This window comes from Porcisia hertigi, chromosome 3 (genome assembly GCF_017918235.1).
Source record: "Porcisia hertigi strain C119 chromosome 3, whole genome shotgun sequence".
In the NCBI taxonomy this organism is placed as follows: domain Eukaryota; phylum Euglenozoa; class Kinetoplastea; order Trypanosomatida; family Trypanosomatidae; genus Porcisia; species Porcisia hertigi.
In genome coordinates this window covers 959-273,238 of record NC_090562.1, presented here as the reverse complement: position 1 = coordinate 273,238, position 272,280 = coordinate 959, and the positions used below count along the sequence as shown (strand labels likewise).

The 272,280-nt window shown below is 57.4% G+C and overlaps 66 protein-coding genes across 66 annotated transcripts in view; 5 read left to right on the top strand and 61 right to left on the bottom strand.

Annotated features, from left to right (window-relative positions):
- The window catches only part of JKF63_07758 (uncharacterized protein), a gene marked incomplete at both ends in the record, with an annotated part of 3,201 nt that extends 530 nt beyond the window's left edge, over positions 1-2,671 (top strand). Inside the window, one exon of the mRNA XM_067903689.1 lies at positions 1-2,671. This exon is cut by the window's left edge and continues 530 nt beyond it. Coding sequence (XP_067759889.1) covers positions 1-2,671 — 2,671 coding nt within the window.
- Positions 2,672-3,159: 488 nt separating this feature from the next.
- JKF63_07757 (uncharacterized protein) lies at positions 3,160-3,909 on the top strand (the record flags this gene model as incomplete). The annotated part of the gene is made up of 1 exon (XM_067903688.1): positions 3,160-3,909. The coding sequence occupies one exon, from the start codon at positions 3,160-3,162 to the stop codon at positions 3,907-3,909; it is 750 nt and encodes a 249-aa protein (XP_067759888.1).
- Positions 3,910-4,941: 1,032 nt separating this feature from the next.
- On the top strand, positions 4,942-12,885 carry JKF63_07756 (uncharacterized protein; the record flags this gene model as incomplete). The annotated part of the gene is made up of 1 exon (XM_067903687.1): positions 4,942-12,885. The coding sequence occupies one exon, from the start codon at positions 4,942-4,944 to the stop codon at positions 12,883-12,885; it is 7,944 nt and encodes a 2,647-aa protein (XP_067759887.1).
- Positions 12,886-13,861: 976 nt separating this feature from the next.
- JKF63_07755 (uncharacterized protein) lies at positions 13,862-20,506 on the top strand (the record flags this gene model as incomplete). The annotated part of the gene is made up of 1 exon (XM_067903686.1): positions 13,862-20,506. The coding sequence occupies one exon, from the start codon at positions 13,862-13,864 to the stop codon at positions 20,504-20,506; it is 6,645 nt and encodes a 2,214-aa protein (XP_067759886.1).
- Positions 20,507-23,348: 2,842 nt separating this feature from the next.
- Positions 23,349-24,209, bottom strand: JKF63_07754 (uncharacterized protein; the record flags this gene model as incomplete). Its single annotated transcript, XM_067903685.1, has 1 exon — positions 23,349-24,209. The coding sequence occupies one exon, from the start codon at positions 24,207-24,209 to the stop codon at positions 23,349-23,351; it is 861 nt and encodes a 286-aa protein (XP_067759885.1).
- Positions 24,210-38,531: 14,322 nt separating this feature from the next.
- JKF63_07753 (uncharacterized protein) lies at positions 38,532-40,232 on the bottom strand (the record flags this gene model as incomplete). The annotated part of the gene is made up of 1 exon (XM_067903684.1): positions 38,532-40,232. One exon carries the CDS (start codon positions 40,230-40,232, stop codon positions 38,532-38,534), a length of 1,701 nt encoding a protein of 566 aa, XP_067759884.1.
- A 1,210-nt stretch (positions 40,233-41,442) lies between these two features.
- On the bottom strand, positions 41,443-43,665 carry JKF63_07752 (uncharacterized protein; the record flags this gene model as incomplete). Its single annotated transcript, XM_067903683.1, has 1 exon — positions 41,443-43,665. The coding sequence occupies one exon, from the start codon at positions 43,663-43,665 to the stop codon at positions 41,443-41,445; it is 2,223 nt and encodes a 740-aa protein (XP_067759883.1).
- A 970-nt stretch (positions 43,666-44,635) lies between these two features.
- Positions 44,636-46,852, bottom strand: JKF63_07751 (uncharacterized protein; the record flags this gene model as incomplete). The annotated part of the gene is made up of 1 exon (XM_067903682.1): positions 44,636-46,852. The coding sequence occupies one exon, from the start codon at positions 46,850-46,852 to the stop codon at positions 44,636-44,638; it is 2,217 nt and encodes a 738-aa protein (XP_067759882.1).
- A 1,615-nt stretch (positions 46,853-48,467) lies between these two features.
- Positions 48,468-50,315, bottom strand: JKF63_07750 (uncharacterized protein; the record flags this gene model as incomplete). The annotated part of the gene is made up of 1 exon (XM_067903681.1): positions 48,468-50,315. The coding sequence occupies one exon, from the start codon at positions 50,313-50,315 to the stop codon at positions 48,468-48,470; it is 1,848 nt and encodes a 615-aa protein (XP_067759881.1).
- Positions 50,316-51,491: 1,176 nt separating this feature from the next.
- Positions 51,492-52,466, bottom strand: JKF63_07749 (uncharacterized protein; the record flags this gene model as incomplete). The annotated part of the gene is made up of 1 exon (XM_067903680.1): positions 51,492-52,466. The coding sequence occupies one exon, from the start codon at positions 52,464-52,466 to the stop codon at positions 51,492-51,494; it is 975 nt and encodes a 324-aa protein (XP_067759880.1).
- An 819-nt stretch (positions 52,467-53,285) lies between these two features.
- On the bottom strand, positions 53,286-56,435 carry JKF63_07748 (uncharacterized protein; the record flags this gene model as incomplete). Its single annotated transcript, XM_067903679.1, has 1 exon — positions 53,286-56,435. The coding sequence occupies one exon, from the start codon at positions 56,433-56,435 to the stop codon at positions 53,286-53,288; it is 3,150 nt and encodes a 1,049-aa protein (XP_067759879.1).
- A 1,169-nt stretch (positions 56,436-57,604) lies between these two features.
- JKF63_07747 (uncharacterized protein) lies at positions 57,605-58,828 on the bottom strand (the record flags this gene model as incomplete). Its single annotated transcript, XM_067903678.1, has 1 exon — positions 57,605-58,828. One exon carries the CDS (start codon positions 58,826-58,828, stop codon positions 57,605-57,607), a length of 1,224 nt encoding a protein of 407 aa, XP_067759878.1.
- Positions 58,829-59,389: 561 nt separating this feature from the next.
- Positions 59,390-62,302, bottom strand: JKF63_07746 (uncharacterized protein; the record flags this gene model as incomplete). The annotated part of the gene is made up of 1 exon (XM_067903677.1): positions 59,390-62,302. One exon carries the CDS (start codon positions 62,300-62,302, stop codon positions 59,390-59,392), a length of 2,913 nt encoding a protein of 970 aa, XP_067759877.1.
- A 43-nt stretch (positions 62,303-62,345) lies between these two features.
- JKF63_07745 (uncharacterized protein) lies at positions 62,346-63,731 on the bottom strand (the record flags this gene model as incomplete). Its single annotated transcript, XM_067903676.1, has 2 exons — positions 62,346-63,535; positions 63,566-63,731. 2 exons carry the CDS (start codon positions 63,729-63,731, stop codon positions 62,346-62,348), a joined length of 1,356 nt encoding a protein of 451 aa, XP_067759876.1.
- Positions 63,732-64,560: 829 nt separating this feature from the next.
- On the bottom strand, positions 64,561-65,118 carry JKF63_07744 (uncharacterized protein; the record flags this gene model as incomplete). Its single annotated transcript, XM_067903675.1, has 1 exon — positions 64,561-65,118. One exon carries the CDS (start codon positions 65,116-65,118, stop codon positions 64,561-64,563), a length of 558 nt encoding a protein of 185 aa, XP_067759875.1.
- Positions 65,119-65,924: 806 nt separating this feature from the next.
- JKF63_07743 (uncharacterized protein) lies at positions 65,925-66,923 on the bottom strand (the record flags this gene model as incomplete). Its single annotated transcript, XM_067903674.1, has 1 exon — positions 65,925-66,923. The coding sequence occupies one exon, from the start codon at positions 66,921-66,923 to the stop codon at positions 65,925-65,927; it is 999 nt and encodes a 332-aa protein (XP_067759874.1).
- A 1,569-nt stretch (positions 66,924-68,492) lies between these two features.
- JKF63_07742 (uncharacterized protein) lies at positions 68,493-70,550 on the bottom strand (the record flags this gene model as incomplete). The annotated part of the gene is made up of 1 exon (XM_067903673.1): positions 68,493-70,550. The coding sequence occupies one exon, from the start codon at positions 70,548-70,550 to the stop codon at positions 68,493-68,495; it is 2,058 nt and encodes a 685-aa protein (XP_067759873.1).
- A 1,737-nt stretch (positions 70,551-72,287) lies between these two features.
- JKF63_07741 (uncharacterized protein) lies at positions 72,288-75,932 on the bottom strand (the record flags this gene model as incomplete). Its single annotated transcript, XM_067903672.1, has 1 exon — positions 72,288-75,932. The coding sequence occupies one exon, from the start codon at positions 75,930-75,932 to the stop codon at positions 72,288-72,290; it is 3,645 nt and encodes a 1,214-aa protein (XP_067759872.1).
- Positions 75,933-77,573: 1,641 nt separating this feature from the next.
- On the bottom strand, positions 77,574-78,764 carry JKF63_07740 (uncharacterized protein; the record flags this gene model as incomplete). The annotated part of the gene is made up of 1 exon (XM_067903671.1): positions 77,574-78,764. One exon carries the CDS (start codon positions 78,762-78,764, stop codon positions 77,574-77,576), a length of 1,191 nt encoding a protein of 396 aa, XP_067759871.1.
- A 1,494-nt stretch (positions 78,765-80,258) lies between these two features.
- JKF63_07739 (uncharacterized protein) lies at positions 80,259-86,747 on the bottom strand (the record flags this gene model as incomplete). Its single annotated transcript, XM_067903670.1, has 3 exons — positions 80,259-84,004; positions 84,038-86,479; positions 86,525-86,747. The coding sequence occupies 3 exons, from the start codon at positions 86,745-86,747 to the stop codon at positions 80,259-80,261; spliced, it is 6,411 nt and encodes a 2,136-aa protein (XP_067759870.1).
- A 793-nt stretch (positions 86,748-87,540) lies between these two features.
- JKF63_07738 (uncharacterized protein) lies at positions 87,541-90,066 on the bottom strand (the record flags this gene model as incomplete). Its single annotated transcript, XM_067903669.1, has 1 exon — positions 87,541-90,066. The coding sequence occupies one exon, from the start codon at positions 90,064-90,066 to the stop codon at positions 87,541-87,543; it is 2,526 nt and encodes an 841-aa protein (XP_067759869.1).
- A 1,061-nt stretch (positions 90,067-91,127) lies between these two features.
- JKF63_07737 (uncharacterized protein) lies at positions 91,128-98,330 on the bottom strand (the record flags this gene model as incomplete). Its single annotated transcript, XM_067903668.1, has 1 exon — positions 91,128-98,330. One exon carries the CDS (start codon positions 98,328-98,330, stop codon positions 91,128-91,130), a length of 7,203 nt encoding a protein of 2,400 aa, XP_067759868.1.
- A 5,679-nt stretch (positions 98,331-104,009) lies between these two features.
- On the bottom strand, positions 104,010-106,913 carry JKF63_07736 (uncharacterized protein; the record flags this gene model as incomplete). The annotated part of the gene is made up of 1 exon (XM_067903667.1): positions 104,010-106,913. One exon carries the CDS (start codon positions 106,911-106,913, stop codon positions 104,010-104,012), a length of 2,904 nt encoding a protein of 967 aa, XP_067759867.1.
- Positions 106,914-107,639: 726 nt separating this feature from the next.
- On the bottom strand, positions 107,640-110,642 carry JKF63_07735 (uncharacterized protein; the record flags this gene model as incomplete). Its single annotated transcript, XM_067903666.1, has 1 exon — positions 107,640-110,642. One exon carries the CDS (start codon positions 110,640-110,642, stop codon positions 107,640-107,642), a length of 3,003 nt encoding a protein of 1,000 aa, XP_067759866.1.
- An 824-nt stretch (positions 110,643-111,466) lies between these two features.
- JKF63_07734 (uncharacterized protein) lies at positions 111,467-114,070 on the bottom strand (the record flags this gene model as incomplete). The annotated part of the gene is made up of 1 exon (XM_067903665.1): positions 111,467-114,070. One exon carries the CDS (start codon positions 114,068-114,070, stop codon positions 111,467-111,469), a length of 2,604 nt encoding a protein of 867 aa, XP_067759865.1.
- A 3,802-nt stretch (positions 114,071-117,872) lies between these two features.
- On the bottom strand, positions 117,873-120,389 carry JKF63_07733 (uncharacterized protein; the record flags this gene model as incomplete). Its single annotated transcript, XM_067903664.1, has 2 exons — positions 117,873-119,543; positions 119,583-120,389. 2 exons carry the CDS (start codon positions 120,387-120,389, stop codon positions 117,873-117,875), a joined length of 2,478 nt encoding a protein of 825 aa, XP_067759864.1.
- A 6,048-nt stretch (positions 120,390-126,437) lies between these two features.
- On the bottom strand, positions 126,438-131,528 carry JKF63_07732 (uncharacterized protein; the record flags this gene model as incomplete). Its single annotated transcript, XM_067903663.1, has 1 exon — positions 126,438-131,528. One exon carries the CDS (start codon positions 131,526-131,528, stop codon positions 126,438-126,440), a length of 5,091 nt encoding a protein of 1,696 aa, XP_067759863.1.
- A 1,110-nt stretch (positions 131,529-132,638) lies between these two features.
- Positions 132,639-132,974, bottom strand: JKF63_07731 (uncharacterized protein; the record flags this gene model as incomplete). The annotated part of the gene is made up of 1 exon (XM_067903662.1): positions 132,639-132,974. One exon carries the CDS (start codon positions 132,972-132,974, stop codon positions 132,639-132,641), a length of 336 nt encoding a protein of 111 aa, XP_067759862.1.
- Positions 132,975-133,496: 522 nt separating this feature from the next.
- JKF63_07730 (uncharacterized protein) lies at positions 133,497-133,832 on the bottom strand (the record flags this gene model as incomplete). The annotated part of the gene is made up of 1 exon (XM_067903661.1): positions 133,497-133,832. The coding sequence occupies one exon, from the start codon at positions 133,830-133,832 to the stop codon at positions 133,497-133,499; it is 336 nt and encodes a 111-aa protein (XP_067759861.1).
- A 723-nt stretch (positions 133,833-134,555) lies between these two features.
- On the bottom strand, positions 134,556-137,576 carry JKF63_07729 (uncharacterized protein; the record flags this gene model as incomplete). Its single annotated transcript, XM_067903660.1, has 1 exon — positions 134,556-137,576. One exon carries the CDS (start codon positions 137,574-137,576, stop codon positions 134,556-134,558), a length of 3,021 nt encoding a protein of 1,006 aa, XP_067759860.1.
- Positions 137,577-142,102: 4,526 nt separating this feature from the next.
- On the bottom strand, positions 142,103-144,064 carry JKF63_07728 (uncharacterized protein; the record flags this gene model as incomplete). The annotated part of the gene is made up of 1 exon (XM_067903659.1): positions 142,103-144,064. The coding sequence occupies one exon, from the start codon at positions 144,062-144,064 to the stop codon at positions 142,103-142,105; it is 1,962 nt and encodes a 653-aa protein (XP_067759859.1).
- A 1,028-nt stretch (positions 144,065-145,092) lies between these two features.
- JKF63_07727 (uncharacterized protein) lies at positions 145,093-145,593 on the bottom strand (the record flags this gene model as incomplete). Its single annotated transcript, XM_067903658.1, has 1 exon — positions 145,093-145,593. One exon carries the CDS (start codon positions 145,591-145,593, stop codon positions 145,093-145,095), a length of 501 nt encoding a protein of 166 aa, XP_067759858.1.
- Positions 145,594-147,865: 2,272 nt separating this feature from the next.
- Positions 147,866-148,840, bottom strand: JKF63_07726 (uncharacterized protein; the record flags this gene model as incomplete). The annotated part of the gene is made up of 1 exon (XM_067903657.1): positions 147,866-148,840. One exon carries the CDS (start codon positions 148,838-148,840, stop codon positions 147,866-147,868), a length of 975 nt encoding a protein of 324 aa, XP_067759857.1.
- Positions 148,841-151,822: 2,982 nt separating this feature from the next.
- Positions 151,823-152,731, bottom strand: JKF63_07725 (uncharacterized protein; the record flags this gene model as incomplete). Its single annotated transcript, XM_067903656.1, has 1 exon — positions 151,823-152,731. One exon carries the CDS (start codon positions 152,729-152,731, stop codon positions 151,823-151,825), a length of 909 nt encoding a protein of 302 aa, XP_067759856.1.
- Positions 152,732-153,930: 1,199 nt separating this feature from the next.
- Positions 153,931-154,788, bottom strand: JKF63_07724 (uncharacterized protein; the record flags this gene model as incomplete). The annotated part of the gene is made up of 1 exon (XM_067903655.1): positions 153,931-154,788. One exon carries the CDS (start codon positions 154,786-154,788, stop codon positions 153,931-153,933), a length of 858 nt encoding a protein of 285 aa, XP_067759855.1.
- Positions 154,789-158,633: 3,845 nt separating this feature from the next.
- JKF63_07723 (uncharacterized protein) lies at positions 158,634-158,804 on the bottom strand (the record flags this gene model as incomplete). The annotated part of the gene is made up of 1 exon (XM_067903654.1): positions 158,634-158,804. The coding sequence occupies one exon, from the start codon at positions 158,802-158,804 to the stop codon at positions 158,634-158,636; it is 171 nt and encodes a 56-aa protein (XP_067759854.1).
- Positions 158,805-158,902: 98 nt separating this feature from the next.
- Positions 158,903-159,193, bottom strand: JKF63_07722 (uncharacterized protein; the record flags this gene model as incomplete). Its single annotated transcript, XM_067903653.1, has 1 exon — positions 158,903-159,193. The coding sequence occupies one exon, from the start codon at positions 159,191-159,193 to the stop codon at positions 158,903-158,905; it is 291 nt and encodes a 96-aa protein (XP_067759853.1).
- Positions 159,194-167,698: 8,505 nt separating this feature from the next.
- On the bottom strand, positions 167,699-171,808 carry JKF63_07721 (uncharacterized protein; the record flags this gene model as incomplete). Its single annotated transcript, XM_067903652.1, has 4 exons — positions 167,699-169,271; positions 169,305-170,721; positions 170,776-171,148; positions 171,260-171,808. 4 exons carry the CDS (start codon positions 171,806-171,808, stop codon positions 167,699-167,701), a joined length of 3,912 nt encoding a protein of 1,303 aa, XP_067759852.1.
- Positions 171,809-173,103: 1,295 nt separating this feature from the next.
- On the bottom strand, positions 173,104-174,114 carry JKF63_07720 (uncharacterized protein; the record flags this gene model as incomplete). The annotated part of the gene is made up of 1 exon (XM_067903651.1): positions 173,104-174,114. One exon carries the CDS (start codon positions 174,112-174,114, stop codon positions 173,104-173,106), a length of 1,011 nt encoding a protein of 336 aa, XP_067759851.1.
- Positions 174,115-174,947: 833 nt separating this feature from the next.
- Positions 174,948-177,014, bottom strand: JKF63_07719 (uncharacterized protein; the record flags this gene model as incomplete). The annotated part of the gene is made up of 1 exon (XM_067903650.1): positions 174,948-177,014. One exon carries the CDS (start codon positions 177,012-177,014, stop codon positions 174,948-174,950), a length of 2,067 nt encoding a protein of 688 aa, XP_067759850.1.
- An 805-nt stretch (positions 177,015-177,819) lies between these two features.
- JKF63_07718 (uncharacterized protein) lies at positions 177,820-180,894 on the bottom strand (the record flags this gene model as incomplete). The annotated part of the gene is made up of 1 exon (XM_067903649.1): positions 177,820-180,894. One exon carries the CDS (start codon positions 180,892-180,894, stop codon positions 177,820-177,822), a length of 3,075 nt encoding a protein of 1,024 aa, XP_067759849.1.
- Positions 180,895-185,352: 4,458 nt separating this feature from the next.
- On the bottom strand, positions 185,353-188,289 carry JKF63_07717 (uncharacterized protein; the record flags this gene model as incomplete). The annotated part of the gene is made up of 1 exon (XM_067903648.1): positions 185,353-188,289. One exon carries the CDS (start codon positions 188,287-188,289, stop codon positions 185,353-185,355), a length of 2,937 nt encoding a protein of 978 aa, XP_067759848.1.
- A 782-nt stretch (positions 188,290-189,071) lies between these two features.
- On the bottom strand, positions 189,072-190,136 carry JKF63_07716 (uncharacterized protein; the record flags this gene model as incomplete). The annotated part of the gene is made up of 1 exon (XM_067903647.1): positions 189,072-190,136. One exon carries the CDS (start codon positions 190,134-190,136, stop codon positions 189,072-189,074), a length of 1,065 nt encoding a protein of 354 aa, XP_067759847.1.
- A 1,122-nt stretch (positions 190,137-191,258) lies between these two features.
- JKF63_07715 (uncharacterized protein) lies at positions 191,259-191,510 on the bottom strand (the record flags this gene model as incomplete). Its single annotated transcript, XM_067903646.1, has 1 exon — positions 191,259-191,510. The coding sequence occupies one exon, from the start codon at positions 191,508-191,510 to the stop codon at positions 191,259-191,261; it is 252 nt and encodes an 83-aa protein (XP_067759846.1).
- A 599-nt stretch (positions 191,511-192,109) lies between these two features.
- On the bottom strand, positions 192,110-192,577 carry JKF63_07714 (uncharacterized protein; the record flags this gene model as incomplete). Its single annotated transcript, XM_067903645.1, has 1 exon — positions 192,110-192,577. One exon carries the CDS (start codon positions 192,575-192,577, stop codon positions 192,110-192,112), a length of 468 nt encoding a protein of 155 aa, XP_067759845.1.
- A 3,167-nt stretch (positions 192,578-195,744) lies between these two features.
- JKF63_07713 (uncharacterized protein) lies at positions 195,745-197,862 on the bottom strand (the record flags this gene model as incomplete). Its single annotated transcript, XM_067903644.1, has 1 exon — positions 195,745-197,862. One exon carries the CDS (start codon positions 197,860-197,862, stop codon positions 195,745-195,747), a length of 2,118 nt encoding a protein of 705 aa, XP_067759844.1.
- Positions 197,863-198,940: 1,078 nt separating this feature from the next.
- On the bottom strand, positions 198,941-199,882 carry JKF63_07712 (uncharacterized protein; the record flags this gene model as incomplete). Its single annotated transcript, XM_067903643.1, has 1 exon — positions 198,941-199,882. The coding sequence occupies one exon, from the start codon at positions 199,880-199,882 to the stop codon at positions 198,941-198,943; it is 942 nt and encodes a 313-aa protein (XP_067759843.1).
- Positions 199,883-201,214: 1,332 nt separating this feature from the next.
- On the bottom strand, positions 201,215-202,357 carry JKF63_07711 (uncharacterized protein; the record flags this gene model as incomplete). The annotated part of the gene is made up of 1 exon (XM_067903642.1): positions 201,215-202,357. One exon carries the CDS (start codon positions 202,355-202,357, stop codon positions 201,215-201,217), a length of 1,143 nt encoding a protein of 380 aa, XP_067759842.1.
- A 2,467-nt stretch (positions 202,358-204,824) lies between these two features.
- On the bottom strand, positions 204,825-206,507 carry JKF63_07710 (uncharacterized protein; the record flags this gene model as incomplete). Its single annotated transcript, XM_067903641.1, has 1 exon — positions 204,825-206,507. The coding sequence occupies one exon, from the start codon at positions 206,505-206,507 to the stop codon at positions 204,825-204,827; it is 1,683 nt and encodes a 560-aa protein (XP_067759841.1).
- Positions 206,508-208,409: 1,902 nt separating this feature from the next.
- Positions 208,410-209,042, bottom strand: JKF63_07709 (uncharacterized protein; the record flags this gene model as incomplete). The annotated part of the gene is made up of 1 exon (XM_067903640.1): positions 208,410-209,042. One exon carries the CDS (start codon positions 209,040-209,042, stop codon positions 208,410-208,412), a length of 633 nt encoding a protein of 210 aa, XP_067759840.1.
- A 1,120-nt stretch (positions 209,043-210,162) lies between these two features.
- JKF63_07708 (uncharacterized protein) lies at positions 210,163-211,761 on the bottom strand (the record flags this gene model as incomplete). Its single annotated transcript, XM_067903639.1, has 1 exon — positions 210,163-211,761. One exon carries the CDS (start codon positions 211,759-211,761, stop codon positions 210,163-210,165), a length of 1,599 nt encoding a protein of 532 aa, XP_067759839.1.
- Positions 211,762-212,528: 767 nt separating this feature from the next.
- JKF63_07707 (uncharacterized protein) lies at positions 212,529-213,017 on the bottom strand (the record flags this gene model as incomplete). Its single annotated transcript, XM_067903638.1, has 1 exon — positions 212,529-213,017. One exon carries the CDS (start codon positions 213,015-213,017, stop codon positions 212,529-212,531), a length of 489 nt encoding a protein of 162 aa, XP_067759838.1.
- An 868-nt stretch (positions 213,018-213,885) lies between these two features.
- Positions 213,886-216,060, bottom strand: JKF63_07706 (uncharacterized protein; the record flags this gene model as incomplete). Its single annotated transcript, XM_067903637.1, has 1 exon — positions 213,886-216,060. The coding sequence occupies one exon, from the start codon at positions 216,058-216,060 to the stop codon at positions 213,886-213,888; it is 2,175 nt and encodes a 724-aa protein (XP_067759837.1).
- A 966-nt stretch (positions 216,061-217,026) lies between these two features.
- JKF63_07705 (uncharacterized protein) lies at positions 217,027-217,962 on the bottom strand (the record flags this gene model as incomplete). The annotated part of the gene is made up of 1 exon (XM_067903636.1): positions 217,027-217,962. The coding sequence occupies one exon, from the start codon at positions 217,960-217,962 to the stop codon at positions 217,027-217,029; it is 936 nt and encodes a 311-aa protein (XP_067759836.1).
- A 1,353-nt stretch (positions 217,963-219,315) lies between these two features.
- Positions 219,316-219,735, bottom strand: JKF63_07704 (uncharacterized protein; the record flags this gene model as incomplete). The annotated part of the gene is made up of 1 exon (XM_067903635.1): positions 219,316-219,735. One exon carries the CDS (start codon positions 219,733-219,735, stop codon positions 219,316-219,318), a length of 420 nt encoding a protein of 139 aa, XP_067759835.1.
- Positions 219,736-220,768: 1,033 nt separating this feature from the next.
- On the bottom strand, positions 220,769-221,323 carry JKF63_07703 (uncharacterized protein; the record flags this gene model as incomplete). The annotated part of the gene is made up of 1 exon (XM_067903634.1): positions 220,769-221,323. One exon carries the CDS (start codon positions 221,321-221,323, stop codon positions 220,769-220,771), a length of 555 nt encoding a protein of 184 aa, XP_067759834.1.
- A 2,302-nt stretch (positions 221,324-223,625) lies between these two features.
- JKF63_07702 (uncharacterized protein) lies at positions 223,626-226,427 on the bottom strand (the record flags this gene model as incomplete). Its single annotated transcript, XM_067903633.1, has 1 exon — positions 223,626-226,427. The coding sequence occupies one exon, from the start codon at positions 226,425-226,427 to the stop codon at positions 223,626-223,628; it is 2,802 nt and encodes a 933-aa protein (XP_067759833.1).
- Positions 226,428-227,453: 1,026 nt separating this feature from the next.
- On the bottom strand, positions 227,454-230,057 carry JKF63_07701 (uncharacterized protein; the record flags this gene model as incomplete). The annotated part of the gene is made up of 1 exon (XM_067903632.1): positions 227,454-230,057. The coding sequence occupies one exon, from the start codon at positions 230,055-230,057 to the stop codon at positions 227,454-227,456; it is 2,604 nt and encodes an 867-aa protein (XP_067759832.1).
- Positions 230,058-231,682: 1,625 nt separating this feature from the next.
- JKF63_07700 (uncharacterized protein) lies at positions 231,683-232,444 on the bottom strand (the record flags this gene model as incomplete). The annotated part of the gene is made up of 1 exon (XM_067903631.1): positions 231,683-232,444. The coding sequence occupies one exon, from the start codon at positions 232,442-232,444 to the stop codon at positions 231,683-231,685; it is 762 nt and encodes a 253-aa protein (XP_067759831.1).
- A 919-nt stretch (positions 232,445-233,363) lies between these two features.
- Positions 233,364-235,067, bottom strand: JKF63_07699 (uncharacterized protein; the record flags this gene model as incomplete). The annotated part of the gene is made up of 1 exon (XM_067903630.1): positions 233,364-235,067. One exon carries the CDS (start codon positions 235,065-235,067, stop codon positions 233,364-233,366), a length of 1,704 nt encoding a protein of 567 aa, XP_067759830.1.
- Positions 235,068-236,292: 1,225 nt separating this feature from the next.
- JKF63_07698 (uncharacterized protein) lies at positions 236,293-238,461 on the bottom strand (the record flags this gene model as incomplete). The annotated part of the gene is made up of 1 exon (XM_067903629.1): positions 236,293-238,461. One exon carries the CDS (start codon positions 238,459-238,461, stop codon positions 236,293-236,295), a length of 2,169 nt encoding a protein of 722 aa, XP_067759829.1.
- A 457-nt stretch (positions 238,462-238,918) lies between these two features.
- JKF63_07697 (uncharacterized protein) lies at positions 238,919-241,420 on the bottom strand (the record flags this gene model as incomplete). Its single annotated transcript, XM_067903628.1, has 1 exon — positions 238,919-241,420. One exon carries the CDS (start codon positions 241,418-241,420, stop codon positions 238,919-238,921), a length of 2,502 nt encoding a protein of 833 aa, XP_067759828.1.
- Positions 241,421-242,378: 958 nt separating this feature from the next.
- JKF63_07696 (uncharacterized protein) lies at positions 242,379-243,554 on the bottom strand (the record flags this gene model as incomplete). Its single annotated transcript, XM_067903627.1, has 1 exon — positions 242,379-243,554. One exon carries the CDS (start codon positions 243,552-243,554, stop codon positions 242,379-242,381), a length of 1,176 nt encoding a protein of 391 aa, XP_067759827.1.
- Positions 243,555-245,990: 2,436 nt separating this feature from the next.
- Positions 245,991-247,136, bottom strand: JKF63_07695 (uncharacterized protein; the record flags this gene model as incomplete). The annotated part of the gene is made up of 1 exon (XM_067903626.1): positions 245,991-247,136. One exon carries the CDS (start codon positions 247,134-247,136, stop codon positions 245,991-245,993), a length of 1,146 nt encoding a protein of 381 aa, XP_067759826.1.
- Positions 247,137-248,087: 951 nt separating this feature from the next.
- JKF63_07694 (uncharacterized protein) lies at positions 248,088-250,554 on the bottom strand (the record flags this gene model as incomplete). Its single annotated transcript, XM_067903625.1, has 2 exons — positions 248,088-249,308; positions 250,273-250,554. The coding sequence occupies 2 exons, from the start codon at positions 250,552-250,554 to the stop codon at positions 248,088-248,090; spliced, it is 1,503 nt and encodes a 500-aa protein (XP_067759825.1).
- Positions 250,555-262,885: 12,331 nt separating this feature from the next.
- JKF63_07693 (uncharacterized protein) lies at positions 262,886-263,956 on the top strand (the record flags this gene model as incomplete). Its single annotated transcript, XM_067903624.1, has 1 exon — positions 262,886-263,956. One exon carries the CDS (start codon positions 262,886-262,888, stop codon positions 263,954-263,956), a length of 1,071 nt encoding a protein of 356 aa, XP_067759824.1.
- Between the last annotated feature and the right edge of the window lie 8,324 nt (positions 263,957-272,280).

Below are 272,280 nucleotides of genomic sequence, written 5' to 3'. Positions count from 1 at the left end.
AGAGGCGCAGCTCTGCACCGAACTCGAGAAACAGTTGGGTAGGCTGGACCACAGCAATATTATGCAGTGCTTGCACGAAGTGGTGCGTCGACTGTCTCCAGACCCCCTCAACACCGCCTCCTCCCCTGAACGCACCACCGATTGTGATGACAGCACCGCAAGTGACGCGAAGAGGCGTAGGTACAGCACCGGCGCAGAGGACGTCGTGTCCTCATCCCCGGCGCACACACACGCAGCGAACCATCGACTCCTCACAGCCGTGCTAAGCGCGCTCCATCGGATGGATGTCTACGTCATGGAGGCGGAGACGGAATGGTCTCCACCGAGCGCATCCCCACACACACAGCAGCAGCAGCAGCAGCAGCAGCACCACCACGACGACGGTAAGTCGTTGCGCGAAACGCCGTTCTCTGCGCGCCTCTGTCGCGTACTCCTGCAGTGGCTCTCACGCGAGGTCTCATGCATGACTGCCACAGTGTCACTCCAGGTTCTTCATCTCCTCGCGCAGCAGCGGCTGATGCACATGGATGCGGTTCTGGAGACGCTCGTGGACACCATAATTGTGCACGTGGAGCGGCGTGGCCCCGCGGCGGCGGCGGCGGCGGCGACGCGCCCACAGACAACCGACCGGGCCTTCACAGTGGAAGACTACAGCCTTCTCCTCGACACACTGGCACGCTACCAGGCGCAGCTCTTGCGTCTCTCGTACCTGCGTCAGTCCACAAACCAAGAACGTGACCCTCTCAACAACTGCGCTTTGAGACGTAGTAATGATTGCAGTCTGAGTACCGAAGGCACGGCGGCAGACGAGGCCGGGATGACCGACTACGCCATCGATCCCTGTTTGGCGTCCGCTACAGCCGAAGTGCGGCGTCGCGCGCTCGACCGCAGCAGGCACCCCGTGGCGAACGGCCGTCTGTTCCATCACCTGGCAGAGTCTTTGGCGCTGACATTAACGAATAGCCAACGAAGGTGCCTCGCAGAGTCGACGACATGCGGCGCTGCAACACACCCCGTCGACACGGCAGACGCGTCAGCGGCGCGGCTGCTCAAAACAAACTCTACCAGCCTCCGCTTCCTCATTCGGGCTCTGAGTAAGCTGCAGTGGTGGCACGATGGTCTCGCTGCCGCGCTCGCGGCACCACTGACGGGGTACGTCCGCGCCCATCCTGAGTCTGCTCTGGTGGTGGTGGGGCTCGTTGGACGGCGCGAGAACCGCAGCGGTGATGCTAGCTTACTGGAGGCGCTGCAAGACAGTCTGATCACGCAGCTGCGGCGTCGTCGTCGTGCGTTGACGCTGCGGGCAGGAAGGGCACCGATACCTCGACAAGGCCGAGCGACACGGGTGGAACACAGCGCCTCCGTGGAGAACGACGCATGCGGCATCCGTAGGGGGGAAGAAGTGCAGCACGGCGGGGGCGGAGCGCAGCCGTACTGGAGCTCGACAGCCATCGGCGCTGTAAAGAAGGCCGAGTCCCCCAGCAAAGCAAATTTTATGGAAGGCGATGATCACAGAGGAGAGGATTGGGAAGAGGGTGGTGAAGCGGACATGCCACTGCTCTCCACCCTGTATTACACGACGCCCGAGCCGACCCACAGCGGATCACGCGCGCTCCTCGCTACCGCTACCGCTACAACATCCGTCATGCCGTCGGTGGTGTTGGCAACACAGTGCGGGGCCGCCCCACCGTCGCCCCAGAAGAAGTTCGCCCCTGACTCAGCGGCGTCGCTCACCCTCATTGACCTACACGCTCTTCCGGGCACCCTGGAGGCGCTGTGTCGCTTCCACGTGCGGACGATTGCGGGGACAATAAAAAGTGACGCACGGGCACGGCTCGTACGCAAAATGTGTGAACTGCTCAGTCTCGTGTTCGACGACACCTTGCGCGGCATCACTTCCCTTGACGCCATCCCGCGCGACCTCACGCCAGCCCTCCTGTCGCGAGTTCTGCTAACCCTGCTGGAGGCAACAGAGCAGCTGAACCAAGTTTGGCGCACCACCAATGAGCCTGATGCGTCGACGCACAGCAGCGAATACGTGAGCACGGATATGCCCCACAGCCCTCATCACCCACTCGTGATTGAGCTTGCGTACGCGTGGATTCTCCAGGTGATGCAGAGTCGCAGTCCGCCCCGGCCGCCGCCGTCCTCCTCCTCCTCCTCTCAGCTTGACGAGAGCACAGCCGCGGAGGCGGCGCAGTTCCATCGAATCGCAGCGTCAGCCTACTGGCGACGCGCCGTGGCCGTGCATGACGCGTTGGTGAGGGCTGACATCCTGCGCTGCACCCGCCCGTGCTCCAGTGACGCCGCTGCAGCGCTCCACAGGAAGTACTACATGCCACACGACGTTCTGCGTGCCGCGCCGAGAGTCAACGAAGCGGTGCAGCGCTGCAAGACGCGTATCGAGGCGGAGCGCAGGCGGGCTGCAGCAGCTGAAAAAGGAGACGTTGAGCAACATGAGCAGCAACATCAAGCGGTGCCATGGCGGTATGCTTCTGCAGCTATTCGGGACGCTGCGCGGCAGCGGCGGCAGCAGCGGCAGCAGCACTCCTCCTCCTCCTCCTCTTCGCCCTCCCCTCATCATCCACATCGTTGTACTACCACTGTGCGACCAGTCCAAACGAGTGATGTCTTTGCAGGCTACTCTAAGTCCCTCTCTCGCTTGCTCTAACGTGCGCATACGCTAAGTATTCTCTGGCACACCTAACGCCGCCCCCTTCCCCCCCCTTCCCTTTCAACGCAGGTATACGGCAGCACAAAAAAAAAAAACTACAGACATCTCAGAAGAGTTGAAGAATTTATTTTTTTGTGGGTGGGGAGGGGGAAGGGGGGGAGCGCTTGTGCGGTTGTCTGTGTGTATCGGTGTATCCCCCCACCCCACCCCACCACCACCACCACCCCCTTCCCTCCCTCTCCAGCACCCCTTTTCCTTCACTCCTCCATACCTTCCCTCTCCCCTCCCCTTTCTCTCGACCCACCTAAAATCCACAGAGAGCACCACCACTACCCCCCCCTTGTACACGATCTCTACACATATATGTATCTAGACACATAGATACATACATACATGTGTGTGTGTGTGCATATTCGATATCGAAACAACAAACAAACAACAACAAAAAAACGGGGCAGGTGAAAAAAAAAAAGTGAGCCGGTCAAATGGAGCGCTGCACGCAGTACTTCGCAGAAAAAGGTGCGCTCTTCCTGCTGGATCGTATTCGAGAGTTTGACGAGAGCAGCGCCACGGTCGAACTCGCCGCCACGCGTCTGAACTGCGATGCAGCCCATATTGCCAAGTCACTGTCTTTTTTGCAAAAGAAGACAATGAACAAGGCGGAGGTAAAAGCGCGCCAGAAGAAGATCGCAGAAGCCCGCAAGCAGGGCCACGACGTCACTGGCGCAGCGGAGAGCGAAGTCACAAATGCCTGGGCTACCGACTCCCCTCTTGGTGACAGCCAAATCGCTGTGATTGTAACGGCGGGTGACGCGAAGGTGAACACGAAGAAATACAAGGAAAAATTTGCGTGTCAGCCTCACATGCTGAAGCGTGAGATGGTCGAGTCTTCCACTGGCTTCCCGCCCGGAGGCGTGTGTCCTTTCGGTCTCAACGACAACGTCAAAGTTTACCTGGACGTGTCACTGAAGCGCTTCCCCTATGTCTACCCAGCGGTGGGGACAGCGAACTCCGGCATCAAGATCACACCAGATGAACTGGAGCAGTACGCGTCAAATTTGATCGAGTGGGTGGACCTGTGCGAGGGGTGGCAGCCCGCAGAAGGTGCTGCCGCTTCCACCGCTGAGAAGGCCGCCATGGACAGCAAGAGCACCACTGGCGTTGTCAAGGACCGTGATACAGCCTCCAAGAAGGCGGAGAACGAGGCTCTCATGTCAGCGGAGACAACGGTGTAACGCACACAAATGCGCATGTCCGTGTGTCTCCGTGTGTGTGCGCGTGCCAAGAAAGTGACGTGCAGGATGGCATGAAGAAGGAGAGGAGGAGGAGGAAAAGAGGGGAAGAGGGTGGATCCGTGACGCACTAGAAAACGTGTGGTGGGTGCCCCTCTTGTCGCTGTGTGTGTCCCCTCCCCCTCCTCCTCCTCCTCCTTCGACGGTGCACCGGGCCCTCTCCCTCTCCCCACACCCTCTTGAAGGGCTAATCACCTGCACGTGGGCGCGTACAGACAGGCACGTGTAGTCACCGCTGACATTGTGCTTGATGACCACACACACACACACACGCACACACAACCTCTATTCACATCATCTCCCTTCAATTTAGCACAGAGACCTGCGCGCCATTACAGCCCTTTGCCCTCCCTCCCACCCCTCTCTCCCCCTCTCCCCTTCCACCCTCCCCTCCCACCCCTCTCTGCACCCCCTCTCCCCCCCCACCACTTCCCTGTTTTCAGTATCGATCCTGTTGTTGGCTTCTGTGTGCGTTTTTTGAATGAACACATCAAAGGAATCGCTACGCGCATAGACGCAAAATATAAAGCGTAGTTGTGATCCCTCGCCCTCTCTTGCCCTCCTCGGAGTTTTATTGCAGTGCTGCGTCAGCATACACACACTCGTCCCCGCTGCCATTTCTAATAGGCGTGGATCTCTGTGCCAGCAGGAGAGGAGGAGAGGAGAAGGGGAGAGAGGAGATGTAACCCCGTTGCTTACTGCAGACTCCTCCTCCTCTCTCTGGCCTGCTGATCACTCATAAAGAGAAGCCATCCTACATGCTGTGTGGACGATAGCGTCATCGTAGTTTTTATTTTTTAGCTCACGTATACTCTCTCTCTCTCTCTCCCTCTCTTTCTTTGCTTGTGAGTGTGAGTGTAGAGGGAAGAGGGGACGCGGTTGTTGGCTCCTCCATTCCTTTTTTTTTCCTCTCTGCAATTCCCACGGTCTGGGGAGCGGCAACAGCAGCAGCAGCAGCAACAGCAGCAGCGACCGATGCCGACGAAGGAGTACATCCAGCTTCTACAGAAGCTGTTTGTATACTTCAAGCGCAACGGCGGTCAGAACGTGCCGCACGGCATCTCCCAAATAGCCCTCATTGACGACGACGACCTCACGAGGTGGTTTGTGCAGCTGGTGTACAAGGATGAGAATAAAGCCGATTTTTATGTGTCGCTCGAGCTTGTGTTCAGCGAGGACGGCGACGACGACGACGATGGCATGGCAGGAGGCGCATGGAACAAGAGCGCTGGTGTCGAAGGGGGGATGAGGGGCTCTGCACACCAGCGGCCCTCACAACACGTGGGTCCGAGCGCGTCGGCACGGGCGCTTGCCGCCGCAAAGCCAAGCGCGGGTGCTGCCCACGCAAGTGTTGCAGCGCCACAATCTTCTGCTTCTACGTCGTCGTCACACGCGCACCCACACGACACGATGACAGCGGGATCGTCACCACCACCACTGACGTTGCGATCCTCCTCGCTGGCCCCTGCCGGTCCAGGAGGTACGGCGCAGGCGGCTACAGCATGCAGTAGGTGCGGCGAGGAGACACCAGGAGTGGTGACCAGCCTTTTAGACGACAAACTCGAATGCCGCCCCCTGGCCCTCGGAGAGGTCAAGCTGCCCCAGTCGACATCCTCAGGAAGCAGGCGGCCGCCCGAGGATGCCGTTACGTCCCCCACTAATCCCACTGCATCCAACGCTGGGAGTCGTCGTACTGCACGCATGCCGCTTGTCTTCGTTGTGGCACCGCGTCTTATTGCGTCCTTTATCCACCACGGTGCTCTCTGCTCACTCGAGCTGATGTCTCAGCAGTGGGAGCTGTCAGCCGAGAACCTATTACTTCTCCTGATCGCGCTTTTCGAGACACTCAACCCCTTTGCAGGTGACGGCCGCGTGTCCGTTGATGATGCGGAGCGGATAGCGAGCCGCCGAGAGGCCGTTGCGGTGGCGGAGGGCAGCGCATCGATCTCTGCAGGCGCGTACTCGGAAGAGGAACATCAACTGGGCATGGACTACATCCGTCGCGCACATCCGCACCTGTTCCGTCGCTATGTGGGTCCCCTCGCAACATCAATAAGCGAGCCGCGCAACACCGTGCCCCACGGCAAACGAAGCACCAATGACGACGACGACAACGACGACGTGGCTGTCGCTGGTGGAAGCGCAGCGGTACGTTCGAGCGCATTGGGTGGTGGCACACCGTCCTCGCCCCTAGCCTCGGGGTCGAGGAACACTCTTGTCGCCCCATCGACACCGTCGCCCGTGGGAGTCAGGACAGGGAAAGGTAATGATGGAGGTAGCGGCTGTAGCGCAAGTGCGCCGCACGTGCTGCGTGACGTGTCTCACCTTAACACTGCCGTTTACGACGCGCTGGTGACCGCCTACGCTGCTCGATGGGAGACCACGCCCGCCCCCGCGCGTCCACCCTCGCCGCCTGCGTCCCCCGTCTTTCCGCCACCACCACGGCAATGCCCAGCAGCAGCGACAGCCACACCGATCGTGATGCTGCTCGACACCCCCGCCCTCCTCGCGGACGCGGGAAGGGCTCGGCAAGCCGCTGCCTCGACCATCGAAACGGCGGATGGCACAGACACCGCCACGGATGTGATGAAGCCAAAGTGGCTTCCCGGCCGAAACCGCGCTGATGCGACATTTGAACGCCGTGACGCTGCCTTGTCGTCGCGCGCAGGCCCTCCAGCGCTTTCACACATCGCCTACGCGCCTACACGTCAGCGCAGAGCGGCAGCGTCAGCGGCGGCGGCGGATGGCGGGGAACCGCCGCTGCTGCAGCGCGTTGCCGAGTTGTGGATCCCGCTGACACTCCCACCGCCGCCGCCGCCGCCATCCTCCATCCGTGCCTCTTCGACGGCGGCCGTCGGAGTCTCGGCTACCAGGGCTTCGGGGGGGTCTGCCATCACACAACTGCAGCACTTGTCAGAGGCGGGCGTCTCATGCGATGGCGCCGCTGGCAATGATGCGGTCGTTCCATTCCCCTTGGAGGTCCACCTCATTGGCGATGCCGACGACAATGTTGAAGAGGCACGAGTGGCCTGCGTCCTGCGTAACGTGCGTGTCTCCCCCACCACTCCTCGAAGGCTCAGCAGCAGGTGCAGCCCTCGCCTGGACGCAAACGACAGCGTCGGCAATAGCCCGAGCACCTCGACCACGTACCAGAGGCCTGCCCAGCAGCAGCTGTCATCGCTGAGCTTTTCTCTGGATTCATCGACGGCACCGTCACCGGCTGGAGACGTCCACACGTGCCGCATACCCCGTGGCCTCACGCTGCGCTGCAGCAACCTGTACATCTACGGCCACCTCCGCGTCTTGGGCAACCTTGTTCTAGACAACTGCATCTTCGTGGGCACCCTCACCACGGAGGAGCTGGCGAGTGTGCAGGTGTCACATAGCTACCTGGCGTTGATGCCGAATGATGGGTTGCTGCTGCTGCGGCGGCGGCGACAGCCGCAGCAGCCACCGCCACCGGATCGATTGTACGCCCTACGCAAGGAGTGCGTACTCATCCTAGACTCCTCACAGGTTGGGATGTCAGATGACACACACCTCTGCCGACTGATGCCGGACGTTGACGTGACGGAGGCGGCGGCCGCATGTGGGCGGCGGTGGAGCCGTTTGGAGGCGAATACTGAAACATGCAGCGGCGATCCCAACACTGCGAGTCGTGACCGCCGCCAGGGCGCTGACACGGGTGGACTCGCTGTTGTCCGCGACGATGAAGAAGATTGTAGCGACGAGGAAAACACAGTCGCGGTACAGCCTGCAGCGCCCATGATGCCAGTCCTGCGTTCGTTAATACTTGTGTCAAACCAAGGTCGGCTAAGACTCGTTCGCTGCACCGTCCACCCTGGCCGCAACACGGAGCGCTCCATCTTTGCAGAGCAAGACGCCATCGTGGACATGGCATACTGCACTGTCACGGCTGCCATCTACAGCGCCGTTAGTGTGCAAGGGTGTCGTGCGTACTTGGAGCACTGCCTCTTTGAAGGCAGCCCCACGACTGCTGACGCAGCAGCAGAGTCTGGCAGCGACGACATGAGCAACGGAGGTGGCCACGGCGCCGCCAGTGGGCATCGTGGAATACAAGAGCAGCGGTCACCACCACCGCCTATTCTTGTCAACGATGAGACACGCAGCACCGGGCTCAACGTCGAGTTGGGTGGGACCCTCACAGCCCGCCACTGCATGGCGCGACATCTCTACTTCGCGTTCTGTGCGATCGCCCACTCGGTGGCACACTTTTACTGCTGCCACGCCGAGGATGTAGTGAACGGCTTCACCGTCGACGCCTCCGCCGCCACGCTGGATGGCTGCTCCGCCCGAACAAACCACGTTGGTGCTTTCATTCTGCACAAGGCAAAGTGCATACTGACAGACGACCGCCACGGCGGCTTCGCGCAGCGGTGCCGCTGCCTCGGCGAGGCGCACGAAACGGCACACCGCGTGGTGTCGGGGGTGGAGCTGCAGTACCGGCAACAAGAGGGCATGAAAGGAGATGCTCTGCCAAGGGCTCCTGCAGAGACGGAGTCCCTGTGGGCGGCTGCGGCAGCTGTGGCGAAGCGCACCGCCCGTGTCGCGCTTCTCGCGCGGCGTCATTACGCCGAACAACTCCGTCGCTCTGCCACACCTGGTGATGCTGCGCCGGCGACAGCCATGGCGAGCGACTCCCCAGAGTATCCCTCGCCGACCGCAAGCGAGATGTCGTCGCCTGAGCAAACGCTGGGCTTCTTCGGTGGTCGGTTTAGTCTCGAGGTGCGTGACGCCGCACTCAAGGCCATTGGGGTGACGTTGATGAACGCGTACGACACCTGCGTCTACGCCTACGAGGGCAGTACGGTGGAGCTGGAAGAGTGCGTGTTGTGGTCGACGGCGGAGGCCGAAGCGGCTGCGAATGGGGCGGTGGCGACAGCCGCAGCCGCCGCTCCCAGCACGGCGGAGTGGTCAACGACGGCTGCCTCGGCAACGATGCGAACGCTGATGGATCGCAGTGCGTTATACGGGGCAGAGGTTGACACGGCCTCATCGCTGCGGTCGGGGTCGCCGCGGCAACGGTCGTGTGGGGTTAATGTTGTCCACGCCCACCTCAAGGCTCGGCGGTGTCTCACGGTGGGCTACAGCTTCGGCTTTGCCGCTATTCAGTCCGCGCACGCTGACCTGCAAGAGTGTTTGGTGCTAAGCGCCATGAACGGTTACACGATTGACCACTCGCAATGCCGTCTGCGACACTGCGGCGCCGACACGTCTCACGTGGGACTCTTCGCCCTCAACAACTCCCGCGTAGAAGCCGAAAGCACGCCCCATGTGGTCGGCGTGAGCTCCTCCCGGCGAGCGGCACCGCCGCGCATCTGTGGCGGCGTTCCGGCAGTCTTTGGCGGCGACGTATACGGCGTAGAAATCCAGTCCAGCGAAATGCAGTGCACGGGTGTCAGGGTGCTGCGTGGCCGTGATAGCGGATTTAACGTGTACAACAGCAGCGTACTTCGGCTGAGCAAGTGCCTCGTGGACATGTCCCCCACAGATGCGGCGAGCTACGTGTTTCACCATAGGCGCAGTAGTGGGGATATTTATCATCACCACCACCACCGCCGCGGGAAGGGGGGTAAGGCGACGGCGGGGAAGCGGGGCGACAGCTCAACGGACCAGGACGGTCCGGTGAGTACCGCTGGTTCGTGGACTCACCACCTCAACCTCGGTGTCGGCCTCGCAGAGGTGGTGCAACACGGCACCGGCGACAGCGACGCTAACCAGATGGACCACAGCGATGATGATGAGCGCTCCGGAGATGAGGTGGACGGCGGGGATATACAGCCCGCTGCGAGCGCCCCGGTCGTCGTCTCATCATCGGCGCCATCAACCACCGCTCTCGGCGCTCGATCAGCGGATACGTCGGGTGTAAAGGTGTGGTCTGGCAGCCAATGTCACACGTATGACACCGAAGTGCGTTGCGTCACGTTCGGCTTCGCCTCTCTCGGCCCGGGGACGCTGCTGGAGGCGCACCACTGCGCGGCCAAGCATGTTGTGAATGGCTTCACCTCTGATGGCGGTGCGCTGCGGCTGACCAAGTGCAGTGCCAACAGCAACCACGTCGGCGTGTACATTCTTTCTCACGCCCACTGTGTCGTGCGCCGCGGCAGCTACGCAGGAAAGCAGTATGGGATCGAGTGCCGAAGCGGTGTACTGTCGCTGCAGGGACACGTGAAAATCTACGGCTTCTCGCGCATCGGCCTGTACCTCTACGATGGCGCGCACTGCGAAGCGGACCCGGACTGCGTGCTGGATATCCACGCCCTGAAGCACGCCGCGCCACAGTCGTCGACCGCCTCGTCGGCTGCGGTGGCCTCCGTGCCAGCACCATCAGTAGCCGGCGGTCCCACCAGCTCCACACGGCCTCCTCCTCTCTGGGAGCGTAAGAAAAGACAGCCGCTACCACCGGTGGCCACGGCGTCCATCGTATCTCGTTTCGGACTGGAAGACGCGGCGAGCATGTCCGAGTTACGACCGGCCTGCATCGCCCTCGCCGAGGCGACGGCGCACCTGCCGCAGGCGCTGCTCGGCGGCGGTGCTCGCTGTGGCATCACCTGCGGCGATGGTGCGACGGGGTTCATTGGCAAGTGTATCGTGTACGACTGCACCCTAGTCGGTGTGAACGTCTTCGCTGGCGCACATTTAACGCTTGCCAACGGCTGCCTTCTCTGCGAACAGCAGTACGCTGTGGTTGTGCGCGACGGAGGTGTGTGTCGCATCACGCGAAACGCCGAAGGGGACAAGAAGGCCGGGATGGACGACGGCAGCAGTGACGTGGACGACTGCGAAGGTGAAGAAGGCGCGGCAGCAGGCAAGGGGAGGGATCTGAGGAGAATTCTGCGAAGGCATGGCCTCAGCACGGCAGCCCTCGGGGCGGCGCTGGGGCACTTGAAGAGTTGTGTCGCGCGTGTGGCCGCAATGTCGTGGCGTGTGGCCCGACAGTGGGCAGTGCAACGTGATTGGAATGGCGGAGCAACACCAGCGGCGGGAACAGGGACTGCTGCACGCATTTCACGAGACGGCAGGAGCGCTGGTAAGACGGGGTTGGCACCCTGTGCGCCCACAGCCACAGCGCCGCCCATCACCAACTCTAGCGACGGCACCTATGGTGCTGGTGGAACGCTTCGGGTGGACAATGAGGATGAGGAGGTTGGCGGCCGCCGCGTCATGTCGCCTCCCAGTGCCCTGCAGCGGCGCCGATTGAAGTGGCTTTGCTGGGAAGCACACCTTCGTACTCAGCTGGCCTTCCAACTGAACCAATGGACGATGTCTGCGGCTACAACCCATGCGGGTGGAACAGCAGCACGCGAGCCTGGCAACGCAGTGGCAGGCGCAGAAAAACAGCGTCAACCCCCCTCACCGTTGCCTTCCAGGAGCGCCGCTTCTGGACACTCCCGCGCCACAGTGCTGCTGCCGGGGGCTGCTGCTGCTGCTTCAGAGGCGACTGCAATCGGCCCTGTCTTTCCGCCTGTGCGCCCAGTGATTTGCGGCAGCTGCGTTGTCTATGGAACGTGCACCATGGAGCGCGTGGTGCTGCAGCCCACGAGTCATCTGCCGGCGCGGCTCTTCTCTGAGTGCGGCTACGCCGACAAGGACAAGGGGGTGATGAGCACAGAGGCAGCTGGGGCTCGCAACGTGGCCTCGGCACGAGCGCCACGCAGTCTGTGGACAAGCCAGGGGGGGCGCACCTCGTCCTCACCGCAACGCCAGGCAGAGAGCAACAACTCAGCTGACAGCACGATCGCTGCCACGACAGGGAATTCTGACGGTGTCCACGCCTCCCAAACCATGGAATCCCTGGCCACTGCCGACACCACAGACGATACGGCAGCGCTCCCCTCGGTGCGTGTCCTGCAGCACCTGGCACATCAGCCGTCTGGCGTACATGTCTGCCAGCAAGGTCTGCTGAGCCTCACGGACTGTGTTGTGGACGTCTCGCTCTCCTCGCAACCGTGTCTCGGTGGTCGGTACGCCGAACAGCTCGTCTCAGCTGTCATGAAGTGTGAAGGGCCGTGCGCAAAGCTGCACTGCGACTATGTACGCGTGGTGCGCGGCGAGCGCAGCGGCGAGGAGGACTGCAGCGTCACTGAGGGAAGGGGTAGCGGTGCCCCCGGCGCCGCGCAACCCGTGACATCCTCTCCCTCCACAAGCCCCGAGGCCTCCCCGGTGCTCTCCGCGGACGCGACACCTCCCCTTTCGGCCCGGTGTGCCGATGTGATCGCGGCCGCTGCAGAAATCGCCACCGTCCCGCTGCTGCTTATCTCACTCGTGAAGGGTGCAGAGTGCAGGCTGCACATGGTCGGCACATCGCTGGATGATTGGCCGTACAGCGCGTACAGGTCAACGTCAACCCACAACGACGGCAACGCCGTCTGTGGCGACCCTGTGATGAGAACCAGAGAAGAAGTCGGTCAAAGCATGCTCGTCTCCACGGGTTGTGGTGGCTCAGCAGTGACGCAGACGACGCCCCCTGCGGCTCACACCGCGACACACAACGCCGGTGTCATGGTGTGTGCCACCGGCGACACCCTTACCCACGCCGCGTACGCGAACATCGCCGCCATCCTCGCATCGCAGCGGTCGCAGGTGCGACTGAGCCACTGCACTGTGACCGGAGGGATGATGCCCTTTGTACTCGGAAGTGGCAGCTATGCTTCCCTGACATTCTGCCGTGTAGTTGGTGGCGCGCGCGCTGGCCCTACCGCAGCCGCGATCCGAGTCGAAGGTGGAAGCAACTTGACTCTGCTCCGCTCGTCGGTGTGGACGCTGTCTCAGGGGCCTGCAGTGGAATGCATACACGATGGGCGTCTGCAGGCGATGGGTAGCGAGGAACTCACGTTGGGTACGGGGGGAGGGGGAGGGGAGGGATCAGTAGGGGCAGGCACGGCAAGTGTAAAGTAGCAGCCGAAGGTGCTGCCAAGAAACCATGAAGAAAAAAAAAGGACATGGCAGTGAACATAAGTCCCCCCCCCCTCCCTCTGTGTGGTGGGTGGGTGTGGGGGGGTGCGTGGCCGTCGTGTGCGCTACAGCGGCCGATGGCAGTGAATGCAGTCCCCCTACGGACACAGATACAGCCCTATTCATGACGCGTCTCTCTCCTCTTCCTCCCCCCTCCCCCCCCCACCGCTTCGTGTGTTTTCGCTTCGATACTCCGAACCTGTCTGTCTGTGCGAGTGTGAGTGTGTGTACACGTGTATTTTTAGAGAATCGATGCGCACACGTATCACCCATCGTCCTCCTCCTCCTCCTCCTCCACGTGGCCACATGTTGGTTTTCGAATCACATTTTCTGTGTCGCATCTACGGAAGCCCCGGGGATGTGGACAGACGAGCCAACAGAAAGAGAGTGGAGCATCCACAGATCATTGCCAGCCGCGTTGTCCTCCACACCTCCAGCTAGGCATACACCCCTCACCCCCGCCATGTCCATAACGTTTCTCAACTCCAAACCATCTCCCTCCTCCTCACCCCCCCCTTGCCCACTTGGCGCGCCTGTCCACACACACACACACACACACACACAGAGAGAAGGTGCACATATATGTAAGTTGTAAAGAACAAAAGAAAAAAAAAGGAAAAAAGCAGCAAACGAACAAACATAACGGCACACCGAAGGGAGAACGACACGCACACACACACACACCCACACGCAAGCGATTACCCCCGATCCCCCCCCCCCTCTCTCTCTCGCAGGAGAAGAGACGCTTCGCCCCACCCACCCACCCCCCACCCCTCTTCCTCCCTCCCCCTCCCCCTCCCCCCCGTTTCCTCCCAAATCTGTATCGGACATCACGAAGTGCTCTTGCGTCACGGACTTCGTGTGGAAACAAAAGTGTTTAAACGAAAAAAAAAGAAAAAAAAAAGCAGAGGGTTGAGAGATGTCGTCGCACTACCGAGAAGTGAATCAACTGTTCGTGGAAGCCAATGGCCAACCCGACTTCGACTCCACCGTTGAGATCACCGCGTCGCTGCCCATCAAGCAGCTGTTTCAGGTTCGATCTCTGCTCTGCCTGAGTGGTGGTGGCGAGGCCGCTGCCACCGCCGCCGCCGCCAACAACAGCACGACACCGTCCACGTTCAAGCCCGTGCACGAGACGACGGCGCTGCTGTGGACGTGCAATGCGGTGCTGCAGTGGGCTGCAGCTTTGAAGGCTGTGCAGGATGGCGGAGACGCTGCAGGCACGGTGGCTACGCCCAAAATCGACTCCCTGCAAAGCCCTGATGAATGCCGAATGGCATGGAAGTTCTTGGCTACCTTTGCTGGTCAACCAGCCGCTATTGCATGCATGGAGAAGGCACTCACAGAGGTGGCTGTCGAGCTCAACTACTCCATGTCCAGACCTCGCCAGTTCGACATGTTCGTGCACTTGAGCGCCATGGAAAAATTCTTCATCGACGGAGACTCGCTGCTTATGGCGGCGCTGTCGTCGCCACACGTTGATTGGGATCTCATGCAGCCGTTGCACGTCCTCTACAACGCCCAAACGCTGTTACGCGGGTTGCAGTCACGTGGTGGCCACTTCCATGTTGTCTTCTTCCGCAACACAACGTGGTTTTGGGAGGCGGCGCCGCAAAAGCTGTTCATCCGCGAAGCTCTGCGTGAGACGCTGACAGCCGTCGCCGCGACGAACCCCGACAGCCACCTTGTCGTGGATACCTTTGACAGCTTCCACTCCGAGGAATTCATGGCCTACGTGAACAAGTTCGAACCAGAATTTCTGCTCATGTCCGATGGTGAGCAGCTTGGCCACGAGACGGAGTTGAAGCACCTCTTTCACAACCACACGGAAGACGAGCTGCTGCGCTTCGAGAACGAAAATGTCGCCGGCGAGGGAGACGCCTCGGCATCTGCAGAAAACGCAACGCCTCTAACAGACGAGGAGAAACTCGAGCTGGCCCAACGTGTCAGGGAGGACCAGCAGATGGAGTTGAAGAGCGCCTACCGCAGCCTCGTCGATGACGAGAGCAACGGCGACAAGGTGTCCTTTTACTTTCACTGCTTCCTCACGTGGGCCACGGCGCGGCGCATTAAGGTGGCCTACTCCTCTCGCATCATCGCCCGCGAGAACGCCGTTGTGGTCTTCGCCGTTACGGTGGAGAGCGGCAACTTTGCGCGGTCGTTAGTGCTGGAACGGAGCTCCACGCAATTGGCAGCGGAGCTCGAGCATGCCGTGCCTCTGCCGACGCTTTCAGATGCCTCTCTCGCACTAACCAAGGACGCGCAGCTCTCCCGCCGTGAGCAGGTGGTATTGGCGGCGGTGCACGCATACCTGCACGCAGGCGACGGTGCCACGCCACGCACCGAACAGCAGATACAGCTATGTCAGACAATGGTTATTACCGCCTACTGCACCTCCCTCCTGAGCGCTGAGCTACGTGCGCAGCGCGGCGTCTCGTCGCCGTTGGTGGCCGCCTTCCTCAACGACATAGCGCCATACCTCCTGCAAGCCTTCACGCACTGCGACTGCTCCACGGGGCGCGGCACAGAGTTTGACGTGTTCGACGGCCACCTGATCACCATCATGGCGCAGCTCCTCCGTACAACCCCGGCGGCCGACCTCCTCGACGAGGATGGCGTGACGGATGTGAACTTCAGTTGGCAAGACGTGGCCGGCGATCAGTCTGCCAACATTACAGGCAACGCGTTGGCCGCGCTGCCCGACGCCCTCCTCGCCGATCCGAAGACGACCATGAAGTACCCACACCTCACCCACGAACTCATCGACCAGCTCGCTCGACTCTTTCAGGTGGAGGGGCACGTGTCGAACCGACCATACCCCTCGACGCTTGGGAACGCCAATCAGCTCAGCGGCTGGATCGTCTCGCAGCCCTTCGACGAGCTGAACGACGTCGTTGACGTGTACGTTGAGCGCGAATCGCAGCGCAATTTGACGGAGCGCGAGCGCCGCAAGCAGCTCGCCATCGAGGCGGCCTTCGTCACGGACGCAGCCCAGCAGGCGGAGTCGATGGGCATCCGTGGATTCACGACCGGCACGCTGGCGGTGGTGTGCTCCGACAGTGACGAGGACGAGTCGCAAGCGGCGGGGGGGGCGACGGCCACGAGCACCGCGGCGGGCGCGAACTCCAGCAAAGCGATCAAAAAAGTAAAGCAGCAGCACAGTGGCCAGAAGAATAAAAAAGTGCGCAGCCGCGAAGACATCATTCGGGAGGAGTCGAACATGCGGGACGCGAACAAGTTGGTCCAGGACTGGGCCCAGCAGGTGTCAGACCTCTGCAAAAAGACGGATCAAGCGAATCGCTTGACGGACGTTGCGGACAGCATCAGTGTGCTGACGGCCGCAATCAACCGCATGACGGGCACGCCGTTCGGTCGATATTTTGACCCTGGCGAGGTTCTCAAGGACGATGGCGCCGTCCCGCTGCCGCTGGCGATGTGGCGCCTGCTCGTGGAGGTGAGCGGCATGCGTGAGGCGGAGCTCGCCTTCACCATCACCGATGACGACGCAGAGGGGAGTGCGGCGGCGAGCAAGAAGAAGCGATCGGCCAAGGACAAGCGCATGACGAACCTCTACGTCTTCGGCCTCATCGCCGACCTCGTGGAGGAGAACATCACCAACGCCAAGAGCGGCAGCCACGGCGCCGACAACTGGGGTAAGCTGGAACGTCTGCGCAAGGTGAAGAAAGACCTCACGGTGTACGACGCGACTTCTTATCTGAACTGGGTGTACCTCACCTACGTCCAGCTGCACTTCAAGTGTAAGCTCATGTCTCGCGTGGTGCGGCTGCAGCTGGTGCAGTGGAAAAATGAGAGGGAGAGGGCTCGGCAGGCACAGGAGGCTCCGAACATCAACGTCGGCGTCCCACTCTTCCTGTACTGCCATCACAAGGTCCTCTCGTGCATCCGCGACAACGGTGTGGCGATCTCGACGGACGACCTGGACTCTGTGCGCTCCGCCCTGGCCCACTTCGACTTCCCGGCCTCGTACTACGAAAAGGTTGATGGCGCGATTTCCAAGTGGCAGAGCAGCCCCGTCTCGGTTCTGCCGCCGAGCCACCGCCCGCGTCAGAAGGTGTGCTTCGATACACCAGAGATGATGCAGCTGATGAGCATGGGCCATCTCCTGGAGCGGCCTGTGATACCAACGAAGGACTACCGCGTTGTCTTCAACCCCGATGGGTGGCAGCGGGACCTGCTCGACATTGTCGATAACCGCGGCAGCGCCGTCGTCTGTGCCCCGACCTCGGCAGGCAAGACCTTCATCTCGTATTACTGCATGTACAGCGCGCTGCGGACATCGAACACGAAGGTGGTTGTCTATGTGGCGCCGAACCGTGCCCTCATCAACCAGGCTGTCGCTGATGTTTGCGCTCGCTACGGATCGAAGAAGTACTCCTTTCCTGGTCGAAACGTGTACGGTGTGCATGGCGGTGCCGACTACCACCGCTACGTGGACAGCTGCCAGGTGCTCGTGACACTGCCAGAGGTGCTGGAGACACTGCTGATGTCACCCAAGTACAAGGAGTGGACGAAGCGGCTCGACTACGTCATTTTGGATGAGATCCACACGATGGAGAGCAGCGGCAATGGCGATGTGTGGGAACGCGTACTGGCGCTGCTCCCTTGCCCCTTCGTCGCCCTCTCCGCTACCCTCGGCGAGACGCAGCAGTTGTGCGGGTGGCTGAACCGCGTGCAGCAGCGCTTGGCGGCGCAGCACCCTGATCAGGGGAAACGCGATTTCACCGTACACGACATCCCCTCCAGCGGAAGCATCCAGCGGTGGAATGACATCAAGAAGTACATGTACCTGCCCCCACCTGGCTACCAGCCGCAGTTGAAGAAGCTGACAGCAAAGTATCCCAACCGGTACATCCATGACCTGCACCCACTGTCGATCCTTACGCTGGAGCAGCTGCAGAACGGCTTCCCACCGGACATCACGCTTGTGCCGAGTGAAGTGGTGCAGCTCTACCAGAAAATGTGCACCCTCTTCACCGAGCGTGTCTTCACGAAGTGGTCCAAGGTGGCTGTGGTGCAGGCGATGAAGGCGCAGCTGAACCTGCTCCTACCAGAGGTCTACTTCCAGCAGGAGAACTACATCACACAGCAGCACGCGCGGCGGTACGAGGCAGACGTCAAGAACGCCTTCGCGTATTGGGTGTACCTCAACAACGGCCGCGATGCCGACGGTCTCGAGACCCTCTCAAGTGAAGAGGTCACTGCCCTCAACACCGACATGCGTGAGCTGTGCGAGGCGATCCTGCAGACCTTCTCACAACGTCTACGCGAGGACGAGGCGCAGCTGGACAAGTACGCCACCGACATGGCGCTTAAGCGGGATGGGCAACTAGCCCTTCCTTCCACCCAGGAGGAGGCTACAGCGAGTAACGCGGCCACGCAGGCGCTGTCGACGGTTGCGCAGCCGCACAAGGCTTTTTTTCCAGAGTCGAAGGAGTTCATTGCCGAAAACATTATCAGCGTGCTGCGTGAGCTGAACAGCCGCGATATGGGGCCCACAATTGTCTTCACCTTCGAGGGTGAAGACTGCGACGACCTCACCAAGGCCATCATCACCCGACTCGAGGACGCCGAGGCAGCGTACCGGCAGACGGAGGAGTTCGCGGTCTACAAAGCGACCATGGAGCGCAAGGCTGCTGCGGCTGAAGCGGCTCGCAAACAACGCGAGTCAACCCTGAAGCAGAAGAAGCTGACGACTGATGAAAGCGGCGATGTGGACCGGGTAGACCGCGATGTGGACAACATGAACGACGACGAGGACTACGTGGTGCCGGATGTGCTGCCGGAGTTCACGTTTATCGGCCAGTACTGCACAGTCGATCCGACTGTGGTGAAGGATGCGGTGGATGAGTGCATCAAGCGTGGTGACACACTCTGTGCCCGCGCCATCCAGCGCGGCGTGGGCATCCACCATGCCGGCGTGAAGGGCAAGCTGCGTCGTATGATGGAGATTCTCTTCCGCGGCCGTCACTGCGGCGTCATCTGCGCCACAGAGACGCTAGCCCTTGGCGTGCACAGCCCATGCCGCTCCGTCGTTCTCGCTGGCGACCACGTCCTGCTCAACACGACGCAGTTCCGTCAGATGATGGGCCGCGCTGGTCGTCGTGGGCTCGACTACCTTGGCCACCTCATCTTCCTGAGCGTCAGCATGAAGAAGATCACACGCCTCATGACGAGCAGCATGACAGTGATCAAGGGCAACGTGCAGGTGGACCCCATCACGCAACTCCGCCTGCTGCAGCTCTACGACTATGCCCGCCACCGCGATCTCAAGGGGGCAGAGGAGTGGAGCCGGCATGCGCTGGGCATGGCGGAGCGCCTCTACGTCAACCCGCTCTTCTTTGCAGGGCGGGCGGCAATGGAAGGGGGCAACATGGAGCCCTTCACCATCGAGTTTGCACAGATGCTGCTCGGATTCCTGCACCGCGAGGGCCTTCACTTCAAGGACCGGCCATCCTCGCTCGGCTCCTTGCTCGTGGACGCCATGTACGTCTTCCGCAACGCGCAGGTCTCTGCCGAGGGATTTGCGTTCATCTCCATGATTACCCGCCAGGTATTCGCCAAGGCTCGCCTGGCGCGCCACTTCCGCTACTTGGCGCCGTCCGACGACGCGGTCGAGCAAGAGGCCAAAGCGGAGCTCCTCGCATACCTCTTCTCTGTGAACAAGATGTGCGGCGTGCCGCTGGAGATTCACCGCTCCGTTCTGAGCGATCCCGCCGTAATGGAGCTATGGTGCGGCCGCCGCGTGGCGAAGCAGCACCGCGTCGTGCTGGCCCCGCTTGACATCTGCTCGCCGGCGACGAAGCCGTTCAGCTACGTCTCAGTGTTCCGCATGATCTCTGCCTTCTACACGTACCTCGCCAGCACGCTGAAGGAGCCGGCTGACACGCGGCTGCCCTACATGTGCCCCAAGACGAAGAAGAAAAATTGCATCTTTGGGGGGAAGTCGGAGATGCCGCTGATGGCGAAGCTGAAGGAGACGATCCAGCCGTACGCCGCCCGCGACCCGTTTGTCGCCATCAGCGGCTGCGGCGACCACTTCGTGCACAGTGAAGACCTCGTCACCACACTGCGCCGCGGCCTCTTCTGTGACCGCCGCATGCTGCCACTGCTGGACCTGACGGACGGCTGCCGCCACGACGGGGCACAAGTGCTGATCAACGCCTGCCTCACCGACTTTGTGCGCTGCAAAGCGCAAATCGACTCGGTTCGCTCCAACTACCGCTTCACTCTCCTGGAAGAGCTGAACGGGCTCAGCCAGTCGGAGAGCTACGCCGTGCTGAACCACACGGAGCGGTTGCTGTCAAACATATCGGGGCTCACGCGGGACGCCAAGTACACGCCGTTGCAGGTGCTAAGCGCCCTCTATCCCGAACGCGAACGCGGCAACAACGTCTCCGAGGAAGACCACAAATTCTACGCTGGCACACTCGGCGTGATGGAGTTTGCCAACCAGTTGCACGAGCTGCGACCGCACATTGACAAGGAACTGGCGATGGTGCAGTGGATGGCCCGCATCGCCGAGATGCGCCGCACGAAGAAGTAAACGCATGCATATAGAGGTGCACGCCCTTTTTTTTCCATCCTGAGAAGAGGGGGAGGAGGAGGAGGAGGAGGAGGGAGGGGAAGACGATCGCCTCATCTGAGCCTCCCCTTCGCCTCAACTAGAAGGCATTCTACGCATGTTTGCACTTGCTCTGAGTTGGCTACGCACGTCCTCCACAGATGTATTTCTGGTGGCTGACGTGGTGGCGCCCCCCCCCTTTTTTTTTGAGGAGGAGGAGAACGTGTTTTTTTTTGTACTGTTTTTTTACGCTTGTAAACGTCGTCGTGGGGTGTTGGGGGGGGAACCCCACGCGGCACGGAGATAGCGCGTCTCCGATTGTTCAGCCGTGACGGGGGTGGATGACGCTAAGAAATCGGAGGGGGGAGTTGGTGGGTGTACGGCGCTGTCTTGGGTCTCTGTTTCGGCTTCCTACCCGCCCCCACCCGCCCCCCGCCTCTATTATTATTATTACAGCGCGCCTTAAATCGGCATAGGCGTGTGTGTGTGTGTGTGTGTGTGCTGCAATGATGTCGTCCTTCTAACTTGACTACTAACCACGAAATAACTTTTCATTTTCCCCCACCCCGCACCAACCACCCAACTGAAGTAGCGTGCGCCTGCAACGGAAAGGAGGAGGGGGGGTAGTCGACTCTCCCGTGTGTGTGGTGAGTCTGTCCGTCACGCCCTTCCAAACGGGGGGGGGAGGGAGGGAATAGGTGAAAAAAGCACGGCGGCAACGCACGCACACACATCGACCCCGCCACGGCCTCCCCCCCCCCCCCCCCCCCCCCCCCCAAAAAAAAAAGCCTGTAAAACGAGCATGCCACCGAAACACCTTCCCCACCTCACCCCTCAACTGCGCCCTCCCTCATCCACCAAACCCCCCCTCCCCCGCCACCGAAGCCCGCGCAGAGGACGGCGGGCGCCCGGGAGAGGGGCGATCCGAAAAGCGCACTCCGTGGGGGTCGAACCCACGACCACACGGTTAAGAGCCGTGCGCTCTACCGACTGAGCTAGGAATGCCACGTCATGTGGGACGAGTGTGTCCTGTATCATTCACCTGGCGAGAGGGGCGGGCGGCGTCCCGGACCCCTTGTTTTGCCGGTGGGCGCACGCCGCCGAGCCACACCTGACGACAATACCCCCCCCCGCCACCGACAGAGAAACGGAAGAAGACAATGCCTGACAATAATATCAGGCGTGGTACTCTGTATAAACGGATGCGCGAAGCGGTGGAGCTTGAGACGCCCCCCCCCCTTATTACCAGCGGGGCCTGGGCCCCCCACCACCCGGCCACCCCCACCCCCTACCCACCCTCCCCGCCGGCCGCACTGGGGAGGGGCATCGCCGCGGCGCAAACACCTGCGCGTAACTTTTCAATCCCTTCATCGAAGAGGAGACGGGACACACAGCCTTATTCCCCGGCCCTCCCCGCTAGCAAAAAAAAACACGTCATCGCTTTCGTGGTCGGGCGCCCCCTGGTCCCACACCCATCAACAACGCCCCCCCCCCCACCCACCAAAACCCAGGAGACGGCGGGCGCCCGGGAGAGGGGCGATCCGAAAAAGCGCACTCCGTGGGGGTCGAACCCACGACCACACGGTTAAGAGCCGTGCGCTCTACCGACTGAGCTAGGAATGCCACGTCAAGCGGGACATGGGTGTCCTGAATCATTCACTTGGCGAAGGGGGCAGGCGGCGTCCCGGCCCCTTTTTGGCCGGTGGGCGCACGCCGCCGAGCCACACCCGACGGCAACACCCCCCAGCCGCCGACAAAGAAACGGAAGACAACGCACGACAGTAATATCAGGGGCGGGGTACTCTGCATAAACGGATGCGCGAAGCGGTGCAGTCTGAAACCACTACCTGCCGCCAAGGTGTGCCGCCTCAGCGGCCGCGGCATCCCCTTGACGCACCACACAACCGACTGTGTTTTTCGACGCCACAGGTGGACGGCGATGTTGCATACCCAACTGCAATGGACACGCCACGCATCCAAGGGTCTATTACCGCGTGCCCCAGAAAGCACTCGCGGCACTCGACACGGAGACGGAGAGCACAGCCGCAGCACCAACACTGGTGCTTTATTTTTTATCCCTTTCATCGAAAACAGAAGACACACACACACGAACGCATGCGCATCAGTTCGCACACCTCTCCTCCATCCAAAGGACGGTGAGCTGCTGTCGGTGCGATATGCTCTACCCCTGATGCAAAGGATGATTTATTATGTTCTCCTTGTAGGTTATCCATTGTACAGCAGTGGCCTCAAAACTACCTCTCACCGCAGCCGTCACACGCCCACATCGCCGTACGCCAGGCAGCCCCAACCAACCAAGCCAGGCCCCGCACACCCGAAAGCAAGCCGCATCCCAGTGGCCAAAACGCGATACGCCTCTTTGGAGTTGATCAGGCTTTTCAGCGGCGCGCAGGAACAGTCGGGGCGAGACGCATTCGCTTCACCCCGCGACACCTTGCGCACCGCACAGATTTGCACAGCTGCGCTCACACGATCGAAATGCCGCTCCGGCGAACCATCACACAGGACCGGAACGCCATCATCAGCTGGGGCGAATTCGCACGCGGAACGTGGCCCCGCAAGCGGCAAGCGAAGAGCCGTTTTGCCCTCCGAAAAAAAAAGATGAGAATTGGACCCTGGAAGCACCGAGCGGCGGCGCCCCACCCCGTCACAGGGGAGTGCGGGATCGGCGCCACGAAAAGGAGAAAGGCGGTGGCAAAAGTAGAAGTCTCCCTACGCTGTGCGAAGAAGCCTATATGGCCACCGCTGGCGGAGAGACTAATGACGGAGGAAGAGGGCACACGGGAAACAAGGCACGTGCTACTCATTCACTGGCGTAGTGCAGCTCGATGGCGGCAGCGAAGCCAGCAAACGAGCTGAAGTCCCTCGCCACACACGAGACGGCAACACCATGCTTCGCTGCGAATCCAGCCGTGTATGGGCCAAAGCAAGCCACGTCAACGTGCGCCAGACACTGAGGGGAGTGGCGCAGCAGCACGGCGATCTCGCCGGCGCTAGTGAAGGCCACCCCGCGAACACTCCCATCCGTCAGCGCCGCCACGGCGGCAGAGAGGGCCTCTTCGCCCACGGGGCGCGTGACGTACGCATCGACTCGCATCACATTCATCCCCATTCCCCTCAGCTGCTTGACAAACTGCGGCACCACATCCGGCTCAGTGAAGCCCTCCACGCAAGGCGCCAGCACGGCAATCGTCCGACCCTCTTTGCAGCCACTCTCCGCCAGCTTTGTGGCAATGCCAACAGGACTCGGCTCATCTGGGCAAATAGCAGGGCGAATTCCCAGCTGCTCGAAAACGTAGTCTGCGTCTTTGCCGATCGCAGCCAGCGCACATTTGTCGAGAACCGTTCGAAGGCCTCTCCCTCGCTTCTCTTCGTCCACGGCGGGTGCATTGCCAGAGGAGTCCGAGACGGGCTCCCCGATAGAGCCGTACCGGTGATCCAAGGCGGCCCTCAGTGAGTCAACGGCGCAGCGGCTGCAGAAGGCAATGTAGTCGATGCCGTCTAGATCGTGCTCCAGGAGCGCACGCATATCTGCCGAGTCTGGTGTCGCTAGTGTCTCAATCACTGGGACGGCAAGAGGGTTGAGGTGGTGTTCCTCGAGCGCCTGCGCAAAGCGCTCCGAGTACACCCTAGGCGCGGTGATCAAGATCGTGTTTGAGGGCATGGAGAGGAAAAATGGGAGTGCGTGTGGGTCAGAACCAAGAGGCCTTGAGCGGGATCCTCTCGTAGACAATTCGCAGGCAGAGGTAAGGGGGACTCCTGTGTCTGGCAGTAGTTCCGCGGCTGTACGACGCCACACACGTAGGTGTCACTCGATAGCGCGCCAAGTGTAAAGAATAGCGGGAAGAAGAGGAGGGGAAGAACAAGAAAAAAAAAGGCAGGGTAAAGAATGTAGAAGAACACAAAAACGTGTATATGGGAGGGCAGGCATGTTCGTGGAGCCTGCTAGTTGACTGCTCTAGGACCGTCAAGGTAGCGGGAAACTACGAGGCACTCGATGGACCCTACGTAAACATCCGCGTGCAGAGCGCACACCTAAGCTCGCGTCACTTCTACCCAAAGGATTCACGACGCAAACCCACACGCGATTCCCCGCAGACGCGCTTAGCTACTCCTGCGGTCATCTGACACCCTCTGCCCAAGTGATTGCCGATATACGGCGGAACAGAGTTTTGTTGTTTTTTGCTTTTTCCCGTGTGGCATGTTGTCTTCTTTTTTTTTTGGAAAGATGATCTTGCCTGACAAGCCGGCAGTGACGAAGTGGCACGTCAGCGTGGTCACCACCCTCGGACTCTTCAGAGAGGAGCACCGACCAGATGGGAGAGCAGAGCCACTCGGCCCTGGGTGCCTGCGTCACCCCATGCAGCCTGTGATAGGGGTCCACAACACCTGCTACACTTGACCACACCAGCGGTGTTCTCTGTGTGGCCTCACGATGTCATTACCCTTGCCTCTTCTCAGTTCTCTTCTTTCGCAATGGAACCGAGGGCTTGGTGACACCACTCACATCACAAGCGGCTCCTAGGCATTCCTAGGGATTCCTAGGGTGCTGACGAGAGTTTCTTGACTAGACTCGGGCTGTCCGGGGACGGCGTACGTGAGCAGTACGTCTACAACCCGGCTTTTGAGACCAAGATGCGCTGTGGTGGAGGTCTGGTCGCCTTCGTGACCAGAACTATAAGCCGCTGTTTGTACGGAGGGAGGAGGAGTCTCTCTCATGCCTCACCCTTCCCCAGGTGTTGGAACACGGCGACAAAAACCGACCAGGAGGCACGAATAGTGCCCATTCGTCGTGCGCTCCACATCACCTCCCACTGTCGTGGACGCACACACACACACACACACACACACACAGACGAAGAACTATTTATTGAAAGTGCATATCCGGGGTGGAGGAAAAACGAAACCGGCGCTAACCCTGCCTGAAATGAAGAAAAGGCGAGGCCCAGTGCCTGGTGGGACAAACAAAAGCGAACAGAAAAGGTGAAGCGAAATCAAATCCGAGGAAGAATCGATTTTATTATCTGGACTTCCCTGAAAGCCTATGGGTTCAGAGACCACCACACAACACACATACACGTGTCTATGCCACCGGCTGCGGTCTACTGCAAAAAACAATAAAAAATAAAACACTGCGCGGCTAGACTGGCACACATTAGCACTTTCGCCACCGCAAGCTGGCACACACACACACACACATGCGCAACGCCACTGCGATGGAACGAGGAGGCATACAAAAGAGTACGACTGGGCCAGCCGAGTTGGTCAATACACCACAGGACATTTCTGGTACTGATTTCTGTATCATTCTGGGGCATCGACTGCGTCACAACACAACGCACATATTCCCAGCACCTCGCTACACACGGGTGTCAGGTGACAGTCGTCTCTGGTGGGCGGTTGTCTATAAGTTCATATATTGGAGTAGCGGATGGTGCTGTCGTCCGCAGCACACAGAGTGACCTCATGGGGACTGAACTGATGCGAAAGAGAAAAAGCAAGCCGTGTCGCCAGCCAAGACGAAACCACACCAGCCACTTGTAGGGGGTATTAGGGGGTACATGTAGGTTGGCCAATGTGAAAGAGAGGACCACCTAACCAAGAGAAGACAACAGCGCAAAGGTCAAGCGCCTCTACAGGAAACGACTCGCAACATCCCCACTAGACAAAAGTACACGCCCTTGGTTGCTAAGGGTCTCGTAGAGAGAGACCGGCACCGGCAACACGCGTAGCAGCACCAGAGAGACCTGCACAGCACAATTGGAGAGCCGTGAAGCAGGTCGGATGTCGTGTGACTCGCAGGGGCATAAGCGTAGCGCCTTGGCACATGTGATTGCAACGTGTGAGTGAGGCAAAGAGCCGTGACCGCCTGTGTGCGAACGGACAAACACGTCAGAGGCATGATTTGCAGGATGATGAACCCATATCCCACGCAGAGAAAACATGTCGTGCCAAAACCGGTTCTATGCCGCGGTTACTCAACAGCACGAAGCCGCGCCTAGAGAACTCGCCCGTAAGGATGGCATGTGCACCTATCCTTGCCAAGATGAGGTACTCCGATATCCATACGCGGAGCTCAAACACCACATGAGGCTCACAGAGTAAAAAAAAAAAGCGCGCTGGAGCAATAGACGACAAGTCACCAGCAAGGCAAAGGCACTAGTTTACGAGCAACAGGGAGATAGAAGAACGGGTGCGGCGTGCTTATGCGAACACCCTCCAGCTGCTTGTCGCCGACTTTTAGATCATCTAGAAACGATCTCGAATGGCCCCTCCGTACGAAACGCAGTCTCGACTCAGCAGGCCCTCGTAGACGATGCCCATCCGCGTGACATTTCCACGTTTTCTCTTTTCCATCCTCTCTAGTGATGGCCCTCTCTGGGAAGAAATTCTCGCAAGAGCCGCGACAGGCGTATAATAAATACCATGGGAACACACACACATATATATACATACATATTACATGTATACATATATATATACACATCTTACACGAGATTGCCCCGCCCCATGTGCAGTGCAGGAGAGCACTTGTGGCATCGGCTGTGTCTGCCTTTCTGCATGCATCCAGAAAAACAAGTCTAACGGTTGAGGTGGCGTGCCTCGAGCGCCTGCGCAAAGCGCTCCGAGTACACCCTAGGCGCGGTGATCAAGATCGTGTTTGAGGGCATGGAGAGGAAAAATGGGAGTGCGTGTGGGTCAGAACCAAGAGGCCTTGAGCGGGATCCTCTCGTAGACAATTCGCAGGCAGAGGTAAGGGGGACTCCTGTGTCTGGCAGTAGTTCCGCGGCTGTACGACGCCACACACGTAGGTGTCACTCGATAGCGCGCCAAGTGTAAAGAATAGCGGGAAGAAGAGGAGGGGAAGAACAAGAAAAAAAAAGGCAGGGTAAAGAATGTAGAAGAACACAAAAACGTGTATATGGGAGGGCAGGCATGTTCGTGGAGCCTGCTAGTTGACTGCTCTAGGACCGTCAAGGTAGCGGGAAACTACGAGGCACTCGATGGACCCTACGTAAACATCCCCGTGCAGAGCGCACACCTAAGCTCGCGTCACTTCTACCCAAAGGATTCACGACGCAAACCCACACGCGATTCCCCGCAGACGCGCTTAGCTACTCCTGCGGTCATCTGACACCCTCTGCCCAAGTGATTGCCGATATACGGCGGAACAGAGTTTTGTTGTTTTTTGCTTTTTCCCGTGTGGCATGTTGTCTTCTTTTTTTTTTGGAAAGATGATCTTGCCTGACAAGCCGGCAGTGACGAAGTGGCACGTCAGCGTGGTCACCACCCTCGGACTCTTCAGAGAGGAGCACCGACCAGATGGGAGAGCAGAGCCACTCGGCCCTGGGTGCCTGCGTCACCCCATGCAGCCTGTGATAGGGGTCCACAACACCTGCTACACTTGACCACACCAGCGGTGTTCTCTGTGTGGCCTCACGATGTCATTACCCTTGCCTCTTCTCAGTTCTCTTCTTTCGCAATGGAACCGAGGGCTTGGCTACACCACTCACATCACAAGCGGCTCCTAGGCATTCCTAGGGATTCCTAGGGTGCTGACGAGAGTTTCTTGACTAGACTCGGGCTGTCCGGGGACGGCGTACGTGAGCAGTACGTCTACAACCCGGCTTTTGAGACCAAGATGCGCTGTGGTGGAGGTCTGGTCGCCTTCGTGACCAGAACTATAAGCCGCTGTTTGTACGGAGGGAGGAGGAGTCTCTCTCATGCCTCACCCTTCCCCAGGTGTTGGAACACGGCGACAAAAACCGACCAGGAGGCACGAATAGTGCCCATTCGTCGTGCGCTCCACATCACCTCCCACTGTCGTGGACGCACACACACACACACACACACACAGACGAAGAACTATTTATTGAAAGTGCATATCCGGGGTGGAGGAAAAACGAGACCGGCGCTAACCCTGCCTGGAATGAAGAAAAGGCGAGGCCCAGTGCCTGGTGGGACAAACAAAAGCGAACAGAAAAGGTGAAGCGAAATCAAATCCGAGGAAGAATCGATTTTATTATCTGGACTTCCCTGAAAGCCTATGGGTTCAGAGACCACCACACAACACACGTACACGTGTCTATGCCACCGGCTGCGGTCTACTGCAAAAAACAATAAAAAATAAAACACTGCGCGGCTAGACTGGCACACATTAGCACTTTCGCCACCGCAAGCTGGCACACACACACACACATGCGCAACGCCACTGCGATGGAACGAGGAGGCATACAAAAGAGTAAGACTGGGCCAGCCGAGTTGGTCAATACACCACAGGACATTTCTGGTACTGATTTCTGTATCATTCTGGGGCATCGACTGCGTCACAACACAACGCACATATTCCCAGCACCTCGCTACACACGGGTGTCAGGTGACAGTCGTCTCTGGTGGGCGGTTGTCTATAAGTTCATATATTGGAGTAGCGGATGGTGCTGTCGTCCGCAGCACACAGAGTGACCTCATGGGGACTGAACTGATGCGAAAGAGAGAAAGCAAGCCGTGTCGCCAGCCAAGACGAAACCACACCAGCCACTTGTAGGGGGTATTAGGGGGGTACATGTAGGTTGGCCAATGTGAAAGAGAGGACCACCTAACCAAGAGAAGACAACAGCGCAAAGGTCAAGCGCCTCTACAGGAAACGACTCGCAACATCCCCACTAGACAAAAGTACACGCCCTTGGTTGCTAAGGGTCTCGTAGAGAGAGACCGGCACCGGCAACACGCGTAGCAGCACCAGAGAGACCTGCACAGCACAATTGGAGAGCCGTGAAGCAGGTCGGATGTCGTGTGACTCGCAGGGGCATAAGCGTAGCGCCTTGGCACATGTGATTGCAACGTGTGAGTGAGGCAAAGAGCCGTGACCGCCTGTGTGCGAACGGACAAACACGTCAGAGGCATGATTTGCAGGATGATGAACCCATATCCCACGCAGAGAAAACATGTCGTGCCAAAACCGGTTCTATGCCGCGGTTACTCAACAGCACGAAGCCGCGCCTAGAGAACTCGCCCGTAAGGATGGCATGTGCACCTATCCTTGCCAAGATGAGGTACTCCGATATCCATACGCGGAGCTCAAACACCACATGAGGCTCACAGAGTAAAAAAAAAAAGCGCGCTGGAGCAATAGACGACAAGTCACCAGCAAGGCAAAGGCACTAGTTTACGAGCAACAGGGAGATAGAAGAACGGGTGCGGCGTGCTTATGCGAACACCCTCCAGCTGCTTGTCGCCGACTTTTAGATCATCTAGAAACGATCTCGAATGGCCCCTCCGTACGAAACGCAGTCTCGACTCAGCAGGCCCTCGTAGACGATGCCCATCCGCGTGACATTTCCACGTTTTTTCTTTTCCATCCTCTCTAGTGATGGCCCTCTCTGGGAAGAAATTCTCGCAAGAGCCGCGACAGGCGTATAATAAATACCATGGGAACACACACACATATATATACATACATATTACATGTATACATATATATATACACATCTTACACGAGATTGCCCCGCCCCATGTGCAGTGCAGGAGAGCACTTGTGGCATCGGCTGTGTCTGCCTTTCTGCATGCATCCAGAAAAACAAGTCTAACGGTTGAGGTGGTGTGACGCTGTTGGAATTATAGCTCGTGATTAACGTGAGCCAGAGTGATGAAGGGTCACATACGATCAGCTCTTCAAGATCCAACAAGCTGGAGGATTGAAGCGGCCCTCTTTGAGGCGCTGGGAGACGTGGCGCGCCATCAAACACAGTAATCGCTGCACATACCTATCTGACGCACCTACACTGAGTGCTGTAATCGCTACAAAGCAGGTGAGTTCAATTACATCACCTCGAAGAGAAAGATCCAATGGAGCAAATCTCGAAAGTACCAAAAAAAAGATAGATACTTTAGAAGAAGGCACCCGTGCATTCCAATAGAGGGAGGCCCTATAACAAAGCGGTGAAGAAACGAAAAGTGTACAAGTCCTTGCCGGTGCACCCTAGCTGTTGTGGTGGTAAAGAAATAACATAATTGAATGCGAAATCCATACAGTATACCAGGGATATATACTGGAACTAGCAACCCTAGTTACAAGGATGACAAGAAAACCCCAGAAAATAGGAACAAATACAGAGCGGAAAAGACCACGGGGGCGTTTGCTTCTGCTTAATGTGCGTCACTGAAATCGTGAGAATGCCAACATGGAATCTGGACAAAAGGGAGAAGAAACGCAATGACGCAAAAGATACAGCACCCCATGTGTGTGTAACACGGATTATGCAAGCAATATCTTCCTCGCAGAGCTGCAATTCCATAACCAATGAGCTCGTCATGGAATCCCTCTCTTTACCAGCCGGTTGGGATCACTACCACTTCAAAATCCTAAAATGAGAGTGAGTTTCGTCTCACGATACTGGTCACTACATACGGAAACTGGAAGACGAAGCGGAGTTGCACTACAATCTCATCTGCAGCGTATTCAGCAAACAAAAGCTCCTTGAAGACCCTCAGAAAAGAGAGGATACACCCATCTTTTGCTCACGAGTGTCCTCTGCCCCTGGCCACCACCTAGCGGTTCCCTGGACCAGCTGTGCTCCCTTGAAATCTGACCATTGGCGCCATCACGGTCTTCTGAGAAAGTGAATGATCTGCTCTCAGCTTCCAGTTGGCCACACAAACCTCGAAGCTTGCTGATAAAATCACCAAAAACAGCCGGTCGCAGCATGTGTTACTAGGATGCTAACTTGGGAATGACTATGATTGAGATGGACTTCAAGGGCCTTACAATGCGAAATTCGATCGCAAACCAAGCGGTTTTTTAATAGAGTTGCTCTTGGGAACTTTACGGGACACCCTTTTGGAACAATTCACACTCGCCATGTTACGGAGAGCATCCTCCTGCCTGAGGCCACGGACACGCAAAATTGCGTCACACCTTCCCTTTCTATCGATTATTCCATGCTGCCGTAGAGCAGTGGCTAAACTCCACTGCTCCCGAACTGTCACCCGCTTATCGTGCAGTGAGAGTCAGCGGTCGAAACAAGTTAGTGCAATGCCTCCCCCGCCCTCAGTGCACGGTCCCCCATTTCCCACGCTACCCACACCGGTTTGCCAATTCACCTCACAGCCACCACCACCACCCCCAACACCTAGTGGTGCAACCCTTGGGTGGACCGAGGCCTTCCATCAGTGGACGGAGATACTCCCGTGAGACGCGTGCGGGTGGAGGTGGGACCTCCCCAATCATATGGATGGCGTAACCGCTTTCACGGTCGCAGCTCGCACCCACGCAGTATCATGCAAAGACAGACCCCTGACATCGGGAACGGTAAGTCTCTGAGGACCCCGACGCCGCTGGCACCGCACCGGTCACCTCACGAACAGCATCCTATACGCGGGGAAATGGGGGACGCCCGGCTTCCCGGACAAGCCGGAAAGCGGGTGCCGATACCCTGGGGCGGCGCCCCCCTCAACAAGAGGCACCGGACCCCCATCACGCCCCAATTGGACACACACGCCTAAAAAAAAAAAACACCCCGCGCCATCGCAGCACCCCGGCAGCACTGACGGAACAGACTGGAAAGCGCTCGATTGTTTTCCCCCAACGTGCCCCCCCCCCACAACACCTCACCACAAGCAGCCGCACCCGCCCCTCAAACCCACACAAAAACGACAGCGAAAGAGAAGCGAAACCAGGCCACGACCAACACAGCCGCGGGGGGGAGCATCGGCGATGGGAAAAGGGACCTGGCAACAACCTCCCCGCACGCCCGCGCCCGCCCCCGGGCCCGCCCACTGACGGCGAAGAAACGAGCAACCAAACCTTCGACACCCCCACCACCGCTGGGTAAGGAAGAAAGAGGCGCCAACACCCACCCCGCAGGCGGGAATGGGGCGGAAAAGGTGGAGGGGGCATCAAACGATACCGCCGGCCCCAGAAAATCCACCGCCACAGGACAAACCCGGCCTGGGAATGCGCCTTGTCCCCGTCCCCTTTCGTGCGCGCCAGCACGCCATTGACCCAAATCGCAGGAGACAATGCCTCCCCACGGGGGGGGGGGGGGTTGCAGAGTGGTTAAAAGGAAACGCGAATGCCCCTCGGACCCAGATTCTTAGAGACCAGCCCCGCGGAGGATACAAAACCACTTTTGCCCCCACCCACTTTGCGGGAAAAGGCCCGCTATGCCGGGGTAGCGGTACGAGCGCTACCTCACCTGCCGATATTCCAGGAGATCAGGCAGCAACACGGCAAATCGCAGCGCGGGCTGGCGTGCTGTTTGATGTTTGCAAAAACTGGTTACAGACACGGGGAAATAAAAAGCCGCCGACACATCCAAAACAGACGCGCAACAGACGCATCCAATCCAGGGAACCACCAGCGCAGGCGCCCAACAGCACGAAAACAGACAAACAGGATGTCCACGCAGCCGCGGTGTGAGGGGGCACTTTATAACCGTAGAGTCAACCACCGTCAGCGATCAACGCACAGATAAGCCACACATGAGAAGAGATTGAAAGTGCCTTTGGCCATGATGGAATGCACCGCAAAGAAGACATGACTGCGGAGGGCAGCGGGGCTAACGACCTCGCAAAAACACTACTGAGGAGAGGAAAACAAGAACGCCGAAACGCACAAACACACAAAAAATAAACCTTCGCCTGCAAAAAATGTATAATGACACAAAACTAAAATGAAACATTTGGCTGGGCAAGCACCGCGAGGTTGCCAACACCGGCACCAGAAAAAAAAGAGCAAAAACACCACATACAGCACAAATCCGAGAGTATGCCATCAGGTGTCACATCGAAATGCATCACCCATACACAAGCACATCGTGGTCCTTTGCTGACGTCGACTCGAAAAAAAAAGCCCCGTGGTGCCGAAACGGATAAAAAAGTCCGAGCCATAACATGGAAAACAAGAAAAGGCAGTCAGAAAACAAGGTGCGGTGAGAAGATAAAACCTTCAACCAAGGAGAAAAGGCGAATAACGCCGACAATGTAAAGGCTGATGCACCTAAAGAGAGCGAGAATCCAGGTAACATTCCTTAAACCTGCTGGCCCAAAAGGCTAGCACCCACTCCCGGAACACGGGCGAAAACCTGAAACAGAGAATGCTGTGGAAAAGATCGTTGAAACGAAAAAGGATTGAGGGCATGGACAGGCTTCACATGGACATTCGCTCGAGATATCGATACCTAGAAGTAACAAAAAGTGCCCGATTACGTTTAAACAGCTAAAGGTGATTGTTGCGAAGGAGAAACACATCAGTCGATCATCAAAACAAACGATACGTGCGTGGCACAGATCAGAAAAAAAGCAGAATGCACAGAACTACCTGGGCATAACCCCCCCCAAAGTTGCGTTTTGCGCGTAATTTCTTCTACACAAAACCATCTGGAACAATGATAAAGTTTATCCAAACAGCTGCGCATGCCCTCAAGGCCCTGCCAGGCGATCGGCTCCCTCTCCGGGCGACGCTCAGGCGCCAAGAAAGCGCATATTTCCAGTAATACATTGCTTGGCCCGGGGTTCCCCGAGACCTCCCTGATACTATCTGGACCACGTTACGACTTTCTCTAAACCCTTATTGAGCTTTTGGCGTGGATGTTCCACCAAACGCCTCAACATCACAAAGCCAAACCCCGGTGCAAACAACACAGTTCACGCTCAAGCGTGGCAGGGCCACGAAAGCGCAAAACACGCAGGCGCTCGAAATCGAAGTGACAGAAGGGAGGCCTTGGTACGCAGAATCCCTTTGGAAACGTTTAATTCACCAAACCCAGTCGCCATGACGGGGGGGATGAGGAATACCCGAGCTGTGCTCCGGCGCGCCTCACTATGCAAACAGCGACTTGGCTTGGGCGGCTTCGGTGCAGGGTGAGGCTGCAAGCCGTCCCCGCAAAAGCAGAAAACTTTTCCTTTGGGCCCCCGCTTGTGGGCGATCCGGGGCCCCGAAAAGAAACACGACACATAGAAAAAAAAAAACACACCACCCACAGATAGATTTCGATAGGACGTTAGCGGAATCCATTCAGTTGAAAGTGCGCGCCTGGGCTGTTTCCAAGGTGAGCCGGTCCTTCTCTTTAGGACGAGGGTCATGGTGACTGTTGGGTCGTTCCCTGTTTTCTGTTTTGTAATTAATAGTGTGGCTTTAAAGAGCAGGGGATAACCTCACTGAGCGCCACATTTGACTGGGAAACGGGCTTCTGAACTAGAACGTTGTTTCGCCAAACATAGGCAGGGCTAAATGAATTCCCCCGAGGAGAGTGACCCCGTTCGCGGCCCCCATGCGCCCATGGCCATTGCGTATTTTAAATGGAAGCAGAAGTTGCTTCCACCTAAAACTCACAATAAAGGAAGCAGAAAAGCCTATGAGAAGTTTTGTTCTAGGGTCTTATGACATTTTTCTCGTAACATTTTATCGGGGGCCAGCTGGTGCTCCGAAATGGAAAGTGTGAATTAGAGAGTAGCGCACTTTTGTTTTACACCACGTCCCTGGCGTCAAAAACATCGGCGTATGATCGGATCATGTGTAAAGCCCTCCCTCTCAGTCACACTTGATTTTTCATACGAATATTCAGTGACAGAAATAATCGATTTCGTGTTGGTAATTGGACAGTTGGGCTGAATTCTGCGTTCAAATTGGCGAGCCCCCGCGATGCAGCGGAGTGGCATAGCTAAAAATAATTCGTTTATTGCGTGAAAAGGTGGACCATATAGATCGGTTGTTTTCAGAAGAAATCCCTAGGTAAACCCGACCCGGTTGTTATATCAGTGGGTAATTTGTTCAACTCTCAGTGGGGCTTGGCGGGTATTGCTAAATGACCCAATTGCGAGCGCGCTGAGCAGCACATTAGGAGTAAAACCGGAATTTTATCTAAAGAACTATTCAAAACTCTTTTCTTTCCGTTTATCCCCCTCCCGTGCGTCGCATTTTTCTCTCTTTTGATGGCAGAGGGATATCCGCCTTCAACTAAATACCTATTATTTATTTATTCTTCCCTCGCGTTTGGCCACCGGAAGCGAGAGCCAGAGCCTCTTCCATAAATAGTATTAGTGGTTTTGAGTGCAGTAAAGTCCCCAAATCATTGCCCTTGAGCAAATTTGGCGTTACGGCGAGGCGTCTTCGACACAGTAATAACAAGACACGCTGGCATGCGACTGAAAGACTCATCAAAGCCCTGCAACGGGCTCGAGTGTCGCGCTTTCCGCCCCAGAGGGAAGAAGAGAACGGCGCACAGGATGTGACACCCTTGGTCCGTGCACCGATCGGGGTCGAGGGCAGACCATGTCACGTGGTTTCCCCTGCTTTTTTTCAGAAGGAAAGGAGTTGACACAGAATGGACAGCTACAAAACCCCGTCTGCCACCGGAGGTCGATCCCGGTGAAGAGATCGGCAATGCTTCTGCGGAACCTGCTGCGCACTAAGATATGAACAAAACGCATATCGAGGCACTTTCCAGGTTTTGGCGAACGTTGGTGAGATCATCACCTCCTGGGGGAAATAAAGGTCAGCGTCAGCCCAAAGTAGTGCGAGCTGCTTTGCTTTACAGGAGCCCTGATTTTCGCCCACACAAGCGTCAAAGGACCAGGGTTCGACTCAACATCTCCACACTGAAGCAACAAAACCACTTGCAGAGAGCAACAGCTAGCTTTCGGCCTCTGTGGCTAAGGGGGGCGCTTGCTACCATTACCGCGCCCACGAATGGGTGCGCCCAACCCATTGGATGTCACTAGGTGGGCGTCGGCGTTTAGCTTCCCTCGCGCGGGGGCGCTGGCCCCTGGAACCGAGAAGAGGGGTGGCTTACATTCGCCAGGGAATACAGATTTTCGTAAAGTTTTTGGTGATCAGACACGCCCGGCGATGGAGGCTGTAGTTTTTTTTTCACTCTTGCAGCCGGCGCTGAAATGTTTCTTAGCCGCACCGGTGCGCTTGGCCGCCCATCGTGGGTCTTGGGGGAATTTATTTTAGTCGGCCAGGCGCTGTTTCTTTGCAACGGGGTGGGGGTACGGCTTCGTAAGCGGCGCCATGCCCACCCAAAGCCAAGCAAAAACAACGCCCCAGAAGATCCCCGCCAGCCGCTTTAGTCACAGCCTTTTCTGAATTTGGTCCGGCTTGGGGGGGGGGGCTTATGGATCCGCGACCCGAAAGTATACTTTGTCGCGGGCGTTGTGCGAATTTCGACTTTCACCGTTCCCGGTGCAATCTCTCGGCGTTTCTGGCAAATCCCCCCCCCCCCCCCCCCCGGGTCAAGCAATAGCCCTTAGAGTAGAGAGATCCAAAAAGGAGGACTCACATGGGAAGGCGCTGGTGGATGAATCTGTCAGAGGTTATGGCTCGCGAGGCAATTGGAAGGGGATCTGTTTAAAGGCTCTTTGCATATTTTCAATGGCCAGCGCTCGAAGGGAGTGGTGTATTAACATATCCCCAGCGCCAAGGTTTGATGCAGCATGCCGCACAAAAGACACTTTTTTCCTTGCTCATTCTGGGGAGCGCTATCGGTTCAGCTGGGGCATGGCGTTTTTGTTTTTCTCACAAATTGCAGCCTTCGGATGTTATGCCCCAACGGCGCCTTCCTTTCCCCATGTGGTGGTGCGAAAGCGCCCGGAAACACACGTGTCTTTTCATTTTATTTGCGTCCGCAACTGAAAATAATATATAAAAGAGGAGTTGTTCTATATATATTGTTGTTTCTTCCTGGTTTCTCAGTCTGTTTTTGTCTTCGTGGCCTCCCCTTTTTTTGCCGGTGGCTAGGGGCATTCCCGATTCGCTTTGTGGGCGGGAAGAGGGGGCGCAGCGATCGTGCGCACCCACTTTTTGGATGAGGCGGTCCGAGGGAGGGGGTGTTTTTGTTGTTAATTGGGGGTTTGCGCTGCTTGGGCCATGTCGGGTGGTGGCTGTCTTTGTTCCTGGTTGGTGCCCTCTTCTGCTTTTTTTGGTGGGGCGGCCTCGCGCGTGTGGCGGTTTGGGGGGGGGGCCTGGGGTCCCGCCGCTTTGTCGTGCGGGTCAGCCGGGCCGGCCCCGAGGGGCCGCGTATAAAAACGCCCCCCCCGTGTTTTTAAAAACCCTCATGTGTTTTGGTGGCTTTGTTTTGTGTTTTTCTCGGTTGTTGGCCGGCTCTGGAGCTGGGGTTCCTGGGGTGCTTCGGGTCGTGGCTGTGGCGTTGTCGGGCGTGGCCGCGCGGCCGTAGGTCATGGTTTCGATGTTGGGGCCCGGGAGGGGGGGTTGGGGGTGGGGGTTTTCCCATGTATATTTATGCTTTCAAATGGCAGGGGCTGGGGCGCCAGGGTGTTGGGCAATGGTCTCCGCCGTTTCTTGGGCAGTGCCCGCGGGCTGGGGTGTGTGTGTGTCTTGGTGTTCTTAGGTCGGTGCCGGGGAGGGCCTCCAGCACGGATTCCGCAGAGGCATTGGAAAACGTTTGTGTGCCGGGGTGGGGTGGGGGGGGCGCCCTTCTGGGGGTGTTCGCTGTTTTGTTCCCCGGCGCCGCCGCCCCCCCCCCCCCTTGTCGCGGCGCTTCTGTTGGGGGGCGGGGGGTTTCGCGCTGGCGCTTTTTGCGGGGCCCCTGGGCGCGCCGGGCAGCGGGGTCCCCCCGGCTTCGCCCCCCAGGGGCAGATGCCCTCTTTTTGGGGTGTGGCGTGGGGGCGGTCCATGGGGTGTGCTGGGGTCCCCCTCTACTGCGCTGGGGGTGTTTCCAAAGGGGCCGGGGCTTCGGCTGCTGGCGAGGGGAGGAGGTGCGTTTTGATGGGGGTCCGGGATGGTTCTGGGGGTGGCCATGCGCGTTTTTTTTTGTGGGCCGCCGAGGCGGGGTGGGTCCGGCAGCCGCAGAGTTCGTGTCATTGTGTGTGTGTGTGTGTCACTGGTGTGGCCAGGGCCTTTTCTACTCGTTCGCTGTTTCTGTTGAGAGGGAAAAACAAATGTTATTTACAGTCGTCCGTGGTCACATACGGGCGTTGCGTCTGTGTGTTCCCCGGATTCGGTGCCGACTGGCTTCCCCCATTCGCGTCAGTTGAGGAGACTCGTCACGAGTTGTGTGGCGAGGTTAAAGTCCACAGAGCCTTCGATGCAGTGCAGTGCTGGTGCAGTGTTGTCCGTGTCGGACTGGGGCGGTGCTGCGGCTAGCTCGCCTGTGAGCGCCTCTGCCAGTCGTGCAGGTGCGTCCTGCGGCGCGTCGTAGACAGAGCGCAGGAGATGATGGCCATGAAACATGTAGTCCTTCCCGCGTGTCAGCAATTCTTCCACGCCGCCGTCGTGGAGCGGGATTCTGCGAACCGCGCTGCGTACTGGCGTCTGCGACGTATTGAAGAGCTCCTCCACGTCCCAGTCGAGCAGCACGATGCCAGCCAGAGCGTTCACCACAACAGGGTCCCACCGCGTGGAGGAGTGGGGCGAAGATGGCGTCTGTGTGTCTTTCAGTCGCACACGGAACGTTTTACTCATGTTCCAGAGAACACCATCTGTGTTGGACAAAAATGCGCGTAGACCGGCTTCAGTTTGAAGAGAAGGCGGGAGGTCGCCAATTGCTTGAGCCAGGTCAGGGTTTGGCCGCAGGGTGCCCAGTACGGCGCCAATACCCACGGTTACATGATGTGGCAGGGAGCACGCGAGGATAGTCGGCGAGGTGGGCGGTGCGGCGGCGGGGTCCAGCATGCGACGCACAGGCGTGCCAGCTGCGAGGAAGAAGTGATCCGCCGCCGTCAGTCGCACATCGCTTTCGCCGCTCGCGGTGCCAGATGTCTGCATCGCCGCTGCCGAGATGCAGTGCAGCGCCAGCGTGGTCTTGCCACTGCGCCTGGGGCCGACGACGACGACAGACCGGCCTGTGCCAGAGTGCGAAAGGACGGCGCCGTTCAGCCACACGGCGTGGAAGTTTGACAACAAAGCCGCACCGAGTGCCAGCTCAGCGATGCGGAGGTGATGCGCAGCGGGATCGTGTGGCTGCTGCAACTGCCGCGCCCCATCAAGGACGGCAGTTGATGGGGACGGGATCGGTGGTACCACGGCTGCCGCCTCGCCGAAGAGGCACCACCGATCCAGCAAATCACTGGCTGCGTAGAACGGGGAAAGCGCAAAGGGGGGCAGCTGGCGACCGAGTGCCCTCGCCGCACTCCGGGCGTCGAGGAGCGAGCCCGTCGTCACGCCAGCGTGCGCGGTGAGGCGCTGCGCGACGAAGCCGTTCAGCAGCGGCTGCTGGATCCACTTCACCGGGGAAAGATACGGTGCACCGGGTGGCGGCGCCGGCACACTTCCTGTCGTTGCCGCGTGCTGGTAGGCGTATGTCTCACTGTGCACGACACCTTCAGTGTACTGCTTCGCCTCCATCCCCACGTACTCGGGGTAGCCCAGCGGCGGTGCTGGTGGTCCAACGTGGGCGCTGACGCGTGCGCTGGCCAGTACATGCGGCGTAGCCATCGCTGTGCCAACCGTCCGTTGTGCCCCTACATCGCCATCAAGAAGGAACGGTTCGTACTCACGTCGCCACCACTGCAGCACTGCGGTGCTATTCGTCTCCAGTTGCAGATCCACAGACGCTGGCGTTGCTAGACAGGATGAAGACGATGGCGTCTGCGCCGCACGCCGCACGGGGAGTCGCAGCGTCGCGTGCAGCGGTGTGGGCAGCTGACGGTCACAAAACAAATTGTAGTCGAGCTTCTGCCATTGCTGGAAGGACCGAGCCGCGATACGTTTGCAACCCCTTCCGCGCATGCGAGGCTCACAGGTGTTGGTGATGTTAGGGGATCTATTTAGCCACGTCACGTAACTCGCGCACGCGTGTGTGTGTGTGTGTGTGTGTGTGAGGGGCCAAGAAAGGTGGGGGGTGGGTGGGTGGGAGGAGGGAAAGAGAGGGGTCAGTCGATGGGATGTGCATGAGCCTGTTACACACGGATACAACAATCCGTGTTTTCTTTCCAGCGCTGTTCGGGGCGGCACACCGAAAGAGAGGGGAAAAGGGGAAGAGGAGGCGAGAGCCTTCCTCCCCCCAAACACGCGTTTTTTTCTTTCTCGTCGTGCCTTGAACTTGACACCGAAGTGAATGGCCGCATCAGCAAAGCATGCACACACGTTACTCTTTGTTCCGTGTGTTGTGATGCATCCAACTGAAGCAGTAGATCGATACAGACACTGCGGGGTGTAACACACATCTACACTGGAAATCCCCCTATCTTGACAGTGAGACACACACACACAAAAAAAAACACGCGTGCCATATCATGCTATGTACACATTCAGGAGACACACACATGTATATTCAACAAAAAACAGTTGAAGCACACGCATAGGCAAGAGTGAGACATGTAAAGCGGGAGGAAGGTTCGAGTATCGATATATCCCTGTCAGCACACACGGCCAGCGCGATGCAGAATTCATTGCCCCCCCCCTCCCCTCACACCCACACACACACACACACACTTGTGCTGCTCCACTTTTTTTTGCTTGCTCTCCAGTCGCTGGGGGCGAAGCACAATCGGCTGCCACCGTTCACGTCCACGCCCACCCCTCTTTTTTTTTTTTTGGGGTGGTGGTGGTGGTGCAGCTATTTCTTTATGTCACAAAAACCCAAGGGAAAGGCGAAGGTGGAAGTAATGGCTCACAGGGAAGAGGATATGAGGATAAACTATTATAGAAATGCAGTCCACACACACACACACACACACACCTCAAATGTAGGGGGTGGGAGGGGGGGGGGAGTAGTCGCATCATCAATAGGACAGAGGACACACGCATCCCATGCACGTACACACACGTACACACACACAGACACACGTTTTCAACGGGGGTGCGAGGGGTGTTGAGCGACCAGGGGGGGGTGCCCAAACTGTCTCCTGCCTTCCGCAGACCAAGTATTGTCGTGTACAGGATACGCGTTCGCACATACTCCCTTCTCCCCCCCGCCCCACTCACCCCCCACCCCTCTTCACCCCTGAATCGTGATGCGATGTGGCGCCTGGTGTGATGACGGGCGCACGTGCAGTTCGCTCATCTTCAGTTCGTACTCTGCGTGAACCTTTTCGTCATCCGTCTTCTCCTCCCACACCACGTAGATGAGGGCTGCGACACACAGGAAGAGGATGGCGATCAGGTTGAGGTACCATGGCGATTCGCCATTCGGATGGACATTCCAACTCGGCACGATTACGAGTATGAGTGCAGTGACCGGTGAGGAGAGTTGGCTGACGATGGAGCACAGGGCGGCGCTGTAGTGGTTGAGGTAGGCGCACCCGATGTAGGTGAAGACAAAGCCGAGTGTGTACAGGAAGCAGTAGAAAAAGTTTTCCTGGATCGTGAAGACACAGCCCAAGCCTTCGACAAAGTTGCTCCAGGTGGAGCGGACGCTGTCGCTGTTGCCCCACCACGGCAGCGCGTCCGCCGGGAGCAGGAAGAGCGTAAAGCACATCTGGATCGTCGTCTCACCGGCCAGCATGACGAGCTTCACGATGGTGTCCTCACTTTGGTTGTAGCGCACGGTGAACATGGTTTGCGTCGGGAGTCGTGACGCGGGAGTCGCAGTGGCTCTCAAGTCTTCGTTCTCTCTCGTGAAGTGTGTGCTATAAACCGCATCCTCCGAATTCACTAGATCCACCATCGGCTCGTCGTTCGGCACTGCCGCACAGGCCTCGGCGGCGATGTCCCCCACCGTATCGCCGGTAGTACCCACGGAGTCGTGCCTAGCAGGGTCTGCGTTGTCGTCCACCACCACCACCACCTCCTCCTCCCCCACCTCCCCGTGCTCAAGTCTGCCCATTGGCATACGGCCACCATAGCGTTTGATGGCTGGTGTAATCTTGTCCAGCCCGCTACCTAGAAAAGTGGTATGGTCCGCGATCACATCGACGTCAGTCCTGGAAAGGGTATCGAAGGTATCTGGCGTTCCATCGTGGTTGTTCTCCGCGGCAAATGCCTTGGGGGCTTCCTCCGAAGTCCCCAGCCGGACGCTCAGCCACAAGACAAACTTGGGGTCGCGTGTGTAGACGATCATGTACAGGGACTGCCACACGTTCATGAGCACTCGAAGGGGCATGGAGAGAAAAAAAATGAGGATCCACCAGTTGCCCTCGCTAATGTGCTTGTCCTTGACGAGACCGTAGAGCGACGCGGCGAGGATGCCGCCGATGGTGAGCACAAATACGGAGGTGATGTGGGCGTTGGCGTAGTGACGCGTGTCACGCAGGATCCACTTGCACAAAAACACGGCGTAGAGGGGACAAAAGTTAGTGAAGAGTGCCTGGAGCACCTCGGAGGTGTAGGACGCGGCGTACGTGGCCATCCAGCTGTTGATGGCGTCACAGAAACCGACACCAAGGAGGATGACCCAGCCGTGCGCGTGTCTTGCGAAGCGCAGCGACGGCCGCCAGATCGCCGTATAGCCACCAAGGAGCAGCATAAAGAGAAGAGAAAAAAAGATGCCCGGTACGGCGAAGGCGGTGTAGTTGCCTGGCGTGCCATCCGAGGGAAAGGAGAATAACCAAAAATTTAGCATCACAATTTGCAAAAAGTTGCCCACCATGACGAGGGTGACGAGGACGGCGACCCACAGAAACTGCTTGAGCGACATCTCACGGAGCTTCTCGAGGAGGGCGCACAGGAAAGCCATGACGATCGAGACGGCGCGGCTAGGAAGGGAGCGGATCACGTCTGCGACGTGCTTGGTCGGCTCCACTTCCACCACCGGCGAGGACGGCGCTGGGTTTACAGTGGAGGCGAAAGAGATCGTGTCGGCGTTATGGTCAGTATCAGGTGCCGTGGCGCGCGCTGTCGTCCTAGTCGCCGCCATCTCCTTCTTTGCAGTGCCAGGTCGAGGACACGGCACCACAGACGTCAACATGTTCTCGAGAGGAGACGGTATTCTGAACTCAGTGGTGGCCGTGTAGCGGAGGGACGAGGACGCCGTGGAGGCAGAGACGGGTGTGGCGTTCCTCACGTCCTCCTCGCAAGAGTGCGTGCAATGTCGCAGGTCCTTCGTCGCTGATGGGTTCGCCGCCGCCATGGGGGCGTTAGTAGTGGGAGAGGACTTGAGCGGCAACGATTGCTCTTCCCAGGATGGGGCACCAGCTTGGTGATGGGAGTTGTTCTGGCCACCTGCAGTGTCCCCCGCACCCAGGTCAAGCACGTCAACATCTTTCTTGTGAATGGGCGACATGCTTTGTGTGTGTGTGTGTGTGTAAGAGAGGAAAGAAGGGCGTGGCGGGGGGGGGGGGAGGGATGAATGGATACACTCACACGGAGGTGTCTACAACCAGAGAGTCGCCACGCGCCGATATGCAGGTCCTACGGCTAAACATACACACACACACACACACGCAGAGACAAACATGCAAAGACTCACACGGACGTATAAAAACACGATCAACTACTTTCACTGGAGAGTGCTTTGCAGGAGGGAAGGGAAGGGAAGGGGAGGGAGGAGAAAAAAAAAAAGGGGTGGTGGTGATGAGAGTGGGAGAGGAGGAGGGTGCGAGGCACAGATCTAATCCATGTAAAAAATTGGTATCTACGTATATATGTGTGTACATGTACACACACACACACACACATATATATATATTTATATATAGGCGCGCCCTTTTTTTTTGAATTTGTTAAAGGAGGGGGGGAGGAGGAGGAGAGAGAAAAAGGAATCTCTCTCTCTCTACACACACACACACACTCCCCAATGCGAGAGCCCAAAGCCGCACACAGCAAACGCAGACATCACTGGGGAGAAAAAAAGGTGCAATGTCAGGAGGTGAGGGGGAAGGGGAGACGTACATTTTATTTTTGTGTTTTCGTCGTGTACCCCCCCCCCCCCTCACCTCACCTCTCCTTCCCTCCCCATCAGTGTGTGTGTGTGTGTGTCCGTCCGCCCATCAACAAATCACGCAGACTCAAGGCTGTAGTCCCCCCTCCCTCAAAAAAAAGTTTCCAATCTCGAATGTTTTTTTTTTTTTTCATACACCGCCCAGACATGGAACAACGGGCCCCATGACGACACTGCGTGTGTCAGCCGTCTGTTCAAGTAAAATAGGAGGGGGAGGGAAGGAGGAGGAGGAGGAGGGAGAGAGTAGAAAGGACAGCATGCAGTCAAGAGGGCGGGTGGGTCGTGGTCGTAGTGATACCTTCTATTTTCTCTGTCAGAGGCGCTGCGGCTCTCCGTTGTCGGCAGGATTCGTTACATTTTGGTCGAACACGACGACATACTCCGACTGAGGACGGCGGCGGTACCGCCGTGATCGCGAGTGACGAGGACACTGTGGCTGCGAGGCGCTGCGTGGCGATGTGTTGTGTGTGCCGTTGTCGACCTCATGGTACGATGGGCCGCCACTCGACGACTGAAGGGGCCTGTGTGACCGCTGATGCTGATGCTGTTGCTGTTCCTGCACCATGTCCCACTTCAGCTGCATCTCACCCTCCATCTTCTTCTCCATCGTCATCTCGTCCCAGTAGACGTATACAACAGTGCCACAGGACAGCACAATGATCGCAAAGATACTTACATACCACGGTGAGGCGTCGCCGGTCATGTTCAGGGAGGGGAAAGCTATAAGGATGAGGGCGGTGATGGGGCCAGAGAGCTGACTGACCATGGAGCACAGGGTCACACTGTAGCGGTTCAGGTAGGCAGAGGCGATGTACACCAGAACAAACCCCGTGCTGTAGAGTATACAAAACGTCATGTTATGAGGACAGTGCAGCACACAATCGATGCCCTCTTCTAGGTTCTGCACGACTTCACGAATCGAGTCGCTCCCTCCGAACCACGGCAGCGCGTCCACCGGCAACAGTAGCAAGGCCATGATCGCCTGGATGGCCGTGTCAGAGGTCAGCATGACGAGCTTGACGCTCGTATCCTCACCATGCAGGGGGTGGTGCTGTGTGGGCGCCGACGCACTAGAAAGTGACCCGGACGCAGAGCCAGCCAAGGTCTGCGTGGACACAGGCGCCAGAGCGGAAGGACGATGAGCTGCGTCGCAGTGATGGTCTGCGTTGTCGTCCAACACCCGCGTGCTTTGCACAGAAGAAATCGAAGCCGCATCATCATCGCCCTCCTCGTTTTCTTCGTCGTTTGCGTAGTCGGCGAGGCAATCTGTCAGCTGGTCATTGCTTGTGTACCGGATCATGTACATGGTCTGCCACACGTTCATCAGTACCGTTGGCGGGACAGACAGAAAAAACACGAAGCACCACAGCCGCCGGTCCAGGGCCACGGAAGGCGATGACGACGTTTGCCGCGACGATGACCCACCCAAAAAGAAATCGAACAACGAGTCCTTCATCGCGGTGCGATTACCGGCCGCTCCTGGGCCGCCTTTCATGTCGTGATGATGCGTGGCCGCGTAGTTGAACAGCGAGGCAATCGCCACACCGGTTGCAATCAGAAGAAAGCTCACTATAACGTAGGGGTTCGCGTAGTCGCGCTTGTCCTTTAGCAGCCACTTGGTGAACACGGCTGAGTAGATGGGGACGAGGGAGACGAAGAGCGCCTGCAACACCTCCGGCGTGTTGGCGGCAGCGTAGATGGCCATGATGCTGTTCAACGCGTCCATGGCCCCGATTCCGAACAGTAGTCTCCACCCAGCCCACTCGCGAGTGAAGCCCAAGTTGGGCCGCCGCCACAGCGCGTACACGATAAAGAGAACCAGGAAAAAAGTCGGGAACACAAAGGCAGAGATGACGAAGGTGGTGTAGCTACTCGCGAGCGCTTTGATGCCGTCCTCACTTCCATGACCATCACTCTCGTTGCTTGCGGGTGACGATGACATCGATGGGCTTGTGCGCGTCAGCCTTGTGGGGAACTGGTGGATCCAGAAGTTGAGAAAAATAACCTGAAATGCGTTGCCCACTAGAAGCATCACCACCAGCAGCAGCACCCACAGGAATTGCAGGAGCGAGGTGGTCTGGATACGCCGCAGCACGAGCTCCACAAAAGACGGCGGCGACTGAGTTGACCACAGCGCGGACCCGTCGACGTGTTCGTTGTCACCAGCGACAGGGATTCTAGGCTGTCTGCTCTCAGTTGCTTCTGCGTCCTCGTTAGCGCTTCTTCCCGCCATCGATGGCGCCAGCACCGCGCCTCCGGTGAACGTAGCAGGATTGCTTTTCACATTCCCACCGTACACGCATGCAGTGCCGTTCAGGTGAGCAGTGGCGTGTGGATCGCATGGCAGGATCTCGACCATGTCGTTGAACCGGACCTGCCCCTCGCTAGGCTCTAGGTGACGCTGGTGCTGCTGGGGTAGCGAGGCTGCCTGGTGGGGTGGGGTGGTTCCAACGAGTGGGTCGGGGCCTTTGTACCGTCTGCACTGAGGCGACTGGAAGTCGGCGTGGGAGTTCGACGTATCGCTGCCCATCGCCTCCGTCGTGGGCGTGTAGAGGGTTTGGTTCGCAGAGTGTATCGTCACCACAGCACTCCCCCTGCTACGCGAGCCGCCGCCGCCGCTGCAGCTGCTGCTGCTGCTGTCGGACGCGGTACCGTACGACTTTGACGTTGGCAACGGCGGTGTACTCAGTGGCTGAAGCAGCAGGGCGTCGCCTGCCTTCGTGTACCGCGTCGCCACCGCGGGCGTTGCTTCGTGCGCACCCGCCTGTGAGGCGTTTGACGTGGACGCTGCAGAGGAAGCAGAAGAGAGCGCCCGGGGCGTGGTGTGAGAGTTGGCGTTGAGCGCCCAGTCCTGGGCCGACCGCGGTGATTGGTGTTGAACTACTTGACAGGGTAGCGCGTGGGTTCGCGGAGGGGGTTCTTGGTCGTCGGGGTGTAAGGAGAAGGGTATGGAGGGATGGGGCGGCGGTGTGAGGGGGTCTAAGCACATGCGCGCCTGTATCGCACTGGTTTTATTCGACGATGGCAACGGCGTGTTCATCACAGCGATGGTGGTCATCGCAACAGAATACGATGACGTGCTGTGACACACACACACCGAGACAGAATAAACAAAAAAAAGAATCCTTCCCCCTTTTTTTTATTTGTGGGGAGGTGAGGGGCAACTTGGATAGCCGGTCTTGTCCGCCTCTCTCTCTCTTTGTGTATGTGTAGGTGTGTGTGTGTGTCAGAGTCAAACAGAAAAAAAACGGCAGAGAATGACAGCTGGAGGAGGATGGAGCAGTGCCCCCCCCAGACGGGCGGGGGTGGTGGTGTGTCACACACACGAAAAAGAAAAATAGAACAGCCCCACCAAGCAGCGACAACGAAGGAGCGCAGGGCCCCAGTGTAGCCATGAGGAGATGAGAAAGTGGGTGTCGGTGTAGAGAGATGTTAACAGAGATGCTCTCTTGATGTGCTTGTGTGAGAAAGAGAGATCCCTAAAGGCATCAAGAAAATGAATGTCCTCCCCCCCTTACACACACACACACACACACACAGATATATCTATATATACAGATATGTGTGCGTGTGTGTAGTCGCATTTCTTTGTGAAGACTCATTTCTTGAGGCGGTTGTTCATTCTCTGTCAATCCATCTGTGAGTTTTTTTCCCTCCAAGAAATATAAATATTTGCTTCTCTCTGACATCCCCCCCGCCCCCCGCCCCGTGGCGGCCTCCCCCTTTTGGTGACCAGAGAGGCGCACGCGATCGCGCGGCGCCAAGCCACAGTCGAGATACGCCAGGGCAACGCCATCTCAGTTACTTGGGAAGAGATTCTTTTCCTTTAGACCCTTCCCCCCCCCGTTCCGTTAGTCGGCCTTCAAAAGCGGCTCTGATGCAACACCACTCACAACTTGACTGCAAGACACCGGCGGTGATACACCGCTGGCATCGGCAAATGGGGTGTGGGTGTGGGGTGGGGTGGGGGGGGGGGGGAGAAGAGCAGGGAGAGCTGCTGCTTGGATTCCACAAGAGCGTGAGAGCGCACTGGATCGCCTTCCCTCTCCCCTCCCCCTCTCCTTCTCCCTCTTTCCTGACCTCTGCGTTGCTGTGATGACGCACTCCATATCCCAAGGCCGTAGCCGTGGTGGTGGTGGTAACGATTATAGCGGCAGTGTGTCCATGCGCTTCAGCAGGTGCACCACCTCGTGCGAGGCGGTCTTCGCCTCCTGTTCCGACCCTACACCAGCGAGGAACTCGTACCGGAGCTTCTGGAGGAGAACGTGCTCCAGCGAGGTGTCACCAAAGTTAAACGTCACGGCTTTGTGCGCCGACTCGAAGAGACCGGTGGCATAGAGGTAGTCGCGAGTGTCGGCGTACATGCACGCCATCGTTAAGAGGGTGGACGCCGCCAAGGCGTTCTTCCGAAAGTCGGGGTGGAGCATGCGGTTCAGCTTGAGGGCCCGATCGAGTGCCTCGCCTGTACGGCGGCGGCACGTCTCCAGGGGCAACTCCGACACGTTCCGCACATCGCTGAATACAAGTGAGGACGGTGTGGCCACGGTGAGTAGTGCGTTCAGCGAGAAGAGCTGTTTTGGAAGGAAAACGGGTGAGTCACGCGTGGACTTTGCACGGGGGCGTGGGGCGCCGAGCAAGAAGGTGGCGTAGCTGCGGAGGCAGCATGCATACGCCTCTGCCTCAAAGCGCTGTTCTGGAATCCTGCGCTCCGACATGATGGCGTCACCATCGAGCGTCGTGTTTGGCGGATCGGCGTAGTAGCCTGCGGCATCGGTAAACATGTTCATCACATCGCCATCGACCAAGCCGGGCGCCAGATCCCAGTCAAACGCACGGGCGGCGATCTCGGCTTGGAGCAACATGTAGAGCCCGAGCTCCGCCTCTCGCGGGCGTTCCTTCAGTCCATCGAGGAGCAGGTTCTTTCGCTTCGTCAGCCCATCCACGTAGTGAGCCGCCTCTTCGATGCACTGCTGTGCGTGAAGAAGGTGTCCCGTGAGCGGGATGGTGAGCAGCCCCTTTAGCACTAGGAGCTTCGGGCGCAACCAGCGTAGCTCCGGGTGAGTGCTGCCGTGCTTGTCGTGCGCCGCGGTGGCCAGGCGAAGCAGCTCATCGACGCGGTCCTGCACCATAGGTAGGGTGATGAACGCCCCATCCGCCTCACTCCCGACAGCCATCTTCCACTCAGACGGATCCAAGGAGCCTGTGGGTGGTGGTGGGGGTGGTGGTGGTGGTGACGAGGATGACGATGGGGCGCCGCTGCGACTTGTGCTGGCAGTCGGCGTAGCAGAGGACGCCTGAGACATGCCCGTAGGACCACCACTAGTGGCGGGAGTGGCTACGGAGTGAAAAGGGCGTGGATGCAGCGCGCAGAAAGCCTTCATGAAGTGACCCACCAAAACACAGGCCGTGTCGATCTGGTGCACATCCGACTTGTCCCAGGTGTCGTTGTAATAGAGGAGCGGGGCGGCTTGCCGCAGGATGGCCTTGTGCACGTGTATCCGTGTAGCGTACTCGGAGCGGGGAAGGTGCTCCGTGCCGTTGAGCAGCTCAAAGCGGGCAGCGTAGAGTGGGCGAATGAGGTTCGCCACGGCAGGGCTCTGGACCCCGCCGACGCTGTTCAGAATGTCGATGCCGCGTTCCAGAAGCAGGAGACACTTCGTGTTGTTTTTCTGCGCCTCAGCGACGGAGAGATCCATCGTGGTTTGGGTAGTCGTTGAGACGGTCGTCGTCCACCGAGTCGGCGCCAGTGGCCGTGGCACGTCGCTTGCCGTGGTTGAGGTTGAGGCGGATGCAGTGCTCCCCACATTCGATCTCCGCGAGTGCCGCGTCATGAGCGCGACAGCGTCCTTCAGTTCAGGTATGCCTGCCGTGTCCATGTGCGTGTCAGGGTGGAAGCGAGGGAAGTAGAACGCCATCTCAACTGGGTGCTGCATGAACGAGGGAACGCTCGTGTGTCGGACATCCGTGCAGTAGCGAAGCGTCCGTCGTAGCATTGCAGGTGGAGGACCTCAAAGGGATCAAAGCAAGGGAGACGGATGTAGAAGGGGGTGGGGTGGGGAGAGTCTGAGTGGAGGGGCGAGCGCGTGAGGTGGGGTACGCAGTGTGGCCCGGTGTTCCCGTCCCACTCTGAAACAACAGGAGCGAATAAATGAAAAAAAAAAAGAGGAGGAGGGAGAGAGGCAACACCGTTGTGAGTTACTCGGATATATATATATATATATACATATATGCATATATCGATATTTTGGTGTGCGCGGGCGAATGATCCCACTTGTCCAGTTTACGTGTTGGCCCCCCTCCTTTGTTTTCTCTTCCACAGCAGATCTAGACAAACACTGATGAGATCGCCACCCACCCTTTTTTCTCTCTCCCCCCCCCGGCACGTGTCCGACACCGGTGACTCTTTCCCTGTGCGCGAGGGTGTGCGAAATAAAAGAAGACAGGGGAATGTGAGGAAAGAAAGAGAGTGTGTGTGTGCGTGTGTGTGTGTGTCTGTTGGTGTGTGCTACGCCTGTGAGTTGAATATATATATATATATAAAGGGTCCAGGGAGCGGCGTGACGAGAGCCTTCACTGGTGTGATCAGTGGATTCGGAGCCGCACGTGACTTTTTATAAATTATTCTTGCGTTATCTCCAAAGAAGTACGGTGCTCCCCACATTACACCCCGGGGGGCCTTTCATGCACGGTGTTTCGGTCGCGCCACTGCGCAAAAAAAAAAAGAGGGGAGGAGAGGGGAGGGGAGGAGGAGAGGGGAGGGAAAATGGTTCATTTGCAAGTAGGGAAATATATATATAAATATAAAATGATCATTGTTCTCGTGTCCGGGGCGTGTGTGTGGGGGGAAGGGCTTTCACCTCCTCCTCCTCCTCCTCTTCCTTCCCCCCCCCTCCCTCCCACTCCACCCAGAGTGGGTGCGCAATGCCGTCTCGGGTGTCCGCTCCAGATTTCTCTGTTTCCTTCATATGTAAATGTAAATCCTTTCGGTGCTTAAAACAAGAAGAAATATGATTGCTTCGGTTGCGAGCGCAACTGTTTATCAAGCTTTAGCGATACACAGCACACAACACACACACCCAGAGAGAGAGAGAGAGGGGGGGGACACTGACCCAAGTCGAGGTCAGGAGGCGCGCGCGCTCGGGGCCTCCTTCATGGCACCTTGGCGTATCTCATTGAGTAAAGCGCAGCTGAACCTTCTCTTCGATGTTGTCCTGCACCGTGGCGGACATGTCTGCGTAGCCACGCTTCACGCCTCCCTTGGGAATCGCGGCAAGCTGGCTGCGGCGGATGAGCTCGACACGCTCCCAGAAGGCCTCCTCGTCGCGGCGCATTTCTTTCCGCTGCTCGCTCAGCACGAGGAGCTCATCAACGCGGCTGCCGCCCTTCGCTGCAAGGTTCGGATCGAGCTCCAGTTGTAGCAGGCCGGGGGCAAAAAGCGGGTGCACTGAGCCGATTGGGATGTTGGAAGGGTCACAGTCGTCGTCCCGTAGGACCGTTATTGTATCACAGGGCTTCTGGTCCTTGGGAGCACCATCGCTGCCTGCTCCCACGCCTTCGTGTGCCACACGAGTGCTCAGATAGCGCGCCGGCTGTGGTACGCCGAACCGCACTGCCTGCATCCACTCCGTCGCCTGGAGGTTCTTCAGGCCATCGAAAGGACGTGGGTGCAGTGAGTTCGCGTCTTGCTCGTACCAATCCCGCAGCTTCGCCTCCGCCAACAACTGCGGGTTGCGGCGCAGCGAGCGGCTGTGCGCTTCTTCCTTCGCTGCCCTCATTTTTTGTATTGCTTGCCATGTTGCAGCCTGGACACTACTGGCAAGTTTTACCAAGTCAATACCTTTCTTGGTGCTCGGAGGGGAGCAAGACGCAGAGGAGGGCGATGAAGGACCAGCTTGTGCTGCTGCTGCTGCTGCCACCGCCGGCGCCGCCTCTGGTTCGTCGTCTGCCGAGACCTGATAGTGTGGCTCCCAGACTGTGCGATCAAGCATCCGCAGCCCTACCACAGAGCCATAGGCGGAGCAGGTCACCTCGATGCCATTGCAGGTTCCAGTGAAGGTTTGACGCACGAGCTGCCGGTGCACGGATTCCAGATAGAGGCGGTGCTTCAGCGTTGCCACGAGGTGATTCGTGTAGCGGAATGACATCTGTCTTGTGTCGGGTGGGGTGCGCGTGTGGCCCGATACGCACGCCGATGATGATGTCTTATTGTTCAAGTACAGATGTCTCCTCACAGAGAAGGATGCGTGTGTGTGTGTGTGTGTGTGATTGCGTGGCGTCGTAGCCAACTATATATATATATATATTGAGTGGTGTTGAAGCGAGTATTATCGCCCCTTCAAACAAGGGGTGGGAGAGGGGAGGGGGAGAGACGCATCAGTAGGGGATATGAAAGGGCGGACACCCATAGCGTGCACGTGCGCGCGCGTGTGTGTGTGTGGAGGGGGGGAGAGGGGAGGGGAGGAGGAGGAGGAGCATGCAGGGATCAGGCTGGAAGGAGGGATGTCTCATCACACCCCGGTCGCTTGGCCTCCCTTCCTCCCTCCCTCCCCCTTCCCCAAACCGCAGATCCCTCCCGCTGCGCGATTTCATGGGGGCGCACCCTTTTCGCCGTGTCAAGTCGGCAACATGCACACATATAAGGGGTAATGTGAGAACAGAAACAACGAGTGCACCAGCTGCACTCCCACAACGTCACCTCACTCAGGATGCCCCTCCCTCCCCCCTCCCCCCTTCCCGTTAGCCGCATGATCTAGCTCGACAGCAGATGGTGGTTCGTCCTAGACGATCCGGATGTTTGGCTGTGCTGTGACAAGAGACCGGAGACAGGGGGAGCGCTCGTGAGTGTCTGGGCGTGCAAATATGTTGCATTGGTTTGTGGATGGAGCGGCGCCATGCAGGAGGTCCCCCCCTCCCCTCCCCTCAAACGACAACCACAATCACCACCACAACAAAAAGAAAGACCCCTACAGGATTTGGAACTCAACCAACACGCCGAAGTGGTCAGAGGGGAAGAGGTAATCGGGAATGCCCTCGGAAGGCTTGTCCACCTGCGTGTGGACCCCGTCTGCGTTGGCCGGCAGTAGGTCCTTCACACGCGACGTGCCCACCAGCTCCACTGCGGTGGGCTGCAGCTGCGTCGACGCAAAGAGAACCCGATCCGGGCGACCGTAGAACTTTGGCTCGATAAGTTTCTGCGCGTACGCATTCATGATGCCATCGATAGTGTAGCCGCGCTCCTCCGCCGTGGCGGACGGCTGCTGGCAGCTCGGCTTCATCACCTCCCACGCGTCCTTATACCCGAGTTCGATGGGGAGCCTGTAGGGCTTGGTTGGGTAGTCGTTAAAGTCTCCTACTAACACGTGCGAGGGCTTGTTGATGGGGTCTGTGCTTCCCGGTGTGCTGCTGCTGTTGCTAGAGTTGGCTCTCTGCGTGACATTCAAGGGAGCCCCAGATTCGAACCACTGCGCCTGCTTCATGAGATGGTCCTCCAGGGCCTTCATTTGCCTCACCCGGTTGTCCTCATTGGTTTGAGAGTACGGCGCCAGGAGATGCAGCCCGCCCACGACAACTGGCGCCACGTTTGGCCCCATCTGGAGCGTCACCACCGGCATGAGACTTGTGTGTCCGACAAAACCAGGGATATTCGCATGCTGGACAGCCATCACGGGGCACAGGTCGCGCCGCACCATCATAAGCACGCCGTAGGGCTGGAGCGGAGGACTGCTCTGCAACGAGGACAGGACGTACCTGCCACGTACCCACGGCTGTGTCTCGAGGTACGCCGCCCACGCCGGTTCCACCTCCTGCAGACAGAGCACGTCTGCGTTTGCGTCTTCCAGCACCCGCGCAGCTGCGGCGTACCGTGTTGGAGAACACCAGTCGATGCCTTCTCGCCCCAGTGGCGTCGGCGCCCCGCTGTGGAGACTGAACTGCGTGTTCCACGTCAAGATGCGAAGCGAGCCTGGTGCTGGTGCTGGTGCCGCTTCCGATCCCTCTCCACAGAGGGGCAGGGCGGAGCACGGCATCGGTGCCCATCCGGCGGCATCGCCATGACGAGTAGACTCCGTTCCGGCCTCGCTTTCCGCAGCGGCAGGGGCCACCCACGCATAGAGGGTGTTGCGAGGGCAGGTACCGCTGCTGTCAATGACGCGCAACGTTGCAGTGTCCGATGCGTTGAGGCTGTACCGCACGTTCATGGCCTCTGCCTTGATGCCAAGGTGAATGCCGTAGTACGCCCACCCCGGCGGCGGCCCGCGAGCACCGGCGGTGCGCACGAACATGTGCGACGGAAGGTGGGTGAGAGCGGGGTGTGGCAGGCAGCTGCTGCCTGCATCGTCTGCAGCGGTAGTAGCCCTGTTGTTCCCCCCATCGGCGCCGCTCCCGGTTTGCCTGGCTAGCTCTTGGCTGGCCTGCTCCAGGACTCCACTCAAGAGCCGCTGCGTCTTCCGCAAGGCCTCATGTATGTTGCGAGTGCTTACAATGTCTGCCGCAACCTCTTCAGGCAGGGTGTGACCGCGAGCGTAGAGAGGCAGCACGTGGTTCACCTGCTCCGCCTGCGTTGCGCTGAGGAGCAGTGCTTCAATGCCTGTCAGCCCAAAGGCCCGTGTACGCTGAGGGTTCAAGTACATCTTGTCGCGGCCCTCAACAGCCCCGGACGCATTCACGGCAGCACCATTAGCCGAGTGACCGGTGTCTTGTTTGGCGGTACGGCTGAGGAGGTACGTGACATGCTGCAACAGCATCTCGGCCGACAGCTTTGGATACTTGTCCAGGAGCACCGTGCTGCTGCTGTTGCTGCTGCTGCCCGAAGCCTCTCCTAAATCGGGCGTTGGAGTCCACGCTGGGGATGGTACGCCACCTGAACAAAGCAGTCCATGTGTCTGCAGCGTCATCTCCAGCAACGTGGCTGCGTGGGAGATGGGACGGTTGCCGGCTGGAAGGCCAACGTTGGCTCCAGATAAAGACCGCACGATGCGGACCAGCAGCCGCTCCAGAGTCGCCAGACGCAGTCGCAGTCCCGGCCGCTCAAGGTGCGCGGCTGTGACGGGCTCTTCGTCGAACAACACGCTACGGAATCGAAGGTCGTTCTGCGGCGTGCCGAGCGCTGCTTGACTGTGATCGTCCCTTTCCATGTCCACATAGACATCCAACACGTCCGCGAAGGGCGTCGTCAAGACCTGCGGCAGTCCTGTACTGGGGTGGCCGTGGGTAAGGAGGTAGAGAAAAACGAGGTCGGTACGTGCCGCGGCCAGGCGCTGCTGCGGCACCCACGCAGCGCTACCGTTGTTACCCGTTGCTTGCTCTGACGCCGGCTTTAGCAAGTGATCCAGTCGCATCCACTCCATCGATTCCTGGAGCGAGCAGCTCTTCAGCTCTCCCTGTTGCAGCGTGACGGTCGTGATGTTGTGGAACGGCGTCATGCCAACCGCCATCCACGCCAGCTCGGGCCCGCCGACCAGGCAGACTGTGTCGTTCACAGTGACAGGTGCGCAGAGGTGCTGGGGGTTGGTTGGTGGCCGGACAATGCGGGTCGCAAGGTCCAGGAGATACGCGCTCATTTTTCCCTCTGCCAGTCCAGGGGTGGCTGGGCCGCTAATGACCGCCTCCGAGGGCGGGGTACGCTGCTCCATGGCAGTGCCGCGAAGTCGTTCTTCCAGCAGGTAGGGCATTGGTGAGGCACAGCTGCGGTAGACGCGGGAGTCGTACCGTCGGCCAGGGAAGAGGCGCCGGTGCTCGAGCATCCAGAGCGGCTCGCTGCCGTCCAGCAGCAGTGCGAGGGTCTTGCGCGGTTGAATGCGGCGCAGGATGACCGTCTGCAGCTGGCGGTGGATGTTTTTCACCGTCTCGCGGTCGCGTTCGTGACCAATCAGGTCGCGCGAGAGGTAGTAGAGGGAGTTGGCAAAAAAGGAGACATCAACGAGGACATGATCGAAAGGCCACGCGTTGCGATGGTGCACAGGATGAAAGACATCGGCGAGTTGGGTGGAGTTGCGGTAGTTGCTGCCGACACCGCCGAGACTGCTGCCACCACCACCACCACTGCTGCTGCTGCTGCTGCTGCTGCCTACGCCTTTACTGGCGAGGTAGCACAGGTACCGTGTCGCAGCGTACATGGAAGTAGAAAAGTCGCGTACATATATGTATCACTTTGGATACAGTGTGTGTGTGTGTGTGTGTGTGGAGGGGCAATGAGAGTCACCCGTGTCAGTATACAAGGTGAAGTTCAACAACAACGGGTGATGCAATGGTGCAGAGAAGGGGTGAAGGGGTGAAGGAGGAGGAGGAGGAGGAGGAGGGGGGTGAAGGGGGCCGTTCGCGTGCCACGCAACGGTATACACCGTCAGGTTCGAAAACAAGAGCAGCTGTTCTTGTACGATCACTTGCTCCAAACTACCACCTCCTCCACTGTAGCAGGAGAAGGGCAGGAGAGATCATAGGTTGCGCGGGGCGGGGGGCGGGGCGGGGAATAGCGGGAGCGAGCGATGGTCCAAGTGGATGGCGGATCGGTGTGTGAAGGGGCGAGGCAGGTATGGAGAACGGGCGCACACACACATATGCATATATATATATATATATAGATGTATATGTATGATCATATATCATTCGGTTACGGAGCTTCTGGTTCCTTGTATTCCTTCTGCTGCTTAGTTACGCATGGGCTCCAAGTGGGGCGGAGTAGAGGAAAAAGGGGTGGAGGGGTGGTGGTGGTGGTGGAGCAGGATGCAGCGTGGCGGTTTCTTTCCAGAACATCCACTTGTTTATCCTCTTCCCTACTCAGCCCCCCCCCCCTCTCCTTCCACACATGCGCCTTAAACACACGGGTGCGCTTTATAACGATTAACGACAATAACAAAAGGGGAGAAGGAGGGGTGATGGTGGTGGTGGTGGTGCAGGAAGAGATGAACTCAGCAGGATAAGTCGACTTTAGCCACCACCCCTCTCTCTCACACACACACACACACGCAGACAGACGCCACAGACAACAGAGACAGACAGCTACCAAAGACGGAGAACAGTTGACTCCCTCCCCCCGCCACCCCCAATAAAAAGGGGGAAGGGCGGGGGGAGGGGAGGACTATTGGGGAGGGGGGCTGGGTATGTACGCGCAAGTTGAAGTCGATCTTTGCCATCGGCGAAAAAGATTAACAGCACACGCACACACACACGTGTTGAGAGAGGAAGAGGCGGTAACACCGGTGCTGAGGAACGGTGGGCTTCTTCCCCTCCTCCTCCCTCCTCCTCCTCCACCCTCCCCCCCACACTTCGCTCCTCAAATGCTGGGCTAGTAAGACTGGTAGTAGTAGGTGCCCGAGGTCTCGATTGCCGCCACTTGGCCCTCCGTCTTGGCCGTCACCTCCACTACTGTGGTTTTTCCTCCCTTGTCCGCCGGGGTGGAGATGAACACCGTACCTCGGATCTTCTCTCCTGCATTGACGGGCAACGGCTCTCGCAGGCCGACGCTGACCTCCGTCCAGGCACTATCACTGCCAGGGCGCACCGCCAAAACAAAGTTCGCGCCGGGGTTCGTCTTGCTCGTAAAGGCGGCATCCAGATAGAAGGTGAGGTAGTGCACCGTGGTGTTGCACGTCGCGTGCAGCGTGAAGGAAGCCTTGAATCCCTTCTGAGCCACCGTTGCGGGAACCCAGCGGTGCTCGACAGGGTTCTCCTTTTCGCAGTTGTGGTTCGCCGCGGCCTGGCTAGCCAACTTCTCGTAGGTCTCTGTCTCCTCCGCTGTTAGGCCCTCCAAGGTGTCCATGTGCACTGTGTGTGCCAGGCATGGCGCCGACACGATGTTGTTGGCGGGGATGGAGCACATCTCCACCTCCTGGCGCACCAGCTCCTTCATCGGCTCCATCTTGAACCCATACACGTTGCTCCAGAAGTCCTCGGTGTCAAGGCGGAAAGAGTAGTCGGAGACGGCGGCCACGTGCAGGGAGGAGCGGTTCGGGCAAAGAGCACCGGACTCCGTGAGAAGATGATCGCGTGCGTACAGGGCGTCTGTCAAGACGCGCTCATTGAGCAGCAGCGGTCCCATCCATTCACACAGGACATAATCGAACTTCATGTCAGGAGGTAGCTGGTGCAGCACCTCACAGAGACGGCCGCGGATGAACCGAATGTTCTTGAGCCCGTTCTGCTCCGCCACGACGCGTGCCGCATCCACAATGGCGGAGCTGTCGATGCCGATGACCATCTTTGCCATCCCGCGTGCCGCCAGCATCGTGTACAGCCCCATGCCGCAGCCGAGGTGCAGCAGCGTCTTGCCACGTACGTTGCGAAAGATGACTTCGTAGGCGCGGAGCCTATTTTGGTCGTGGATTGTGGATATGTTGCTAGAGATGCGCGCAGCAGAGTCTCCGTAGAGGCTCTTCGACGTCGCGTGCTTCTCCGCATCGGTGGCTAGAAGCGATTCTGTCAGAACTACTTTGCTCGCGTTCGCCGAGCGTGATTCCTTCGGCTTCGGCTTCGACGCCGTCGCCGTTTGCGAGTTCTTCTTCACTGGCATTGATGATAATTACAGGGATCCACCACAAAGCGATCGCGTTAGGTAGCGCAGATCTCTTTCTCGCGTATGTGTGTGTGTGAGAGAAAGGAGGAGCGGGAGGGAATAGAGCGTCGAGGTTAGCGATGTCGGGTACAACAAGGCAAGGCAAGGCAGATGAACTGAGCGCAGCTGAAGTGTATGTGTGTGTGCGTTGGGGGAGGGGGGGGGGGGAGACGGAATAGGAAGGAGGAGATTGACGGAGAGGAAAGGAGTCTCAATGTTACGCATCTGTGTCTGTGTGTGTCTGTGTGTGAACGTTCTTTTAAGCTCGCTTTTCCAAAATGATACACACACACACACAGATACAGACAACATCAACAGAACAGCAACAACAACAACACACGAGCGCACTCGTATGCGTCAGTACCGATTCCAATCTTTCGATTTTTTTTTCAGGGTTATCTCTTCCGTCCCCCCTCTCTCTCTCTTTCTCTTGTTTCCCAATGTACCGAATGGTGAGGGGGAGGGGTGGGAGGGAGGGAGGGAGTGGGAGGGGTGGGAGGGAGGGAGGGCATAGTCCACTCAGCCCTTTCGCTGTCGCCCCACGAAGAACTCGCGGACACCGCTGAAGCACTGACCAAACGTCTGTGCTACACGTATGGAGGGCTGCAACCACGCAGAAACGCGTCGGCGCACATCCTGCCGCTCTGCATAGCGTGCATCGAGTAAGATGATCGTTGCGTAGTCACCGGCGTGGCGGATGCAGCGGCCGATGCACTGGTTGACGGTGCGCATCATGCCGTCCATATACAAGCCCCACTCCTCTGCGCACGTGAACGGAGAGGAGCCTACCGGCCCTGCCAACTCACACCTGCCCTGGCGACCTGCGTCGACCTTCGTCCTCAGGCGTGTTGTGACAATGTGCTGTAGGTTCATCTGCAACTCCACATCGGTGGGGTTCGCGTATGGCATACCGAGCACAACAACCGCGCGACCGAGGTCGTCGGAAAAATTGATGCCCTCCGATAGACGACCTCCCATCACAGCGAACAGGAAGGCACCGCGACGAGGCGGCCCCGGGAGATGCTGTGGCGCGGCAGCGTTGCAGAGAGGAGGGGACGTGGCCGTTGTCGACAGCTCCACTTTACACGCGACATCGCTGTGGTTGTCACGTTCACAGCAGATCCAGTCCTGGTACTCGCGCAGAAGCCGCGCCATCGCCTCGCCGCCACCACAGTCCGTTCCGCTACCGGTGCCCCTTCCGTTGCGCGTCTCCATGAAGATTCGCTTTACCTCGTTGATTTGAGCGTAGTAGCCGGTGTGCTCGAGCACCGACACCGTGGCGTCCATCAAGTCATAAGACGTGAAGAAGCAGATGGCGCCTGCGGGGGGAAGCACTCGGGCGAGGTTCAGCAGTGTGGACCCTATTTCGGCCAGCATACGATGGGCGTGAGGACTCATCGTGCTGCTTGTACCCATGCGCTGGGAGGAGGCGTCGCTGATGGCGCTGGACGCATCGCTTCGCAAACCGAGCGCTTGCTGACTGAGCTCCATCCGAAGTCCGCTAGGTCCTGTGCCGAGGGCCCACACCTGCACAGACGACGGTGGTACAACGTGGCCTTCCGAGATGAGGTGAAAACAAGGAGGGCTGGACGTACACCCAGCACCACTGCTCAACGGGGGGTCGATCTTCTTGACGGACTCGCCGCCGTCAATCACGTTCGCAGCCACCGCTGCTGAGGATCGTCCGTTGAAGTTTGCATGTGGGTCATCACCACCCGCGTCGCGTCCAGTCATCGCCGGAGAAGGAGGCGGCAGCAGTGGCCCGCATGTGAAGGCCAGCGGCTGCATAGTGCCACCGGCTAGAACCACTGCCCTTGCCTCCATCACCAGCGGGGTGAAGGTGTGCATGCCGGGTTCTAGCTGAATGACCTTCAGTGTTCCCTGCCGCATGACGGAGCCGGCGTGTCGTGGGGGCGGCACCACCCAGACTACTCTCGTGGTGGTCGTGTCGGAGGTGTACAGCGCACAGAGAAATCGCTCGACACGCTGTAGCGCCTCGGTTGATAACGCGCGTAGCTGCGCAGGGTCGGCTGACGGGGCGACTGCGCTTGCACTCGCTGCCACCGCCATCGCCGCCGCTGTCGGGGCCGCGCCGGCCGATTGGAGCTGTTGCGAGAGGAGTTCGGCGAGCGAGGGGTGAGAGAGCTTCTCGTCTGCGTTCTCTTTCTTGTCACCGGGGAGACTGATAGACTCCAAGAACTGATGCTGCCGCTGCGCTTCATCTCTGGGATTGCTGAGACCCACACCGATGCGACTGCTGCGTTGCCGCTTCACTCCGGCCGTGGAGAAAAGACTGTTGTCTGTGCCACTGATGTTCACCGTGGTGTTCGCTGCTGTGGTCACAGCCTTCCTTCTCTTCTTCTCTTCCTCCTGCTGCAGCTCCGCCTCCAGTGTGTAGGAGACGAACCCCTGAAGTTTTATCAGGAGTTGCGAGTCGACTAGGAAAGTCAGAAACGCGTACACGTCGACGTTGTCGATGTCAGCGTCGAAGAGAAACGCATTGAAGGAGAAGACGCGTGCGTGCACGGCGGTTGGTCGCGTCGTCGATGGTGGGACGTTGCCCTCTCCGCCTCCATCGTCTCCGAGGGGCACAGCATCACCGGCATGCTCACAGAAGCGCAGTAGATGACCAAGAAAACGAATCAGCTCTCGCAGCCGCTGCTTGTTGCGTGTGAGCAGACGCGACGCGTACCGCTCCAGGTACGTCTCAAAGAGTTTCCGAGCGAGCTGGAGCTGCCATGGGGAGACACTGACGCTGCTGATCGAGCGGCAGTGATCGGCGATGTTGTGCGCCTCGTCGAATACGAGGACGTCCCCGGTAAGTGAGGGCGGTGCACTGCGAGCCATTGCACGCCAGATCGTATCCACCTCTTTTTCGCTGCTGGCGTGTGCAGCGCCACCACGAGTGTAGGCGGCCACGGCGGAGCCCGAATTGCTGTCGCGCTGCTGCTGCTGGTGCTGCGCTCGCTTCCGTCTGAAGGCTTCCGTGGCTGTTACACGCTGGCGTCGATGATAGAGGACAGCGCCAAGGGATGAGTGGCCATGCGGCGCCACGTCGTCTCGTAAGGAGCCGCTCTCATCGGTGGTCACACCCCCACCACCCCCACCTGCTTCATCGGCAGAGATGGGGCGGCAGCTGAAGGGTGAAAAGACCGCCGCCGCCTCTGACGCCGTCGCCGGGTTCGTGGCTGAGCCACCGAGAAGCACCGCTCGCTGTGATTCATCGAGAAGGTAGCCGTAGGGAACAAACACCACATCGGCTCCTCGGAGGAGAAGCCGCGTCGCGAAGTACGGGCATGCCTGGAGTTCAGCTCCCAGTCTCCGAAGACGATCCATTGTGTACACTGAAGAGGGTGCGGCACCGTTGCTGGAGGCGCTGGCACGGCCGTCCGCCGCATCCGCGCTGCGCTGTTCCTCGCGGAGGTATGCCATTAAGGAGCGAAGGTGCGACTCGACACAGTACACGCAGCCCTTGTCATCCTCCAGGTCTCGCTGCTGCTGCAGTTTCGGCTGCTCGCTGCTGCTGGCGCCGGTGCTGTCGTCCCTGCTTGGAGCGTTCAAAGCGCATCGCCTCGCGACAGTAATGGTTCAGCCGGTCGTTGTTACCTCCAGCCCTGCGGCGAAGGCTTTCGTTCAAGCAGAGGTGTTGTCTGCCCGCCACGTGAACGGCGGTTAGGCGGCGGGCTTGTCGCTCTTGCGGTTCCTGCGGTCGCGAAGACGTTGGGGGCGGCGGCACTGTCGCTGGAGGACACGGCGGCGGCGATCGTGGAGAATTCGAGGTGGTCACTGGGCCTTCCCCAGCGTGGGGACGTATCCAGTTTGCTGCCGCCGACCTCGAAGCTGCGGATTCCTTCGGCTCAATTGTTCGCTGACGTGGGCGCAACTGTAGCTGAGCAAAGTCTGTGCGCTGGAGATCCTCCATGAGCTGCTGCAATTGCGTATGCGTGCGGCTGGCAAAGAAAACCTTCGGCTTGCGCAGGGGAATGAGTGTTGCAAGTGCCGTCTCAAGATGACCTTCCGCGTCGTCGTCGTCGTCATCTTCATCACTCGCGGATGATGATGACGACGACGACGATGATGACGATGACGACACAGAAAATGGGACCGCGCGGTGCCTGTCCAGAACACTGTCACTGCGAAAACTCGCCGTGGTCGCTGGCGACTGCTCTGCGTACCACGCGAGAGGGTCTTGATTGAGAGTATAGTCGTCCTCGCCACCGCCGCTGGTTGCCCGTTGATGTAAAAGATGCATGAGTTTTCGAGCTTTCCGAATCTGCCGCCTGTGTCCGCGAACGCGTGCGCGCCGCTCTTGGCGCACCCGTGCTACCTCTTCTTCCATCTGCCGCTGACGGAGCACCTCTTCTAGAGTCGGTGCCGGTAGGGGACAAGCCAAAGTCTTTCCTTCCGACTCACCAGCTGCAGCACTCGCCGCCGCTGCCGGCGGCTCGGCGAGGAGGCTGCTGCTGCTGCTGGTGGTGGTGGTGGTGGGGATGCTGGCCACGTCCTTGGCAATCTCGACAGTGTCAAAAAGATATGAGAGAACGCTGTTGAGCAGCATCTGCGATTTGCCAGTGCCGGTGGGCGATTCCAGGACCGCCACCCTCGACAGAAAGCCTCTCGCCCCACTGACAGATGTTGTCGCCATCGGTGAAGGCACCAGAGGCGGTGGCGAGGGAGAAGCCGGCGACACTGTGGCTGCTGCCGTGGCGGCGTCGTGTGGCCAAGATGGACTGCTTGTGCTTTTTGCCTCGTCACCTTCTTGAATCTGCTCCAGGTAGTCGCGGAGCGCCGTCATGGCATGCTCCTGCAGCGGATACGGGTCATAGGGGAAGGGTATGCCATAGGGACCGACCCGGGGCATCGTGGCGCGAAGGTTCAGGGGGGCTGTGTGTGTGTGTGGTGTGTGTGTATGTGTGTGTGTGCTTGAGGGTTATATCTATGCGGCTTTTCTTCGATATCCTTTGAGCGCTGCGCTGAGAGCACCGCAGTGTGGTGCACTGCCCCCACACAAACACCAGTGAGTGGTGAGGCAACGAGTAAGCGGTAGGAGTGGACAGGGCAATTTGTAATGGGAGAGCACCACCACCACCACCACCACCCACAAAAACAACAAGAAAAAGGGGAAGGCGGGGGGAGGGGTGGACGTGAAGGGCGAGAGCACGAGAGGGACGGCGCACATCAACAGACACACAGACGGACAGACAGACGCACGTGTTTTGTCTACACGTGTGGATGTTGTTTTGAAGATTTGCGGGCAGTTTTGATGATTTTTTGTTTTATCGAGTCTTTACGTAGAAGAAAAAAAGGGGGATTATCACGATGGGTGGACTTCTCATGGGCGTGCGTGTGTGTGGGGGTGGGGTGGGGTGGCGTGGGGTGGGGTGGGGTGTGTGGGGGTGCGTCCCCCCCTCTCTCTCTCTCTCTCCCGTTCTTCATCTCCGCTACTCCGAAGCGTCTTTATTTCAAAAAAAAAATGTCCCCACTCCCTCTTTTTTTTCCTACCCTCTCTTTTGATTTGTATCAAGCCGTGTTTGGTGGGTGTGCGGATGTGTGCAAAAAAAAAAAAGAATGGGGGGGGGGGAGGGAGAGGGAGGGATGGACAGACTTCGATCCTGCTCACTGCCCACCGCCGACACACACACACACACACACACACCACTACGCCACCCCACAGTCTTTTACTATTTATTTTAGCGCTTCTTTTCTCTCTTCTTTGGACCCACTACGCTGGGGGCGTTGTTCTCAATTAACTCAGCAATCGCCTCGCGCTCGCGCTTCATGCGCTGGTGCTTCTTTTCGGTCACCTCCTCTGCGTTCATCATCGTCCGTACCGACTTGCTCGCCGTCTTCGATGTGGAGCCGTACGTGGCGCGCTCCCGTTCGATCTGCCGCCCCATCTTGCTGCGGAGGTCAATGCCATCGACATCTTTATCGGTCACTCCATGTGGCACGAAGATACTGCTGCTGCTGCCGCCGCCGCCGCCGCCTACTACCTCAGCTGCTGCGTTCAGCCCCGTCTCTGGTATCGCAAGCATCACTTTGGTAATCTCACAGATCGGGTTCTCGTTGTCGTCCAACAGCCAGTATCCCCCCGAGAGCGACGCGGAGGGCGCCGCATCGATAGTCCAGCTCTTTGCCACTACTGCTTTGTTGCCGCGTTTGCAGGGAAACCAGAGGCGATGGTTCTGCAGTTGTACGCCCTCCAGCGTGTGTGGGGCGTCGCTGTTCACAAATTTGAGCAACTTCATGGCGCCCCTTTTTTTTTCACTAGATGAGGAGGACTGTCTCTCACTCCTGTGTGTATGTGTGTGTGAGGGAGGTGGAGGGAGGGAAGGGGGTGAAGAAATATGGGAAGGTGGTCAGCTGGAGGCGAGTTGCGCACCGAAAGAGAGAGTAAGGGTTTGCCAGGGCGTGTGGGGAGGAGGGAAGGGGGCAAAAAAAGGGGCGGGGAGCACCTGCGCTCTCCCCCCCTCCCCCCAACATCTTCCTACCTTCCCGTTTTTTTTTTTTCACGATCGTCTGTTCTTTTCGCTTATTCGACTTGCGCACTAGGCGTTGAGGGCTGCTGCGTTGGCGGACAGCGCGTGAAAACATGGAAAAAAAAGTATCACCAATGGCGTAATGGCGGGCGGGTGTGGGGTGTGGGGGGGGGAGGGGAGGGGAGGCTGGTCGTAGACATACACTAAAAATACAAATAAAAGGTTCGTCTACACCGAGTGAAACGGCTTCCAAGCAGGATGTGAGTGTGCCCGCCCCATGTGGGGTTTTGAGGGGCCCGTTGGCTTCCTCGAGCAGCCGCACCTCTCTCTCTCTGCTGCTGCTGCTCAAGGACGCCACAGAAGAGGAGGAGTGAAGGAGGAAGAAGGGTGGGGGGGGGGGTACCGCCCTGCCCCCCTCCCCCTCTCATCATGTGAGAAGCCTTTCCCCACAGACACATCCATATGCGCACGCACGCCAATACGCACACCCCCCCCCCCCCCCCCAAAACACAATAATATATATATGTACATCTATATATCTATAATAGTGTTCTCCTCCTCTTTCCTCCTCCTGTTCAGTGACTGCAGTGTATTAGCAGCTTGCCAGTTGTTTTGCGTGATTGCAAGTCTGTGATCGCCTGCGCAGCCTCGTGCAGAGGGTACACGTGCCCAAACGTCAGCTGGACCTGCTTCGATGCCACCCACCCAAACACATCTGAGGTGCGGCGCTGCGTCTCCTCTGGCGTTGAAGTGAAGTCGGCTAGCGTCGGCCGCTGCAGGTACACACTACCGGCGCGTGAGAGCTCCAGAGGTGAAATAGGCGGTACGGCGCCGCTTGCGTTCCCAAAGGTGATCATGTAGCCCCGCCGCCGCAAAACCGACAGACTGCCAGCAAAGGTTGCCTGGCCCACGCCGTCGTAGACTGCGTCCACACCCAGCGGTGCCGCCGCGCGCACCAGCGCTGGCCAGTCCGGTGTCGCCACGTAGTCGATCGCCACGTCTGCGCGACCCACCGACATCGCCAGCGCAGCTTTTTCCGCACCACCGCAGATGCCAATCACGCGTGCCCCACGCAGCTTTGCCATTTGACACACCAGCAGCCCTGTCCCGCCAGCGGCGGCGTGCACCACCACCGTCGAGCCTGGGGCACAGGGGTAGCTGGCGTCCACGAGGTAGTGCGCGGTCAGCCCTTGGCACATCACCGCTGCAGCCTCGGCGTCCGTCACCCCATCCGGCACTTCTTGCACGGCAGACGCCTGCACTACCGTGAAGGTGGCGTAGCTGCCGGTGCATCCGACACCACCGAAATAGGCTACACGCTTTCCGAGGAGCGTCTCCGGGACGCCAGGACCGACCTTGACGACCGCGCCCGCACCCTCCTCGCCCACGACGTAGGGTAGCGTCGGCTTCTTGTAAAGACCGCAGAGGTAATAGGTGTCGATAAAGTTTACCCCAGCGTAAGCGTTGTGCACGAGCACCTCACCCTTTTCGAGTTGTGTCGCTTCCGGTGTGTGAGAGGATGGACGAACCGCGAGCGCCTCTGGTCCGCCGTGGGCTGTGGCAACCACCTCCATGGCTCGCGTGTGGAGTGTGTGTATATGGGGCGCAGTGTGGGAAAGGTGTGTGTGTGTGTGTGTGTGTGGCTGTCTGTCTGTCTGTCTGTAATGAACGATAGAGAAGTGCTGGCAGGGAGGGGGGAGGGGGGAGGAGGAGCCGGCAACCAGCCAGAGCGAGCGCTGAGAAAAACGGAGGACGCATATAAACATAAACAGTAGTACGTCAGGGCACGCGTGCAGGGAAAAACAACAGCAAAAAAAAATGATGTGATTGATTGATGAGGTGCAGTAGGCAGAGATGGAGAGGCGGTGGTGAGTGAATGGATGGATGGTGGGGACTCGAGAGGGCGGCGCAGAGACTCCAAAGTACGTTTGCAGCACCGATTCGCTGTGTTCGAGGGGGGAGGGGGTCACACCGGTGAAGCTCTGTGCATTGCGGCCGCACGTCCGGCTGCTCGCTCCCAAATGATACGAGCCTTACTCGCATGTTTCTGTGGGCTCCTCCTTCGTGCATGCGCCCACGGAGGCTGCAGACCTTGGGCCTATGGACATTGTCGACCCACAACCCTCACAGTCGTGCCTCCCTCCCTCCCCCTCCCCTCATGTTCTTCTACTTCTACCTCTACCTCTATACCTCTTCCCTTCCTGGTCGAGAGCCACCACCGCACCGGTTCACTCATAACATCGTGACGCTACTACTACTACTATTGCTGCTGAGCACCCGTACACCCCCCCCTCTCCATTCCTCCGCCTATTTTCCAACACCAAGCGCATAAGAATGGGGATTGGGGTGATGGCAGTACACAGAGGTTACCCTTAGAAGGATGAAGCAGCAGCAGCAGCAGTAGTAGTAGCATGGAGGGAGGGGGAAGGGGGGGGTGGGGTGGTAGAGAGGTGAGGGGATCAGGAGGCAGGATAGGATAGGGTAGGTATGCATGCATGCATGCGTATATATATTTATATTTATATATATGTGTGTGTGTGTGCGTGTGTGTGTATTAGTATGTGCGCATAGGAAGGGGTGGGGCGAAAAAAAAAAGGGAAGCAAAGAAGAAAAGAGAACGGCGCTGGGGCGAAAAAATGGGGATACAAGCAGGCAGGCAGGCCCTCTCCCTCACACACACACACACACACACACACGTCTGCTGTAATGGCCGACACCCACATCCATCTCTCTCTCTCTTCGTTTTTTTTTGTGTGTGTGTGAGGGGAGGGGAGGGGAGAGGCAATATAAAAAAAAACATATGAATAGCGAGAGCTCACAAAGGCGACACGGAAAAGCAGTAGTTGCCCAGAAAAAAAAAAGAAACCATCAGCGGGGGGGGTTAGGGGGTGCACATCGCTCATCCTTCGCGTACGCAGGCTCCCCCCTGAGGGCTTGGTTGAAGGAGGTTGGGTGTGCTGAGAAACAGAGGAGGTGAATACCGAGGGTGATCACCCAAGCGACCAGTTAGGGGGAGGAGGGAGGGAGGGAGGGAGGGGGGCGCCGATAGTGCCGGTCTGGACTCGCTTTGCGCGCAGCATCACCACCACCACACACCACACACGCACACCACCTTACGCTTGCTTTTAGACTCTTTTGTTGACCTAGGTGGCGGTCATGGCCTTTACGGTACGACGCGAGGAGGACGAGGCAGCGGCGGCGTTGGCGGGGTCGGTCTCCGCACGCCCACTCCCAGTGATGTGCGCGCTAGCCTTTTCTTCTTCTGGCCCCTGGCCCTTCAGCAACCATGTGTCCGCCCACTCGCTGACCGCCGTCGCACAGGGCAGAGCAGCATGAACCATGATCAACAGACACGCGTACCGAATGAAAAGTTGAATCACTTCTAGCTGAGGTGCCAGCTGACGCACACGCTCGTACACATCACAGAGCTCTTGCCACTCCGTGCGCAGATCGTGAAACTCATCCGCCTCTGCCACGGGTGCTCGATGCCGTGGCGAGTCCGTCACGGGCTCGCTCTGCGGCTCTCTTCCATCCGCAGCCGCTTTGACGTGCGATCGTCGGAGGCGGTGGATAACAAGTCGACAGAGAAGCCCATTGGGGGCCAGAAGCCACAGGATGACACTGCAGAAGGCAGGCACCGTGTGCGCCGACGAGGAAGAAGAGTTTGACGCATCATCCTTTCCCGAGTTGCCGGCGTTGGCGATGCCGCATCGCCTTTCAGCGCCGATTGGGGTCGAACTCACGGTGGTGGCGCCGACAGCGGATATGGATTTGGAGTCGTTTGCGCACGACAAGGATGACGCGGCTTGTACCCTCGTTGAGATCACCGCAGAACAACAGTTCCCCACGCGCGATGATGTGGAGGAGGTGAACTGACCAGGTGACGGAAGCGCTGATGATGGGTCGCCGTAGCTCGTATCCACATGCCTTCGTATCCACCCCAGCGCCATCAAGTCGAGGCACAGCAGGTTGACCGGCACGAGAAGAGTAATGACGAGCGAGAGCCATTGCGTTATCGACATGGTGGGCAGCATCACAGCCAGTCGACAGAGTTCGTCAGCGGCAGCATTGCGTCGCGAGGCGATCGACAGACAGCGTGGTGTGCTGACCGTCGGTGCTCCCGCAGAGAGCGCCAAGGCTGGGCACTCGTAAAACTGACTGGGGTGCGAATTTTTGTCCTCATTTGTCACCGGTACACGCGGACAGCTGATGAGCGCATCGTTGCCGTGTTGGTGGGGAGGGCTCGCACCGAACGCCGCAGACAGACGTGGTACAGCGGCGCTGTTGGCTACGGCAGCGTGACGGCGGCAAAGGTCGCTCTCGTGTGCGTCGTTCTCATCGTCATCGTCGTCGTCGTCATCGTCCTGCAATAGGCTCGTGTTGTAGAAGCCGTCCGAGTCTCGCGCGCTGCGACGAGGCAAGGGCAATGAAAGGGGTTTTGAGGATATCGCCACGCCCGATTCGGTACAGGCAAGCCGCCCGTGCGGCACCTTCTCAGGGTCATCGAGGTTTGCCCTTCCCGCCTCCTCTTCCGCTTCCCTGTAATCGTCATCACAGGCGTTGCCATCGCCGTCAGGAGAGCCACGCGTGTGACGTGGGGATAGGCAAGGGCTTGTCGTCGCCGCACTTGTGACAGGGGTGAGGGTGCCGGAGTCTGGCGGACACGTTGCCTGTCCCAGGGTAGCTGGCGCTGCCTTTTTTTCGATCCTCGCATCGCGCGAGGACACCACTGTTGCGGCCAGTGCACTTTGAAGGTTGTCCAGACTCATCCTGCTCTTAACACTACCACGCGCAATGGTGGCAGGTGGGCAGCGCGAGCCTCTCATGGGGCTCTCCTCTTCGGTGGGGAGTACACGGTAACCACCGTCGCCGCGACGGCGAGGTTGTGTCTCGCTACGCTTGCTGCGAAGGTCACCGTGTGTGACCTGGAAAGTCGCATTGACTTCATTCGTTACACCGCCGTCACGATTGCCGGGCACGCCCCACCTATGCTCCCTCGTGTCTCTACCGGAGGTGTCGAGAGGCAACCCATAACGATCACCCCCGCGTGGAACCGAGGCGCGGGCTGTGAGATGCCGCCGCGGCGGTGTTCTTTCCCTACCGGCTGCTTCATCCAGGACATCGAGGTCCGAGAGGCTGTCGTGCCACCGGTTCTCGATGCTCTCTAGGTCGCAGGACAGGGACTCAAAGTCACTGGACATATTCAGAGAGACAAAGAGAAAGAGAAAAAAAAAGGGTGGGGGGGGCAACAACAACAACAAGGAAGATATAAATATATAAAAATATATATTTATATGTTGGGCGTGTGCGTGTGTGTTTTCTGTTGCCTTGTGAGATGGCGACGAATTCGGTGTGTGCGTGTGCGTGCAGTTCTGTAGCCTTTGCACGCTCTCTCTCTCCCACCCCCTCCCTCTTCTGCAGGTGTCGGAAGGGAGGGGAGGGAGGGGGTGGGAGAGAGTGGTTGAGAACTGCACAAGCCGTCTGTACCTCTCCTCCACCACCCCCCACCAAAAAAAAAAGAAAACGAAGGGAGGGAGGAAGGGGAAGGAGTCGTACACGCGTTATAATTTGGATTGTTCGCCGTCTGATAGAAACAATGGATACACGCGCGCACACACACACGCACAGGGATGTGTGTGTATGTGTGTGGTTGGGGGGGGGGAGCTGTACAAAAAAAAGGGGAGGAGGAGGAGGGGGGCACGTAAGGGGGCCGAGCAGTCGGAAAAGTCGGAGGTCGTTGCGTGAGTGCACCAGCAAGACGACTACGCAGAGAGAGGAGAGCAAAAAAAAAGAGCGCCGGCACGGCGCACGTTGTGACTGGGGGCAAAAAAAATTCCACAGATGTAGCCAACGTAGGAGGGGAAACACAGAAGCAAAGAAAGGAAGCTGAAGCAAGCAGGTGAAAGAAAGAATGCGTGCGTGCGTGTGTGTGTGTGGATCAAGCGAGAAGAGAGACCAGCGAGATGATAATGATGACTGCTCGAGATAGGTGAAAAAAAATGAAAAAAAAAGAGGTACACTCTACCCCTTTCACCGACACCCCCAGAAGCACGCACACGGAGACAATTAAAAAAAATACGACGACTACTATCACCACACACACCCTACCCACCACAAAAAAGAAAATAAAGAGAACGAGTAAAGGGAATCGATCGATGTGTACGAGAGGAATCGACGGTAGGTGCGCGAGTTGCTGCAAATATGTGGTGGCGTGTGGCTAAAAAAGAGAGATGTAATTGCGTACGCGTTTTAAACTTTATTTTCTTTCTCTGTTTTTTTTTTTGTGTATATAAATGTGTGTGTGTACACACAGAGGGAGAGAGGGAGGGAGGGAGGGAGGGAAGGAGGTGAGTGTTCCGAAAAAGCGAGAGAGGGAATAGGATCGTTTTTTTTTCGGGGCGACGCACTTCTTCTGAGAACACAACAGGGTGGTTGGTGTGTGTGTGTGTGTGTGTGTGTGTGTGAAAGATGGCAGGAGGAAGAACGGGAGGGAGTACTTGGCGGACAAGAGCAGCATGTCTTACACAGATTCTGTGGAGGCAGACACATTATACACTTTTCTCCTTCCCCACCAATGATCGTCGGCACTGCGTCCCGACACTGTCCCCAGGGCAGTCTTGGGAGGGGAGGGGAGGGGAGGGGAGGAGGAGGAGGGGTGGCATACGTGCGTGCGTGCGTGCGTGCGTGTGTTGGACTGTCCAAGTTCGCCGCGCCGGGCACATGCACCGTTTGCTGTGTCGACATTCTTCTTCAGCTCTTCATCTTTTTTTTTTTGTGCTTTCAAAGTTCCCCCATTATGACACACAATGGGGGGAGGGAGGGAGGGCGTATGGCAAGCCAATCCAATGTAAAGGGAGGAGATGGGGTGGGGTGGGTGGGGTGCACAGATCCATTACTAGGATGGATGTCCATGTATGTTGTGTGTGTGTGTGTGTCCCTCAAAAGTAGAGGGGCGAAGATGTTCGAAAGAACATGATGATGAAGCCGAGGAGGTGCAATGTGTGGACCTCGCGAAGGGCCACCACCATGTAGTAGTCCTCCAGATCGTAGAAGGTGAAGCTAAAAACAAGCAGCAGGACAGGCCATAACAGCAGCATCGCGAAGGGCAACCGCATACCGCGGTAGCGCAGGTAGACATCCATGGCGGACAGAGTCACATCCGGGTAGGCGAGGCGCGGCGGCGGGGGAAGGCTGATGGGGGACGATGACACGTCGTCGGTGGTGGACACAGAGCGCGGGTCGTGCCGCCGACCAGATGACGACGCGGACGGGGCACGATGGCGGGAGTCGTATTGATTCGAGGCTTTGTCACCTGTGCTGATGTCCGTCCCGGCCGCTCCCCGGTCTTTTTCTTCTGTACTCTTGCGCTGCGCGTGTTGCGCTTGCTTCTGACGCAGATGGCGCTGCCGTTGCGCAGCGGCTGCGTCAGCCGGGATCACCGTCTTGGAGAGCCACATCGACAAAAAAAACATACGTAGCACATTGTGGAAGCTCAAGAGAAGCTCCAAAGCAGCGCGCATGTATTCCACCGTGTTGCAGTAGTTGCCGTTGATGATCTTCGTGTATCGGTTCGCCGTCAACGCCATGTTTAAGCCGTTGTCGCCGCACGTGGCGGCCAAAACGTACACGATGAACATCACAAACGTAGAAAGGTGGACCACAACCGTTTTATTCGTGGGCATGTGCGCTGTGAATGCCAGACCCCACCCCATCGCCACCAACATCTCTGTGGGGATCAGCAGTGACTGTGTCGCGACTTGTAAAATGATTCCGGCGAGCGCCAGGCTGCGACCGATCGAGGCGGTCAACCTCAACCCCGCCAACAGAGCGAAGTGAGCCGAGAAGAAAACACTCAGCAGGCACTTGAGCATGAGGAGAGCGAGGACGAGCCACTGCATCGGGGGGTACATGACAATAATGTGGCTCTTGGCCCACCGCAGTCGCAGCGGTTCGACAACCTTCGACAAAACAAAGTCAGTCATTCGCACTACCCTGGAACGCCACCTGCGCGGTGATACTAAGGCGTTCGTAGTGCTCAATGCCGTGGTGCGCGCTGGGATGCCGCGCTTGCGTTGCTCATGACCTCGACGTCGTCGCGCCTCCGCCTCTCGCTGCCGCTTCTGACGGTGCCTGCACCGCGCGGAACGGCCCTCGTCGCGGTTGCTATCGTCGTCGTCGTCATCACCACCGCTGGTGCTGCTACTGCTACAGTCCGTGTCATCGTCGGCCGACGAGCACGAATAAATGGAGGAGGAGGAGGAGGAGGAGGAGTACGTCACGGAGGATGACGTGGGGGTGCGGCGTCGTTGGCTGCTCTGGGCGCTCCCGCTCCCGCGCCCACTGAGCCCTTCCCTCGCCTCCTCTTTTCGCGCATCGCTTTGACCACTGGTGGTGTCACGACGGCCGTCGTCGTCTGAAGACAAAGGGCTGGATGTGCTCGAACGCATCGAGTAGAAGGGCGATTGGCACCGCAGTGAATTATCACTCTCATCGTCGCGCCTGAGGTCCCCCCCAACGGGCCGCTCGTCTTGGTGCGTCTGCCGAGGCCGGGGGCCAACACGGCCTCCCCCAGATTTGCCCGCTTCTGTACGGATGGGCTCGTCTTCGGTGACATCCTGGTGGATATCGGCCGTGTGGCGCAGCGTCAACACGTGTGCTTTGTCCACCGCTGTCTCCGCCCAAGACGTCCATTCCGATGAATCTCGACTAGACACCTTTACCCCTTTGCCCTCGGCCCCGTGAGGAGCCGCACGTGTTCCTGCGTTGGCCTCTCCCGCGCCCATCACTTGCAGTTCCTGTTCCTTGTCGTTGTCTTGACGGTGTCGATTTTTACGGCCAGCGCCCTCTGCAGCAGTGTCCCCTCTCCGCTCCCTCCCCCTCCCCCACACCGGCTTGGACGCGCTGCTACGCATCTCCCTGTTCGCAGGACGCTGGTCAGATCCAGTGGGCGTTTGCCGCTCCCCGTGAGCCGCTGTTGCCTGGCGTGGGCCGTCGTCGCTGGGGCTGGTGTGGCCTTTCTCGTCCTTTTTTACCCCAGCGCCACAGCACTGCCGCTGCTTGCTGCACGAGAGGATCATGACCAGGAACACGATGAGCAGGATGACGTAGCATGCCAAGAGAGAGAGGAACATGATGGCTGTGGGGATGTGCTCGCCGCTGCCGGCGTAGTTACCCGGGTTCACGAAGTTCACTGTCACGGCGAAGGAGAGCGGTATGCCGGAGCACTGCGCGACCACGGCGATAACGGGGGCACCAGGATAGTTGTGGGTGACTCCCACAGATGACTGCAGCCAGTCCGCGGCACTGCCGAGGTTCCAGGAGGAGGCCCGCGCAAGCAATGCGTTCAGGGGAATCGTGTAGAGCGCCGGCGCCGTGCAGACCCTCTCTGCGTTCGCTCGCAAGTTATGCGAGGGGTTGGCATCCAGGCTACCGGTCGATCTGCCATCACCGCTTCTGGTGGTCGCCGTGTCACTGGAGAAGAGGGTTGAGTACGCGGCCGATGCTTGCGCGGCGGCGGCGGCGTCAGTGTTCATGCGTGCTGCCGCAAAAGAGCTTGGCACAGGGGTGTTCGTGAGTTGATACCACACATCGAATCGAAATATCTTGAGTACAACAGCGGTGTTCAGTTGCATGATGTCTTGCAAGAAGGAGTTGTTCAGCGGTTCAGGCGGCAATATATTCTTCGGCGGGGGCATGCTTGCTGCACAAGACGGGTAGACCGGTGATCCCCCCTCCGAGGAGGCCGGGGGTGGATTAGCAGCGGCCTCATCCACTGTCCGCCCTGCTTTGCCCTCTGCCAAGGCTGTATCGTGGCCGAGGGGCATTGGGCGTACAAAATTACTCTTCGCTGCACGTGGGGGCCGATTGCGTAGCTGTAGCCGCGGTACCGCTGTTCCCTGCTCATTAGCCAGGTCGATCATCGTTGACATCAGCGCAGGAGCGTTGAAGGTGCAGTGCAGTGTCGGCCAGTTCCAAAAGAAAAACACGGTTTGCAATGAGATGTCCGGATATGTCTCATCATCCGTGCCGTCGTCGTCGTCGTCGTCGTCGACATTCTCGATGCTGGATCTGGTGGACGCCGAGGAGGGAGGCGTGCGTCTTGCTCTGGAGAGGTCGTTTACACTGCCACCACCGCCTGTCGGGGACACCCTCAGGGTGTTTGAGGCGATGTGCTCTCGGAAGGTGGTGACATGGTAGAAGAGGGATACACTTGTGTCGATGGTGATGTGAATAGTGGCCCCCTGCAGCATGACGAAGGGCCTGTCGGCGTTTAAAGTTTCGTAATAGGAGGTGAGGGCGCTGCGCTGCCCCGAAAGAGTGCGGGTAAGATCGCGTAACGCCGCCTTCGTGGCTCCCCTGTTGCGTCCTTCTGTGGCATCCTCCATGGAGGCGTCTAGCCTTCCCGCAACTTTGGCGCGACTCGCCATATCGACATGGGGCCTCCTCGTCCTCCCCCCCGCCTCCTCCTCCTCCTCCTCCTTCTCTTTTCTCGCAGGGATGTTTACGGGCTCCTCGACAGTGCCGTTCCCGGCTAGGAGCGACCACAACGGGTAGTAAGGGCAGGCGGAGACGTTGACCAGCATCGCCACGGACTCCCCGTTCCAGGGGCTGCCGTGAGGGGTAGGTGATGTTGAGAGCCTTGTCGTCAAGCTTTTTATGCATGCGTCACTGAGTCTTTCGTTGGCCTTGAAGGTCAACATGAGGTTCTGGCGTACGGCACGCACAAAGAGAGACGGAGTGCAGGTGGTGGTGGTGGCACCCCTCTTGACACATCGTGGCCTTCGCTGCACCGATGGTGGAGCTGAGTGGTAGAGAAGACATGGCAACAGAAGCAACAAGACGCACACTACCACCCGCTTCACGAGTCGCCACGTGAGTCGACGACGACGACGATGCGTGCGCTTCGCCTCCTGGAATCCGTGTTGGATAGAACCACACACGTTCGTGTGTGTGCTGCGGTGATCCGCCAGAAAGGGGGAGTCACCATATAAAGGCGGGTCGGCCAGTACTCCCTTCGATATAGACGCGCTTGCTTCCTCTCCTACACAGTGGCTACGGGGATTCCTCTGTGTCAACTCGGCGGACGATGTGCATGAGGAGCACTGTGTCGTGGTCGCAACCGTTCTTCTTCTCATCTCGAGGCACAGAGCGCACAAGGGATGAGGGGGTTGGTTGGTTGGTTGGTGGTGGTGGATCCGTGGTGGGACGCCAAATCGGGGTGCATCCGTCAGACTACCGAAGTTGATGTCAAATATATGTATGCATTGCGTGTGTGTGTGTGTGTGTGTATGGGTGGGTGGGGGGAGAGAGAAGGGAGGAGGTGGATGCGGCGTGTAACGCGTAGACAAGCATATACATGTAACTATCTTGTGTTCCCTTCAGAGGGAGGGAGAGGGGAAGAGGGGAAGAGGGGGGGGGTGGGTGGGTGGGTGGGATAGACGCGACACATTGGCAGACTGTGCAAAGAAAAACAGCGCCAACTAGAAGGCTCGCAAAGAGGATGGGGGAGGGGGGAAGAGGGGGAGGAGAATAGAAAGGCACGTACATGTGCGTGTGGCTGCTATGCTCTCACTTCAAGTTTTTTGCGCTCCCACAGCGCGAATTTGCTGTCGACAGAGTCCGTCGTTCAGATGTCTACACTCCCTCTCCCCCAAAGACTTCATCTACATCTCTCTCTGTCTCTCTCTCTCTCTCTGAGACACACACACACACACACACACAGACACAGACTCCCCCCTCAACGTCATGCGACACAGCCGAGACATCGAAAATAATAAGAGGAACAACAACCGGGAGTAACGAAAAAAAAGAGGGAAGGGGAAGGTGGTGGTGGTGGGGGCACCACTATCATTGACAACGATGCATCTGACGTACCCGTGCGTGTCAGCCTCACCCACCTTCTTTTTTTACCCCCTCCCCCTCCCCCTTCCCCCTCCGTCTTCTGCCTGAGGGAGACACCCCCTACCAGACGCATATATAACATACACAGGCGCGACCATGGGCTGGGCGGGGATGGGAGTGTGGGTGGGGTGGGGACGGTATCGAGAATTTTTCTCTCCCCCCCGCCCTTTCACACACACACACACACACACCATCCTCATCATTTTTCAAGGTGAGATGGGGCGAGATCACGGGGGGCGAAGGCTTCGATGTCATGCATTGAGCAACATCCACACAGACAGCAGCGCGAGTGTCGTTGCCGTCGAGCGTCATCTTATTCCTTCCTACTGTTCGGAGTACTGGTGCGCTGTACCCTCTAGTCGCTTCATCTCCGCTACTTTACGAACGGCTTTATTGAAGTCGTCGTTCTCCACGTAGTCTCGGCCGGCTCGAATGGCAAACATGCCGGCTTCCGTACAGACGTTGCGCAGATCGGCGCCGTTGAAGCCGTCTGAGAGCTTCACGATGCCCTCAAAGTCGATGTCGCCCTTCTTCGTGATTTTTGCAGAGTGAATACGGAGAATGTCGAGCCGCCCCACCTCGTTAGGGAGAGGGATCTCGATTTTCCGGTCGAGGCGGCCAGGACGCATGAGCGCCGCATCGAGGGTGTCCGGCCGGTTTGTGGCCATGATCACCTTCACCTTGCCGAGCTTGTCGAATCCGTCCATCTGGTTGAGCAGCTCCATTAGCGTACGTTGTATTTCTCGATCGGAGGACGAGCCTTCGATCCGCTTGCTGCCAATGGCGTCCACCTCGTCGATAAATATGATGCAGGGCTCGTGCTCACGCGCGTAGGCAAACATCTCGCGAATGACGCGGGCTGATTCACCAATGTACTTGTCCACGATGGAGGACGCGACAATCTTGAGGAACGCCGCGTCCACGTTGGCGGCGATAGCTTTTGCTAGCAGCGTCTTGCCAGTGCCGGGGGGTCCGTAGAGCAGAACACCCTTCGGTGGTGCGATACCGACGCGCAGGAACAGCTCTGGGTTTGTCAGAGGCAGCTCAATCACCTCACGCATCTGGCGCATCTGGGGCTGCAGTCCACCAATCTCCTGGAAGGAGACATCCTTGTCACTGGCTGTGTACTGCATGCTGTACACCTGCGGGTCCACCTCGCGCGGCAGCACCTTCACAATTGTGAAAGTTGTGATTTCAAGTGCGACACGGGCACCGAACTTGAGTCTCTCCGGCTTGATGCTCTTGCGGTAGCCGACAAGGTGACGTGCACCGCTGACGCTCTTCACGATGAAGCGCTCTTCGTCAACACGCTTGAGGACCTCACCGACGTAGTGTCCAATACTGAGGAGGGCATTGATGTTGTCCTCCACCTTGCTCAGTTCCCGTTTCTGCTGTTTGACGTCATCGTTCACTTTCTTCAAGCGAGCTTGCGTGACGTTGCGCTCCGCCGTCTTTTTAATAACTTCGTTGCGCAGCATCTCGCGCTCCGGGTCGAGTGCGTTGGTGCTCTGCATTGTGTGCGTCTGTGTTTGTCTAGGACCGGCTTCTCCTTGAAATAATAATAAATATTATAAGAAAAAGAGAGAGACAGAGAGAAAACAAAATCTCTCAGTTGATTTTCTACGACCATGCAAGTGGGTGCGCGCGCAGAGGAAATGAGGCGGGTCGGATGGCACGTGTATGTGTGTGTGTGTGTGTGTGTGTGTTGGTGTTTCTTTCTCTCTAGCTCCCACTCAAAGAAAGACGACGACGGCGACATAAATGACAACAAAAAAGTGAACCACGTGCGTGTGAAGAATGAGACAAACCATCAGTCAATCAGAGGCGAAAGACAAAGGGAGGAAGGGAGAGAGAGGAGGAGGGGGGGGGTAGGGCCCATGGTGGCCAAGAGTTGGAGGATCCTGCGCCTTTTTTTTTGCGAAGTTCGAGCGCCATCATGGGTGTAGAAGGAGGAGGAGGGGGGGGGCAGCGACAGGAGGGGACATAAAACAAGTCACCCCCCCTGTCTGTCTGTATGCGAGTACGTCCTCTGCGTGCCATTTTCTTTTGTTTTTACTCTGCCCCCCCTTCCCCCCCCTCCTTCCTTCCTTCCTTCCCGCCCTTCTGCAGCAAAACAGGAGCAGAAAAAAAAACGAACAAACCCAAACATTACATACACACGTCCCTAAACCATGACTTTATTCGTCCCGCTTCGTTGTAACCAGCCCACAGGTGGGGCGGAGGGGGAGGGGAGGGGAGGGGAGGGGAGGGGATGTGTGTACACACACGCACCTCTGTCATACTGTTTGTGTCATATATATATATATATATATATGCCCACGCCTACTTCGCTATCCCCCTCCTCCCCCCTCGCCACCGCCATACCCCCCACACCCACACACAGGCCCTCTTTTTCTTTCAGACCAATGAAGAGTGCAAAACAGAAAATGTGGGAGCGGAGCGGATGAAGAAAGAGTGGAGGAGGAGGGCGTACACATTATCCCCTCCCATTCTGGAGTTTAAGTGTCTTTGGCCTTTTTCGGTGTGCGTTTCTTTTTTTTTTTCATGTTGTGTGACGACCATTATTTTTTTTTTCCCCACCACTATCGAAACTCCGCAAAACACACACACACACATGCACACATACTCGTGTGCATGTGTGTGTGTGTGCGCGCCTGGCATGTCCGGCGAAGGACAGGGAGAAGAAACATGAGACCACAACATGATGTCGTTCCATCCCCCCCCCCCCCCACCCCCCATCCCCTCCTTCTTCTTTTGCCGCACTAGCGCGCCTACTGCCATACACACTACGCATATGCTCAGCCAAGGGGTGTGTGTGTGTGTGGCCGGATCGTCGTCAACAAAAAAAGTGGATGGGGTTTATCATCTGTGGCCACACACACAGCGTGGGGCCTCGCCGGCCCATTCCTCCATCTCAGTGCTTCTCCCCCCTCAGACACAGAGCGCCGTTTTTTTTTCTTCTTCACTCCTCCTCCTCCTCCTCCTCCGCTTATCCTCGACGCCCCCTTTCAGTCTTCCATCACCTGTTGAAGGATAACGGTTTCCTGGGCAACGCCGGGGGCGAAGGCGGCCGCCAAGTCCATCGGCGTGCGCAGGGGTCGATTGGACTCCACTGCGTACACAACCTCCCACCGAACTTCGTTGTGCACCGCGGCGAGACGATCGTGCAGCTGTGCAAGATCTACTCGCGCTGCTGCGAGCATCCCCGTTGTCTCCAGTGCACCCTTCGATGAGGCTGCGTCGCCTGATGATGATGATGATCCGTGACGGTGGTGGTCCAACTTCGCTAGTTGTGTCAACGCGTACTCCTGCAGCATCGACGCTTGCAGCAGGTGCACGCCGTCCACCATCGTCAGCTTGCCGAGTTGTTCTTGAACATGTACCGCTGTGGCGACAAGATCTTGAAGGGCGATGCGGACCGCCGACTCGTCCTTCGCTAGTGGCGTGGTTGACACGGGTGCCGCCGCCACCACACAAGTGTCAGCGGTATCATTACTACCGTCAACACTACCTTCAGTGTCTTCGTCCATGCCGTAGTTCCATTGGCGCCGCGTGGGCTTCTTGGCCTTGGTCGTGCCTGCACCGACCATGCGCCCCGCCTCCGAACCGAGGCTTTGGTCGTCGTCTCCGCTCCGGCCTGGGAAGTTCTTCGAGGAGAGGGACATGGCGGCCACCACCCGTGCGAGTGTTTGCCGCAACTGCACATCCTCAACCACGTCCCACGCTCCCTCCGACGCAGTTTTCGATGGGTTGTCGATGGCACCGCTAGCAGGGGCACGTCTGCGGATCAGCCGCCTAATCGAACAACCTGGTCCTACAGCCTCATCGAGAGCGCGGGCCATCGGGCTGTCCGCAAACGCGGTCACCACTTGCATGCGCTTGTCCACCTGAAGGCCGATAGGGCCAAGAGCGCTTTCTTCACCCACGCCACCGCGACGAACGGTTGCGGACAGCCGAAGAAGGGGGAACTGGCGAACACTTAATGTCACGGACTCGGGGGGCAGAGCCGACCTCGACGTCAGACCAGGCGCTAGCTGCTGCTGCTGCTGCTGCTGCTGGGTCGGCTGGGCTGCCGTGTGCAGCGCCAGTCGCAGTTCTGCGTGTGTCCGGACCAGGGTGCGGTTTACACGCTCCACGTAGTAGAGATGGTGAGCGCGCGTAGCGGTTACGGGGGTCGACGTATCCCTGCCCGTTGCCGCTTCTTTTGTGGCAGCAGCACCAGATGGAGGGACCAGGCGCAGCGTGTCGGCAATGCGCGTCCCCTGCGACTTCTTGTAGGCGAAGACATGAAAACCAAAGTTTCGATTCTCCTGTATGGCTGTCAGTCGCCGCGTGCCCTGCTGCAGCCGTAGTCCCCACTTGTCCAGTGTCGCGCTCGTGAGAAGAAGACGATTGACAGCAATCGTGACGACGCTACGCGAGAGCTGCGCCGTTGTCATGGGCCGCACCGGACAGTGCTCGGTCGCAAAGCTAGAGAGAAAACTGGCCGCCACCGCCACCGCTGGTGCATCTTGGGGTGGTGCTCCGACAGACGGAGGCGCATTGGCAGATAGCAGAGCGCCTTCGGGGCTGCTGGGATCAGTGGCCGCAGGCCTCAGTCCCTGCGCGGTGGCCAGGGAGCTGCAGGCTCGGTAGCTCGAAGGCTTGCGCTCTAAGGTGAGTGTAAGGAAGAAGTGTTCGGGTGCTGCTGACGCGTTGGCGTGTGCGCCGCGGTGGTCTCCATCGCAAGGAAGCCCTTGCAGTCCCACGGCGTCTGTCGACGCCAGCTGCGCATCCAGCGAGGCCTGGAGGTCCGCCATCGTACGCGCCGCGTCCGCCTTGTGGCGAACCGGGGTGCTTTGAATGCGTACAAGGCGATACGCGCTGTTCACGTGCGACACAAATGCCGACTCAACATCGCTCAGGAGCTGCTGCAGCTTCTTTGAGACCTCACGATCGTGAGAGTCGCTGCTGCCACTGTTGTTGTTCCTGAGGCGAGGGAAAGCTTCGCCAGGGGCGATAGAGGCAACAGACACACATCCACCGCCCCCCTGCGGCCGCTCTTCACGAGCGTTTGAGTCGTCGGCCATGAACTGAGACAGCAGCTTCGCAAAATTTAACAGCGTCATGTCAGCGCCGTCGAGTTTTAGTCCCCACGAACGATGCGCCTGGAGATCCCGGCGGTGCTTCTTGAGAACGATGGATACGCGGAAAGGCAAATCGTGAATCCACTGCTGTACTTCAGGGCTGACGTTGCCCAAGGCCCTCTGCATCGCCGCCTCTGCCTTGTACTGCGTTGGCACCATCGCAGAGGTTTTCTGAGTGGCGATACACTGCGAGGCAGTCAGGACACAGTCACCGCTCTTCGCATCCGTAATCGCGCGGTCACTCGCACCAGGATTTGCGTGCGTTGAGACGTTGAAGCTGCTGTGCTCAGCAGCAGCAGTAGCAGCAGCAGCAGTAGCAGTAGCGGTACTAGTATTGCCTATCGGTACCTCGAAGGTGAGCCATACTTCGCGTGACTTGGCAGCTTCGGTGAGCAGGGCGGCGGCCACGTCGCGCTGGGTGGCGACGGACTTCGTGTTCACCTGCACCAAGCGCCACTTGCACGCCTTCAGCTCTGATGCCTCCGGTGCCCCACTGGACGGCGGTAGCGCCGCCGCCGATGCAGCGGGCGGCAGCCATACCACTGGAGACTGTTTCAAATGTCCTGGCAGAGCATCCAGCTTCTGTGGGACCGCGTCGATGTCTCCACGAAGTGCCGCGCGCAGAAAATTCAAAATGGGCAGCGCGGATGGCGATGAGCACGGCGCTTTCACTTCCAGTGCGGTGCTCTGGGAGATCCATGAGGAAGGCCACGGACACGTCTCGCCTTCGTCCGGCATGGCCATGGCTGCTGTTGTTGTTGTAGCAGCGTCGCATGCTTTGCTAGTCGCGCTACACCACACCGCGGCCTCTCGCAGGAGTGACACATTCTCGATACCAACGAGATGAAGCGCCTTGGTCAAATGTACACCCCAGCGCTGCTCCTCATGACAGCGTCTCAGTCGCCAGCGCATGCGCACCGCTTGCGCAGGCATTGCTGCTGCTGGCGTGGTCGCCACTGAGGCCTCGTCTGTAGCCACGCCGCGATGGGTGTCTCCCAGCACTCCGGGCGACGGCAAAACCGCATCTCCTTTTAGCGCGACTGCCCCCATGTGTGCTTCGTCCTCTGCCTGGAGGGCTGCCGCGGCTACATCGAGTTGCGCACCACGCCGATGGCGCTTGTATTGGAACTCTGCACACTGTTCTTGTGTGTCGTGGTCGCGGTTGTAGCATGTCGTGCAGTACACCGGCGCCGTCAGCATGCGTGTTTCCGGATCGAGCTCACGCCGCATGCGGTGTACCTTGTGCTGCAAGGAGCTATCTGCGTCTGTCTCTATGCCGGATAGCACGAAGTACTCGCGCAGCATGTTGGACAGCCCTGCAAGGTTGTGCTCCACCACGGCGCGGATGTACACCGAGTAGACGCGATCACCCACGTCGGCGGTGTCCGAGTGCGGGGCTGCTGGGACAAGATCACCGCATAGGTGGCGGTGGGCGTGGCCGAGTACAACGTAGTCGTCTGGTGCGGGGATACTGAAGAAATCTGCGGAGAGCATGCCAGAGGCGAGGCGAGCGCCAAGGGTGGTGCGCTCGAGTACTTCACTCGGTGGGATCAGATGACACGTGCCGGTCAGCGGCAGCGCCGTTGGACTCGAAACGTTTTTACTGCTGCTGCTATTATTACTATTATCTTTGTGAACTGGGTCACTCGACGACAGATTTCGCTGCTGCTGCTGCTGCTGCTGCGCCCCCATGTCCGTCTCGGCGGCTAGCCAGCGGTCATTGGTCAGAAGCCGCGCCGCATCGAAGTGAAGTGCACGCATGGGGGGCTTGTCTTCCATAATGGCGAACTCAAGTTCTACCGGCCGCACTAGCAGGCGGCGGAAGAGCAGCGGTGAGACATCGGCTCTGACGTCGAGCAGCAGCCGCATCTCATCCGTGAAGCCCAGAAGAAGTTGGGGTGCGTGCATTGCTCGCAGCAGGGCTAGCATGTTCGTTCGTGTCATGATTGGGTGTCCGGTGGACTCGTCTGCGAAGAGATGCTCTGGGTAACGGCCGCGAAGGAAGGGGATAAAGACATCTTCCATGGACGCCGCCTGCGCCTCCCCAGACGTCTTCACAACCATCACGTGCTCCGCTTTTACTGTCATGATGCCGCGCCGATGCACGTCATCACGGTACTTTCGTTTGAGGACGACATCGCCGATGCAGACCTCTCGTCCCGATTTGCGGATGCGCTCGCTAGCCATGGTGTTCCACACAAGTCCGCGCAGTGCGTTGATCCAGCGGCGGCGCCACACGTACGGCGTACGGGCCACCGTTGCATGCCAGTCGCCGTTGCACTGCATGAAGGCCTTCAGCGTCTGTCGAACGGTCGAGTCGGTGCTCACATGGTGCGCATGCTGCGCGGTCGCGAGGTTCGGTCGTTTGAGGAAGCGGGTCAGCGGCACTGGCGCCTTGTGGCGCTGCAGCGCATTCAGCAGTGCAGAGCGGAAGAAGCCGTGTAGCACATCCGTAGCGGCACGTGCGAGGGAGGCCTCCCGGTTCGCGCAGAAACATATGGCTCCCACCGTTTGAAGGGCCCGCAGGCGGTGCTCAAGCTGCTGCCGCGTCGACAGGCCGCTGCCGCCCGTGGTGCTGCTTGCACTGCACACCCGCCGCAGCAGTATCTCGGTGTGATACAGAGGCTGCCAGTGTGCGAGTTCACGAAACAGACGCCGCGACGTGGGCGACGACGCCTCGGTGTGAGCCGAGCCGGATGGATTTTCCTGCACTTCGCGAATGTCGCTCACACGCAGCACGAATCCCGGGTGGCGAAGGGTGTTCAGCAGCAGCAGATGTTCACGGCGCACGCGGTTCTCCGCGACGGCGCACAGCACCGTACTGCACGACATCTTGCTGACGGCGGTGTGCGTGTAGAGAGAGCGCAGCGGTATGCCGAAGAGAGCCGACAAGTGTCCGAGGGCGTTCTGCGACGAAGTATTCTCCAAGTATAGATGAAACACAAAGGCGGGTGAGGTGAGGTCGGGCGGAGAGCTGGTCGGGCAGAGGCTCGAGCGGTTGGGGGGGAGCGACTCGGTGAAGGCGACCACCGGCGGCGGCGCGGTTTCAAGGTAGCGAGCCACCTCTGCTAAGGTCAGGCTAGAGCTTCTCTCGCGACTGCTTAAGCCCACTACGGCTGACGGTGGCCTCGACCGCAGCTCAGCCATGACCGAGGCGTTGGCTGCTGCCTTCATCTCGGGCACCGTCGTCTGTTTCTCGGCAGCGATCAATGCGCGGCGTAGCGACGGCACAAGATCAGCCTCGGTCTGCTGGCGCAGATGCAGCAGGAACCGCAGCAGCAGCGCGCAGTCCTGCGACGACAGCGGGTGAAGTTGCACCGTCCCCGAGGTCGGCACAAACCACGGCCGATCCGCGCCGAAGTCCAGGTGAAGAGAAACATCGTCCTCGTGCTCGTCGTCGACCTCACCATGGCTGTCACCAGGCGGCAGTGCATCGCCACCGCTGACATCGTCGCTCATCCCCGCAACAGCGGCAGGTGCGGTGGATCTTGTCGGATATACCTCCCCAGCTTCAGCGTCAAACGCCGCGAAGCTCTCCTCGCTCAAGTCCTCGTCGGGGCTCAACTCCTTGCACGCCTCGTCGGTGTCGTCGCCGGGTGCGGTTGCCGAGTGTGTTGAGGGGCAACTGGCAGCAGTGCTCTTCGTGGATGATGCCATTGCCTGCGTACTGTCGTCTCGCTTCACTGTAAAGTACATGCTGCGGTCCATCTCCCGTACAACAGCGTCACCGTAGTGGACTTCGTGCAGCGCTGAAAGACGCGGCAGCTCCGGCAACAGCCGCTCCGTCATGCCCACGGAGAACTCCGCTTCGGACAGACTCGGCTTGCTGCGGCGCCTGTCAATCTGCTCCAGCTGCAGGTGCGTCGGTCCATCCCTGCCACGCGTGCTCACCTCCTCTTGGTGGAGAGCTTTGAAGTGCAGCGCCGCCCCGGGGTCCACGAGCGTGTCAGATGCCGCGGCGGTAGTGCCTCGAAGGGACAGCAGCGACGAGGGGTAAAGGGGGACGGGCATCTGCCTAGACGGCGGGGGCATAGCGGATGTAGCATGTGTCGTCGTGATGGCGAGGAGACGTTCCACCTCATCCACGTCCCTATCCGCATCCGCTATTCCAACGGTGGACGCGCCAGCGCCAGCGCCAGCAGCAGCAGCAGCAGCAGCAGAGCTTGACGCCGTGGCATCCCTGCCAGCACGAGCGTCATGATTTTCGGTGGTTGCAGGCGCGGGGGGGATATTTCGCTTGCGCCGCCGAGATGTTGTCGCCTTCGTGTTTGCACGCGATTGTCGTGTCACCGAGGTGGAGGGAGAGAAGGCCCACCGAATCGCAGTGGCTGCCACGGTTCCACGATGGAGCACGCCCCGGGATGGCAACATTAGCGCACTAAGCTCGATGCGCTGGGGGGGGTGGGGGGGATGCAGCCGTCGTCGTCTGCAGGGCGATGTGCGTGTGTGGTTCTGTCTGGTTGGAGAAAAAGACGCTCGCGCGCGCGCGTAAGTGTGTGTGTGTGTGTATGGGAGGAGAAGGAGCAGGATTGAAGGTGAGAGATGGTGTGCATATATATCCAAAGGCTGGCCAGCCTCTATGGTTGTGTCTGGGGGACACTCGCGTCAACACTTAGGGGGGGGGAGGCACACATGCGAGCCCCCCCCTTCTTGTTTTATCGCTCCACTTTCTCTTTGCTCGATTCTTCACTGAAGGAAGACCTCAAGCACGAGGAGAAGGTGGGTGGGTGGGGGGGGGGGGGAGAACCGCAAATGCAAGTGTTCTTAGCAGATGATGAGTCGCGCTTCCTTTGAACACAGACATTGACCACCCCTCCTTCCCTTCTCCCCCCTCTCCCCCCCCCCATCGCCATTGCTCAGACCCATACACACACGACTCTTTCGCACTTCTACACCGCAGCATGTGCTCGTGGTTCTGTAAGGCATGATGTCCCCTAGTCTTATGAAAAAAAATATTAAACATACCATCAACAACAACAACAACAACACACACACACACACTCACACGTCTTACTCCCCCGTTTTTTTTCTGCTTTTGCCAGCTCCGTCTTTCACTGCGCGTATTTTCGAGCGGGAGGGAGAAGAGGGAGGGAAGGGGGAGGGGGGGGGAAGAGAGAAGCAAGTGAGCTAGGATGTGTGTACAGGTGACAGCACTTGTGTCTTCTTAATCGATGTCCTCTGCATGCACCGAGGGTGTTTTGGCTGATACTTCTTCAGGAGCATCGCCAGCCGCCTCCGGCTCGTTCTGGGGCTGTGGGCATAGCGGTGCTCCCTCTTCTTCTACTTCTGTTTGCGACGCTGCTGCATCACCGTCCTTGTCCCCGTCCCCGTCAGTGTTGCCAGCGCTCTCTCCACCCCCTTCCCGGTCCACATCCGGTGCTTCCGTCTCCGTCGTCTCCGCCTCGTCGGTTTCTCTCAACAGGTCAGGGAAAAGGAAGGACGTCACAACGGTGCGCTCGCCAAAGAGCTTGCCGGCAATCTGCTGCTGCGCCTCGGCCGCCTCGTCCACTGTCTCGTACTCCACAAAGACTCGACCGTAGCCGCCCCACACGGGGTGGGTCTGCCTTGTCATGTAGCGTCCCAGCTCTGCAGCGAAGTTTTTCTTCGCGTCGCCGTAGGCCGCCATGGCCGCCGCCTTGGCTGTCTCGTCGTCCTCGTCGTAGTCCACGCCGGGTTTCGGGGCCTCGGGCAGTTTTGGTCTGGCCTCGCGGCGTGGCACGAGAAGTCGCTTCACGCGGCCGTACTTCTCCACCTCCTCCTCGATGTCCGCGAGTAGCCTTGAATAGTGGCTGTCGTACACCAGTTCTTCCTCGTCAAAAAGATTCAATAAAACGAGCACCGGTGTGGCGAAGACGGTCAGTTGAGAATTGGCGTACAGAGGGCGAAGGTGGGGATAAAGTGTGGCGAATCGACCGAGCATGTCAGGCAGAGTGAAGGACATGTCCAGCAGCTCACGCATGATCTGCAGTGACGCCGCTTCTGGATCCTCGGCGGCGGCGACGACGAGCGCCGAGCTACCACCAGCCCCCGCGTCTCCCCCCGCCACGCCGCCCGCTCCCCCAGCCTGCGTGCCGGCGGCACCGAGCGCGGAGGTCTCGGGCAGCCGCTCACGCACCTGCTTCATGACGTACTTGCCCGACACAGGGTCGTCGTCGTCGATAGTAACATCGATACCCTCACGCACCAGCAGCGCCTTCAGCCAGTCGTACAGTGGCAACGCCACGACCACGTTGTTGCCCAGCACAGCGCCGTGCAAATCTGCACGAAAGTCCGTGGCGTCCTGCACTTCTGCGAATTCACCATACGCGTAGCCGCCGCGTAGCTCAAACTTGAGCAGCGTGCCGTAGGACTCGAAGGCGGGCTTGATCGCCTCCTCCGACATCGAAGGCGGGAAGCCCACAAGAACAACCTTCGACTCGTCGACCCCCGTCAAGGGATCCGCGTCGCGTGGCCGTCGGATCATCAGCGGGTACGTCTGGCCATCCAGCGAGGAGTTGAAGAGAAACCGGTGGGGGTCGGCTGCACTTTGACTGACCAGCTCGTCGATCATGTCCGCCAGCCGCAGCTCGATGAAGCTGAAGGACTTGACCCTGCCAGGGTTCACGCTGATGCTTCTCACCTCATCAATGTTTGAAAGGTTCGCTGTCGCCGGGATGTGCCTCACTGCCTCCTCCCCCTCTTCCTTGATCAGCCCGACCTTCTCAGCGAGCTCGCGTATTTGGCGCTCCGTCTGGAGTCGGCGAACCTCTGGTAGAAGGAGAAGGAAGTAGTCCTCGAGCTCCTCGCGTGTGGTGCCGAGGGGGAAGCCCGACACGTGCGCACGTCGCTGCTCACGCGCGCGGCGGTCCGCGTCGGGGCCTATCTTTGGCGCTTCTAAGAGAACGAGCGCCCCACCTTGTCCGTTACCGGACTGCGGATGCGGTGAGGCGGTCGAGCCTGCTCCGGCCGCATCGCCCTCGCCGCTGGCCTGGGCGCCGCCACCAACGACAAGGTTCATGAGACTTTTGGGGACAACGGGCACGAACTCATCTACCGACGGCAGCACTCGTGTCGCTGCGGGGACCGAGTTCTGTCCACTGCTCAGCACGTTGTCGCTCCTACCCTCCCCACGCACCCGTGGCGGCGGAGAGGCTGACGGGGACGATGCCGGCTGCTGCTGTTGTTGTTGCAGGAGAAACTGGAGCAGCTGATCGGAGCTCATGCCGCCGCCGCCGTGGCCTCCGTTGGGGCCGAGGCCTTCGATAAAGCCAAACGGCATTGCCCCGGGGGCACCACCGTTCATGAATGGGTGCCCGAGGTTGTTCCCACCAGAAGCACCAGGGAAGCCGTGCTGGGCGTTCATCGGCATCATCATGTCGGGGAAGGGGAAGCCCATGCCGGCCCCACCACCACTTTGATTCATGTAGGGCGGGAACTGCTGCTGCTGCTGCCACGGGGCGCCATAGCCACCATCACCACCCTCGGTGCGCGGACGACGCTGCCGATGAGCTTGAGAGTCGTCCATGCCGATGCCATCGTCACTAGCGTGCTGCCGCTGCCGACGCTGGAAGGGATCGCTGAGGTCGTCATCACCGTCGTCGCGGCGGTAGCGCGCCCTGTTGTAGCGGCCGCCAGCGCCGGTCGTCTCGCTGTCACCGCCGTAGCGGTCGGCGCGTGAGTCACGACGGCCGCGCAAGTCCGCGTCGCCCATGTGCTAAATATTTTTTTTTGGTTTTCGCTTTTCGGACTTTGATCTATTTTGTGTAATGTTTGATCGCAGAATGCTTTCCCCACAAGTAGGCACAGACCCGTGGCGTGTAATGGGGTGGCGGGAGGGAGGGGGGGGGAGGGGAGAGATGGGCAGGCACACACACACACACACACACACACACAGGGACAGAGGGAGAGAGAAAAAGAGTTGAGGGACAGAACTCAAAGAGGTGATGTACACACATACATATACAGTACATACATACATACAGTATATATATATATGTTTATATATATATGTATATGTATATATGCGTATGTGTGTGTGTGTGTGTGTGGGGGACTAAACTTCCAGGTTGAAACAGAGGAAGGGGGGGGTTGGGTGAGTGAGTGGGGGTGGGGGAGTGGTGGTGCGGTCGGACAGACCGACACACCCATCCACCCATTTAGACTTCTGGAAGGCTTCGACGCAAATGGGTGGAGTTGAACCCCCTCTGCCCCCTCCCCCTTCTCACTCCCCCACTTTCCTCCCCACTCTTCACTCTTCTTTATTTTTCTGTAATCATAAAAACAAAATAGATGTTTTTATTTCATAACATTTGAGCACTTTAAAAAAAAAACGGAGAGAGAAACATGTACGTGTTGCGCCGATGCCCTGACCCACCACCACCCTCTGAGGGTGGAATGGTGGTGGTGGTGGTGGTGGGTCAGGGCATCGATGTGTGCGTAGGGTCTTCATGTAATCGCGGCGCTCGCCCCGACGCGCGAGTGGATCGCGTTCATCACCGCATGTGCGCATGCGAGGATCGGAACCTCGCCCCACCGCCTCACTTCTCTCCCCCCTCCCCTCCCCTCCCCTGGGGCTTGGCTTCGCCGCCTGCGAAGTCAAGTGAGAAGGAAAGGTTTTTGTGCATCTCGACAATAATCCCCCTGCCTCCTCCCTCCCCCCTCTCTCCACACACACACACACACACGCTTCTCTCCCCACGTCTTCACTGGAAAGATCCTCCTCATTGCCGTAGTGCCATGTCGGGGTATACGTGCGCGCCGGTGTGGGCGTTGCTAGTTGAGTTGGAGTTCATTCGCGAAGGACTGAAGCAGGTACTGCACCGTGCGGATGGGCACCGCGATGTTGCGTCGCTGCTGGACATGTCGAATGGTGCGCTGGAGAAGGCGACTTGTCAGCCGCGGCGCCTTGACGTCGACAGCGGAGTTCTTCATGCCTGACATTGACTGCTGCTGCTGCTGTTGTTGTTGCTGCGCTTGATAGACATCCTCGGCTGATGCTGGCGCGTGTGTTTGTGTGTCTGTGTCGTTGAGGAGAAGTGCTTCCACTGCAGCCTGGTCAGCGATGCCGACGCCAGCGCTGCGTGTAGGTGCCGGCGCACGCGGGTGGCTCGGCGGCCCACCATTCAGAATCTGTTCGGAACGCAGGACTTGCCGGCATTGGTACAAAAGCCACAACAGAAAGGCGACTAGGATGCCACACGAACGGTGCATACCGGCTGAGCAGTGCACAAGTACGACCTCCGGCATTTCAGCCCACAAACCTGCACGGGGTACCTCCTCATGACCCTTGCAGATGGCTGCTGCCATATGGCCGCACAGGCACGGCGGCGGCACTCCACCCCAGGCGCTGCGGAAGGCGTCGCTGCGCAATTGCGCGTCGATGCGAGCAGCGAGTGCTGGTGGCCATGTCACGGACGGGTGGTGCGGCGGTTTCGGTGGCGCCATCGACCTCACTGCCGGCGTGGGCACGTATCCCGCCGCGCAATCGCCGCCTGCTGCCGCTGCAGGTGATGACCAACATGACCACTCCCCTACTACTACCTGGCCCGGCACGGCGGACGGCATCGGCAGTGGACCACCCTGCATGAAGGAGAAGAGCGATGACTGGAAAAAGACCGAGAGGTTGAAGGTGTCCGTGTCCTCGGCCGGCACCACCCACCGCCACAGCAGCCTTCCACTCAGGGGCAACATCGTCACAGACAGCGTCATGGCGGAGGCGGTGGCGGCCTCGGCTGCGGACTTGGGAGTGGAGGCGGGGTGTGAGCTCTCGGCGTAGGGGTTCGCAGTGCCCGGCATGTACGCGTACGGGTACCACGTCAAGGGCTGCAGGAGCGAGCCCGCAGTGAAGAGGCGGCTGGGCGACATCGCGGCTGTAGTGGTCACAGATGACTCCTGCCACTGCTGAGCTTCCCTCACTGACAGTGCAGGCGCACTCTGGCTGTGGCGCAGCATCGCCGTCGGTGCCGTGACCGCTGCTGCTGCTGCTGCTGCTGTGGCGTTGTTGTTGTTGTTGGTGTCTCTCAGATAGCCGGAGAGAAGGTAGATTCTAAATGCGTCGCTTTCCTCCACCATCAGCGCTGCTGCCTTCTCTTGCTCTGGTGTGAGCGATAGAGTCGTCGTCGACGTCGTCGACGTGCGCAGTTTGAAGTCAGGAGGGTCCGGTACGGCTACGAGGGTACCTGAAGAAGGAGCGGTAGGATTGGCTAGAACCGTCTCCAGTGCCTGCGTCGCTCTTGCAGCGCCAGGGTTAGCCTGACGAAGGAGTGGCAGGGTTGGGTGGGCCAGAAACTTTTCGAGACTAGACAGCAGATTGCGTTGCGGTGACGCTGCAGATGCCGAGAAGGTCGCATGAGGTGCTCCCGATGCCGCGACCACCGGCCCATCGCCGTAGCACTGCACCACACGACTCATCTGCAGTAGCTCCATCAGCAGCGGCTGCCACGCAGCGTCCTTTCCACTGATGTATACTTGCGCCGTGCGAAGCGACTCCACGTCGTCGAGCGGCGTCGCCGGCGGGATCGCGTCTGGCGCACCGAGAAAGCCGCCCGTGGCCGCTCTGACCGCCTCCCTGTATGCCCTGTTCACTCGATCCGCATCCAGGAGACCGGCGAAGACGTCTTGCCGAAAAAGAGGATCGGGCGCTGTGTTGTGCATGCGATCCATCGCTTCAGATTTGGCGACAGCGGCCACCGCCGACGATGAGGAGGTTGCTGAGCGAGGAGGGTTCAGTATGGCCTGTGCCGAGCGCCGTGCGACCTCGCGTTCGTCGCGCATGACACACGCAGTGATCATCTCCCGATAGTCTTCCATGTAGGTACGCACAAATGCCAAGGCGCACCGCTCCAGTTTTGATAGCCCAGCTTCATCCGACCCATGCGATGCTGCCGCTGCTCGGTCACTGGGGTCAGCGTGACGAGGGTACCACCGGTGCAGGCCATGGAGCGGCTGAGACTGCGCTTGCTGCTCCAGCAGGTAGGCTGTCACGGGGCACGTCATATCGTGGGGTGTGGGCGCGTGCACTTCGCGTTGCTGATGCTGTTGCAGTTGCTGTTGCAGGCGCACCTGCGCTATAAAAACGATCAGCACCGCCCGAATAAACTTTTGTAAAAAGAAGATCACATCGACATCCGTGCATGGACGTTCTGCGTGGGCCGAGTCGCAGGTGTTCGACATCACGCTTGCTGCACCCTTCATGGCGTCGCTGCTGTTGCTGCTGCTGCGGGGGCAGGAGTCGTCAGTCGTCTCTTCGCTCTTGTCGTGGCGGCTCTTCTCCATCGCCTGATCGACGTCACGGGGTTCCACTGGTCTCAAACTCGTGTCGACCTTTACTTGCGCGCCTTTCGCAGGCTGGGCATTATCCATTCCGACTCGCTGCTGAGCGCCGTCTCGCTCCATTGCATCAGACTCTCCACCCAAAGAGACCGACAGCAAGAGGGCCATGCTTCCGCTCGCGTCGGCACCCTGGCCAATGGCGTGGTGGTCAGAGTTGAAGACGGGTGGTGGTGGCAGCGGTGCCCATGCCTTCTGCACAGAGGACTTTGGGCACAATAGCTGCGCGGCGTTCTTGCACGGGTGGCCGTCGTTGTACGGCGTCACATCGCCTATTGAGGCGACCGATGCTGGGGTGGGGCTTTGGCCAGTAGGCGGGCACGCAGCTCCCTTCAACACCGCTGCGGACGCTGTGGGGTTATCGTCCCCGCGTCTATGAAAAAGTTCTGCCGCCGCGGAGGTGGCGCCGGCGCGGCGCGCAGCGCTGCTGCGGAACGTGTCGCTTGCGTACGTCGCCCGTGAGCGACGGCGCGACGAGCGTCGCTGTCGACTCAGATGCGGTGCCGAGGGCTGCATTTCCTTGTTGACTTGCATTTTCTTTTGTACAAGCGACTTTGTCGAGACTGCCACCGCTGCGGTCCCGGCCACACAGCCCGCCAGCTCCGTCGTCGACGTTGCATTCCTGTCGTCCGTGTGGTCTACCTTGGTATGCCTCGTCGTAGAGTCCAGAGGTTTTGTCCCAGAACGACTTGTGGGATTTTTGTGCGGCTGCCTGGGTGGCCAAGGTGGCAACGTAGTAGCCCTGTCGAAGTAGTATGCCTCTTCCCACGCATCCATCTCCTCAGCGGCCAGGAGCTCTGGGGGCCACTCGGGCAGTACGACGGGCGGCGGGTGTTGCTGTTGCTCCGTTGCCGTGTTTATACTGATGCAATTGTTCATGGTTGCTGTTGCCGTCATTCTGTTCGCCTTCACCGTTGCTGTCGCTCTGGCGGAGCCGAACACGTTGCTGCTACCGGGAGTGAGGGTGATGTGCTGTGATTGACGGAGTGCCTCTGCCCAGGAGATACCGAGGGAGCAGGCGGACGATCTTGGCGACTCTCCTGCTGCTCCTGCTGCTGGGGTCGTGGTGGTGGTGGTGTTGCTGCCGCCACCGCCCGTGCCGAGAGAGGAGCACAGGCGCATAGATGGATGCCGCGCCGCTGTCGATACACTGTAGAGCGAGGCGTTGCATGAAGAGCTGACACTGTTGGCAACCGTTGATGCGGCAGTACTAAGTGGCTGTTTCGCTTCTCTGCTGACACCGGCCCCGGATACGGCCCCGGATGTCGTGGAGCTGCTCCTGCCCCCATTGGATTCATCACGACCCGTCATGCGCCCTCTCATCAGCTGTTGCTCGTGGCGTGCCGCCTCGTAGCGCGCCAGCAGCTCCAGGCCCCATGGCTGGTAGTACAGGGCAGAGAGCGGCCGTTCTCGCACCCACTGCGGAAGCTCTACGGATACCGCAGACGCACTTGTGCATGGTGGTGGGATCGACTGCTCACGACACGTCCTCGCTGGTGCGTCCGTACACCTTCTCACTTGCGCATCACCCCGCCGCCCACCCACACCAAGTGTTACTCCATAGGGATCAGCACCGCCCTCGCCACGGTGACCACCAACGAGAGAAGAGGACTTTGGTTGTGTCAGCGCGGCCGTCGCTGCCGGTGGTGTAGGTGATGCCATGCCTGACCACGATAGGCTGAGCGATTCTGCCAGGGTTGCGTGGCTGCGTAGTGGGGATGTCACCCAGTCGCCCGAGAGCTGCTGCTCCGTCTGGTCCATGGTCTGCATCAGCGGACATGTGGAGTGAGAAGGACAACGCGATGCCGAAAGCGGTGGTGACGGTCGAGGTTGGTGCGGGTACGGCTGCTCGTGTGCGGCCGAGAAAGGAGAGCCGTCGGTCGCTCGAATGGTGGCACTGCCAGCCCCACTCACCCCAGCTCGTTGTGGCAGAGGCACGAAGGGAGTCGTGTCCGCAGTGAGCTCGGTGTCTGGCAGTGTGGGAGAATGATGCGGTGACCGCTCTGCTTGTTTGTCGCGGCTGGGCCTCATGGAGGGCGAGCTATCGGAGCTTGGAAGAGAGTGCTGCTGCTGCTGCTGCTGCTGTTCCGGCTCTTGTGTTGATACCCCCACACCGGCAGAGGCGCTGTTGCTACTCCTGGGCTGCATGACTGAGAGCGTCTCGGATGTCGTCGTCGTGGTCGATGCGGCGAGGCCTGCGCGATCTGCCGTTGCGTATGTCCCGGGCATGAGTGGGCTGGGGGAGAGAGCGGTGGTGGTGGCGCCGTGTCCTTCCATGGGCCACCCTGATGGACCAGAATGAAGCAAGGCCGTTGCCTTCCGCTGCTGCAGTAGAAGCAGCAACTCCTGCGCCTCCGCGGTTGGTGCGGTGTACAGGCTCGCCGCCTTTGGTCCTTCGGTGATGCTAGGCATGTACACGCGGATCGGACGGTGCCTCCGCGTGTGTTTGGCTTTCCGTCGGCGACGTGCGCTCTTGCCACCCCTGGCAGTCGAATGCGGTGAGGCGTTGCTGACGGAGGTGAAGTCGCCAGCAATGGGGTTCGAGTTGTGCTTCACCCCACTGCAGCTCAGGCCGGTGGTCGGAATTGTCTGTGGTGTCCCGCGTCCGCTCACGGTTCTCGACCACGCACGGCTGAGAGACATGGAGTTGAGGCTTACTGTCGGTGAGGCCGGAGGGGAGCCCGGTGACCAGACACTGCAACGTTCACTGGGGCTTGGGGGGCTTGACGTTCCTTCTTCATCCGCTTCGCCGTCGGGCGCGGTTTCGTGCGCGATAACGTCACTTGTGGGGTGGCCGAGACCACCGTCGCGGCTGTGCAGCAGCCGCAGCAAGAGCGGGGATGGACTTCCAGCTGAAGAAGAGGGGGCGGCGATGGTTGCACGCAGCCGATCGGCGGTTCGCTTCATCATTTTTGTTGTTGACAGCTGCCGTGGCTGTGAGGGCGCCGGGCGCGATGAGTACGGGTGGGCGTGCGACAGTCCGGATGTCACCGCGGTAGTGCGGATGGCGTTCTGCTGCTGCTGCTGCTGCTGCTCTTCCTCCTCCCCCTCGTCGTCCTCGTTGTTGTCTCGGGCGTTGGCGTGGACCGTCGCAGTAGCGTTAGTAGTGGAGAGGGACATGACAGACGGCGTTGGTGAATAAAAGAACGTCCTGTTCGTTGCCGCACGACGGCGGTGGTGCTGGGGCCTGGATTGCTGCTGTTGCTGCAGAAGATGCTGTTCAAGTCGTGTGACGGACAGGGTCGGCGTGTGCTGCTGCTGCTGTTGGTGCTGTTGGTGCTGCTTGTGCTCCTCCAACTCACGCTCAAGCTCTTTCAGTGAGGGTAGGTACTGCGCATGGAAGATGGATGAGGGGTTGAGGGCTGCTGATGCTGATGTCGGTGCGGGTGGCCTGCGGGCATCCGTGTTTGGCGTGGGCATCAGCGCCCCGTCGCTATGACTGTGTGGAAGAGTCTTCCTAGCAATGCGCGCAGATGCCGGGGGCGGGGCTCGAGTACGGGCAAGCGCCGACAGTCGCTGGTGGCGGTGGAGTTCTTGCTCTCGGTCAGACACACCGTCAGCCTGGGTTCTCACCACGGTGCGGATGCGGCTGCCAGCACCGCCAAAGAGGTATTGTGACCAGGTGAGTGGGAGGGTTGAGATCGCGGCTGGCGGCTCGTCCTCCCTGACCTCAGTTGTGAGTGCCGATGACGGCGATGAGGAGGACGAGTTTGGGGGGGCATCATCCACGGCGACAAGGTTGTTGTACGTATCCCCTGCCCCATTTGCAGCACCCACCTCGATCCTCGACGCAGAGATCGGTGCATCGCTGCCCTTATGAGCCTCTGCGGACTGCAGCGTCTTCACCGACGATGCGCCAATGTCCATCATCGTCCCACCATGACTGCTGCCCGTCGAAGCAGGACGTACTGCCAAAGGGCCTCGAGACGCGTCTGCGTTGGCTTCCTCTTCGTCCATAGTGTTGCTACACGGCGGAGTTGGTGATGTGGCGGTAGGGGCCGTCGGTGGCGGCGCCGTGGGGGGGGCTCTGGCTGTGTGTGGTGGCACCTCCGCGAGCGGTTCGGCCTCCGGCAGGTGCAGCGGGCACGATGCATGTGACAGTAGCAGCCGCAGGAGGTCCACATTCCACGTCAGGGATGATAATATGTACTCTACATCAGCCTGAGGCAGAAGCCACACGGACGCTGGTGGCAACGACGCTGACGATATCGGCTGCGCTGCTCCGCAGTTCTGAGCAGGCGTGGGGGCTTCGACAGCAGCGGCACTGTTGTTACCGCTACCGGGGATCTGGGGGGACAAGAGCGGGGGTGCGGCACAGGGGGTGGTGAACGGTTTTGGTGGCGTGGCCGCGTCGAATACTGTGCAGTGCGCGGCGGCAGCGGCCCCACTGGTGGTGGTGCTCTCCTCCAACGGCGTCGACACGCCTATTTGGTGGTCACGTGAGGTGGGGCTATGGGTGCAAGAGAGGATGCACTTGACATCAGGGGAGTGTCCATCCGCACCAGACGACTCTGATGCATCCGTGCATGTCTCGATGAGTACGGGGGTGCCGCACTTCGGGCGTCCCGTTACCTCTGCGTGTCGCTGCAAGCGGGCCAGCACCGTCGATGAGGGGATGTACATGGAAGCAGACGTGTGATTCTCCATTTTGGAAATAAAAAACTTCTTCGCAAGTTTCCCAAGAGTGACTGGTTGGTGCGTGCATGTATTCCTTTTTTTTTTTAGCCGGTCAGGGGGGCTCACCCTCCATACACTCTCGTTCACTTATCACCAGTAGCCCTGGATGGGGATAATTTTAGGTGGTCTCTGGAGGCGACAGTAGTGACGACGGTGGGTGGTGGTGTAAGACGTAGGCATACATCAATTGATGAGGTGTGTGTGTGTGTGTGCGTTGGGGGAGGGGGAGAGCGAGGGCGAATTCTCTCCCGTGCACACCTTTTCGTTTCGCTACCGGGCTGTCCGGTTTGTCCTTCGGGGCTCCCTCTCTTATTTTTTTTTTGTTCACTCTTCTCAGAGAGAGAGTTGTGGTGGTGGTGGTGGGGGGTGAGTGAGTGACTGGGTGGGGTGACTGAGAGCCCTGAGATGAGCACAAATGGTGTGTGTGTGTGTGGGGGGGGGGGCGCCGTGGAACGATTGGGTGGGTGTCTCGCTCTCACTCTCCCCCCTTTCATGGCTTTCATCACCCTTATCGTTATCCCTTTGTGTGCCCCCCCCCGCCTCCCCTCTCCCTCCCTCCACTGCCTCCCCTCCCCCCGAGAGAGAGAGATAGAGAGCGGGGTACAGCCATCTCCGTATCGATTTAATATATCTGTTCCTTTATTCTGTTTTTTTTAACGAATCGCAACAGGAATGCCACGCGCAACGTAGTGGGAAGTCTGTTGCTCTCAAAAGAAAAAAAAAGAAGAGGGGGGGGGGAGGAGGATGGATGGATGGGTGGGGGGTAGAGGGGCGGTGTGTGTGTGTGTGGTACTCTTAAAACACACAGACATGTGCGCACGCAGACCCCCTCCCCTCTCCCTCCCTCCCTCCCTTCCCCCCTCCTCTTCCAACCTCTACACACCCACAGAGACAGACAGACAGAGACGGACGGACATATACGAAAAGACATTAAAGCATATACAACAGCAACAATATCGGGTGATTGGATGGGTGACACAAGAGTTAAGCTCGATGCAGCGGCACCCCCCTTCTCCCCCCTCCACTGCCCCTTACTCCGGTGCGGCGGGACACTTCCCTGTTCGTCTGTGTGCTTCTCTCGCTCCTTGCAGCTTTATTGAGCGCCCCCAGGATCGTCAGTATCGACACTACCACCCACGCGGTTTGTTCTGCCGCCTCTCCTTCCCCCCCTTTTTTTTTCTCTTCTTAGAGGCAGAGCGCGCCAGCGTTGGGGGGGGGGGGGGGGAGGGAGGGAGGGGAGACAGAGACCAGCGGACCGGGAGGGGATACACGGGGGGGGGGGGGCGGGGCAATTTGTGTGGGTAGGGAGGTGCTTCACCATGTGCCCGTCACAGTGTCATGTGCACCCATGCGCTGTCAGAGGAATGGAGAGGTGTGGTGGAAGCCAACAAAAGGGAAAGGGAGATCGACAAGCCCGCCATGCGCGCAGAGGTAGGTGATACACGCACCACCACCCCCCTCTCTCCCTCTCCCTCTCTTCCTCATCCCCCCCCCAAAAAAAACCTCAAGCGAGGACCGCTGCAGCAGGAAAGCCAAAACAACAACAGCAAGAGAAAGGATGACAGGGACGATACACGTCGCAGAGCAACAATGACGACATGACACTTATTTAGAGAGGGCGCACGCCTCTCCTCCCTCCCACGAAGAAGGGGGTGGGGGTGGGGGTGAACATCACAACAGAGCGAGACGAGAGTGAGAGAGGTGTGCGTGTGTGTGTGTGTGTGTGTTTGTTTTATGATGCGTGAGTGGTGGGGATCAGTGAGAGTTGACCCCCCCTCCCCTCCCCCATACTCGGAGAGGGTGGGGGACAGGGCAAAAGGGGGTGGAGTGGGAAGGGGGTCAAAACTTCTCTCGCCTTCCCTCAACAGCAAAGAAAAAAAATCGATCCTCCTCCACCTCCACCTCCCCCACAAAAAAAAAGAGCAACAGAGAAATGAGAAGCGCGCGCGGAAGGCGGAGGGAGGGAGGGAGGGAAGGAAGGAGGGAAGGAAGGAGGGAGAAGATATGTGCACACACACACACACACACGCTCGAGCGAGCAAGCGCGCAACAACATTCAAAGAACAAAAGGCATGAGAGAGGGAACAAGGTAAACGCAAACGAGAGAGAGAAAGAGAAACAAAAGGGGGAGGGGTATCGCGAAATCGGTGTCACAAATCTATAGTCGTCGAGGAGAGAACACGTGCCACACCAGTGAATACCTACAGCGCGCGCACACACACACACATATTGATATCTTTATATACATGCCTACATTATATATATATATATATATGTGTGTGTGTGCCGATGGCAAACGACATCGAGTACCGCCTGCGTCGCCCTCACACCTTCACACACGCACAACTCTCTCACCCCCCCCTCCTCCCTTTCTCTCTCATCACCACCCGATACAGCGCAGCAACAGTGCAAAAAAGAAACAACTAAAAAAAAGGAGAGGAGGGTGGAAGGGGGATGAGGGCTGGGTTGGGGAGCGCGCTATCCTTTTTTTTTGGCCTGGATTTCCCTCCGCTCCCCCCGATTCTCGTCACCGCAGCCATTGTCGTTCGTCCCACCCCCACCCCCACTCCACACACCTTCAAAAAAATTTTTTTTTTAAAGGGGAGAGGTAAAAATAAGCCCAAAGCATGTTATAATCAATATAAACAGATTAAAAGAGAAAAAGGGGGGCGCGTTGAGCAACAGGGTGGTTGGTGTGTGTGTGTGGAGAAGGGGTGGTGGTGGTGGTGGTGGAGGGCTAAACTCGAGGCCATTCCTTGCATGCCCGCATTGTTTAGTGTGTGCTCTGCGGTACTGGTGCGGCGATGCCTTGCGAAAAGAAGCAGGCGCTCATGATGGCGGTGGCGAGCAGCGTGCCGATCCAACCCGTGTACATTTTCAGGACCAGTGTCCAGCGCACACGACGGAATCCCACGTCGACCATGGAGATGGCCAGTACGGCGCCGGTGATGCAGTGTGTGGACGACACGGGGATGCCGTACGTGGACGCCAGGGAGACGACAAGCGCCGTGGCCACCTCAGCCGCACACCCACGCACCGGCGTCAGCACTGCCAGTTTCTCGCCCAGTAGTCGCATGATGGGCAGCCCGAAAGTAGCCAGGCCAACGACGATGCCGACGCCACCGAGGCACAAGAGCCACAACTCGATGTTTGCCGTGCTACCCACGTCACCGGTGCGGTACACCTGGAAGATGGCCGCGTAGGGACCAATGGCGTTGCTGACATCGTTAGACCCGTGCGCCAGCGACGTGCACGCGGCGGTGACGACCTGGAGAAAGCGGAATACATACTCCGCACGCGGGTCGAACAGGCGCACACCACTCTCGTCGTACGTCAGGTAGTTGAACCGTGGATCAATCTCCAGCACGCGGCAAGCATCAGCCCTGTCCCCACTGGTGCGCACACCTTCCATGGCGGTCTCATCGAATGTGCCCTCCAGATCCGAAGAGTCATCACGCACCACGGCGCCATCCACCTGGCGGAACGTGGCACCGAGTTTCCCCGCAGCGTGCGCATCCTCCCCATCGTCATCCTTGTTGTTGTTGTTGTTGGCGGCATCATCGGTGGTCTCAGACTTTTTGGTGCTGGCTAGCAACTTCTCCGTGCGGCGCTGCTTCTCCCTGGCGCGGTGCTCTGTCGCCAGGAGCTCTGTCGCGAAGGTTCGTCTGCTCAACGTACGCGCACCCGACAAGCTCTGACGCATCGCCTCAACGGCATCGCACCGCTCCTCCGCTGCACGCCGGTCAGCCGAGATGCGTAGAGAAGTGATTCGGCGCTTCAGGAGGGGAATGAGGCCAAGCGACAGAACGGTCACGCCGGTCGCCACGACGGCCGCCATCCCCACCGCGTGCCCGGATGTCCACGAAAGACGGTTGCTGGCAGCGCTGAGAAATATAAAAATGAACTCCAGAAAAAATAACACAAACACAGTGACAGGCATGATATACGGGGCAAGGCGCACGGCAAAGTTGCGCTCGAGGTAGAGATAGCGGGCCATGCAGTACAGCACGGCAGCAGCAAGGCCAGCCAGCAGCGGCGACACAAACCAGGAGATGACGATTGGGACGACGCCGGAGACGTAGGGGAAGCTGTTTTTTTTTCCAGCCCACACCACCGCATCGCCACCGCCGTGAACGAGTGCGAAACCAATGATGCCACCAGCGACAGCGTGGTGCGACGAGACAGGTAGGTCCTTGAGCGTGGCGACCAGAAGCCAGATGAACGTTGCGCCGAGCGTGCAAAGAAAGCCGTACATGAGTACGTAGGGGTCGTTTTGGAAGGCGGACCCCTTGGCGATGCCGCTGGACATGGTGGTGGCGACGTTGCTGCCGAGTCCGACAGACCCTGCAAACTCGCATGCGGCGGCGAGGAGAACGATTTGAAACATCGTGAGCACACGTGACCCATAGCTGGTTCCAAACGCGTTGGCGAGGTCATTGGCACCGTTGCCGCACGCCACCAGAAAACACACGAAGCCACCCACCACAACGATCCAGAGGTACGGGTGGATCATCTTTTTTTTTTTGTTTTTTTTTTGCGGGGACAGTAGAAACGAGAGCCCAAAGAAAGAAAAGAGGAGGGTTGGGTGATTAGAGCGAAAGAAGGAGATGGTGGGGTGGTGTGGGGGGTGGTGGGGGGGGGGGAGCTGAGGGATTGAGGGTCGAGCACGCGAAGGGAGTCAGAACACTAGACAACCAAAGAAAGATGAGAGAAAAAAAACAAACAGTAGCCACTAATACAAAGTAAAAAAAAAAGGATGACCAAGGCAACGGGGAAAGATGTGGAGGGTGGGGGTCGGGTGCGCAGAACACAAGAGAAGTGCGTGGAGATTGAGGGAGTGTGGTGGTCGGGGGGGGGGTCGTGTGTATGTGTGTATGTATGTGTGTGTGTGTGTGAGAAAGAGAGATGGTTGAGCAAGCAAGCGGGCGGAGGCGCTCAGGTCTTTCGGATGAAGAGTACTCTGGAAGGGAGGGGGGCGGGTGAGACTGGAGAAAGACAGGTCCAAACATAGTTGCATTGTGTGTTGTGTGTGTACGTGTGTGAACACGTCGGAGTGGAGGGGGGGGGGAGGAGGGGGCGATGTCCGAGGCACGAGAGCCGACGGAGGGGGAGGTGGAGAAAGGGGTGGGGAGAGTCGAGAGGTGTTGAAGCGTCGAGGAGACAGAGCGACGAGGTGTCAAAACATAAAGTGGTGATGGTGGAGCTGTGGTTGGTGGCACCACCGGTGACACAGGGGAGGAGGTTCAGTGTCTCCCACGGGGTGTGGTGGGTTAAACGAGAGTTGAGCAAAAATGCGTGATGACATGAAACAAAGCAGTTGCAAAACGGAGCGACAGCGGGTCCTATGCGCTGTGAGACACTGATGATGCAGGGACGGCGGCGGCGGCAGGGGGGAGGAAGGGCAGGGCGTCAGCGTCGAAGAGGCCGAGCGGGTAGTAGCCGGGGATAGGTGGAAAAAAAAGGTTCATGCGTGAGTGTGCGTGCGTGTGTGGGTGAGTGAGGGATGGAAGCCCTGGGAGAGGTCGGTACTGCCGCACCCCGCATTGAAGGCACTGGTGACAGGCCTCCCATCTTTTGTGTTTTTTATTTTTTTTTTCTTGACAAGGCACTTAGCCCCCCCCCCCCCCCCCGTATACATGCACGGCTCCGTTACGGCGCACGTGGGGGTAGCCCAATCGGTGTCAACAGCGGCGGCGGTGGTGCACCAGTGTGGCTGACCGGTGCGTGCAGGCTGCGCTGCAGAAGGCTGGTACGCTGTGGCGGCTGCGTCGACAGAATTCGCGACGAGTCAGATGATGGGTGCTGGTGCTGCGGCCGGGTGCGGTGCTGCTGCAGGTGCTGTGAAGCGACATAGGCGTTATGACGCGCATGGCGCAGCAGCCAGTTGTTCAGCACGATATCGTCCCACATGACGAGGGAGATGAGACACATGTACACGTAGACCGTCCAGTGATCGTGGCCGCTAGTGAGAAGGCGGCGCAGGTAGTACACCTGCCAAGCCCAGTTTACGGCACAGCAGAGGGTGTACACGACAAGCGCCACGAACGACAGCACCCGCGCCACCCTGGCAGAGACACCGAGGAACCGCGAGGCCAAGAGGACATTCACACAGTAGGCGAAGGATGAGAAGGCGGCATAGACGACTACGCAGCGGCACACGTTCTCCTGCTGGTAGCTGTTCATAATGCTGAAGTAGTTGAACAAAACCACACAGGCGTGATGGATCCACGTCGACCACCGCATGCGCCGCACGATGACCATCGATATAAAGTCCGGAATCGCGTAGATGCAACCGAGATTGCGGAGGATATCGCCCTCCCACTCATCAAAGAGGATGATCTTGACGAGGTGCACACACGCGAACGGCGTGATCGAGACAAGGATGCCCGCTTTTATGAGGTTGCCAATGATGTAAAATTTCTTATCCTGCGACGCGATTCTGCGGAACGAGTCGGAGAAGCGCTCGAGGAAGTAATAGATCATGTAGTAGGAGGAGAAGACCATGTAGCTGCCGATGAGGAAGAGGCCGAGGTGATCGCGTGTATCAAGCACGTGCTGCTGAAGGAAGTACACGACAACGATGTTGAGGGCTGCCGTTAGGGCCGACACGATGATGGCGGGTTGGAGGTTGAGGCTGATGTCGGACACGTAGGCGCGCACAAAAGAGGTGGAGCTGTACGACGGCAGACTGGAGAGAGCGCTGAGACTGCTGGCGAAGCCGCTGCCGAGCGCGCTTCCTGCTCCACCCGTGTTGTTCCCGCTGTTCATGTAGTGGGGCGGTGCAACGGAACCTTCGGCAGGGGTGGCGGCTTCTGGCGCCGCCGAAGACCGGTGCTGCCCCACGCTTGGACCACCGAGAGTTGCCAAGTTGCTTAGCGGCAGCGCAGCAGATGCGGAGGAGGAGGAGTGTTGCTGCACAGCAAAGCGGGACGCCGCTGCCGCTGCACTGTAGCCAACGTGAGTGCCATCCGCGTGTGGACCCACCATACTGCTCATGCTGAGGTGAGGAGACAGATGAAACATATCATTTCCCAAACGGAGCCCTGTGGCGGCAGCGGAGGTCAGAGCAGCAGCAGCGTCGTCGTTGGTGGGAGGAGGGCCAAGCATGTGCGACGAGAGGTGGCCGCCAGAATAACGCGCGCCGAGCTCTTGCGGGCGACTACCACTAGCTTCGTCCAGCACCGGTGCTGTTCCAGCGGCGTGTGCCAGAAAGAGACGGCGGTCCTCCTCCAGCGACAGGGGCGGAGGGCGCGCATCAAACAGCGTGTCTGGCTCACCTCGATCGCCTTGTCTCTCGGTGGCCTCTACAGGCCCAGAAGCTGTGGGGCCACTTCCCCGGTTACCTCGGCTGCTCTGCTGATTGGGCCCACTGCCTACGCCGTGCGTCGGTGCCACGATCGATGGCGTCGCCACATTTTCGCGAGGCGTGTCATGTGCAGGCGCAGGTGGAGGTGACGGACAGGGTGGAGTAGAGGAAGTGCCTGCCAACTCCTTGTGTACGTAGTAGTCCCTAATTATCTCGAGAAGCTCCAAGTCGAAATCGGATATCAGCGACGAGACGTGCGGGCCGCCTTCCGCCACCCCCGAGACTGGTGGAGACGCCGGACACTTTGCCGCCGTGGTGAGATGGACACTAACGTCTGGGCCCACTACATGACCTTTGCTTGCGCCGCACTCGTCATCCTCGGCGCCGTGCCTGTACTCGGCTTTCTCATCACCACTGTCAAGACTCTGGTCTTGCAGTCTTGTCGACGATGACACCAGCATTGATGCATCACCATGAACTCCGGAGTGATCATGCACATTGGATTGCTGCGCCACGGGCGCAACAGGCGTGCTCACGTGTCTCATGACGCCGTCACTTTGGCCGCTGCTCAGATTGTTAGCCCAGTCCCAGGTTTCCAGCAGATCCACCAAACAAAGCTGCTCGTAGTCCACACCCGGCCCAGAAGCGTCGCCGCCGGCGTGGTGTACGTCGCAGAGAGTCACCGCTTTCAAACCAGATGGCGCGGTTCCGACAACACGACGGGCATCGGTGAGCCGCTCCAGATTTTGATGACGGAGGGTATCATCCACCAAAGCTGACACATTTGAGGACGACAGCGCACGCGTCGGGGACACTGCGTCGAGAGCTCTGGGCTCAGCGGGTATCGCCTCCTCTGTTGAGCGCTGGGTAGAGCTGATGGATGTGCTGCTCGGGATGATGACGGTGGTCGGCCTTGGATATAGGAAAGCTGGGGTGCTACAGTACAGGTCTAGCTCATCCACAACGTTATCCCCCTCGTCTTCCTCCTCGTCGACGGAGTTTTCGAGTGCCAAGTGGGCACTGCAGACGCCGCTGTTGCTCTTGTGGTTGTCTCCACCGCTACGTGCATAAGGTGGCTCTGAGCACTGGGCGATGCTCTCTCGATTTTCACAGCTTCCCAACGCATCGTCTCGACGTACCTGGACGGCAGGGCTTTCCGTATGTGCAGCTTCGACGACGTGCGCCTGGATTGTTGTTGGCGGAGCGGCGTTGCAGCGAGCTACAGTGCAGTGCGTCGCAGACGGCATATTGGAGAGAGAGGGTGAGGCGGGGGGGGGGGGGCAGGGGATACGGCGTCAAAAATACAATACACCGGCGTTGAGAGCAGTGCGTGCAGGTTGCACCGCCCCCTCCCTCCGCCCCTTTCCTACAGCGACAATATCTTTTTTTTTTTCACTCTCCGCGTCCACCCGTCCCCTCTTTAGCACGCACACGGGGGCAGACACACACACACGCACACACACGCTCACGTTGATTCAATATTGAGCAGAGAACACCACCACCACAAAAATAGCCTCAATAGTGAGAGGGGGGGGGGGGAGAGAGAGAAGGGGGGCGGCGGCTGAGATAAACTTTAGCAGGAGCCGCGGCAGAAAGACAAAGCGAATGGGGTAAGACGTGGAAGGTGGGGGAGAGGCGTACTCGTGAGATCTTTTCTTCGTGTGGCAGTGGTGTTGGTGGTGGTGGTGGGGGGAGGGGCGCGGAATGTGTAGCGGATGCACGACTTACAGTGGTTATCCCTCCCCCCTTCAGTCCTTCGAATCTTTTTGTTTATTTTTCATGTCAAGTTGTCAACTCGGCTCCTCCTCTCTCGTTCTCGTTTTCAAGGTTATTTACTATTGTGACTTCGACTGCAAGCGCCATAACGAATTTCTCGGCGGTGCCTCAACACACACACATATACATATTTTGCGGAGTTACCTGTGTGTGTTCGCATGCTATGCATCCCCCCGGCCCCTGTGTCTTCCTCCTGGCTACAACAACATTGGTGTCTTCACGGGGGTATTGTGCGGCGACACTGTCATCGCACCCACCCAGCGCGTTGCATTTTTGCCCAAGAAAAAGGCGAGGACGTTGATGATGCCGTTGCCATTTGCGTACAGACATCGGCCACCTCCCTTCTTTCCCACTGCCGCATTGCCGCTGGTGATAGTGTGCACCTTGGATGGACACACAGTCATGTAGTATCGCTCTTCGTCCTCACTGAGGAGTTCAACGCGCTGTGCCCGCTGTGAGTCCTCGGGGAAGATCGAGACCAGCTCACCGTCGTTGCCCTGTGCAAGCGGATTCGCGAGCTCTATGCGAGTGGCACCTCGCCAAACGCCCAACCACTGGCGCACGGCAACGTGGCCCATCAAAAGAGAGGAAATCGCACTGTAGTGCAACACCCACACTCCAAGCACCGATGCGCGCGTCGGCCAGATGTAGAAGCGAAAGAGAAAAGCTGCGTGTCGCAAGTAGCTGATGAGGCGGCTCAAGTTCCTTGACGTGGCAGAGGGCGTGGCTTCCGCGTTAACAAAGTCTAACGTAATCTCATCCAGGATTCGGTACTGGCGGCACGGCAGACCGTGCAGCAATACTTCCATTATTGTGTTCAACCAGGCAAGGCTCGCGATGGGAGCAACAGCCGCCAGCATGGGCAACGCCGCTGCCTGTGGGGTCATCGTGACGGCGGTCGAGGTTGCCGCGCCCGAGATGGGCGACGTAGCATTGCGCACCGCAGCCGCCAGCGTCTCGGTGGTGCGAAATCCATAAAAGGCGTCGTGGTACCACGGCACGTGTGCGGGGCAGCGGAGCAGAGCCCGAGTTTGCTGAAACCCCCACACCATGACCAGCACCTCGAAGAGGACAAAAGATGTCAGCGATACTAGAAAAAACACATGATTGGAGCGGCCAATCGGGCTGTCCAGCAGGGTTGAGTAGCCGTCGTAGCCCCGCACGAGGATATCGCGTTCATGGCAGTAGAATACACGCAAGGGCATTTGTGTGTGGCGCTCCTGAAAAAAGAAGCGGGGGTGCAGCCAGCGGTACTGCCGTGACGCGACGATGCGCCATATCGGTGACGTGCGCAGTGTGCCTTCCTCTGAAGCGCGTATAAACGAACGGCCTGCAAAGAGTTTGCACAACACCGCACACGTCACGGAGATAAGCAGGGTCAGCATGAGAACCCAACGCACGAGGTTGGCCGACTGGGCCATGTAGGCATCCTCAGCGGCCATGAGCGCCGCCGTCTGGGTGTCGGCCTCCAGTTGGTCGAGGGGGTTCCCTTGAAACGTGAGGAGGCGAACCAGGGGGAGACCGAGATAGTGTATTATTGGCTGCCGGTCGGTGCCGCCGGCAGGTGGCGCGGCGGTCGTGCCCCATAACGCTCCTGCTTTGTCCTGTGATGTGCCAGCATGGCGGCTCGAGAAGAGCGGGACCAGCCCCAGGCTGTTCCATGCGTAGACCTGCAGGACCAGAAAGGCGAGCCAGATGAACAGGTTAGCCGGGTCGCGCGTGCGGTAACGCCATGTACCACGCGCAGAGTCTGCAATGTTGCTCGAAACACCTAGCTCCTTTAGCGGAGATGACGGCGAGGAGTCGCTGCGGCTGGACGACTGTGTTGGCCGCGGCATCAGGGCAGTGTACAACATGTTCTTGAAGAAGAACGAGCCGAATGGAAAGTAGCTCGTGACGGGCGGCAACATGTGGGTCACAAGAAAGGCAAGGGCGAGGTATAAAGGGCCAATGATGGCCATCACAGCAAAAGTGACGTGTGTGCGGATCATGCGCAGCGTGCCAGCCGCGCGGCGCTCCCGCACGCTGACATAATGGGCACTGTTGGTGGTGGACACTGCGTCGACGGTCGGCAGCAAGGCCGCTTTCACGGACTTCTCTGACTCCTTTTCATGAAAAGTCGAAAGGGCGTCAGCGGTGGCCGAGGACGTGCCGATTGGCCGACCCAACGCAGGGTGCGACTCCAACGCGTAGACCGCCTCCGAATGACCGCGGAGGTTGGCGTAGTTCAACGCTGTCCAACCGTCGCCGTCTGCGATGTGCCGGTCGGCGCCGCGTGAGAGGAGGAGCTCAATCACCTCCGCAAAGCCTTCGCGTGCGGCCCACACCAGCGGTGTGCGGCCGCGGCTGTCTTGGGCATCCGCGTCGAAGCCCCAATGATCCAGCAGATACTGACACATGGCAGGGGAGTTGCGGTAGGCTGCCCAGTGCATGAGAGTATGCCCCTCGACATCACGCAGCTGTGGGTTCAGCAGGTAGTAGGGCTTTTTGGTGCGCGGATTCACGCACGTGGCAGCCTGCGCCTCCTGCTCCACGGAGGGCTTGTAGAAGACAAGACCGTGGTCAGTGGTCTGCAGGAGGTGGCCCTCGCGCGCCGCGTCCTCGGTGAGCATGAGCAGTACAGCAAGGTTGTTGCTCTGCACGGCGGTGAAGGCGGCGTCAAAGCCCTGTCGATCGCGGTGACTGGGGTCTGCGCCATGGTCGAGTAAGTAGCGAACAACGTCCGCGTTTCCCGCTATGATGGCCCACAGCAGTGCTGTGTGGCCGAGGGCGTTGACGTACTCGAGCGGTGCGCCTTGGTCTACAAGGAACCGAACGATTGGCAGGTGACCCTTGAAGGCCGCCCACATGAGGGCGGAGGCGTCGTTGCCCTCATACATCACTCGCCGTGTTGGGATGTCGATGAGACCCTGAGCCCACATCAGTATAGCAGCTTGGAGGTTACCGAACGCACAGGCCTCCTCAAAGCATGACGGGAACTGGCGTCGACGCAAGGTTTCTTGTTCCCTGAAGAGCTGCGCCGACTTTGTGTTGCGGTCGTGTTGCCGTGGCATCCATGAAGGGCGGCCCCGCCCCATTACGTGGTAAGGAAAGTTCTCCTCTAAATTCTGGTAGTACCGATGCTCGCCGTGAGGGGTGCCGGGCAGGTACTCGTTGAGCCCGGTCTCCTCGTTCCATATGTGCTCGGTCCACCTCAGCATGGTGTCACAACCCCAGAGGGAGGTGTATGTGTGTATGTGTGTGTGTGTATATATAGAAATTATGCAGAGGAACGGAATCGTGTGTAAAAAAAAAAAGAAGAGGGGTGAGGGGTGTGATGGCACTACTTTGTGTGCGTCCGTGTATGTGTAGTAGTAGGCGTAGTAGTAGTAGAGGGGGGGGGGGGAGGAGAGAGGAGAGGAGAGGAGAGGAGAGGGTAGGGGCGGTTCGAGGACACGGAAGAACCATGTAGAAACCTGCTCTGACAAACACCAGTGGTAGTGAAAGGATGAGGTGTGGAGCTGCGTGAGTGGCGCGCTGGAGGGGGTGGGGACCTGGGCTGGGCGGAGGACGCGGTAAGTAGATGGTGGCACTGGGCAAGACGTGCCAGCCGTGTTCTCCCATCTCCGTCGTCCCCACTCTACCACCTTTTTTTTCTCATTAACTTTGTGTGCGTGCGTGTGTGTGTGAATGTGTGGAGCGGTTTGTTTGTTTGTTTGCTGTCAACTCTCCTCTCATTGCGTCTGTGCGGTGTGCGTCTATGCATGGATTGATTGCCAAATGTAACAAAAAAAAAAGAAAAGGCCCGCCCCCCTCTCTCTCTCTCTCCTCCATTTTTTTCTGCCCGGAGTATAACAGCTGTGATTGAATGGAGGACGTGAGACTTGGGATTTTTTATTATTATGGCAACAAGTCCAGGGGGGGAGGGGAGGGAGGGGAGTGCAAAGAAAAAAAAAACAACAACACCAACAACAAAGGAGGTGCGTGTGTGTGTGTCACCCCTGTCACCCGCCCTCTCTTTCTCTCTCCCCACAGTTGCCATCACCTACTCTGTCTCTTCATCGGTCTCTGTGTCCGCAGTGCCAGCCCACTGCTGCACACCGTTTGGGTTGCGAAGTCGTGTCGCGTAGCGACCGGGATTGGCACGCAGATGCGTTGCGAGCTCCTCCAACGCACGCCGAGTGTACTCCACGCCCTCCTCCTCGTAACGCTTCAGTCGAGCCTCCGGGGTGCGCAGGGCGGCGTACACGGTACCGCTACTGCCAGAGGACACCGCCAGAGGGGCCGCGTACCCACACGCTTGCCGGGCATTGGGCGGCACCTCTTCAACAGGATTGCCGTCAAGGGGTACGAGACTCTTGCCCTTCAAAAGCGGGGATGAGAGCCACAACGCGATGCGGGCAAGCGGCACAACACACCACAGGCTCCACAGGAGAGCCGCCACAGCGGTTGCCTCTGTGTTGCGCAGCACACAGAGCCCCCATAGCGCCAAGAGGAGCGCCCGTACGCACCAGCGCGTCGTTGCAAGCAGAACAACGGGCGGGACCAGCCAGCTGAGAAAGATGCCGCTTCCGGCGCAGGCCAGCACAAATATGCCAACACCCAGAACAAAAAAGGCATTCAGTGTGGAGGAAGAGGCGTTGCCGCTATCCGCACCGTCTCGCCACCCACCAGCGCTGCTGGCCGCAGACTCTGAGAGTTGCGCTATCATGCTGTTGATACCCCTCACAACATCCAGCAAACCGTTGGCCATCGCCGTCGATCCACCCAGAAGTAGCGCCATCGCAACAACAGCCAGCTGGGGGGATGCCCCGTGAAGGCGGCGGATGACGTACCAGAGAAGCAACACCAGGAGCAGCATCATGCCGCTAAGGCCCGTAGCGAGGTAGCGTACAAGTGTGCTCTGTGCAGCGCGCCGTTCGAGCTCCCACACTGCCCACCCCACGATGAACAGCTGCAGCCATACGACGTCGAAGCTGCACGTCTCCTCGAGTGACACAGGCAGGCCATCCGGAACAACCGATGTCTGGTGCGCAGTGTCAGCCGCAGTTGCCTCCACGCCGTGGTGTGAAGGCGGCGGCGGCAGAGCGGCGAGTGCGAGGCACATCGGTGTGCCAGCCGGCAGCGACGCTTCCCACTGCATGAAGAAATTTATGTGCTCCTCCTCCCCCACCCCCACCCCAGCTTCCACGAGTTGCGCATGCGCGTGCATCGTGCGACGTCCCAGCATTTGCTGAAGCGCCACAGGGAGGATCGACTCACCAAAGCTTTGGTGTGGCCCCAGCTCCTCCCGTACGCGGTCCAGAAAGCTTCGCGCGGCCGCGACAGCCGCGGTTCTCGTGACTCCGTCATTGACAGAAATCGACTCCACACGCGACCATGCCGCTACCGCATCATCATCATCCTCATCGCGGCGTGTGCCCAAGAGCGCACGAGCAGCGAGGCGGATCGCATCCATCAACACAGATAGTAGCCAGACCCGCGGAGTCGGAGGCGCACGTCGAGGTGTGCCATACTGCCACCCCCTTGGAAACGCCGCCGCAGCTTGTTTGGCTTCACGCACTCGCGCCATCGCATCCTCCTGAAGCAGAAGCGAGGCAGAATGAACAGCGGGTAGTGAGCAGGCGAACGACGACACTGCCACTCGTGAAGACGACGACGCGGGTACAGAGGAGGGCGGCTGCGTCGGCGTGTCCTCCTTCAGTTGCACCACTGGTGGAAACGAGATCACACGCACAAGTGAGAGTGAGCCGTAATTTGACATCTCCATGCGCGAACGCATCGAGTGTGCGGGGATGCTACTCCCTGTCGCGTCCTCGCCCTCGCCACCCGCCCCCAGCGCACCTTCCGCACCGGCACGGCCACCCCACGATCCTATATGGATGCGTAGCACCACTCGGCGACGCATAAAGAGCTGCGTCCAGGCTGTTGCGCTGCGCCAGGCGAATACGCGCAGATTGGCATCCACCTCCGTAGCGGTGCGCTGGGCGTAGCGATCTATCCCAGACACGTCGACAACAAGTGCGACAGCGCTGGTGATGGGCCGCACGGCAGCGCGTACAGACTTCATAAATGACCAAACATGATCGTTTTTTTGGCCTCTTCTTGGAGGTCTGCGGGTTGGCGGTCCGCTCCGAGCGTCGGTGGCGCCGTGGTGCCGATCCGCAGCAGGTGAGTAGTCAACTGCCGCACGTCCCTCGCCCGAGTACAGAGCGCTGTATTTTCGCACACGCCGCAGCGTTGCAGCGTCAGCCCGTAGCTTGTCTTCTGCGCCATCGCTGATGCCGCTGGCTAGCTGCGTTCCGTCGGCGGTGGCGGCGGCGGCGCTGACATTCATGAAGTAGCTGGGGAACGCGCTGTGCAGTGGGTTTTGTTGCGCCGGTGTGCGGGGTCCGACTTGCCAGATAAAGACGCGCGTCGCAGCCTCTGGTGAGGAGGCGTGTCGCAGGAGGTCATCCCTATCATTGCCGCTAAGCTGCTCGGTGATGCGCGGTAGCACACAGTCGCCAGACAGCAGCGAGGACAGGGCATGCTTTGCGTCAAGCTCCTGGCATGTTATTAGGCCCGACGCGGGTGTCTGCCCTGCTCTGTGGTGCAGCGGCGCTGCAGCAGTTGCATCGCTCTGAGTGTTGAACGTAGTCACATCCATGTAATCACTGGTTTGTAAGCGGCCCAAGACTACATCGCCTGTCGATGGTGAAGCGCGTGTGACGCGCCATACCACTAGAAAAGAAAAAACGATGCAGGCGACCACCCAACGCTTCCTTTTCTCCGCCGAGGGCGACGAGCGTGTCGTGGACAATGCAGATGCGCGGCGACATGGTTGAGCATGAGGAGACATGCTTCCCGCACCAGCGCTGCAGGATGTAGGGACTAGAGGAGAAGGACGATGTGGTGCTAACGGCGGTGAGGGGTGGGTGGGGGACTTGTGTGTACCGCGTCAGTAGGAAACTAAGTTTGGATAAGTCAAACCCAAAGGAGGCGTCGGAGAGAGAGAGAGCGCGCGTGAAGGAGGAGGAGGGAGTGTGTGTGTGTGTGTGTGTGCCTGAGTGAGTCGTCGTCGAGCAGTCATTGAAGATGCCTCGGCGTTCTGCTCTTCGGCACCGTGTCACTCAAGTTGCGTTTTGCATCGGTTGGGTCTACTTTGGTGTCGGAAATCTTAGTTGCCCAACGTGGGGTGAAAGGGGGTAGAGGGGGGGGGGGCGATGGAGGCGCCACAGAGAAGGTCGCGACAAGCGCGACGGTGCGCGAGGGCTGTCGAGTGAGTGAGGCGGGTAGTCGCCCCTCCGCCCTGAGAGCTGCGAGAAGTAGGAGCGCGCGACTGTCAGGGTAAGGAGAGATGAGAGAGAAAAAAAAAACAGAGAGGGTGAAGGTGTTCACAAGGCTGCATGCCCTTTGTAGCAGCTGCTGCTGGCATCCAGAATACAGCGAGGACAGAGTAGCAATAGACAGACAAGTCTCCCTCCGAGTTTGTGTGTGTGTGTGTGTGGTGGACAACGAGGATCTTGGAGTCCGTGAGGGGCGGAGAGGGGAAGGGGTAGGCGCTTACAGCGCGACCATCGCTTTCCTGTGCGAGTATAGAGCGAGTTCTGCCCTTCCCTCCCTCCCTCCTCCTCCAAAAAAAAAAACAACAGGTCATCACGCTGCCACGCTGTGCCCCCATTTACTGTATAGACGCAGATCCGTTTGGCAGCACTCCACGCTCTGCTCCCCGCACTACTACTACTACTGCTGGTGGTGGTGGTGGTGGTGGGGGGGGGGGGAGCGGCGCTCTTTCCGAAACAGCGTGGGTGTACATACCCCCCAAAATGGGAGGGGATATCTCGTCGTGCATGAGGAGCTTCCACGCGCTTGAAGCACTCTTGAAGACGAAGCAGGTTGTCGTGTCTGTCGCGAGAGGTGGCTTGCTCGAGGACAACAGCGCGTAGCGTCGCAGCCCCCCCCTCCCTCCCCCCTAACACACACACACACACACACACACACGTGGTCAAACCACGGGGCATGCGCTGATCGTCATGAAGTGAAAAGCGAATGGCGACAGGAGCGATGATGTGTTCCTTTTTCATCACCGCCACGTCAGCCTCTTCCTGCATTGAGGTAGTGCTTTGTAGGAGGGGATCGATGTCGAGGTCAAGCTGTAGCCCCTTCTCCGCAAGTGGGAGTCCCGGCGAGGGGCACCGACGTCCAACGCTCCATCCTTCATCATCGCTGAGGGGGGACGGGTGTGTTGTAGACACATACACTAGTGATAGCAGAGGCAACAGGAGGAGCCATAGAGCAGCGCGTTTGCTGTAGACATGAGAGAGAGAGAGAGAGAGACAAGTATATATTTTTTCCTTTTTCTTGTCTTGAGTCAAGACTTTTTTTTTCAGCGTGTGCGCGTGTAGTAGTAGTAGTAGTATTGTCTGTATGTGCTGTGGGCCGTGTGTGTACATGAGGGAGGCAGTAGGAGAAAAGAAAATGCAGCAGAACATGATGACGGAGTACAGGAACGGGCGATGCGGTGCGGGCACCTCCGAGGAGACGAGCTTACGAAATCCTAGACACAGACACACCACCCCTATTTGAAGGAAAAAAACATGTTTTTTTTTTGTTCATGTCGTTTTGTGGAGTGAGGCAGGTGTGCAGCGCCGGGCGTAGGTTGGTCACAGTGCATACATAACACGCAACATGTGTGCGGCTTATTCATCGTGCAGTGGCCACCCACCCGCCACACGCCTACACACACACACACACACAAAAATATTAAAAAATACAACAGAAAGAAAGGGGCAAGGCGGGGGAGGGAAAAAACTGGAGCGACGGTTGATGCACACGCAACATACTTTTTTTCTCCACTACGCGAAACAGTGGAACCACTCCTCTCTCCCGTCAAAAAAAAAAAATAAACGACGCAAAACGAAGAAAGTGGGCGACCACCCCACACACACCCATCCTCCCACACCCCCTTCCTCTTGTCCCTCGCCCCGGTCTGTGGCACACGTACAATGCGCTTTCCCATTCATTATTCACGTGAGTGTGCACGAACACGTACGGGTGGAGGGGGGGGGGGAGTCACGCAGAGGTGACTGAGAGGCAAGAAAAGTCGACAAACACACACACACACACAGACAATCGTCACGACAGTCATCATCATCTCAGTCAGACCTTCTGGTCGTGCTCTGGACATCAACTTCTCGCCCCTCCCCTCCCCTCCTCCCCGCTTCACAGTGGTGGGCTCTGTTGGCTCAGGCAGCCACGTGGCACATCCCTCTCTCAGGATGGCACTATAGGCTCTCTCCCCCCTCCCTCTCCCCTTCCACTAGCGGGCAAGAGAGACGGTGCAAACATCTGCACAAGTTGTGTAGAGATGCTGCTCACTATCTGGATTAGGGGGCAGACGTGGTCAGAGCCGCAAGGTCACTGCAGATATGTACAACGCTATCCACGGACCCACGTCGGGCACCGACATCTCGCAGTGGATCGGGTTGCTCTAATGCACCCAACGTCGTCGGTGCAACGAAGGCCTTTGCAGTCCTGGAAATAGACCAAGCACTGCAACAGAAAAATGAAGGGAGGGAGAGAGGGGAGGGGAGGGGGGAGCACAATGAAAAACTCTGCCACCCCACTCTCTCTCTCTCGCTTCTTCCATGAGAGTCGGACCCAGAGTTAGGGAGACGGCAAAAAAAAAAACCCAAACAACAACAACAACAGCAGCAGCAGCACACAGACAAAAACCGAAGACATCAAACCGTCTACAGCAACAAATAATATATATGGATGCTCACATGGGGTGGGGGGGAGGGACTGAAGCACCTCAGTTCGAAAGGAGTTGTGCGTGTGTAGATGTGTGTGGTGGGAGGAGGGGAGGGGGAGGGGGAGGGGGAGGGGAAGGCTTTCCGATAATGACTCTCTCCCACCACACACATCTACACACGCATCTACACACCAGAGAATTTTCTCTATAGTTGGGGGAGGAGGAGGAGGAGGAGGAGGGGGGGGTGCGAGGTGAAGAGACCGGGCCGAGTGGTAGTGGTGGTGTTGGTGAGAGGGTGAAAGGGGGGGGTGGGGTGGGGTGGGGGTTGCCTGCTGCGTGATACTCTCTACTTCTCTCGATGTCACTGAAGTCGATTCAAGGAATAATGGCAAAAATTAAAATAAAAAAAAGCCCCACGATATCACAAAGATACAGAGAGAGAGAGAAAAGCGAACATACCCCGTCTGTGTGCGTGTGGGTGCTGTGCCACAGATCGTTGCCTCTGTAGATATCTTTAATCCTCTCGCTCACATATATACACACATATATATATGTGAGTGTGTGAGTTGACAGGCATCTTCGAGGGCCGTTCCCCGCTGCACTGCCTCAGCCCTTTTTTGCCTTTTTCCCTTCCTTTGCTGGCACATCCCCTCCCTCGTACTTGCGCATTCTCAACACGGCTCTTCAACCGTTTCTTCCCGCCCCCCTCCCCCCTTCATCGTGCCGCGACGCGGGCTGCGAAGGAGGAGGAGACACGGTGGATCTCGTTCTCGCGCATACGCCGCACATGATAGCGCACACACTGTGAAATTGTACGTGCTGCCGTCTGGGCGCTCATGGAGGCACACAGCTGTGCTGGCGGTGGCGCCAACGCCGTCCTTGTCGATGCAGAGGACACCACTGAGGGCGATGGGGCGCGATGCCGCTCTGGTCGGTGGTGCGATAATATCCTTCTCTCGCCACGCGGAAGAGGCCCTTCACGCAGAAGAGATGACGTAGCCCACCATGATAGCGTCGCTGCAGCTTCACTGGGGTCGCTGGCTCTCTCCGCCTCGGCCGTGGGCGCTTGCGCTGTGATGGTGGGGTCGGCGAGGGCACGGCGAATGCGACCGCTCTCGTTTTCTCGGTCGCGGTAGTGTAGGAGCAGCTCGATCCACTCCGCCTCCCCAACGTCGATGGTTTCTGGATTCGGCGAGTGGTCGTGCGTTTCCTCCTTCCGGTGGCTTGGGTCCTGTGCGAGTAACGGCGAGGCTGCTCCCTGCGCCAGTGTGTTAAAGGACACGGTGGTGCTCGACGGGTACGACGGAGCCGAGAACAGCTCCGGTGTTGTGGTTGCTGCCGCTGCTGTCGCCTGTGCCACGGAGAACTGCACAACGTGCTTTACGGCCTCCATCTCCATGTTTTCACGAGCCTCGCGAGGGTTCCACTGCAATGGCGATCTCCATCCCTCCCCCACCACCCCGCCAGCGCTACAGCAGACGCTTGGAGGGGTTGTCAAGACGTTGGCGCCAGCCTTTCCAGCTTCATCACACCACGAGCACCGCAGCGGTGTCACGGTGCTGCAGCTGTGGAGAAGCCTGCCGCGTTCAAGGTGGGGAGGCTGTGAGGTGAGGTGCACACCATGAAGGTCCCATGGTGCCGAGCTGTGCGATGGACACATCCGACGAGTCGACGTCTGCGCCGGCGTCATTGTCGCTGTCGCTGTCGCGCGTGCGCTCTGAGGCGCGTCACCGATGCGAAGTTGCTGCGGGCTGTAGTAGACTGATGACGCTGTGGGGGTGCAAAGCAAAGCGGAGCAGGAGGCAGTCGTGGGTGACTCCATGGCCTCGGCAGCCTCCGCTGCAGCGTGCATGAAGGCATCACCCACCGCCGTCGAAACGCTGGCCCTTGGTGCGGCGACCGTGTCGAGCTCATCGGAGTCTTCAACGGCGTAGAGAAAATCTGCATTGAGTCGATAATGCAGGCGGGCAGGAGAGGAGGTTGGCAGCGGTGCTGAACCATGAGCACGGGTGTCATAAGCTTTGATGGTGTCGCTGCGCTCACCACAAAGGTCTGCCGGGCCGCTACGTGTGCAATGCTCTCTATCAGCTGGCGCCGTAGCGGATGAGACGGAGGCAGTAGATGACCGCCTCGCGCGCACATCGTCGCACAGTTTTGATGCCCCAACGGATGCCGAGGCGACGACAGAGCCAGTGAGACACCATCGAGCGGTTGTGGTTGCGGTGCCAGCGAGCACGTCTCGGGATGTGAGAGGCGTCGGCCTGGCCAACACAAGTGTCGGCGTTGCCAACACTTGATGATAGCCCCGGTCGGCCTCGCGTGGCGTGCTGCACTGTCCGTACGCGGCGTTCGCCTCACCGGAAGCGAGGGACGGGGCTGACAGAGAGTGGGCAGGGTAGGGAGGATAGCTGCCATGATAGCTGCCCAAGGTGTGATGCTGCAGTTTCTGTTGGGGAGTACGTAGCGCTTGCGCAGGAGTTGAGGCGGTCGAAAGGGCGATGTCAGGGCCGTCTGATAGGCCGACGCTGCTACTACGCATGGCTGCCGACGTGGGTGTGGTTCGAGTATGATGGAAACGCGTGTGCTGCTGCTGCTGCTGGTGTTGGTGATGGTGGTGGTGACACCACGCCCCCGCAGCCGCGAGGTTCGGCGACCGCCACTCACCGCCGGACGTCGACATGGAAAGACCACACGACGTCCCAGTAGCCGTGGTGGTGGTGATGGCCGGGATTGTGCGGGAGGTGCTCTTCGCAGCGTGCCACCTTGTCCGCAAGGAGGCTGCCGCGAACGGCGGTGAATCACTGTGGGCAGCCGTAGTACTTGCATCTACGTGCGGACCGTCCGTTCCCTCTTGGAGGCGACCATCACAGTGGAGGCAGGGATGGTTGGGTGAGTTGCACCGGAGCTCGTCGCGGCGGGGGTAGACGGTCGTGCCATGTCCCCTATGGTGCCTTGACGTCGGTGGTTGCTGCTGCTGGTGCGACACCGCGACTTGCCACCCACTTCCGTGTAGTTTTAACGTTTGGTGGTGCCGTGGCTGCGACTGAACGTTTTTCAGTTGTAACGCCTGCGAGGTGAGCGACGACGACGGGTAGGCATCGCGCATCGCCGCTTCTATCCGCCCACGCATGCCACCGACGGGTACGTCAAGGTTGCATGCGTCATATGAGGGCGGCACCATGGCCGGGATGCGCTGATCCACCGGCGTAGATGGGAGCGCCTCGTCTTGCATTGGATCGTTGCTGCGTCCACGTGCGCTTCGTTGGTGACGGGGGTGAGCCCCCGGAGGGGTCGAGCCACCTGTTGCTTCGTGCTCTTCCAAAGCGATGACCGACAGTAGAGGCGCACGACCAGCGGTGGGGCGAGCGCTTGGGTCAAGATGGTGCACTCTCTGCTTCCGTCGTTGGTGTTGTGGTGTATGTGCAGGTGTGACTCGCAGAGGCGGGCGCTCAGATGCGTGTGCCGGGCTGCGCAACGAGGGCGGCATCTGCAAAGGGGATTGATATGGGTTGTGGTGTGGTTGTTGATGCGGAGGCGGCGGCCTCGCCTCGTTGGGGGATGCGACGCCACTGTGATTCGAGTATGGTGGAGGGCAGTGCATGCCAGCGCGAGGCAGACGTTGCCACCGCTGCTGCGGATACAGGCGGTTGCGGTACTGGTGCTGGTGACGGTGGTGGTAGGTGTGCGGTTGGCGCACACCGTCGTACAGCTGTTGTGCGCTCGGCGGCATCATCCCTGAAGTAGATGACTGCTCCTGCTGCTGCTGCTGCTGCCAGGCAGCCACTATAGAAGTCGGCATCCTTTGGTGTTGAACGGAGGCTTGATGAGGCTCTGCCTTCCTTCCCTCCTTGGAAACACACACACACACACACACACACACACACACAAGAGAAATGTGGAATGTCCAACAGCGGGGCCAGAGCGAACAAACTGCTGCTGCTGCTGCTGATCACCACCACCACCCACCAACGCGGATAACACTTTTTTTTTCTTTTAGAAATGTATTAACAAACAAAATAGATTTTACACTTCTCAGCAACAACAGCAGCGGCAACAACAAGAAAGTGTCACAAGTAGGGAAAAGCAGAAGAAAAAAAAACGAGAGAGAGAGGCGTTGCAGACAGACAGACACACACACACACACGCGCGCACGTGCACCACAGATACAAAAAAAAATATCCGAGGGAAACCACAAAAAAACAAAATGAGAGGTACACACCGACTGACACACCGAACCGCCTACTGGATGAACAGAGTGTGAAGAGGCGATATATATATATATATATATAAATAAATATACGTAATGGTTTGCGTGTTTTTTTTGGTTGTTTTGTGTTTATGCTGGTGATGGGGGACCGGAGTGGGGGAGTGGGGGGAGGGGAGGGAAGAACGGGAGGGGGGTGGGGAGGGGAGGGGGTGATACACTCTATGAATAAAGCCACAAGGGGAAAAAAAAAACGACACCCACACAGACACACAACCACAAACAACAGCGGCAGCAGGGGGAGGGGAAGGAAGAAGGGAGAGGGACGAAAACAAAAGAACGGGGAAAGAAAAAAAAAGAAAAACAACACACAGCGGGATCGACGTCGAGGGGAGAGGTCCGTTAGGAAAATAAATATATAAGAAATATGTTTGTACTTATATATCTATATATATATATATATATATGTGTGTGTGTTCGGGGGAGGAGGAGGGGTTGTACACTGCTGTGCGTCTGGGCTGTCAGAGTGCAAAAGCAGCAGCGGCAGGCAACCACACACACACACACACACGCACAGAGTCAGTCAGACAGACAAACAGGACGACGACGACGATCACCACTCGGAGAAAGAAGAGGTCGGAATAAGGCCGTTAGAGAAGAAACAACACGAATGCCCTTCTCTCCTCTAAAAATGCAAAAAAAAAACAACAACCACAACAACAACAACAACAACGAGTGCCGGTAGGGGGTGGGGGTGGGGGTGGGGAGGACAGGAGAGTGTACTGCCAGTTGCACTAAAGAGGCGGAGCTCACAAGGTTTGTGCGAATGAAAAGCGAGGGAGAGAGAGAGAGAGAGAGGGAGAGGGGAGACCCGAACAGCAAAAATCTCCGAGAGGGAAATTTTTTTTTTGTCCTCCTCCTTCCTTGCCTGCCTTTCTTTTTTTTGTTGGCCTTTCCTTTATTTTCGCAGGTTTCTGTGAAGGGCGATCACTCTAAAGCAGAGAAGTAATAGATAAACTCAACAAGAAAAAGAGAAACAGCAAAAAACAAAAATGAAGAAGGATGGGGGGAAAGAGCGGAGCACGAAGCAAACCCAATCAAGCTAGATATCAGGCAAGAGGGGGGGGAAGGGGGGGGAGGGGTAATAGATATATATGTATATGGAGGAGGAGGGGGGAGGGGGGCAAGAGAAGAGAGACACAAAAAAAAATTCGCTTAATCGTCTACAATACGTTCTCCAGACAGACACTGAGTGAGTATATAAATATATATATCTTTATAGTGGAGCCCAAGACACGGTGCAGGGAAGGGAGGGGAGGGGAGGGAAGAGAGAGGGTTACTAAATCTGTGATTGTGTTTTTCTGCATATATATTTTGTTTATGCACCCCCCTTTGGCATCAGAAATACGTGCGTCTGGTGCGTGTAAAGAGAGAGTCACCCACACACACACACACACACACACGGAAAGCGGGAAGAGGGGCGAAGAGAGAGAGGGAGAGAGAACACGCGTATATATCAACGCATATATGTATATGTAGATAGCTCGATATCAGGCGGCTGTGCGCCTCGCGAAGGTAAACAAAAAAAGGGGGGATGGAAAGGGAAGGAAGCGACGGGGGTGGGGGGTGGGGTGGGGTGGGCAGAACAGGTGACTGAGGCGAGGGGAGCGAGCCCGAGAAGTGCAGTAAGGGAGAAGACACTGGACGATCACGGGGAAGAGTCTGATTGTCACAAGAGGACCCGGATGACAAAAAAAAAAACGCAGTCAACCAATTAAAAAAAAGAACACAATCACACACACACACACACGAAGGGGATGAAAAAAAAGGGGATTTCTATGGGAGGGGGATGCAACACACAACACACACAACACACACACACACAACACCCTGTCTGTCTGACCGTTAACGTGATGCCTATGCCGTTGTTCCCAGCAACTAAAAAAAAGAGAAAAAAGTGTGTATATATATATAAATGTCGACTCGGGTGTGGAGGTACTAGTAAGCCGGTCAATTGGAGGAGGAGGAGGAGGAGGGGGGGGCGTCAAAAAAACAAACAAACAAAACTCTTCACCCCCCTCTTTCCAGCCTACAACGTCAAATATCGAGGCGATGCGTCCAGCAGATCACGCGTCAATCTAAAAAAAAAAAAACAGCGTACTGTTCACCACCACCACCACCACCACCGATATCAAACGCAAAGGAGAAAAAAAGGGGCGGGGGCGTCGCGATTCTGTAAACAGTGTCAATTTTTGGACACGGTCGCGTCAAGACAGGAGACACCACAGGAGGGACGGGAGTCACAAAGGGGTTACGGAGGGGTGTGGGGTATGTGTGTGAGTGGAGTGACAGGGAGCTTGAGCAGTAAAAAAAACAGAAGAAAGAACGTTGCACAGACGCAGAAACACCAATGACAAGAGCGGATATGGGAAATGGGAGTATGATGGTGCGTCCAACCAAATCAAATATGTGTATATATATATATAATGTACGACTTGAACGGATGCTGATGACACCGAGAGAATGGCGGCTATTCCCCGTTCCTCATGCACACACACACGCAGAAGAAAAGAAAAAGGGGAGGGGGGAGTGGGTAGAAGGGGGGGGGGGGAAGAGCGTACAATCACACAATCGATGGCTACAACAATTGTGAGGAATAAAAAAAAACAAAGCAAGGGGGAGAAGGTGTGTGTGTGTGTGTGTGGGTGTGTACAGAAAAATAAAAAAACAAATCAATAAATATGTCGGTTCCGTCTTTTTTCCCTCTCCCTTGAAAACAACAAAATATACTTCTTTTTTTTTTTGGGGGGGGGGGGGGGGGGGTGTCGCCTTGCGTGTGTGATTGCCGGTTTGTACTTCACAGGGTGAAGGCGCCACGACACACACAAAAAAAAAAGAGAGGAAAGAAAAAAAAATATACCCACAGAGAAACACACACACACACACACAAATACAAATACACACGAAGTCAGAGAATGGAGTGAGTAGATGGAAAAAAAATATCTGTGCACGAGTGTGTGTGTGTGTGTGTGTGTGGGTGGGTGCCTGTGCAGATGTGTACGCACCTCGTTTTCTTTGCTGTTGTTTTTTTTCGTACCAGAGGGGGGGGGTGGTGTGTTAGGTTTGTCTTCTCGTAAGTAATTCGTTGATGTGCTCAATGTGCGGTCGTGGTCCACCACGCAAAACCTCCACAGATATGCACCGCAACCAGAAAGGCAGACGACAGAACCCTTGCCTCTGTTGCTATCGACGAATGGGGGAGAGGAGGAGGAGGAGGGGGGGGGGGCAACAATAAAAAAAGAAAAAAAGAAGAAAACACTCTCCTCACAGAGCCCGGCACTCCTCTTTTTTTTTCTAGACCTTTCACACACACACACACACGACGGGATGGGGTGTGGGGGGAGAGGAGGGTGGTGTGGTGTGGTGTAGTGTGTGGAAAAAAAAGGTAGAAGAAGCACAGCAACAACAACAACAACAAAATGAAGACAGAAATAATCAAAAAAATATGTGTTGATGTGTGCGTGTGTGGGGGGAGGGAGGGAGGGGGGGGAGGTGAGGGCGGAGGATGGGGAACGAGAGAGTCGCACTCAACTATAACCTAGAAATGAGGCACGTGCAGAGACACCGGCACACAGGCGAGTGCTCTAGACGATTCACTCTTTTCTTTTAGTGTGTTGATGTGTGTTCTAAGTGTGTGTGTGTGTGTGTGTGTGTGGTGGGGAAGGGAGGGAGGGGAGGGGAGGGGAGGGAGGGAGGGAGAAGAGAGGGTTGTGAGCTGCGTTGGCGATGATAAAAGAAGTCCAACACCTCCTCACCTATAGACACACAGCCCCCCCGCTGGTCGCAACTGTTAAAACAGGAGGACGACAAAAACAACAAAAATTGACTGTAGAGTTTTTCTTTTGGATGGGAAAATGACTGGCCAGGAGGTAGTGGTGGTGGTGTACTGTGTGATCTGCGAAAAGAGGGAGAGGAGGAAGGAAAGAAGGGAAGGGGCGGGGGCGGGGGGTAGACAGCGATTCACATGAAAGTGTCGCTGAGAATCAAAAGAGCTTGCCCGTTCTTTTTTTTCTTATTTTTTTTTTTTTGGGAGGGAGGAGGGGGAGGAGGAGTTCTCTTCTGGATGTCGGCTTTTCACACAGACACACGCACAAACACAGGCAGAAAGAGAGAGAAAAAAAGAGAAACAGAAACGATCATAGTATTTCACATATATAATATATATATGTATATAGAGGGGAGGGAGGGGGAGGGGGAGAGGGGGAGGAGAGAGAGATGATGATGATGATGATGATTATGATGAGCTGCGTTCTGTGTTTTTGTTTTTGTTATTTTCTTTTTTTGGTTGCGTTTCCTCCGACCCTTTTTTTTTGTTGTATGCTGTCTTTAATTTTTTTCCTTTTCTTCTGGACCTCTTTTTTTTTCCTCTTCCTCCGCGTGTGTGTGTGTGTGTGTTCGTCACGTCTAAAACAAAATTTGGATTCACGCACAAAAAAAGAATGGCAGAGGGCGATGGAGTTGGAGGAGGCCAAAAGGATCAAAAAAGGGGGTAAGGGGACAGGAGAGGGGGGAGGGGAGGGGGGAGTTGCAGAGCTGTTTCAGGTCACGTGTGTGTGTGTGTGTAATGTGAAGTGGCGTAGCGGCCGTACCAGAGAGTCGGGATGAGTGGGGTGAAGAGAGGATCAGTGAGTGAAGTAAAGGCAGATAAACAGAGGTGTGTGTGTGTGTGTGTGTGTGGACGGGGGAGGGACGGAGATCGACCTCACGACATACGAAACAGGCGCTCGTATATATATATATATATACATGTACACACACACACACACACGCACATGAGCTGCCAAATACAGAAGAGAGATGAAAGGCTCATTGATGTGTGCCGAGTCGCATGCGGGCCGTTCGCGAAGCACCGCGGCATTGTTGGATTGTGTGGCCCCCCCAACCGGCACGTATACATCCCCTTCTCCCTCCCCCTCCCCCTCCCCAAAACAAGGCGATGTACAGCCCACAAGACAGATGGGAGGAGGGTGTGTGGGTGGGTGACCAAAATATTTTTTTTCACTCGATGAGCATCCTCTACGCATCCATCACAATGACCTCCACGTTCATGACACACAAACTCTTTTGACCCGCACAATCGTCGCTCTCGCCATCCGCGCAGGCACCCGCTGCTGTGCATGGCTTTGAGACCCACGTACTCAACGGTGGCGAAGAAAACGTGGGACACGCGTTGGTCGCACCATGGCGAAGAGATTCATCAAGGTAGATGCTGCTTCCACCACCGCCACCCCCGATCACGATGGACGTGGTGCGGCAGTTCACGTATTGGGTGTTGCGATGACTGGAGTGATGGACACGGAGCTGCGGCCTCCTCGAGGCAGCGATTGCACCGGGCGACGATGGCGAGTGTGGATCTGCATGAGCAGCACCTGTCGTGACTTCTTCGCTCCCAACAGTACCTGGCACGAGCAACTGGAACACAAAACAGTCTCCATTGCCGTAATAGCGGCGAGACTCGATCTGGAGCAGGTCCGATAGATAGGCTCCAATAAAAAGTTTATGATTTCTGTTTTTTTTCTTGCGGCGGTTGGGGTTGTCGTCACGGTCGTGTGCGTGATCGCCATCGTCTGCTTCTTTGTGTGAACTCGACTGGGCTGTGGGGAAGGCCAGGGGTGCACTCGTGGGTGTATCGGGATCAGCCCCCCAAGCCTCACGTACCCCAGCGTCGTCGTCATCGAACTTAAACGTTGTCGATGAAGGCAACTCCAGCACCAGCAGCATCGGCTTTGAGTTCACGGGCGTCGAGGTTGCAGACGTGGCCCCGTATCCGTGGCGGCTTTCGAGCTCCATCTCACGGCGACAGTTCGCGAGGAGCGTGCTTAGGCTCACACCATGCATCCGTGTGCTGTAGATGACGCGCCAGGGGCAATACTGCTGCAGCAAGGGTAGTTCGTCATGCAACAACCGGCGACACGCACGCGACAGGACCGACACGCCAGGCTCTTCTACGGCTTCGTTGCAGCTGTTGTGGTTATCCCCATCATCGTCGTCGTCGTCGTCGTCCTTGTCGTGCTTGCATTGCGCCTGTTCGCGCTGCTGCATCGATTCCACAAGCCGCCGCGTGCTCTCTTGCGTCTCCACCGATGACGTCGTGAAGGCAGAGAAGTCGAGGGAGACATCCGGTGTGTAGGCCGGCGGCACATCCCAATTCACGTCATACACCATCTCAGCCTCGTGCGCGTCGCCGGGCATCGTTGTCCGAGATGCAGACGAAACCGTCGTCGTTTCTGTGGACGCCACCCCGTGTGAAAGTTTTGTGTTCGGGGTGGCGTCCTCCCCCCGCTGCTGCTGCTGCCCCTGCTGCTGCCATACTTCTCGACGAGTTTTGCGCAGCACCTCGCCCGCTGGCCTTCTCAAAATGTGAGTGTTCCATAGGGAGGGGAGCGCCGGTTCCACCTGCGAGGACCCATGTGGTTGCGGCGGCGGCGGCGGCGGTGATGCAGACGCCAGGGGCGAACCACCAAAGCCCCCCGCGTGCGTCCGCATGGCATTCGTCTTACCCTGCTGGCGCGTGATGGAGGCCAGCCAAGACGACGCTTCTGCGAAGATCGAAGGCGCGCCAGGCTGCAACGCAGACGTGTCCGGCATCCTCGGCGGAAAGGTCTGCTCTGAAACCACCGAAGCGCCCGCTGCGGCTCCTGCTGCCGTTGGGGGGGATGATGCACACGATGCCGTTGGCGAGCAGAAGAGGTTGCCACCGCGCTGTGCGTCCGCCAGAGCGCGGGCGTAGTAACGTTGTGTTTCACTTTCGCGTTTTGAGCGCCACTGCATCCACCAGCCATCGCCGAAGCGGCCCCGCATCGCCGTTTGTAGGATGTGTAGTGCCTTGTTCAACTCCTTTGCTACGAGGCCCACGTGACTCGCCGTGACTGGCTGCAGCGTGTGCAGCAGGGGGTACCGATAGAGCAGTGCGAGTAGTCGCAGACAGACAGCCTCGCTGGGGGTTCGGCTCTGGAGTTGTGCGGCTGTCGTGTGCAGCACCGTGAAAGGAGCAGCAGATAACGATTGTTTTTGCTGCTGCTGCTGCTGCTGCTGCGGATGGGTGTCCCCGCTGGTGCTGCGCACCGCCGCCACATCCATGTCGCTGTAAAGGCTCTCCGCTTCTCTTTCCTCGCACAGGAGTGTCAACGCACTAGACGAACAGGGAAGCAGCAGCTCTGAGGTTCCCGTGCCACCACCCCTTGTCTTGAGCCCATGCCAGTAGCCTCGACCACCGCGACGGCTGTGTGAGGAGGACAGCGAGGCTGCAGCGGACGCGGTGTGGCGTGCGTCCAGGTCGGCCTTCCCGAGGTGGGCGCCGCTGGTGCTACTGGCGTCCTCTAAGTTACTGTTGTTGCTCGTCACTCTCGTCGGCGACTCAGCTGACCACGGCATGGTCTCACTCAACCCCACATGAGCTTTGCGGCTGCCGTCCTCCATCACCGCCTGATGCTTGCGGCGCGCGGCTGCGAGACGCTCTGCGTAGCCGCCACTGCCATGCCGTCCTAAAAGCGCATCCTCACCAGGCGGTTCCCCCATGAAGAAGGAGGGCCGCACGTCTTGGTGGTGGTGGTGGTGGTGAGAGCTCAAGTCGATGTGGTCGCTATCCATGTCTCTGCCAATCCCGGACACCGCACTGCGGGAGACACCGTCGCCGGTGTTCGTCGACACTATCGCCAGTGTGGTGGGCGTGGGCGATGGGGGGTTGCATGCGTGCGGTGGTGGTGCTGTTCTTTGCTGGTCTGGCGTCTCGGTCGGCGCGCCCGTCCACATGCGTCGGCGCTCCATATCATGTTCTGTGGGGCGTCGTGTGCGGTTGGGGTGATTCGATGCCAACGGCGTCGCCGCTGCAGCGACTGCCGAGGATGGTGGTGATGCGCAGCCTGTATTGGGGTCGTAATGGCATTGTGCCGCGATGGAGCTGCTGCACCGCATTACACCTTGAAATACTTTGCTGCAGTGGTACAGGGCGGCGTAGTTAAGGGTGCTGCTCAGCACGTTGATCACAAGAACGTGGGGTAGCTCAGGTGCCAACATATGCGCTGCCAGGGTTTGATTGCCGCCGCCGTCGTCGTAGGGCGGAGGGATGCCGTACGACTCGAGGGCGTAGAGGGTGAGACAGTGGCCATTCGTGAAGGCGCAGACCACCTCGTCGCATGCGCGGCGAATGGCGCGGTCCGTGAGCCGCTGTTGGTGAGCGGGTAGTGGGCGCAGTGCACCCTCTTCCAATAATAGCCGCTGTGCCCGCTTCGCGATGAAAAACTCAACAAGCAAGTTTGTGATGATGAGCAGCTCAGGCAATCCACCACTTGTAGTGGTGGCGGTGGTGGCTGCTCTTCTCATCGCTGGTGCACAAGTGGCCTCCAGTGGGGTACCTCCGTCATGGTCAGCCGCCGCTTCGTCGGCTCTCTGCCGCTCCTGCTGCTGTTCGTACTTCTGCTGCTGCGTCACGAGAGCGCCGTTGAGAGCATACAACATATAGAAAACATCTTCGGCCGTCTCGCAGGCGATCATGAGTCCGCAGAGGTCCCGCAAGGCACTTGTGCGGCGCGCGAGGCGACGGACAAAGCAGGCGAGAGCCGCAGAGCTGGTAGCGGTATCTGTTGACGGTCCACCAATGCCTACATGGGTTTTCTCTGCGTTTGACTGCGTCGTCCCTGTCGCTGCCTCATCACCGGCGGCAGCGCCGTCGTTGTCCTGGCTGTTGCCCTCAAGCCATGCAACGTCGTCGAAACACGCGACCGAGTTGGTCATGGGCAGTGACTTGGCGCGCGCAGCGACGGCAGAAAGCGTTATGCCTGATCCTAATGGAGGAAAGCCTGCCATTGTTGCTGGTGGGGGCGACGACCGGTGGTGCGAGGACTCCGGCTCGTCTGCCGCGCGGCTCTCAGCCAACACTGCTGTCCAGTCCAGTGGACATGCGCGATCGTCGCTATGAACGCCCTCCTCGAGGGGCTCAGTGGAAGAAAACAGCGTCGACGATGATGGCGCCGCTGGCTGCTCAGGGCAGCCACCCGCAGCCACCTTTGTACTGCGGCACAGGTCTTTGTAGAGCTTCCATAGCTGTCGAACATCCACAGCGGAGAGCCAGTGATGTGCGTCCTCGACAAAGCCTTCGTTCCACAGGACGCATGCAACATCCCACAGTAGCGTTGCGATGAGGACCGGGAGTGAGGCAGCAAGGGCAGCGGTGGTCGCCGACGCTACTGTGGCATCGCTTTGGTTGGGGCTGCCGGTTGGCGAGGCCACGCCCGATAGGGTTTGTGTCGGCGACGACATGAGATGGGGCAGACCGGAATAGGCAGAAGCGGTGCACGCTCCAGGGGTTGCGCTTGCGGGTTGCTGGCTGCCAGCTGCACTGCTGCGCGCGGGTGTACTCGCCAGAGGAGCCTTACCGATCTTGTCGATCGTTGAGATGGGCAGCGCGCCGGAGCGCACCTTTGCCAAAAGACAGGCGAGCCACTGCGCGGTCGCGGCGTCGTAGCCCGGTGCGGCGTCGTCACCCGCTGTGTTGGCCGACGGCACTGCAGAGGCGCTGCTGGCGCGGCCTCGGGAGGTGGGATGCGTTGATGCGTTCTGAGGTCGAGACTGTTTTTCATGTGACTCCCTCTGGGCAGAGTACGCGCGTTCATTGTTGTAGTCTTCATCATCATCCAAGCCAGGCGGCAGCAGCATCCCGATGTTTTCTAATGCGTCCACCAGCTGCTGCGCTGCACCATCGGCGTTAGGGGTGTCGTTTTGTGCAGTGTCACCGCTGCGACTGTTTTTTCGAGGGCCGTGAGCGGGCGGCGGCGGCGGCGGTGCTGCGGCGGCCGCTTCCTCGGCCTTTCGAGCCTCATGGCCCATGGCGAGCGCCAACAGCACGAGCTCATCCAACAGAAAGCACTTTCGAAACAATATTTTCAGGACGAGGGCGTAGTTATGTGCTGCGACAATCGCCTTTCCGGTTGCTGCCGACGCGATGGCGTTGCGGAGCGCGCGCTGCAGCAACTTCGTGTCGGTTAGCGGCGTCGCAGTAGGGGGTGTGGCCGTCTGTCCATTCGGGTTTTCATCCACAAAAGTACATGATGTCACCGTCGTCGTCGTGGCAGCATCGCCACATACTGTGTCGATCGGTGGGCACTCCATTGCAAAACGGCTCGTGCACAGTGCCCGTGTTGGCCAGCTGTGTACACAACGTCACAGATGTTTAGAGGGGGAGGGGGGGAGTGGAGTGGAGGTGGTGGAGAGTGTGTGTGTGCGTGTATCTGCGTCAGCACTTGTTAAATCAAATATTTTTTTTTTTTTACACACACACATACACACGTACATACATATATATATATGTATATATATATGTGCTGATGCATTCGTTTGGTGGCGCCACTTACCCACAGCTCGTGTTTGTGTATAATGTCGATATCAGTAATAACTATATAAATGTATAATATAAAGATATACAAATGTGGATGTCTTCTCCTCCCTCTCGTTTTTTTTTTGTTCTAAGTTTGTACTTATATATATATATATATGTGTGTGTGAGCCATGAAGTAGAAAGAAGATGGAGGGAGGGGGGAGGTCGAGGCAGGCAATGATCGTGGGCTGGTTGATAGTACATTACAACATGCACACGCGCACACACGACAGAAAAGGGGTGTGGGAGGAGCAGGCAGGAGGGGGAGGAGGGGGGGGGGGAGGGAACGAGCACAGTCGGATCACTGCAGCTTTAATGGGCATATCCGCGGCGATGAGTCAGGGAAGGATATCCTCTAGGGAAACCCCTCAACTCACCTCCGCCCCACTCCTCCTCCTCCTCTTCCATGTCTTTTTATTGTGAAATAAATCTCTTCACCCTGCCGTCTGTTCTTCATTTTTGATTGAAAATTTTTTTTTTTGGCATATGAGCACACAAATGAGAAAAAAAGAGCAAAAAAAAAGAGAGATGCCACGTCCTCACGATGTTTTGTACAATACACCAACATGCATGAATCACCACCGCCCTCCACTTCATCCTCCTCCCTCCTCCCCTATTTTGATCTAAAAAAAAAGGAAGGAGGACAGCGAGAGATTGCATGCATGCATGCATGCTTACATAGGGGGTACTGACACACACACACACACACACAGACAGACAGGCGGATGTGCGTGGGAATGGGGGAGAAAGCCGAGTACCACTGGAGGAAGAGGGGATGTGTGACGAATAACGGTGAGAGTGTGCGTGTGTGTGTGTGTGCGAGTGTCGATCTTGAGGTGGTCCGCTTAGTCGAACAGACCGAAGCCCATGTCGTCATCGCCCTCCTCCTCAGGCTCGTCCTTCTTCTTCTCCTCTGCCTTGCCGCCAGCCGCAGCACCAGGGGCGGCGCCCGCCGCCGGGGCGGAGCCGGACGTGGCCGCCGGAGCCTGCGCGGCAGCCGCCGCCATCAGTGTCTCGACAGACTTCTTCTCCAGGAAGCGAGAGAAGATGATGGGCAGGGTGGGGCGCACCTCCACGCCGGCAGCCTTCACCGCCGCGGCGATGTTCTCAGCCGAGGTGGGCAGGCCGGCGTCGCTCAGCATGAGCGCGGCGTACGTGCACGCGAGGGTTTCCGCAGACATGATGATGATGATGATGGGAGGGGGGAGGGGTGCGTGAGGGAGCGTGTTCCTGTGACAGATAGTAGAAATGAGAGGGGTGAGAGAGAGAGAGAGTCATCCGATGTAGGGGCATGCAGGGATGGGGGAGGGGGAGGGGAGGGGCAAAGGGGAGTTCGTTGATCGCACTTTCTTTTTTTTTTTGGGGGGGGGGGGGATGGGCGGCGGTATTTTGGATGGTGAAAATAATGAAAGGAAACAAACATCAAAAGAAAAATAAAAAAACATATTTTTCGTTTGTTTTGATCTCAGACAACAGACACTTCAACATCGGCGGGAGAAAAAAGGGAGGGAGGGGGGTGAGAGGGTGTGTGTGCACGCGCGCGCGCGTGTGTGTGTGCGTGCTGGGATACGCAGTTCCACCTGCACCTCATTAACGAGCACCTTCTCTTCAAACTTTTTCTCTCTGCCTCTCCGTGGACACAATAACAGTCATGTGAGACAGTAGTGCGTGTGTGTGCGAGTGTCGATCTTGAGGTGGTCCGCTTAGTCGAACAGACCGAAGCCCATGTCGTCATCGCCCTCCTCCTCAGGCTCGTCCTTCTTCTTCTCCTCTGCCTTGCCGCCAGCCGCAGCACCAGGGGCGGCGCCCGCCGCCGGGGCGGAGCCGGACGTGGCCGCCGGAGCCTGCGCGGCAGCCGCCGCCATCAGTGTCTCGACAGACTTCTTCTCCAGGAAGCGAGAGAAGATGATGGGCAGGGTGGGGCGCACCTCCACGCCGGCAGCCTTCACCGCCGCGGCGATGTTCTCAGCCGAGGTGGGCAGGCCGGCGTCGCTCAGCATGAGCGCGGCGTACGTGCACGCGAGGGTTTCCGCGGACATGATGATGACGATGATGGGAAGGGGGGGGGTGCGTGAGGAGGAGAATACCTCAAATCGCTACAAATGCTTTGAAAGGTGCGCGAATGGGGTATTGTGAACGAGTGTGTGTGTGTGTGTGTGTCGTCGTGGATCGCATAGAGGGGTGGGGGGAGGAGGAGGGGATGGAGGGGGAGGGGGCTGCAGCGGGGGCGCATCGTAGATGTTGCGCCCATACACGTATGTGGAGACAGGCATCCATATATATATATATATATATGTAATGTACACATGAGTATACGCGTCAGCGCGCGACACCCATGGGTGGTGGTGGTGGTGGTGGGATAAAGGCAGAATCACAGGGAGGGGGACGACCACGTGTGAGTACGTGTGTGTGTGTGTGTGTGTGTGTATCTTGAAGATACCCCCCTCCTTTGTGTACATCTTCGCTACTCGGAGGGGTGGGTGGGTGGGTGGTGGTGGTGGTGGTGGTGGTTCAGCGTTGATTCGTTTGTTCTTGTCGATACAACGTATGTTGTGAGGGCTGTTAGCTGCAGACGCGTGCGCCAGTCGAGATGGCGCTCCAGAGGGTTGAGGGGAGGGGTTGAGAGGTGTTGTGTGTGTGTGTGAAATAAAGAAGAGAGCGGATATATCAAAGGGAAAAGAAAAAACGCGAAGCCATCAAAAAATAAGTGGCGCTGCGCCGTCAACCTGCGGCATCCCCCCTCCTTTCTTTCTGGTACCGAGTCACGGGGACGGTGTCGATAATGATGGCGATGACGCTGACACAGTGGACGAGGTGCCGAGGGTTCTGCAGCTATTACTTCCACCACTACTGCCGCCGCTGGTGCTGATGGTGGAGGGGGAGGACGCAATGCGACACGGGATATCCACGTCGTAGAGGTCCTCATCCGAGGTGGATGTGGAGTCGACCGTGATGAGGCCGCCGTCTCTGGAGCGGAGTCCAGGCGGCAGAACACCGTAGAGATAGTCGTAGCAGAATCCAGCACCATGGGCATCGATATTTTCTGTGTGCGCACCTGGTTCCTCCTCACGGACCGCCGCAACGCGTTGCGCGAGCCCCTCTAGAAGAGCACCAACACGACGGATATCGCGGCGATGCAGTGCGTGGCCGCCACATTGCCCGCACAGCCCCGGCAACGGCGGCCGCTTGGGTAGCGCTCCTGAAAAGACGCTTGCTTTGGTTGCGGGAGAAGAGTGATCCTTCTCTTGATAGGCCTCCACCTCCGCCTCGGGCTCCGAGTCTCCAAGACTGTGAGCGTGAGGGCCCACATTACGCTGGGTTCGCGGCAGTGGCTGCAACCACTGGCGAACCAGCTGCCGACACGCTCCCTGCCAGTCGTGTGGGCGCGTCGGAGAGTCGTGACACTGCGGCATGGCTGTTGCTGCACCGTCGGTGCTTCCGTGCGCGAGAACAACCACGGGAGGAATTCGATACGGCGGTGGTGCCGAGTTTTCCCCCGGCGGTATGCTGCTCACCACAACGTCGGTGGCGGCGTTGTGTGGACACATCTTTCCATCCCCGTGGGGGGGCTGCGACGTGGGGCCGAATGCTGGCTCAGCTGGGCATGGCACCTCGGCCACAGATGCGTCAACTCGCTCGGGCTCGTTGGTGCTGGCAAGGCTGCTCTTGGCCCACCGGCGCGTCGTGGCCGTATCTGCCGTGAATGCTGAGCTCGACACGCTCTCTGTCGGCGGGGAGCGAGCGGTGAAAGGGTGTCCAGCCACATTTGTCGGTGGTGGCGCCCACCATTTATGCTGAGCGTCTCCGCTGCACGAGCCCGTGCGTCGGGCGATGTCCCGTGACTGCGGTCCCGACCCCACGAACGTGGCAGAGCGGGCCCGCTTGTGTCGGTATTGAGAGGGCGACGCACCAACGTTTGATGCGTCTTGTTGGGCTTCGTTTTGGAGGGTCGGATGACTTTTTTCTCCACGCCTGCTGTGTCGTGTACTTCGCCCTTCCAGCCGCAGTAGCTGCAGCAACATGCGTGTGTAGAGGATGTACTGGTGCGCAGCCGTCAGAGCATCCATGCGTGCCGCGGGCGCAGGCCCGGTACCGCTGCCGCTAACGTAGCCTACCACCAGCGGCAGGACGTGCTGGGACCACAGACTATCAACCGTGGCCTGTGCAGAGCGCAGCTCTGGCAGCGCCGAATCAGCACCGTAGTGAGCATTCGGTGTTGTGGAGGCCGTCACACCCGTTTTCTTTTGGCACGGGCGCGACAACAGCGCCACGCCTTCAGCGTCACTCAGCTGCGTAGCGCCGTAGCACACGAGCCCAATAAAGACACGGTAGTACGCGTGGAACCCTCGATTCGAGGCACGCAGGGGCGTTGATGGAGTGTCGGTCCGGACAGTGCCATGACCAGCACCGCCATCGCCTGCGTTTCCCATCACACTGGCGCAGGCGCCGCGTAGCACCGCCTCTGCCTCGTAGGCTGTCAGCGCCGTCGTCTCTAGGAGTGGTGGCACCAACGTTAGCAGCTCCAGCAGCGACAACATGTCCGTGACGGCGGTTCGTGTCGAGACTGGCAGTTGTGCATCCTCTGCAGAGGTTTGTGGGACGAGGAGGGGGTGACGTAGCGCCCACTGGAGGGAGTGCACGGTGGCGTAGTTGACGTGAGTTGCCCACTGCATGAACGCGGCACTGGCAGCACCGTTGGTGGTCGGGACGTACGTTGAGAGGGTCGACGACGGCGACGACCGCCACCACCGTTCCCACCTCTGGAGAGGCCCTTGGGTGAATTCGGCGATACTTCGGTAGATCAGTGCATGTGGAGGGAACTCTTGCATGGCTGCTGCCACTGCCCCAGGCACTGGACACGGAACAGGGGAACCCCGAAGGTGTTGGCGCTGGTGCGCGCAGTTGCAGGGGCTCTGAGCCGCAAAGGCCCTCCTGCCACATTTCGTGGGACCGACGCCGCTCAGCGGTCCCACGCATGGAAGCGAGTCCGCATGGGCCACTGCGTGAGGGCCGTCGCTGACACGCGCATAGGTGAGATCGAGCACGACGCCAGGATTGTGGGTGATCAAGAATCTATGCAGTCGGTCCGCCAGGTCGGAGAAGCATTCCTTCATCCACGCACGGGCGAGGTGGTGGACAAGATCCAGTACGGAGGGGCAGCGAGCTTTCCACACGCTGGGAGCGGTGGCGCTCGTTGCTGCGGTACCTGCATCTTTGTTCACCGTGACCCCGCACCACGGCCGACACAACAGCTCGCTCAAATCACTCACGTGCATGGGGAGGCGATCGCGGACATGTCGACAGAGACTCTTGTTCGTTGCATCGCCGAACACGAGCTCGCAGAAGATATGGAACTGATTCAGGATGGTGGCCACATTTGGAGCGGCGGCAGCGGCGGTGGTGTTGGTGGTGGTGGTGGTGCGTGACGCACGACTGTCCATGCTGCGCAGGTGGTTCCCTCCACCACTGCGCATCGCCATACCGCCGCGGCGAGCTCCAGTAGTTTCTTCCTCCGCTACATCCATGCTCGCCCGCTCGAGTGCTCGCGCGATCGTGTCCATCAGCAGGAAGGCCCCCGAGGTGAGCGCAGCGAGCAGACGGACACTCGTGGATGCGTCCGGCACCCACGCGGGCCAAGGGATGAGGTCAATCTGAGCGGCTGGGGTGGGAGCGCACTCGACAGGGCGCGGGTCTGCTCGGCAATCGTGGAGCGCACGACCTGCACCGGTGCTCTCCCCTGCGTGGACGAGGAACGAGGCATGGTTCGTTGCGTACCGCTGCATCCCCTCCGTGTGAGCAAACGCCGCGACCCAACAGGGGGGTGGCAAGGAGGGCGGAGGCGATGTCGGCGATGGGGTGACATTCGGTGGAGGTCTGTGCTGTGGGTGTGCCCATGCGGACCCGGATGCGCACACTCCGTCGACTCGAGGCTGGCACGTGCTGTTGCGCCTGCAGCACTGCGTTGCCGTCGCTGGCGGCAGGTACGCTTGGATGTGCGTCTCCAGGCAACGTGCTAGTGCATCCGCCGCCACGGGGGGAAGCGCGCAGGTGTGCAGCAGCCACGGAAGGGTGATGTGTACATCAATCGACGAGGCGGGCCAACATCCGCTGGCGGCGCGGGCCGCGAGTAATCGCTGGAACGTCGCAGACGTCGGTGTCAATGGCGTCTCACCCGGCGGTTCATCGCGGTGAACGTCACTTCTGGCGATGCCTCTTGAGGCACTTCTTGGGTGTCTGTCACCACTGTTATCGCCCTCTCTACTGCCGCGCTCGTCGTGGCCTGGACTCAGAAAGATATTTTGGGCTCGCGGTTCGTGCGCACCGCCCTGCGCACTGTTGCGAGCGAGCCGCGGAGAGCTTTTCTTGCCTGCGAAGGCAGCGCTTTCATCGCAATCATCGTCATGGGCAACATTACTAGTGCCACCGCCGCTGTGCCATATACTTGGCGTCGAACCCTCCAGCGATCGAGCAGCGCTCCAGTACACCCGCGTCGACGTCGAGGGAGGCGGTGTGCAGCTGTGCATCGACCCTATCGCTATGGGTGGGTGGTGGTGGTGGTCACGGCAGTTCGTTACCGCAGCGGCCTCATCTTCGTCTTCCGCATCAGCTACCACACCCTCATCCTCGTCCTCGTGAACGCTGCTGTGGTTCTGCGTGCGGCGGTTCCCCGTCTTGTTTAATTGAGTAGCGGTGGCGTAGCTCACAGGTGTCTGTTGAAGCACCAGCCCTTGACGACTGCCGTTGGTACTCCGCGCTACCGACGGAAGCGAGAGACTCATGGCTTCATAGGCCGCCACGTACCAGCGCGGGGATGACAACAGCGACGTCGGTGCTCCCTCAGCATCGCTCGTTGTCCTGCCGTTGCGCGGCAGCGCGAGGCGAGGTCTGCGACGCCACAGAGCGACCTGGAAGCTGCCATCACCGCCACTTGCGTAGTCGTTCTGTGCGTGGTGGGTGTAGTGGTCCTCGCCCGCAAGGAGCAGCTGCGGTGGTCGCCGCTGTGGCGGAGTGGTATGTATTCGCTCGTGGGCGGGGTCGTCGCGTGGCACGCCGTGTGTGGTTCTCGGATGCGCCATACTTGTCGGGGTGCACCGCACTTCAACGTGTCTTGGCAACCACACCCGAAGCGGCGAGAGGGCTGTATGAGGCACAGCTCGCACCACCATGTCTGCCTCGCCAGGCGTCTGCAAGGGCTCATCATGAGGCATGCGCTGGCGCGGTGTGGCTCGGTGGGGCGCACTTTCTGTCGCCATTCCATAATTCTGCGGAGCCGTCGCGGTGTTGCCTCGAGGGCCAGTCGACACATTCGCGAACAGATCTTCTTCATCTGTTCTCATGATAGGCTGATGTGAGGATGGCAGACGTGCGGTTCGAGGAGCCTCGACGCGCTGCTGGACGCGTTGTTCCTCAGCGCTTTGTTCTTCATTGAATAAATCCTCCAGCGCACGCGCCGTTGGGTCTGCGGGTGAGCGGGGTCCGTCCTCTCGCCACTGTGGTGCCGTGTCCGTGCCACTGTAGTGCATCATACGCGGTGTTGTGTGCGCGTGGGACTCCCCCGAGTACGGATGCTGCTGCTGCTGCTGCCGCTGTTGTTGCGCAACGGTAATCCACAGATTCGGTGGTATCGCGGGCAGGTTCGGCATCCTGCGCTTCAGGCGTGTGTCGCTAGGGAGAGGGAGGGGGGGGGGATCACACGTGTGCGCGTGTACACACACGGGCAAGAAAGGGAATCCCGCGGCAAACAACCACCACCGCCACAAAAAAAAAACAGCAGATAGACAATAAGAAGCGAGGGTGCACAGCGGCAGATATCTACTCACACGTGGGTGGTCCCCGCTCTCTGTCTGTCTCTCTCTGTCGTTTGTCTGTGACGTGTGTATCCACAGGCGCCCCCTTTCTTTTTTCTCAGAGTTCTTTTTTACGTTCTTCTGTTTCTGTGTATGCTTCGCAGGTGGGGGATCCGTTTTTTTTCTATATCTGTGTGTCTGTGATGGTGTGTGTATCAGGGGGGTGTACTCGTCAATGCATGTGTCGATGAGGGGCTCTCCCCCGTCGATCTTGGCAAAGGGAAGGAGGGAGAGGGAGGGAGAGGATACACACGGCTATATATACATACACACACATATATATATATATGTTGTATATATATGATGGATGTCTGTGTAAATATTTCTGTGGTTGAGGGTGGTGGTGGTGGCGTCGTTGATCTGTCTTTAAAGGGGAATGACGGTATTTACACCAAGGCTTATATATCTGTATATATATTATATGTGTGTATATATATGTATATGTATATATTATATATATCTATATATCTCACACACACTGTGGCGTGGGGGCCGTTGCCTATTTAGCCCCAATGTACGCACCCACCCACACACACACACACACACACACACACACGAGTCGGAGGAAGACGTTTGGGAATACACGATTAGTGGGGGGAGGATTTGGAGAAGGAGAACAGGGTGCTCGGTTAAAGGTCACACATCAGTTGACGGGGTGGGGGAGTGAGTCACACCACCATAGGTGACAGGTGGAGCCAGCTGTATAGCACTCATCCTCCCCCCTTCCCCTCCCCTCCCCTCACCGGCGTGTGCGAGTGACACAATCTTCTTTTTTTATGTTTTTTTTTTGTATTGGATAATGCGTTGTGCCTGATGGGGGTATCCGCCATAGAATAAATGACAGGACAGGCGAGAGCCATTACGGCAACCTGTGCATATATAATGCGTGGCGGAGGTGTGCTTGCTTCTTCTCTCTCTTTTTTTTTTGTGTGTGCCATATTTATAAATAAATAAATATATATGTATTGATAAATGAGTGTGCACCAATGTCTATTCATTGCGACACCAAGAGGTGTCGTTATACGGGCCGTCACACCACTGTTTTGTCCCCGCTTCCACTGCATCAATTGGCTTATCAAGGAGACATGGGGGATGGCCGATGTCTGAAAGAGGGGAGTGGAGGGGGAGTCCCCCTCCAAAAAAAAAAACTGTCAAAAATATGCGTCACGGCGTGGTCCTGATAACATTTGGCGGTGGTGGTGGTGGACAGACACACACCACACACACTCAACGATAAGAGTTGCGCCTCTCTTATATGCACACACATATATATATATATACGTGCATGCATATACACACACGAACACGAGCACACACGTGTGTGCTTGCTTGCAATGTGCGCCCGCGTGCATATATGAGGCGAGAGCAGGGCATATCGAAATCCAGCAAACCGTTGCAAAGAGGAGGACGAGAAAGCCTCACCCTCCCTCCCTCCCTCCCTCTTCCCTCTTCCCCCAATAACACCACCGCGTTAAAAAATGTCCGGGATGTCTCACAGAGGAGGGTGGTGGAGGACATCTATACTTGCGGACGCTTAACATCCCCTCCAGCATTCTTCTCTCCCCCCCTCCCCTTCTCCCCACACACACACACACATACACGCGCTCGCACCGATGCATGCACATGCAGACCATTCGCAGAAAGGCATTAGCCTCACCACTACTGTGAGGAAAAACAAAAAAAGAGAGAGTGAAGGGGGCAAGGCCACAAAAGAAGAGGGTGGGATGCAGTGGAGGAGAAGAGGCCGTGGGAGGGGAGGGAGCGGTTTAAAAAAAAACTTCAGTGGTGGGAGGGGGTCACATGGGGGAGGGGAGGGGGTGGGTGGGTGGGGGTCGAGGCATGAGTAACCGGACAGAAAAGTATTAAAAAAAAATACAGGTTGAACCACAAAGAAGTACAAGACTGCCACCCCCCCCCTCCACCCTTCTCCAAGCAAACCCCCCAAAAAATCCTGGGCAAAGGTGTGCCCAAGCTCTCGTGTGTGTGTGTGTGTGTGTGGGTGTGTGTGTGTGTGCTTGTGGTGGTGGAGGAGAGAGGAGGGGTGGTGGTGGTGGTGGGGGGGGGGGGACATATAAAACAACAAAGAGGAACCGCCTTTTGGTTCGTTGTGCACGCGTCCACTTCGGTGTATCATCCCTTCTTTCGACACCACGAACGCACACGGTTGATCTCTCCTAGACGTCCGTGTGGCATCTGTGAATCCATCGCGCGCTCTCTCTCCTTCTCTCTGGGCCTCGAGAGACAAAGATCGGCGTTTCTCTGGTTGGTTACCCCCCAGAAAAATGCCGGAGGACAGCGACAGCGGTGCGCGAGTGTCTGAACAACAACAACAAAAAAAAAATAGTAAGGGAAAGGGGAGAGGGTTTTATCCTTGCGGACCTGATACCGTACGCGCATGCGTAGGGTGTAGGGGGGGGGTGCCCACATCAGCACTCTGGGCGTTCGCCGCCGCACTCGGTGGCTCAATCCTTCTTCATCTTCGCGGCATCATCACTGAACTGCGTGTAGGCCTCGTCGATCCCCGCATGTGCCATGGACTGGAGACGAATCTTGCGTTGCTCGAGGGCCTCCACCTGTCGCTTCTCGTAGTCTGTCCGCTTCGTGAGAGGCTTCGTTAGGAAAAGTGTCACGCTGCCAATCGCAGCAACCACGGTGGCACCAATGAAGGTGCGAAGAGACTCGTTCTCCGTCGGATTGTCAGTCAGGACCTCGCCGAAGATGAGCGTGAGCAAAAAATTTGTTAGACACGCGCTCCAAGTCAGCACTGGCGCCGACGTGCTCTCCGCCATGGGGAAGGTCAACTCCACAACGTACTCGAACATGAGGGGCATCATGAAGTTTTGGCAGAGTCCTGCGACGCCCCCCCATAGCACGAGTACAGCGACGGTGTAGTACGCGCTGTTTTCTTCCACAGCGGGACCAAAGTGCAGCAACAGCGTGAGCAGCAGCAGCACCACCACCACCACCACGGACAGAGTACACAGAAGCAGTTTGTAGCGTCGTCCGAAGCGATCTACGAGGGGCATGAAGAAGGGGCAGACGACGGTGCCAAGCACCAGGTTGAGAAAACCGATCCAACCTGCAGTGGATTCACTGATGCCGTACGGCGCCAGCATCTGGGGCAGGACCGTTGCCACACCCCAGATGAGGCCCAGCTCCGCCGCCGAGCTGATGCCCAGGAGAGCAAAGGAGAGGTTGTGGCGGAACTCACGGAAGCAGTCCATCAGCACCGAAAAGACGTTGACCGGCTGCACTTCTGGATCCTCCTCCTCTTCCTCCTCCTCGCTGGCACCGTCGCTGCTGACGCTTTGATGGCCTGCCGCTGCCGAGCTCTTCTTCACGTCCACCGAACCGCGCTCGCCCTTCTTGGAGCCAACTTTTACGTCGGCAGCATTTGGCTCATTGTTTCCGTTGGTGAGGTCCTCTTTCGTCTTCACTTCTGCATGCGAGTCCAGCGGTTTGTCAAGCTCCTCCTCACCGTCCTCGTCGCTCTGCCGACGTCGCAGGACATCATTCAGCGCGCGCAGGCGGCGTTCTTCCCTTCTCTGCTGCCGCGCCGCCACATGACTGGCTGCGTAGCGTGGCTTCTTCGGGAAGAGAAACATGACAAGAAGAAGCATCAGCGCCCCGTAGCTGAAGTGGAACCAAAAAAAATTGCCAAAGTGTTTTTTCGACTGCTTATCCCGCCCCACGAAGAATGTTGGGATGAGGACGCCGATGCCGCAGCCAAAGTTGAGGGCCGAGGACATCACCGTGTTGGCCACCATCCGCTCATTCTCTGGGAACCAGCGGTTTGAGATGAGCGGCGGCGTCGCGATCGTGAGCACCTCTGTGATGCTGTTGAAGGCCTGCGCGATGTACAGCAAGGCGGCGTTGGGCCACACGTAGAGAGCGATGATCTTCAGCAGCGCACCAATCGCGTTCGCTGCTGCAGCGATCAGAACACCCATTTTTATACCCGTGGTTTCATACAGCTTGCAGCTGAGAAAGACAATGGCGACGTATGCGATCACGTAGGTCGTTGCAAGAAAGTTTACTTGTGTTGCGCTCATTTTGAAATACGTGCGCACCTCATCCACGATAGGTGCAAAGGCAATCCATTGCATGGCGTTGCAGATGGAGAGAAAACAGAAGATCAGCGCCACCGCGAAGCGCCAAGGGTCGCCGCGTAGGCGGCTTTCTTCGCACTTCTCAAGGTGGTCGATCGCCCGAGTCTGAGGCGGGTGCAGCACCGGGTCGGCGTTCTCGTCATCCATAGCAGCGATGAGAGCGGCATCGTCAAGGTGGTCTTCTCCTTCCCGCTGTGCGAACGCCAATACCGTATTCGACGGTGTCTTGATGGACTTGGCAGACAATGCGTCACGCGACAGCGGTAGATTGAGTTCTACACGGCCGCCCTGCGGTTCTTCGTTGTTCAACGGCATCCTTCGGAGAGGGAGAGGGACAAAGAGCGTCGTCGCCCACCAAAAAAAAAAGAGACACCCTCAATAACACTTGTCAGAGAACAACAACAACAACGACAATTCCCCAGCACAGTTGCAATCTTTGGATGTATATATATATATATACCAGTAAACGAGCAAGAGGGGGATGGACGGGGGGGGGGAAGAGGGGGAGGGAAGGGGATGCGTACACTCTCACACTGCAGTACTACTACTAATATAACCAACAACAACACGTACACACACACATATATATCTGCATATACACATATACAAACATATACGACTTACATGAATGTGTGCGTGTGTGCGCGCGCGTGGAGAGAAGGGGTGGGGGACATTCAACAACAACAAAAAACACGTCGAACACGATTGAAAGAGGGAGAGAGGAGGATGAGGAGTGGGTGGGTGGGTGAGTGGGGGGTGTCAGAGCAGCAAGGACAACGGCAACTACAAAAATACAGCAACAGCCCATATTCTGTGTGTTTGAAGTAGCACCTCCCCCCCTCCCTCACAGATACATGCACACTCATTTGCAACACCCCAGTACGGCTCTGCGACAGTGTGTGTTGGTGTGTGTGTGTGGGGGGGGGGGAGGGCGTGGGATTTATGATCTTCTTTTTGTAGAGTTCATGTGCGAATTACACAAAGAGCAGGCGGTTAGAGGGGGGGGGGGGAGGGGGTGGAGAGAGGGTGGAGGGGAGGTGGAGAGGGGGGAGGGGAGGCGGAGAGGGGGTCGAGAGGGCCAATATAATCAAAGTAAGGCGGGTGGACTAGAAAGTTCAAGAGATCATCATCCCTCCCACCTCACCTCACCTCCCCCCCACATACACACACGCACATATAAATATATATATAAATATATATGGTCAACTCTGAATACAGAGGCGATATCTATATGCGGGCGTGCGTGTGTGCCAGCTTGCTCGCTGCCCCACTCTTCCTCCCCTGCTTCAGAGCAGCGCTCACGCACAGCACGACGCCCTTTTTCTTTTTGAACCGTTGCTACGCTATCGCCCTTGGCAGCACCGCAGGACGACTGAGAGCACCTGCGCCATCGGGGTCACAGGCAGGATCCTGCGACTCCACACCTCGTTGAGGACCTCCGCGACAGCGAGGTAGAGAGCGAGGGAGCCGCAGAGGATGCCCTCGTAGCCGGCCGCACGGAGCACTGCCGTGTTGTTTGCCAGGTTGCCGCCGGCGAGCATCAGGAAGAGCACCGTCAAGGTGAGGAGCACGAGAAAGAGAAGGACGTTCGTGCGGAGCGCGCCCAAGAGCATGGTGAAGGTGAAGATGCCCCACAGGAGGAGGTATGCACCAACTGTGTCCGCGCTGGCTGGCTGGACCATTGGAGAGAGGCGGGTCGCGGTGCTGGGCAGCATCCAGACACACACGAGAGACAGCCAGAAGGCGCCGTACGCGGTGAAGGCGACGAAGGCGAAGGTGTTGTGGTGCGCCCACTCAAGCAGACCTGCGATGATCTGTGCACCTCCGCCAACGCAGATTCCCATGGCGACAACCGCCGTTGTCAGGGGATAGTGGCCAGTGTTGTGGAGGTTCAACAGGATCGTGGTGGTGCCAAAGCCAAGGAGGCCCACCGGGCCCGGGGGTTCGCCCACGTGCGCTGTGACAGGGATGCCTCTACCCGGATATTGCAACTCTGCGCAGCTCACACAGGATCCCCTGCCGCTTCACTGTCAAAAAAAGTGTTCTCGGCGTTGTGGCGCGCACATATCACCACACTCTTCGTTTTAGTAGACGATCCCTGTGATCAGCGTCATGATGTCGTCCTCATGATGTGTTAGAGCGATTGTATTAGGTGCAGGTCGGCATTCAAGTCTTTTTTTTCTCTTTCTGTGTGTGTGTGTGTGTGTGTGTTGGGGGGGAGGGGGAGAAGGGGGAGAAGGGGGAGGGGGTGGTGGTGGCGAGACTTGAAGGGTTGGGTGCACTGCGACCCTTATTTCCATTTGCTTCGCTTGAACCACACTTCGGGCACCTGCGTTAGTCGACCAGAAGAGCAATGTGCAGCGACCATCAAAGGTAGACATCGATGCAATGATCCAGTAAAACACAGCAGGTGTAGCAACGTAACCCCGAAGAGGGTGGGGGCGGGGGGGGGGAGGGGGGATCTTGGACGAGTAGCAGGGATAGCAGCCGTAGGTGTGGTGTGGTGTGGGGTGGGGTGAATAGCGTTAGCTGCCAAAGAAGTCAGACACTCATCGACCCCATCCCCAGACCCACGACAGCACTCAATTACAGGGACTTTCCGCGTACCAGCACACACGAGCCCCTCCTTCAACCCCCCCAACAAAATCAAACAAAAAAAATTCACCGGAATGAATTTCTTGAAATCCTCTCTTTTTGTTTTTTATTTGCGTGTGTTTGTAACGGTGGTGGTGGTGGTTGTGGCTATAAAGGAGAACACGAATGATCACGCGCGTTTTCGTTTTACAAGACTGCGGCGGACAAAATATTTATTTATAGATAAATATAAAATATATATTTATATATATTTATATAAATATATATAAATGTATATTCTATATTTAAAGAAATCCATGCACGAGAGAGGGGTAACCCAAATACACACACACACACACACCATAACACTGTCTTGATCAGTTGAGCAACAATATATATATATATATATATACATAGATATATAAATATATATGGAGAGGGGTGGTGGTGTTGGTGGAAGGAGGAGGGGGGGGGAAGAGAGGAACAGTTAAATGCACACACACACACACACACAGATACCCAAACACTAACAGACACCTATAAAAAGAAGCCATGAAAAAAAAAAACAGCGACCCCCAAAAACTGTAGAGTTCTGCACAACGTCATGTATGCATATGTATATATACAAATACATACACACGCTTTGAGGCGTATGAGTCATTCAGCAAATAAATTTTTATTTTTTTCTCTTTCACCTCCCCTTTCCTTTCCTTCTTTTTTTTTTTGGGGGGTGTTGTGTTGCGTGCGTCGCTTTTCATCAGGACACCCTCCCCCCCCCTCCCCCACAGCGGCTGTCAGCGAATCTTTTGCTGTGAGCCATGTGTGTGAGGCTGGCTGGCAGGCGTGCATATATATGGAGAGCGATGGCTGCGGATGAGACCCGGGGGATTAGAAAAAAAGAGGTGAACACACAGGGGAGAGGGGGGGGGGAGGAGGAGGAGAAGCGAGAGCCATCTAGGCAGAGGGGTGGGATGCAGGTGGTGGTTGCGAGGGGCGACCAGAGCAAGAAAAAAAGGGGGTGGGGTGGGGGGGTGGGATGGGGGAAGACAGCGATAGCAACAGCGTCTCACTGCCTCTCCTATTTCAAAATGACACAACAGAAACAAACAAACAACAAAGAAACCACACACACACAAAAAAAAATCCACCGTTTTCTTTCATGTATGAAAAAAAGGGAGGGGAGGGGGCAGAGGGGGAGGATGGGGGAGGCGGGGGGAGGGAGGAGGCGGGGGGTTCCCCCTCTTTCCTCTCCTCCCCCCCCCCCCCCTTCCCCCTTTTTCTCTCTCCTCCATCTGCACACCCGCGTTTTCGAATGTACTAAAAAAAAGATTTGAGTGTTTTATGTGCGTCTTTCGCTTCGTCATCCACGTCACGGTGGGGAGAAAGGAAGGAGGGGGGAGGGGGAACAAGAGCGGTACGGCGGCAGCGGTGAACCGGACTCCCTCCCTCCCTCCCTCCCTCCCCCCGATTGTGACCGTGCGTTGGCCTCTTTGTTTTTATATATTTTCAATGCCGCTTTTCTGTGAGTGGATGGACACTCTTTTACGGGTGTTCATTATCGTTGCGAGCGCGCTGCCGGTGGGCCACAGCATCGAATATTTTTGTCATCGAACCCGTCGGCAGGAGCTGCGCATCCCACACCTCATTCAAAATACCGGCAAAGAAAAGATAAAAGGACGTAGCCCCGGCGATGATTGCAAGGTAGCCTCCGGCGTGGGTGGCCACCTGATTGTTCGCCATCAAGCCACCCGCCAAGCTCAGCAGGCTCAGTGTCGTCATGATGGACTTGACCAGAAGGCCTACACTCATCGCCGGTGTGCAGAGCATCAGGAAGAAGCTCACAAAGGCCCAGATGCAGTAGAGGGTGCCCGTGACGGGGCCACTGACGGCCTGCACCTCCAGATTCGGCTGGCTGCTCGCGCTTGGCAGCAACCACATGCACGCCAGCGCGAGAAAGAAAACACCGTAGGCAAGACAAGACACGTAGGCGAACGTCGAGCCCTGCGTCCACGACAGCAGCCCAGCGATAAGCTGCGGGCCACCACCAATGCAGAGCAGGCTGGCGACCAGCACAGTGTCCAGCGGGAAGCGTCCAGTGTAATGCAGGCCAAGCAGAATGAACGCGAAGCTGAAGGAGTAGTGGCCTAGAAGCACCGAGTTGGCACGACGGGCGGGTGTGGCTGCCACCTGATACTCCCAATCCTGCAAGTCCCGCAGGTGACGGCGTTTCTCGCGTAGCCTCTCGAGTCGCGTTGCCGGGTCATCGCCGCGCCGCTGCCGGCCACCCCCCTTGTTGGCATTCTGACTCATCGACTCGGTCGAGCCCAAATCGGCGTCACCGCCGGGCACCGAGGACGGGCACTTGCTCAGAGCTTCGTTGGCCATGCTCTGGGTGGAGAGCCCCTGGATGGACCTCTGCATCATGGCACTGTCGGCTGGGTCGGGGTTTTTATCTGCGGACGTGCGCTGACCGGCATTTTTGACTGTTTCCACCTTTTCACCGTCGGTCCTGGGCATTGGCAGAACAGGCGGAGACCCGGACGACATTTTTTTTTTGAGTGTCCCGATTTTTTTTTTTTTTTGTGGGGCGTTCGACTCGATGTGCACACTCACGAACAAAAAGAGAGAGAAGTGATGTATAGAGACACGCGAGGGCGATTTTTTTTTTTACGTGGTAGGCAAGAAGAATATACACACACACACACACACACGAAAGAGATTCTATTTGGCTTGTGAATGAGTTGGGATTGTCCTCCCCACTCACCCACCCACCCCCTTTTCTTCCCCCCCCCCCCGAAGCTGCGCCGAGGGGCTTTATTGTCAACGCTGACCGTCTTCGCCCCGTCGATGCCTCTCCACACCCCTTTTCTTCTCTTTTTTTTTCTGTGTCGTGGGTGCTTGCACGACTGTCTATGCAACCACACTTTCGTTCCCTCTCGGCTTACTTGTGTTTTGTGTTTGTGTGACACTCTGACACAGGCAGAGAAAAAAAAAAGAGGGAGAACGAGAGTGCTGTTGTTGTGGCGGTCCGAGAGTGGGTCAAGAGTGACGCGCAAAAAAAAGGGGAGAGGCTGAAGTCTACGCTGTATTGTGTGTTGTGTGTGTGTGGAAGCCGCTGTGTCTTGGAAAGGCTGCAGATTGAGAGGAGTGCAATGGGGAGGGGAGGAGAGAGAGAGGGGGAGAGAAGGGGGAGTGTGTACTTGTCTGTGAAAGAGCGAAGGCATCAGCAACACCAGCAAACCGTCCGACACGTGCTCCGGTGACTGGGAGGTTTTTACCCCATGAGAGAGAAAGGAAGGAGGGAGGGAGGCCGGGAGAGGGGGGGGGTGGGGGTGGGGCTCACCCACGCCAGTCCCCGAAGGGGGACGTGACGGGATGGGACGAGGGGGGACGCCAAAGGCGAAGAGCATTTTGAGTGGGGATCATGAAGTGAAGAGTGCTGCCCCCGTTAGGGGATACACGTGCACAATGCCCGCAACGTGTCGAGGTGCTTCAGTAGCAGCAGCCACCGACGAGGGAGAGAAAGAGAGAGAGACGACATTAGCAACAACAAAAAAAAAAAGAGAAGCGAAGTTCAAAATCGCACGTGTTCTGCCTGTGTTTCAAAGGGAGGAGGAGGGAGAGGGGGGGGGGAGGAGGCATGGCGAACAACGAGGGTGACGCTGGGTCAAGTGGTGCGGTAACGCAGGTTTTTTATATACCGGCTGGCATCGACACTAATCGCCCTTCGTGGTTGTGTCGTGCATCGCGGCCTCTTCACTTTTATTTGGCTGTTCCCCTCCCCTCCTTCACCCCCCTTCTCCGCAGACACACACACACACACACACACACACGCACACAGGCGGAGACACTGATGGTCACGCGGAGAGCAAAGATCGACTCCAATCTTCAAACAATTCGCTGCACGTGTGTGTGTGTGTGTGGGGGGGGGTGATGATGATTAGCACTAACAAACGCGTTATACTGACACTTCGTTCCTTTTTTTGGTGCTCGTGGTGGTGGTGATGGTGGCGCTGGGATATTGCAGACTCACGATGTCACGGGAGGCGCGAAGGGAGACCAAAAGAGAAAAAAGAATGGCAAATATATGCACCCACATACACATGAAAAGAGAGAGAGACACACACACACAAAGGCAGAAGCGGGACGAGGGAGTAAGGCCCAGGGCGAATGAGTGACCGGCAAGTCGACGGGAAGAAAAAAAGGGGGGGGGTTGGGCACGGGGGTCATCCCCGCATACGTTTTCTGTTGAATATGGGATACACGCGTTCATGCCATCGGCAACAGAAGAGGTGGCGAGATGTAAAGGAGCACAAGCATGCACGTGGAACATAAATAAACAGAGTACGTGCGCGCACACACACACACACACGTTCAACAAGAAAAAAAAAAGAGAGAGTGTGTGTATGTGTATATTTATATATTTATGTATGCGTCGGCGAGCAGAGAGAAGCGAAACAGTTTTGTTTTTGCTCTCTTCTCTCCTCCCCCTTTTTCTTTTTTTTATCGCGTCTCTGAAGACAATGCCAAAAAGGTGCGACATGTTTTGCATCACACACACACACGTTTTTCTTTGTTGTTGTTGTTTGAGGGGGGAGGGAGAGGGGGAGGGGAGGGAGGGGGGCACACGCACGTAAACGAAGAAGCGCGAGGAGGAGGAGGGGCAGACGCGGGTTCACAAAACGAGAAGGCACGCGAACAGGCGCGCGTTGAGCGCATGCCGTAGAGTACCTCTCATCTGTCTCGAAACATACGTCGTTCCTGCAGCATCAGCAACACCGACCTCTCGCTGCTGCCATCCACAGCGGGACTGGCCACACAATAAAGCGTTATAACTTAAAATACGACCGTACAAAAAAAAACAAAAAAAAAAGAGGGGAAGCAATGCAGAGGGAAAAAACTGGAAGGTGCACCCACCAGTCGAGCCAAGCATGGATAAACTTTGTGGCTCGCACGTCCGTTGCCACGCCAAGAAGTGGGGGAACGAGGGCCAATGCGTAGCGAGATCGGCCAACATACACACACACACACACACGCTCAAAGAAAAAATAAAGACAATATATTAAAAAAACTGCAGAGGGAATCCCTTTTCTCCATCCATCCACAGCCGACGTCAATCACACCGCATTTCACAGCAGTAATACCAGCAAAAAAAAACGGGAGCACGAGTACCCTCCCGCGCAGTCCAACGGCTAGAGAGCGGGGGAGGGGGTGGAGAGAGGGTGGAGGGGGTCGAGGGGGCCAATATAATCAAAGTAAGGCGGGTGGACTGAAAGATTCAAGAGATCATCATCCCTCCCACCTCACCTCACCTCCCCCCCACATACACACACGCACGTATAAATATATAAATATATATGGTCAACTCTGAATACAGAGGCGATATCTATATGCGGGCGTGCGTGTGTGCCAGCTTGCTCGCTGCCCCACTCTTCCTCCCCTGCTTCAGAGCAGCGCTCACGCACAGCACGACGGCCCCCTTATTGAACCGTTGCTACGTTATCGCCCTTGGCAGCACCGCAGGACGACTGAGAGCACCTGCGCCATCGGGGTCACAGGCAGGATCCTGCGGCTCCACACCTCGTTGAGGACCTCCGCGACAGCGAGGTAGAGAGCGAGGGAGCCGCAGAGGATGCCCTCGTAGCCGGCCGCACGGAGCACTGCCGTGTTGTTTGCCAGGTTGCCGCCGGCGAGCATCAGGAAGAGCACCGTCAAGGTGAGGAACACGAGAAAGAGGGGGACGTTCGTGCGGAGCGCGCCCAAGAGCATGGTGAAGGTGAAGATGCCCCACAGGAGGAGGTATGCACCAACTGTGTCCGCGCTGGCTGGCTGGACCATTGGAGAGAGGCGGGTCGCGGTGCTGGGCAGCATCCAGACACACACGAGAGACAGCCAGAAGGCGCCGTACGCGGTGAAGGCGACAAAGGCGAAGGTGTTGTGGTGCGCCCACTCAAGCAGACCTGCGATGATCTGTGCACCTCCGCCAACGCAGATTCCCATGGCGACAACCGCCGTTGTCAGGGGATAGTGGCCAGTGTTGTGGAGGTTCAACAGGATCGTGGTGGTGCCAAAGCCAAGGAGGCCCACCGGGCCCGGGTTCGCCCACTTTCGAGACATCGCGATTGTCTGCTTCACTTCCAGCATGCGGATCTGATGGTCAAGGGAATACTCTTCGTCATCGCTGGCAGAGTAGTGGTACCTCGATTGATGGTGAACGTTGTTGTTGTCGGGTGGTGTGTGTGTCTCAGTGTGCGGCACACTCCCAGAGCCGTTCTTATCCTCCTTCACGCCTTCCGCGATGTTCTCATGACCGTAGAGCGGGGACGTGGCAGTGGCGCCCTCCATACGCAAGCCGCTGCTCTGGCCTACAGCCAGGGGCTCTGAAGGACGGTTGACACCCTTGGACATGGGATTGCTTGTCGTCGTCGCTTGCAATGCGTCTGCAAAGAGTTCGAAACAGCTGGAAAGAAATATATATATATATTGTGTGTGAGCGTGAGCGTGTGCTTGCGTGAGAACAAGTGAGTGAGTGACTGTGTGGGTGGGTGGTGGCACCATACACCTGCTGAGTTGGCAAGAAAACAGGAGGAGAGGGAGAACGTGATCAGAGGCTCTGTTGTAGTCGTAGTCGTGGAGGTGAGTACCTACGCGCGTGCGTGCGTGCGTGTGTGTGTGTGTATGGGGTGTAGCAAACAGTTGAACAACAACAACAACAACAAAAACGTGAAGCGTTCCTTATTGGTTCTCCACTGCTTTCCTTTTCTTCTTCTATGTCGGTGCACTCTGCTTTAAGGCTTAGATGGGAGAGGAGGGAGGGGGAGAGGGGGGGAGCGGAGGCCGGCGGTACCCCCCCTCCTCTCCTTTTTTTTATTTGAATGACTCTCTGCGTGTGTCCTATAAAAGATGATTTGTGTATACACGGACAGACGAGATCGCCATCCGCCTCATCAACGTGAGGGCTGCGAGAAGGAAGGGGTGCCGGTGGTGGCGCGGAGGACACGAGTTGCCGATGGAGTAACCCCCCCTCCCTCCCCCCCCCCCCCAAAAAAAGGAAACAAGTTGAGATTACGAGCCAACGAAACACACGTGCCGAGGGAGAGCGACACGTCATCGATGATGGGAGGGTGGTGGGAGGGGGGGGGGCTGCAGAAGAGGGGCGATGTTGCCAGCTTCAGGAGGGAGTCAGCCAAACAAGAGAGAAGAAAAGAGAGGGGAGGAAAAAGAGGCGAGAAGAAATGAAGAGGATTAGCGTGGGTGCAAGTAGCAACAACGACCCCCCTCCCCTCTCTCCCCTCTCCCCCCCCTGCCAAAAAAAAGCCAAAGACATTTTCACAAACCGAGAGAGAGAGAAAAATAAGTTTTCAAGCAAACAAAAGAAATAAAAGGCAACCACACACACACACAGCCACATCATTTGTCTACGTACGTTTATATATGTCTATGCGTAGGGGTATTGCTACTCTGTGCCACTGTGTGGGCGGTATTGGTGTCGTCCCTGTCGTCTCGAATTCTTGCGCTACCTCCTCCCCCTCCCTCACTCCCTTCCTCCCTCCCTCCCTCTCTTCTCCTCTTTTGTTAATTATCAACTTGAATTACTGCGCTGGCGATTACCACTCGATGAAACGCAAATTCTTTTGAAATAGAATCGGCAACACTGAGCGGCCGTACACATCACGAAGGATGAAGGCCGCGCCGATGTACATGGCTAGCAGGCCAACCAGCATGCCCTCGTAGCCGGCGACGCGCGCAACGGCGCGGCTGTCCATGAAGAAGCCGATGCTCTGCATCAGAAAATTCAGTGGAACGAGAATGAAGAGCGCAATGCACGTGAAGGGCGAGCGGAGGGAGGCGGCGAGAAGCGAAACAGAAAAAAGAAACCACACTAAAAAGTATACACCCGTGTAGTAGTTGTCTCCCATCGACACGTAATTATTCTCCGGCCAGAGAAAGAGAACCGTCGTCGCCATCCAGAAGGCTCCGTACGTGGTGGAGATGGTGCAGCCAAGTGTATTCATGTTGATGAGCTCAAAGAAGCCGCTCACAAACTGTGTGAGGCCGCCCACCATGGTGACAAGGCCCATCGTGGCCATGTTTAAATCAAAAAGTTGCGCGTTGTGTACATTGTACAGCAGCGTGGTTATACCAAATGCGTAGAAGCACATCGGCGTCGGTGAGCCGATGCGCGGGCCCTCAGGGCAGGTGGGCTTACAGACCGGAGCGGCAGCCGCATCTGCCGGAGCGCGCACATAGCGGCATCGCACCTCCACCTGGGAGGTCGAGTCTCTGCCCTGGCTGAAGGTCTCTAAATCTTCGATCGGTGGGTTGCTTGACTCTGTAGTCGCCGCATACGGTTCCGCTTTGCCATTCTCCTCTGAGTCCGAGTCGAAGTAGTACACAACGACCTTGCGCGGGCGGCGGCGGTGGTGGCGGCCACTCACCGCCTCGGTCTCGTTATCACCGGCCATCGTTTTACTAGCCACGATGTAGGTCCTGCACGTCGTCGGATGGCGTGCGGGGGTGGGGGTGGGTGTTCCTTTTGCGTGGTTGTCTCTCTCTTTTTTTTTTGAATTTTTCTTTTTCAATGTTCCCTTTGCGTCTGTTGTGTCTGTTGTGTGCGTTGGTAATACTACAGGACACCAAGAGAGGGAGTCCAAAGCACAGGGAAAGGTTTGTGTGTGTGTGTGTGTGTGTGTGTGTGGTGGTAGATGATGATGATGATGATGTGGATGCAAAACAACAACAGCAAAGGGAAGGGGGAGAACGTTTGACGAAGGCGGGGGGGGAGGGGGGGATGCGGAGAGGGGGCGGATAGCCGCGAGGCGTGCGGGCTAGGGCGATATGGACGCGTGGGGCAGTGTGTGTGCGTGTGTGCATGTAAATCTCTCCCGAAATGGGCAGAGCGCGAGAGAGGTAAAAGGGGGTGTGGGGACATCCTGGCATGTGCGTGGAGATGCGCATGAAGGGTCTTGTCGGGCGGTGTATGGGATGCCTTCGGCGTCCTCGTTCACGTGTTTGATGTTTCTACACACACACACACACACACCATCCTCCACTTCACCAGTGCGTGACATCAGACGGACACAAGAACAAGGCCAAGGGAGGATTGCGTCTGGAACGCCTTTCATTTTTTCTTTCCCGGATCGATAGACAGACCAGCCGCCTTCCAATGTGCATATGTAGCGCATTTGTATGCGTGTGAGTGTAAAACCACCAAGCACGCCGACGAGGACATCCGAGCCATCCCACACACTACCCGACAAGACCCTTCATGCACATCTCTACGCACATGTCAGGATGTCCTCCCCCCCTCCCCCCCCCCCCCCCCCTCCCCTTCCCTTCCCCACCCTTCTCCCCCTCCCCTCCCCACCCGAGAGCGGTTCGACAGGAAGGGGGAGTCAGGGTTGGGGTTGGGAAGGGGAGTGAGGAGACATCCTGGCATGTGCGTGGAGATGCGCATGAAGGGTCTTGTCGGGCGGTGTATGGGATGCCTTCGGGGTCCTCGTTCACGTGTTTGATGTTTCTACACACACACACACACACACCATCCTCCACCTCACCAGTGCGTGACATCAGACGGACACAAGAACAAGGCCAAGGGAGGATTGCGTCTGGAACGCCTTTCATTTTCTTTCCCGGATCGATAGACAGACCAGCCGCCTTCCAATGTGCATATGTAGCGCATTTGTATGCGTGTGAGTGTAAAACCACCAAGCACGCCGGCGAGGACATCCGAGCCATCCCACACACCACCCGACAAGACCCTTCATGCACATCTCTGCGCACATGTCAGGATGTCCCCTCCTTCTCCTCTCTTCCCTTCCCAACCCCAAGCCTGACTCCCCCTTCCTGTGGAACCGCTCTCGGGTGGTGGAGGTTGGAGGGAGAGGGGAGGGGAGTGGAGCGAAGTGGACATCCTGACATGTGCGTAGGGGTGAGCCTGAAGGGTCTTGGCAGGCGGTGTATGGGATGCCTCGGGCATCCTCGTTGACGTGCTTGATGTTTCTACACACACACACACACACACCATCCTCCACTTCACCAGTGCGTGACATCAGACGGACACAAGAACAAGGCCAAGGGAGGATTGCGTCTCGAACGCCTTTCATTTTTTCTTTCCCGGATCGATAGACAGACCAGCCGCCTTCCAATGTGCATATGTAGCGCGTTTGTGTGTGTGTGTGTGTGTATGTGTGGGTGTGTGTGTAAAACCACCAAGCACGCCGATGAGGACGCCAGGGCCATCCCATACACCGCCTGCCAAGACCCTTCAGGCTCACCCCTACGCACATGTCAGGATGTCCACTTCGCTCCACTCCCCTCCCCCACTCCTCTCCCCCTCCCCTCCCCACCCGAGAGCGGTTCGACAGGAAGGGGGAGTCAGGCTTGGGGTTGGGAAGTGGAGTGAAGTGGACATCCTGACATGTGCGTAGAGATGTGCATGAAGGGTCTTGTCGGGTGGTGTGTGGGATGGCTCGGATGTCCTCGCCGGCATGCTTGGTGGTTTTACACACACACACACACATACACACACAGACACACAAACAAACGCGCTACATATAAACATTGAGGGCGACTGGTCTGTATATCGATCTGGGAGAGAAAAAATGAAAAGTGATCGAGACGCAATGATCCTCGGCTTTGTTCTTGTGTCGGTCTGATGTCACGCTCTGGCAGCGCAGAGGATGGTGAGTGTGTGTGCAACAACACCAGTAACGCCAACAAGAACGCCCGAGGCATCCCACACACCGCCTGAAAAGACTCTTCATGCGCATCTCCACGCACATGTCAGGATGTGTCCTCCTCACTCCCCCCTCTCCCCTCCCCATCTCCACCACCCGAGAGAGGTTCCACAGAAAGGGGGAGTCAGGGTTGGGGCTGGGCAGGGAAGGGAGGGGACACCCTGACATGTGCGTGGAGATGCGCATTATAAGCCTTCTGAGTGATTGTATGGGATGGCTCGGGCGTCCTTGTTGACGTGCTTGATGTTTCTACACACACACTCATTTAAACGCGCTACATATGCACATTGGAAGGCGGCTGGTCTGTCTATCGATCCGGGAAAGAAAAAATGAAAGGCGTTCCAGACGCAATGATCCTCGGCTTTGTTCTTGTGTCGGTCTGATGTCACGCACTGGTGAAGTGGAGGATGGTGTGTGTGTGTGTGTGTGTGTGTAGAAACATCAAGCACGTCAACGAGGACGCCCGAGGCATCCCATACACCGCCCGACAAGACCCTTCATGCGCATCTCCACGCACATGCCAGGATGTCTCCTCCCCCTCCCCCTCCCCCTCACCCCCCTCCCCTTCCCTTCCCCACTCCTCTCCCCCTCCCCTCCCCACCCGAGAGCGGTTCGACAGGAAGGGGGAGTCAGGCTTGGGGTTGGGAAGTGGAGTGAAGTGGACATCCTGACATGTGCGTAGAGATGTGCATGAAGGGTCTTGTCGGGTGGTGTGTGGGATGGCTCGGATGTCCTCGTCGGCGTGCTTGGTGGTTTTACACTCACACACACACACACACACACAAACAAATGAACAAACAAAAAAAAAACGTTTTGTAGATTTTGAAAATGCTAGTAGTCCCGAGAGACCGCAGCGGCGGCGTGTAATGGGTGGGTGGGGGAGGGAGGGAGAAACAACGATCCCTCCCCCGTTTTTCTTTTCTGTTTTTAATTTTTTTGCGTGCACGCTGCCCCGAATATGATGTCCCAGAAGTTGCTACACACACACCGTAGCCACGGGTGTCGTCGACGTAGTGGTGTGCGTGGTGATACTTTTTCAGGTGTTCAAACTAGAGGTCTGTGGGTTCTCTGTGGTGGATGAAGTAGTGGATCTCATCATACAGAACGGAACCGCACACGATGCCGCGCCAGCGACGATATCAAGGCAGCTGCCTGTCATCAAGTAGCTGTAGCCATTGTAGATGAGTATGCTAGCCACAACAAAGAGTGTCCGCGGGAAGACGAGGCGATCGGGGTCCACATGGGGATGATAATGGTGGATACCGTGGGAGGAGGAGGTGTAGCCGTTTGCAGAGCGGATTGCCGAAGAGCGGCTCGGGGACACTGCGCTCAAAGTGAAAGATGATTCTGCGGATAAAAGTACTCCAATAAATGTCCACAGCAATACCCCCCTCAAAAAAGAAAGAAAAAGACCAACACAAGGAGCGGGTTGAAGGCACTGACGGCGACAGTGTGCTGGTTCGAAATGTACGACGTCGTAGATGGATGCACAGCGGCGGGATAATGTTGGAGACTCCAGTTCTTGTTGGGGTAATAGACGTCGAAGCGGCTGCCCCCCCCCCTGGCTGGTTTCAACGGTGTGTAGTCGCGCAGGGCGCCACGCAGTATCCGGGAGACACCGCAGCGGCAACCAGAGGACCGCGACAACCCCGTATTTGGTGCGGGAGAAGAAGAATTCGATCAAGCTTAGGTCGAAAAAGGCGACAACGCCGTACGTCGATGGGCGTGCTGATCATGTGCATGTACTGTGGGAGACTGGGAAACATCATCACCCCCCCCACTACACCAGGCCGCGATCTCAGGGGATTGAGAAGTCGTTGTAAAACCAAACGTTGCTCTGTTATCTGCGGGTACGCCGTGAGCTCTGCGCGGTGATGGCTTTCCGACTCTCTAAGCGGCCTTGACAAGGCGCTGGCCACCCCCCCAAAAAACAACGCCCACACGGTATCGCAGAAGCATCGTTAGTGCAATCGCCGTGTGGGCGTGGTGGTGGTGGTGCTCGTCGTGGAATATATGCGTGATACCCCCTTCCGTGGTAGTCCCGCATCATCTGAGCACCGCCCGTGTGCGCGTGGCTGAGTGCAGTCGCATCATAGACAACGCCTCTGTAGACGTACACACAAGGCATCATCGTCGGCTTACCGAGGTGGCGCTCGCCCGCCGTGTATTCCTTCGCAAGAAGAATTCGCGTAGGCCTGGAAGGCATTCGTAGTGGAGAACACCACTTCATGTGTTGTTGTATCTATCGTGACCGGCATTCTGTTTGACGGGGGATGATGATGGGGAGGGAGGGAGGGATGGGGGGTTGTAAAACGTGAAGAAGGCTCAAGTAAAAAGAGGCGTGCCTAGTTTTTAAAATTATCCCGCGTGTCTACACACACACACACACACACACACACCAGAAAAATGCCCGGGTCGATGGTGAAGAGGAAGAGGTCGGCCGCAACGACGGGATGGTGGTGGTGGTATGAGGAGTCTGTGTGTGTGTGGGGGGGGGGAGGTGCTCGGCCCTGACGTCGATTCCTACATGGGAATGTGTGTGTGTGTGTGCCTGGGTGGGTGGGGAGGGGGGGGAGGGAAGAGAAGGGCAGGGCGGCGGAGCGGGAGGGGGATGCGAAGGATATATGCAATGATATAAGAAAAACACAACCGTGAAGGAGGGTGCTGACACGGACTGACAGATGCCGATCTGTGCACACACACACACACGGGGGTTCACGTAAGGCCGCGCAGGTATGGGCCACACGGGCCGGCCCTATTTTCTCTTCCTCACTTCGGGGTGTATGCTTCACAACACACTCGAGGAGGGAGGGAGGGGAGGGAGGAGGGGGGAGGGGGAGGGGCATTTATGGGAACATAACGAGGGAAAGGCCACGTGGGGGCCCCCCCCCCCCGTTCATCTCCATCGGCAAGCACTGGCGGGGAGGAGGGAGGGCTGTCATCTCCGCACAAACAAATAAATTGCAATTTGGGAAATGTCACACACACACACACGCACGAAAAAAAAAAAAAGAGGGACATCCCGAGCTACAACAACAAGGGGAGGGGAGGGAGGAAAGAAAAAAAGACGATTGCGCTCTCAACTTCTTCGTCATCGTCATTGTTGTTGTAAGGCGAAGGCACACACGGACCGCACCGATATATACACCACACCTAAGCAGTACGTGTGTACAGGCTATATATACATATACATACATGTTAGTGGTGGTTCCACAAACGTTTTTTTTTTTCGCTGTAGTTAAACGATAATAAGAGGTCGGTGGTGATGATGTGTGTGTGTGTGTGGTGGTGGTGGGGGGGGGGGTGCACAGCGGCATCGATGACCCTCAGCGAAGAAAAAAAGTGTGTACACACGGTGTCTTAATAAGAGGGGGGGGGGGGGGAAGAACATAATCGGGAAAGACGCAGAGAAGCACATGCGAGCCCCCACCCCCCCTCCTCCCGACATACATTCATCACCACCTCCTAAACACCATAGCTGCCGCTACCTCAACTCCTCTTTGCTCCGACACATGAGGAACACTCTCCATACATGACGCAAGCGGTGGGAAGAGGGGGAGACTCCCGTGCTGTGGTATCGGCGTCGCGTTGCCGGAGTTTGTGCGGAAGGACCGAACCACTTTGAATTCCAATCTTGGCAATCGTTATCAAACACACACACACACACACACACCAAGGCGTCCATCTATGGGGAACGGAACAGGAGCTGCCGTCTGGATGTGTGGCTGTGTTGCCATGAGGCCCGAAGCCCCCCTTCCTTCTTTCCCTCTGCCCCCCCCCCCCCCGGATGCGCTTGATGTTACTTTGATGGGGAACGAATTCTATTTACTGCGTCAGAGCCGCTTTGATTACTTCAAGTGAGCCTTTCTCAGGGCCGCCGTCAACCACCGCTGCTGGTGTCGACACCACCACCACCCGAAACATGGGGTTGAGGGGCAGCGTGAGGACTCAGTGCTGCGTTGTTGCCCTCTTGCATGGGGAAGAGTGGACTCGTGCCGGGATCGTGGAGGTTGTTCTCTGCTGTCGGTGCCGCGGCAGTACCAAACGACAAACGTGCAGGGCTGACAAGAACACTGTGTATTTGAGGAGATGGGTTGTGCAGGGGCACGCCGCTGGAAAGGAGGTCCTCCACAAGCGAGGACTTTCGCATCACCTCAGCAACCGCGCGGGCGAGGGACGATGCCGTGCGGTGGAGCAGTCGACTAGAGCCCGGGTTGCTGTCTTGCGGCGACGAAGCAGGGGACCCACCTGACTGCGTGATCGACACTGCAGTCGGTGCAGCCGCTTCCGTGACGGCGGCAATCGTTGCCTTCATGAGGTCGTATCCCAGCGCTTCATTTTGCTGTGAGGCTGTCAACGGTGACCCTGCGTTGCCGCCCCCCGCTGCCGCATCGCCTTGAACCAACTGCGCATCCACACTCGGCTCCCGCTGCGACGGTGACGTCGTACAGAGCGGTGATACCGTTTTTTCACGCTGTCGGTGTAGCCGTCGCACAGCAGCTGCGGCCGCAGCCGCCATCTCAGAGGTGGTGACATCGTCGTCAAAGCAAGAGTTTGATTGGTAGTACTCGCCCCTGGGTGTATCAGGCGACAATGACAACAACGGCTCATCCTCGACAACCCCGATGATCGTCACAGAGCTCGTGCGCCGAGTTCGGGCAATATTTCGTATCACCGACCCTCGGCAGCGACAGCTGAGACTGCTGTTGCTGCTGCTGCTGTTCACGGTCATCTGGCTGCTGAGGAGTGTCGTCGAGGCAGCCACCGACCCCCGCGCCACCCTAGGGGAGCACTGGCCGTTGCCTATCGCCCCTTTGGAAGACGAGTTGCAGCTGGGCGACAAGACAGACGGGAACGGCACAGAGGACGAGGAGACCGAGGGCTGCCTCTGCGGCCACGACGCGGCTCGATGAGGGGGCTCTGTTCCTGGACTCATTCCCAGGGCTGCCGCTGCGGCGGCGTTGCCGTGGTTGAGGGCTGCGAGGGACAACCATAAGTTGTTCACCGAGGTGGCCATCGCGGTGGTGCTCGCCATCTCGGCTGTTGTCCCGCCACTTTTGGTGGCGGATGCCGCTGTATGCAGACCGCTGTTGGTAGCGTTGCCCGATGACAGGCGAGTGGTGCGCAAAAAAGCGGAGGCGAGGATCTCAGAGATATTGAGGCCACGCTCCCATGCCAGCGCCTCCTCCTGCGCCCCAGTTACGTGTGCGGGTGGGGGGGCGCCGATGCCGCCGCTCTCCTTGTACGGCAGCACGGGTTGTGACGGTTGCGCGGCTGCAGGTGACGGTGCCGTTTCTGCGGTTGTTTCACCTTCTGCACCGACACTGTCCGGACAACGGCTACACTTGCCTGTCATGAATTCCCTCTCGCGCGCATCCTCGGGGGCAACGACATCGCCCTCGGCGCCGTCGTCGATGCCTTTGCAGGTGTCACCAGCACCCTTGTCTTCGCGATGGGCATCCACCTCTCTGTGTGGCATCGGGCGTTCGTCTGACAGTTGCCGAGGCCGCAGTATCTTGATTGGCTGCGTGGGAAGGGGAGCAGTCACGCCTTGCTCTCCACCTACACTGCGCACATATGCGCGGCTTTCGTCGGCGCGGTCAGCGTCGCAGCGACAACCGCAGGAGGCGTCCAGCTCAGAATTTGTCTGCAGCGGCACATTGGCTTGGGCCAGCACCCCTCTAGTCGAAGGCTGGTGGGTGTTGTACAGGTGGTGGTTTTGTTGATCGTGCGCCTGCGAGCTGTTGCGTGACCCTACCGGGCCGCTACTTCGCTTTTCCACTGCTGCTCCCGCCCTGCCTGCCTTGTTGGCTAGGGTTGGGGGGTAGGTGTCTAGAAACAACCACGGTGGCGGCGACGCACCGGCGCTGAGGGCGTCCTCTTCCCGACTCTCTGCACTTCCCGTTCCCGTCGCTGAGATTTTTGGAGACAATCGAGGTGATGGGACTCGATTCGGCAGTGCGCAAGGAGAACTGGGAAGGCCAGTCGTGTTGGACAAGAGTGTCAGTGGAGATTGACATGCTTCTGCAGGCCAGTTGTCCGAGTATCCTTGGGTACATGGAACCATGAAGGAGGTCGGAGATACCGAGGGTGGCGTTACTGTGCGCAGCGTCGGAGTCTGTGGAAAGCTGTTGAGGTGGGTACAGTGCGAGGCTGGCGTGGAGCAGGTGACGGCGTGGTGCGCAGAAGCTCGCGCAATGTCCGATGTTGCAGCGGGGATCGTGGCGACGGCGGGAATGGGGGTAGCCGAGTGAACATACGACGTTGCGGGGGAGATGGTCGCCGTCGTGACGTGCGGAGGGACGCGATCTGGGGGCATGTGCTCTTCCTGTTGATGACAGCAGCGGGGGGGCTCTGTGTGGTGATGATGATGATGATGATGCCGGCAATCATGCGCCACCGCTTTTGCCGGTTGCTGCTGCGTGTGTGGTGAGGGCGCAGAGCTACAAGGGGCGCGGGGCGTCAGTAGTGGCCGGAATCCACAAGCACCACCGTCGCACCGTTTGTGGGAGCCGCCGCTGGAGAGGCCGGTCGACGCGGAGGGCAGCGGGGATGAGGACGACGAGCTGGCGGAGCCCGCCATTGCCCCTGTGCTGAGAATTGACGGCAGCGGGGTCGGCAGTCTACGCCGCTGTTGCGTTGTCGAGGTGCCCATGGGGAGAAGCGGTTGGTCAAAAAGTTGCAGTTTGGATTGAGGGTCTGTGCTATACGGCGAGTTGGCGCCGTTTGAGCCAGGGATTTGTCCAGCCGCTGGTAGGCTCTCGAGGGTGCTGGTGTTCCCCTGACTACCACTGCTCCCACTAAACAAGGCGCGGCACATCGCCGAGGGGTGTGGCCCTCTTGGGGAGAAGCCGGCGCAACCGGTCTCCGATCCGCTGCGCTGCGTATGGGAGATTCGGAACTGCGACAGGAGGCCCCCGTTCTGCTGTTCCCCCGCCTCCTCTCGTGTATCATCCATTCCCAGCGTCGGCGAGGTCATCTTCGGAGACGTCGATACCGCTTGCTTCTGCCTTCTTTGTATGGATAGCGGTGAAGTTGCCTGCAGACACTGAGGGGGGACCGGCGAGTGAAGGCCTTGGGTCGAGGCCGACGGGGATGGCGGTGGAGACGTCCCCAAGGACATAAGTGAAGAATCCGGCAGACACGGCGTGGGCAGTGCGGCCAGCGAGTGGTGTGGGCGATGGGGGGTGGCCTCAGCTGCGGTGCTCGCTGACGACGGCGTGGTGGTCGGTATAGACCCCGTCGACGCCAGCAAAGCGAGAGTGGGGTTGTCACCAATGCGAGCCAAGCCGGAAGCGGGAGCACTGGCGTTGTTGCCGACGACTGTCGAGTTGCGTGAGGGCGACACACCTCCACCAGATACTAGTACCTGCTCTTTCACGAACAGCGTTGCCAAGGCACCCACTGTGGTGGTGGTGGTGGTGGTGGTGGGCGTGGGGTGGAGGGTGAGTTGAGACGAGCCGTGCGCTTGCGCCCGCGCTGTCCGCGGCGCCGGAAGCGCAGCGGAAGCGTCTTTCTGTGGTCGGCTGAGGTGGTGTGGACTCCCTTCGGTCGGCATCGACGACCCCGAGGGCGACCTCAGCTGCTCCGTGTTGCACAGTTCGTGTCTCAAAAACCGTTCCGGTAGTCCGGAGTTCGAGGCGGCGTTGTGCTGCGTGTGGGCGGCAGTGAGCGTACTCACTGGCGGCATCGAGTGCAATGGCGAGGAATCGATGCCGCCGTGAGCATTGGTAGCTGGGGTTGCGGCGCCGCTAGTCGACCGTGAACGTGCGGTTCTCAGGGTGGTGACGGTGTCCCCCCTCACAGTGCCAGTGGGAAGCGTGGTACTCATCTTGTTGGTTCGCGGCTGCACTCGCACCACTGACGTCAGCAGTGCAGTGGGCTTCGATGGTGAGGGGAGGCCTTCTGTCTGGTAGCCGCACCTGCCGTGGCACGTGAGTTGGCTGCCGTCTCCGTAGGGTTTCGCGTCATAGACCATCCTGAGCCGTGATGACGAAGCCGCATGGTGACACGGCGCGCTCGGGTCGGTCAAGACAACACCACCAGCATTGGTGGCAAAGTCAGTGCACCCTGTCGCGCCACGGTCTTCTGCGGTGCCGTTTTGCGTGACGGATACGTGCGGCTCCATCACGACAGCGAGTGGTGATGAAGGGAATATATATATATATATATTTTTGGGGCGGGGGTTAGGGGAGGGAGGAGGGGGGTGGGGACCGAAAAAATTTTTGAGGGTAATAAAAAAAAAGCGAGTCTTAGTGTGCACACACGCACACAACCACGGCAATATATATATATAGAGTTATATAGAGTTATAAAAAAAACAATAATCATATATATACCTGTATAGATGTGTATGCGTGTGTATGTTATTTTGTCTTTCGCGTTGAACCAGTTGGAGGGGGGGGGTGGTGGTGGATGCGTTGGCGAGAAAACACAGACAGACAGACAGACGCGTACACAACGGGAATAGTGAAGCTCAGTTTCAAAAAAAAGGGGGAGGGGGAGGGGGAAGAAGAGGGGGAGAAGAGGGGGAAGAAGAGGGGGAAGCAAACTACTGAGAGTCTCCTACAAAGGGGGTAAAAGTTACAGTACAACGAATCAAAGAAAAGAAATATGACAGGTCGGGGAGTGGGGGGTGAGTGGGAGTGGGGGAGGGGGAGGGTGAGTGGGAGGGGAGGGGGAGTGGGGGGAAGGGGGAGGGGGAGGGTGAGTGGGAGGGAGGGGGAGTGGGGAGGGGGGGAGGGGGAGTGGGGGGGGGCAAAACCTCAAAAAAAAACAAATTCAAGGGCTGACGCACTCAACGATAGATAACAGAGGATAGAAGGCTGTACAGGAGGGGCGTGCAAACGGGCACAAACACTTTTGAGAACACACACACACACACACACGCATGTATGTATGTATGTATGTATATATATATATATATATGTGTGTCTATAGCTTATATGGATACTTCGGCACGGCTATACTTCTTGAGGGAGAGAGAGAGAGTGTGTGTGTGTGTGTGTGTGTGGATATAAGAAGAAGAGTTTTTTTTTTTTTTGGGGGGGGGGGGGGTGCGAGAGAGAAAGAGAGGACACAAGACACACAGACCGCAAAACAGAATGAGGGAAAAAAAAAACAGAGGTGACAGAGTTGAGTTAGAGAAAAATAAAAAGATAGTTATATGTGAGGCTGTCACTAACCAGGATCACCAAACATCAACGAGGTGGTCACGTAGTTAAAAGGGGGGGGTGGGGTGATAGGGAAAAAAAAATAAATAGCCGTGATGTGAACAACAGCAAGAGGGGGGGGGGGAAACCCACTCTAACTCCAGATAACTGCGCTAAAAATACGGAGCACACGCGCAAAAGCTAAAAGACACGAGATGAGCGAGAATATATCCACCGCCACAGAAGAAAGCAGCAACACACACACACACACACACACGCAGACACACACAGGCGAACCACAACTTCTTTTTTGATGCTTTGTTTGTTTGCTTGTGGTGGTTGTTGCCTGATAAGGAGAAAGAGGATAGATGTCAGACGCACGTCTTCTCGATTTTATTTGCTTTTTTCCTCTCAGCCTCCCCGAGCGTGTGTGTGTGTGTGTGTCTGTGCGTGAAGTTTGTGGAAGGGGAGTGCAAGGGCCAAAGTCGCGTCTGAGAAGTCGATGGGTGACAGCCGATAATTGAATCATGTACGTCGTGAAGTGCTGTCTGCGAAGTTACAACACACACACACACCACACAGGGAGACCTCAGTTGCGCGCACACCTGTGTACGCACAAGAGAACCGATAGGGGGATGTGTGTACTAGAGGTGTGCCCGAAGGAGGAACGGAGAGTGCAGAGAAGGGGGAAGAGGAAAGGAGGAAGGCTGGAGAAAAAGATGTGCGGTGGAGGAGGAAGGAGGGAAGAGGAGGGGGGAGGGGTCATGCTCTTCAGCATAGTGGCCCCCCGCTTTCCGTCGTCCATTTCTTTTTTTTTTTCCTGTGAGCGTGTGGTGGGTCACTCAGTGGGAGTGCTTAAAACCGAACATCGTGAGGTGAACACATCCAACCAAGGCTAACAGAAAACAACGAAGCAGCAAACGTGGGGAACACAGAAGAGAACAAACACAGCGCGCGTGTACTGGACACGAGACGACATGGACACACACACACACACACACACACACACACACACACACACACAAGTAGTACATACATGTCGATATAACAAACTCTTTTCGTTTTTGTTTGTAAGTCATCCAAGCCGTACACACAAACGTTTATCCAGTCATTTTGATCGCACGATCGGGGAGTGGGAAAAAAATCCCCACCAGAAAACAAATTTAACAGCACAGCACAGGAGGGTGTGTGTGTGCGTGGAGGGGGGGGTGAAGGGGATCACGGGAAGACAATGAGATTGAGTGCGCGAGAGCCTTTCGTTTTTTTTTTTTTTGGGGGGGGGAAGGGGGATGCACGTGCCTGTCGCTCCATCTTACCGATAGGCATATCCGGATGACCCGGGTACGAGTGGGCGGCGTATGGGTGCCCCCCTCCCCTCCCCCCTCCCCTCCCTCCCTCCTTCCCACACTGCTCACTGCACTTCACTTGTATATTTATATATATTTATATAAAAGGGGGGGGGAGAGGGGGCCACCTCGACTTTCTTACACCAGTCCACACAAACACTTCGAGCTCTCCCGCATAGCCACTTTGACTTCTTCCGACGGGGTCTCGCTCGTGTTGTGGTTTTCTTGCTCGCGACTTCCGCTGGCCATTCGACGACGGCGACGACTGCCGCTGCCATTTGCAGTGTCGCCAGGTGCTGATGATCCTGACTGCACGACGGCTCCGAACAGGGACGCGTCAGTTGTCAACGCACGACCGGTTACGGTGGTCGTTCTGGATGTAGTGGCGCCACCGCCCGCAGTGACACCAGTCGAGGAGTCGGCCACAATCACCCTATAGCCACCGTCCATCCGAGTGCGCGGCTGATGATGAGGGCCAGAGTTGCACACATCCGCAGACTCGCCGTTGTTGTTCGCAGCGGCGGTGTCGAAGCGATCGTGCCTCACCGCAGCGGCCGCTACCGCCGTCGGCATCGGTAGCAATCTGTTGGGCTGGCCGCAACGATCGATGCCCCCGCTGGCGCCTGACGTGATAATCACCGCTGGTTGTTGAGTGCCCCCACTGTAGTAGCGACGACCGCTGCTATTATTCTCGGTCGCGGCCCGCAGACTCACCATCGCTTGGCAGTCCGGATCCGGTCCCGTGCGGTAACCGCACTGCACCAGCACAACATTGTGGAGGTAGTCCTTCAGCTGCGCCACGACTAGCGGTTTGCGACGTAGAACGCGAACATCAAACTCTTTTTTTCCACTCTTCTGCTCATAGTAGTCTTCCTCTGAGAGTGGGAGGAATAGCTCCGTGTCCACGCACCCAGGTGGCATGACACTCGGACGGGTGTTGTCGCGTAAAAACATACGCGCTGGGATTGCGTTGCTGCTGTTACACGATGTGACAGACCACTCGTTGTTACCTGCGCGGTCATGTGGCCTCGGTGAGCCTGTATGAGTGGGGCGATCTCCCAGGCGGCTGCTACGCTCAGAAAGGGCAGCAGCCGCAGCAGCACCGCTGTCACGGCGGTAGGGCTCCCTCGTGTGGGCCTTGATGATCTCTGGTGGTATATCAACCTTCAGCATGTTGCAACAGTCTGCGACAAACTGCAGGTGCCGTTGTTGATCCAAGCGGAGCATGTGCTGTACATGCCGCGACTCCATTACGCGACGTGCCACGTCACGCTGGATGGCCTCCTCCATGGCCTGCTGCGAGGGCATTTTGCTTGGTCGCTGCGCATCCTCGTGTGGCTTGCCGTTGGTGTTGTTGGCGGTGTTTTTACTCACGACATTCGTCTTGGAGCGGAAGGCCATCCGCAGCCATGGGTGGTGGAGCGCCTGCTCGGCAGTCAGACGGCGCAACGGGTCGAGCTCGAGGAGCCCTGCCAAGAGATTTCGTACACTGTTGTGTGGGTATGTCGGCATGGCACCACTGTTATCCCCAGAGTCGCCCTTTGGTGCCTCCCCCGTGTTGGGTGTCGCCATGGTGGTGGGGTGCAGCGCATCATCGCCCATGTCTGGCGGCACGATGTCTGGCAGGCCACTGAGGTCTACTGGCATCTTTTGATGGGCGATTTCACGGTAGAGCTGATATCGAGTGATGATGGGCGGCAGGGCGGATTGGCTGCTGGCCTTGTCATCATCATCATCCCCGTCACGGGTGTGGCCGTCTCTCGAGAAGAGTCGGAATTGCTGGGTCGTCTGTTTGCTGCGCAGCGAGCGCGAGTAACGCATGTGCACGGGCAGCGGGCCAGGCATGCCGGTGATGAGGTAGTACAGGATCAACCCACAGCACCACATGTCGCTGGGCTGCGCTGCGTCCTTGCCAACGTCCTGCGTCGACTGGGAGAAAGAGGGTGGCGGCGTCGCGGCGCCGTAAAAATACTTGCACAGCTCCGGTGAAGCACAGAGCGCAGAGCCTTGATCGTTGTACGTGTCACTGACGCTGCCCAGGTCTGCCAGCTTCACTGTGCCGTCCTCGAAAAAAAGGACGTTCGACGGTTTGATGTCGTTGTGCGCCAGGTGCTGTCGATGGAGGTAGGCGACGCCAGAGATGAGCTGATACAGAATGCCCTTCAGCAGCGTTGGCGAGCACAAGGGAAGCGACACGCGCGGTCGCTTGTACCGGGAGAAACCTGCAGGGGAAGGTAACGCGATCGCTGCAGGCTCATTTTCAGAGCCGTCGGGACCGGCGCCGTTCGTGCCTTTCCCGATGAGGTCGTTGTACTTCAATGGAGGTGCAGCTGCACATAGCGCCGGAGGTGTGGCGCTCATGACCGCGATACTACTCAACGTCCCTGTGGTGCTTCCAGAGCTGCTGTCGCTTGTGTCATCCGCCCCGCTTCCGCTGTCGCTGTCGCTGCGGTGGTGGCCGCCGGCGAAGGCCGGGAAAGAAGAACCACCCAAGCGCACCTGCGGCAAGTCGGAGGGATGGCACTCATAGGAGAAGTCCCTGGAACGGACATCGCGGTGCGTTACACGAGTGGGGTTAGAGAAATCGGCGGAGTCGAAGCGGTGCGGACGTCGAGATTGTCCAGTGCGATCCGCTTGACCTTCTTTTGCGGTAATGGCGCCGCAGGGGTGAAGCTGTCGAGTTTTGCTGCCGCCCTCATGAGCACCCTTGTCACTGTCATCACCGCAATCGACGTCATTCCCATCGCTTTCCAACATACAGCTTGAGTTGTCCATGTCGACTTCTCCCATCGCAGATGTCACGATGGAGATCCACGATAACTCCTCCGGTGGTGGCTGTGCTTGTTGGCTGCTGGCCGACGGCACGACTGTGCCGCGTTTGTCTTTCCCCTGGCACCGATGAGATCGCCGCCACTCCCGCACCGCTTCGTGCCACCGCGTGCGCAGCAGCTCTTCGACCAGCTGTTGCATGCTACAGATCGCGATCGGCATGACAACGTACTCTTTGCTGTACCGCGTGAAGGTGTCGAGAGCGCGAATTATATTTTTGCTATGGAAGCGTTGCAGGTTGCGCAGTTCCCGCTGAAGAGTTTCCTGTCGCCTCAAGTCCTCATCGCGGCGGTACTGTGCGCCAGATGTACGCTTCAGTGTGCTCACAGCCCCTGCCGTGGGACTCGTCGTACCGTCGATACTGCCACCAAAACCACTGTTGTTGCCGTTGCTGCCCTGAGCCTTGTCGTTCTCGGCGGTGGCAGATCGTCTCCTCCACCTCGCCTGGCTCGGAGTTATTGTTTGTGTGCCGCACGTGGCGTAGCTCCCACTTATAATCTTTATAGCGCAGCGTGAGAACCGCCGGTCAGCGTTGTCCGTGTTCAGGTTGATGCAATCTCGTACCACCCCGTAGCTGCCTTCTCCGAGCAGCGGTCCGAGAATATAGTGGCTTACTTTCTTGATGCGCTTGCGGCGGAGGTCGCTGGCAACAGACCATAGCGTGACCACCGGCGGTGAGGAGCCCATGGAGTCGGCCACGCTCTCCGTGCGGCCGCCCTTTGTGTTACCGTCGTTATCGCTGTCATCGTCATTGCCAGCATGTGGGTGGAGAAGAGCGTTACCCGATGTGTGTTCCGGCCCTACTCCCGTGCTTAGAGGCAGAGACGATGCATCGATGTCACCTTCATCATCAACATCTCTAACGCACAGCCGCGTCTGCATCGCTTCTCGTCCTTGAATTCTCCGTTCATCTCCAGAGCTGTTTGAAGAAGCGATGGACAGTCGGATGCTGTCACACGACACAGTGGGCAGGAGTCGCTGGCAGGGTCGCAATGACGACGACAACAACGACGACGACTCCTGCACCCCTGGCAGGTTCTTGTCCACGCTGAGCACACCACCTGCTGCTTGGTGGAGTGGTGCATCCGGCGCCGGCGCAGTGTCAATAGAGGGCTTACAGCGGCGATCGCGCCGGTGCAAGAACGGCGACCCCGGTCGCACACAGTCGGCGCCGTTGTCTTCCTCAGCGTCCCCGGCAGCAGCGACTCGGAAGTGCTGGCGCTCACTGTCATCATCACCGCCGTTGTTGTCGTCGTCGTTGTCGTCGTCGCAGTCCGTGTGCTCGTCGCTGCTTTGGGTGCGGCCACTGAAGGGGTTCACCGCGTTGTATTTATCGCCAATGCTGCTCAAGTGATCGTCGTCCCCAGTGGTGTTGCGGCGGTCACCACTACCGCCGCCACCCGTACGGCTACTGCTCATCACTTTGTTCTCTACGCCATCGTGATTCATGTCTCCGTTTGTGTTGCCACCGTTGCCGTTTCCCCGGTTGTGCTGTTGTTGCTGCTCCCCTGGGCGACCGTTGTCTTCACTGGCCACTGTCTCATTTTCTGTGGGCTGCATCATGGCGGTGAATGAGAAGTAGAGCTGGTCCTCGTCGCCGCTGTAGGTGTTGGGGGCTCGCGATGCGGCTGCGCCACCGCCCTGAATGGATCTGGGGTTGAGGAAGGACTGCAGTGCGTCTTGTTGTGGGTTGGGCTCACCCTGCGATACATTCACTTCTTCTTCTAGACTGTTAGTTGTCTCTTCGCTACGATATATTATGCCACACGGAGAGGGAGGAGGGGGATACCCCTCTCTGTGTGTGTGTCGGTGTCTGTGTGTGTGTGTGTGTGTGTGTGTGGAGGGGGGGGGGCGGCAGTGAGATCACCTCGTTATTTCTTTCGGTAGTGTGAGCGTTGACACTTTCTTTCCTCTTGTGATACGCCTTCTTGTGTGTATGTGTGCAGTCTGTGGTGTGTGCGTCTGTATGTAAGCTGCTATGTGTCGACGTACGCAATTGTTGTACACACGCAACCCATGTAGAGGGCAGCCATACGAGAGAAGGACAGTGGTGGTGGTGGGGGGGAGGGGGCAAAGGGTGAGGAGAGCATCGAAAAGAGGTTGCCTGAACTTGGTTCAATATACATACATGCATACATGCATGAGTGCAGAGAAGCGCGGGGGGGGAGGGGGCGGCAGGGGTAGTCCAGGCGCCCATGACCTCTTTTTTTGATGCGACGCGATGATATCCGTACATTTGGGTCGTTGGGTGTGCGGAGAAGAGTTCATCAACACACGGGTGTAAAAAAGGAAGTGCCAAAGAAACCGTCGTGCCCCCCTCCCCCTCCCCCGCCGGGGGAGACAGAGGGGGGGGGGGGAGGGAGGAGGGAGGAGCGCACGTCGACCCCTCCCCTCCCCCCTCCCCTTTTGCTGAAAGGCACACCACACAGCTGTGTATACAAGGAACACCATTAACCCATGTTAGAGGCACCAGTACCGCGAAGAGCGCCACCAGTGGTGATAAAAGGAGGAGGCGAGGCGGGAACGTGGAGGGACCGTGGAGGGGCAATGGATAAAGAAGAAGGGTCAGCTTCTTCATTCCTCAGCAGCGAATACCCCTTGTACAGGGCACCCGTGCCCAGCGGCGTCGAGCGCCCCCTCCCCCTCCTCCTCCTCCTCCTCCCAATCCCACACAGCCCCTCTACCACATCCACACTCATGAGTCACACGTGCCACTAAGACTGCATCACGATTCGGTTGCACTCACGCGTGAACTCCTGCAGGGAGACGCGGCCGCGCCGTTGAATGAACTCAGCCAGCAATAAAAAGTGTTCGGGTGCGATGAACACATATTTGCCGCGGTCATCGAACACACCGTGCACCTGGTTCGTCTGCGAGAGATGCTCAATGGTGCATACGAGCTCCTTCACCGATACCCCCAAATCCCGCGCCGCCGTCTGCAAAACGAGCAGATTGAGACAGTCTTCCTCGTGCACGTCACTTCCTGAAGTGCCAGCAGCAGATACGCGGTGCTCCGTCTCACCGACGGAGCGCTGCGCACGTGCTTGCACCTGCGCGGCACGGTCTAGCAAGAAGGACTGCACACGTGCCTGTCGCTCTCGTTTCTCATCGCCGAGCTCGCCGCGCTCTTCGACGCCAATGTGCGAGACCCACTTGGCGTACTCGTCGTCGTCTGCCCTTTTCTTGTCTTCACGCAGCTGCTGCAGCGCCGCCTCCTCGGCTGCCTTGCGCTCTTCCTCACGCAGGGAGGCCTCGGCGTCACGAAATTCGTTCTCGCCGACGCGCTGTCGTTCCGCCTCGAGGGCGGCCTCTTGCGCCCGTCGACGTTCCTCACGCTCGCGTTCCTTCAAATGCTTCTTGCGCTGCAGTCGCGTCAATCTCACTCCGTTTTCGTCCATCTCCGGAATGTCGCCGGTGTCGTCGCCGTCATCGTTGCGCGCATCCCCGCCATTGTCACCATGGCGGGGATCGGCATCGTGCTGGAGGTGCCGACGGCGACGACGCAGGGCTTCCGTAGCGCCCATGCGACGTCCACCAGGAGCACCGTTCTCGTCGTCCGCGGTGTCATTGACAGGTCGATGTGCCGAAGCGCCGGACGCGTTCTGCGCTGATCGAAGCCTTCGTTCATTGGCGTGGCGTTGAGAGATCCACTGCAGCAGGAGTAACAGGAGAGCACCCACGACACCTACTAGTAGTAGTGCCAGTACAGGCGATGCGACTGACATCGTGCACCGGAGACGAGAGAGAGAGAGAGGCGGCGGTGGTGGTGGTGGTGGTGGTGGTGGTGGTATTGGGGGGCGATGGCGTGGAGCTTCAGAGACAGAAAATGACCGAGTCCGCAGTTGGGTATGTGGAAAGGATATGGTGTCAGTGTGTGAGAGAGGGGAAGTGGTGATGCACGCGTATCGACGTGTGCTTCACCTCTCGCTTTTTTCACGCCGAGAGCTCGTCCAGAGAAGGGTGGGTCGATGAGGAAGAGGATGAGTAGGGAGGGAGAGAGGGAGGAGAGCATGAAGCTTGGGCTCAGAGGCGCAAAGGGCTGCACACACGATTAGACCATCAAATATGTTCGCCATGACTGATGCGTGGGCGTCTGTGTGACACACCGCGGCGGTGGCGGTGGAGCGATGATGCCCTTCGTAAAAGTCTACATGAGCGAGGGATGGGGGGGGGTGGAGGAGTTTGTAAGCGTTGCTTCACGTGCTGGGAGAGGCTAGACACACACTGCCGTGCGCACACGCATGCGCCCCGAGGGTGCTTAGACGGGTTATGTCGGTGTGAGCAGGAGATGACACAAAAGGCGCAGTCACCATCCCAACAAGGAAAAAAAAAGATGGAGGAGACATCGCGCCGCCGCGCCCCCGCTCCCCCCCCCCGCGCACACACACGCGAATTGAAACACCGTCAAAGGCGCGGACAGGGGAGCCCGTGACGCAAAAAAAAGGGGGGGGGGGGGGGGGCAAACAATAGTGGTGCGGCAGCGTTGACCACCCTACCTGCCGTGTATGCGTGTGTGTGTGTGTGTGTGTGTGCCGTTCACCACCGCGACGAGTGCACATCACGTCCCTCGCATGCTTTCGTTTGGAGAAAGGGGGTTCCAGCTACCGTCTTTGGCCCACGTCGCACCTGGGGCAGCGGTAGGGTTGTCCTTGCGGTGTGGTCGGTCGAAGGTGCGGCCGCGCTGGGCAGCCGTCGAGGATACGTAAAAGGGGTTCCGTGCCAGCCTCGCCCGCACCGTGGATGAGCGGGCGTGCAACCACAACGATGGCTGCACCAGAAGGGCGGCCGCCACACTGACCTCGGGCAGGTATGTGATCCGCGGCGATTCGAGCGACCGCAGCACGGCCGCTGCCAGTGCCGCACTCGGCAGTACAAGGAGTGGGTTAGGGAAGGAGTCCGCAAGCAAGACGTCAGTAAGACCACAGAAGTGGTGCTGCGCATGCACCTCGAGGTGTTCCAAGGAGACACTTGTCTGCTGCGACACGCGAGCTGCAATGTTTAACAGACCTCCGTTGTGGCTTGTTCCGCAGAGAACGCCCCCGAGCTGTGCCTTGCGCTGCACCCATGGTGGCAGGGTTGGCTGCATCATACTCACAAGAAGACTTCGCAGCGTTGCGAACTCGTCCGCGAGGAGTGGGTTTGGGCTGCTCCCGTGCAGACTATACGACTCCAGCGGACGACGTTGGATCTGTGTAACGCAGTAACGGTGCGCACTTGCGACGTCTACCGGGAGAGGATGCTCGACGAGGCGCATGCGTGATGACGTCGTCACCGCCGCGACTGCCGCATTGCTGCTGGTACCGTCAACGGGGTCCGCTCGGGTTCTAACAGCCGACGAGGAGACCTGAGCGTGTCCTTGCACGTGAGCCAACGAAAACATTTGGTTGTCACTTGATGATCCGTCGGCCGCTAGCAGGGGCTGCTGCGATCCATGGGCGATAGCGTACAGCTTTTGCCGTTCCTCCAGCGTCGTGGCGTTGTCAAGAAGATCGGCTATGTCATCGGCAGGCGACGTTCCCATTCCCAGCAAGCGCAGACCACGCTGCGGATCTTCGTGGAGCACAAGGAGCCGTTGCGGGGCGACACACTGGCTTACGGCGGCGTGCGCCAGAAATGCGAGCGTGTCGAGCTGGGCGCGCGGGTCCATCGCAACACCGTTCGCCACAAGCGAGGGTGGCGGTGGTGCAGTCGACTCCCTCCTCCGCTTTCCAGCCGCGGCCGTTGTGGGTGCGCTTGCTGCATAGAGGAGTGATTTGAGCGTACGCTTGGCTCTTTCGCGTACATCACTGTTGCGGATGTCCTCATCATTGACGGTGCTGCCCTTGACAGCGGCCGTCTCGGGTGTGTCCGTGACCTGGAAGGCCATGCGACTTGCCACGGATGGCGGCCACTCCACGTTGAAGCTCGTTCCCAACACGCGAACGTCCACCTTGAATTCTTTTGTCAGCTGTGCGGCGAGCTGTTCGGCGTTGCTCGCGAGACAAAGCGGCCACGACAGCACAGCGGCGCGCTCGCTGAGGCCCTCAAAAGAGTTGCGCCGCATAGCGCCGTGGAAGACGCGCATCTTATTTGTGATGTCCTCCATTGTGCGTTCGCTCAGCGTGAAGGACGACGACGACGACGACGATGTCAGCGGTGAAGCGGGGCTCGACATCGAAGTTGAGAGTGCCTCAAGATGTAGCGGCAGCTGCGTCTGGTACATAAGCCTTTGGATTGCACCAGCCGTGGCGTCCACGCGCGCAACACACAGTGATGCAACGCCGCCGGTGCCGATGTCAATGGCTGCGCGGACGGGAAAGGGCTTGATGTGCTGGCTCTGGAAGATGCCCCTGTGCTCGTCCGCATGATGCCGGGGAGGCGCTGCATCTTTGGTGTCCTCGCTGCCACAGCCAAGGCGGTTCGCCATGTTCCCGGTGGTGTAGCGCTCACGACGGGGTCTCTTGAGCTTCGGTGTGCGGCGAGTCCATCCTCCGTCAGTGCTAGGCGCGGGAGACGAGGTGGATGCAATCCACACGCGTTGGAACTTCAAAGCTGCTGCTACAGCGCAACCAGCATAGTCACCACAAAGACGATGAGGCGAGCACCAGTGGGGCGATGTCGCCCTTCTCCACTGCTCCATCCGCATAGGCCAGTGGGGGGGGGGGGGGGTAGATTGTGATATGAGACAAAGTCGACACTATCAACGATGCCCCCTTTTTTTTCTTTTTTTAAATATATTTTTCAACCCCCCTTTCAAGGTCTCGCTCGTCGAGATTTGCCTTGAATGTGCGCGTGTAGCGGTGTGTGTGTGTGTGCGTGTGTAGCAGCGCCAGGTGATACCCTATGAAAAGAGAAGAAGGAAGGGGGGACGAGAGGGAGGGGGGATGAACGAGCCTCCTCCCCCCTCCTCTGCGAACGACAGTTTTATTCCACTTAATGGGGCATGCGAGGTGGAGTAGTCGCACAGCATAACGCGTTGGGGAGACCCGTGGTGGAGTGGGGCTCGCCCTCCACCTTTCCCCACTTCTTTGCACAAGTCCCAGACGCCCATATCTCTACCCCCCCCCTTTCTCCACCCTCTTCGAGTGTCTTCGGTTGTTGTTGTGGTTGTTTTTTGGGGGGGTAGGAGGAGAAGGAGGAGGAGGAAGGAAAGGGGAAGGGGGATGTCACAAACAACGACGGTTGTAGTCCATATTTTGGAAACACACAAACACACACACACACATATTGGGGGGGGGGAGTGCTAATGTACATAACATAGCGGCGACAAAACAACAACAGGGAGGGAAGGAGGGGGGGGGAGAGCGAGAGAGGACGAGGCAACCGAAGACAACAGGCCCCCCGCCCCCTTTCCCCTCCATACACATACACATACACACATACACACACGCGCGCGCATCAAGGGGACACGTGTTGACCAGAAAGAGGCGCGGCGCGCGGTGTCGATCTCATTACCGTCGAGTGATGGAGAACCCGCCGCCGACAAACTGTCGGTTGTGTGGCGGTTTCTGTAAGGGAAAGTTTGGCTGTGGTGGCCCTGCTGTCAACGTTATCTCGGTCCGGGGCGCACGCCGCTGCGCGTCACGTGGCGGCGGGTCATGAGCGTTGCCTACGTTGCCACTGTAACTGCCGCTACCAGGGGTGGTGGTTGAGGGGCCTGCATGAGGGTGGGGGCGCTGTGGCGCTGAGGCGGACTTGTGTGGCCCGTCAGCAGCAGCCGCAGTGGCCCCATCACCGGCGTTGGTGCGGTGCTGTTGTGCTGGTGGTGCCGATGCACTCTCAGCTGCTGCTGCACCCCCGTTAGCGCTTGACAAGGACACTGCGCTGGCGCCCGATCGCCTGGGAGGATGGGCGCCGCTGGCGCCACTCACCACCTCCAAAGATTTCGTAATGAGCTTCTCCTCTTCACGTAAGGCGCTGTTCTTCGTTTTCTCTCGATAGTAGAGGTGCCTCATGTCTTGAACCTTCTCATGAAGCTGCTCCACCTGCACGTTGAGCGCATCCGCCTCCTCCTCCGCCTTTTCCAACGATTCGCTCATGTCCACCAGCTGCGCATTGCGCTGCTGCATATTTTCACCACAGAGGGCCAACTCCTCTGCGGCCTCTGGCCCTGGCATCCGTGCGAGACGCTGCCGTAGCTGCTGATAAGCGCGCTCCTCTTTTTCGACGAGATCTGTCTTCGCCCGCAACTCTTCGTGTTTATGCAGTACTTTCGCCTGTAAAAGGTGTACCTTGGCGAGTGCATCCAGCACGTCCGGTGCGTTGCTTTCCATGCTCCGCCAGGTGTGGACATTGTGCTTGGTGCCGAGCTCCTCTGCCAGAGCCCGAACCCGCGAGCGGGATTGCGAGAGCAGCTTTTCTTGCTGTACCTCTTTGGCGCGGAGGCGGTCGAGATAGCGGAGGCGAACAAGGGCAATGCGGCAACGCAGCCGCTTCTCCACAAGCAAGTCGCGTGACGTAATCACTTCTTGCATCGCTTGCTGGTACCTGGCGGCTCCCGACACCCGCGCTACATCAGTGAGGAGGATCTTCTCACGGACCAGAGAGAGCTCTTCGGAGCGGAGCAGCAACTGCGCAGCAATGGTGTTGCGCTCGTGTGCCATCACGGTCCGCCGTGCGCGTTGCTGCTGAGCCTCTAGATCAAACTGCGCGATCACCTGTCGGAGCTGTTGTGCTTCGCTGCGTAGTGCATCGACGCGGTTCTCGGCATGTTGGCGATCCTCTCGCAGGAACCGCAGGCGCTGCTCTGTGTTGGCGACATCCTTGTTTAGCTGACGACTGAGGCCGTGCAGCTGGCACAGCTCCGCTTCCTGTTGGATCAGCTCAGTCTTTACTGACTCCAGCTCCTCCTGCCTGCTCGTGTGTCGGCCGCGCAGTTGTTGCAGCTCGGCCTCTGTTTCACGTAGCATCTTCTCCGTCTTGTGGCGATCCGCTGTCAGGGTGTTCAACAGTTCTTGCTGTGCCTTCAGTTTCTTTTGATGGAGCGCGATGCCCTCTTCCACCGCCTTTACCTCGCTGCGGCGGGCGCGGATGTCATCGAGTGTACGGTGGTAGTTGAGAAGTGCTTGCTGCGCCTCCCTTGTGTTCTTCTCATGTGTCTGCTCGGCGTAATAAATGGCTTTGCGCATCTTCTCGTTCTCAGTCCGCAGCACCTCCAATTTCTGGTGAAGGCGCCGACTCTTGCCCACCTCCATGGTGTGCTGCACCTCCACGGACGCGCTCGCCGTGGCTTTGGCCGTAATGTTGTGTATCGTGTTCGTCTTGCGCTGCATCGCCTTGGCAACAGCCTCCTCCAGCGTCCGCCGCTCCTTTTCTTCCATCGCCAGCTGTGCCAGAGAGGCTTCGACAGCGCTGCTGCGCGCCTGAACCGCCGCGGCAGCCGCCGCGCGCTTCTCGATGAGCGCGGAGAGCTCCGCTTGCTGTGCTCGAGCTGATTTTTCCAACACCCGCAGTTTTTTTTCTACACGCTTGAGCTCGGCCTGCTGTTCACGCAGGGCAGCCTGCCGCTGTGGCAGCTCGTGCGTGAGAAGGGTGTTCTCGCGCTCGGCAGCTGCTAGCCGTGCAGCCTCGCCTTGAAAGCGCTCCTGTCGCTCCTGGAGTTGGCGGGAAAGGGATTGGATTTCTTGCGCTGTGCTCTCCATATCCTTGGTGGTCTTCTTCTCTTCTCGCTGGGCTCGCTCCACATCAACGCCGCGCTCGTCGAGCTGGCGCACGCACATCTCCGTCGTGTCGCGGTACTGTCGCACGCTCGCCTCCTTTGCCGCGCGCTCCCGTTGCTCTAAATCGAGATTGGCGAGTAGATTCTGATACGACTCACGCTGCACCCCTAGCTCGTGTTGGGCCGCGTTGTGCGCCTGCTCGGCGGCTGCGAGCTTCGAGCTCACCTGGAGGTGCTCTGCCTCGGCCCGAGCCATCGATGTCTGCAGCATCAGCAGCTCTTCCTCGCGTTCTTTCTTCACGGCGAGCAGATCACGCAAGTACGCCTCCTGCCCCAAGGACAGCCCCGCTGTCTTCTCGACCATAGCATCGAGTTCAGTGACCTGCTGTCGTAGTGTGTGCAGGAGCTCTCGACTGCGTTGCTCCTGCTCGTGTGCGACGTCCGCCTTCGCCCAAGCGGCCTCGATCTCGCGCCGAAGCGTGTTGATGGCCTCCTCATCCTCCTGCGACAGCTGCATCGCGGTCGTGATCTGCTGTTGGTGTGTCTCAAGCTCACTGCGTAGCGCATGCACTTGTCGGAGGAGGCGCTGCTCGCCCGCGTGGCTGCTAAGGAGAAGGCGGTGGAGTTTCTCATATTCGTTGCGGAACGGATCGAGTTGCGGCTCAACGGAGAGGGCACGCAGCACCTCCACAAAGCGCGTCTCGATGGCCTCCATCTCCGTGGGGGAGAGGACACCTTGTATGTTGTCAGCGTTAGTGGACATCGGCGATGCAGACGGACCGCCTAGGGTGGTCGATACCGACGACGCTGCCCTACTGCTATCGTGTGGCACCGTCTCCCCACTCTCGTTGCTTGCTGTGCCATGCATCTTGTATGTGTCAGAGGTGTATAGACGGGACTTGTAGTGTGGCGCGTCTAGGGTAGTGTGAGTGTGGAGCGACGATGACAGGAGGGAAGGAGGGAGGGAGGGAGGGAGGGAGGGAGGGACAGGCCATGAAAAGCGTACACGATACTGGGCAGCCGCTTCTCTTTTCTTCCTCTCTTGATAGTGCTTGGCTTTGTGCACCTGCCTGCTCCGCTGCTTTTGCGGGATATGGCTTGTATATGTCCCGAGTGCGATCGCCGCAGTGTGCATGTGTGGGTTTGGGTAGGAAGAAGAGGGGATGTGACAGTAGAGAGGGCAGGAGAGAGGAGAGGAGAGAGTACTGGAGCGAAGAGGGGAAAAGGCGGTCGGGTGGTGGTGTGAGGCCCAGAGTGGCCATCTCAAATGTGAAAAGCAATCTAGAGGCATGTCTGTCTCTCTCTCTTTCTGTTTCGTTTTTTTCTTGTATGTCGGTGACACACACACACACACACACACACACACACACACACACGGAAGCGTAGCTACATGTCATCCCACCGGCCGACTCACCTCAATCGCGATACGCTGGAGGCCCGGGAGGCGCCCTTTCCGATAGTCCGTGGCACAGCGCTGCACAGTCACAACAGTCGTTGATGTGCGCTTGCATAATGACAAACATGTCCTGCAATTCCACGAGCAGTGGTGGCGGTGACGGGGATGATGTGGCCGCACCATCCCGGGATTCGGACGACGGTGTTGTCAGCCGGCAAAGGTCTTGCAGAGACCAGCCTTCCGCCCTCTCCACAAGGTAGCGGCGGTGTGTGCAGTGCAGCGCCCACGTATCGGTGGTGGCCCTGTCACTGCCTCCACCCCCCACTGGAGGTAGGTGTTGATAAGATGAAGAGCGCCCCAGAGGCTCGACCAAGGGAGTTGGTTGTGGTTCTGGTTCAGCGGATCAGGGAAGGATGCTCTCTGCGGAGTCGCAACGCGCTTCGACCGCGATGCCAACGAAGAGGCACGAAGGGAAGCGGTGTCGTCGGCTGACAGATGAGCCTCGGCGCTATTCATCGCACTTTCGAGTCTTGCTGCCAGACGCGAAGGGTGATCTACGGAGTGCCCTACCGTATGCGGAGGCGCGGATTCTTGCTGCTGCTGTTGCAGAGTAACGACTGTTGCCCCCCTTCATTCGCTTGACTGGCAATCCTGTTTCCACTCTGCAGCCCCCCCCCCTAGACCTCCTCGCCTGTACCCCGAGCACCACCAAGCCTGAGCGTGCACGAGGCGAGTTCCGGGACGCACATGTACAGGGAGGGGTTGATGACGGATACATCGTAGAGGAGTGGAAGCTGCGCGGCCGGGGAAGGGCCCGCTGGAGCGCTTCGATGACCCTGTGTTTCCTGCTCCTCTCCCCCGAAGACCACCTGCGGGCCTTCATCACTACTCACTTTACTTGACGCTCCCCCCCCATCGCCACCACAGTTGGTGCGCGATGCCTACAAAACTCGGGCCACGACGCCCCTGAGGAGAAGCGGTTCTTCTCTCGGTTGCTGGCGTTGCCGGCGCAACATTGTCTCTGCAGGGCGGCGGCGACAGCAGCAGAGATGGGAAAGCGTTTGAAGTCCCATCGATGCAGCACATGGGCAGGGAGGACACACAAGTAGAGTTGTGGCGCGGTTTGCCGTTGCTGCTGCGGTGGTGCATACTCGAGCCCACCAACGACGGAACTCCCCGTGGCGCTGTGAGAGCTGGTCGTGGGTGTGGTGGGCTGGGCAAGGTGGCGCGCTAGCCACTGCTCATGCAAGAGGTCCGGTGTCCCCACAAGAGTGTGGCACGCACAAGGCTCAGAGCCGTCTGTGACACCGCCACTTCGCCAGCGCGGCTGAGACCGCGCCAGGGATGAAGACAAGTTTAACGTCGAGGCGTCATGCTTCTGCCGTTCCTCAGGCTCTACATCGCGCGTCAGGCAGGCGGACGGGATGAGGGCGCCGTGGATGCCGTTTGCTGTCGCTGTTGATGTAACCGACATCGCTGCACGGCGATCCATTCCTGTGAGAGGGGCAAGGAAGCAGCGCAAGCAGAGGTAGTGACACCCTCGTACGCACAGAAGAGGAAAGGAGCAACAGTGGAGCTACGGCCACCGACGCCGCGCTCACCGACCACGATGCCGCGGCGGCGGTAGTCACATGCGGCGGGATTAGAGCCTAGTGGAAATATGGTCTGGTACGAAGCGGGCGCACCCACCATCAGGGGAACGCGAAAGTGGCTCTGGCGAGTAGCTGGCGCGTGGTCGCGCCGGTTCGACGCGGCGCCACCGGTTAAAAGCCCGTCACGCTCGGTCTCGGGTGGTTGCAGCGGGGCTTGTGAGTTGTGCCATGCTTTTCTCCAGCCACCTCCAGAACAGCTGAGGTTTTCTTGGGGCACACAGTCTGCATTGGCAACCCCACACCTCTCGTCGTCATCCTCCTCTTCGTCTAAGGAGCTGCATCTCCAGCAGCGCATGCACGCATGCCAGCATTTGCAACGACACCCCCCAAAGACGTGGTCGATTGACCACCACCACCACAACCACCACCACGACCATTTGGGCAGCAGAGATGTAATCGGTTGGACGAGGAGGCCAGTCGTGCGTGTAGACACCCAAATGAGAGAGCAAAGCACCACTCAAAAAAGTCGAACGGTGGCATAGGTAACACGACGTCACACGGAATGATCGGAGACGGGGGCCACGACAGGGGCGATGCTGCGGCAGCTCTAGTCGTGGTCACGTCCTGGAACTGCAGTGCATCGCTATGGGTTGTGATAACTGCTGGGCGTGCACCAAATGAAGAGGACCGGTACGGCTCAGCTGTCGCTGAGATGGGTGTTGTCGCGGCCGCATGCACATTTGTGCACCCGCCAGGTGAACTCAGCCGCCGCTCCACCGTGAGCTCCGCGTCACGCACTGACAGCAAGACCGAATCGGTCTCTGAGGCGGCAACTTTATAGCATTGCTGCGGATCGTCATCGCAAGGAGGTGATGAGGTGCCCTTCAAAATTTTCGTCGCCCCCCCCCCGATGAGATCTCCTTGTGAGGCGGGACGTACCACGGGCGCGCATGCCGCTGTCACCGGCGCAGCAGACGACTCCTCCGGCCCGTACGCATCTGCCACTCTTTGGGCCCACTTTGCAAGAAACAGTAGTCGTCGCTTCTCGCGCTGCCGCCCCGCTGTGCCTGACGGTCTCGCGTACACCAAATCGAGATCAGACGAAGAGTTGGAGGCGCGTGGGGCGAGAAGAGTAACGTGGGAGGAAGCGACACCATCGAGAGCGACTCGGTCAGTCCCCATCCGCTGCAGAGGGTAGCGATGCCTCTCTCGCTGCGCTTGAAGCTCTGTCACGATATGCTGCAGTGCGCTGCAGAAATTCACCATGGAGGGTGAGTGCGATGAGAAGGCACCAGCACCGGAGACGTGGTCATCGGGACCGCCGCCGCCGCCGCCGCCGCCCTGCCCACTGGCAACCGTGTACATACAAGAGATGTCCAGTGCCCCCCCCCCCATCCTCCCCCCCTCCACTATACGCACATGCACTCTTGGAGGATTGCCTGTAGGGTGGTGCTCTTACTCGCTATGATGGCGGTTGTGTAGAATATCTGATCGTATGAAAGAAGATGAGAATGTGTGTAAGTGAGTATGAAGGGAGGGCAGTGAGGCAGCGCCCACAAAGCTATGCTCACCACCACACACCTGCATTCCGTTGAGTACTCAGACCGACAGGGAGGGGACAGAGGAGTCCCCCCCAAGAGGCGCGCAAAGAGAAAGAGGATGGAAGGATGTCCCCACCAAACAAAAAAAAACGAAAGAGAGCGCAAAGACGACAAGGTAAAGCAGCACACAACATCATGGCAGAACACTGCAGCTCAACAGGTGGCGCCGGTGCAAGGGGAAAAGTGGGGCGGAGAGGGGTTGTGTGTAGGGGAGATGTCCTGTTTTTCCTACGTATGTGAAGAGGCATGGATGCAGAAAGCGAAGAGATGTGTGTGTGTGCACACACAGAACAAGTGATACACTGGGCACCAACCATGCCTACAGACTCACTGCTCTAGCGCGCGCCAGTCCGCATCCACGGAACTCTCTGCGCTGCCTCGCGTGTTGCGCGAGCTTCTCTCCTCCCCAGCGCAGTCACTTCGCTCTGCCCCCGTCCTTCCTTCCCATCCCATCTTTACTGAGTGCCGCGCCGCGCCGATTCCCTTTTCTTCTTCCAAATATTCTGCAGCTTCCCCCTGTTAACGTGGTCCTTGACCTCTGCCACTCATGGCGCTCTCTAACGATCCCGGCACTCTGGTGGTGTACGTATTGCGGCGCAACTGGTTTCGTTCTCTGAGCGGGGGGGGGTGGGGAAGGAGAGTGGGAGGACGTCATGTGGACTGTCGATGACTCGCACGAGCACATGGAGGAAAGAAGGGAAGACAGCTGCCCATGGCTATGGTAGTACACTGCGCCATCACCCTTCTTCATCTCCGCAGAGAGCACCCACTGCCGCTTCGAGTCGCCGCAATGCCTCCAGGCTTCGCTGCTGCAGAGTTGGATCGACTTCACGCATGACGTCACGGTAGGAGAATATACGCTTCTCCAGAGCTCGTAGCATTGCCCGTGTCTTCGCAACGACATCGCTAGGAAGCAGCTGAGGCGTTCTCGGCGTACAACCAGGGATTTGAGGGGGTAGGTACTGGACCAGCGCGTCCACCCTTTGCAGCCCATTCGACTCGAGAATGTGTTCGTACAGAACGTCTCGGTAGGCCTCCGTTGCAACCACCAGACGCTCATGCGTCCCTCCCTCCGCGTCTGCTGCCTGTGTTTCTACTTCACTGCGGCTACGTATCCTCACGTCGCGGGGCAGCAGTGGCCCCCGTGGCGGTTCCCTCGGAGGGGGTGATGCGGGATCATTGCTCGCTGCCACTCCTGCAGTGTGTTTGTGGTGCAGCACGCCGCTTTCCAGCTGACAGGCCGGTGCTCTCAATGGCGTGCGTGGACAACACTGCTTTAGGAGTGGTGTGCTCGGTTTAGAGACATCATCGCGGTCAGCCGCCACACGCAGCATCTTCACCGGTGGGCTCTCCGCTGCGCGCGCATGTACCGCCTTGAGGGCGCGTGCTTTAGCCTGAAGATCACGCGCAGCGCCCAACAGCAGCCTCTCTTTTTCCTTCAGCAGCGCTTCACGCTTGTCCAAGCGACGCGCATGCGCAACGTTCCAGGGCAGCTGTGTACACTCTGATACAACCCCCTCCGCGTGACTCGTGCGATGGTCTTCGGCGAGCTTCTCAACGAGCACCATCTCGAGCGGCCGCGTGCTCTCCCGCAGCTCGACGATCTCGGCCGACAGACGCATAGCCTCTCCCCTCTTGCGAAGACTCTCGCCAACCTCACCGACAAGCGCTGCGTCCTCCTCGGGTGATTCTTCTACCGGCCCATAAATATTCTTTTCACCAACTGCTGCAGCAACTCCAGTCACCGATGAAGTTGCCGCAAGAGAGCTCGCCTCTACTGACGTGTCACCGATCATAATAGAGAGCCGTGTCATAGCCGCAAAGGCCTTACTCACGGCTTGGTGAAGCTTCTCCTTTGTAGTCTGCAACTCCGATGTCAGACTCGCGACATGCGCTTCCAGGTTGGTACGCTGCCGCGTGGCAAGGTCCAGCCGTTGCTGCAAATCGGCGGTGCTGGCGACCTGCTGCCCGCGCGCCTCGTCGCGGTCCGCCTCTAGCTGTGCCACCTGCGTCTCCAGGTTGGTACGCTGCCGCGTGGCAAGGTCCAGCCGTTGCTGCAAATCGGCGGTGCTGGCGACCTGCTGCCCGCGCGCCTCGTCGCGGTCCGCCTCCAGCTGTGCCACCTGCGCCTCCAGGTCGGTACGCTGCCGCGTGGCAAGGTCCAGCCGTTGCTGCAAATCGGCGGTGCTGGCGACCTGCTGCCCGCGCGCCTCGTCGCGGTCCGCCTCCAGCTGTGCCACCTGCGCCTCCAGGTCGGTGCGCTGCCGCGTGGCGAGGTCCAGCCGTTGCTGCAAATCGGCGGTGCTGGCGGTCTGCTGCCCGCGCGCCTCGTCGCGGTCCGCCTCCAGCTGTGCCACCTGCGCCTCCAGGTCGGTACGCTGCCGCGTGGCAAGGTCCAGCCGTTGCTGCAGATCGGCGGTGCTGGCGACCTGCTGCCCGCGCGCCTCGTCGCGGTCCGCCTCCAGTTGTGCCACCTGCGCCTCCAGGTCGGTACGCTGCCGCGTGGCGAGGTCCAGCCGTTGCTGCAAATCGGCGGTGCTGGCGGTCTGCTGCCCGCGTGCCTCGTCGCGGTCCGCCTCTAGCTGTGCCACCTGCGTCTCCAGGTCGGTACGCTGCCGCGTGGCGAGGTCCAGCCGTTGCTGCAGATCGGCGGTGCTGGCGACCTGCTGCCCGCGCGCCTCGTCGCGGTCCGCCTCTAGCTGTGCCACCTGCGCCTCCAGGTCGGTACGCTGCCGCGTGGCGAGGTCCAGCCGTTGCTGCAAATCGGCGATGCTGGCGGTCTGCTGCCCGCGCGCCTCGTCGCGGTCCGCCTCTAGCTGTGCCACCTGCGTCTCCAGGTCGGTGCGCTGCCGCGTGGCGAGGTCCAGCCGTTGCTGCAAATCGGCGGTGCTGGCGGTCTGCTGCCCGCGTGCCTCGTCGCGGTCCGCCTCTAGTTGCGCCACCTGCGTCTCCAGGTCGGTACGCTGCCGCGTGGCGAGGTCCAGCCGTTGCTGGAGCTCTGTCGCAGACGAAGCTAGTTGCGGAGTGGGCTTGTCAGTCTCTAGGAGCTGTTGTTGAAGCAGGGTCAGTGCAGTTTTGAGGGCGACGTTCTCGTCTCTCATGCTGTCGAGCTGAATGTCGTTGGCGCTGGCGGCGGCGATGTACTTTGACTGCTCTTGAAGGAGGGCCGTTTGTAGTGTTCGAATGACTTCCTGAAGTCCATGAATGTCGGTGCCGGTGACACGGGTGCTGCTGAGTGAGGCGAGGTTGTTTTGTTCGGGGATGTTGGTGTGAGAAGGCTCAGTAGTAGCGCCGTGATGCGTGATATCGCGGGGTGGAGGCGCTGGAGTTGCGAATGCGAGAGGCGTCGCTGAGGTGCGTGCCGGCGTGCTGCTGACGGTGGCGGAGTGAAGAACGAAGCCTGGCGTCGATGGGCCGTGCGCTTTGTAGTGCTCGATAACGCGGTAACAGCGCCGGCACACAGGAACGGCCTCGTTGTTGTAGTGTCGAGGGATCACAATCGTGGTGGAGGCGCACGTGCTACACAGTACTATCCCGCAGCGGTGGCAGTTGTACTTGCTGGAGAAGAAAGTGAAGGAGGCGCCGCAGTCTTGGTACTGGCACACTTTGACTTTCTGGTGCGGCTGCCAGCGATTCTGCGGCACCATGCCGCCAATGTGAGTCGATATGTCCATGCGCCTCACCTGTGTCCTTACCCCCTCCCCCTCCTCCAAAAAAAAAAAGAAGTAATATGTGTATGTACGATAGACGGAGTGAGCCGACTGAGAGACGGGAGATTCTTCCACCTACGCTGTGCGCTGGGTGATGCGTACGGAGCTACACAGACTCTCTGTCTCTGTCCCTGTCTGTCTGACACACACACACACACGTGGTGAGAGAAGAAAAAACAAAGAGACGAAAAACACGTGCGGATGTCGTTGGAGAACAGTAAAAAAAAATCGACGCTTTTTTTGGCCATACGAGAAAGTGGGAGGCGCAGAAGCGATCACAGTGGTCTCGACCAAAAGCAGATCGTTCTATAACCCCCTGTCGTTGATGTCCCCCTCCTCCAGGCAGGTCTGTGTGCACACTGAAGTACGGCGGGTTGGGGTGGCTGTGTTGATCACGCTCGGCGCAGAGACACAAGTGCACAGACTCGTACGCGTAGGGGGGGGTTGGGGGTTGGGAGAAGAGGTCATTGGCGAGGCGAGGGGAGGGGAGGTCCATGTCCCCCCCCCCCCCTTGACCCTTCCGCATTCCTCCGCCTACCACTTCTTGTGCCGTTCCAACTGTTATGATTCCTGTGTAGATACGCAACAAGTCACTCAAATATACAGGCACAGAGAGGGGCAGCGGCGAAGACACATACTCGCACATATAGCCTCTCGGAGGTTTATCCGTGTGGTGAAGCTTTTTTTTTTTTTGGGGGGGGGGGGGGGCCGAGAGGACATCGACAATTTTCTACTTGAAACGCAGCTCAGTCGATGCGCGTGTTTCTCTTTACTGTGCCACTGTTGCCCTTAGCAGGGCTATGCCGGCGTTGGTGGCCCTCCGCCTCAGCGAAGTCACGCAGTGCCTCGTCGTACTTCACATAAGGCAACATCTCCAGTTCCGCCCTGTACGCAGCCGAGTCACGAATTAGCCACAGGAACAAGAGACCAAGCAGCGGACACACAATGAACATGGTCCAGTACATGGTGCTGAGCAGACGCTGGTGCAGGGCCTCCTTGTGCGACAGCTTAGCTGCATGCGCCCGCGCAGACAGGTGCAGTACTGCCTGCTGCTCCTGTTGGATGTACGGCTGCAGGGATGCCCACAGCCGGTAGCTCTGCAAGTAGCGCAGCACCGCAGGCGGTGGCGGCTGGTGTTCAGAGCACCCAAACTGCGAGGCTTCGTTGGAGACTGGAGGGTACGGCGGGGCAAATTGCGAGGACGAGGCCGAGGACGACGGCGGCGGCGGTGGCGGCGCCAGCACATCATGACGATGGCTCGAAGAAACCGGGCTGCTACTCGCCTCGATTGCATGGGTCCTGGACGCGGGTTGGAGGGCCCGAAGTGTGGGACACGACCACACACCACTCCACGGGGTGGCCGGGACCTTTGCAGCACCACACTGTGCCGTCGCGCCATGCCGCGTCTCTGCCCTCGTCTGTGCCGCCAGCGTAGGGAACCGTTGGTGAAAGAGCGCATCAACGGTGGTGGTGGTGGCGCCTTGGCAGAGCCACAAGGCCTTCGGGCCGAAGCAATTCGAAAAGAGATCCTCCGCTGAAGGAGGCGGCGAGGTTGTGAACAGCGCGGACGGAGGCGTCACGCCTCTCGTTGCCTCTCTACTGCCGTTCGTCACAGCGCAGCGGCATCGTTGGCTCGTCTCCGCCGACACGCAAGCGCTGCCTGGCTGAGCGGTGATAACACTTCCAGCCCGTGACAGCCGGCGGAGCAGTGTCACCGGACTGCGACGTTTATCATCAAAGAAAACGCGCACCACAGACCCCGCGTTGCCCTTGCGCGAGTGTGCGCGTCTCGGCAGAGGAGTGCACAGCATGTAAACGCTAAGACGAGGCCCTCCTGGGAGCTCGGATGATCTCATAAGAAGAACAGCGATGGGAAGAGGTGGTCCAACACACTCACTGGAGATATTCTTGTCGGCACAGAAAGATGACCACGCAAGAGAGAGGAGAGAGAAACGGGAGGGGGGGGGGAAGGCAGGGGGGATGTGGCGCAACGTTGTTGCAACTGCGACGGATGGTGGCACAGTGATGACCAGGGAAGCGGGGATAGAGAATTAGAGAGATGATTGAAGCGATGTCACATGGAGGCGTGGTACACGGTGGTTCCGATTTCTTCTTGATCATTCTGCCTTCCCCCCTCTCCTCTCCACCGGCCGCTTGTCACAACGAAGAGGCAGGCAGCCAATCGAGTAGCAGAAACATCTGGACATCAGTCATGATCGTCCACTCTTGGGCTTCTCCTTACGTATAAAAGAAAGAGGAAGGACATGTTCACACGAGTGGCTTGCTTGAAGGAGGCACGACGCACACTCCGCTCCACTCCCCCTCCCCCCTTTCAGGGAAGAAGCTCAGCGGATGGAGGTATGACAGTCGTACCACTCTTGTGTTTGGTGTGTCTGTCTGTATGTGTAGCACACATACACACACGCACGCGCAAGGTAGCGCACATTACTATCTTCAAAATGAGTGAAAAAACAAAAGGAAAACAACAATAATAATTGAACGCAAAAAAAGGCGTCAACAACCATACGAAGCACAACGACGAGGAGGGAAAACGGAGGAGGGTGGTGGCTAGTCGTTACAACCCCCCACAGTCCAGCACCCCACCCCTTTGGTGCGCCATGGAAGCAGCCAGACCGACCACGTCTGTCTCCTCGTCGCGATTCTTCGATCGCCGCTTCTCCCTTTTCGTGGCACCGGTCACCCCATGTACACAGACTTCACGAGTAGGAGGGGAGAGAAAAAGGAAGAAGGGGGGCAGCGGACTGGCACTGCCTTGGGCGACAGGTGCCAAAAGCAGTCCCCCCCCCTTCCGCCTCTCGTCCCCATGTCTGTATGTTCATGTCTGCGCATGGTGGTGGTGGTGTTTAGGGGGGGGGGCGCATGGAGTCGCATGACGACCTGCTTGGAGTGTGTCCTTCCTGGTGCAGGCAATGTTACTGCTTGGCGCCAGCGTTCGTCTTGGCGTGGGAGCGGGCAGTCACCGCGATCTTCTTCACAGACGGATGAATGGAGCGCTCGATCTTGTCGGCTTTCTTCTTGTCGTTCACAACCAACGTGTAGAGGTAGCGGCTGCAGCGGACCTTGAACTTGGTGGCGCTCGGGTTGCGCTTCACCTTCACGCACCGCGCATCCTTGCGGGAGCAGATAGCGAGGAACTCCTTCAGGGTTTTGATCTCACGCGGCATGATGTTGTGTTTGCGGTGGGGGGGGAGGGGGGGGGGCACACAGAAAGGGGCTCAGGAGGGAAAAGAACGAGGCGTTCTGAGAGCGTGGTGTGTGTGTGTGTGTGTGTGTGTGTGGAGAGTCACGGATGCAAGACAGAGTATGTGCATCACCGGTGTGTGCGTGTGTGTGGGAAACGCACAGCCGGGAGAAGAAAAGGGGGAAGAGGAAGGCGGAACGATCCAGGGTGAGAGAGTCAAGGAATGGATGCGTTGTAGTGAACGTGTGCTCATCTCCAGGGGATGCAGTAATGGGTGGGAGGAGTTTGAGAGTGGGCTCTGCCCCCCCCCCCCTGCCACGTTCAGCGCACACACAGAGAAAGACAGTCTGAGAGACTAGGCGATGCGGGTGTAACTGAATTTTTTTTTTTGGGGGGTGGGGGAAGTGGCTGTGTGTGTGTGTGTGTCTAGAGGAGACGTGTTGGCGCGGCTGGCCGCCGCCCCCCGCCCTCCCCTGTAGATTGCTTTCGCGCATAGCAGCGCCGAGGCTCTCTCACACTGCCTCTTCCAGCTTGCTCTTCGTTTCCTTCTTTTTTTTTCGCGTGTGTGTGTGTGTGTGTGTGTTATGAGCTGCGGTTTCGTTCGCTATGCAGATCCCCGCTGCTGAGGCTATCATCCCTCAAGAGTTTACTGGTGCCCACACCTTTACCGCCAAAGGCGGGGATGTTGAGGAAGTCCGGGTCATCGATTTGCCGGTTCGGTTTGATGAGGTACCGATCCGCCTTCAACTTACCCGTCTGCCGGGCCATTGCTTCGCTCTGCGCGTCCAGCCGCAAGCCCTCTGCTTCCTCCTCTCGCGACAGGTACACGAGCAGTCGAACGTAGCTGTAGCAGAGCGCCACCACGCCAAGACCGATAGCGGCGGGCTTCTTGAAGTCATCGTACATCACGAGTAGGAGGCCGCCAAGCTGAAGGTTGCCCGCGGCGTCGTATACTAGGCGGCGGCGACGCTCCTGCTCGATGCGGTCGCGCTCCTTGCCACCACTGAAGTGGCTGTTGCCCATGGCACGTCGTACGGTGCGGCGCAGCATGGAGTACCTCTCTCTTTTTCCACTCCCCCTCCACCCCCCTCTCTCTCCAGCAGAGAGGATTCCTGCGAAGAACAAGAAGGGGTTTAGTTGGCGAGAGAGTGAAGAAAGCAGCGAGTTGTGCTGCCGCTACGTTTGCACGTGTGTGTGTGTGTGTGTGTGTGCTGTGTGAGGGAGTGTGGGCGACGGGGGATGCCCCACGCAATAAAGCCAAGACACACATATGCACCGGGCTCACAGAAGCAGGAGTGAGTGAAAAAGGGGGAGGGAGGGTGTGTGCAGAGGAGGAGGTTGCATGCATCGATGGGAGCCGCCGTTATGCCAGGAGGGAAGGGTGGAGAAAGATATCACTCCGCGGGGGGTCGCGTGGTGATATCTGAAAATGTAAGTATACACACACACACACACAGAGAAGAATGGGGAGGAGGCGGGAGGGGGACCCCCTCTATGACATTTGCGAATCGCAGTGCCAGCGAGGCTTTACACTGAGTTGAGAGGGAAAAACATATAATCGATTGGTGCGCAGTAAGAGGGGCTCTATAGAGGTCGAGGGGCTTCACTCGTAGAGCTCTCGACACCTTCACCACAACCAGCACCCGTAACTGCAAGGAGAAGACGCTCTTTTGTTGACCATCCTTGGCGGGGGGGGGGAGCACCGTGTATCCGTTCGTGGCTCGTTCTGCTGTGTTTGATACATAGTTCACTATAAAACGGAAGGGGATCAGGCGAAAAAGGGGGGGAGGAAAACAGAAGAGTTTTTTTGTGTGTGTGTGGGTGGGGGGTGGAAGGAAGGGTGGATACAGAGGCGGGTGCGCCGACATACGTACACCCCCACCATCCCCTCCCCCCTTACTCTCACTTCCCCTCCCCTCTCCCCCCTCCAAAAAAAATGTCACACAAGCACACCCACACACGACAGAAAAAAAAAGAGGGGACACACACACACACACCGAGAGACGGAGAAAAAAAAACATCAAGAAAAGGGAGTGGGGCTCTCTGGACATGCGCAAACGCTACAGGGGAGGGGGGGATGGCAAATAGAGGCTGTGCGCCCACGTGCAGAGAGAGACATGTAACACGATAGAAACTTTCATTGTGTGTGTGTCATGTCCACACCCCCACAACTCCCCTCCCAGCCGCTCTCTCCTCTCCTCTTCCCCTCCCCCCGCCCCAAGCGCCACTATACGCTGGCAGTGAAAAGAGGGGGAAGGGGAGAAGGGGAAGAGGAGAGAGCGGCTGGGGTACCGCGGCGCTGTCACTCCATCCAGACGGCGGGCGGTGAATAACGCGCAGAGTAGTTGTGTGAGCAGTAATGCCAGAAAAAAAAAAGAGCACAGCGATATCCGTTGGCGAAAAAAAAAGTGGGGGAAAAAAAGAGAAACACAAGCGCACATACGAGAAGCAAAAAACGGGAGTATGGGAGGAAAGTCAGGGCGTACACGCGCAGGAGGCACGCTGGCATTCCTCGCAAATCCTTTTTTTTATGGGCGCTTTAATATAACTATTTTTTTTGTTGTGGGGGGGGGCGGTGGTGGTGATGGCACATGCCAAAGGGGGGGGGGGGGCGACATGTTCGAGAGAGAAACAGAAAGAGATGGCCAAGGAATGGCGTCACTTTGAAAATGTGTAGAGAACTGCACAATTAACACTGGGGTATAAAAATGAGCGTTTTATGTGAAAAAAGAAACACATGCGCAGGGAGGGGGGGGGGGGAGGCGCTCCTCTCCTCCTCTGGCTCTCGTCTCCCCTCCTTAGAGGATTCGGGGGCTCCCCCATGAACGCGTAAAAACAAACAAAAAAAACAACAACACCGACCAAAAAAAAAAAGCTGCAGGCAAACACGCACACACGACAAAAAAAATCAAGACGACAACTACGTCATCCCCTAAACATGTAGAAAGAGAGGCACGTCAGCAATATTTGAGCCCACAAGCGATGCTGAACAGTTATACAATGGCAACGAGAGTAGCGCCTGTCTCTCTCTCCGTGTGTGTGTGTGTTCATCTGTACAGTGATGGTGGTGGTGGTGCGGAGAGGGAATACGTAGGTCAGCGTGCAGGTATCATCATAAATGGGCATCGAGGCGCCCGCGTCACTCATTTGACGAGCTGCCATCGTGACAAGCGTTTTTTAGCGTTCATTTTATTTTTTCGTTTTTTTTTTGCGGGGAGGAGGAAGTTGAGAGAGGGGGGGAGGGGGGGGAGGGTTGTTGTTTAGTTGCGCCGACCAGAGCAGAGAGACCGTTACGCGTGCATCATCTCCTCACCAACAACAACAAAAAAATAAAATGCAGGCGCCAATAATAGAGACAACGAAAGGTGAAAGAAAAGAATATTCTTCCCGGCTGTATCGTGCACAGTCTGAGATGAATGCCGCTTGTGATGACCCCCTCCATCCATCCCTCCATCCCTCCCAGGTCTCAAACTCATTCCGCAAGCGCCGATATACATCACATCGCACCGACACGTTTTTTTTTTGTTGTTGGTGTTGGTGTTGTTGTTCTCTCTTCCCTCTCCACTTTTGGCCGTTTCAAAAGAGCCAGCAGAGTTTGAGATGAGCAAAATCATGTACAGATATGCTCGGAAGGGAGGGGAAGGGGGGAGGGGGGAAGGAGGAAGAAAATTATACACATACGCAACCACAAGAAAAAAAGGGGCAGGGCAGCAAGACAGACGTACGTGCCATCCTGCTCGCGCACCTGCCAAAGCCCACAGACAAAAAAAAACAAACACACGGAAAGTGGGGACGGTTGTGGAGATAAATACGTAAGGGCATGTGTGTGAGACGGGGATAGCGTTCCCTTGCTTGTGTGTGTGTGTGTGTGAAGCGGCAGCAGCAGCAAACACCAGCAAGAGCACCGTGTGAAACGATGTCGAAAGAAGTACTGGAGAGGGGTGGGTGGGGGGGGGGCGAGAGCCAGTCGCGTCCGTCACGCAGACATGCGTACTGGTAAGAGATCGAGTGAGGGCCGTGAGAGACGCGCATCCTCACTGGACTCGCCTCTGTTGCGCTTCTAGAGTTTTCCCTCCCCTTCCCAACCGTTGCACAGAACTGCTTGTAGGGGGGGCAGACAGACAGAGAGAGGGTTCTCGGAAGCCATCGCAGTCTCTTCTCCCCTCCCCCCTCTCACCACCGCCTATGGCAAATCACTCGACTTTTGATGTTGGCCACTACTGATCCTTCTCGAAGAGCCCATTGATAACGTCACCATACTTTGCGTCGATGGAGCGGCGCTTCAGCTTCATAGCAGCCGTCAGCATGTCGTTCTCTGGTGTCCACTCTTCGTCCAGGAGCTTGAGACCCTGCACAATCTCAAAGGAGCACCTGTTTGCGTCACGGCCGGTTTTCTGGAAGCTAGCGAGGGCTTTTTTAAGGAACTCCACGTCCTCCAGAATAGTGGGGTAGTGCCCACCAACGATGTTGTGCTTCTGCATGAACGCCCTCACCAACTTTTCGGTTGTGATGGCGAGGAGTGTGATGTAGCTGCGGTGCGGGTTGACCAGAACACAAACGCCGTTCGGGACAGCGACCTCATTTGTGCCGTAGATGCTTTCAAGCGTCTCCAGAGCCAAATACTCGCCGTTCGAGTTCTTGGCGAGCGCCTTGACACGGCCAATAATGCGCACGGTGCCATTGGGGGTCATGGCGGCCACGTCGCCGGTGTGGAACCATCCGTCCTTGTCCAGCACCTCCTTCGTCTGCTCCGGCTGCTTGTAGTAGCCCTTGAACAGAAACGGTCCGCGCAACAGCACCTCACCGCGCCCTTCTGGTTGATCCGTGTGCTTGAAATACTCTGTGTCCAGTAGTTGCAGCTCCTCCGTCTTCACAACTTGGCCAACCGAGTTGTACTCCAGGTTGCCTGTGCGCTGGATGCCGCCGCAGCACGCAGTCTCCGTCATACCCCAGCCCTGAACAATCATACCAAAGACAACGTTAATGAACTCCTGCGTAGATGCCGAGAGGGGGCCGCCGCCACTGAGCATGACGTACACGCGACCGCCCATGACTTTGCGGGCTGCGGCGAACACTCTTTTGTTGTAAAACGGCGTGTCGCGGCCCTCTTTTAGGGCCTTGAGGCGCGCTCGGTAGGCTTGATCGAAAATGCGACGCTTCAACGATCCCCGCGGTGGCAACTTGTCTTCCACGGCCCTCTTCATGCTTTCAAAGACGCGCGGGACGGCGACGAAGAGAAGCGGTCGGTAGACGGCCAGGTCGCCGCACGGTTTGGCAAAGTTGTCCAGTAGTGTTCGCGGGCTGCCATAGCCGATGATGACGCCGCGCATCAACATGGACGAGGTGACAACCAGCTCCATGATATGGGCAAGGGGCAGATAAGAGCAGTACCACTCCTGTTTCTTCATCTCCCCCAAAATGTCTTTCATTCGCTCGTAGTTGGTCATGCAGCCACAGTAGAGACTACCGTGAGTGTGCATGACACCCTTTGGTGTGCCGGTGGTGCCGCTCGTGTACATGATGAGCGCAAGCGTATCCTTGTCCTTGGCGCCGTTCGGAATGTGGTAGCTGGCGTTGCTCTTCTTCCCACTCGACAGCACGTCGCTCCACGCGTATAACTCGTACGCCTCTGACGTCACGGAGGATGTCATCTCATCGAGGTACACCACCTTCGTGCCCGTCGGTGCCTCGATTGTCTTCAGCATTTGTAGCACCTTCCCAACTTTGGTGCTGTTGCACACAATGGCGTTGCACTGTGTTTCGCCCAAGGCATATTCAAGCGCGTCTTCACCGAGGTTGGCGTACACGGTGGTCACGACGAGGCCTTGCGACCAGCAGCTGTACAAGGTGTTGAGCCACTGCCAGCGGGTCTCCTCGAAGATGGCGACGGTGTCGCCCCTCCTAAGGCCGATTTCATAGAGACCGCGACCGAAGTCGATGATATTCGACCAGAGGAGGCTGTAACTCATCCGCTGCAGCTTCGGCTCAAAGACGTACGTCTCGAGAACCTTTACTCGACCATCCTTGGAGACGGACTTGGTCTTCTCGATCGTTTTTAGGAGTCGATACGCCAGGCATGTGCGCGAGCCGCGTTCCTTGCAGAGCCTCTCGACTGTGGAAAGGCAAGAGCCTCCTTCGTACCAATCGCGTCGCAAGTGCTCGAGTTGTGCGTTGCTTGTCCTCGACATGCGATAGATCATGGAGCGGTCACTGCCACCGGTGCCATCAACTGTGATAGACTGTTTTCCATAGGATACATAGTCTCTGTAAGGGGGGAAGTCCACCTCGCTCAGTTTGTTGATCTTCTCGAAGCAGTACGACACCGAAGCCCCCATTGTGTGTGTGCCTGTGTGCCTGTGTGTGTGTGTGTGTGGGCAACTTGCCTACGTGTCAGGTAGAGGGAGAGGAGAGGAGGAGGAGTTTGGTTTGTGCAAAGAGGTGATCGTGTGAACTGTATTGCAAGCACGTTGCATGTTTGTATACAATATTTTAATACAAACACACTCAGAAAAAGAGAGAGAGAGAGGCGAAACATGATAATGAGCGGCCTTGTGTCCCTCCATCGTGTTAACCGTGCGCGCGTGCCTCTCTCTCTCCCTCCATGTTCGAGGACGAGGAGTGGGGGAGAAGGAGCAGGCGATGCCATACCCCCGCTTGCCATTTTTTTTTCATATGCCTCTCACTCCTTCCTCCCTCCTTCCCCCCTCCGCCCGTCATCCATGGCAGTCACAGCTTCTTCGCATGTCTCGTGTCTTCACTTTGCGTGAACCTGTAGCGACCTGCACCCCACCCCCACTCCTTAAACACGGAGGCAGAGGCCAGATCCAGACGCCAGGAGAGCCACCCACATTGACATGCATATATATATATATATATATAGATGTACACACATATAACCCCGTTTTTTTGGTGTGTGTGTGTGTGTATATATGCGCTCCACCGCTATGCCCCCCCCCCGCCCCGCCAAATCAAACAACAACAACAAAACACATGAACACGGAGGGGATGGAATACGGCAATCCTCCCACGGCGCCTTCCCCATTGAGGTGACCCCCCCCTCCCCTCCCCTCCTCCCACCCCCTCCCCTCCTCCCCCTCCCCTCCTCCCCACTCCCCCCCCCGCATCGCCCACCACTCCCTTTTTACAGCTTCTCTCTGCGGGGACATGACGTGTGCTTTTAATGCGTGGCACTGGAGAGGGGGAAAACGGCGCCCAACGACCCACACGAAGTCATCCGCACCACCGTCGCTGATTGAAGTACGCGGGTGGGGGGGGGGGGAGGTGCGACAAAGTGAAGGCGAGACCGAGGGGTGCGGTGGGGAAGGAGGGAGGGAGGGGAGGGGGAGGGGGTTCTCTGTATCCATGCCGAACATGGGCACATGCTCACATTCTCAGTAGCTTGAGGGGGTTCTCTTAATCTGGCGTGAGGCCAGGGTAGAGGTTGATGTGCGGCCCAATGAAGCGCCCCGCACGATTCCATGTTGGCGGGATCCAGAAGATGCGCCGCCCTTGGAGGATCGTGTGAGGGGAAAAGATGGAGCCGCGGCGGCGTCGCTCCAACTGTTGCTGCTCCGCACGCGAAAAAAACTTAAGTCGCGGCTCCAGCGCTAGACGCTCTTCGAACTGGAAGAGGGGCGGGAAGCCCCACGGCGTCATGGCCTCGCTGCGCTCGACGATGCGTTGATACAGTTCAAAGTAAGACGACATGGGACGCCGCGTCAGTCCCATCTCTCGCATCACATCCGCCGCCGCCGCCACGCCAGCTAGGCGAGTAGCCGCGCCGGTCTCCAACTGGCGAGCCGCGATCTCACGGTAGGCCGGGCTGCGCACAGCGGACTCGAAGAAGCGAAACGCTGTTCGCTGCGTCATCTCCCCACCCGCCACAGCCTCGGCGAGTGCCTTGAGGTGGTTGTAGATGAGCCGCGAGCGCATGTCACCGGGGTTCAGCACTGCCATGGCGGTGTGGCACAGCCACACGAACATGTCGTCGTTTTCAGAAAGTTTTTCGTACACCTTCCGGAACCGCCGGCCGGAGATGAGCTGGTCGTACGAGGCACCCTGAATGAATTCAATGAGAGCCGCAAAGTCTCCGTCGCCGCGCGAGGTGAGCTCGGCACGCGATCGCTGACCCTCTAGCCGCTTCGGGATGTCCTGCACCTCACGCATCGCGTCACCTCCGGAGGAGAAGCGAGCCTTCTGCTTCTCCTTGAGGGGATCCGTCGTGAAGGAAGCCTTGATGAAGTGTGCTGGGTAGCCGGGTGTCGGCTGAATAGGCACGATGACACGGCGCTTTGCCGCGAACATCGACTTGTCTGACAGCACGCGGCTGGTGCGCATCATCGCAGAGGACGACATGGTCTACTTTGTTTGGGGACGGACGAGGAAAATAAAAAACAAGAAAACAAACCAAACAAAAAACAGTGACGCAACGAGACAAACGCGGCACGGGGGACTTTCCGGGTGTGTTGGGTGTTCGGTCACACACACACACACACCGACTGAACGCACACACGCACACACACACAGACAGAGAGCTCAGAAACCAACCAGCAGTGATCGCTGATCGGAAAGGGCAGGTCAGGAAACGGGGGTAGGGGGGGGGGGGGAGCGGCGGCGTTGGTGGCGAGTAGTGGACTCAGAGCAACAGAAAATCGCGTGAGTGGGAAGGGTCAGGCGATGATTTCGAATTGCTGACCTCCCCTCCTACACCTCGCCGTCCCTCGAGAGTGAAAGCAGCCATGCGGCCGAATGGAAGGGGAAAGAGGGAGGGAGCGGAGCAGGAGGATGAGGAGGAACGATGTGACGTGAGTCCAGAAGAGAAGCATGAGGAGGGGGGTCAAGTGAATGAAGACCCCCTACATACGAAAGTAGTGCGAAAGACGAGCATAACGTACAACACACACACACACACACGACAGACAGACAGAGAGGAGGGGGGGGGGGCGGGGCGTGAAGGGATTGCAAGTCACCACGGTCAAACACACACCACAAAAGGCAATTCACAAAAAAAAAAGAGGGAGAAAATGTTAATGCATCCGCTGGACGACGAAGGAGGGGAGGGAGGGGGTGGGGAGGGCGGTGTCCTTCATGTGCAGCAGAAAATGCGTACACACACTTGCACACACACACACACACACAGAGAAGGGACAGAGAAGATATATAGACATGGGGGGGAGGGGGGCTGCCGGCGAGAGACGCGTAGCAACGCAGCCCTAATGTACCATCGCCACCAGAGTCGGCATGGATGGATAGCCAAGTGGTTGTGAGTAGGCGGGAGGGCCACACACGACATGTGTTACCCCCCCCCCCCCAATGTCCTCCTCGAACTGCCGAAGTGAAGCGAGCGATGTGAAGGGATCAGGTGTGCGCTGTCCCAGCATGGCCTCTTTGGCCCGCAACGCAGCCACTGCCCTGTTCACCTCCTCCCACCACCCACCCATCACTTAGGGTCTCCCCCTCCCCCGCTCACTCTCGATTTCATTCGCGTAAGAGACTTGGCTGTGTCTTTTGCCCCGCACATCGCGTTGTGTGGTGACATCGTTCTGTCGAACCAGGGGACGCACCCACAACACCCTTGCAAATGTCCGTCGGCTATGGGTATCACGACACCTCTTCTCAGCCCCCTCTTCCCCCCCCCTTCCACCAAGACAAGGAGTGGGAGGGGGATAAACAAAGCTATCAATCCGCTCAGGCACCATCAGAGGCTGCACCGCCGTTGTCCTCCACGAGTAGATCTTCGGAGAACACCGGCACTAGTTCTTCAATGCGCTTCACCAGCTCCTCCAGGCTCATGTTCTGCGTTTGTGTAAACACCGGAGTCTCCTCCATGTCCTGGTGCTGCACCACTTCATCTATGAAGGCGCGGCATGGGTCAAACCACGAATGCCGCAAAGCCTCGTCTGCGCTCGGTCTCTTGGCCGGGTCGAACTGCAAGAGTTGTTCAGCAAGCTGCACGGCTAGCGGTGGTACCGCACCGGAGGCAGCCGAGTGACGCAATATCGGAGAGGTGGACAGGAGATTCACCAGTGTGGAGGGACACGAGCGGCGCTCGATGTAGGCCAGAGCGTAGCTCTTGGCATTTTTGCTGGCGCGTCCGAAGGAGTGATCCGGGTCAAAGACATCTTTGGGGGGTGTTCCCACCAGGTGAAAGATGAGCTGCAGCTGATTCGCTGAGTCGTTTGACTTCCCAGGGAAGAGGTGGCGACGCAGCAGCAGCTCGCCGAGGATGACGCCAACACTCCACACGTCGCTGGGGTAACTGTAGGCTGCATCGAGGATGATCTCTGGTGCGCGGTACCACTGTGTAACGACACCAAAACTGAGCTGCTCATCCGGATCAAAGAAGCGACTGAGCCCGAAGTCACAGAGGAAAACTTGTGAGTTGTAGTGGATCAGAATGTTGCGGGTGCTCACGTCACGGTGCAGGACGTTGCAGCGGTGCAGTGCGCGCAGTGAGAGCAGCAGTTGGCATGTTATGTACCGAACGACGCTCTCGTCAAGTGTGATCGCACCATTTTTGATCACCGTTGACAGATCCGATGGGATGTAGTCCATGGCTACGTAGACATCTTTTTCTTCACTCTTGGGCCGGAAAAAAAGGCGGCAGCCAACTACCTGTTCGCAGAACTGGAGATGCTGTAGAATCTCAATCTCGCGCAGTACACGACGCGCCGTGTCCTCACTTCGTGAATAGTGGGGAATTTTTTTCACGGCAATCTGATCATCACAGAAGAGCGCCTTGCAGACGGCACCGTACGCACCCTGTCCGATAATCGACTCTACCTGGAACGCGTCCGGCACATCAAATATGAGTGTGTTGGACGCCTGCATGATCGCTGCAGGGTGTGTCGCCTGGAAAAACAAAGAAAGAAGCTCAGATGAATGCCCCCAATCCCAACCCCCCCCTTCTCCACACTTGTTGGTGCCGTGTTTGTGGGCGTCTCGCTGCTTCTGGAGTAGCGAGGAACCCCACACGCCAACTACAAGGGTCAAGTTAGCCGGGGGGCGACAAGTGTGGAAGCAGAATATCTGTGTGTGTGTGGAGGGGGGGGGTAAAAAAAAAGAGGGAGGAGAGGGCGGAGGGTCGTGAGGGCTGATGGATGTGCGTCCCCCCCCCTCTTTCCTGAGAATTCCCTTGAGTTAAGTGCTAGTACGTGGGGTAAGTGGGGTTTTCCCAATGCTTACAAGCGTAGAGGTTGGCCTGGACGGCATGCCAGTGTTCTTGACCAAAAAAGGGGGTGGAGAGATGGAGGAGGGAGGGAGGGAGTAGGAGGAAGGAAAAAAAAAAGAGGGAGGAGAGGGGAGGCAACAGGCGTGAGAACGGTTTTCCTTTTCCTTTTTTTCTGCGTCGTTCCGCAGGAAACGGCATGGACCGCGCGTCACAAAGCGAGTGCGCCTTGAGTTCCGTCACACTCCACACACACAGACACCCTTACGCGCGAGACATGTTTGCGCTAGATAGCGCCAACATGGTTTTGCTGTGCCCGAGAGTCCTCGAAGCTTCCGTGCGATCCACTTCTTATCATGCTGGCTTACTCTCTCGATCTAGCCTTGTACTTCATGCGTTTAGGGGGTGCGTCAGCTGATACGGGGTCCTGGGGGTTGCTTTATTCGCCGTTTGCTTCAGTCATAAACACCAGGTGACAGAAAAACGAGGGGTTCCGATTAGGGGGGGGGAAGAGGGAAACACTCAAGGCCGTCTCTCTCTCTCCTCGGTCTTTCTCACGTTACATTGGAGCAGCCTCTCGGCTCACCTCACGACAATCAGCTCTGCAAGTCCATGCCACAACGCAACCCTCTTTCCCCTACACACACACACACATACAGACGGTCACCCTTGAATGTATCCAGGAGAGATGTGAAGGGCAAGCGTAACAGTCACTACGCGACATATGATAGTCGCGCTCCCACGCCCTTACATGTAAAAAGGCCTACATCGCGTATGAAGAGAGCGGGGGGGGTGAGGGGGGGACTCCAGGGGAAGAAAAAAAAAATGAGACTCACCACACGGAGAGAGAACGCGCGCGTGATGGTCAGCGCAACACACCTATACGCCTCTATCCCTTGTCAGCACGACCGAAAGGGGGGCGCATCGAGACGCCGAGGAGAAAACAAGGAAAAACTTTCCTCTCTGAAGGTGGCGAGTAAGACGACGACAGAGCGAGACGGGGAAGGGGAGGGGGGGGGGCCGAGCACATGAGTACAGCCACTGGCGTTAAAATCTCCAAGTGTGTCATTCCGTGTGCGTATGCGCAGAGTGTTCTCGCGTATCGTCACTAGTTCGGGTGGTGGTGAAGTCTTCACCCCCCTCTCACCCCTTCTCTTTTCTGCTTGCTGCCTCGCTGCCTCCCCATTAGTCCTGTGTCTGTGTATGTGTGTTTGTGTCACCCTCCCCCTCACGCTTTATTTATTTTGTGTGTGCTCGTATGCGCGTGAAAAAAAATAAAAATAGAGCCGAGACATGATTAAAAGGAGGAGGGAGAAAAAAGATGACCACCACGACAACGGTGAACAACGAGAGAGAGATCTCAGCCCCCCCCCCCCACACCTCCATCACTACTCCTAACTACACACACGCACACACGCATGTATACAAATACATACACATATATATAAATACATATACATATATATATACATGTACATGCGTGTACGTCTACATGTATGTTTATAAACACACGCTACGAGGTAAGGAAGAAGGAAAGAGGGGGGGGGCAGAGGGGTGGGGTGGAGTGGTGGGTGGGTGGGACGGAGAGCGAAAAAACAAAAGGAAAAAGAAAATAGCTGAAAAGGGAAGGGAGAAGAGCCGTTTTTTTTCTCCGTTTGTTATTAAATATATATATGCATATATAAATGTGTATATATAGATGAACGCCCATATATAAGTCGTGTGCGCGTGTGTTGGACATTTTAACTTCCCCTCCCCCCCTCTGCCCCCCTCCCCCCCCTCTCTCTCTCTCTCTTCTGTGCCATCGATGTGAAATGGAAATCAACCCTCCCCCCTCCCCCTCCCTCCCTCCCCCCCCCCCGCACAGGGAGAAAGAGGGGGAAGGGAGGGGGGAGGGGGGAGGGGAGATGATATCCGCAACAACAACGACGGTGCCGCACAGGTCACGCAAGCAGTCGATCAAGAGGGCCTTCCCCCGTCTCTCTTCCTTCAGAGGTAATCGTCTCTCTTACGTTTTCTGTCACTTCGCTTCTCTCCTCTGTGTCTTGGGCAGTTTTGTGCGTACTTCATTCGCGCACACCCATTCTCACTCACGCTGAGATAACAAGTCGTGTGCTTGCCGCCCCTCACTTACAACCTGTACACGTCGGGCAGCTGGTGTGGGTACGAGATCGTCGGCGTCACATCGAAGTTTTCTTTGATGGAGCGGGCCGAGACGAAGCGAGTTACAAACTGCCCAGCACCCGGCTTGTCATTCGAGCCGCTCAGGCGCGAGCCGCCAAACGGCTGCTGGCCGACAACGGCACCGGTGCACTTGTCGTTCACGTAGTAGTTGCCGGCCGCGTAGCGCAGATACTTGTCTGCCTCCTGTATCGGCGCACGGTCACGCGAAAAGACGGATCCCGTGAGGCCATACTTGGTCGTCGAGTCGACAAGCTCGCACACCTCCTTCCAGTACCCCGGCTTGCTGTCATCGTAGACGAACACTGTCACTACGGGACCGAAAATCTCTTCGCGCATGAGCCGCGCGCGCGGATCCTTCGTCTCGATGATGGTTGGCTCGACGAAGTACCCCTTAGACATGTCACACCCACCGCCCACAATCACCTCGTAATTGCTTGGGTCCGCCTTGGCCATATCAATGTACGTCTTGTTCTTGTTGAAGGAGGTCTCGTCAATGACCGCGCACATGAAGCTCTGGAAGTCGTCCGGTTGACCCATCTTGATTTGCTGCTGACCCTTGATGAGGAGTTCTTTGAGCTCCTTCCAGCAGCTCTTTGGCGCATACACCCGCGAGCACGCGCTGCACTTTTGTCCTTGGAACTCGAATGCACCACGCACGGTGCCGGCGGCCACCTGCAGAATATCGGCCGAAGGGTGGACAAGGTGAAAGTCCTTGCCGCCCGTCTCGCCGGAGATCCTCGGGAAGTTGCGATAGCTTTCGAGGCGGCCGTAGATGTTTTTGTTGATCTCCGTGAAGACGCGGGTCGAGCCAGTGAACACAACCCCGGCAAGGCGCGGGTCGGCGTTCACAGCGCTGTCCATCACCGCTGGCTCGCATGGCACGAAGTTGATGACGCCGGCCGGCAGCCCTGCCTCCTCCATGATTTTGTACATGAGGTAGTTCGAGGGCACCGCCGTTGGGCTCGGCTTCCAAACCACCGTGTTGCCCATCAGCGCCGGCGTGCCAGCGAGGTTCGCTGCGATAGCTGTGAAGTTGAATGGCGTGATGGCTGAGACAAATCCCTCGAGTGGGCGGTAGTCCGTCATGTTCCAGACACCACTGTTCGGGATGGAGCGGGGCTGCTGAGCGTACAACTCCTCCGCGAAGTGAATATTCCATCGAATAAAGTCACACGCCTCCGCCACGCAGTCGATCTCCGCCTGCCACGGATTTTTGCTTTGGCCCAACATCGTCGCGGCCCGCATCTCATTGCGGTATTTGGTAGACAGCAGGTGTGCCGCCTTGTAGAAGATGGCGGCTCGGTGGCGGAAAGGCATTTGACTCCACTCCTTCGAGGCCTCCATCGCTGCTTCCACGGCCTGCTTGGCGAGCTCGGGTGTTGCGTTGTAGGCCTTTGCAATCTGCACCTGGTGATCCGACGGCATGACGCACTTGATGACGCTCGAGGTGGTGTACGGCTTGCCTCCAATCATGATTGGGCACTCCCGCACTGCGCCGCGAGCCGCCTTGCAGGCCTCGAGTGTTCCATTTGCCGATGGAGAGCCCGGTTCGAAATTGTCCATGGGCTCATTCACCACGGGAGGGCACTTGAATGCCGCGAAGGCAAAGGGCAACGTACGGCGTAACATCGGTGGTCTTCTTTGCGGGGATCGAAACGGGGGTGGGGTAGGGGTTGGGGGGGGGACAAAAGATATGGGTAGCTATGTTATGTGTATGGAGAGCGAGAGAGAGGGGAGGAAAGGGGAGAGGAGCACAGAGATAGGGTTGTTCTACCTTATTGTGTTGCGCGTCGGTATTGGTGGTGGTGGTGGTGTTGGGGGGGGGGGGGCAAGCGCAGTTGTAGCGTGAGTGCGCGCGTGTGTGTGTGTGTGTGGAGGGGGGGGGGAGGGAAAAGAGGGAGTGGGGAGGAGGGGAAATTATATGCATAAGTCAAGGTGTTTGTCACCGCGAAACAGAATCAAAAGAGGGGAGAACGTGCTGAAGACCGCAGACACACACACACACACACCTACACGCCTAAGCATACAGAGACTGGTGCACATATACAGAGACGCATCCATCCACCATCGCACTCGCTATGCTGTGACGTGGGGAGGGAGTATTGAGGCTTTTGAGTTTGGCGCAACAGAACTGACAGAGGGCCAAGGGATCCAGCGAAGAGAGGGGCGTGCTGCAAACGGCACACAACGATGTGAGGAGGGGCACGGCGGCGAGGGAAGGACGGAGAGCTATGTGAAGCATATATAAAAAAAAACTGAAAGGAGGTCATCTCCCCCTCCCCTTCATTCACGTGTGTTTTTCTTTTTTTTTTTTTGTCACCGGTATACAGCCTCCCTCCCTCCCCCCCCTCTCTCCCGTGTGTGTGTGTGTGGTGTCTGTTCTCTTCTGGGAGCGGGGGGGGCCTGTGGCGGTGGCATCATCGCGTCACGGCCTTACACCCTCCCCATGTCTTCTCAAGAGGGCTTCCGTTTGAGAGGCAAGAAGAGGTACGAGCGCTGTGGCGCCGGTACTGAGCATCGAGGTTGTGGGCCTCCCCCCCCCCCCCCTTTCTCGATCTCAAACATCCACACTACCACCACTACCACCACCTCCTCCCCCCCAAAAAAGTTGCTCAGCTCCGGGTTAGTCCACTTTAAAGACAGAGGAGGAGCAACATGTTCACATTGAAGGACAGGTGAGATCACTTGAAGAGAGTGGGAGTAACGAAACACTCGACTCAAGTCCTCTCTACTCCCGCCGTCGTCATCATCATCATTAGCACCAGAGAGTTGCTCATGGCATAGTCCACTGTCGCTGCTCCACACCGCTTGGATTACTTAAGGAGCTTCAAGACAGATCTCGGGGAGAGAGACGACGACACACAGGCGGCGTGAGGCAGTGACGCCTACTCCAGACAGTCTCCGAACATACACTACGCCTTTTGTTTTTCTTCCTTCTACGCCTGTATTTTTTTTTCCTCCCCTCGCCTCCCAATGCTCAACTGCATCCCCTACACCAGCCTTGTCTCTGTCACAAACCTTTCGTGGGAAACGAAGCAGTGGTAGACACGCATTTGGGGTGGGGGGTGGGGGGGGGATGGGGATGGTGATGCTCGCTCCAATAATCTGGGCATGACCCCCCACACCCCCCCTCTCTCTCATATAAAAAGACACAAATGCCACCAACACTCTTGAGAGGGCGGCCCCGACGCCGCGCCATGCCAAACGTTTTGACTGCCAGCGTCGGGAGACATGACAATCCAATGGTCCTTTGTTTTCCCCTCATGTCCACGGGGTGCTTGGCCTCGTGACCCTCCCCTCCCCCCCTCCACCCTTCTTCACAACGCGTGCGTTGAGCATCCTCAGCACAACACGGAGGTGTCTTCACGATGTCACCCAAGGCGACTGCGTTGATCTGGAAGAGGCAAGAGGGGGGGGGGGGGAAGGGGGAGGGGGTGGGGAGCTCACAAGGCGTGCGCGCGCACCCTGGGTGCCGCGCGTTCTCTTCTGCCGCAACACTGGAGCGCCTCTAAGTTAGGGCATGACGCAGCGCTACGAGCGCGAGTCCTGAGGCGAGCGTGAGCGGCTACGCTTCCGGTCGCTACTGCTATGTTCATGGCGCCTCTCCTTTTTTTTCCAGAATTTTGACTGCTCCTTCTCAAGTTTATCGAGGAGGCGGCGTGACACTTTCATGATGTGGAGGTAGTTGCACTGCTCACCACGCTGACAACGGTTCTCCAGATCCTCCTTACAACAAGCCTCGGCAAAGTTCGTGACGGGCGATAACTCGGGCAGCACGATGATATCATTCATTTTTTTACCGCGCAGCTCTTTTACAATACGCGTGGCGACCTGCGGGTCCTCGAAGCGGATGTACACGTTGCCGAGGAGGTGATCACCGAGGTTACTCACAACCCGCAGCTCCGCGATACGGCCAAACTCCATGAAGGTGCGCCACACCTCCTTGTAGAAGTGCTCAAAGTGCTTCTTCAAGTATTTCTTATCCTGCTCGAATTTCCACTCGCGGTCTTTGATGTGCTCGATGGCGTGCGGGTTGGGGTACATCATGGGAAACAAAACCGTCGGCGATGTGTCCGGTCGGTAGTGCAGCTTTGTGCACTGATCACCGTGCCGGCATGCGCCCATCTTGGAGAAGAAGACGCAGCGATCGACGTGACCCTCCATTTGCACTGAACAGATGCGCGTGTGTACGTCCCACAAAAAAAAATGGGGGAGTTGATTCAAAGTACCGTCTATGGAAGTGCTACGGTAACGCCAGCCGATGCTCACTTTACAGAAAGGCTGACGCAGTGTTGGGTGAGGCACAGTGCGGGCAGAGGAGGAGGAGGAGGAGGGGGGGGGGAGGAGGAGGAGGGGGTGAGTGGAGGAGAGAAAAAGGGAGATGTAAGTCCACGGCGCTGGTTGCACGTAAGTGTATAACTCGATGGTTGATGATGAGACGCACTTTTCTTCGCTCCTGAAAAACACCGAGAAATTCGTGCGTGTGTGTGCGCGTACGCGTAAGTGTACAGCGACAAGATGAGGAGGGGATGCGGTCGAATCGCGGACACTACCCAAAGTGGTGGTGACGGAAGGGGGGAGGGGGGAGGGGAGGGGAGGGAGAGACCACCTCTTGTGTATTGTTATTGCGCAGCATCATCTCGCATACAACACTCCACTTTTTCTTTTAGCGCCATCACCACCCTCCCGCCTTCCCCCCCCCTCCCTCCCCTTTTTTTTTCTTATAACGCACGGGTTGTGCGCCAACAACGAAAGGGGAGAGTGGAGGGGCTCAAGGGAAACGGACACTTGTTGTGCGTGTGCCTCGGTGTACCCCATCGAGTATACATCACATGTGTCAGTTATATAATTATATATATTCTATATATATAGATATGAGTATATATGTGTGCGCCTGTTTCATTTTGTCTATGACGTCTTTGCGCAGAAGGTGGAAGGGAGGGGGGGGGGGACATACCCACACCACTGCCGCTGCTGCTGCTGCATACAAGTCACGCTATGCCCCCCCTCCCCCCCAAACAAAAAACAATCACTACGCAGACGCATCTCTCACTGGTGCGAATATTTTGTTTCTGTCGTGGTGACGGACCGACGCGTCCATCGCTGTGGTTTTTTTTCTTTGTTTTTTTAAATATAGCTCAGCTCCGTTTTTCTAACAAACCGGTTCGATGGCGAGGGACCGCTGCCTCTACTCGCAGACCGACCCACACGTGTCACTTCATCACCAAGACAAGCGCATCACCAGCGGACTCGCCCCTATACAGAACTACCGTACCATCCATCTTCATTGAGAGTCGTCACTGTCACTGCTGCCATCATCGTGACCGTGTGCGTACAATGGGAGGGGCTCCTCGGCGTCCTCACGGGGTGTGGACATGGCGTCAGCGGGGTAGAAGGAGGAAACAATTGTCAAGCTCTGCTCGACAAAGCCATCCCCCACACACGCCACTGCGTATGCAAGAGCCGCTTGAGCGTAGGAGAGGTGCTGTGAAGGACACAGCTTCTTGCCGTACACGAGATGTTGGGCAAGCGTATGCAGTGCTACTCCCGTGGCCCGTTGACATCGCTCGTACGCGTCGTTGGTGGTGTGGCCGGCGCGCGACTCTGTGGTGGGAGGCGCACCACCGCCTGTACGCAAACCAAAGAACTTCACCATATTCAGACGAGAGGAGGAGAACGGCGCCGCTGTCGTCTTCGCCCACGCCCCTTGCGCGGCGCTCAGCTCGGCAGGGGAACACAGCCACAGCCCTTCCACGTCGCCGTAGGTGAAGTGCCGGCGTGTGGTGCACCGTGTTCCCCCGCCGTCGAGATGTACTTCGATGCGCAGCTCTGGATCTTGCTCCCGCCTCCGTGACTCGCCAACCACGGCACACAGCAGCCGACGCAGCACAGCGTCCACCACGCACACCACATGAACTGTAGGCGCAGAGATCCCCTGCGCTCTCGGCGCGTCAGAGACACTCTTGAGCAAGACAGACGACAGGGCTGCCTGCGGGGCAGACACACCGGCCGCGGCGCGCAGGACAACCGGGGTGAAGCCGAGTAGCTCCAGCAACCTGAGAGCCGTGCAGTCTCCCGTGTTGTCGTCTGAGAGGCGAGACGGGTTGCAGGCGACATGAAACACCTCCAGTGGTGTGGTGCAATGGGACGACGAGGACACTTGGCAGAATACGCGCGCACACACGCAAAGTGGGGCACCCCCCACGTCATTCAGCGTCTTGGTCGTAGGGTGCATCGCCTTGATGAGCCCGCGAGCCACAATTCCCTGACCACGCTGCCCGCTTCGTGAAGAAGTGCCATTGGTGTGGGCTCGTGCAGAGATGAGCGAGTGCCCCACACTGACGCCACTCAGCTCCTCCAGCATGCGCACCGCCTCTGTTGCCGTGGGTGTGAGAGGCGTGCTAGAACTCGCCGAGGCCTCCGTTCTGGGACGCTGCGAGCGGGGTGCGGCAGCGAAGGATGGCGGCAGATCGCGTCGACCTCGTCCAACACGGCGAAGCCGGCCCTCGCGGCAGAAGCGCTTGTGCAAAGCGGCATCCTCGTCGTCTTCTGCGGTGTACAACATGCCGCAGAGCGAGCAGCGCGTGGCAATCGTCAGTCCTGCCTGTCCAAAATCCAGCGTTGTCTGCGTCAGTCGGGGCGGCGGTCGACTTCGACGCAAACATGGCGGTGCGGCACAACCACCAGAAGCGGTGGCAGCGTCAGCATCAGGGGAAACAGGTGCAGCAATATCAAGTAAGGCGGAGGGCGCCGCAGGAGACGAGTGACAGAGAGAACGCTCATCATTCACTCGCCCCACATCAGCCCCAAAAAGAAGCTCTCCGAGCAGCATGCCGGCCTCTTCATCCCCTTCGCCGCTGCCGCTGCTGCTACTACTACACATGCCGCTCGTGACCGCGGTAGACGGTGCTGAGAGGCCCGATGCGCTACAGCGTTGACCACTGGAGGTCAGTAAGAGTGCCTGTGTTGGATTAGAGAAAGCAGCTTTACTCGGTCTTGGTGTCGTAAGTGACAACAAAGCTGGGAGTGTCGGCTGGCGTTGGCGTGCGGAACACGGTGACGACATCGCTGGCGACGTTGACCATGCACGGGAAACAGGGGACGGAGAACAGCTTTGTGACGAGCAAAGGTCAGTGAAGCCCAAGCTGTTCTGCCTGTCTGCATGTGTTTATGCAGGAATGTCTATGAGTCCTGGAAAAGGGGAGAAGGGGGGGGGCGGTCAGGGGTGGTGTGAGGAGGCGAAGAAGGCATTTATGCCGCCATGAACTCGCAGGTCTAGCCGCGTGGTGGAGATCGGGGGAAAAAAAACGAGAGAGAAAACGTAAGAGGGAGGGGGGGGGGCATGGGAGTAACAACTAAAGGTTCGTGGCCGAGATAGGGAAGACGTATGCACAGCCTTCACAGCAACAGGCTATATTGGTCAGTAAAGATTTCTTTCTGTGCGTGCGTGCACGTACGTGTGTCAAGGCTGTAACTGCACGTTGCCGTATCCCATCTGAAGCGGTTTAGAGGAACGAAACAGGCAAACGAGAGGAGACGAATCCACAAGGAGAGGGGGTGGGGGAGTGGGGGGGGGGGCGCATAGTGTACATCGTGAGTCGTCACCGCTGTGGCAGGATGGGGGGGGGGACTCAGCCCAGTGCTTCAGCGCTATTGCCCTTTATCTTTTATTGTGATGGGTGGCAGACGGTCCAACGCCGCCAGTAACTCTGCCATGTCCACTGGTGCTGCCGCCCCTGCATGACTGGCTTCCCTTACAAAAGAGCTACCGTCATCGGCTGCTACCTTGGAAGGTGTTGTTGCGTTGTGTTTTTTCGCCGCCATGTCCAGTGTTGCGTCATTCAGTTCTACAGTGGTGCTCGCACTGACGCCATCAGCTGCCACTCGTTCATCGAATGCCCGCAAGTCACGCACTGCACGCACATAGTTGGCCATGAGACCATCGAGAGAGTCGCTACCGTTTTCGTTGTTACCTGTGTCCTGCAGTAATGGCCATCGCGGGGTGCCCACCAGGTCGGCGGCAGATGAGGTAGCGGTGCGAGTCGCATCCACGGGCGGCACAGCCTCGTACACCTGGAAGGTCTCCTGCTGCGGCTTCCCGTCCCATTCATCGCTGTTGTTCATCCGCAGCGCTTTCATCAGGAGCTTCACGTCGCTCTCAAGAAAAGCCCCGCTTGGCGAGCTGTCAGTAAGAGGAGTTGTGGACGACATATTGTGTGTATATATATTATATTATATTATATATATATTCTATGATGTATGTGGCTGTGTTGGGTGTAATGTCACAGGACAGGAGGACAAGAATGTCGCTACACTGAGGGGCACACACACCCTGATGAATAAATACGAGGGCAAGGAGAGCTTGGGCGATTAGCCGACCAAGCGGTGATGGTTGGGCGAGAGAAGATGGTGTACACGACTTGCGGGAGAACGCAGTACCAGAAATAGCAGACACGTGCAAGTCGCCTTCCTCCCCTCTCTCTCTCTCTCTTGTTTTTGCTTGCCTGCGTCGCACCACCACCCCCGTGTAATGGTGCACCACAGCGGGCGCCGTCGGTGAGTGTCTGTGTGTGTCTGTTTTCTCTTTTTACGTTATAGCGGCAGCGTGATCAGTCGGTGACCCCAATGGGCCGCACATACAGAGAGACACACCAACACGCTCTGGCGAGGAGGCTAACAGTCTGCTCTATGGGGTGAAGGCTTAGACCCACAACGTGTACGTGGCAACGCCTCTCCCCACCCTCTGCCATTGCAGGGCGACTGTTACTGCCACTCCAACTCACACATGCGTACGCGCGTGGGCGGGTTAGCCCCAATTGTTAACCTCAGTAGATTTATGATCAACTCACCAGCCAATTCGCCCTACCACCATCAGTTGTAGCGAGGAGGAGAGGAGGGAGAGAGTTAAATCGCTCACCCGCAACACATCAAGGCACTGCTTCACCTCCCTCCCTCCCTCCCCTCTTCTCCAGACACACGAGGCGGTTGCCTGCCTGCCTTTACTCTTTCACTTCATTATCTTCATGACGTGTTCGCGGTATTCAACAAAGTCTCCCTCAAACTTTTTCACAGTGGCGTCTTCGCAGACATAAATGTCGTCACACAGTGACGTGATGAAGTACTCGTCATGCGATATCACCAGCAGCCCACCATTGTACGCGAGAAGCGCTTCGATGAGTGCGTTCACCGTGTCGATGTCGAGGTGGTTGGTCGGCTCATCGAGCAGGAGTAGGTGCGGCCTTTGAAATGTGATCCAAGCCAGTACGAGACGAGACTTTTGACCTCCGGAGAGGGTGTAGATCGGCTGCAGCGCGCGTTCGCCTGAGAGACCCATGCTGCCGAGGTGCGCACGAAGCTGCTGATCCTCCATGAAGGGGTACTTGGAGCGCAGGAACTCAAGGGACGACAACTGCGGTGTCAAACTTTCCATGTTGTGCTGTGCAAAGTGGGCGACGCGAATCTTCTTGTTTCGTACCACCGTACCACTGCGCGGTTCGAGGCTGCCGTTGCACACGTTCATGAAGGTGGACTTGCCCGCACCGTTCGCACCGACGAGGACAATGCGCGAGCTCTCGTCAATGCTCATGTTCACACCCTTGAAGAGGCTAACGCCAGGCTTGTAGCCGAACTCACAGTCCACCATTTCAATAAAGCTGCCCGACACCGGATCGGCATCGGGGAAGGTGAAGGCAAACTGCGGGTCATTGACGACGTCCGCCACCATCCCCATCCGCTCGAGCGCTTTGATACGCGACTGGGCCATTTTGGCTCGGCTGGCGCTGTAGCGGAATTTGTCGATAAACGACTGGATGTGCGACCGCTGCTTCTCATGGGAGGCGTGCAGTTTTCTCTGCTGCCGCTCCTGCTCCACGCGGGTGATCTCGAACTGGTCGTAGTTGCCGGTGTAGTACTGCAGGTGGTGGCCTACGAGGTGTATGATCTCTGAGCAGACGTTGTTCAGGAAGGTGCGGGAGTGGGAGACAACAATGAGCGTCTTTTGCCAGTCCTTCAAGAACTGCTCTAGCCAAAGCACGGCGAACAAATCAAGGTGGTTGGTGGGCTCATCGAGCAGCAGAACGTCGGGCTCCACAAAGAGAGCGCGCGCGAGTGCCACACGCATGCGCCAACCACCAGACAGCTGTTTGGTCGGCGAGTTCATCATTTCTTGCGTAAAGCTCAAACCGTGCAGAATAGTGGCCGCGCGAGACTCGGCGCTGTGGGCGTCGATGGCGTCCAGCCGAGAGTACACTTCGTTCAGCCGGGTATTGGCCTCGGTGTCGTTCTGCTTCAGCAGCTCCTGCTCCTCGCGCAGCAGCTGCATCCGCTCTGCATCGGTGGCGAGCAGCATTTCTATGGGTGTCTCCATCCCTGCCACGATCTCCTGTTCTACGTGCAAGATCTGCATGAACGGACTAACACCCTCCAGATCGCGCTCCGCCAAGGCACGGAGCAGCGTCGTCTTACCCGCTCCGTTGCGACCGATGAGGCCATACTTGTGCCCCGTCAGCAGCACGAGGTCTGTCTCGTCGAGCAGCACCTGCTTACCGAGTTGGATGTGAATGCCCTCACAGCGGATGTCGGTGCTGTAATTCGTGCCTTCACCCTTGTGGTGAAGCTTTGTCACAGCAGTCATGTTGGCGATGCCGCGCTTGCGCAGGAACTCCTCATACTCCTCAGTGAGCATCGCTTTCTTCTCATCCTCTTTTCGCTTCTTGCGCAAGTCCTTGGCGGCGTTGCGCTTCGTCTCCCACGACCAATCTTCATTAGAGTTAGCCTTCGTGACTTTGCCGACACTTTTGATCATGGTGGCCCGCTTTAGGCTCTCCTCGTACTGGCGGCCGATGCTGACGGCGTTGGCGAGTTGGTTAGACTTTTCGCTCGGCTTCTTTGCAATGCCCTCCTCGAGCATCTGCTGGCAGATGGCGGAGGTACTCTCGTTCATTTTCTCCTCGGAGCCGTCGAACACGCCAAACTCTCGAAAATACAACTTCATTGTTTCCTCTATAATCTCCTCAGGCAAGTACGACTCCGATGTAGTTTGCCCCTCCAGCATCTTGAGGACGTACTCCAGTACACAGTCATCCACCTTGCGTATACCCAGCTCAGGGATGTGGTTCACTAATATCTTCACCACACGCTCGTCGTGCGCACTGAAGATCTTCTGCAGCTGTACCAAGTCCATTGGGCCCTGCACTCTACTCTCTCTCTCGTGTGTGTGTGTGTGTGTGTCTGCGTGTATATATGCGCGTTCCCCAATGCAGGTGGGGGGAGGGGAGAAGCGAATCTGTGGAGAAGTATCGAAGCCTTTACGTATTCAGTGTAAGGGTTAATCTGTGATGCCAGCGAGGGGAAGAGAGAGGAGGGAGGGGAGGGAGGGAGGGAGGGGAGGGGAGGGTGCGAGGGTGAGGGTGAGGGGGGGGGGGGGGCGCCTGGATACCTGCGAGTCCACATGGAATAGTACGGATCACCCGGGCAACACCATCCACGGACAGTAAGAGGCGCAGGCGAACAGTATATATATACATATACATTATGCGGGTGCACGACCACGGGAAACGCCAAGTAAGGGCGGCACAACCGGGGGTGATTGAGAGACAACGACAAATAACAACGTCGTTGGTCGGGGAGTCGAGAGGACGTGGCCTCAGGGTGTGGTTGAACAAATCTGAGTCAGTGACGGGAGAAATAATAAGAGGGGTGAACACATGTGAAACCCGAGGTTTGATGTCGAGACTCCCTGCGCTGTCGCCTCGCTTCGCGCCTTTCCAACAATATCAATCACCTCCCCCAAAGAAAGAGAGAAGACAAGACACCAGAGCACACACGTAATAGACCATCTTTTTGGCCCCTCCCCTCTCTTTCTCTCTCTCTCACATCCTTTCACCTCCCCCCCTCCTTCACGCATATGTGCACACACACCAACACAGATGATGTGCAGGAGGGGGTGAGAGAGAGAGAGAGACTCGCCCACGCACACAAACATAGCGGACGCAAAATACACTCGCATCCGCAAAGGACATCGTCACTTTGTTGGTGTTGGCTTGCTTGTTGGTTGGTTTGTTTTCTTTTAGAATGGATACAAGAGCCGTGACAGCCCCACCCTTCCTCTCATGTTCCTCGCCCCGGGAGAGGGGTAAAGGCACTCACATCACTTCTTCTTAGAACCCCCCTTTGCCGCCTCAGCACCCTTCGCCCGCTTCTTCTTGAATGCAATCAACTGATCCCACTTGTAGTCGTCGATGGCGATTGGGTTCAACACGCGACCCGCAGCACTCATCCGGTCCGCTGCTAGCCAGGCCTGCTCCATCACCATCTGGATCAGATCTTGTGCAGTGACGCCCTCGATCAGCGGCGGCACGTAGACGCTACCGTCCAGCCACGTCACCTCAATCTTCGGGGTGATGTGATCAATGGAGTAGTAGAGAAAAATCTTGTCGTTCGGGAACGGCGAGCGAGCGCTGAGGCCGCGGCGGTAGAAGTCGAGGGCCGCCTTCTGCAGAGTGTGGCCGTAGCCGAAGAGCAGCGGCGACACTGTCACAGTCACCTTCTCCATATGCATCAGGAAGAGATGTTTATGGCCCGTCTTGGGGGCCACCACTGCGAGAGGCCTCTTTGCACCCGTGTGCTCCGGCGTGTGCTCCGGATACTGAACCTCCCTCTCCCACATGCTCGGCGCCGAGAGGGGGTTGTGCCACGATTTGAAAACCCAGTGCGGCTTCGAATTCGGGTTGACGTACTGGACCGCCGGCAGTGGCTTGCGCTTGAGCTTGCCACGCTGCACGGAGAGAAACTGGAACTCGCGGCCGCCGCGACCGTAGTCGGTGGGACACTTGGCGTGTGCGTAGTGTTGGTGGTGCAAGGTGTTTGTGCTCCCTTCACCCCATCGTGCCGGTGTTGCTTGGTTGTAAGTGTACTTGTTGTGGTTGCCGCGCCACATGGCGTAGTACGGCAGTGGGTACGTAAGGCCATTCACGTTGCCAACGTGTGGGCGGAGTCGGGGCTGACGGGAGAGGGCGACCTGCGGGGCGCACAGCCCCAGTGTCTTCAAATTCGCAAAAGTGTAGTGCGACGCTGGTGCGGCCATGGTCTCGGAGCTAAAAGAACTGTTGAGAGTAAAACGCGTTGTGTATAAAAAGGGTGCGAGGTGATCAGAACACGATCATCACCACCACCACCACTCACCACCCCCCAACCCACCACCAACCCCCGCAGTGAAACAAAAACGCGTGCGCGCTTCGTGATCGCCTCTTTGGCTGCTGCGCCGAGTGACCGGAGAGACGCACCAAGTGGAGGTTAAGCAAGGAGAACAAAGAAGAAAAAAAGGAGGCAGAACGGAGTAGTCGGGGAGAGAAGAGAGACGGGGAGACGTATCGGCGGCATTGGGAGCGCAGGCTCATGGGAGACGATGCCACGTATGAACGCAAAGTAGTGCGACGTGATGGGAGTCACGACAAAGCGTAGACTTCCAGGGTGGTGCGAGAAGAGACACACCTACGCACACACGCAAGGGTGACACCTGAGGGAGTTCGTTCGGCAACACAACAACGACGAAGAGGTGAGGAGAAACATATAAGTGTGCCCCCCCCCCCCACTTTCCCTCCTCTTCTCGGTCAATACACGATGCCGCGCGGTCGTCACGCGCAGAAGCGCACAGTTAGCCAAGTTGAGAGGTCCGTGTTGGTTGGGTCTCGTCCTGATCGCCGGAGATGCGGAGACAGAGGAAGGAGAGAGGGAGGGAGGGGACTTGTAGGTAAGCGCTGGCCTCCCCCGTGTGCGCGTGTTCGTTTGCGCGGGTATGTTGCCGCACCAACAACACGTGAGGTACACATAACTCTACTGTACCGAGTCTTCCTCTACACCCCCCCCCACCCACCCACCCACCCAGCCCACTGAATAAAAAAAGAGAACAATAATCTACATGTGTTGTAAGCAACACTGGCAGCAGGACAGGGAAGGGGGAGGTAAGGGGTGGGGGCCAAGCAGAAACATGGAAAGGGGAGGGAGGGCGCTGCAGTTGACACACACACACACACACACACACTCCTACAAGAGAGCAACAACCAAAAAAAAAAGGCAGCAAGCGGGAGAGGGGTGGGGGTGGACGACAATGGCATGACAGGAGACCGAGGCGCCAAGTCGTTGTCTACAAGGCCTTTCCTCTCGCTCTCTCCCTCCACGAAATCTTTCGCACTTGCTTGCAAAACACACAGCAATCACGACAAGGCGTGCCCACATCACAGACGCTTTGATAGGGAGTACAGGGAGGGGGGGGGGAAGGCATAAAATAAAGGATTGTGAGTGTGCGTGCAAGAGATGGCCCTGAGGACCACGCACCATGACACCTTTCTTCTTCCCAGTCCGCTTACATGTGGTAGGGCCGGAGTGATGATGATGAGGCGGTGGTGGTGACGTCATCGTCACGTGATCGCCACCTCCACTACCCACGATGTGCAGCGAGTCCGCGCTCACCGAGGAGCATATCCCACTCCTCTCGATCGCGCTGGTAGAGTTCCAGCAAGGCAGCGCGCCGCTCTCGCACCTCCGCCGCACGCTCGAGCTGAGACATGGCTGCCGACTGTTCAGAGCCCCCATGGCTGCCAGCTGACGCAATGGCGCTGTTGCGCGCATGATGGCCGCACTTCCGGGAAAACATCTCGACGCGAATGCGGGCACGCGCCTCCTCTTCATTAGAGCGCACGCGCTCCTCGCGCAGCACGTCATTTTTGATGTAATGGAATATGTGCGCTGGCAAGTTGTCGCGGCGCTTCTCTACATCGTGCAGCACACCATACCGCCCACCAGGGCGGATCCCCGTGATGAACGAGTCTCGACCCTCCCCGGAGGAATAATAGGGCATTTGTTTTTTTTGTGTGTGTGCGTGTGTGGGGGGGGGGGGGAGGGGAGGGGGGAAGGGGAATGCGTTTGGGGTTGAGTGATTGATGACGACGCAAGGAAGCGGTCGAGCAGGCAATGGGTGTGGACAGTTGACTTGAATCATTTGAGAGAGAGAGAGCAGCGATGGAGAAGAGAGGGAGGGGAAGAGGAAAAGTACAAAGAGGACTGAGAGGGCGGTGTGTATAGAGGAGTACGGTGGGCCACGCACCTTTTAAGAGAGAGAGGGGAGAGAGAGTTGACTGGAGTGAGAACGTGATAGCGCGAGCACATCACCGTCTGGAGGAAAAAACGCTCGGCAACGAAGTCCATTCCGTGTACACACTCATGAATCCGGGGTGTGTGCCTCATAGTATTGTTAGTCTCCCTCACGCCCTCTCTCTCCCCCTCCCTTCCTCCCCCCCCCCCCAAAAAAAAAAACAAAGCAAAACAAAAACATTATTACAAAGGAAGAGCAGGCTAAGCGTATGAAAAAAAGATTCTACTAGCGACAAACACATGACAGGAGGGTGAAGAGAGAGAGAACGGGAACGGGGGGGTGCACAGCAGCACGTCATCTATTTTTTTGTTATTATTCATGAGATTTACTCAAGGATCCGGCGTTTGGGGTGCCTGTCAGAAAAAAAAGGAACTTTGTGTCCCTGTGCTTGTCATCGGGTCTCACCCCCTCTCCCCCCTTCTCCTCTAGCGTGTTCGCAACGTGTTGCAATGTCCTCACAAGGCGTGCATTCAACGAGAAAAGAAAGAAGGGAGGGAGGGGAGAAGGCGCCGCCCTTTTTTTTTGGTGTGTGTGTGTGCGTCGTGGTCACTCCTTCGCACGTACTGTCCAGATGCAGCAGCGTCGGGGACAGCCACAGACACTCCGACCAGAACAGGGTCGCACGCAGCAAGCTCATTGTCTACGATCCCTTAAAATGTCAATACCAATGAACGTGCAAACCGACGATGCCATCAGTGGCTTTACACACACACACACACAAACGCACGGCTTGGAGTGATTACTTAGCCTTCTTGCGATGCTCGAGATGAGGCTGCGGCACAACGCGGCGCATCAGAATGGCGTTGGGCTCGTCGAGGTTCTTGTAGTAGTTCTCCAGGCGTTCCACTTCCTTGAAGTCAAAGGCGCTGTAGAACTTCAGAGCGGTGGATCCGACCTGAACATGCAGCAAGACAGCCACAATACGGGTTTGGGTTTCGTTGTGGACCGCCGACAGAATCATCTGCAGCAATCTGGAGCCGATGCGCAGATGGCGGTACGCCTCTAGGACACCAAGGGTCATTATGTAAAGATTGTACTCGCCTTCCGTATCTGTCTCCTCTAGACGACACGTGATCGAGCCCACGAGGATGTCGTGATAAAAGGCTAGTTGGTTGTATTTGTGAAAGCTATACCGGATATATTGGTTATAGTAATTCTCGGTGTACTTCACGGGGAAGCAGTAGCGATCTAAGACTTTGATCCGTTCACACAAGCGCGAGTCGTTCATGGAACGGATGTGAAGTCCCTTCAGCTCGGGGAAGGTCTTCTCCTGGTACGGAACAGACATTGTCATACGACTACCTCGATGGGTGATGGAGTCGGGGGGAGGGAGGGAGGGAGGGAGGGAGGGGGGCGTGCTCCTCGGTGTGTGGAGGTGCGAAAGAACTTTGTGAGGGTGTGAGGGGTAGAGAAGTGGGCAAATGGGAGAGGCAGAAAGTACGACTTTACATCCATATAAGAGGAGACGTGCCCGCGGCCGAAAGTCCTGGGCGGAGTGTGTGTGTGTGTGTGTGCGTTTGGGGAGGGGAGGGGGCGTTGTAGTGGCCTCCACACACGGTACACAAGAGAAAAATCGATGAGGGGAGAGACGAGAAAAGAGACATTGGCTAGCAGAGTTGTGCGATTGGCGCCACAACGCCCATCTGTCGTCCATATCGAGTTGGCGGCACGCACGTTTGAGGATAAGGTGTGAGATAAAGACCCGAACAAGTCCAAAGGAGAGAAGAGATCACAGCAGTTGGTAGCATGCACCGCCTCGGGCTGATGCCGCGTTACATCACGCTGAACGATGCGACAAGACCCGCTTCGCGGCAACCGTCCCCCAGCGAAGAACAAGGATGCGGTACTTGAGAGAGGACAGCTTCCTGTCCTCGCCCAGCTCCGCGCTGGGTACCGATTCATAGTTTGTATTTGTGAAGCAGCGGGTGTCTGACAGTGTCCAAAGTGTGTGTGGGGGGGGGGGGGGGGGGGGGGCAGACTCGTCTGCACCCTACGTTACTTTTGGGGTCGTGGAACTCCCCCACCCACCCCCCCCCCCCCCCCCACGAACGAAGTGGCCAGTCCACCATCTCATGCCCCGACACGCTGTGCGTGATTCTCGAATCGCTCGACCCTGTTTGGTAGAGCCCTTTGCACGAGAAGAACAGGCACCCGGTGACTTGACTGCACAGGCCTCACTCGCTCTGCAGGGGCACTTGCCGTCCGATGCGCATCACTGCCCCCTTCAATGGTCGCCTCAGAACGATGGGCCGGAACCTTTTTATACACGTGTGTACACACATCACTTCTGCTTCACAGATCTGCAATCCTATCAAAGATGTGCAGGCCTCGGAGCACGTGAAATGCCCTCGAGGCCAAATGCCCAGAGCAGCGTCTCACTCGTGGCAGCGCATGCGGGTGTAGGCTATGGGAGAACACACACACACACACACACACACACCGCACGCACAAGCAGGCAGGCGGGTGAGAGGCACAGATAACGGAAGCATCAGGAGGTCACCCTTGTAGTGAACCATCGAGTCTTCACGGCGTCAAAAAAGAGTGTCTTCACATCTCGGTAAAAAAACGCCCAGTGACTTGACAATACTGCAAGAGGACCATGACGTCTGGACAGCACACGAGGCCACAGAGAACCTTTACGCGAGTTTCCCGCCATATATTGCTTGAGTTCATCCGACGTGCACCCCGACCGACCCCTCCCCCCCCCCTCTCCCCCCCGTCACTCATCCGTAAGGCGCCACCGTCTCTGCCCACGAGCAGGACCATACAACGCGCTCTGGTTGGATCAAGGCGTGCTATTCAGCCGGGTTCATGTGGTGCCGACCACACGGGGTGTATGCGACACATCGGAAAGAAAAGTGGGAGGGCCGCAAGTGAGCTACGTGCTCCGGACTCGGGCGCAGATCACAGTTTATCGGAGACACACTCACGAATCAACTCGTGCTGCAGCAGAGACAAGTGCGCTGCAGCTGCGTGGGCGTACATAAAAGTGCTTGGTGGCACCTTCGACATAAGAGAAAGAGTGATCGAACACACATCGCGTCATTTTGTGTGATGTGAAAAAAAAAACACCAGAACAAACAAACAAACGAAAACGAAGGCCGCACGCTGCAAAAAAAAAAAGATGGAAAAAAACAAAGACACGCACAGGAGCGGAAGAGGGGCCACCTGCCCCCACCCCTCACCCACCCCATCCGGCATTTTGCACGCCTCTGACCTCTCCAGTTATGATGCACCACCGGTTCGTAGCGAGACAAAGACATCCATCTCTACTCTGTCTACTCTCGTTGAGCAACAGCCGTCAGGAACGCTCCCGGAGATAAAAAAATGTCTTGACCTGCAGTTCCTTGACGCCTGCGATACGTCCGGAGTGTTGCTGCGCTCACCCTCTCCTCTTCTATGTGTTTACATAGGCAAACATTTCTTCTATGCGGAGGATGTCTGAACCCCATTTTTCTCTTTGAATGAGACATCCACCAAACACCACCAGTGTCCCCGCGTCCACATATTCGGGAGCTCGACAACTACGTCGTAATCACATGGGGGACCCCCCCCCCCATCTGACGCACAGCGGCTGCTCAGCTCGTTTTACCCAACTACGCAACTGGGGTGTCGAACAACGACTCCATCCCTTTCAACAACGCCCTCGCCGCGTTTACACGCTCGTCGTGTGGAAGTAGAGGTGGCTGGGGAGGCGCAGGCAGATCCGCCGCGGCTACGCGATCCTCCTTGTCTGGGGCAGAAAGGAATGCGGGTGGCGTAATCACCACCGTCACATCCGCGTCAGAGTCAACATCGTGGTCGTCGTCCTCGTCCAACGAGATGTGGTCTGCGGGCGGAGGTGAACGACATCGAGCCGGCGAGGGGAGCTGTGGGGGGAGGGGGCACACCGCCGCTGTTTCACCACCCTCACACTTTTCCAACTCAGCCATCTGCAACAGAGCACCACCGTCGGCGTCCACTTCCGTTGGTGCACCCACTGGAGCCACCCGAACAGCCGGGCTCTGAGCACGCGCGTCGTCGAAGAAAGCCCGCGGCGCAGGTCTCGTTGGCTCAGCAGTGTGTTGCGCGATGAACGCCTGGAGAATGCGCCGCGCAGCCGTGGCTGCCGTTACCACGCCGTCCTCCGCAGAATCACTTGACCCCTGCGGCGGTGGCCGACTATCCCGACTTTCCGTTGTCGTCGACTTGGGCGCATCACGGAGCAAGGATCGGCGCAACTCGCCCAGAGCAACCGTGCCGCTCACATGTTTTTCGCCCTCCGCTGGGTGCTCGTCGCCTGTGAGGCTGGCATACAGCCACGAGGTGAGCTGCTGCGCTACCGTGTCTGTCGAAGGGGTCGTCACGCTGCGGTCATGAACTGCCGTTTCAGCAGGAGAGGAAAGAGCTGAGCGAGACATTGGCGACAGGGAGCGCGCGGGACTCGCAGGAACCGCTGCACCGACCTTACCCCTATGGCTCCCCGCAGTTGCGTGTGTGCACTGTCCCTCGTCACGGAGCGGCAATTTTGGGCTTCTCCCCGCCACACCGCCCCTCGCTTTAGGAATTGCTTTTTGCTCCTCGCCACTGCCGCCACTGCCACCACCACCACCATTGTTGCTGTTCCTACGTCGCAGAAGACGAGCCCGCTCTGCCGCCAGCTCACGCCTCGTGTCGGCAAGCTGGGTCTCATAGAATGTCTTCATGCGCTCGTATTGCGCCTGCAGCGTCGCGACCTCTTCACTGTGGTGCGAGGCGCGCGTGCGGGCTGCTCGTTTTTCCTTCTCGAGACGCTCAAGCGCGGCCCCCTCACTTTGGCGCAGAGCATCGCGCTCGAGTCTCAGCTGCGACAGCTCCGCCAACTGCTGTGAAATCACACGCCGGGCTTCAGTCAGGTGCCCTTCAGCACGCTTGCAAGCCTGTCGTAACGCCTGACACTCCTTCTCTAGTTGCTCCTTCGCGACGAGGCTGTCATGTAGCTTAGCGATGGTAGAGTCGAGGTCCTGCTGCAATGCCACAGTGCGCTGCGGTAAGGCAGGTGAGAGAAAAGAGCGGCCGCGCCCACCGCTGCGGGGGCAATCTGCTGAGCTTCCTTTGGCGGGAGTGTAATGCAGTGAGGCATACCCGACTTGCCGACTGCCCTGCTCTGGAGTGCGCAGAGAGGCGTCAGCCGATCGGCGGCCAACCTGAGAATCCTCCACGGCAGCCCCCACATAATCGCTGGCGTCATGCGCGTCTCTAGTATGCTGCGCTCCACCAGCAGGTGATTCGCGGGGTGCCAGTGGTAGTTCTGCGGGCGCGGAATGATGGCGGTGGGGCTCTGCAGTAGCGCATCGAGCGCCTGAAGGATGTGCACGTGGGACCGCCTCCACAGGCTGACGGAGGGGGGGCGATATCGGACCTGTCGTGGGCCGCCTTGCTGGCCGCGGTGGCTGATCACGAGGATGCGCATTGGGAGAGTCATCCAGGGAAATCGATGAGGCCTCGATAGATGCGCGCGCCGAGCTGCAGCTGCGGCCCCCTCCACGGTGCGATGACGACGCGTTGATACTCTTGGCAGGGCTCATCACCGCTGCGGAGCGTGTCTCCAGGGTCTTGACAGCAGCAAGCGATTTTCTCAACGAGTCAGACGAGGCCCGAGAGGTCGCGCGCGGTGACCTTGCCGTCGTCATCCTTCTCGGTGTCGCCAAAGGTGGAGACGCGTGGACTGTAGCCAAGGGGGCACCGCTGCCGTTCACTCGAGGCGAATGCACGGCCTTCTCGTGGTCGCTGGGACGCGTCAACGGTAGACCATCCAGCGAAACGAGATGAGGCTGCAGCTCTGCCAGTGTTTGCCGATACTGCCGTGCACGTGTGACTGGGTTGCCCACCAAGTTCAGCAGCTGCAGGGAAGGCGTAGTGGACACAAACATGAGCTCGTCTAAGCTCTCAACGTAGTTGTTGCTCAAAGATACAACACACAAGGAGCGCATCTCCTTCAACCCAAACGTGCTGTCGATGCGGTTGTCGTCGGCGCGCAGTACCTCCAGCGGAACGCGCGGGTGCAGTCCAGCGAGACTTGAGAGTCGATTGAAGCTCACATCCAACTCCCGCAGGTGTAGCAGCTCTCCGACTTGATCGAGGTGCTCGAGCTTGTTATGCGCCAGGTTCAGCTGCGTCAAACGAAGAGGCAGTCCATCAACAAAGGAGATGCGGTTGTAGCTCACGTTGAGGCGAGTGAGGGAGCGAAGCGGCTGTAGGTTCGTCAGCTCCTCGAGCTCATTGCGAGAAAGGTCAAAGGCGGTAATGACACAGAGCATCTCACGCTCTTCGGGTGTAGAGAAGACGGCGGGAAGGTCGATAACTCGAATGCCGCGGCCGCGGCCAGAGACCTCGACCTCCTCCGACCCCCCAGAGGCCCGGCTGCTGCTGGCCATCATTGACGCACTCATTTCAGTGCGGGTGTCACCATGCCGAGTTCTTCTTGTTCGTTACAGACTGGGAAGGGAGGGAGGGAGGGAGAGAGGGATGGAGGGAGGGAGGGGGTGGAAGGGAGGGAGGAAGGGGTAGTACAAAAGAGGACTGATCGGTGCGCAAAACAGTCCTATTGTACATCTGCAAACAGACATCCAGAAGGGGAGTGGCACACCCGCACACAAAGCAGCCACCCACCCACCCACCTGTGCGACTGTCTTTGTGACCGTCACTTAATGGGCTCTTGCCTTGCTAGGTGTGTCGTGTGCAACGGAGCCTACCGACGGGGGGGGGGGAGGGGCGAACAAAGGGGAAAGGAGAAACAAGGTCGCATGATGATAAGAGCAAAAAATGGTGTGTACTGGGTCATCAGGAGGGAGGGGAGGGGAGGTCCAGTGAAGTCGAACGCTGCAATCCACGCGTATCCATAGGAGCACAGACGCTTTGATGAGCGGCATGGATCCAAATGGGGAGGGGGGGGATGAGAGTACCTAACAGCACACAACGCAGGGCTTCAGCAGGCACGCAGAGACCGATGATAGACTGAGATGGTGGCGGCCTCTTGAAAAGGAATAATGCGTGGAGCAGAAGCAATCGGCGCTGGTTGGTCAAATCAAGAAGACTTCGATGAATGGTGTACACCCATTAAAATAGAGACAATGCCATCTATTGGAAGTGGGGGGGGGGAACAATGGTGCCACGTAGACTCTCAGAGAAGGAGCGATAACGCATTACAAGGCCTACGCTCCACTTGACGTAAAGACTCGCGGTGAAATGGGAAGGGGGAGAGATGTGAGAGTAAACAGTGTCGCTTGTGTAGGTGTTCGGCTGCCTCCCGCCTCCCGCCTCCCCCTCCCCCCTCTTCCTCATCTGCAACTATCGGTACCCCACCCCTCCAACAGCAGCCCTCCTTACACCAAGAGCCCTTCTTCTGCCCTCCGGTGCTGCAAAGGCGAAGTGAAGCTCCGGGGTGCGCTAGTCAGACCACGCCTTCAACACGTCTTCCATAGATTCATCTCGTCACAGATGGTGCTCGTGCCCCCGGCGTTCCCATCTGCAACCGTGGCGGACTTTCTATGGAGACCGTCAAAGAGCGGCGCAGCCGTCGCACTTGGATGCATAGCCAGGCCCGGTGTCTCTTTCGGTGCGCCCACTAAATCACCCGACGCGGTGCTACCTTTCTGCGCTTGCAGTGCTGCCAGAACATCATGCAGACGCGCCACGTCGCCTAGCAGACTCGAGCGCTCTTCCTGTAGCTGCGCGACGAGCGTCTGGAGTGACGTGCAGGCTGAGGAGGGTTCTGATGCGCCCTCTCTTTCGCACCCCTTCGGATACGTTGTTTCCTCGTGCAGACCTTCCTCCACCAGCTGCTGCGTGAGCGCCTCCACGACACCGTAGTGCTCCTCCCGCAGCCGTAGTCGCTCCTCAACCTCCTCGGCTGTTCGACATTCCGTGATAGCGTAGGAAGCCTGCTCCGCTCCGTACACCGACGCGCAAAGGGACTTCCACAGTCGCTCCCGCCGCACTGCCCGCTGCACAATCAGCACGTTTCGCGCCTTCATTGCCTGCAGCGCTGCCGCCAGCTGGTGTTCCCGTGCATGAAGGCTTTCAAGCTCCGTATAGTGAGCGCTACGCAACGCTCTCATCCTTGTGTGGTCGATGAGTTGAGGGTCAGTGGTGTCGGAGACGCTGACGGGTGAGGCGGCAGGTGAAAGAGCCGCGGCCGTCGACAGACGTCTCCGTGTCACTGCGGGCGCCTCTTTGTTAGCGACGGGGAGGTTTGAAGTGTCGCCCACATGACAACTGCCAGCAAGTGGGAGCGTACTGCTCCACAGGCGCAGCAAATCCACAGCGGCCATCAGCCTACCTTCCATTGTATGGTGCGCTGCCACAATGGACCACAGCCACTGCTGCATCTGCTTGCGATTGCGTGGAGACTCCTGCAGATGCTCTAGCAAGAGGCAGTGAAGCAGGTTTGCCTTCTGGTGCACATCCACGACGGAGGTTCCCGTTTCCTCGTCAACGATGTCCGACGTCAATGCCTCGATCTCCGCTTCAAGCGCACTTCTGTCGACGACGACTCCTGATGGTGGCGAGGGCGCAGGTGCTGCTGCTGCTGCTGCTGCTGGAGGAGAGGGTGCCGATGGCGCTCGCCCCTCGACGCGGGCCTCGCGGTCGACACGTAGCTGTGTCCCCAACCCCTCGATACGGTCCGACCAATGCTGTTGCTGACCTTCTGTTGATCCACCACCCAGTGTGTAGCCCCCCTGCTTCGATACCGGCGCCGCTGCCGCTGTAGGCTGACTGGGACTAAGCACGTGGCTCTCGCCGTTGGTGGCAGGCGAGGCCGTCACCGCGGCGCGGGTACTGGCGAGAAGGGTCAGCAGCTGCGCCACCTGCATCTGGAGCGACTCGCACTCCGCCTCCTTTGACTGGAGGGCAACCTCGAGTGCTGCGTCGCGTGCGCGAGAGGAAGACACCGCCGACGCCTGGGACGCTGTGGGGCTGCTCAGAGAGGAGACAGAGCGATTCCACACATGAGGCGGCTGCACGACAGCAGCGGCTGCGGTGTCCGGAGCCTGGATGGACAAAGGAGCAGCTGTAGAGCAATGGGAGTCCACAGATGAGTGTACCGACACCACACTAGGCAGCGAAGAGCTACGCTGCTGCGGTGCCTCTCGCCTCGATGAGCCACAGGCCTTGGCATTCTGCGTGTGCGCCTCGGAGTTGCATCGGTGTTGAAGTCCGCTGAGGCCTAGAGACGAGTCTTCATCGTCGCTGCTTAACCGCCTGGCTGTAGAGGAGCGAAAGGACTGTGTCAGTCCGTGGTTAGGTAGAGACCCCAGGATGCGAGACGCCGCCGCTTCCTTTGCACTCAGCGTAGATGACGACGCAGCGGGGAATGATGATGATGATACCGCCTTCATGCTACTTGGGACTCGCATACCCGACTCCCGCACCGCGGTGCGTGGGAGCGCACGTCGTGTCGTAGGGAGGTTGTGGATACTGTTGGCGGTGCCTGTACGCCGCCGCACAAACGCCGAGCGGTAGATGCGTGCAGCCTCTTCCTCCTGAGCCGCCCTCGCCTCTTCAGTTACGTGGAAGACTGGGTGCACCCGCAGCGTCTGTGCCAGTGAATCCGGCACCGCTGCCCATTGCAGGGCGTTCCCCAGCAACAGGGTAGCGATGCAGTCGGTCGATTGTAGATAAGCAGTCACATCCTCAGATACGTCGAGCGCGAACTCAGCCGAGAAGTCCGCCCGCTTCGAGAGATGATGAAAAAAGTAGAAAAGAACGAGCGTACTGAAACCGCACTCGGCGCTGCCTTCTCGAAGGGCGGTGGGGTTCAGGAACGGCAGCGGGATGTGTAGCCCCCCAAAGCGGCGGAAAAGCTGCTCCCAGTTGATGTGCGCCCGCTGCGTACAGGAGTGCGTCTGAGCTGCTGCTGGGCGAATGCGAAGGTCAGGGAAGACGAGGTTGAAAAGGCAGCAGAGCACCTCGCCATCTGCCAAGCTGCTATAGTCGCTCAGGTGACGTGAGCTGTGGCGCTCCGCGAAGGAGAAAAGCTCCTTGCGCCCAATCACGATCGTGGTCATCTTCTATCTCTATGCTCATGTACGTGCGTATCTGCGAAAGAATGAGTAAATTATGCGCTTCTCACGCACAAGCGACGGGGAGGGGTGGTGGTGGTGGCGGCTACGTGACGAGCTGTGACGCATGCCCTTCTCAGACTAGCCACCGCGGAGGACAGAGAGTCGAGGATTGCGCGAGTGCGCTTAGAGAAAGAGGAAAGGGTGATGGGGAAAAAAAACGGGGGTTGAGGGAGTGAAGAAAAAGTAGCGAGATGACAGCGAGAGAGTTGACGGCAAGACACAACACACACACACACAAGGGGGCGAGATATGGGCGCTTTAGATTAACATGAGCCGAGGAAAAGTGAGATGTAGACCCCCAGTTAGCCACTCGGTGCCTCTATTTTCTGGAATAGGGTTGGCGAAGGGTCACATCGCGATCACCCATCACTCTTCAAGACACAAAGATACAGGCAACGTCTCAAAACAAGAGGGTCCGCGGGTGAAGGCGGGGTGATACAAAAAGTGTGCAGGTGCTGCTAGTTGAACAAGGAAGGTAAGAGGAGCTTTCATGGTGCATCCAAAGAAGGGAGGACGCACACCGAGATCCAACCCAAAGCAGACACACACACACACGTGTGCATTTGTGGGAGATGGGAGGAGGGGAGAGGGCGCGCAGGATCAGGTCTCCGCACCACTAACGTGTACACGGGTTGTATGGGTGCTTCGGTGTGTGTCTTCAAGGAAGAGGTGAGAACACAAATGGCAGCTAAGAGGAAACGACACTAAGAGATAGGAAACCCGAGAGAGAGATGACGAACGTCGTGGTGGTGGTGGTGAGGGGGGAGGGGGGTCGACAAGGGGGCGAAGAGGGGCATCTGCCCATCAGAGATTTCTCTCTTGAGTATGTGCGCTACGACAGCGTAGCGCGTGCGTGTGTGTGTGAAGAGGGGGAAAGTACAGTTTGGCAGGATAGAGCATCACCAACACACCAGACCGCATTTAAAAAAGGGGGGGGTTGTAGGAGGGAGAGCCACACCGGCAGATGAACACACAACAGCGTAAACCGCAGAAACAACGAAAAACAAACAAAAACAAAAACACACTGTGCTTAGGCACGTATGCGGAGAGATGGTTAGCGCAAACAGTTACCCAATAGATACGTGAACACTCGCCAAGAGAGTGGTGAAGGAGGGAGAGAGGGAGAGAGGGGGAAGAGGGGGGGGGCGAATACAGACACAGAGGTAGTCTGAGCAACGCAGAGACTGTAGTGTGTGCGTGTGTGTGGGGTTCCTCTGGGGGACTAAGAGTAACCGTCACCAGGGAATTATACACATGAGGACAATGGGGCGTACAGACATGTCTGGTCCCTTCCAAGCTCCTCCAACTCCTTCACCACACACACACACACACACCTGCGCTCCAGTAGACACAGAATTACCCCCTCGCCTGTGTGCTCCCGCCCCCCCCCAAAAAAAAAACACATTACCAAAATCAAAGTACGCCACTACCGTTGCAGCAGCAACTGACGTGAAGAAGGCGCAGACAAAGATCACCAGCGCACGCTGACGTGAAATGGGGTCACCATGCCGACACCGGAAGCAGTTACGTGTGATCGCCCTGTTTCCACTGACACCCGCCCTTCTATTTTACGGGGCGTTGGAGCGAAAAATGTAGTCCTTCGTCTTTTCGAGGTTGAAGAATGTGTAGTTCACGATCACCTCATCGAGCCAGTTGACCATCTGGTCATTCAGAAAGTCGCGGTCAATGTAAAAGAAGACGGGCATCTCCACCAGCTCGTGCGGCTTGAAGCGCTGCTCTTCGAAGCAAAAGCACTGAATTTTGTTGAGGTAGTTCGTCACCTCCGGCGGCGCAATCGTGTAGGACGACACGCCGAGCAGCGTGCGATTACTGCGGTTGTACGCCGAATAGAAAGCCAGTGCCGGCTCACCGACGAGCACCTCCACCTCCTTCTGCAGAGGCACGAAGGCGATGGGCATCGTGTTGCCCACGTCACTCAAGAAGCGCACCTTCAGTAACTTCTTCGGAACCGGGTAGTTCTTGTTCTGCTCGTCACGCTGCCGTGCCGCCTCCGGGGTGTAGAACTTTGGATCAGCCCCACGACCAGTGGGGGCGCAGTACATACGGTAAAGCGGGACGAACAAGAAGGTGCACCCAAGAGACATGATACCCAAACTCAAGAAGGCCGAGAAGAACTGACCACGCTCATCGTAGTTCTTGGAACCGTCGTATCCGCTCTCGATGCGGAAGCGACGCCTAGCACCGCTGTTCCCGGGCTCCTCGGAGGACCTAGTGTCGCTACCGTCCTTGCGCGGAAGCGGTGGTCTTGCACCACTACCCCCAGCAGCAGCACCTGGAGCGCAGTACCACAGCCAGCATCTACGAAGCATTCGGGAACGCCTTTTCTATACTCAGAACTGCAGATCAGAGGGCTCCAGGTCAGGAAAAGCCGCCCATACGCGTTTGGGGGGGGGGGGGGGGAAGGGGGGAAAGGGGAAGCGGAGGGCGGGTAAGAAAAGAGACAGGGGAAGAAGGACAGCACAAAAGTCGCACGTGACGAGTGCCGCGAAAAGAGGGTCGGTGGTGGGTGGGTGTGTGGGGGGAAGGGGACGCAGAAGGGACACACGCACACACACGGAACGTGGATGCTTTCTCATGTATCGCAGCTTCAAATCTTTTTAATTTTTGGGCGTACGGCGCTAAGGATGAGTCAATGTTGCATGGGAAACTGTTCGCTCATGTTGTTCACCGCTGGGGACAGAGAGAGAGGAGGGAGTGACAGCATTGGGGAATGGGGGGGACTCGATGTCTCACACCAAAATCGTCCCCCTCCCCTCCCCCCCCCCAATACAGACACACACACACACAAACCAAACGAAAAACACACCGAGAACAGCCCGTAAAAAAAAGGGGGGGGATGACGCGAAACAACGCGAATGAGGGGGGAGGGGGGCACAGAAAAAAACAGCAGCCCCGCAACGTGAATCACTAAAGCACACACGGGGCCGCAAGCACAAGCCAGCGCTGGTGCAGTCCACTACCCTCCCCCTTCTCCATCCCTTCCGACTTCGCCAGTCAGCACATTTGGGCGTTTAGGGCACAACAGGTCGGATGCAGCCGTCACGGCGCCAAGCTCCACCACCGCTGTGTCTCTCAACATCACCAATGAACTCTCTATGATGACGATGCAATAAGAATCGACGTCTATGTATATACGCGTTACACGTGTTTGTGCCGATAGGCATGCGCTCTCTTTCTTGTCTGTCGTGTGGCTTCTATTATTTACCTCACCAGATCCCTGTGCTCTCTCTAAAGGGAAAAACGGGGGCGCACAACGTCCTCGTTAAGCATTACGGACGTCCGTTTAGCGGGGCTTGCGGAAGAACGGGTCGATTCCGTGCCGTCGTTCTGCGTCTCAAACTCACGGCTGACACTGTAATACTCGTACGGCGACCTGAAGAGAGTGTCGCGGCGGGCGCCTGGATGAGTGGCCATGAAGTACTTGTAGCAAGCGCGTGTGTAGTGCTGGGCTCTGCTGTCAGAGATAATGTCCTCGATGTCACCAGGGGTGGGTCGCACGCTCGGGTAGTTGCGACCCTTCGGGTTTTGGATTTCCCTCCCAAGCGTCGCCCGCAGCACCCCCTCGTCGCGGAAGCGAAACGGACAGCCGTGGCAGTCATGCTGGTCCACTACTGGCGGAAGGCCGAGAATTGTCGTGCAGGAAGCAGAGCTGTAGCTCGTCTTCTTCCCCTCCATACCGTAGTTGTGTCGCACATTGTAGCCGTACGCGGTTTTCGAGAAGGACTCAAGGGAGCCGCCGCCTTTGACCTTCATGAGCGTGGCGAACAGCTCCAGGGAGTCGTCCAGAGAAAGACCGATTGCTTTAAGGAACAATCCGTAGGTGAAGCGGCCGTGGTGCTTCAGGTGCCCCTCTCGGCGCAGATGGGAATCAATGGCACGCATGCAGGGAGGAAAGTGTGTCTGCGCAAGTCTCTGCACATCACCGGCCTTCACAGATCCGGCAACACCCTCCTGAAGGCTGTCCGCCGGGTCAGAAATAAACTGCTCCAAAAAGGCGTCAAGCATTGCCATAACAGTCGACTTCGCTGTTTCCTCCTCTAGCGCCTGCTGCTTCACTCGAGCGAGGTAGGCGCTGTGCAGGCCTCGATTCAGATGGGCGCAGAAGACTGTCAGGAAAACCTCCTGCACCTGGTCTCGGAAGAGGATGGCGTGACCGGCGCGGCAGAGTACCTGACGCTTCTTGATCAAGCGGGTAGCAAGTGATAGCGGGACGGCGTAGTAGTTCTCTGCCCGCCCATCTGACTCCCGTGCGCTGTCCGCCCTCGAGCGGCGGAACTCGAGGTACTCCTGGAGCATCGGGTCGGCCAGCTGCTTCTCTGTCAGCGGCGCGCAGGGCAGACCATTGTGCTTCATCAAATCGACCAGAAACGTAACTGGGCTCTTCGCCATCTCCATCTTGATGCGGGCCGTCAGGAGGACCCGCTCCGTCCGTACTAGCCAGTCTCGCCATCGCTCACTCATACAGAAGGCAAAGCGGCAAAGCAGGTGCGAGGTGACATCCTCCCCCGGTGCGAAAACAATGCTTGCAAGCTGACTTGTGCCAGCGGCGCTTCCAGTGGAGCCGCGTGAAGACGACTGCCTATCTGCACCGCCACCGGCGGCCGTATCCTCGTAGCCTAGCGAAATAATTTTACCCCGAGACGCATCTGTCGACGCACTCGAGCGCCGCTCCTCCGGCAAACGCGCGATGATCGCATCGAGTACCGAGTCGAAGCTTTTGGACTGCGGCGAGTTCACCTGTTGGTCAACCCAAGCGAGAAATTCCATGCGCTTGGCGACCATTGCTTCCAGCTCGAAGAGCGTGCTGTTGCCATTTGGTTTCTGTTCGTACATGGTCATCCAGTCTGCGTAGGTGGCAGCCCAGGGCGGCTTGTCCACCTGTGACCCCAACCTGGGCCTCTGGGCTGGCGTGGATGTCGTGATCGCTTGCATGAATGACCGATAACTAGGGTGAGTGGCCAAATACACAGCAAGTGCGAAGTGACAGGGCACAAGGCGTGCAAATGAATCCGTGTGCTGTTTTACTTGTACGGAGCGAAGATGAACGGAGGCACTCGTTACAGCGTGCGCGTTTTCGTTTTATGTCGGCTCAGAGGCGAACGGAAGACTGGAGCAACTGGCGTTGTGTGTCTCGTTACGCGTGTGTGTATGTGTGTGTGTGAGTGTGTGAGTGTGTGTGTGCATACGTGCACTACGCCTGTGTCTGCGCAACTCTACTGTCTCGGTGTTTCGAGCAAAACATCTGAGAACGAAGCGGAAGAAAGGGGGAGGGGAGAGCAGCGAGAGTTGTTGAGTGCCTGAAAGCGCTGCAGAACCATAGGCTGTGTGACAGAAGTCACTCAAGGAGAACACACAGAGAGACCCAGACAGAAGACATGGTCTGTGTGCTTGTCATTCAAAAGAAAAAATCAGCTACCCCCTCCCCCCACTTTCAGTGTTCATAGCAGCATACGCGTCTCCCTTTTTCTTTGGGAGGTTGGGAGGGGGGGGGGCACCCAAAACACAAGAAAAGTTCACAACTGCGCAGCGCAGCTGCAACGGACACCTCACAGGATTGACTCACCGCGTTGTCACCCCTTGATTCATGATTCATCATGAGGTCTGATTTGAGCATCGAAGGGGCGATACCCCGACAGAGGAAGAGCACATACGCACAGATACACACTCATAGGAAATAAGGGGAACTGAACCAACCGAGACAATAACGCTCAAGTTGACTGCGTGTGTATGGGCGGGGCGTTAGAAGATGAGAGATGATATGCGAGCATCCCCTTTTCCCCATTCCTTCCCCCGCCGCCACCTGTCGTTGAAATAACGGAGTAGGAAACGAGGCAGCGTCACGCATACATACGCAACGACCAGCAAAGCAAAAGATATGTGCGAAGGTGGGGCAGGGGGGAGGGGGGAGGGGAGGGAGGGGGGAGGGGGAAGGTTTGAAAGAGGCGTGTTGGAGACGCAACACGAATATGTCCACCTCCACCGATTTCGCCTCTTGCATCATGCCCCACACGCCACGACCCATTACGTTTGCATACGAGAACGCAAGAGATTGGGAGGGGGACGAGGGAAGGAAAGGAAGGTGGAGAGGGACGGTATCGGGTACACTCACAGACACCCTGATGATAGGGGTAGCGGATCACATACACACAGACACACCTCACCGGTTTGTTGCTTGCCGGCGTCGAACATTGTAGCGCAGAGAGAAAAGAGATGGTTCGCGAATCAGATCGTCGTCGCTGTCGTCCATGCCAAGGTACGCTTCCATCTCCTCCTCCAGCTGTGGGTCGTACTTGTGAGCAATAGAGCGCGCCTGTTTAGCAAGCTCCTCGCGGCGCTCGTACAGCTTCTTGAACTGTTTGTGCTGCGAAGCCAATGACATAAGAAGCGGCAGTGCGGCGCGCAACTCCATGACAGCCTCCTGAAGAATTAGCAATGAGACGTACATCGCCATGGGAAGCGAGAAGAGAATCACCAGTGCCGTGCGGGTGTCGGAGTACAGAAAAACGATAAACGTCACCAGCAGGAAGACCGCCGGCACCACTGCGAAGGCAAACATCAACTTGAAGGATCCGGTGACGTCGGCACCAACGATCTTGACGGAGCTCTCCGACAGCGCACGCTTCGTTCGCTTGAGGGCGAGGTACTTGATAATACCACCGATAGGGAGGCCCACAACAAAGAAGGGTACGAGAATCACTGCCATCAGGTACAGTGCGAATATGCGACGGAGCAGGAGTTCAATCTGTGGCGTCTCACGGTCAGCGTGAAGAAGCTGTTTAAGCGTCGCCGCCTGACTGTCGAGGACCATCAGCGCTTTGCAGAAGTCCGAGTAATTCTCCACTTTCTCACGGAACTCTGCGAACTCAGTGCTCTCTCGCTGCTCCTCGATGACGTTGCCGAGCCGGCGGATAAGCCGTAGGTAGTCGCGCCCAGACAGTATGCAGTTCGGCGGCTGATAGAGCTGCCGGAAGGAATGCAAGAAATTCAGCGTACTGTAGTCTGGCACGTTAATTGTCACGGCCCGCAGCGCAGCGTTCAGCTGCTCCAGAAAGAGCCCCGTCGCCTTGCGTTTGTCTGAGTTAAAAAGTTTGACCAAGTCGTCGGGAGGAGAGAAAGCCTCTCCGAACTCGATGTACGCTCGGCTGCGAAACTTGTGCCCGTAGAGATATGTGAGGCCTACTGGCACGATTTTAACGCTGATGTGCCGCTCCGCCGCGCCGAGACTGAAAAGTGCCACGCCGGCTTTCAGTGGCAGGAGCGACGTGTGGTCGTGCGAGCCGCCCTCTGGGAAGATACCGATGCACTGGTTCTTTTGCAGCGTGTCGTACACCTGGGCGTACATCTCGGAATGATCGATGCGCACCGAGTACTTAAAACCGGTCGGGGCGTGAACCTTGTGCTCTGCTGGGATAGGCACCGTCACCTCCACCTCCTCGTCGGAAGTAATGCGGCTTACCTGCGCGCGGCACTTGGCGTTCCCGGGAACTCCCCAACTCAGCACATCGCCCTTCTCGAGACGCGAGAAATGGGTGCCGGCACCAACAATGCAATTGCCCTCCGTCTTCACCAACTTCCCCTCTCCGGCCACCAGCGGCACATCCTGTGGCCGCACAACCGGCACAGAGTTGAACATGCGGCCAAAGGTGCCGACTACGGGCTGATGGAAGGACTTCTCTGCCATGAGGAAGCGCACAGGTCGTCCACAGTGTGAACTCATCATGAGCGCGTCGATAAACTGGTTTTGGTGGTTGCCGTAGAAGACGACAGCACCGGCGCGAGGAATGTTCTCGCGCCCCACAACGGTCACTTCGCGAAAGTACACACTGTGGAGGACCCACATGAGGAACTCTCCAATGAGGCGCACCAGCGTGTGGTGAAACGTGCTCACCTGTTCCGCAAGGTTTACCTTTCGCAGACGATCACGATGGTCGGGCCATTCCTCAATGGGAATATTTTTTTGGCAGTCTTCACAGAGCACAAACTTGCTTCTGCGAGCGGAGTCCCCAATGCGATCTTTTGATTTAAGTGCGGACTTGAGCACCTTCGGCGACACATCAGCAGAAGCAGCGGCGGCAGCCCCAGGGGTTTTCGGAGAGGCGGTGCCCGTGACTTCCTCCGCAATGAGAGAGACCCTTTCCGCCGTTGGCGATGGTGTGACGGTGTTTGTATCGGTCCTGCAAGCCGGTCCCTCGGGCATAGACGAGGGATCTACTGCAACAGATGGGACCGTGGCCGCCGCCGTGGAGGCGGTTTCACCACTCGTCATGTGCGTAAGCGACCCCTCTTCGAGAAAAAACTTTACAGTGCGTTCAGCTGGACTTTCCATGACTACGGGGAAGAGGAATGACGCTTGTCTACACGCCCGAGCGAGCCTTCTGGCTTCGAGGTGTCCAAAACGCAAGCCGCTGTGAAATACGCTGCGTTTGGTTTTCGTCCTATGCCTTCGAGGGGAAGAGCTTTGCCGTTGGTGTGAATGAGACTGCATGCGGACAGCAAAAAGAGAGAGACATACGCAAGAAGAATAAAAAGACGGAGAAGAGAACAGTCAACAGGAAGGAGAGGAGGGGGGGTAGTGGGCGACCAGCTTATGTAACAGTAATTTTTTGTTTTTCCTTGTGAGGCGGCGATGATCACCGCTGTGCACGGAAACACATGACGTTAACTCTTTGCTAGAGCAGTACAGAAAAGCAACGGGAACCCAAGAGTCACAGAAAGGCACATACATGCACGCACACGGGGTGAAGAGTGGAGCCTTCAACACGTTCTCCACTCGAAGCGATCGACTAGTAAATGCGCTTCCTCTCCCCCTTCTCCAGGATGCGCATCGCGTCGCGGTAGACATCACGGTAAGAGTCGCTGTTCATCTCCGCGACGGTGCTTGGCCTCTCTTCCACCTTGAAGATCCGCATAATCCTCTCGGCTGCAAGGAGCGCGACGGGAGGATATGGGTCTGCAAGTACAGTTCTCCACGTGCGAACCTCCACCCCGCGGCGATCGGTGCTTTGATGGCACAGCAACAAAACCAATACATGCCGCGCACGGCACACTGCGGCGACTTGGCTCTGCTCAAGGCTACGGTACAAGCCCCACAACACACGAAGCCCAATGAGCTGGACGGCAGCAGCGCTGATGCACAGCACGCGCTCCCGAATAACCATGGATGAGATGTCACTGGTCTCGTGGGCAGCATGCAGGTGGAAAGAGAGCCGCTTCGGTACGCAAAGAAATTCGATAAGGTGGTGGTAGAGCGCCATGGCCGTGCGTATATCGATGGCATCCCCGCGGTCGAAGAGAACCACCTCCAGGACTGCGCGGAACGTGACGGCGTCCCGGTGTGGGGACGTACGACACAACAAGTTCAGAGAGAAAAAAAGTGAAGCGCACACGTCACCCATGCGTGCGCGATTGCCGATGCGGCCACGGCCATCCCTGTAGTACACCAAGTCGCGTACAAGTTTATCCGTCAATTCCCGATGAGTGCTGTCCGGCAAGTAGCGTGCGCTCCAACGAAGGCTGACAAAGGCGAGCCGCCAGGCGGCGGTGTACACTTTAGTGTCACTGGCATCCCGTTGTCCTTCCAGTAGCAGAGGCACTGTCTCCGCCGCCTCAGACAGCAGCTTTTCGAGGGCTTTCACGAATGCCTCTTCATCCCTGCGGCGAAGCGACTCAACTGCCTTGAAGCGCGCCTGCGTGTGCTTCTCCAGCTCTGCATCCTCCGCGATCAGCCCCAGCATGTTTTCCACTAGCGGCAGCACAACGTTCCAGCTCTTTTTGGTGCCGTCAAAGTCACACTTCACAAGGCTGTCGGCGATGCGGCGCGGAAGCTCCCGCTGCAGCGAATCGGACATGTAGTACAGGAGCGGAAAAACATACCAGAAAAAGTCGACTGAAATTAAATCGCTGAAGGCGCCCGCTCGGGCCTCGGGTGACAGCTGACCAGGCATGCGCATACCGCAGCGCGCAACATGCATCCCCTGCCGCCGCGCGGTGCATGCCACAAGCACCTGGAAAAGTGCCTTGCGCGCGCCTGGAGTGGTGCAGTGCCGGTAGACGGTTAGAATATCAGACATTGCGGAGCTACCAAGCTTCAGAAAGGCCACCTCGTCGATGGTCAGATTTTCGGCAGCAGCCACATCCACGTCTTTGTTTGATAAAAGACTCCGCGCGAACGCTTGTGCCAGAGTGGTGAACGTCTCCGGGTGCAGTTCCCAGAGCCCCGGCAACTGCAGCGCCTGAAAGAGCACGCGGCAATCTGCCAGGTGTCGGTAGCACGGGGGCACCACCGCCAGCAGACACTTAGCTGCTGCCGTCCATGTCGTCTCATCGCATATGCTCAGCACAGCTTGTCGCTCCATCACAGTGAACACCATCCACACCACCTCCTGTTCGAGCGCCTCAGTGCACCCGGGATAGGCGCCAGCGGGGTCGACGAGCTGCACATGCACGCCCAGGTTGAGAATGAAGTCGTAGACATGATTGCGCACGCATAAGTAGTCGCTCTCCATCATCGCGAGCAGCATAGGCAGGTAACAGATGGTCACTGAACGGAAATGCAGCTTCGGCTCAGCGAAAAGCAACTTTGAGGCGTAACTATCGCAGAGTTGCTTCATAAAGAAGAGGGTGGCCTGCATCACGTTTGGGTTGGTCTTGTAATTCGCCGAAAAGGATGACATGATGTTGACCTGTCGCTGGACAGTGGACTCCAGACACAGAAGCGGGAACTGATCCGCGTACGGGGGGCACCACACGCGCTGGAACATAATCTCGTTGTAGCACTTCACCCCTTCGTTCTTTTTCATGGAGACGCCCATCCACTTCAGGTACGGCACAGCGGATATGGGGACGCTGCCGCCTCCCCCACTCCCCGATGCCGTCGCAGAGAAGTCGGCCAGCAGCGCGAACTCTGATGCGTAGCCATGCCGTGACGAGCGCGTAATCGAACTAGCCAGGCGCTCCAGTGGCGCCTCGCGAAGCAGTGCATCCACCAGCTTCACTAGGTCGTGGCTGACATCGCCGGAAGAGTGAGCGCTGCAGAAATCCTTCACGTTTTGAAGGCACTGTCGCGACGGCGGGAAGCTTTGGACGTAGTTCACTAGCAACATCATGATGCGAGGCCGCCGTCCCGGGTCTTGTGCAAGGTCTAGGCAACATTGATACACTTGGTTTCGCCCCTGCGCGTCACTGAGGAAGCGCGCGAGCTGAGCGGTAGTTTCGCTGTCCAGTCGGCCCTGCGAACACCGCGCCGCCTCCGTAATGATAAGCTTGCTAAGGCCCTGTTTCTCCATTGGGACACACAACCGCTAATGCTCAGGAAGAAGAAACAAGAGAATGAAAAGTAGACCAGAAATCATCCGTTGCCTGTGTTCTCGAGGATGACGCAAGCGCACTGCCAAGACAAATGAGGAAAGGAAATGAGCGCTTTCCGATATGCCGCCTCGCCCCCTGTGGATGACGAGACCGGCAGGAGAGGTGAAATGAGGATGCAAAAGCGAGAGAGCAGGGGAAAAGCCTGGTGGTGGTGGTGGTGGTAGTAGGGGAAGGGGGGTAAGGGGATCCACTCGACCAAGAGCCGAGTCGAGACACCATGGAGGACGCGCTGAGAAGAAAAGCGCACGGGAAAGCATACAGAAGAGTGCCACATTGAGGAGAAAAGGGGGGGGGGCACGTTTGTGTCCTTGTGGTGATATCCGGGCGGACAAGGAGATCCCCCAGCAGCCACACTGCAAAAGCAGTGTAGGGAGTGAGAAGAGAGCTGAATGGGAGATGACAGCATGTCGAATTACGCGGTGCACTCGTCCTGCTCTTCTTCCCTCCTCCCATCTCATCCACAACACCTCCTCCCCTTTTCCTGTCCACTTCGAAACACACGAGGGGCCCTTTTTGTTGTCGGTTTCTTATTCCTCGGAGGGAGAGAGTGGTGGTCCTCGCCGGTGAAGGGTCGTCTCTCTTTTTTTTCTTCCTTTTCCCTTTGATTTCGTTGAGTAGGGGGTGATATGCACACGCCTAAAAAAGAAACACCATCCTCACCACTCCAAGGTGAGCGATTCTGCTCCCGCACTGGTTGCTCCTGTAAACGTCCATCGAGAAAGATGAAGAGGGAAAAGGTGTGTCCTAGTAGTACTGGGGGGGGGGGGAGAGAGGAATGGAAAGCCATATGCTTTCGAATCCTCATCCCCCCCCCGGAAAGGCACATACTGCCCCGCTAGTAGGCATTACGCGTACCAGTAGCTTACACGTTACCTGTTACTCAGAAAAAAAGAGATCCGCAACAAAGTGGAAGCGTTTCGGCGCGTACGACTTCACGCATCGAAGGTCAGCAATGCGGACAGATGCAGCCACCTCTTTTCCGAGCTCATCTTCGACGTCTCTCAGCGCCAGCTGCGCAGCGTCGAGCTTGTCGGAGAGGAAATGGTAGTGCACAATGCCGCTGATCCGCCCTGCCTCGTTGCGCTTGAGGAACGACGCGGCGCGGGAAAGAAAAGATTTGCACGTAGGAATGTATCCCATCAGCACACGGTCACACTTGCCCACCAACTCCTCCCCCACTTCGCGGTTGTCGCCGCACACTGGGTGAATGAGGTGGTCCACCTTGTTCAGCACGGCGTTCAACTTCACGAAGTCGATGCTGTCCGGATTCTTTTCGAGGGCGTGAATAGCTGCCACGTTACCATGCATGGCCAAGGGCAGGGTAAAGTATCCGATGCCGCAAAACATATCTACCACGACCTCTCCACTAGCAGGGACTCTGCCAAAGTGCATTCGCTCTGTCGTGTTGCCGCTGCTGAACATTACCCGCGACACGTCGAAGGTGTACATAACACCATTCTCCACATGTGATGTAAAGGTCGATGACGCCGTCCACCGACTAAGCGTGCTCTCCAGTTCATCTGTTGTCATACACGAGGGTCGGCCTTGCTTTCGTGCATCTTCCCAGCGGCGATACATGAGGTGTCGCAGCGACGTCGCAAATTTTGTAGAGGCTGTGTCTGCCTGGAACAAGATTTGCAGCGAGGGGCGACGGAGCTCGCCAACGATACCGTCCACATCCACAAGTACCACGTCGACCAGAACTGGAGCGAAGGACTCGGCAAGGAAGCGCGCCAGGGGGCGAACCTCTTCTACTGACGTGCCGCTGTTCAGCCGAATTACCACGACATGGCCGTGTACCTCGAACTTTCGGGGAAAGAGACGGCGAGCGGCGTCAGCGGACATATCTGGGAAGGCCGCGCACACGTTGGCGGTGAAGACGTCAATTTTATTCGGTGCGACTCCCTTCAAGAACTGTTTCCTGGCGGGATCCTTTTTCGTCCTCAGCCTTTTCGGATCATCTCTGGGGAAACGGAAGTGTTTGAGCACATAGTGCAGCACGAGAACTACCACCGCCGCGATAAGCACCACACGAGGCGCCGCAAGCGGCATCAGTGATTCCAGCCAAGTGAGTTTTTATTATTAATTTCGGTGTGGACTGGGCGAAGTAAAAGGTGCGAGAGGCGAGGTGGAAAAAAAAAAAACATCCTAATACACACAAGATAGAGGGCGTTCTGAACGAGTGAAAGACCCATTACAGGTGTTTTCTGCGTCACCGCCTGCCATGAACGCTACCTCCACTCAAGGGGGTGAACATGGTGCCCTACAAAACAAAGGTTTAGAGAGGAATGCAAACACGAGAAACAGCCCTTCACTTCATTCGCTGTGCAGCCAGCAACCATGGCTTCTATTCGCCCCCAGCCTCCCCCCCCCCGCCCTCCTACTCTTCCTGTCAAGCTAAGCGACAGATTTTTTTTTTATGCGCTTCGAAAACGAGTTGTTTCTGCACCAGTCACTGAGAGGCATGCGAAGACAGACGGCCTCATAACACTTTGTCCATTGTATCCACCACATAAGCAGAGGGGAGGAGGAAGGAATTACTCGTCACGCATATAATAAAACGAACGATATGGTGACGCTTAGGATTCAATGGCTATTCGAGTTTCTTTCTTGTTTGTTGATGTGCTCACACCAGGAAGTGATGGTATAGGTGAAAGGAGCAGAAAACACAACGATACCGCCAAGAATTGGCGGAAAAAAACGGTCCACACACGACAAACAAAGCGCACATACCTTTTTTTTAAGAAGAGGAGAGGAAATAGACTCTCCAGCTGTAACTCGAGGAGGGGGGGGAGGGGGTTAAACAGAAACGGCGCCAAAAAGAGTCGCAGGTGGGATGAAGAGAAGAGAGGCACAGCGAGGCAGAGTAAAAGAAAAAAACTTGTCCACGCGAGCAAAAGGAAATAAGTAGCGGCAAGATTCATTGTGTATACCAGATCCTCCGATGAGATATCGAGCCGCATCAAGCAGCACATGCTCTTCACTTAGAAAACAAAACGCTGACAAAGTAGCCAAACATTTCAGCTATTCCCCAACACACGGGTGAACCCGAAAAAAAAAGAGACGATATAATTTGGCTGGATGCGCCTACTCAGCTGTACGGCTGAAGAGGAAAGCCGTCAACCCTGCCCCTGTGCCTTTGGCGATGTTGCCTACTAGAACTCGATGCTGTGCGTATCACTGCCTTCCTCCTCCATCTTTTCTCTCTACTTGGTCTCTCTAAAGAGTGTGTGTCCCCAGGGCACGCCGATCCAGGTTCCACTCTGGCCAAGAGGTTCGAATGCCAATCCGCATCACAAAAGGCGACGCGGCGGAGCCGTGTCAGAAGTCAACGACGTCCCGCCGGGGGTTCTCAGAAATGAACTCATTGACTGTCCTCACGAAAACCCTCATTAATCTCAGCGGCATGAATCAAGAAAGAAGAACAGTGAATTATTGCATATGACCTGCCGACGCTCTACGGATACACTGCTTCCCTCCAGAAATCACAGACTACGCATGCTTCTCGACACTGGTAGTCGAGATAGACCAGAGCTACAGCATACTTCTATCGACACAACGCCTCCCATTCTCGTGCAGTGTAGCGGATTCAAGCGATCCATGAATGGGTCGTCGACTGCAGAGCCACGCACCCCTTTCGAGCCTGCTCGTCTACTGCCTGCACGCCACTCTGGCACCGCAGGTACCGTGTTTATTACGTCAGACTAGCCGATGGGCGAGACTTGGTATGTCTATGCAAAACAACAGTGCAACACAAACAGGCGATGCTAAGCAGACCCGCTGGGAACGTACGCACAAAGCAAAAACAGTTGTTTTGGGTCAGACATGTCACTTTTCTCCCCCTTCCCAGAGTACCTCCCCCCTTTCCCTAAGTCATTCAGTCAAGCACATGTCTCTCGTGAGAAATGCGCCGGTTACGCGTTAGTGTGGTGGATGATGTCAGGGTTGCACTGTAGAACAATTGCAGGGTAGAGAAACATCACACACACACACACACACACACGAGATGCAGTCCAAAACATAAGAACGATGAAAGAAACAAGGAGGCGAAGAATTTCCAGCGTGAAAGCAGAAAACGCGGCCGACTCCCCCCTCCGCCAAACAAAATACGGAGCCATCGTTGAATCCGATCTTTACAAAAGAAGTACCAGGCTGAGCTCGGGTCTCATGAATCTATGCGCGGTCACGGCTCACCATGAATATTCTGCGTTAGGGGCAACACACTGCCCCTGCGAATGAGTTGCGCTCCTCTTTCCAATCTCAGCCTTCGGCATGTCAGTACTCTAAACGCTCAACCAGAGTGAGTATACTCGCTTCGTCGTCACCTGTTTACTTTGTGTGTGTGTGTGTGTGTGTGTGTGTATCTACGTTTGGGGGGAGGACGCCCGGGGAAAACCGAGCCGTCAGAGTCACTTGCAGCACCATCACCCTGTTTGTGTGAGACAGCACACTGTTAATGTACAGCCACACATACAGATACACGTGTGCCTACATCTTGCTCTGTGCTTGGAGGTGGTCAATACCCATAGACTGTAGCGCCTCTTTCGCCACCCTCATGAGACGGCCGCAGTCCGCGAGCGAGGTGTGTCCAATGATGCCAAAGCGAAACGTTTCGGCCCTCGACGCTTTGCCGGGGTAGATGATGAGACCGCGCTCATTCAGGTAGGTGTAGAACTTCTTGAAGTTCCAGCGCGGATCCGTTGGCATGTTGACACATACCACCATGTCGGCGCAGCTGGGTCGGCTTTCGTCCAAGAAAAGTGTGAAACCCATCGCCTTGACGGCTTTGCGCACAAGTTGTGCTTTCGCCTGATATGCCCTTTGCCTACCTGCCAAGCCGCCGTCGCGCTTGTACTCCACAAGTGCCTGCTGTAGCGCCATCACGACATGGACCGGCGGCGTGACGGCAAACTGACCACTTGCATCAAACGATTTCAGCTGCATGCTGAGGTCGAGTGTTGCGCTACGAGCGCACCCTTTCATGTCCTCAATGAGAGCGCGACGGGCCAGGATAACAGAGATTCCAGGTACACTGTGTAGGCACTTGTTTGGGGCGGCAATGAGCACATCGCATGCCCTGTCATAGCTGCATGGGATACCACCAAACGCGCTGATGCCGTCAATGATGATCTTTGCGTTAGGCAGCTCACGGCGAACTACTTCGGCTATTTGCTCCACTGGGTACACCATTCCAGTGCTGGTTTCATGGTGTACGAGACCCACGGTGGTGATGTCTGGGTGGGCGCGGATGATAGCCTCCAGACTACTAATTTTAAGCTCCTCGCCTTCACCGAGCTTCAGCATCACCATCGGGAACTTTAACCGCTTCGCCACGTACTCTTGCTTTTCAGAGTACTTGCCAGAGTTGATGAGAAAGAACTTGCCACCCGTGCGCGGAAAAACGGTGGAGATGGCTGCCTCGATGCCCATCGTCCCCGCACCCTGTTGGAGGATGCACACCCACTTCTTCGGGTCTAATTCGGCCAGCGTGATAAGCTCCTCTCGGATGAACTTCACCGCCTCCATAAAGCGAATATCGCGGCTGGCGTAGTCAGTCAACATGGCCTCCTTCACCGTCTCCGAGGTCATTAAGGGACCCGGGGTGAAAAGAATGGACTTCTGAGGGGATGGCATCCTTCGCAATGAGTCACAACAAGTCTGAAAGAAGAAACGGAAGCTAGTGTATCAGTCGCTTGCCCCTTTGCTGAAGTTGAGAACACAAAAAAAAAACCTGCAAAGACACGTGGTGGGATATAAAACGGTGGCGAGTGTTTGAGGTGCATATTTTCATCAGAGGTACCGAATACCGCGACTGGTGCAACGCGGGTGGTCAGCGATCACCGTTTGACGTCCCCCACCCCTGTGCGATTTTTCACACGGCACAAAAATAAGCCACGCCCAGTACTCCACTCAACGCCACTGCAGCGCAGCGAACCACCCAGCGGTTCTGCAATATTCGCTCAGCCACCGAAACGACACATGCAGAACTCGTGGAAGAGCCTCTCCAACTGCAAGCCCACTCCCTCATATCACAGCACCCGCCGACAACCTGTCCGCCAACAATCCAGCAATCGAAATCTCAAAAGAGGGCAAGATCCAGGGTCCTGGGATGCTCAAGAAGTACTTTCAAGATGCGGGTATTAAAGCGCTGAGACCACTACGCTCGAGAACACTGAGCGCTCCCCACCGAAACCCAAATACAACAGAAAGGGTAACATTCAATGATATTCTTGGGTTTGAAACGTCCATGAGCCAGAACGCAACGACATAGGGAAAAAGATCAGCTGTAATTACGAAAGCCGAACGCACTGTGTGAAATGCGATTGTTTTTGACAACTCCAAGAAGCGACTCACTGCCTAGTGATACGTCCACAAGATTCTATGATGGAGACTGTAGCAGCACTGGTGGGTGGACCTGCTTCCCAGATTCAGCGAAAGGGAAAATACATTGGCCGTGCTCTGTATAACTGAGGCTATCTCAGACAAATAGTAGTGATCACAGAAGGTGCCGTTGAGTACCTCTTCCTCTCAGTCAGCACGTACTGTTTTTCCTTTTTTTCCTTTGGAGGAAGCGAGCCCAGTGCTCTACCTAATTATCAGCGTACGAATGCTGGTATCAAGCGCTGCAATACTCTTTCGAAACTCCACAGCAACGTCCTTGTCAACATCCATGATAACGTAACCGATCGCCTTGTAGGTCGAGAGGTATTGCAGACGAATGTTACAGTCTAGATCCACTGCGATCTTGTTTATGTCTTTCAGTGCACCAGGCACGTTCAGATGCACGTTAGTGAGGCGGAAACTTGTCTTTTCCACCGGCGGTGGAACGAGCTGCGGAAAGTTGACGGCTCCAGCGGTAGTGCCACGGGTCACAAACTCAGCAAGCGCTGTGCCCACTTCCACACCGATTGCTTCCTGTGCCTCACACGTCGACCCACCAACATGTGGCGTCAGAATCACGTTCGGTATGCCTTGAAGAGGCGTTTTGTGCAGCTCCTTGTTCGATACAGGCTCTTCCGGGTAGACGTCAATCGCAGCCCCAGCGAGATGTCCTTCGCGCAGTGCCCCTGCCAAGGCATCAAGGTCGACAATTGTACCGCGACTCGCGTTGATTAGGTACGCGCCCTTCTTCATGCGCCGGATTTGCTGGTGCCCAATCATTCCCTTGGTGATATCTGTTTCGGGTACATGAATGGTCACAAAATCAGCATAGGTGAGCAGATCGTTGAGATTCGCGATCTTTGTGGCGTTGCCAATCACCAATGTCGGGACAACATCGTAGAAAATTACGTTCATGCCAAACGCCTCGGCGAGCACCCCTACCTGTGAGCCAATGTGCCCGTATCCAACAATGCCGAGTGTTTTGCCGCGCACCTCGTAGCAGCCCAAGTGAGTCTTGTTCCACACACCGCGATGCACCTCCTCGTTGCGCTGCGTTATCTTTCGTGAGAGGGAGATGATCTCACCCATCACCAGCTCGGCAACACTGCGGGTGTTTGCAAATGGAGAATTGAACACCGCCACGCCACGCCTATTGGCATACTCCAGGTCCACTTGATTCGTACCGATACAGAAGCAGCCGATGGCGAGAAGCTTGGGTGCTGCGTCGAGCAACTCCCGCGTCACGCGTGTTTTGCTACGGATGCCAAGAAAGTGAACATCCTTGATCCTCTTCAGCAGTTCGTCAGCCTCCATTCCACTGGGAAAAGCTTCCACAATACAACCTTTGGACTCCAAAAGATCCTTTGCTGCTGGGTTGATGCCCTCCAGCAAAAGGGCATGATAAGGAGTGTCGACGGCGACCGGCTTCATCGCGAATATTGAGAAATCTCACCGAAAGCCGACCAACAGAGATGCTGCAGCGTAAAAGGCAAATCGGGAGCACAGTATTGCCTGAAGCCACGATATTGTACGCGGTGGTGGAAGAGAAAAAAAAACGGCAAGGGGAAGGGTTTCCCGGGCACGTAGCCAGAATAATAATAGTAGTCTACCAAAGAGAAATTGATTGAGAAACAGGAGAAGAGTTGACTGCAGTGGTTCACGAATCAACACGGTTATACTCAAGGCCCATAAAGTGCACTTTGTCCGCCGTGAAGAAAAAAAGAGCAGCAATATCAGAGAATACAAAACCCCCAAAAAGTCCTAATTGCCTTCTCAGTAGCGAAACGTGCTAGACACATTCTGTAAGACAGATCAACTGCCCTACGAAAAATGGACTTTGAGAGTCACAAAAATCTGTTTTACTCTTTAAAAGAAAGTTCAAGAGCCTGGAGGTGAAGAGTTTTTTTACCACACATTACGAGTGAGGGAAAGAAACTAAGGAATAAAAAACTACCCGGGTTGGAAGTAATACATGAACAGGAATATAGAAGGGAAATCACAGTAAAAAAATGGCCCCGCAGAATGTGAGAGATGCTGCAACGCTCAGAAGTGAGGAGCGCGGCACGCGTGCAGAGCAGGAGTTGACGTTAACGGGTAAGTGGTGTATCGTTTTTCCTCCCTTAGACTGTGTGAGAAAAATCAACCATACGAAAATAATCTTCAGGCTAATTCCTCGCGACTACGGTTTTGCCTGGTTTCAGGACGACGGAAATGACGGGAAGCTCTCTGTGTTGTCCCCCAGCTGAACAGGCGAAAAGATGGGTGTCTTTTCGCCTCGGCGCTCCGCATTCACGATGCGCTGAATTCGAAAAGAAACCTCTTCCCGCACGGCTGATATGTTCTTAGGGACATGGAAAACGCGTGGAATCGACACCCAGCCGAGGCTCACTCGTATTCCGCGATCAGGCGATACGAGAACCGCTTGGGACGCGAGACTAACATCAACGATATCACCTGTGACAACCATTGAGGTACCCGGAACCACATAGCAGCACCTCGTTCCTTGTAATTGCTTTGCGACATCCTTCGTAATGTCTTCTTCTATCGACGCGATGATTGGCTCTACGCCAAGATCCAACAATGAAAAGTCGATATATTTGGAGGTGAAGCAGCCTTTCCCAGCCACCATGGAATCTAGCTCGCAGCTTATAGGCGCATTGGGTCCCATCATTATTTCTGAAGCTTCGTCTTCCGAGCGACTCCTCTTCCCTCTGTCTCGGGCTGGGGGGATCACTAAAACGTCGTCGCGCGATGTGGAAGGTGACCTGTCATTGCTGCTATTGTAGAAAACCCCGTAGTGAAATTCTTCCAATATTGGAATTGAATCACCATTTCCAGCGGAGTCGTAAGCTTCCGCTTTCTGGTCACCAACGCCGTTGATACGCCTGGGAAACCTAACTCTTTGATTCTTACCTCGTTCAGACACGTATCGCAAAAACTCAAGAAGAGGAGCCAAGTGCTTCTTGTCAGCTGTTGCGGCGTTCATCTCGAGGTACAGTAAAAGACCGTTTTTTTTCCTTACCGTATAATGCTTGGAAAATAGAAAATGACCGCACAGAAAAAAAAAGAGAACAATAGTAGGTTGCTTATCGCAGAGCTGAGCTATTCCTGAATGTCGCGATGAGCGGGTCATACGCCTGCGCGGGGTGAGCTGTGGGGTCGTCTAAGTCTCACGTGCACGTGATCCGCTCAGCAAAGGGTACCACAAGATATAGCTTGGCCTGCATCTTTTCAGCAGTCACTTTCCATGCACAGCTGCTAACGTCACCTCTAGGGAACTCTGTTGTGTAACGCTGCGACCGCGAGGGGAGACAGGTCCCGAAGCCACAGTTTCTTGTGCCTCCATATTTCCGATGAAGCGATGTAGAAAAAAAAACTTTTCACGAACCGCTAAAAGCACACGGCAGGTATCGAACACTGAGCTTGATGGGGAGCAACCCATCTGCATTGTTACCGCGTTGGAAATCTCACGCCTCGTTTCTTCCAGCGCACCGACCCCGCATTCCTCCCCCGATAATCCTATGACTCCCTTGGCGCACCCTGTGCCAGTGGCGGGGGAAGGGGCTTCGTGACCGCCATGGCTTCCCAGTCTGCATAAGCGTGCCCCCCTTCTCCTCACATCCAAGACCCTCTCAGGTACACGGCTTGTAAAAATATGATGCCCTGGCATTTTGTTTTTTGCCCCACGCGGTCTGTCTTCACCGCCGTTTCTTAGTGCCACCGTCTAACCGATCCCGGCCGTAATTGAAGCCGTCGTCACGCCACCCGCGGTCACCTCTTTTTTGAGTTGTTCGACTCATTCGAAAAGTCACTCTCGCCCTGTGAAGGCGGTGAAATTTTACCTCAGCTTCCATCTCGGCGCAGCGTCCCGTGTGTAGGTGAGGCGTCCTTTGTGCCCCCCCCCCCCCGGCGCGCTAAGATGCTACTGCCCATTGGCGGTCAAAACAACACCCTGGCGGATTCTGATCCAGCTTCTTACGCTTTCTGCCCGTTTTGCACTCGCTCATGCGAAGAAAGACCCCAGGTGTCCTTCAGCATAGGCGAAGTGCAACTCCCACAGGGCGGCGGACTACGAGCGCTTTCCGGCGCACACAATGCTTGGTATGCTATCTTCGTGGTCTGTGTCGTTTTCTTTTGGCTAGAATTCATCCGGGTTATCCGTCGCTGGGGCAGCCGATTCGCGCACCACGCGCACAGCGCTGCTTCACAGCAGATCTGCCAGTCCCGGAAATGTGAATGACAACGGCGGCCTTATCGGTGCCTGGGGGTGGGGGTCCTGTCCTTGAGGTGTCATTGCCAAAGGTTCCGGAGCAGGGCACTAACTAGTAGCCCATCTGCCCATGAGTACCTGTGCTTGATCCTTGCTGCCAGTTTGGTGAGAATGGATGCGTCGCAGGCACCCCGCTTCATCTGTGTTTTTAAAGCGGATGTGGCAGCCGGAGAGGGCCCCTCTCAGCGCACGCAATTTACCTTTTGAGCTTTTGGTTATGTTTACAGCGCGCGTGATTGTGCTTTGAGCGTTCTGTCTACCTTTTTCCGATTTGTCACTGCGATTGTCCTATTCCGCCTGCGTCGGGGGTCTTTTCTCAAGGTTCATGGCTAGGTCAAATGCAAATGCTTGCTTGCAGGGGCTGAGAAACATGTCCTGGTACTCGGGTCTCCAGAAGCAACGGTCTCCTTTGGGTGGGAAGCATGACATCCGCATGTTGTCCATCGCCCCGCTCATCCTCTATTCTGTTGACGCTTGTCCTGCATCCACAAACCCTTGACAATGCCCCCCACCCCCTCGCGATGGGATCAGCGCGTGGCGACAACGAGTGCCGCTTCAAACCGTTGTTTCATTTAGATAAGCTCTACGTTGGCACTTCCACGGCGACAAGAGAAGCGTCTCTTGACGGAGGCGAGGTGGCTGCGTTGATGCCCTCCCTTTCCGCACTGACCCGGGTGGCACGAGGGCAAGCGCCAGCTCCGTAGCCGTGTCTCCCTCCCCTGGCGGCTTCGTGGGTGACAGCGGCCTTTATTGGCGTCGAGGGGGTGGCTAAGCAAAAAGGTCATAGGGTGAGGGTGCATAGGGTCAGGGGGCATAGGGTCAGGGTGCATAGGGTTAGGGTGCATAGGGTGAGGGTGCATAGGGTTAGGGTGCATAGGGTTAGGGTGCGGGGTGAGGTGCATGAGGGTTAGGGTAGCGGGTTAGGGTGTAGGGTGCATGGGGTTAGGGTGCGCTAGGGTTAGGTGCATGAGAGTTAGGAGTGCAGGGGTTAGGAGTGCATGAGTTAGTCGCAAGGTTAAAGATGCATAAGATTAAAGTCAAGGTTAGGTGTAAAATTAAGAATTAGAGTTCAGGTTAAGGTTTCATTGGCGAAGTCTTTTCGACGGAGGCAATCGAATGGTACATGATTTTCTGGAGGGATGGAAATGGGCTTTAAGCTCGGCACGGGGGGGGGGTCCGAGCGAGGGGTCGGGTACCATGTGGTCGGCCGGCTTTCCGAGTGAGTGACGCACATTCACTGCTATGCAGTGTGTGGTGCGGGGATTTCTGAAGAATGCATGTCCGGGTTTTCGTCCGAGATGTCTGGTCCGAATGTATTTTGGTACCCCGGACCCGGGTGTACCCAGGACGGTTTGGTCCAGTGCACCTTGTGTGCCGATATGCTCTTGAAGTGGTTTTCTACAAATGTGATGTCACATGCGTGTATGTTTGTTATCTCTTTACCGAATGATTATTCGTTCTCTCTCCTTCTACTTCTGTCTCTTATGGAATTGGATACAAATCCAGTAAGTAATCTAAGTGGGTTTAATGCGGTCTCTGACGCAAAAACGAAAACAAAAACACATTTTGCACAAAAAATACCGTACGCACGCGCCCAGGCAGATCCGCAGCTTCTCGTCATCTAGCCGTTCAAGAAGTTCCGCCACGTCACAAAAAGACGATTGTACTTCACAACATTCGCGCTTAACAATGAGCAACAAGACGGATATCGCTTCGCTTTCCACCGAGGAGGGCGATGTGGACATCAGTTTCTTTTTGAACAACCCAAGCACGTCGACTAGAGCGAAGACGTGGAGAGGTCTCCGCAAACAAGGGATCATTTCAGCGGAGAAGTATCATGAAGAGCTTGTGCGCCTGGCTGAGGGTCTTGAAAAGGACAAGGAAAGGGACCGAACGGTGCCGTTGGACGGTGACGCGAGGATTCAACACAACATGATGGAAGCGCAAACCATCTACGCGGACACACGGCTCCGCGAATGCATGAACACGGAAAATGCAGACAAACAGGCTATCGAGGCGCTCCGGAGCCTACGCCAAACAACGGGAGACCCGTTAGAAGGGGCCCTGGAAAAACTGGAAACGGCAATCGAAGCATCACAGGTGACACCAGTCGTGGCGGCGTCGGCGGTAATCCTGCTCGGCCTATCCGGGCCGGAGCTGAAAGAATTGAGCGATAGGGAGCGGATCGCGTTATGGCTCGATATGTTTCTCGAAGAACCCAAGCCGACGCGCCTTTTCCGGTACAACGTGCATGTTGCAAGGGCGATGGGAGCCCAGATGCGTACATGGCGACAAATTATCCAAGAAGTCAGCGAGCCATTGCTTCCACAAACGCCACGCCTGGCGAGATTCACGCGAGACATTATGGAAACAGCGCAGGCTGCAGTAATGACTAAAAGGCGGAATTTGAAGGCGGCGCTGGTTACACCAAAAAACCCAAAAGCACGTTCCGGAACTCAAAGGACGATAAATGTGACCCGCTTGAAGGTGGAGCTGCGTATGCGCAAATTGTGGGCACGGACGGGTCACCAATTGGAGCGTTGGACTTGAGCAGCTGGGATGAATTCGCCACCACTCTTTACGCAAAGTTGGACACCCTCAATGCCAATGATCGTGAGCTTGTTTCTCGGATGATGAAAGAACGCATGCGCGCGCAAACGCGCCAAAGCACTCAATACCGCTCGGACGCCCCCGCAAATTACAAGAGTTACCAAGGACGAAATTATTCAAATGGTAGCAGGCGAGGCGGCTACGGCAACGGAAACGCAGGAGGCAGAGGCCACACATACCGCGGAGGCGAACCGCAGGAAAATCCAAAAAACTGATGCGCGACGGAACGGCAGCCGTCGTTTTGAAGGAGGAATCCACACACACACCAAAAAATATGTCGAATATTGCCCGCGAATTCGGCAAGGAAGTGTGGGGCGGCGACATGCTCGAAGGCAAAACATCAAACATAGAACTCGACGCCATTTACGAGCAGTACCTCCCACCAAAACGCATCGTTCCGTCGGATACAATGGTGTACTTGGACCGCGATAAAACCCAACAACTTACGAAGATGGTGCGCGAGCACGGCTTTGTTTATTTTCCAATCTTTATTATGAAGCATTGGATAGCGGGCATTTTGGAGCAAGACGACGAGGATGCAACAGGCATTCAGTTATCCCTTTATGATTCCGCACCATCCCCAATTTTGGAGCAACAACTCAATGAGAACCTCAAAAAGGTTTGGCCAGCTTTGCGTTTGGTGAAACAATTTTCGCCACGTCAGGAACGCTATAGCAATGATTGTGGGTTGTTCATGTCCGCGGCATTTTTCAGTCATTATTTACAATTAATGGTTGATCACCGTCGTGATTTGCCACGGTGTTTGCGACGACTATTTTATGCGGCGTCGCAGTATCACCCGCCTCGTGATTATTTCCTCACGAAAATGAGAAAGGTGCTCACGAACCACCCGGTGTCTAGGAAAGATTTCTTTTACGATGAAATCGCGAAGATGCCATGGAAGCGTGCAAAAATGGATGACGCAGTCCAATCATCCGGATCACGCGACGCTCTCCACGGAGGTGGTGGTGTAAAGCAGTCGAAAAAGTCTCCGCCGAATCGGAAACGACCAACGACACGCACCACACGAGCGGTCCAGAGCATTCCAAAACCATCTTCGAGACAGAAGAAAAGGGAAACCAGGATGCAGAGGAACGTGGACCGAGCTGCGCGAACGAGGCGCACACCACAGGAGAGAAAATCGACATCGCAGGCGTCGTCCCGAAAACGTCCGGACAGGTCCTCGATGGATGCTCCGCTTCCAAGGCGTAAGGCTGCAAAGAAACGTGGTAGACAAATGTCCGTGGATCCAGTTCAGGTGACAGAAAACACATCACATTCCCCACTGGTAAGCGACCCCTCATCCGATGATGAGGACATGCTGCTGATTGATGCGATCGCGCGTGCCGACGCACGCGCTGCAGCACTACGGGACAACGTGCCCGTCAATGAAACAACCAGCGCATCAGCACGAGACGTGGCTCACGAGCCTGATGGCGCATCAGCACGAGTCGTGACTCACGAGCCTGAGAGCGCATCGGCGAAAACTCCCGAAAAAGCATCAGAAAATGAGCAGAGGATTGTCCCAGAGAACATCCCAGGGAGTATGCCAGCGAACGCGACCGTGAGTGTAGCTGAAAACGTGCCGGCGAATCCATCACCACCATCTCCACAAGGGAAATGCATCTCCGAGTGGATAGAAGAAACATTCGCAGAGGCAAACAAACACGCCAGGAGGGTATACGAATTTGTTTTGGATCACCTATGGGCTGCGACGGCTCTGGCGAGAGCCGGCGATGGTGTCGCGCGCGGTATGAGCGACACAGCCGTTGGACAGCAGCGTGTGCGACACAAACTGACACCGCTGCAACCCTATAGTGTTCAAGAGATGCTGAAACTTCTCCACAAGAAGATCCACATCGTGGATCCATCACCGACCGATCCGAATGAGGTGATTTTCCGTGAGGAGAACGGAGCCGATGAGGTGTCGATGGACCCTCCGATCGACGAATTGTATCTCGTTCGAGGGCCCTCGATGTCGGCGTTATCTGACCAGTTTAGAAACTATAAGTTTCTCCTCGGAGCGAGACTCCGTGAGGCACCGGAAGACATGAACGGGGTGCGATACCCGAGCTATTACGTCCTCACAAAAGTGGCGTCGGAAGCGACGGTGGGTGTGTACATTCCCGCCGGGATGACGCATTACCCGACCTCAAAGCCACAGCGTGCGTCACGCCACGCGTCCCGATACGTGCCTCGTCCAAGAGGTGCGACGCCGGAGACACATCAAGGTCGCTCGGATGATCCAGCGCCACGCCTGACCAGACGGAAAAGATGGCCAGGTGATGGAGTGAACGTCGATCCGGACATCAACGATGAAGGCGATGAAGGCGAGACATCCAGGATTCCTGGCAACAGGAAAGGTGATGGATACGCCGATGTCGACGCGAACATATCGGAGGAGGCGAAACGAGCACTCGAGGATATCCGTTCAAACCCTTTAAACATGCAGGGCAGGCCTCTTTCGCAAGCAGAGGAAGCAGAGGCCTGCCCGAGAACTGGTTCCTCTTCAGCGCGAAACCGCCACACGTCTCACAGCTGGCATGGAGTCTTGTGAGGCCGGACACGCGCGCACACCATCTACGATGGCTGACGCGCATAAAATGCATGAATTCAGAGCAGATGCTCATGCGTCTTCCGTCGGCGTGCATCGACCTGATCCTGTCGACCGCTCGGGCACGCAAATGGAAGTGGGCAACGACAGCGAAGGCGTTTGCGGGAGTAGCGGGTGCGCTGCGCGACGTGCCGCTCTATTCCACCCAATCGCGAGGCATTCGCCTCCAGGACGACCCGGAATGGCGAAGCGCTTTTGGCACGGCGCAGCGCTTCATGAAGGAGTCGGTGCCAGACGCGCCTCCTTTCGTATCGCGTATGCAGGTCGAGAAAATCCTCGACCGACTTCGCCTAGGCCATCCTCGGGCTGCACTTTTCTTGGCAATGATGTGGGGATTCGCGGCGCGAGCGTGCGACATATCCACGCTGCGTGTGAAGGACGTGACGGTGTTTCCGACACCCGCTGCGGAGCCGGACCACCACAGCAGGAGAAGAGCGACCACCATCGCAGAGGAGGAGCCGTGCGTGCGAATCACCCTGACGATACGCAAAGGAAAAGGTGCCAAGACGAGGGCCCATACCCTGTGCCGTCGATGCTGACCAGAGACCTTGCAGCCACGCTGCAAGAGATGATGGCAAAACGGAAACCATCAGAGGAGTTGTTCGCGCCTCACTCGGAGGAGCTGAGGTCGCGGATCGCACACGAGGTGCGGACAGAGATGCGAGGCGCACAGCTGCCCTCGATTCGAAAAGGCGCACTCCGCTGCATGGCGGAAGCGGGTGTCCCGCTGAAGGACTTGATGACGATATCAGGCCACGCCAAACAAGCCACGCTGCTGCGCTACCTTGGGTATGGCCAGCAGCGCTACGGTGGAGGCCGAGACCGCAAGGAAAACGCAGGAAGAGCGTTGTTCCAGACCCGCTAGAAGCGGCGACTTCGGTGTTTCGTTTCCGCTCCCAGGAATCGTCATGTGCGAACCTCGCGATTGCACCGCAAGAGGTGTCGGACATGGTGGATCGCATGTCCGGGTTCGTCCGAGTGATGGCGGAAAGGCCGGCGCTGGTAAAGCACTGGCCGCTGCGCTTGAAACAAAACACGCCGCTGGACATGGAGGCGGTGCTGACGATGCCGACAAAACGCGCCTCCACAAAGCGTTTTCTTCGCCGGATCCAGTGCTTCGCTGGATCCCTGCTTCTATGACGGATTGCGGACCTCGCGGACCATCAAAAAATGCGCCCTGACAGCGGACGAGATCCGCCAGGCAGTCGACATGGGAAAATTCGAGCCGTGTCCTGCCAACGAGGTGGGTACCCAGGCGCAACTGCCTGAGGAGTGCATGGCGTGAACGTGTTCACGGTGCCCGAGTTGAAGGGCAGACGGCGCCTCATCACGGAGCCGCTGCTGAACCGGGTGATCCCGACACATCACGTGCCACGCGTCCACTACGACACCCGCCTCGGAAGGCGGCAGCGGTTGCGATACGCCCGCTACATGCTGCAGATCGATTTCGAAGCTTATTACGACGCTATCCCGATCGCGGCGACACTCCGCAACAAGTTCGGTGTTTCGAGCACGACATGACGGACGCTGCTACCGTCTGCGGACGCTTCCGACCGGTGCGCGATGGAGCGTTGCCGTGGGTCAGGCCGTGACCTGGACGATCGTCGACATCGACACGCCAGTCACCATCACCACCCTCATCGACAACATTCTGATCGCAGCGAAGGAGGGTCAGGAACGTGAGTTCCTGATGGCGGTGCGCGCGGTCGTGGCGCGCATCAAGGCGGCAAACCTCATGACATCACCAAACCGCGACGAGTTGGAGGTGATGTCCGACGAAGCGATCTTGCAGATGGCAGGTGCCAATACGGTGTTTCTCGGTGAGGAATACGTGTGGAACGGACATGAACGTCTGATTCGGAACTCGGTCAAGACCGTGGCGAAGATGCAGATTGCGCTGCGGAAAACTTCCCACACGATTCGCAGTTTGGCGTCGCTGATCTCGCTGATATTTTCGCGCTCCACACCACCCAGGTGAACCCGGCTCGCGCCTTCAAGCTCTTGAGAACCTACCGCGGCATATTCCGTCTGACGTTCCGGGGCTTCGACTGGGACGACCCAGTGCCATACATTGACTCGGCGGTTTCGCGCACACTCCAGGAGATTGGCGGAGCACTTGTGCACAACCAGTGGTGGAGAATATCGGATGAACGTCACCCGTCCTATGACGAGGCGGCCTACGACGCGGTGTGTTTCACCGACGCGTCGCTGGAAGGCTGGGGTGCGGTCCTTCACCTGCGCGAGGCCGGCGCCACGGAAATGTGGACGTATCGACAACGTTGGACCGAGGACCTGGAGCAGCAGCTCTGCGGTGAGGACGGCGAGGCGACCCGCGTGCTGGAAAAACTGCGAAAATACCAGCAACAATGCCATAGGAATCCGGACGGCAAACTAGGAGATCCGGACCTCGAGACGGACCGGTTCCAGGCGAGGTACTCGGCACATGCGGAACCTCGCGCCGCGCAACTGATGCTGCGACACATTGTGGAACACCATCGCGTTCCAGATGGTGCACGCATCGCGCTGGCAACGGATCACCGGGCGATTGTGATTGCACAAAAGCACCTGAACGGTTTCGGTGGCATCGGCAGAGGCTATGCACTGAACAAACTTTTCGAGTACACATATGACCTCTGGTATGACAGAGGCATCGACGTAGTGTTTTTCTACGTCGAGGGTGCGCAGAATCCGGCTGACGCCTACTCGCGCCACTTTGGGGTGGACGCGACGGGATCGCTGGAGGTGGAACGTGTAGCTCCCATCGGTGTGCCGTTTCTCCGCCAAACGTGGTGCCCGCTATGCGAAGAGCAGCCCCGCGAGGAGGGCGGAGAAGTGTGACGACCAACCCCGCACACACACACACGCACACCATGAGATGAAGAACTTCGAAGGAAGAAAAGATGCAAGAGTGGTTTCTGGCTAACCGCGCGCTATGGGGGCTTCCCCGGTACCGGTGCCAAGCCACAAGAAAAAACACACAACAGAGATGTAGACGACGTGACGTGTCCCACACGCGACTGGACGCGAAGGGTGGACGAACGGAACCCCAGTTACGCGGCCACGCGGCTGTAGTCGCGTGCCTGCCTTGCCGCTTCCCATCGGGGTCGCGAAGAATCATGCCATGACTTGCCCCACCTCAGGCCACGCCTCCCTCACTTCCCCTCGGCCTCTTTCTTTCGCGACACATCTCACACAGGTCGGTAGCATTTCATTGGCGAAGTCTTTTCGACGGAGGCAATCGAATGGTACATGATTTTCTGGATGGATTGAAATGGGCTTTAAGCTCGGCACGGGGGGGGGTCCGAGCGAGGGGGTCGGGTACCATGTGGTCGGCCGGCTTTCCGAGTGAGTGACGCACATTCACTGCTATGCAGTGTGTGGTGCGGGGATTTCTGAAGAATGCATGTCCGGGTTTTCGTCCGAGATGTCTGGTCCGAATGTATTTTGGTACCCCGGACCCGGGTGTACCCAGGACGGTTTGGTCCAGTGCACCTTGTGTGCCGATATGCTCTTGAAGTGGTTTTCTACAAATGTGATGTCACATGCGTGTATGTTTGTTATCTCTTTACCGAATGATTATTCGTTCTCTCTCCTTCTACTTCTGTCTCTTATGGAATTGGATACAAATCCAGTAAGTAATCTAAGTGGGTTTAATGCGGTCTCTGACGCAAAAACGCCCACCCACCCAACCCTGAGAACTGGAACTCCTGACGGTGTCTGGTCCACGGTGAAGTGGTTTTCTTAAAGAAATGTTGATTCAGTTTAAGCTGTTCTATGCCACACGATGGCAGATCAGCAAACCAGTTTGTTTTCAAGGTGGTCAAGAATGCCACGCGAGTGTGATTTTATTCCGTATTTTTACATGTGCCCGAGGGGGGTTTCGACCAGCTCTCCTTTTCCCCCGCGCCCGGGTCTTTCCAAGAAAGAGGGCGCGGGTCTGAGTTGAAAGGGTGCGCTTCCGAGATGGTAGGATCGTGGCGGAAAGCTATCCACCCTCATATGCCGATGGCGTTTCAACACCCCGTGGGCTTTAACAAGGGGAATCGTTGACCCCATTAAGGTCATTCTTCTTTAAAAGTTCTTTAGTTTTTCAAGCACCATCTTCCCTTCAATAGTTGATGGCTGGGCATCGCTGGGTGAAGAAATGGTAGCCAGGATGACCTGAAAAATGGGAAAACTATATCTAACGTTTATGATTGATTTCTCTAAAGATTCTCTTGTTTCCAGTTTCTCTTAACACAGCTTGGATTCACGCTGTGTTCGCCATAACCCTCTGACGAACGCCGGCGGGGCGTTTGTCATCCACCCAGTATCTTTTCTTTGTTTTCTGTCACTCTTTGATTTGTTCGATTTCTCTAGTTTAGTAGATTCTCTTGTCTTCATCTTTTTGCCCACTGACAACACGAGTGCTCGTTTCGCCTCGGCTTCTTCCTTTTTTCCCTCAGGCACCACCGTTTGTTCAGTCGGAGCTGATTTGCCTTTGTAGTTTCATATGTTTTCAGATTCTCTTTCGTGATCCGTTGTTCTTGCATGTCCGTTTGGCATGCACACCTTTGGCACAAATGAAGGGGCACTCGGTGCTGGGGGCTTCCCCGGTACCGGTGCCAAGCCACAGAAAAACACACAACAGAGATGTAGACGACGTGACGTGTCCCACACGCGACTGGACGCGAAGGGTGGACGAACGGAACCCCAGTTACGCGGCCACGCGGCTGTAGTCGCGTGCCTGCCTTGCCGCTTCCCATCGGGGTCGCGAAGAATCATGCCATGACTTGCCCCACCTCAGGCCACGCCTCCCTCACTTCCCCTCGGCCTCTTTCTTTCGCGACACATCTCACACAGGTCGGTAGCATTAGGGTTAGGGTTAGGGTTAGGGTTTCATTGGCGAAGTCTTTTCGACGGAGGCAATCAGAATGGTACATGATTTTCTGGAGGGATTGAAAGTCTACACGGGAGGGGGTCCGAGCGAGGGGTCGGGTACCATGTGGTCGGCCGGCTTTCCGAGTGAGCGACGCACATTCACTGCTATGCAGTGTGTGGTGCGGGGATTTCTGACGAATGCATGTCCGGGTTTCGTCCGAGATGTCTGGTCCGAATGTATTTTGGTACCCCGGACCCGGGTGTACCCAGGACGGTTGGTCCAGTGCACCTTGTGTGCCGATATGCTCCTGAAGTGGTTTTCTACAAATGTGATGTCACATGCATGTGTGTTTGTTATCTCTTTACCGAATGATTATTCGTTCTCTCTCCTTCTACTTCTGTCTCTTATGGAATTGGATACAAATCCAGTAAGTAATCTTAGTGGGTTTAATGCGGTCTCTGACGCAAAAACGAATTCTTACACAAAAATTGAAGCACGCTCAGTTACGCCAACAAAGTTTAAACAGACGCCGTTTATCAGGGAATCTACCAGACGATTTATCAGACAATTTATCAGACGACTCATCAAACATCAACGCAACAATGGAGCCAACCAGACGACTCACAGAGGAGGAGCTTGATGAGAAAATGAAAGTCTATTTTGCAAATCCCGAAACCCGAACCTCAGCCTCAACGATAAAAAAGATGTACCTCGGAGGAAGCATTGATCACAACCAATTTATCGAGTTGTGCATGGGTATGGCCACCGGCTTGCTCGAAGGCAAAGGGGACGGGTCAGCATCTGCCAGATCATATGACAGCAGGGCGACCTTTGAGGAACACCCGCGCAACATCCAGAGGGAAATGATGCACGCGCAATCGTTATTTTCCGATAAGGAAATGCGAAAGTATCTATCTACGGAGGATAGAAACAAGAGACTCTTGCAGCGTTTGAGCGAGGTAGCGGACCCAATGGAAGGACTACAGGCAAGGTTAGAGGCGTCCATCGAAGCAAAACTTCTCACACCGATCATGGCAGCATCCGCGGTAATCCTGCTCGGCCTTGCGGGGCCTGGGGCTCAGGAGATGAGCCTTGCAGAGCGGATCACTCTTTGGTACGAATTCTTTGTACATGAGCCAAGCACGTCGCGTTTATATCGTTACAACACGTTTATTACCAGCGCGCTTGAAGGTGACAACATGGAGTGGCGCGAAATACTCTCAAAAGTGGACACCCCTCTACTTCCTGAGACGGCTCGGTTGGCGCGTTTCAACCGGATTGCGCTAGAGGAGGCGCGGAAAGAGGCGGATAACACAGCGACAAATATCCAGGGAGGTGGCGGCCATGAAAAGAAATCGCAAAGATTGTTCAGGCGGGCAAAAGATGACAAACACGACCTGCTCGAGGGCGGGGCGCAATACGCACCCATTTTGGGCCCGGACGGATCACAAACTGGAGCTTTGGACTTGAGCAGCTGGGAAGAATTCGCCGCTACGCTTAACGCAAAGTTGGACGCCCTCAACGCCAATGATCGTGAGCTTGCTTCCCGGATATTGAACGAACGCATGCGCACGCAAACGCGCCAAACAAACCAAAAGAGTTACCAAGGACGAACTTATACAAACGGTGGCAGGCGAAACGGCTACGGCAACGGCGGCGCAGGAGGCAGAGGCCACACATACCGAGGAGGCGAACCGCAGGAAAATCCAAAAAACTGATGCGCGACGGAACGGCAGCCGTCGTTTTGAAGGAGGAATCCACACACACATCAAAAAATATGTCGAATATTGCCCGCGAATTCGGCAAGGAGGTGTGGGGCGGCGATATGCTCGAAGGCAAAACATCAAACATAGAACTCGACGCAATTTACGAGCAGTACCTCCCACCAAAACGTATCGTTCCGTCGGATACAATGGTGTACTTGGACCGTGATAAAACCCAACAACTTACGAAGATGGTGCGCAAGCACGGCTTTGTGTATTTTCCAATCTTTATTATGAAGCATTGGATAGCGGGCATTTTGGAGCAAGACGACGAGGATGCAACAGGCATTCAGTTATCCCTTTATGATTCCGCACCATCCCCAATTTTGGAGCAACAACTCAATGAGAACCTCAAAAGGTTTGGCCGGCTTTGCGTTTGGTGAAACAATTTTCGCCACGTCAGGAACGCTATAGCAATGATTGTGGGTTGTTCATGTCCGCGGCATTTTTCAGTCATTATTTACAATTAATGGTCGATCACCGGCGTGATTTGCCACGGTGTTTGCGACGACTATTTTTGCGGCGTCGCAGTATCACCCGCCTCGTGATTATTTCCTCACGAAAATGAGAAAGGTGCTCACGAACCACCCGGTATCTAGGAAAGATTTCTTTTACGATGAAATCGCAAAGATGCCATGGAAGCGTGCAAAAATGGATGACGCAGTCCAATCATCCGGATCACACGACGCTCTCCACGGAGGCGGTGGTTTAAAGCAGTCGAAAAAGTCTCCGCCGAATCGGAAACGACCCACGACACGCACCACACGAGCGGTCCAGAGCATTCCAAAACCATCTTCGAGACAGAAGAAAAAGGAAACCAGGATGCAGAGGAACGTGGACCGAGCTGCGCGAACGAGGCGCACACCACAGGAGAGAAAATCGACATCGCAGGCGTCGTCCCGAAAACGTCCGGACAGGTCCTCGATGGATGCTCCGCTTCCAAGGCGTAAGGCTGCAAAGAAACGTGGTAGACAAACGTCCGTGGATCCAGTTCGAGTGACGGAAAACACATCACATTCCCCACTGGTAAACGAACCCTCATCCGATGATGAGGACATGTTGCTGATTGATGCGATCGCGCGTGCCGACGCACGTGCTGCAGCACTGCAAGGCAATGCACCCGTCAATGAAACAACCAGCGTATCAGCACGAGTCGTGGCTCACGAGCCTGAGAACGCATCGGCGAAAATTCCCGACAAAGAATCAGAAAATGAGCAGAGGATTGTCCCAGAGAACATCCCAGGGAGTATGCCAGCAAACGCGACCGTGAGTGTAGCTGAAAACGTGCCGGCGAATCCATCACCACCATCTCCACAAGGGAAATGCATCTCTGAGTGGATAGAAGAAACATTCGCAGAGGCAAACAAACACGCCAGGAGGGTATACGAATTCGTTTTGGATCACCTATGGGCTGCGACGGCTCTGGCGAGAGCCGGTGATGGTGTCGCGCGCGGTATGAGTGACACAGCCGTTGGACAGCAGCGTGTGCGACACAAACTGACACCGCTGCAACCCTATAGTGTTCAAGAGATGCTGAAACTTCTCCACAAGAAGATCCACATCGTGGATCCATCACCGACCGATCCGAATGAGGTGATTTTCCGTGAGGAGAACGGAGCCGATGAGGTGTCGATGGACCCTCCGATCGACGAATTGTATCTCGTTCGAGGGCCCTCGATGTCGGCGTTATCTGACCAGTTTAGAAACTATAAGTTTCTCCTCGGAGCGAGACTCCGCGAGGCACCGGAAGACATGAACGGTGTGCGATACCCGAGCTATTACGTCCTCACAAAGGTGGCGTCGGAAGCGACGGTGGGTGTGTACATTCCCGCCGGGATGACGCATTACCCGACCTCAAAGCCACAGCGTGCGTCACGCCACGCGTCCCGATACGTGCCTCGCCCAAGAGGTGCGACGCCGGAGACACATCAAGGTCGTTCGGAGGATCCAGCGCCACGTCTGACCAGACGGAAAAGATGGCCAGGTGATGGAGTGAACGTCGATCCGGACATCAACGATGAAGGCGATGAAGGCGAGACATCCAGGATTCCTGGCAACAGAAAAGGCGATGGATACGCCGATGTCGACGCGAACATATCAGAGGAGGCGAAACGAGCACTCGAGGATATCCGTTCAAACCCTTTAAACATGCAGGGCAGGCCTCTTTCGCAAGCAGAGGAAGCAGAGGCCTGCCCGAGAAACTGGTTCCTCTTCAGCGCGAAACCGCCACACGTCTCACAGCTGGCATGGAGTCTTGTGAGGCCGGACACGCGCGCACACCATCTACGATGGCTGACGCGCATAAAATGCATGAATTCAGAGCAGATGCTCATGCGTCTTCCGTCGGCGTGTATCGACCTGATCTTGTCGACCGCCCGGGCACGCAAATGGAAGTGGGCAACGACAGCGAAGGCGTTTGCGGGAGTAGCGGGTGCGCTGCGCGACCTGCCGCTCTATTCCACCCAGTCGCGAGGCATTCGCCTTCAGGACGACCCGGAATGGCGAAGCGCTTTTGGCACGGCGCAGCGCTTCATGAAGGAGTCGGTGCCAGACGCGCCTCCTTTCGTATCGCGTATGCAGGTCGAGAAAATCCTCGACCGACCTCGCCTAGGCCATCCTCGAGCAGCACTTTTCTTGGCGATGATGTGGGGATTCGCCGCGCGAGCGTGCGACATATCCACGCTGCGTGTGAAGGACGTGACGGTGTTTCCGACACCCGCGGCGGAGCCGGACCACCGCGGCAGGAGGAGAGCGACCACCATCGCAGAGGAGGAGCCGTGCGCGCGAATCACCCTGACGATACGCAAAGGGAAAGGCGCCAAGACGAGGGGTCCATACCCCCTGTGCCGTCGATGCTGACCAGAGACCTTGCAGCCACGCTGCAGGAAATTGATGGTAAAACGGAAACCGTCAGAGGAGTTGTTCGCGCCTCACTCGGAGGAGCTGAGGTCGCGGATCGCACACGAGGTGCGGACAGAGATGCGAGGCGCACAGCTGCCCTCGATTCGAAAAGGCGCACTCCGCTGCATGGCGGAAGCGGGTGTCCCGCTGAAGGACTTGATGACGATATCAGGCCACGCCAAACAAGCCACGCTGCTGCGCTACGCTGGGTATGGCCAGCAGCGCTACGGTGGAGGCCGAGACCGCAAGGAAAACGCAGGAAGAGCGCTATTCCAGACCCGCTAGAAGCGGCGACTTCGGTGTTTCGTTTCCGCTCCCAGGAATCGTCATGTGCGAACCTCGCGATTGCACCGCAAGAGGTGTCGGACATGGTGGATCGCATGTCCGGGTTCGTCCAGTGATGGCGGAAAGGCCGGCGCTAGTAAAGCACTGGCCGCTGCGCTGAAACAAAACACGCCGCTGGATATGGAGGCGGTGCTGATGATGCCGACAAAACGCGCCTCCACAAAGCGTTTTCTTCGCCGGATCCAGTGCTTCCTGGATCCCTGCTTCTATGACGGATTGCGGACCTCGCGGACCATCAAAAAATGCGCCCTGACAGCGGACGAGATCCGCCAGGCAGTCGACATGGGAAAATTCGAGCCGTGTCCTGCCAACGGGTGGGTACCCAGGCGCAACTGCCTGAGGAGTGCATGGCGTGAACGTGTTCACGGTGCCCGAGTTGAAGGGCAGACGGCGCCTCATCACGGAGCCGCTGCTGAATCGGGTGATCCCGACACATCACGTGCCACGCGTCCACTACGACACTCGCCTTGGAAGGCGGCAGCGGTTGCGATACGCCCGCTACATGCTGCAGATCGATTTCGAAGCTTATTACGACGCTATCCCGATCGCGGCGACACTCCGCAACAAGTTCGTTTTCGAGCACGACATGACGGGCGATACTGCCGTCTGCGGACGCTCCCGACCGGTGCGCGGTGGAGCGTTGCAGTGGGTCAGGCCGTGACCTGGACGATCGTCGACATCGACACGCCAGTCACCATCACCACCCTCATCGACAACATTCTGATCGCAGCGAAGGAAGGTGAGGAACGTGAGTTCCTGATGGCGGTGCGCGCGGTCGTGGCGCGCATCAAGGCGGCAAACGCTCATGACATCACCAAACCGTGACGAGTTGGAGGTGATGTCCGACGAGACGATCTTGCAGATGGCAGGTGCCAATACGGTGTTTCTCGGTGAGGAATACATGTGGAACGGACATGAACGTCTGATTCGGAACTCGGTCAAGACCGTGGCGAAGATGCAGATTGCGCTGCGGAAAACTTCCCACACGATCCGCAGTTTGGCGTCACTGATCTCGCTGATATTTTTCGCACTCCACACCACCCAGGTGAACCCGGCTCGCGCCTTCAAGCTGTTGAGAACCTACCGCGGCATATTCCGTCTGACGTTTCGGGGCTTCGACTGGGACGACCCAGTTCCATACATTGACTCGGCGGTTTCGCGCACACTCCAGGAGATTGGCGGAGCACTTGTGCACAACCAGTGGTGGAAAATATCGAATGAGCGTCACCCGTCCTATGACGAGGCGGCCTACGACGCGGTGTGTTTCACCGACGCGTCGCTGGAAGGCTGGGGTGCGGTCCTTCACCTGCGCGAGGCCGGCGCCACTGAAATGTGGACGTATCGACAACGTTGGACCGAGGACCTGGAGCAGCAGCTCTGCGGTGAGGACGGCGAGGCGACCCGCGTGCTGGAAAAACTGCGAAAATACCAGCAACAATGCCATAGGAATCCGGACGGCAAACTAGGAGATCCGGACCTCGAGACGGACCGGTTCCAGGCGAGGTACTCGGCACATGCGGAACCTCGCGCAGCGCAACTGATGCTGCGATACATTGTGGAACACCATCGCGTTCCCGATGGTGCACGCATCGCGCTGGCAACGGATCACCGGGCGATTGTGATTGCACAAAAGCACCTGAACGGTTTCGGTGGCATTGGCAGAGGCTATGCACTGAACAAACTTTTCGAGTACACATATGACCTCTGGTATGACAGAGGCATCGACGTAGTGTTTTCTACGTCGAGGGTGCGCAGAATCCGGCTGACGCCTACTCGCGCCACTTTGGGGTTGACGCGACGGGGTCGCTGGAGGTGGAGCGTGTAGCTCCCATCGGTGTGCCGTTTCTCCGTCAAACGTGGTGCCCGCTATGCGAAGAGCGGCCCCGCGAGGAGGGCGGAGAAGTGTGACGACCAACCCCGCACACACACACACGCACACCATGAGATGAAGAACTTCGAAGGAAGAAAAGATGCAAGAGTGGTTTCTGGCTAACCGCGCGCTATGGGGGGCTCCCCCGGTACCGGTGCCAAGCCACAAGAAAAAACACACAACAGAGATGTAGACGACGTGACGTGTCCCACACGCGACTGGACGCGAAGGGTGGACGAACGGAACCCCAGTTACGCGGCCACGCGGCTGTAGTCGCGTGCCTGCCTTGCCGCTTCCCATCGGGGTCGCGAAGAATCATGCCATGACCTGCCCCACCTCAGGCCACGCCTCCCTCCACTTCCCCTCGGCCTCCTTCTTTCGCGACACATCTCACACAGGTCGGTAGCATTTCATTGGCGAAGTCTTTTCGACGGAGGCAATCGAATGGTACATGATTTTCTGGATGGATTGAAAGTCTACACGGGAGGGGGTCCGAGCGAGGGGTCGGGTACCATGTGGTCGGCCGGCTTTCCGAGTGAGCGACGCACATTCACTGCTATGCAGTGTGTGGTGCGGGGATTTCTGACGAATGCATGTCCGGGTTTCGTCCGAGATGTCTGGTCCGAATGTATTTTGGTACCCCGGACCCGGGTGTACCCAGGACGGTTGGTCCAGTGCACCTTGTGTGCCGATATGCTCCTGAAGTGGTTTTCTACAAATGTGATGTCACATGTATGTGTGTTTGTTATCTCTTTACCGAATGATTATTCGTTCTCTCTCCTTCTACTTCTGTCTCTTATGGAATTGGATACAAATCCAGTAAGTAATCTTAGTGGGTTTAATGCGGTCTCTGACGCAAAAACGCCCACCCACCCAACCCTGAGAACCGGAACTCCTGACGGTGTGCGGTCCACGGTGAAGTGGTTTTCAGAATGTTGATTCAGTTTAAGCTGTTCCATGCCACACGATGGCAGATCAGCAAAGCAGTTTGTTTTCAAGGCGGTCAAGAATGCCACGCGACTGTGATTCTATCCAATGTTTTGCAGGTTCAATGTTTTTGCAGGTGCCCGAGAGGTTTTTCGACCAGCTCTCTTTCACCCGCGCCCCGGGTTTCCAAGAAAAGAGAGCGGGTGTCTAAGTTGAAAGGGTGCGCTTCCTCTGTTGTAAAACCTTTCCGGAAAGCTAACCACCCTCATATGCCAATGGCGTTTCAACACCCCGTGGGCTTTAACAAGGGGAACCGTTGATTGATTTGTTCCCTCCGTAATGACATCCCTTTCAGATTCTTTACTTTTCAGCATTTTCTTCCCTTCAATAGTTAGTGGCTGGGCATCGCTGGGTGAAGAAATGGTAGCCAGGATGACCTCAAAAATGGAAAAACTATCTCTAACGTTTATGATTGATTTCTCTAAAGATTCTCTTGTTTCCAGTTTTCTCTTGACACAGCATGGATTCACGCTGTGTTCGCCATAACCCTCTGACGAGCGCCGGCGGGGCGTTTGTCATCCACCCAGTATCTTTTCTTTGTTTTCTGTCACTCTTTGATTTGTTCGATTTCTCTAGTTTAGTAGATTCTCTTGTCTTCATCTTTTTGCCCACTGACAACACGAGTGCTCGTTTCGCCTCGGCTTCTTCCCTTTTTCCCTCGGGCACCACCGTTTGTTCAGTCGGAGCTGATTTGTCTTTGTAGTTTCATATGTTTTCAGATTTACTTTCGTGATCCGTTGTTCTTGCATGTCCGTTTGGCATGCACACCTTTAGCACAAATGAAGGGGCACTCGGTGCTGGGGGCTTCCCGGTACCGGTGCCAAGCCACAGAAAAACACACAACAGAGATGTAGACGACGTGAGCGTGTCCCACACGCGACTGGACGCGAAGGGTGGACGAACGGAACCCCAGTTACGCGGCCACGCGGCTGTAGTCGCGTGCCTGCCTTGCCGCTTCCCATCGGGGTCGCGAAGAATCATGCCATGACCTGCCCCACCTCAGGCCACGCCTCCCTCACTTCCCCTCGGCCTCCTTCTTTCGCGACACATCTACACAGGTCGGTGACATTAGGGTTAGGGTTAGGGTTAGGGTTGAGATTAGGAGTTGGAATTAGAGTTAAATTAAGGTTCAAGAGATTAAGAATTCAAATTAAAGTTAAATTAAGAATTAAGTCAAATTCAAATTAAGTCCAAGTCAACGTCAAAGTCAAGTCAAGTCCAAATTAGAGTCAAGTTCAAATTAAAATTAAGGTGGTAGGTGCGTGAAATTAGGGTCAATTAGAATTAAAAATTAGTCAGTCAAATTTAAAATTAAGTCCAAATTAAGTCCAAGTCAGAATTTAAAATTTAAGAATTAAGAATTAAATTAAAATTAAGTCAGTCAAATTAAATTAAGTCCAAGTCAAATTAAGTCAAGTCGTCAGGTCAAGTCAAGTCAAATTAAATTAAAATTAAAATTAAAATTAAAATTAAAATCCCCAAATTAAGATTAAATTAAAATTAAATTAAGTCAGTCAAGTCAAATTAAGAATTGAAGTCAGGTCAAATTCAAATTAAAATTGAAGTCAGGTAGAATTAAGGTAAAAAATTTTGCAAAATTAAAGTCTAAAATTAAAATTAAAATTAAAATTAAAATTAAGGTAAAAATTAAAATTTGGAAATTTAGGTCAGGTAAAATTAAAGTCAGGTGAATTGAGGTTGAGGTTAGGGTTGCAGTTGGAGTTAGGGTTAGGGTTAGGGTTAGGGTTAGGGTTAGGGTTAGAGAGGTTCGACGAAGTCCTCGTCCATGGTCCTCGCCGACGACGTCCTGGGCAGCAGGCAGATGAACCTCGTCGTAACCACCATCAATGGTGGTGTCTACGTCTTTTGAAACGACCACCGTACACCGCCATGAACGCGTGTCGCTCAGACAGAAGGGGTCAATGGCTTTACTGCGAGTAGCTTAACTACGTTGGCATCGCAATAACACAAAATTCCGCACGTTCCGCGATATACAAGGCGACACGTTCAACCTCGAGTTCATCATCTACGACGACCGGTCACTCCACACCGCAGCTACCTGGTGGATATCACTGTCGGTACCCGTATACGCCTTTACCACGATCGCTTCCAACAAGCCGGGAACGTATATTATTGAAGGTGTGCGCGTGCACTCGATCGTGGCGTTATCTGACCA